General features: G+C 43.3%; 8 protein-coding genes across 11 annotated transcripts in view; 5 read left to right on the forward strand and 3 right to left on the reverse strand.

Annotated features, from left to right (window-relative positions):
- Window positions 1–8,858, reverse strand: part of rnf152 (ring finger protein 152) — a 15,461-nt gene extending 6,603 nt beyond the window's left edge. The window contains exon 1 of the mRNA XM_072668896.1: window positions 8,748–8,858. The gene's annotated coding sequence lies outside the window, so the exon portion shown is untranslated. The remainder of the gene's footprint in view (window positions 1–8,747) is intronic.
- Window positions 8,859–15,392: 6,534 nt separating this feature from the next.
- buc (bucky ball) lies at window positions 15,393–20,979 on the reverse strand. Its single transcript, XM_072669479.1, has 6 exons — window positions 20,853–20,979; window positions 18,884–19,039; window positions 17,245–18,801; window positions 15,944–16,060; window positions 15,519–15,632; window positions 15,393–15,424 (listed from the first exon to the last, which is right to left on the reverse strand). Exons 1-6 carry the CDS (start codon window positions 20,977–20,979, stop codon window positions 15,393–15,395), a joined length of 2,103 nt encoding a protein of 700 aa, XP_072525580.1.
- A 3,503-nt stretch (window positions 20,980–24,482) lies between these two features.
- rnf31 (ring finger protein 31) lies at window positions 24,483–43,923 on the forward strand. Of its 2 annotated transcripts, XM_072668774.1 has the most exons (24): window positions 24,483–24,568; window positions 25,757–25,842; window positions 26,553–26,752; window positions 27,160–27,306; window positions 28,111–28,266; window positions 28,481–28,537; window positions 28,627–28,765; window positions 30,210–30,381; window positions 30,477–30,619; window positions 31,045–31,187; window positions 31,623–31,856; window positions 32,441–32,776; window positions 32,937–33,122; window positions 33,226–33,432; window positions 33,723–33,896; window positions 34,562–34,660; window positions 35,656–35,745; window positions 36,418–36,532; window positions 38,709–38,821; window positions 39,246–39,356; window positions 40,526–40,574; window positions 41,670–41,766; window positions 41,968–42,133; window positions 42,267–43,923. In XM_072668774.1, the coding sequence occupies exons 3-24, from the start codon at window positions 26,555–26,557 to the stop codon at window positions 42,315–42,317; spliced, it is 3,183 nt and encodes a 1,060-aa protein (XP_072524875.1). In that variant the 5' UTR covers window positions 24,483–24,568; window positions 25,757–25,842; window positions 26,553–26,554; the 3' UTR covers window positions 42,318–43,923. The 2 variants fall into 2 exon arrangements, with proteins under 2 accessions (XP_072524875.1, XP_072524876.1); XM_072668775.1 differs by lacking the exon at window positions 25,757–25,842.
- Window positions 43,924–63,575: 19,652 nt separating this feature from the next.
- On the forward strand, window positions 63,576–144,709 carry xkr4 (XK related 4). The gene is made up of 3 exons (XM_072668569.1): window positions 63,576–65,317; window positions 120,222–120,421; window positions 134,303–144,709. The coding sequence occupies exons 1-3, from the start codon at window positions 64,599–64,601 to the stop codon at window positions 135,256–135,258; spliced, it is 1,875 nt and encodes a 624-aa protein (XP_072524670.1). The 5' UTR covers window positions 63,576–64,598; the 3' UTR covers window positions 135,259–144,709.
- A 1,016-nt stretch (window positions 144,710–145,725) lies between these two features.
- On the reverse strand, window positions 145,726–158,802 carry tmem68 (transmembrane protein 68). The gene is made up of 7 exons (XM_072668706.1): window positions 158,680–158,802; window positions 156,733–157,130; window positions 156,034–156,201; window positions 154,239–154,432; window positions 152,905–152,965; window positions 152,596–152,735; window positions 145,726–149,812 (listed from the first exon to the last, which is right to left on the reverse strand). The coding sequence occupies exons 2-7, from the start codon at window positions 157,058–157,060 to the stop codon at window positions 149,708–149,710; spliced, it is 996 nt and encodes a 331-aa protein (XP_072524807.1). The 5' UTR covers window positions 157,061–157,130; window positions 158,680–158,802; the 3' UTR covers window positions 145,726–149,707.
- A 250-nt stretch (window positions 158,803–159,052) lies between these two features.
- On the forward strand, window positions 159,053–185,477 carry tgs1 (trimethylguanosine synthase 1). 2 transcript variants are annotated; one of them, XM_072669213.1, is made up of 14 exons: window positions 159,053–159,380; window positions 159,771–159,908; window positions 161,162–161,226; window positions 161,318–161,457; window positions 162,162–162,894; window positions 164,603–164,732; window positions 167,727–167,813; window positions 167,981–168,152; window positions 171,419–171,752; window positions 172,692–172,859; window positions 179,007–179,150; window positions 179,682–179,898; window positions 181,659–181,737; window positions 185,154–185,477. In XM_072669213.1, exons 1-14 carry the CDS (start codon window positions 159,271–159,273, stop codon window positions 185,265–185,267), a joined length of 2,631 nt encoding a protein of 876 aa, XP_072525314.1. In that variant the 5' UTR covers window positions 159,053–159,270; the 3' UTR covers window positions 185,268–185,477. The 2 variants fall into 2 exon arrangements, with proteins under 2 accessions (XP_072525314.1, XP_072525316.1); XM_072669215.1 differs by lacking the exon at window positions 159,771–159,908.
- A 2,486-nt stretch (window positions 185,478–187,963) lies between these two features.
- On the forward strand, window positions 187,964–216,590 carry lyn (LYN proto-oncogene, Src family tyrosine kinase). 2 transcript variants are annotated; one of them, XM_072669397.1, is made up of 13 exons: window positions 187,964–188,100; window positions 201,033–201,169; window positions 202,394–202,448; window positions 202,547–202,655; window positions 202,924–203,022; window positions 203,115–203,218; window positions 203,970–204,119; window positions 204,249–204,401; window positions 207,714–207,896; window positions 209,778–209,854; window positions 212,580–212,733; window positions 214,496–214,627; window positions 215,744–216,590. In XM_072669397.1, exons 2-13 carry the CDS (start codon window positions 201,038–201,040, stop codon window positions 215,944–215,946), a joined length of 1,551 nt encoding a protein of 516 aa, XP_072525498.1. In that variant the 5' UTR covers window positions 187,964–188,100; window positions 201,033–201,037; the 3' UTR covers window positions 215,947–216,590. The 2 variants fall into 2 exon arrangements, with proteins under 2 accessions (XP_072525498.1, XP_072525499.1); XM_072669398.1 differs by having other exon boundaries at window positions 201,033–201,127.
- A 1,704-nt stretch (window positions 216,591–218,294) lies between these two features.
- Window positions 218,295–226,241, forward strand: urod (uroporphyrinogen decarboxylase). Its single transcript, XM_072668793.1, has 10 exons — window positions 218,295–218,447; window positions 220,299–220,411; window positions 222,308–222,387; window positions 222,502–222,564; window positions 223,549–223,746; window positions 223,958–224,119; window positions 224,232–224,369; window positions 224,913–225,013; window positions 225,172–225,238; window positions 225,626–226,241. Exons 1-10 carry the CDS (start codon window positions 218,425–218,427, stop codon window positions 225,788–225,790), a joined length of 1,110 nt encoding a protein of 369 aa, XP_072524894.1. The 5' UTR covers window positions 218,295–218,424; the 3' UTR covers window positions 225,791–226,241.
- Window positions 226,242–236,916: the final 10,675 nt, after the last annotated feature.

Raw genomic sequence — 236,916 nt, forward strand, 5'->3', positions numbered from 1 at the left:
AATATCCAGTTCCACTGCTCCACAAGTCCACATTGCTGGAGGGCTTTAAGCTCCTTTTGTCCAGCACTTGGCATTGGGCATGCTGACCTTAGGCTCCCCAGAACATTTAAGTGTGTTGGCAATGCTTTTCTACGGATTATACAAGCTGTGTGTTTTGAAAGTAGCTGCTTTGTGTTTGATTTGTGTCCAATGAAAACGGCCCATTTAGTGAAGCTAAAACAAAGCTAAAGCTACACTATAGGTCCAAAACTCTGTAGACACCTGATTGTCCAACATTTCTTCTTAAGGAATTAATCGGGATAACATCCCTCTACTCTTCCGAGAAGACTTTACCATAGATGCTGGTACATTGCTGTGAGGATTTGATGACATTTAGCCACAATAGCACTAGTGAGGTTAGGTACTGAGGTACTGTACTAGAAAGGTATTGGATTGGATGGAGCTCCACTACTCCACAGCTTGGCACTGGGCACGATGGCCTTAGGCTCTCCAGAACATCCTCATTCTGATGGCCATGCTTTGCAATGTAGCGTGTGCTGAAAGCAGCTGAATTGACTAATTAGTAAAGCTGTCTGGACATGGCTTCGTACATACAGTATAGCGCATTTTATAACCCCACTTGATTTAAGGTCATACACCGCCTTGAGCTACTGCAGACCCATTATGTACGTTAATTGCTTAGCCTAATGCTCGTCAAGACAGGACCATCATTCACACACAATGATGTCAGCAACACAAATGTCAATCAGGGGGTCCGCAATGTTAGCAGCTGCCTCTTATTATTACTATGGAGCAAATTAGGAGGAGAAGACATTTCCACCTTCATACGATTGTACGTAGTCTTAGAGTGCTGTAGCGTGGATATATTGTACAGTCAATGGAATATAATAACATGCTCAAGCAGCCATGACACAATATAATGAAAAGAACGAGTTGAAAGAGCTGTTGCTCCAATAACGCTTCATAAATTGCGTCCTCCTCTTGGGCAATCGAACTGAGGGAGTGGCCCTTCATCAAGAATTATTCTGCTCCCATCCCCGGAGAGAAAAGTAATTAATAATGTAATTAAACCTGCAATTGTCTCGTGAACTCCCCCGAGGGCCTGCTGGTTATTAGATGCAGAGCGTGTAGCGTAAAGGAAGTAGAAATAATCTACTTTTCATCGAGTTTTTCAGTCAAAAGGCAACAGAGGCCCTCGCTTACAGACCTAAGGGGCAATAGCAGCAAAGACTAGGCAGGCCTAGCAAGGTCTAGATACACCAACAATAAGTTCTGCCTAACTGTGCGCCTTGTGTTCGAATTCAGCCCATGCACATACAGCATTCCGGGTGACCCTAGTGGTCACCGGGCCCAATGCCAAGCGTCTGTGGGCTGTGGGGCAGTGGAACTGTGTTCTCTGGAGTGATGGAGCGCCATCCAATACCTCTGGGAAGAGCTGGAGTGTCAGAACTAATCATCCAACGTACTGACCTGACCTCACTGGTGCTCTTGTTGTGAAAGCTAAATACAATCAAATCTGCACAGCAATGTTCAAACATCTAGTGTGCAGTCATCGCAGAAGGATTGGAGCCGGAACCATCTGCAAAACACCATAGCAACCGCCTGTAACACCTTAGCAACCATTTAGCAAATACTTTAGCAACTATATATCAACACCCTAGCATCCACCACAAATTCTACAGCAACTACAGGGCAACACCCTAGCAACCACTTTGAATACCATAGCAAACAACATAGCAACCAAGAGGAAACACTTTAGGAACCACCTGCATTACCTTACCAGTGCTCACCTAGCTACTCCTGCTAACTATGAAACTTAAGCAATACCATAGCATGCAATTAGCAAAACCTTAGCAACCACCTGAAATCTGATAGCAACCAACATAGCAACCACCTGGCACACCTTAGCATCTAACTGAAATGCCACAGTAACCACCTGAACAACAACTAGGAAGCATTTTGCTATAGCAATAGCAACTGACATAACAAACACTTGGAACACCTTAGCACCCACTTGCAATACCTTTGCACCCACTTAGCAACATCTTAGCAACCACCTGGGCCAACTCAGTAACCACCTGCAATAATATTGCTCCTAGTAACCACCAGGAATAGTACAGCAACTGCATTGCAACAGCCTAGCAACCATCTGGGATACCATAGCAACCACTTGCAATACCTTTGCACCCACTTAGCAACACTTTAGCAACCACCTGGGCCATTTCAGCAACCAACTGAAATAGTATTGCCCCTAGTAACCACCAGGAATAGTACAGCAACTGCATTGCAACAGCCTAGCAACCACCTGGTATACAATAGCAACCGCTTACCAAAAACATCCTAGTTTCATCCTTGTAAACACATAGCAACAGCCTAGCAACCGCCTGGGAGTGGGAACCATGCATTCGTCAGCTTTTTGAAGCTACCTGATGTGCTTTCTAACCAGACTCTTGTTAGCTAGAACCTTTAGGCAGGTTACAGGTTGGTCCGCTGTCAGTGTTCTCACTAAAACCAGGCTTGGTGTAGACCCCGTCGTCACAGTGGTCTCATACCAAAGTTTCTATTGGCTTACAAAATTAAAATGCAGAGCCACTGCCTATACATCGTGGACCCCTGGAGGTCCCCGGACCCCACTTTGAGAACCAGCCTCAACTTCATGTAGTGTTATTCGGTTATTCTGATGATTTACACGCCTCATCTCCTCAAATTTGATGAAGTGTTGAAGGATCGGGACTCGAGCATGTTTATGATGATCTATGAAGCACTTATTTTCTGATCACATTACAATCTGTCTGGTGGCCGCTTTGATACTGTACGCTAAGGCGGGGGTTGGTGTTGGGGGGGTTAAAAATACACCACGACCCGTCAAGAGTCCTGTGGGCAAACTTACTAAATCATTCGAAATCTTTGACAGGGGCTAACCTTGACAAAATGCCCTCCTCACTTTTCTATCCACATCAATCTCTGGCTTTATGCTGAGTAAGGCAGCTTTCAGCTCGAAAAACCTGCTGCCTTCCTTCACCCTGGACTCGCCAGCGGCCTGCTACCCAAACACTCCCGAGCAGTTAGCAATTATGCTAATTTCTGCCCCTCGCCATCTGTGAAAAGCGCCGCTAACACCAGGCACACAGCTAATGGAAGGCATTCGCCGTGGAATTATTCTATTAATTGGTTCCTAAAAGTGCAGGACTGATGTCACGTCACAACGCGAGGCTCTCCTTAAATAACGGCGTACACCCGCGCGAGGCAATTTACCAAACTGGGCTTTGGCGAGCGGGACGGGAGGGGTGTAAATAATCCACCAAGCTATCAAGTGTTATTTGTCATCCTGATAGAACTGGTGCAAAAGACAATAAAACAGCTCGCCGACTATCAGCTGTATGCTATAAGAGCCCATCAGCTGGATAAATGGAGCGGCAGCAGGGGATTTGTCAACACCAGATGAGAAGCGAAGGGGTGAAATGGGGGGAAAAGTCACTTAAAACACGTGCGTCTTCAAGGGCGATAGATCGTGCTAACCAGGTGCAGCCTGGATAGAGGAGGGGAGGAGGGGGAGGCTGAGCCCATGAGGGTACTCGTGCATGTCCTTGGTGACACGGGCTCTTCATTCAAATCCTAGAAGTAACAGGACTTCAACCAATATATTTCTCCAGCAGAGCTGAGCAAACAAACACTGCAGCCATCAATAACCTGGGGGGGGGTTTACATCATAGCCGTGTTGAAAAGGGGGATCAGAGCAGGGGTGCAGCGGAGCAGCCACACTGCTAACCTTGAGGCCTCGGAAACAAGGACGCTTTCCAAACTCCAAGCATGGGGTGTGATGCTCGGCCGCCAAAGCAAACCCCCCGAAAAAATGTTATGTTCCACTTTGATTATTTTGTTTCTTTTTGGGTGAAAAACACAAAAATTAATAAGCCAACAGAAACAAAATACTAAATTACTACAAGCTAGCTAAAAAGAGGCCTGTCCAAGTCACTGAGCACAATCACTAAGGCCCAGGGGCCGCAAGTCCCAACCCCAAGGCATTCCGCTTTGCCATCAGGAGCCAGAGTCCCAGAGAGCACAATGAAGGGTATGCATTGACGCTGTATTCCCGCTGGAACACGCCCCCTTTAGTCTTGACTAATTGGCTAAACATGCTGCAACCCGGCTGCAGCGTTTATTAGGGAAAACGGAAGGATACAAGCAACGATCTGCTCAAGTTTAAGGCAGTTGGGCTCGACAGTGATCCAACTGAGTTACCGAGTAACGAACCAATGGTCCATGTAGATCGATGTGTAGCCAGGAACATCCAGCTAACTGAGGCTCAAATCACATCCGTTTCTCAAGCCTCTCAAGTCGAGTCATTTACCATAGGGGGGTTTGGTAGACTGGTTTATTTGGGTTTCGCCGGCTTTTCCTTAAATCAAACTTAGCATGTCGCTCAATTCTCAACTATGGTGGGTTTGTTTTGTTTACCCACCTGTTTTCAGTGTTAATTCACCAAACCCCACGTTGTAGAGCCTGGATTCCAGAATTGAAGCAATCCATTCGCTTCTCTTTTCTTGAGCATCCTTCTGGAGAAGGATGTTTGTACAGTCAGTCACACAACCGCTGTCGCTAACACTGCCAGTCAGTATCCTCCAAGCGTGTCGGCTTGCTCGGATTTCGAAAAGGGGTGGTGGCTGGCTTAACATAGGTCAGAGAAGTCCTTACCCTTAAAGCGTCGGGAGCATAGCTAGTGCTAGGGGGTCGCTATGAAGGGGGGGGGTTTACTGGCAGTACCAAAATACAAAAAACACAAAAAATGATTCATTGTCATTGTCACTGTTTTTAACATTTTTAACGAGGTGACCCATAAAACGAGAGTTAAACTGAACCAGAGTGAAGGCAGGGCTGAATGGTGGGACAGATTTTCTCATGTTTGTGATTAAAAATGCTTGCTCGCTAAACTCAACGTTCAATGTTCATTCATCCGGTATCCACTCGAACTGTTTCAGCATGGTTTAGCCTTTTGTCCGTGCTGGAGGGCCTTCAAGACCTGCTAACTGCCCGCCTGTTGGATGTGCTGAAGACCCTCACAGCTAGTCCCTGCAGAGAGTATTGAAATTGTTACCCTTAACAGATACTTTACTTTGTTTTACCTGTTTATTCCCATGATTAAGGGTCTCACCTATTCAAATTTGCACTCTTCCATCATCTATAATGCGATGATGCTATGTATGATAGTATCGCATTACATATAACAATCATATAATTGTTATATATAAATAGACTACAATAGAATTGTTATATATAAATTGCTATATCCTAAATAGACTAGTCTTCAATACAGCTCGTGTAAATGTCTCGACTCAGTCCAGTTGCTTTGACTAAGAACGAAGTCAGGCTATTGTGTGCATGTCAAAGGAGTCAGCGTTGTTAGACGGAGTCATGTCAGGACTAGCAAAGGCCCTGGGGCTACACATTCTGTGAGGTGCCTCTCTCAGATGCCCATCTATCCAGCATACAGTATATGGACAAAGGTATTGGGACACCTACACCTACAAGTATGGCATCCCATTCTATATCCATAGACGTTAAAATGGAGTTGTTCCCTCTTTGCAGCTCTAAAAGCAGGTTTCCAACAGCAGTTTTGGGCCACTTTTATGAGCTATGCGCCTCAGCCCTCGGCAACCTCCATACCGTAACTTTTTACGTGGAGTTGCTGTGGTTCCTTAGCGCTTCCACTTTTCCATAACACCGCTCACAGTTGATGGTGGAATATCTAGGAGGTGGCATCCTATTACAGAACCACACTGGAAATTCACAGAGCTCTTTAAAACCACTAGTTTTAGTCCACTAATGTGTGTAAAGGCAGACTGCGTGCCTAGATGCTTGATTTTTAGTCCTATGGCAATGGAACTGAATGAGACGTGAATGAGACCTGAATTGTATGACTAAGAGGTGTGTCCCAATACTTTTGACCATGTAGCGTGAACACAAAGCTGTCGCTGTCTGACCTCCAAGACTAATTTAATAAAAATTAAAATGGCAAAAATTTTGCCTGGCTTTGTAAAACATGTTCTTATTCTTTACATTGTGTCCAAACATGATGAATGGACCAATAGAAATCCTCAAAATAATAAGAAAAGCTTTTCTACATTGACTTCAAACGAAAGAGGGTTGTCGTCCTTTCCTGTAAAGTTGCCATCTTGAAAATACGTATATTGTAATGGCTATTAGCGGCCTACTGACATTAGTCGCTTACTATCGCTAAGCTTAAGCCAGCCAAGTTAGCTGAATAACATTAGCCAACAAACTCATTAGCTAGTATTTGGAAACATAAGCCATGGCTGTTCACAGAAAGCGCTGAGTGGGCGGCCCAGCACAGCCTGATAACACTGTGGTGATAAAACAGATCTTTTTTTCTCGTAGTTTACTCTTGCTAGCCCCTCCTAGCCGGAGACGGCCAAGCCATCAAAGCGGCAGATCAGAAATCGCAGTTTGCTTGGTACAAAAAGACATCCTAAAAGAGAAGAAATACCCTGGGAGAACACCGGACGGGGGCAATGAAAATAGAGGCCCTCCCTGGGGAGCTGGTAGAGTCTGCAAGTGTGTTAGGCGGACGGATCCTCATTTCCATCCCACAAAGCGCCGCGAGCCCATATAGAGCATATTCCGCTGGCTGTGTCGCACAGAAATGAAAGTTTCAGAGCAAACAAGAGGGAAAAGACCCGATTTACCACACACAACAACTTGAATGTTGAAAAAAAAACTGCAACTGGCTTTGCTTTAGGTATCAAGTGCTTATCTTTGATCATGTGGTTTATCACTCTCTAGTTGCCCTCTGGCTTGAGTATACAGCCCTTCTTACTACTTAAGACACAGCAGAGTAATTAAGCAAACGCTGTCTGATCAGGCAACGGCCAGAAGTGCTGAGTCCATCAATCAGCATCTGATAACAGGCCTTTCATTGGAGATAATGTCAGTTAATATCAGTGGAATTTACTGATTAATCCTGAAGGTCACAAACCGACCACTGTAGTCACAGAAAGTACTGATACCCGGCTAAGCTGAAGCAGCTCTACGCTCTTAAAGGAGAAATCCACCAATCTTCCACCCTTTCAGCATGTTTCAGTCTCTGAGGTGTAAACAAGCTCACTCCGGTTCGTTTCGGTGTGAAATGCTCGGCTCCAGAGAAACTCACCAACTCATTTTTTTTTACAGTGGCGGTGAATGGAACCAGGTGTCGCCGGGACTGCAAAACAAGTACACAGCCATTGTATTTACTGTCATAACACACCAAACAAGTGAACCTGCGCAAGCCTTCTGAGTTTTAGAGGCAGTGCTGATGAGGTTGAAATAGTGGTACAATGGTGGTGAAAAAAAAACAAACAAAAAAAAGACAAAAAACACAATGGGGACTATTTTGCCTAATAACATGTAACCATCCGCCTTGAACACGTTTAAAAAAAGCGTTTAGTCCAAAAACTTATGCTTAACTATCAAAAAACAACGTCCCAGTGTATTTGTAAATGATTTAATGCTCTAACGTTTAGAGGAATTCAACTTTTTGGACGTCTGATTCCGTTCACCACCACTGTGAACAATTCTGACTTCTCTAAATTGGAGCGTTTCACCCCCAACCACTGTGAATGGCTTTGTTTGCAAGGTTTGCATCGTTTAATTAAGCAGAAAATTAACAAAATATATATAAACTGATTTTATATTAATAGATGAATTTGCATACATGCATAATTTTCATGCACATGTAATTGTCTTGGCACTTCTGGCACTATTGTAGTCTCGGCACACATGCATATCTACTCATATTAACTAAAAAGTGCAGATTTTTTATGTATGTAATGCATTTAAAACATAATATTAGTATAACCTACTTTTATTTTATTTTTTTTATTCTGTACAAAATTGAAAGTCTATGGAGGTCCTCAGCCTCTCGAACTATGTAAATATGTGTCTGTCATACAGTGCAGTGAAGTCTGAGAAGATGTGAAGGCCATTTTTCATCAACATCTTAAGATCTAGGTCCTTTTCTCAGGGTTACATTCCTGCAGTGCCCAATCCAGTTTTCCTGGGTGTGCTTTGGCAGGGCTTCCTCTGGTTCCACCAAAACAGCCCACATGAAAACACTTGGATAATCAGTCCAATCCGGGCTGAGGGCTGCTGAATGTCTTTTATGCCTAATCCTCGTCCCCTGAGTACAAAGTCCTGCTCTACAATAAAAGTGTGAGGACCTGGACATCAACAGGCTCGGATCTGCTGGTCTACGGTGTTCTGGATCGAGGTGGACGTAAACGCCCCCAGATGCTGGGGCTTCCTCGTGTCGCGTCACTTAGGTAGAGTAGTATAGTAAGAGCTGTACACCAGAAAAAATCATTAATTAATTAATTAATTAATTAATTAATTAATCGCATCTGACATCAAGATAAAGTTCTGACCACTCAACTTTACACCCAAAAACGTGCCCATAAAAAATAAATAAATAAATAAATAAACAATAATTAAAAAAAAACGTTACAGAACAGGCTAGACGACGTGCTTACGTAACATCCCACAAAAACACACACGAAGTACTCCAAAACAGCTCAATCATAAATCATAAATCAGCTCGCGCGCACTCCCTGGTCAGGTCTGGTCAGTGTCTGCGTTACTCCAGACAGGACACAACTCAATAAAGGTGCACAAACTTTGTGAAGCGCCCTGAATCCAGGGGGGGGGGTTACAGCGGGGGGTTTCCAGCGCAGGCGTTTCTGCAGTAAACTCACCTCGCCTCGTGCAGACATGGGCGCGAGCTCCGGTCTCGCTGTATTTCCACTTCAGAAGGGCTCGTTTCCTCGCTCTGTTCTCGCAGCGCGCGAACAGAGTGTTTTGACAGTTCAGGCGACCAGCACCTCCCACCCGTCGCCACACACACACACACACACACACGCAGACAAAGACCAATGATCCAACAGCTGTGGCCAGCAGGCGGAGACAATAGCCAATAGGCGCAGCCAATGGTCACTAGCCATGATCAATATTCAATAACCACAGCCGATAGACGTAGCCCGTCGCCAGAGTCAATACACTGACCGTTAGACAGCGGACATATCAAATGCATGTGGGCAGTAGCAGTAATCGATACATAGCCAATAATCGTAGCGAATAGGGTGCTGTAACTGTACCATAATAATCACAGCCAATAGACATGGCCAAATCTTTAACAGGCATAGTCCATAGAGTAATCCAAATAATCAATAATCACATCGAATATGGTGTAATTAACAGAAAATAAGCATAGCCAATAGCTGTGGTCAAATAATCAATAATTATAGCTAATATGGTGTGCTTAATGGAAAATAATCATAGCCAATAAACATAGCCAAATGATTAGAAATCATAGCGAATATGGTGTAATTAATAGAAAGTAATCATAGCTAATATACATGGCCAAAAAGCAATAATCTTATCTAATAATTAATAGAATTAACAGAAAATAATCATAGCCAATAGGCATGGCCAAATAATCAATATTCATAGCTAATATGGTGTAATTAATGGGAAATAATCATAGCTAACAGACATGGCCAAATAATCAATAATCTCATCTAATATGGTTTAATCAATAGAAAATAATCATAGCTAATATGCATGGCCAAATAATCAATAATCATAGCTAATATGGTGTAATTAATGGGAAATAATCATAGTCACTAGATGTGGGCAATAATAATCATAGCTGATATAGTGTAATTATTAGAAAATAAGCATAGCCAATAGATATGGCCATATCATCAAATATCATAGCTAATATAATCAATACAAATAATATAATCAATAGAAAATAATTATAGCTAGTAGTTGTAGCCAACTTGGTAACTAACAACAAATAACCAGCGGCAATAGAGGAGACCGATAATCAATATATATATATATATATATATATATATATATATATATATATATATATATATATATATATATATGTGTGTATATATATATATAACCACGGCCAATGAGTAGCTAATATATATATATATATATATATATATATATATATATATATATATATATATATATATATATATATATATATTAAAGGAGTGTGGGGTTCTTCCAGGAAAGGTTCTATGTAGACCAGTTATACATAGAATCCATAAATATTCCATAAATGAACCATATACTAACATTATGTACAGGTTTCTAAGTAGTACCGTGTACATAATCAAAGAACCCGTCTTGCCTGACAACCAACAGGCAGGTAAAGTAACCAGTCACAGTCTCGCAGTCTCACCAACAGATAAACAAACTCTACTTTTCTTCATCGGCCACAAAAGCGCCAGCTTTCTGCAGCATGCTAAGACTGTTGGGGTGCTGCGCGGGGGTGGATCATGGGGGTGGAGCAGGGGGAGAGGTGGAGCACCAAGAACGTGAAAAGCTAAAATAATGGCGTGATTCAGGCAGACCAAAATGGAGGAAGTGCTCAGCATGGTCAAAACATCTGGCGCTGCTTCCCTTAATTGCGCCCATGTGTGGCACGCAGTAAACAGTGTAAAAATGTGCAAGCCTTGGGCACTCCCTGCACAGCCAGCCTGACATTACTGCATAGGCTGTAGCGCTGTGCTCCCATTCAACAGACACACCATATACATCAGCCATAACATTAAAACCAACAGCCTAATGCTGTGTGTCTGATGTGTAGGTATTCCTCCTGTGGTATCTAGACACCTTTAGATATTTGTATCCTGTAAGTTGTTGGTGGGGCCTCCCTGGATCACATCAATAGGCCTTTGGCATGCATGACCCTGACCTTTGTTCATTCTTGGAGCACTTTTGGTGGACACTGACCACTGCATACCAGGAACACCTCACAAGACCTGATGTCTGATGTTTTGGAGATGCTCTGACCCAGTCATCCGGCTCTTGTCAAAGTTGCCCATTTTTCCTGCTTCCAACACACGGTCACCATCCGTCCATGCATCCTATTCCGGGTAGGCTTGCAGTGGGTCAGGGCGTATATACCTTATATAAGACACTGGCCCATTGCAGGGTACCACACACACACAAGCGGTCACTTACGCCTAGGGGGCATTTTTGGTAAGGGTGTGGAAGCCAGACTACCACATTGACACGGGGAGAACACATCTTGCACAGACGGCAACCGAAGCAGGGGTCAAACCCACGACCCCAGGCCCCAGGGCCTATACGTTGCCACCATGCTAATCAATGTTATTCCCCTGCTTGTCAGCTGTGATGGCTGATCCACGATGGTTTCAAAGACCACCTGCAACAAACTCCCAATGCAAATCCTCAAACATCTCTGTTATCACACGTTTGCCAGTCTTGAATTGTAGAACAGCAGCCTGTTTCAAAGGGTTATCAATCCACCCAGCTCTGAGTAACAGGAGCCTCGGAGGGAAGAAGTGGCGATTATATTTAGAGGAAACAGTCAAACATAGATTCTCCGGACGTCAAAGCTGTCGCTCAAAGTGACACGCCACATACTGGGAGGCTGAAACATGACACGAACAGACAGCCATTCGCTGGGCTGCTGTATTTTGGGTTGCTGTGATGCAGGTACCTCCCAGTGTTTACACCTTCAACTTCATGCAAATGGGCTTCTTGCTTGAGGAGGCAAACAGCTTGACTCCTGGTTGAAGTTCACTGCGAATGAAATGGAGCTGCCTGCTTTCCATGGGGACAGTAACAACACACTAGCATTAGGCCAGAAGTGAGTGGACACCCATACATCACTTCTATATGCAACTGGTAAACAGATAATTCCTGAGCAGTGGGTTAAAGATTAAAGATGCTGTATATGATTTTGTTAAATTTAGCCAATGGTTCCTCCTTTTCCGTATGGTTCGCTAGCTCTTCGGTCCGTTTGCGTGCTGGGAAAAAGTCCGATATTGGTACCGAGCTCTGGCTCTGTAAATGGGAAACGAAGAAAGTGCCTCGAGTTGAGCAACATGACACTATTGCAGCCAATTATCAACAGGGGGCGTTCATGCTCGTACACAGGATGGGGGAAAGATCGGAGAAACAAAATCGCTAACCTAGCTAAAGCTAATCACTTGCCATGACGTTGCTTTCTTTAACATTAAATCATGGTATTTGACTGTACTACATTTGCGAAGGGTCCATTAAGAAATGATGCATAATTTGAAATGCTATGCTAGGTAACATTAGTTGGACGAGGCCGTCAGCTAGTGTGCTTAACTCAGCTGTGGTAGCGACGTTGGAAGAGGCCGTTAGCTGGTGTGCTACCTCCGCATTAGTGACATTGGACAAGGCCGCCAGTTAAGCTGACACGCTAACACCACAGCAACAATGCTGGACGAGGCCGTTAGCCCACATGCTAACATTGCAGCTAGATGAGGCCCCTAGCTGGTGTGTTTTGGATGATGCATTTGCGTTTGCTGTCCTTTGATGTCCGAAAGCCCGGTGTCGTTACCTTGGCAATGCGTGAAAAAATGAATTTTCTGAAGGGGGTGGGGCGGAGCTTCTGAATGAGCACTGAAGCACTGGAGAGGGGTGTATTTGTTTTGCTGTTGGGTTCATATATCAACAGTCGTTCTGCCCAGCAGGTTAGCCTAACCCACAGTACTGCAGCCATCCTCTGGAAAGGCCTTCCACTAGATAGACAGTGAGGTAGGGTGCGGATTCTGGGTGGCCCGGCTCAAGGTGTCGGATGGGGGTCAAGGTTAGGGATCTATGCAGGCCAGTCAGGTTCAACCACAGCCAACTTTGTCAATCAAACCTTACAGCCTGCCATGGTTTATTGTTACTATTGTGGGACATATCGGTATATAAAAGTTGTGTTGGACATGTTTCCATCTCTACCTTCATTTACATCACAATTTCTGTACTGCTGGTTTCCACGAGGCCTCCATAAGTACCTTAATGCTTCCATGGAATCAATAAGCCTTGTACCTCCAGCACAGGAGCTCAAGGTCCCCCAGAACCAGAACTCTGATGATGTGTCATTGATGCAAGGTCATTGACTGGGATGGCAGAAAGATCAGCCCTCAGGAAAACTTTAGAATTGAGCAACCAGACGTGTAACGTGAAGGGAGTCCACCTAGCCAAATCCGCAATGGACTTTTCCAACCTCAATCCCTCCCTCTCCAAAGGTTTACACCATGGGAACTCAATCCATCCTACTCCTGACAACCAGTCCATACACTTACATCGCTTCCAGGTACAGTTTGGAACTTGCATGGCCTACTGCTCTGCCCAACAGCACTTACAGTTGACAAGGGCAGCTCTTGCAGGGTCAAAATGTGACAGGGCCACACTTAGAATCTCTGCAGGCTTCAGCATGTACTGTCAATTTCTGTCTCTGGAAGTTGTCTGGATGCTTATGAACCCATTATCACTAATCAGTTCATTTGAAGAGATGTCTTTATAGTTTGTCATGTAGTGAACTCTGAAACCAGACTGTTGACTGAATGGTTTAATTACACAGATAACATTGTGTCTTATGACGTAACAGAGGCTGTGATTAGCATTTACCTTCACCTGTAGCTCACCGAGACACATGTAAAGGTTATAGTAATACCTGCAAATACAACATGCGTCATTCCATGGGACCAGTGCTCATTACGTGGCTGTGAGCCTATCTGATAGCATGACATCACACCCTCAAAACACAGGGTTACTTGCAACACAACTTGTGTTAACACTTGTTTACAGTCCCGGACAACACATTTGAGATGTCATACTAGAAAGTTCTGGTTTCCTGGACCAAGTCTAGTTTTTAAAACCTTTGAGGGATCCATAGAAGAACCACTTTTGGTTTTGTAAAGAACCATGTCTGTAATGCAGATGAATTAGCGTGAAGGTTCTGTAGACATTTAAAATACCAGTGCCAGACCCCCACACACACACCTCTTTATGGATTCCACAGTGGTTCTCCTATAGCACTGCTCAAAGAACCATTCATATCAGAGAGTGGACTACGTTTTCCTTGCAATAGAAAACATCCATAATACAGATCAGTCCAAGGCCAGCCTTGATCCATGAAAATCCAGGAAACTGACCTGGAGAGTCTACAGCTCCGCCATGCATAGGTTTCCATATACCAACCTATTCAATCTACAGCACTTTAGGCCACCTATATACCAAACTCATGCCATAATCATTCCCAGGTCTCCCCTCTATTAAAAAAATGAAGCCTTTAGATATTGGTGCAGCCACACTTCAACAAACCAGTTGTTCTAAAGTTGATACAGTACATCCTAGGTAGTCTGGCCCAATAACACCTAGCCTCAGGACTCTGAAACACAGTCATCTGATTTGTGTTTGGCCACTTCTTTTCGGAAGAAAAATAAATAAATAAATAAAATAAAATAAAAAGGGGAAAGAGAGCCATCTGCTGGAAGACTCAAGTGATCAGTCTCTGGAAATGGCTTCTAGTCAGCACACGGGAAACGTCCTTAAAACATCAGTATAAGGAAACCACCAGCATGCCACTGCTGTGACCTTTAGTCTAATGCAGCACTGCATGATAGACATCTTCTAATCACACTGAAGCATGTTGCAATATTAAAGACAACACACTTATAGGAATATCCTGAGCTTTACAGTGGTCAGACACCCTTAACACACTCAGATTTGTGGTCAGAGCAATGCTCCTCAAAGCAGGCCTCAAGCTAGACGGTGTACATTTCTACTCAATCCCTTTGATAAAGAAAAATATTTAATATATTTAAAAAAAATATATATATATATAGGGTATAGGGTCTGTGGAAGGGTATGAGATCCAGTTGCTTAGAGGGCTGGTTTCCCGTTGGCTAATACTGCTAATTAATTAACAAACAGATCCAGAAAGAAAGAAGCCACAGGCTCAAGTGCAATGCAAAGAATTTAATGACTCCCCTGTGCAAGTAAATACATGTTAGCTGCACGTCAACATTACACTGCAATTTTAAAAAGGTTCACGATGCTTAAAAAAAAGAAAAAGAAGAAAGGCACGTCTGGACTAGGCTGGGCCAGAGCGCCCATTTCTTTCCCTTTTCCATGAAAGCTGCATTTTGTGCTGCATTTCCAAAGCCCAGAGTTTTGAAACTGAGAAACGATGGCCAGCAGGCCATGCTTTGACAAAGCTGACCAAACCCCACCCGCCACAGGCTGGGTCCACACCTCCCGGACCCGGCCGCAGCAGAGTATACAAGAGCAGGTACAAGCGTGCCAAAGCAGGCCCCAGGGACATCACCCTCAGACAGGATTAAGATGAATGCACAGCACTCAAAAATAAAGCAGGGTGAGCTTTGGAAAGGCAGCCACTGCAAGATTACCCATTTACAAACCACATAAATACCAGTGATCATTTATTATTAGTGGTGCCGTTTTGTGAGTTCCACAGTGCAACAGTGCATTTAAATATTAGGCAATACATTTAAGTATCAGTGCAGTGCATAACATCGTTCTTAGTATCTTGAGCCTCTTCTTTTCATAGATCCTAAAGGGAGAAAATGAATACATACAAAAACAGCTGGTTAAAATGATAAGTAATAATGATAATTATTAGAACTGTGACTCAGTCAGGTGCTTACCTCTGCCCCTTTGGCAGTAGGAAAACTCTGCCTCATCATGGTCATCGTACTCGTTTCTCCTAGGCCTCTGCTGACCAAACATCTTGCAGGAAGATCGTCGCCGTCCAGGTCTCCCTATATTGCACAGCAGCGAAAACGCTAATCACACATCAGGGGGACGTCAGGGTGAGTGATCCACCATTTTTTACTCCCTCCCCCTAATTTGAAAGGCCAGTTAGCCAACCCCCATTCATATGAACTCCCTAATCACCAGCAATGTCCCCAACTCTAGGAGGGTGAAGACTAGCACATCTCCCGACACTGCCCCCAATGCAGTGTTGCTAGGTAGCCACCACTGGACCCCCTAAATGCTCAAGTTTGAATGAATGCAGATCTGACCTCTATGATCGGTCACATGAGACATAACCTGGCTGTGAAGGACCAACCTTTTTCTTGAAGCCCGTTACCTGGCCTACAGGGCCTAGACCTCGGCTTGCCACTGCAGTTTGTCCAGCTTTCCTGGTCCAATAACTCTCCTTGCCGACCTTCTCTCCACTGACGTTCTGGAAAACGAAAAGGAAGCGCGGTTTGAAGTTTTAATCGCAGAGAAAGGATCAATTTTAGCCATCGCAACATTTCAAACTTTCATGACTGGCTTTTTAGGTCTTAAAACACGTTGGTTCAAATAAGCGCATTTCCTCTACCACCACGCAACAGCTCCACAAGGCCAGTCATGTCTGGCTCCAGTCCAACCTACAAGGCCGGCTGCTCCCGAGTCCTACTCAATTGCGAAATCTGAAATTAGCACGAATCAAAGAGGTGGGTTTGTACACTGGGCAAAGTTTTGAAGGCAACACTGAGAACCTGCAGAGAACACACAGGCGCCATTCTAAACGATGGGCCGCCAAAAACTGCAAAACCACCCTAACTTTTCCGTTCATGTTCAACACTGGTTCATACCCACTGCAGGCGCTGAACAGTGCGCACCATAGCGCAGGACCGTCCACATTGTTCAATATTAATACCTTGTGCACAACAAACACCGGCGACCACGTACTTTGACGCCAGTGCGGTTCAAACACGAAGCTGGAAGCTGCCCTTTCCCACACAGTACAAGTGAGGAACAAAAGGAAACCGACGCCAGTGTTTATATATAATGGAATTTTGAGATTGCATAACTGGGCGAAGGTGAAGTTACACAGAGGTCCCCTGTTCTCCAGAGATCCCATATCTCAAGATTTTTGGATGACCCACAAGATGTTTTTATTAAATAAGACCCCAAATGTAAACACCTCCTGATGGCACACAGTCAGTCAAATACCATGGAGCTGGTTGGTGGTGCCAGGGTGCATTTGTGCACATTAACCATAATCTAATGACTGTTCAGCCATTATTTTAAGCACATTTCTCTGTGCAGGGAACAGCATAAATACAGCAGCTCACATACCAGACCATAGGGATGAGCATTCAAACTCCATAACCTGGCTGTAAAGGACCTACTTTTCTAGCCGACAGGGCCTAGACCTCAGTTTGCCACTGCGGTTTGTCCAGCTTTCCTGACAATAACGTTGTTGACCAACAGGTAGATCAAACCACAGAAGAGTTGTCATTAGGGGCAGCCCTAGCCCCATTGAAATCCCTCATGACTGTGGGATCCACCAAGCCCCCCCCCCCCCCCCAAAAGAAAAAGACCCCACAAAGTCATAGGGAGTAAGGGTGTGTAGATTAAGAACTAGAGACTGCTCACCTAAGCAAGGCCTGGACTGGCCACCCTTTTGGCCTTTCACCTTGACCCTCTCTGCTTTGGCAGCCGCATGAAGCTGCTCTTCAGATTCTCCTCTGGAACGTCCTTGGTCCAGCTCGCTCAGCTCCACTCCCTCCTGCACCTTCCTGGCTTTGTGTTTGGCAGCCTGCCGACCACAAGGGGGCAGCGCATGCCTGGAAGCATGCTGCCTCAAGGCTACCTTCTGAGAGTTGCAGGCACTTGGCCCTTCTCCGTCTTCCTCCAGCTCACACTCACAGTCTTGATCGGACATCTCCCGAGCCAGGTCCTTCTCCCGGTAGCCGTAGTGTTCGGTGAGGACCGTCTCGTCTTCATCTGGCAGACTTGCGCCGCAGCAAGCGCATGTTTTGGCGCAAACGGAGCAAGAGTCATTGTCTCCGTGCTCCTTCTCGGGACGGGTGGAAACAGCACTGGTTTCAGCCAATTTGCCACCACCTACGTAGACCTGCCCGGGCATTATTTCGTCTTCCACGTCAGTGGAGAACATCTCGTCTCTGGAAGAAAGCTCGTCTAAGGAAGGGCTTAGGACACTTTGGCGTTCTTGGGCCACTTGAGGGTAATAGCTATAGGAGTACGTGCTGCCAAATGAGTATCGCTTAGCAGGCAGCAGAGAGGATGAAGCATCCAGATACACTAGTGGGTTGACCTCTTTTTGAAGCACCAAGCCAGTGGTGGCCTTATTGCAGGGCAAGCGGAGGATCTGATACGGAAAGTCCTGGTCTAGGATAGGCCGCAATAGAGGCTCAACAACCTCTACAGACTCCAGGGACACATTCTCTACCTGCTTTCCTTGGTCTTGGGCTTTTTCCTCACACAGATCAGATTTCTCACTCCTCTCAGAAACACAAGTCCCAGAGTCATGGATCTCTGACGAATGTTTGGGGCCGAGAACATCTGAAGCATCGTTGCTATCAGATTTCTCAGTTTCCAGGCACATCATCTCCATATCTTGCTGTTGGTCATCCCTTCCCAGAGTGGGCCTGTCCTCGTGGATGGACGAGCTATCAAGAGGAAGCACGCCCGACAGAGCGCACTCCTCCAGACGACCCTGGCTCGACTCTGCATCGTACACAGCCGAGTCGCTCAAGGTCAAAGGCTTCACCCCTTCATCTGGTCCTGCCTTGGGAAGCTTAGAAGCAGATTCCAACGCCAGCTCAGCATCTCCACAGTTCAGCTTCTCCACCACATGAGTGTAGGAGATCACAGCGGGAGTTGAAGAAAGCACCATGTTTGATTCTTTGACAGCTCCAGACTTTTCACAGGCTTGGGAACCATCCAAGCTGTCTAGGAGTTTGCTGGCTGGGTCCCTAGGCTCTGTCTGGGCTTCGGAGGACATGGTCTCTCGGTGCACACTCATCTGCTGGAAGTGCTGACGGAAATGGAGGTCATAAGAGGCAACCGAAGGATAGAAGGGCGTTATCCTTCTGTAATCAGTCGGCTGCATGGGCGCATGCGGAACCACGTAACCAGGGTACTGCATGTATTGATATGGAGGCAAACAGGGACGCCCAAAAGGGAAAGCTAGGGACCAAAAAAAACACAAACAATGCATTAGACTGAAGGTCAAAGTCACATGACCCACAGCAACAACTCGTGTTCTTACCTGGCCCTGGGAAGCCATACTGTCCAAACGGATCCATCGGCCATTGATACATGAAATAAGGTTGAGATGGTGGTTGAACATAGAAAAATGGTCGACTGTGATTAACTGGTTGCTGAGGTTGCTCGACATCTGTTGATTGTGAGGTACTGTTAGCTTCTAATGAAGACAAGAAAATATTTTAGTGTACAACAGCACAATTAACGAGATAGAAGTGTCTCCATGTGAAATGGGGAACTTTAGAGAATGCTAGCAACTCCTTTCTTTACAGTGGTGGTGATAGAAACCAGGGGGTCATGATACCTACAACTCCGCCATTTTATTCAAGACCACCTGGGGCAGAGAAGATCCCCACTGACAACCATTTCTTCCCCCTCCCCAACACCACCCTGCATGTGCTCCACAGTAAATACACTTTAAATACTTACATTTTAGGCCAAAACCTTCTCAAATTTGCCATAAACCAATATCCCAGGCATCAGATTTATAACCAGGACAACACCTCTGACTTACATTACAGACTAGGATTCAGGTCCCAGGCTAGGCAAGCATGCCACAGTACACCAATATGAATCCATGGGCAAGACCCCACCACTACTCAACACTACATTCATCTACATTAATGACAAGCCAAAATTAATGCTAGAACTCTATTTGTACTGGGATGTTACAATTTCCAAAAGGACCATTTCAGTTGGAACGCCACCAGTCAGATTTTCTACATGGAAAGTCTTGGAAAGGAGAGTTCAAAATCCAAGATGGCTGCTAAATCCAAGTACTACGGCTGCACAATATAGCATCTCAGCTTCTTCATCGCAATGTAGGCATGCACAACGGTCACATCCCAGGGCGTCCAAGGTCATGTAAGGAAAAATAAGTTTAATGTTTTTTTGCTGCTTGATACAAAAGGTTAATATAAGGAAAATTTACACTCCTGACAGAGGCCCATGACAGATTTTTTTTTTTTTTTTTTTTTTTTTTTTTCCCCCCCAATCCCAAACACCTGGTAATTTATTTTGTACTATCAAAAGAAAAGAAAAAAACAAAACAAAAAAAAGTTAGCCCCTCCCACCCCAAGATCATATAATCCTAAGTAGTAGTATACAGTTTATTGGCACTTTCAACTCGTCTCATTAAAGTCAAATAATCAATCAATCAAATCAATCAATCATACACAGTACCATCCAGCTTCTATCTATAGACACATTTCAACGCAGATGGCATCACTTATAACGCCAACCTGGGACAGAAAAAGTGGGGCATATTTTGGATTAGATTGTCCATAAAACACCAGTAACGGACTGTCAAACCAGTTGAAATCACCGAAATTGTGACAATTATCATAAAGTTTGACTGGATCACAGTCAACTTGGGTGTTAAGCCAATCCCAGCTCCTGCATCAGACTTCTGAGGTATATGGGACACAGCATCGGTCACACAGGATAAGACCATCAACCAAAATGCAGAAAGTGTACAAGGTCATTACACTCTACAGACAGCTGATTCCAGTCACCACCACCATAAACAATAAGTGAGTTCCTCTAAAATTAATTTGAAAAATGTATTAACAATTTTAAAAAAATTACATTACATTTTTTTTTGGGGGGGGGGGGTAATTAGCCTATTTAAAAAAATAAATACATTTAATTTAATTAATAAATAAATAAAATAAAAATAAGTCACACTGCACCAACCTTCCATTTTTTTTTTTGTGAAGGGATGGAAATCTTACCACAGGATACCAAACACCGCAATACTATAAAAGAAGAAGTTAAGCCTCCATTAGGGGGGATAAAAATGACATTTTGCATAAAATGGAAAACATTCATACAAACAACACAAAAACCACCAACCTTAAATGTGAAAGGTGACAATTCAAAGTGGGAATTTAAGTGCACAAAGCTAGAGCAACAAACTCTGTTCTACCACGCTCAACATTAAGGATTTATAAGGCCTGCACACACACACACACCACCGCGCCTAGCAGACACTGCCAGCTGTGCGCCATCCTGAGAGCTAAATTGGCTGATATTAAGAGCAGCTGAGTGAACCTTCCTCTCTGTTCTGCTGGCCTTGGTTTCCGCTGATCTGGAAACCATGTGGATACACATGTCACTCAGTTCTGTGGTGCTGCAGTGAGGGTATGAGCTGCAGATCAGATCAGGCAAAGCGAGGAGCGCAGCCAGGAGAGGGCGTTTCACGGGGCACAGACGCAGAATTTATTAAGTGCGCAATTTTTACGCAGCGTTGTACACACTGCTTGTGTTCAGCCATTGGGTGGCATTATTTTATTTTACACATATACATACATATATATATATATATATATTTGTTTTACATTTAGGCCTACTTTTATTTACCTGAATCTGCGTTTGTACTGAAATGGTTAAATACTTCTGTATCTGTTCTGCTCATAATATATTCACAAAAGAGCTTGTACACAATTCTTTACCAACAATAATAAATTGCATGTTTGTGCATGAAAAATATTATTTATTTGAGTAAAGGTGTACTGAGAATGGACTTATCAGACATTGAGTGCCTCCCAACAGAGTAAGTGGTACCCCATGGGGATGCCCAGTCTTGCTAGTGTCATCTGAGCCAAGGGTGGTCACTACCACTATTAGGTAGGTGGTCATAATAAATGATTGTGCAAATATTACTGTTATTATATATATCATATGATATAATGTATCATATCCATCATATATCATATCATATATTAATGTGTCATATCTATAATATTTCATATATTAATGTATCATATCTATCATATATCATATATATATATTATCTTTCATATATCATATATTAATGTATCATATCTATCATATAGTAATGTACCATATCTATCATATATCATATATATTATCTTTCATCTATCATATAGTAATGTATCATATCTATCATATATATTATCTTTCATATATCATATATATATATATTATCTTTCATCTATCATATATTAATGTATCATATCTATCATATATTAATGTATCATATCTATCATATATCATATATATTATCTTTCATATATCATATATTAATGTATCATATCTATCATATATCATATATATATTATCTTTCATATATTATATATATTATCTTTCATATATCATATATTAATGTATCATATCTATCATGTATTAATGTATCATATATTAATGTATCATATCTATCATATATCATATATATTATCTTTCATATATCATATATTAATGTATCATATCTACCATATATCATATATTAATGTATCATATCAATCATGTATCATATATTAATGTATTATATATTAATGCATCATATCTATCATATATTAATGTATCATATCTATCATATATCATATATATATTATCTTTCATATATTATATATATTATCTTTCATATATCATATATTATCTTTCATATATCATATATTAATGTATCATATCTATCATATATTAATGTATCATATATTAATGTATCATATCTATCATATATCATATATATTATCTTTCATATATCATATATTAATGTATCATGTCTACCATATATCATATATTAATGTATCATATCTACCATATATCATATATTAATGAATCATATCAATCATGTATCATATATTAATGTATTATATATTAATGCATCATATCTATCATATAAAATGTATTTCTATTCAGCTTTATTTCAATGCCATGTAAATCTAAAGAGAAGTATGTGGACCAAGTCTGCAACTGGACAAAGGGTTTTTGTTTGGGAGGGCTGTTCAGGAGAGAACAGCCGCACTAGGCTATAAATACAGTGGAAAGCAGTACGCCGCAAGGTAATGTAATTAGCCTCCTATTGTTTTCCATTATAATTAGTAGTGTGTTTTCTGAAGTGCATCCAGACATAGGGGTGATCATCGTCTGCAGATGACAGGGACTTGTGCAAAAAACGGATGTGGATTGTTATTTTTAAAAAAAGGAAGAAAAAGAAGGAGGCTGGGGCGAACTTAATTTGATCTTATTTGAGCTGTGTTGGTACTGTATATCAACGTGGATCTGCAATCTGCATTCAAGACCTTCAACTTACTGTTGCAATGTCAGACATGCACTCTCAAATAAGCTCTTTTTTAGGTGCCTACTTACGTGGGTGTGACAGGGAATGAGAAAGAGGATGCAGGAACTAAACAGGCCCTATTGTTTAGGTCTGGGCTCTTCAATTCCGGTCCTGGAGGTGGACCTCCAGCGCAGTTTGGTGCTCACGTTTCCTGCTCAAATATCACTACTAAACCTGGCACCTGATCAAGAATTTGAAGCTGTGCCACCAGACACCAGTCCTCCAGGGCTTGAACTGAAGGACCTTGGTTTAGGTGGTAGTTGCAGTGGGTTGTGCTGTTCCAGGATATGCATATGGTCAATTGCCAAGTTCATTCAGTGTCAAAGGTAAAGGTGCACATATTTGTCACTGTACTATGTACAGCGAAATGTGTTCTCCGCATTTAACCCATCTGTGGTAGTGAACGAACACACACACACACACACACACACACACACACCCAAAGCCAACTCCAGCGCCCAGGGAGCAGAGAGGGTAAAGGGCCTTGCTCAAGGGCCCACAGTGGCAGCTTGCCAAGCCCAGGAATCGAACCCACAACCCTATGGAATGATGGTGGTGCTTCATGCAGTACTTTTGGGATGAGTTGGGGAGTTGGGGATGATGAGGTGGGGTGGTGATCATCCAACATCAGATCCTCACAGCAATGCTCTTCCAAAATCTAGTAGAAAGCCTTCTTCCTCCCTGGACAGTGTAATGGAAGTTATTGATGATTCATAATCAATAACTAAATTGTTGATGCATATTCTGTGATATGTAAGGGGACCTCGGTCACTTCTTGCTATATGTTCTTCATCTATGTTGTACCGGGGTCTGTTCACACTGTTATTGTCTGTCTCTGCTTATCTTTCTCACGGTGCAACTGCGCCCTGACATAGATGATAAGCAGAAGTGGGCGAGAGAAGAAGTACCGACGGGAGGACAGAATGATCTCCGGTCAGCACTTACCTTAGAATGACCCCCCCCATAAAAAGGGACCAGATGGGGTCAGTGGGGTCATATTCCTGGGACGGTTCTCATGCAAGTAACAGATAAATGTATAGCCTGTTTATACCATATAAGGCTATCTGGTCAGTCATTGCTGAGTGGGTGAGGGTAAAGCCCAGCGATGATAAAGGCTCCTGCAGACCATGCAGAGCTCAGAGCTCAGACAGGCAGAAACTAAGGTTTTGCTTTGTACCTCTCTCAATAAATCTGTTACTCACTTTGATACTGATTCAGAGACTTAGTGTTTCTTCTGTCACAAAATTTCCACCACAACAGACAGCAGGAATCTCTTTTTTTAATTTCAGAAGGAAGGCTGATAGAGCAGGTGTCCAAATACTTTAGCCCATATTGTGTGCATAGATAGACAGATCATTATACACAGATCATGCATGCACAGAAAACACAGAGCCTGGTTTGATGAATGAACTGCTGCTAAGTTTAGTTAAATAGTGAAAATGTAAATGAACAGGAAATAGGAAAACGTTGAACTACTAAACTCAACAAACCGTCCCAGAGGAGGGCGCCACCAAAGCAGTGCGGGTCACGCTGCTCCTACAGGCCACCGTACTTGTCCTGTGTCCAAGCTAGCTAACAGCTAGCTAGCTGGCTAGCTACCTCCAGGCAGTAAGTAGCGCTATCTCCACTCTGTAGCTAAAAAACAACAACATGCGAGTCATTTAGTAGTTCATAGGACGTGTTAGTCATATTTCTACACGAATGTTTAGCTGTCAGCGTCGTTCTGTGCTGTTTTTAATGGCGAGCTAATGGTAGCTAGCTAGCTAGCCACCCTTCAGCACTGTGAGCTAGCCAGCCAGCTAGGCTAACTCGCTAGCTGTCTAACAGGGAATGATCGAGACGTTGTTTGAGTGCTTCTCTAAACTTCACCCACGATTATTCATTTCGTTTTGTGTGAGGTTTTGGCCATTTTACGTAGCTAGTCATTTTCACGTGTAGTAGCTTGCTATCTAGTGATAATAGCTAGCTCTACACACACGTGTTTTACCCCTCAGTGAAGCTGAACTGTCCGTGTTTCGCTGTTCGCAGGACCTCAGAAAGGGGCTTTTCAGGTCCTCAGCTGATAAGTCCCGACTAAAACCCCGTGTTTTCAGCTTCTGAATAGAAATACTGACAAAACCAGTGTCTGTAGTTTCGGTTTCTGTTCTGGTTGAATGCGGAACCGAATGAGTCATCTGTCAAATGTGACACCAGATGTAACCAGATGTTGAGTAGTTAGCTATCTAGCTAAGTTAAGCTGGATGATCTGAATCAATCAGTTGACATTTAGCTAGCTGGTGCTCCTGTTATGATTATTGTTGCATATTAGAGACGATCACAGAAATAGCTTCCAACATTCAGCTAGACCTCGTTTAATAACTTGCTGTGTGTATGTCTAAAGTTTGTGGACACCCCTTCTAACAAAGCCATTCAGCTACTTTGATTGCACCCATTGCGCTGACACAGATGTGCAGATGCACATAGACAGACAGACAGACAGATGCACACACAGCTGTCTGGTCCCTGTAGAGTTGTAAAGTGCTGCAAAGTGCTGCCAACCTATCGGCTCCACATGCTGCCTAATGCCAGGTGTGGGCTAGAGGGGCATAACGCCTCCCAGTGCTGAGCTGTGGAGCAGGTGAACTGTGCTGTGGTCTCTGGAATGATGGTTCGTAGGAATGACAGGTCGTAAAATGAAGACTTAAAGATAAGCCCAGGGTTCATGGGTTTAAGTACAGAAGTATTTACTAGAAATCAAGGCCTAGTGTACGTTTGCATTTACAGCATGCTTTATTTTTTTTTTTCTCCGGCTGTCAGGCCATAGGGTCTTTGCAGAAGCTGTCCACAGCCCTTAACATCTTGGAGAAATACGGCTCTAACCTGACCAGCCCTAACAGACCCAGGTACTGGCGCACAGTGAAACACAACAACCCGGTGTTCAGAGCCACAGTGGATGCTGCAGCCTTTCTGGGTTTGCTTGCTAATTTTGGGGTCAATTCAGAGCAGAGTGACTTGACACACAATGATGGTTGGTGCTCCATCAAGTACTTTTGGGATGAGTTTGGGATGTTGGAGATGATGAAGTGGGGTGGTGGTCATCATTCAACATCAGATCCTTACAGCAATGCTCCTCCAAAGTGTGGTAGAAAGCCGCCTTCTTCCCTGGGCAGTAGAGACAGCTGCTTCAACAAATACCCTTTTTAAAACCCTTGATTTAAAAAAGAATGATGATAGAGAAGGTGTCCAAATACTTTTATCCATATTGTGTAAGTATATAGATGGATGTATAGATAGATAGAACTGATATGTTGATCCCAGCATGAAGCAGCATACTGAGTGTTAGAGAAGCAGGGCAGCGCGACACACGTTATTATACACAAATCATGCATGCACATAAAATGCAGAGACTGGTTTGAATGAGTTTAAGAAGTGATGCCTTTACAGTCATGCTTTATTAAGGGTCTGAATTGAATTAGTTGCATTGTAAATCTAAGTGTTGGTGCATCAGGATGTCCCAGAGATGTAGTTTTTGGAGTTTAAAGGTTATTACATTTGCAATTTTTCTAATGATCAACTGTCTCCCTTGTTGTTGTCATTTTTTTTAATGTTCAAGCAATGGCCATGCTGTCTGAACAGTTGGAGAAGGTGAGGAGTCAGGCGGAGAAGAGTTTATCCACGCCTGGTCCAGCACAGGAGGTCAGGACAGGTGTGTCTTCCATGGCCAGCGTCCCTCTCCCCCCGTCGGCCAAGTACCGGTACATTGCCGCTGAAGCCATGGTGATTGAAAACAGTGGTGGAAGTAACAGGAAAGAGGTGAGATGGATAAACAAGTAAAGGGCTTTTAAGGGAGATGTGTTGACAGGTTGTAATCTGTTTGGAAGGCTCTGCTTGGGTTAGTCTGCTCGGCTAGACCCCCTAATTACTAAAGTAACCCATAGTAAGGAGCCCTATAGTGCAAGAGTGGGGGTTTGAGGGCCAGACTTAGCTAATTTCCCTGCTCTAACACACCAATTAAACCCTGTAACGAACGGGTGAATCGAATCAGGTGTGTTTGAGCAGGATCATAGCAGTTACTGAATAATTAGTAGTTCAGGACTTAACAGGTCGTAAAATGAAGACTCAAAGATAAGCTTAGGGTTCGCTTGTTTAAGTATTTACTAGAAATCAAGGCCTAGAGTACCTTTGCATTTACAGCATGCTTTATTTTCTCCGGCTGTCAGGCCATAGGCTCTTTGCAGAAGCTGTCCACGGCCCTCAACATCTTGGAGAAATACGGCTCCAACCTGACCAGCCCTAACAGACCCAGGTACTGGCGCACAGTGAAACACAACAACCCGGTGTTCAGAGCCACAGTGGATGCTATTCACGTGAGTCACGCTTCAAATTGTAAAATCGGACCTGCAGCCTTCCTGGGTTTGCTTGCTAATTTTGGGGTTTGTCAGGGCAGAAAGAAAAAAGCTTGGTTTGTGGTCATTTTTAGGGATTTTATAATACACACAGTAGTATGCAAGAGACAGTGGGAGTCAAATACAGGTAGACTCAAATCTACCTGTTAAAATCAATTTAGGTTCCTTATGGATGTCTACAGTGTTGAAGTAAAGAAGTAAGATTCTAATACACGTTTATTTGTTACATACATAGCCATACATGGTATAACTAGGAGTGAAATGCTATGTTGACATAGAAACAACATGATAAAGATAGGATGGATAAAAAAATAATAAAAATAATATTTTATATATTTAAAATGCAATATAAAAATTATAATACAAGTAAAATATGTAGAGGTAACAGTGACAATATGCATGCGCAAATATATATATATATATATATATATATTTTGTTGTGATGGACCAATAGTAATGCTCCAAAATGCCTTGGACTAACATCTTTTTACGTTGACTTTTGAAAGTAAAGGTTTACCTTCTCCTGGAAAGTTGCTAATGTTTTTGTCAGACAGTGATGTTGTAGAAAAATAGTTTATCACCATACGATACAATATTGTCATATCTCCAAATAATCAGGGAGTGTGTGTATTCTTCAGGTGTACTTCAGTTCTTCATATGCATAACTACAATAAAGCCAAAATTAGCAGCAGTTTCACCCTAAAACAGAACCCTGTGGGACTCCACAATCTGTGCATACCTAATGAGTGTTGCTACTTTACCCAGGGTGGAAGAGCTGTACTGTGTCTATATGGTTACACCAATCAGCAGCCAGATGGCCTGAGCTTTCCTGATGAAATCATAGAACCAGACATTGCAAAGGTGGCGTCAGTGACCCTGGAGGTTATGAGTCTGCGCATGGAACTGGACATGCTGATCAAGGTAATGAATAACAGCTCTGATGAACGTCAAGGATGAAGTTATAATGAAGTTGATCTGTCGTACTGTACCGCTGGGTATTGTGAACTGTTATGGCCTCGAAGCACAAATGTTATAATTAAAAAGACCGGTGATTTCAAACTATATAGTATATCACTGTAATTCTAACACTGTAAGGTCACTGTTACGGGCTCATACAAAGCTTTGTTTCCTGTAGGACGTCCACCCGCACCCTGAGTTCTTTGAGAGAATTATCCCCTCCCTCACTCAGAAGGTATGGCTTGTTTTTTTCCCCAGTTTGGTGTTTTTATCAAATTCCTCTCGAATTTGACCTCACTTACACATTGTGCAATGATCCTGCAGGGCGATGATGGAATCACCACAGATTCACCACTGGAGTCTCCGTCTAGTGAGAGGCCCTGGGAGAGACCGTCCCTGCCCATAGCCTCTCTCTCCCAAGGCCTACTCTCTCTCTCCTCCCTCGCCCCTGACAAGCAAACAGGTCAGTTTCACACTTCCAGCTTGCCTGTGTTGCTCATAACCTGCATCCCATTGCACAACCTTTGTTTTAGTTTGTAAGGGTGTATTAATACATAATAATTATTATTTGTTTAATTATGTTCTTTATTAATGCTGGGCACAAGGTTCATATTTAATAAATAATTTATATTTTATAAATATATTTCTATATTAAAAAATAAGTCAGTTATAGTAGTTAGTGGATAAATGACTAACTACTCAATTACCCATTTACTCAATTTACATTATTTTATACTCAGAATTAGTAGTAATTACTGATATTACAGATACTGAATAGTCTATAGTAGTAACCAAATAATTAGCAGTCACTAAATAATTAAGTTACTAATAGCAGTAATCTGTAGTTGTTACTAGTAGTTTAGTTTATAGTAAAAACTGAATTGTGTAGTAAACTGAATAATTTATATTAGCAAAACATAATTAGCTGTTACTGAAAATAATAAGATACTGAATCATTTGTTGCATATACTGAATCATTTATAGTAGAACAACATAGTAGGAAACACTTAATTAGCATACACTACAGATACTAAACAGCTTATAGGACTAAACACATAATTAACAGTTACTGGAACATTTATAGTAGTTACTGAATAATATATGAGACTGAATAATTTAAAACAGACACTGAATAATTTCTTTTAGGAAACACAATTAGCAGTTACTGAACATTTTATAACAGATACTGAGTAAAATGAATAGTTCATGCTCAAGAATTTATAGTGGTTAACAAATAATTAGCAGTTGCTAAATATTCTGTAGCTCAATCATTAAGTGGTACAATAATCAGCACATATTGAATCATTTATAGTAGATAAATAATTAGCATTTATTGAATAAATAATTATACTGAATAATTTAATTTATTTAATTTTATTAATTTATTTAAATTTATATTAATATATTTTATTTATATACTAAATTAGCAGGTACTGAAAAGAATTATAAGATACTGAATAATTTGTTTCAAATACTGAATAATGTATTGTAGTAAACGCTTAATTAGCAGTTACTGAAACAGATACTATAACAGATACTGAATAGCTTATAGTAATAAACTCATAGTTAGCAGTTACTGATGCTAAAGAATGTGTAGTAGTTAACAGATAATTAGCATTTACTGAATAATTAGATACTGAATAATTGATAGTACTTAAATCATTAGCAGTTACAATTTTTTTGTAGTTTAAACTGAATAATGAATAATAGTCTAATAATCAGCACTTACTGAATCATTTATAGTAGTTAAATCATTAGCAGTTTATTGAATTATTTATAGTACTTGTGTATCTGTCCTTTGTTGTTCATTAATTGGCAAAGATGATGCTGATTTAATAAGCTTATACCTCTGTGGCTGCTGCCAGCGCTGTAGTCATTCATGCAATTATTCCGACGGCTTCCCCCAGCTGTCTCTGCGGAAAACTGCTGCATATGCGGAATTTTTCCAGTGGCGTCCCACTGCACCACGTGTGCCCAGCGCCTGTGCTCGGAATGTGACCGCCTTTTCCACTCTCACCCAGGACGTGCCATGCACAGCAGGGTTCAGGTGGCGTCCTCCAGACCATCAAAGACAATCAGGTGGGATTAATGTTATGGTTTAATAACAATAGGGTTCATTCTGAAAAGCTTTCGTTTTCTCTAACTTCTCCTGTCCCATATGTGCTCCCTCGCAGCGCATCACTGTCTACGTGGCAGTGTTCGTGCACTACAGTCAACACCATGAAGCAGGTGTTGTGCGAAACCTGTGACCGGCCTCGTCTTGCCACTGCTGCCCCTTCCATACAGGAAGAGCCGCAGCAGCCCTCTACCATAACTGGTCAGTCGTCAATACGTTGTTTATATGGTCTGCACTGGGTTGAAAAAGCAGCTGTTAGACATGGTGGTGGTAGCATTGTGCTTTGCGATAGTTTTTCTGGCAGTGGAAAGTGGGTGGAATTATAAAGGAGGACTACCCCAGAATTCTTCAGCATAACCTTAAACCAGCAGCTAGACAGTTTACATTCGGACACAACTGGGTTTCCAACAGGGCAGCGACCACAAAACACATATTTCTAATAGTCTCCTTCACATATCTTCTTTAAAAAAGTGGTTTCTTCCAAACGTGACTCTTGTGTCAACTCTTTATAGCACCCACACAGCTTTCAGAAGCTGAAACCTCTCTGAAATCTGTGTTGGTATCTGATACTCTGGTAAAATACTGTGCTGATCTTTATTCATGTCTCCTTCTCTCCACCCATTCAGAGTGGCAGTGCAAGAGCTGCACTGTGGTCAACGCAGGCAGCAGTATTCTGTGCGAGGTGTGTGAGCGCCCTCGTCTGGCCACACGTCCTCCTGTCACCCCTTCAAGACCCAACCCATCTGCTGCAGGGCCGTTGGACAGCCAGGTACTTGCACACACATGCAGGCCACACACTGAATACCCAAATGCAGACATTATGGCATTACATTACATTAGGCTTTCTATCTATTTTGTGATTCCAACTTTTTTTGTGTGCACCAGCCTCCTTTAATCCAGTTCATAATACTCTAATAACTAAAAATCCTATAATAGCAGAAATAGAGTTTAATTGGGTGACAAGGTGTTGGGTTTATGACAAGGCACTTGACAAAAAAAAGGTGGTGAGAAGAAGGATCCTGTGCAAAGAATAGCACCTTTCAATAGCTCTTGCTGATGTAACTGCAAAAGCTGTATTTTGCTTGTTAAATGTTAAATCATTAAGGTGCCAAAAAAGCTGTATTTTCTCATTTGAAAGTAGAAACCAGCTCCTCAGACTTCGGTGTGAGTGCTGTAGCATTGTTCCTTGCTGTTTGTCTTTCAGTGGATCTGTCAGTTCTGCACATACGCCAACCACACGCCGTCCTCGCGCTGCGAAATGTGCGACCTGGCCAGATCCGACCCCGCCCAATCGCCCTCCAAACCACTCCCAACTTCCCCGGTCAAGGATTTCACGCCTCTGTCAATCACACCTAAACTCACGGCCACGGAGGACCCGGATTTAAAGAGGCAGAGATTAATGAGGGAGGAGGGGCTTAAACTGATTCAGCTGATTCGGGTATGAATTTACTGCATTAGAATGATTACCTAAAATGCACACACACTCACTAGATGTTTGTGGACGCCCCTTCTAATGAATGCATCCAGCTTCTTTAAGTTGAACCCATTGCTGACACAGATGTGCAAATGCACATACAGAGCTGGTCTAGTGCCTTGATAGAAGTATTGCCAATAGAACTTACTGACACCTGCCTATGCCTAATATGTGCCAGGCGTGGGCTAGAGGGGTATAAAACTGTGCTCTCTGGAACGATTGTGCTCCATCCAGTACTTTAAGGATGAGGTGAGGTGGTGATCGATCAACATCCTACCTTTACTAATGCTCATCCTCACAGCAATGCTCCAAAATCTAGTTGAAAGCCTTCTTCCCTGGACAGCAGAGACAGTTACTCCAACAAAAGCAGGATAAACCCATTGTAATACCCTTGATTTCAGAAGAAACAATGAATGAGCAAGTGTCCCAATACTTTTGTCCATATTGTGTGTATATACGAGTATATATACAGGTAAATATGTATCCATATGTGTGTGTGTGTGTTTACTGTCAGAAAACAATGGCCTGTTTTCTAATCTCTTCCTCAGGAGGGTGAAATGAAGGGTGTAAGCCCGGAGGAGGTCTACACGAGCCTACGGGTTTCAGGCAGCCGCAGCAGCATTAGTGGAACCCCTTGTGACTGGTTGAAAACCGAGCTTCCCCACAAGCTGGATGAAATCTGTGCCATGGCCGCCTCCTTCCAGCACGGTCCCAAACCGCTCCACTCCACGCTCTTCAACTGTGCTGGCGAGGATGGTGGCCTGGAGGCCCACAAAAACGGCGCTGTGCATTTGTCCAGAGCCGAGGCCAAGCAGGCCTGGCTGACAGCAGGGGGGGACAGCGAGAAAGCTGCAAGACAGGCACTGAGGGACCGGCGGGCTAAAGTAAGTTTTGGCATGAAGCTTAAACAAAACACTGTTGCTGCTGGGCTCCCCCTACAGTTGGGGAGTGTAATGTACTTCTACACCACTGCCATTAATACAGACCGTTCAATGAGTGCTCCCTCATGAAGGTGAAGCTGAGCTGAGTTTGCATCTGTTGTAGGTGAAGGAGCTGTCCTCTCTGGGCTTCACTGACTCCGCTGCCTGTGAGGAGGCATTGCGGCAGAGTGGCGGAGAGGTGAGGGGGGCTCTGGTGCTGCTGCAGCGACCTCTGCTGGAGCCCTTTCACAAGCGCATGTGGAGCGATGACCTCGAGCCGCCCATTGACATCAACAACCCAGACAAACAGGTGAGTGCTCATGCATCATAGAACACCCTGATTTTTATAATGCTAACGTAACGAGCTGTTATTAGCATTTAACGCTTGTCACTTTTCACGCTGTGCATTTCAGCGTGTGTGTCGCAGGCTGCTAGCCATGTACGACCTGCCCAGCTGGGGGCGCTGCGAGCTGGTACTGTCCCTCCTACGCGACCCAGCTGCCCCCTACACGCTGGAGGACGTGGTACAGGCCGTGCGAGAGTCGCATGACCGTGACTTTATACGCCGTGTGCTGACCAAAGAGTGCCCGATTTGCCTGTCAGTCTTTCCCCACAGCAAGGTATCGCTGCACACTCTCGCACACACCTGTGTGTGTGTGTGTGTGTGTGTGTGTATATATATATATATATATATATATATATATATATATATATATATATATATATATACAGACACATACACTTTACTTACGGGATCCACATAAAGTTAGTGTTTTCATAGCATTTATCATAAATCTGTGTAACTCTTTTCAGCTTGCCTATGTCCAATTTCATCAAATTCAGGGATCTATTTTTGAATTCTTTTAATTTAGCAAGACCCTTATTTATTTATTTATTTATTTTTTAACAGATGCAGTCACTGACGTCGTGTCAGTGCTCCGTCTGCAGCGGCTGCTTTAAGCAGCACTTCACCATCGCCGTCAGGGATAAGCACATCAGAGACATGGTGTGTCCCGTTTGCTGGGAGCCCGACATTAACAACCCTGAGCATCTCAACAGCTACTTCTCCACGCTGGATATTCAGGTACTGGGAGACACACAGGATCAACATGTCTCGTGCACTATAGGTCCAAATGTTTGTGGACACCCCTTCTAATGAATGTATTTGGCTACTTTAAGTTGAGTCAGATGTGCAGTCTAATGCCAGACGTGGGCTACATGGGTATAAAGCCTCCCAGCCTTGAGCTGTGGAGCAATGGAAGAACTGTGTTCTCTGGAATGATGGATGGGGCTCCATCCAATACTATTTGAGATAAGGTGGGGTGGTGGCGATCACCTAAGACCCTGGGCTCACTCTTGTCACTGAATGCAATCAGATATTCCCAGCAATGCTTCAAAATCTAGTAGAATGCCTTCTTCCCTGGACAGTAGAGACAGTTACTCCAACAAAAAAAACCCTTGATTTTAAGAGAGACAATGAATGTGAAGGTGTCCCAATACTTTTGTCCATATAGTGTACCTAGAATGATGTTTTCCTAGATATTTAACCTAGAGGTTTTTCCGATTTTGATCACCTGATGATTAGGCCAAAACTGTGACACTCAGGAGTCCAGTTGTGTTTACATTGTATGTATCAAAAAACAGGCATGTCTGTGTTACTTCTGGAGAACTCACCCCTGCATTGTGTGTTTGTGTGTGTGTGTGTGTGTGTTTGTGTGTTTGTGTGTGTGTGTGTGTGTGAACACCCAGCTGAGAGAGTGTCTGGAGCCAGAGGTGTATGAGCTCTTCCACAAGAAGCTGACTGAACAGGCTCTCATTAAAGACCCAAAGTTCCTGTGGTGTAGCCACGTAAGTATGCAACCTCTCAAACAGACCACCAAACTTTACCCAGATCAGATCATGATGGAATGAATAGATATGATAATAAATAAAAAAAATAAATAAAAAGGAAGGCAAATGGAAGACAGTAATGTAACCTTTCAGTTTAAAAGTATTTTGACTTACTGCTATAATTTGTTTAGTGACTTTTATTTTGACACAGTCCTTGTTGACTTATTTTGACACATCCTGTTTGTTTATACAGATGACTTTTATTTTTGAAACAGTCTGTTTCTTTATTTTAGTGACTTTTATTTTGTCTTTGTGTGATGTAGCATTTCAGAGGAGCATTTGCCTCTCTCACACTCTATTCTTCTGTGGTTCTGAGGTTGTCTTCTCTTTTTTCCACTCAGCCCATGTCTATGTGAGACTCCCATGCCTCACACTAATAAACCTCTGCTCTCCACTCACACACCAGAGTGACGGTGCTACAGACAGACAGACAGACAGCTGCTCAGGCGTTACTGTAAAAAGTAACAGCGGCAGTAAAACTGTATTCCACTGGTAGTCCGTGATCTGTCGCACTGCTACTTCTAACTACTAAACCAGACATTATTGTTTGTATATGCAAAAAAACTAATGAAATGTAGGTTTTGCATGTTTTTGGGTTTGAGTCTCCGGACAGTCTGAGGCCATTACACTGCTTAAAGCCGAAGTTTAAAGCTAATGTTCTGCAGGGTCTCGTTGTTGTGGTCAATTGGACTCGTCCTGAAGGCTAAATGGCCTCGAAAATCCAACTCTGTACCGGCCCTTTCCTGAACTAATGCACTGCTTTAATGCCATCAGATATGAGGCGACACTTCAAAGCAATTGTCGCCAGGGTTACAGTGACCTTCTAAGTGCTGAGTACAGAGAACTGTAGAACTTTTTTTCTTTCTTTTTTTTTGTCCTGCACAACTTCCCCTTGGTTTCCTTCTCTCTGGCTCACTTATACACTCTGACTGACTGTCTCTCTCTCATTGCAGTGCTCATATGGTTTCATCTATGATGGTGATCAGCTCAAGGTCACTTGTCTGCAGTGCAGGAACAGCTTCTGCGCTCAGTGTAAAAAGCCTGTAAGTATTATTGCAGTGTGAACAGATACACACAAACACGCGTGCACACACACAGTCACACAGGCAGAATAGCTGTGTTTACAGGACTCGTCTCACTTACACTGACTCTCGCAGTCTCTTTGTACCCCTCTGTCCACATTCCTACTGTACTTCATTGCCGTACAGTAGAAGTTAATAGTCACCTGCATTTCTTTCTATAAGTACATGCCCACATGCTTCTCTCAGGACACTCCAACCACTTCCAGGACTTTAAGACTTTAAGGTGGTGCAGTCTTGCTGATGTAGTTTAGGACACACTGTGGGTGTGTTTATGCTTGTAGTTTGGGTCCCTTGGTCCATGCTGACATATTTGCAATTGAACCAAAATTTGGTTTGCAGGTCTTGTGTGATCCATATTATAATAACTCACAGGAAAATAAAATACATAAATAATGGTGAACAAAATATATAATAATAATATTAATATCTAACTGCTGGACCCTCATGTCATCCTGATATCAGTATTAAACCATATTTTTAACAATGTACACATGCAAATTGCCACAGAAACACGCATGTTAAAGCTGCAGGTGTCTCAATACTTTTGTCCATATAGGGTTGCAAGTTGCAACATCCTGTGTTGCTGTTTATCTGGAATGGCGTGTTAAAATCTCTCCCCCTCTCTCTTTGCAGTGGGAAGCTCAGCACAATGGCTTGTCCTGCGAGCAGTTCCAGTTGTGGAAGCGAGAGAATGACCCTGAGTACCAGCGGCAGGGCCTGGCGGGATACCTGCGCGACAATGGCATCAGTGAGTCATCTCCAAACTCCCCAGAGCTGCTCACAAACCTGCATTTAAACTGCTCTATTCTAGCTTTAATGAAGCTAACAGCAGGGCTGCCCCCACACAACCTCTTCCCCTCCCTCATCAAAGGGCCCTGGAGGGGAACCCTATTTCAAACGGTGTGCTATCAAAGCACAACCGTTACTCTTCAACGAGCACCAGAACTGCTCTGAGCTGGATTAGCCACCAGATAGTGTCAACATACTAGTTTTTTTTTTTTTCAGATACTGTTAAAACTCTGCCTCAGAAATTAAGACTCTGAAGAGTCTCTAGAGAGTTGAAGAGCCAGAACGTATCATCACTAAAAGTGATGCAGTCAATCTACTGTAAAGTCCGGTTGCCCACATCAGCAGCAGTTCCATAAGAGGCAGCGGCTGGCTTTGCATGTTTCAGAGGAGCCCTTACCCTTCTAGTGTCTGGAGCGGTGCTAGTGCTAGGGAGAGCTGCAAACGGGCGGGCTAATTGGCAGCAGGGATTGGTGGCAGATTGGATGAAAGGCAAGTTTTTTTACATTCAGATTTTATGCATATCATTTATTTATTTATTTATTTATGTATTTTTATGCACAAGCAAATATCACCTTTCTAACTATTTTGCAATATATTATATATATTATATAGTTATTTGTTTTATTTGGATCCCCATTAGCTGATATTGCAATAGCAGCTATTCTTCCTGGGGTCCGACAAACATAATAAACACAACAATTAACAATTAAAGAAGAAAAAAAAAAAAAAAAACAAGACCACCATACATACACGTACCTACATATACACACATACCTACATACACAACAATATAGATTAGTCGCACAAAGGAGAATACAAATAGTACCACCTGACAGTAAGTATTCATCGACTCTTCATATCTGTGAGATAGTTTTGAGTATATCCCTGTATTGTAATATAGGTTATATTATACACACAGCCCCAGTGTCTACACACTATTGAAAGTATAGTGTATAGCTGCTAATGAGCATTTTTTCGTGGTGGTCATTCAGGCAGCTTCCCATTTACTGAAGAAAGTATGGGCCGATATGGCTTTGGTTAGGCCTGGGCTCTATAATGGTAGTACCATATACCAGGATATTCAAAAAGGAGGACAGTATTTTAAAATTCTGACATGTCTGATCTGTCATATCAGACCATTTTCAAACCATTTGCATTTAAGAGAGCCACAGGGTGGGGGCACTGTGGTTGCTGAGTGGTGAGGTCAAGACAAAACAAGCATATTCACCACCCTGGTGATCAAACACACACAGTGCCGGTGAGCAGCCATTGCACCCCAACAGGGGCAGCTTGCCGACCCGGGGTATCGAACCTACAACCTTGTCATCAATAGCCCGGTGCTCTAACCGCTGAGCCACCACTGCTCCAAAATAGATGGAGGCTTCATCCTCTAAACCTGTGTGATTTGAGCTTCGGTTAGCTGGAACACAGCCTTATCGGCCCGCGGAACTTATCTAAAACCCAGTCCAGACACAGCAGAACCGGTCTCTCATTTCGTCTTGATGTTTCTCCCAACACCAGTGGCTCGACTTCGCTCCCTCAGGCACAAGTTTTTATGGTCAACACTTGTTAGCAGTTAGTCGATAGCGGCTCGGTGGAGCTGTAGGCGAGCTAGCTAGCTGTACGTGACACCATTGTTCGAGCAGAATTCTTCTCTTCTTTCAATTATTGTGACACCCTCTAAATAAGCATATTATACTCCTTACTGCATGTTTTATTATCACTGTGGTTAAGAACTTTAGCAACAGATCCAATGTAGCACCAGTAGTTCTAATACAAATAAACAAACATGGCCACCCCCTTGTTTAATTGAGGGTACCGCTGTATTAATTATTTAGTTATATATTATATATAATTAATAATTGTTTAAGGGGGGGGGGGGGATAGCGGTATAAAAAAAGTTGATATCACCTAGCTTTGGTTGGTTGTTTGCATCACACATGCGAAATGCTTATGCACAGATGGTTAATTGAATGGTTGCTATGCTGAGCAAGGCGGTTTGATCAGTTGATTAATCGAATAATAGTTAAAAGATTAATCATCAATAAGAATAGATGAGAATCTTTAGTTGTAGACCATCTGTAGTGATGAATACAGTGAGGCAGTTACACTCTCTCTCTCTCTTTCTCTCGCAGCCTGTCCGAACTGTAGGTTCCAGTATGCTCTGGCCCGTGGGGGCTGTATGCACTTCAGCTGCTCTCAGTGCCGCTATCAGTTCTGCAGTGGCTGCAACAATCCTTTTCACACGGTGAGTTAAACACTCTCCCCAGGGTCCTGTGTGTTATGTGGCCAAAAAATAATACCACAATACTTCCTCCCCTTTCATACTCGATATGTACCACGATGTTTACTTTACTGTGATCTGTTGATAAGAGTTACAGCTCACCAGTAGAGCCACATTTCCAGTTTAAATGATTCAGTCATATTACAAACGAGCCCAGTCTGTGCTTATATTACCATCAGGGAAAACAGGCTATAAGGTAAGGCTCTGTAATGCTCACATGTGGTAAGTTCGTAAATGAATTTGAAAAAATAAAAGCTCAAGAAGTGTATGGTGACGTCATTTAGTTTTGTTTCCTCTCTTACATCCGTCTCGCGCGCTCTCTCGCGCCCCCAGTTTCTTCCTTTTTTTTTCTTTCTTATTTAATTCTCTTTCTGTCTGTCTGCGGCAGACGTGTGCAGTGGCCCAGTGCAGTGTGACGGGCCTCCATGCCCATCACCCCAGAGACTGCCTCTTCTACCTCCGAGACTGGGAGCCTGCCAGACTCCAGGCTTTACTGCAGGTTTGAGCGCATGCAACTCACAAACACACCCCAAAACTAGGCCTGTCACGAAAATTACATACATGATAACTAATATATGAATATGACCTTTATCATTTATGCTGATCTCCTTATTGCAAATTGTGTTTACTTGCATGTTTGTTTGCATAAGAATTAACATCACCAATATTTTACCCAGTGACCAGTGCATCAGTCAGTCAACAGCACCTCCGTACACACAGAGCTGACTGCGACAGGTGAAGACGTGTTACTCGAGGCTGAATCAGCATTGAAAAATATGCTACAAAGGCTCAGAGTGGCTTAGTCTAATTGCTGCCACTGTGGCCTGGGGGTTGTGAGTTCAAATCCAGAGCCATGCTGATTTGCCATCAGTGGCCAGAGTCCAAGAGGGCACAATTGGCTCTGGGTGGGTGGGTGCTCTCTCTCTCTCCCTCGTCACTCTTGAAGCAATATTGGCCGACACAGGTGTCTGGTAGGACAGGTGTCTGGATATCAGGAAGTCCTTATCCTCCTAGTGTCAAGGGCATTGCTAGTGGTGGGGGGAGCTATGAACGGGTGGGCTAATTTGTCACTTTGAAGTCTGAAAGACCCAAGAAATTCTTGTAGGACGTTCTGCTTGTTGGAAGTTGGAACTACTGTTAGGAAGGTAATGCAAAATCTTATTTGACTACAAAAGACCCTCAGGAAGTTTAAGCAGGCTCTGGGGTGGTGGTGCACTGTTCTACTGTGCAGCGACACCTGAAGAAAATATGACCTCCATGAAAGAGTCATCAGAAGAGAACCTTTCTTGGGTCCTCAGCATCAGTTCTTTTTAAATGATCAAGATTAATATCATATTATTCATGTTAATTTATTAAATTGAATTATACATTATTAAGGCTGTCAACATCTTAAGCCTGAAAACGAGTCCCGTGGATTAGTAGAACAGACATCGAACACAGACACGTACGCACAAAGCTGCAGATACAAGTATGTGCACCCATACCAACATATACATGCACACAAGCATTCACACCAACAGAATGTGGCACATTAGCACAACACACACACACATTGTCCTCCCACACACACAGCTTGAAAAGGCTCCAAAACTGCTTGTTTTGTTTGGTGCAATCTCACATCTTGTTTTCCTCAGTGATTCTCAAGTTATTATTATTATTTTTTCTCAGAAAAATGGTGTGGCCTTCAACACTGACACAGCTCCAGGAACACAAACAGGTATGTACAGATGCTGCATCTGGGGACACACCCACAGATAATGTCATAGTAAAGCTAGGCAATATTTTGTTATTGTGATTTTTTTTTTTTCTAAGCTTATGGAGGAGACTGTTAGTGCTTAATGAACACTGATCAGCTGCAGGTTTCATTACTAACAGTGTCATTAGACTGGTTTCATTAAATAAAGAGCAGCAGGTGCTTTGAGGAACCTTCAACCTTCTAAAAAACCTTTTCTGGAAGGTTCCTCAAAGCACCTTAAGAGGTTTCTCCACAGGTTGAGGCTTCTCCAGAGGTTCCTCAACAAATTGAACCTGCGGTAGCTGAGGTGTTGTTAAGTGGTTGACCTAGTACCCTAGGCTGTTGCTATGGTCACTACAGTTTTGCTAAGTGGTTGCTCTGTGGTTGTTTTGGTGTTGTCTGATGGTGCCACAGTATAGTATTGCTGTTGTATTTCAGGTGGTTGCTGTGGTGCTGCTTACTGTTTCTTAGGGGGTTGCCATGGTACCCCATGTGGTTAGCTCTTGTGTTGTGTGGTGTTACTATCATATTTGTATCCTTACAACATTAGAAGGGTGCACAAGTTTTTGCACCCCATTCGTTCCTATAGAAAAAAAAATATTCTGAATCGAATAACCATAATAATAATAATGTTGATTTTATAGGTCTCTTTCTGTCCACATATCTGTCCGTCTGTACTGTTTTGCTCATTATTTCCAGTTCTTTCGGCCTGGCTAAACTATTTCCCTGCAGCCTGTCTGTCTGTCTGTCTAATTTGAGTCTCATTATAGTGCTGCATTATTTGTTCATTTCTTTGGCGGTAGAAAAGAAATGGCTTCACCCGTTATGGAGGTCTAAAAGAAGACATAATGAAGCTCTGTTTTTCCACTTAGAACCGATGTTCAATTATTCCCCCTCGGACTGCAAGTCTATATTAGGCCCACAAAAACAAACACTCTGAAACAAACACACCTACGGATTCACAGGCCTATTTTCACACGCTATCCCACTTCCCCCTCAGCCTTCTGAAATCTCTCCTAAGTACCTCTCTGCTCCTACCCATGTACACAAACACACACCATCTCTTCCCTCTGTTAGGTGTGTGTGGTGTGATTGAGCAGAAGGATGAAGGTGCTCGCCAGACAGACTCGGCATGTGGAGCTCAAACCCAGCCTGGCCAGGCAGGACTTTGCGAGTGAGTGACTTTTTTTTTTATTGTGAGATTTTTTTTTTTTTTTTTAAAGAAGAGACGCATTTTCTTCACCTTTTTAAAAGAAGAGAATCATTTTCTTATAAAAGTTAATACATATCATAATAATATTCTATTATTAATATTCTATTATAAACCCTCACTCAACCGTGGCGGCTTTAAAAAAAAAAAAACTACTTTTTTCAGGAAACACTACCGTGAGTACCTGGTTAGCCTCATCAACGGCCACTCTATCGACCCTGCCCCTCTGTTCTCCGCCAATGAGCTGATGCTGGCCTGCAGGAGGTACCAAGTGGAGCACGCGCGGGCGGAGGGGGAGGATGACCGGGCGCACTGCAGTCGACTGATGAAGGTGCGTTAAGCAGGATTAGAACATAATACGCTTCTGTGTCTGCTAGTAACTTTTTAAGATGATAATCTACACGTTTGCAAAAAAAATGTATTAATTTTTGATAAAAAAAAATTCTCTCTCTGTGTTTTGGCAGAAACTAATGGAGGATGTTCCTCTGGGTGACAAGGTCCCGCGAAAGAAGTGAAAAATGCTTTTACTCGCCCCACTTTTAACCCGGATTTTTTTGTTTTGTTTTTATGCCTGGGGATCAACCATGTTTTGTACAGTTGCTTCATGGACCCTCTTCACGGTGGTGGCAGAAGGAGGAGCTCCTCAGCATGGTTTTACTCTCCTTTTAATTTTGATTTTAGACAATCTGTACGTGCACTTTATGGTTCACACGTCTCGGACGGACAGTGTCGGTAGTAATCAGTCAGTAATGAAGGCATTCTCTCATTCGTCGTCAGTAATTGATTAGACTGATGTCCATGCATACTTTCTCTGATGTCTAATTTTAGGTGACTACTTTGAGTTTTGCTTGAACCCACAAAAGCATCTGTTGCTAAGAGAGGATTGGAGCAGTTGGGTTTGCAGAGCTGTTTGCACTGTGGGAATTGGATTATTTGGTGGGCATGTTTAGCGTTTCGGGTGCGTCGGTCCTGTTGTATTGGTGACTTTGTGTCGGGGGAGCAGGGCACAGCCTTGGGAGTTTGCTTCCATGTTCCCGCATAAAAATATACCATACCAAACAATTGCTAGATGTGGATCTGGCTGGTCAGTCTTTCACTACCTCCCTCATGTTAAGCAGGCTGAAAGTTCTCGTTTAGTACTCGAATAGCTTCTGGTGCTTCACATCAGTGACACTGAGCGCTCTTATTACATGGTAAGCAGTCACATACATGGTGATTGATTACTGGGCTGTGTGTAGAAATCAAAGATGCCACTATAATCAGAGGATCGCTGGTCCGAATCCCTGCTTGCCATCAGCAGCCAGAATTGGAGAGAGCACAGTTGGCCTTGCTTTCTCAGGGGTGGGTTGATAGCACGTCCTCTTTACATCACACCTAATGGTTAGTTGTTGTATTGGAGCTGGGGGGCCATGCTTTCCTCCAAGCGCGCTGGCTGCCTTACGATGCTACATATTAATCTCCTTCTTACTGGCTGCGATAGGGCACCGTTTTACCCCAAATCAGCTCCCAGTGAGTTCTAGCCAGACTTAAAGTACAGCTTCCACACATGGTGGAGGTAGTTTCAACACAGACATCCAAAGTAGACAATGTGAGTCTAAAGTCCAAATTGAAAACTGTACATTTTGTGAAAGGATTCTTTCAACCCAGTGTGTTGAGTTGCTCCCCGCTCTCCCCTCTACATGCCACCAGGATCGTATCACTGCGATAGCTCGTCCATGCTTTCAGTCAGCTGAAAAGAAGTCCATCTTTCTGAAGAGTGCCAGAAGAATCCTGCATTACTTTTCTGCATGAAGGTTGTTCATGAATGCATGCCATCCTTCCATACGCATCCTGCGCTCACAGGACACCCTGGACTATAAGGCCATCGTTCATTGCTGTTGGACACGCGAGAGAGAAAACGTGAGCGAGGAAATGCTTGGATGACGCAGGTTGGTGGGAACAAAGGTGGAAGAAGGAAAAAAAAAAAGCCTGTGAAATCACCTGCTAATAAAACCTCACCGGACTGTACAGTCTCTCACCTCTGAAGGTTGCATGCTTTGCCACAGTACCTCCTACCACTGTATCAGACCTCGCAGATGCGAGGTTTAAAAACGCACTGTAAATAAAGTGCAGTCTTCCCTTCCTCTGAGCGCCCCTCGTCTTCCTCCACGCTGGTGCTGTAGTCAGGGAAACCACTGACGGCAGCCTTCCACACCAGATAGTCCAGTAGCTGTTTCTAATAAAGTGGCCAGTGAGTGAAAGCACAAGGTAGACGTTTCTAATAAAGTGGCCAGTTAGTGAAAGTACAATTGAGGTGTTTCTAATAAAGTGGCCAGTCAGTGAAGGTACAATGTAGGTGTTTCTAATAAAGTGGCCAGTAAGTGACAGCACAAGGCCAGTGTTTCTAATAAAGTGGCCAGTGAGTGTCAGAGCATTGTGGGGGTTTTATTAAAGTGGCAGGTAGTGGAAGTACAAAGAAGGTGTTTCTAATAAAGTGGCCAGTGAGTGAAAGCACAAGGTAGGTGTTTCTAATAAAGTGGCCAGTCAGTGAAAGTACAATTGAGGTGTTTCTAATAAAGTGGCCAGTCAGTGGTAGTACAATGTAGGTGTTTCTAATAAAGTGGCCAGTGAGTGAAAGCACAAGGTAGGTTTTTCTAATAAAGTGGCCAGTGAGTGACAGCACAAGGCCAGTGTTTCTAATAAAGTGGCCAGTGAGTGTCGGAGCATTGTGGGGGTTTTATTAAAGTGGCAGGTAGTGGAAGTACAAGGAAGGTGTTTCTAATAAAGTGACCAGTGCGTGGCAGTACAAATGTAGGTGTTTCTATTAAAGTGGCCAGTGAGTGAAAGTACAATGTAGGTGTTTCTAATAAAGTGGCCAGTGAGTGAAAGTACAATGTAGGTGTTTCTAATAAAGTGGCCAGTGAGTGAAAGTACAAATGTAGGTGTTTCTAATAAAGTGGCCAGTGAGTGAAAGTACAAATGTAGGTGTTTCTAATAAAGTGGCCATTAAGAAGAAGCACCATGTTGGTGTTTCTGTTAAAGTGGCCAGTTAGTAAAAGTACAAGAAGGGATTTCTAACTAGTTGGGGGTTCTAATAAAGTGGCAGATGAATGTGTGGATTTATTAAAGCACAGTTTTTGGCTTGTGAACACAGTGGAAACACTGGATACTGCAACACATCTCCTGGCCTGCAGTATTACAGTGTTTCTCCTCGTGTAAACTTGTTATTTTACCATTTACCATCTGATTAGTTCCATTTTTCTGTGACTAATGGATTCATATTTGATTTATTTATTTATTTAGCTGCTCTCTAAATCACAGCGCTGTCAGGTCAGCTCTGCCATACCCCGCCGTAATGAGATTCAGGTGTGTTTGCTCTCTGTGAAAGGTAAATAACATTTATTTTGTTCAGTCCTTCACGCTGCCGTTGTTCAGCTCTCTTCCAGAGAGTGGCATTTAGTTCTTTTAAATTGTTTTGACAAAATGCTGCTGTGCATTTGGCAGCACACACACACACACACACATTTTACTTCCAAAATGTCAGAGCTTGCATTATTTTCATGCTACGTTTGCACTTACTGTACTCAGAAAAGCTCAGCTAGAGGAAGTCTGCTTCTTTTAAGGAGACGTCTGAGATTTTCCCTTCGTTTACGGCTGAAAGATGCTCCAGAGCAAGGAGACGTTCTCCAGTATCTCACATGCAGTCTTTAAAATAAGATGTCAGAAGGGCTTGTTTGGAGTGATGTTGGTGAAGAAGCACCTTTAGTTTGTTAAAGGTTGGTTGGTGTAGTGGGTAACAGCACTCCCTTCATTGTGGCAGATTAGGGTTAGGTTTTCCTGGTCAGGCAATCACAACACCACACCACACTATTAAGAGGCCTTGGGCTAGACACCTAGCACGACATGCGCCAACCTGTTTAACATGATTCAAATGTAAGTCAGAGAAGAGCTTTAAAGAGCTTTAGTTAAAAGTCATGAAGACCTGAAAACCCTTAATAAATAATTCTTTAAAAAGTTATTTTTCTATATGAGGTTTAATGCCTTGATTCAAAGACTTTGTTTATAAAAATGATTCAGTGACCGCAGTAAATGATTCAGTAGCTACTATAAATGATTTGTAATCTTCTATAAAGAATTCAGTATTTAATATATGTTTCAGTAACTACTGTAAATGATTATCTACTATGAATAAATAAGTAACTGAATGATTTAGTTACTATTATACATGATTCCGTATCTTAGATAAATGTATGTAATTAATAAATCATTCTTCAAATTACTTTATATATGTAAATGTAAATTATATTTATTGCCGTAAAATCCCTTATCATTAACCTCTATGAATGATTTGGTATCTAATATAAATTATTCTGTTTCTATTGTATGTTTTACAAACTACTTAAAATGATTATGTCTACTACAAATATTTAAGTAACTAAATGATTCAGTAACTACTATAAATGATTAAGTAACTACTATGAATGATTCAGTAACTATTATGAATGATTCGGTATGTAATTAATGAATTATTCATCAAAGAATTATTTTTGTAAATGATATATTTAAGGCCTTGAACTCTGGGCTCAATCTGATTTTTGAAGTCCTATTATTCAATAACTACTATAAATAATTCTGTGTCTAATATAAATAATTCTGTATCTAAAATATAGCTTATAGTAACTACTATACATTATTCTGTATCTATTATGCATAATTCTGTTTTTAATATATAGGTTTCATTAACTACTATAAATAATTGTCTACCATAATGATTAAGTAAGTAAATTATTCAGTAAGTACAATAAAGGATTCAGTAAATAAATGATTCAGTAAGTACTATAAATGATTTGTTATCTATTTTAAATGATTCCACATGTAATTAATGAATATTTCTTCAGAAAGTTATTTTTGTAAACAATATTTAACGCCTTGAACTCTGGGCTCATTCAGATTTTTAAGCTCTATTATTTAATAGCTCCTTTAAATTATTATGTGCCTTCTATAAATGATTCAGTAACTGCTGTAAAAGATTCAGTAACTACTATAAATGATGTGGTATGTATTATATATAATTCTGCATCTACTATAAGTTATTCAGTACTACCATTAATAATTTCTGTGTCTTCTATAAATGATCAAGTAACTGCTGTAAACAATCCAATAACTACTATAAATGATTCAGAAACTAATAGAAGTAATTCTGTATTTTATACACTTCAGTATCTACTATAAATGATTCGATACTATAAATGATTCAGTAAATGTTATAAATGAAGTACATCACTGACGTATAGGCCCACATACAGGCCTTCAGTGGGTCAAGGGTTAAAGCAGCATTCTGCAGAAATTGGTATTTTTTACTCCTTAGCTCCTCCTAGAGTTATGGAGTGTAATTCACTTTTACACCACTGTTGTAAACACAGATCACGCTTTGAGCGCCCTCTCATAGACACGAGGTTTTGTTGACAAGCTGAGAGATACAGAACCAGCGTCTGAAGTGGAAGAATCATGTGGACTGAGGCAATGACGGGCACCATTCCCCCCCGTTACAGTCAGTGGAGCATCTGCATGATTCTGAAGCTGCTGTTTGAAGGTAAAATTGCTGCATAAAGCTGCTTTAAAACTGGACATCTACAAAGCAGAGCAGAATGAGTTTACACCCCGCAGCGGAAATCGGGAATCAGCGAGTTAATGTGAGGAATTACAGTGGAACTGTGGAAGAAAGGACTTTCCTTGTGGACAGACCTGAGGAGAAGTGAACGTATTACGATGGAAAAATGCTTATTCCAACCCATCAGTACATGAAACGGAGGAATCTGTGTGTAGACTGGATGCAGACCTGCAGACAGCGTGAATAAATGCATGAGTAAAAATGCTTTAGTGGCTTTTTTCCCCCTCATTTTCTGACCAGGGCTGCTGCAGCAGGTCCACCACATGATGCCCAATGTGTTTTGACAGCTCACTCTGTGTGTGTGTGTGTGTGTGTGTGTGTGTGTCTCTCTCTCTGGGGAAGATGTGCTGTTGGCTGGGAAGCTGAAGGAGGAAAAAGGGGAGGAGCCGTCCAACTCTACGTTATTTTTTTCTTCTTCATTTCTACAAGCCCCGCCTCCTGCGCTCTGGCTGGTATGTTGCTAGACTTCCACCTGACACATCTGTAGTGTATGGTTGATGACCACAAACTCTTTTCTCTGCATCTGTTAAAGAACACTAAACCTGCTGACCTGAAACTTACTGTATAATAACGTCAATGGGCAGATGCTGAAGCCTGAAGAAGCAATTTTTTTTTTTTTGAATCCAGGTGTCTTACATTAATAATGACCCTGATGAACTCGAAAATAGATAAAAGTATTTTTTTGTGTACCATTTAAAGAATGTTTAACACCAGCTATTTTGTGGTTGGCCAGATTCATTTGAAGTTTCGAAGTTTCACGTTTTCACTGTTTCACACAGCATCTCCCAGACTCAACAAGCCGGACCCATCATGTACCGTCCAGCCGAATCTCTTGAAACCAGTGCATGCAGTGTAATACATACAGTGTAAATGAGCATACCAGCTTAACAAAGTTTGATGTGAAATTCCTCAAGAAGCAGCATAACAGCCAAAACAGACCTAAAAGCAGCGCAAAGCTGAAACGCATCTTCTACAACAAAAGATCAGAGGAAACCACTTCCATAGGGTTTTGCCATGGCGATGCAGCTGTCTCTGATTTTGCAAACCATCATTAGTCTGCAATTACCATATTGTTATTGGCTATGATGTTGCTAAGTGGTGACTGCAATGGTTATAAGGGGTTACAACTGGTAAGTCAGTTAAATAATTTTTTTTTTGATGGGGTGCCAAGAAATTTGCACACGCATCAACTCAGATCATTAGGTGCTCAGTATCCCGCAACAATACGGCAGAAACTGTCCTGAGACTAATAGCCGAGGCTAATGTGAGCTGAGCTGAGCGCAGTGCTCCTGTGTGGGTGTGTGGCGTGCTCCGAGTGGCCAGATGGCAGCAGTGGCCCCGGGAAATGGGTTAGATATCACTGGGGTCAGCGATGTGTCCATGGCCCTTTACTCCCCACGAGGGAGACGGCTCTAAGAGCTTCAACACAACAGATATTAGTAGAGCTAGAAATCACCACGGCTTTGCATGACGTCGTTACAATCGAAAAAATATGGACAGTCCTGATTCTAAAATCTGATTGGCTGAGCAGCTTTCGATACTACACCACTTAAATTCTGTATCAGTGCACCATTTTATGTTGCTTGGCAACCAGAGCCTGAGGCCTCTAGTTTTCTACGACAGTTAGGTCCGAGGATTGTGCGTGCTATTCCAAAGACCAAAGGTTTCCAAAAGTTTGTGTCTCTGAAACCTGGAATGGGGGGCTGGGGAACTTTTAGGCAGGTCCTTGGAAGTCATATGAGGGGAGAAGGTTGATTTGCATGGTTTACAGGCATATTCAGAGTTCCTTCTGAGGGATCCTTCTCGATCTTCCAGATCTCGTCTTGACTTCCACAGTTCCCCTGAACTGCCATTTGTGAACCAAGAGCTGAAAATGCTAAGACCATTCTTATTATAGTCTTCCACTACCTTGTGGGTAATTTCCTTTCCTTTTCAGATCTTTAGACGTTGCCTAGAGGAGCCCATGTTTGATGAGTATTAGCTCAAGACTTGAAGAGTCAGAAAATGTATAAAGCTTAGAAATTTGCCTCATCTGTATTGAGGTCCGACGTCCCCCAAGACCACACATACAGTCATGGGCTATGGCAGCACAGGCCCATCTCTGCCTGGGTTGAGGTTCGGAATTGCTGCAAAAGACTGAACATGTCTCGTGTGATTGGCGGTTATAACAGTGTTAGTTAACCCAGTTGCATTGACAGTTTGCAGCACAGTAGCTAGAATGGTGGGTGCAAATCTGAGCACTAGCATAGCGCAGCCACTAGCTTGAAAACACCTCCACTAATTGGAGAGCAGTCCAGTGTGGTCAAGGCCTCGCTGCCTGGTGGGGGTCAAGACTCTCCAGCTGCGGGAGGAGGCGCTTTTTAACATGCGCCTCATCTCTCCTTTGACCTTCATCATCTTGCATAACCCGAAAGAGGCGCAAGGCAAACCTGTCGGCGGAATGCTGATCAACCGAGCGCATCCAAATAAACTGACACCAGCGGACTAATGAAGACGAGTGTGTTCATGACCTGCGAGAGGAAGAGCTGCTGCATGACAGGTGCACTTCAGCTCCTCATGCAGAATAACAGTGAATCATTCAATCATAGCAATAGTTCATTACCGGGAAGCCTTATTATTTATATACATTTAAAAACCTAATTTTAAATAATTACCATTGTAAACTACTACTATGGTGTTACTAAGTGGTTGTGATGGCTTTTCTAGGTTGTTGCTTTGATGTCTCTGGTGGTTGCTATGATCTTGATAGACATGGTGTTGCTAGGTGGTTGCTAGGCATTTGCTATAATACTTCGTTAGTCTGCATTAACCATATGGTTATTGGCCATGGTGTTGCTAAGTGGTTGCTGGGTGGCTGCAATGGTTATAATGGGTTACATAAGCCAGATGGATTTTTTTATGGGGTACCAACATATTTGCACACAAATCAGCAAAGATCATTAGGTGCTCAGTTTCTGCCTTTTAAATAATTACCATTGTAAACTACTACTATGGTGTTACTAAGTGGTTGTGATGGTTTTTCTAGGTTGTTGCTTTGATATCTCTGGTGGTTGCTATGATCTTGATAGACATGGTGTTGCTAGGTGGTTGCTAGGCATTTGCTATAATACTATATATATATATATATATATATATATATATATATATATATGATTGCGATAGTATTGCTCATCATGTGGTGTTGCTAGGTGGATGCTAGGCATTTGCTATGGTATCCTAGGAGGTTGCTGTAGTGTTGCTCCACTGCACTGAACTGCGCTCTCAAACGTCTGATAGGACACATTCTGGCATATTTATGCGTTGGCCAATAAGGGATGGTCTAGGGCGGGGCTTCAGTTACATCAGGTCCAGGATGATGGTAAGGATTAGGTTTTAGGTTTAGGCTTTAGGTGTGGGTTAGGATTAGGTTCTGGGTTTAGGTTTTGGGTTGAGGTTACAGTTAAGATTAGGTCCAGGATGATGCTAAGGATCAGGTTTTAGGTTGAGGTTAAGGTTAGGATTAGATTCTGGGTTTAGATGTGGGTTGGGATTAGGTTTTGGGTTTAGATGTGCGTTGGGATTAGGTTTTGGATTGAGGTTACTGTTACAATTAGGTCCACAATGATGGTTAGGATTAGGTTTTGGGTTTAGGTTATGTTTAGGATTAGGTTTTGGGTTGAGGTTAATGTGAAAATTAGTGCCAGGATGATGGTATGGATTCGGTTTAGGGTTTAGGTGTGGGTTAGGATTAGGTTCTGGGTTTAGGTTTTGGTTGAGGGTTACGGTTAAGATTAGGTCCAGGATGATGCTAAGGATCAGGTTTTAGGTTGAGGTTTACGTTAATGGGGGAAAAAGCTGCCATCTAAACCTGTACTGTCCAGTCACATGGGAACACTGTAAGTCTCCACCCCAAACATCACAACTTGCAGGACTTAAATGATCTGCTGCTACCATTAGTCTTGGTGCCTGATGCCACAGGACACCTTCAGAGGACTTGCGGTATCAGGCACATCGGGTCAGAGCTGTTTTAGACACACAAGGTGGGAACTAGCCAATATTAGGCTAGTTTACCTACCATGTGTTTTTGGGGGTGTTGGGGGGAAACCGGAGTACCCAGAGATTATTGGGGCCTGCCTTTATGAAATGAACACCTTAACCAGTCTTATCTGCCTCCTACTGATTAAGAGAAAGCTTTGAGTTTGTTTGTGAAAATAAATTAAATAGGCCTATCGAGCTCCAGCAGCTGCACGCTTGTTAGTTTCCTGACTGACGTTCTCCGCATAGCTCTGATGGCTCTGTACACGAAAAGAATGTTTTCCTGACAATGAAGCCCTCCACACAGCTCCTCTGAATTGCTGTTCTGTAACTGTTCACGGCCGAGTCTGGCAGTTCTGGGTTTTTTTACTTCTTTCCCACACCGCAGTCAGGAGGAGCTTGTGAAAGCCAAGGCAGAGAGACGTAACCATGAGCAACCAAAGCACTGACTCTGCTGAAAACCATCCTAAACGCACGACTAAAGTCTAGAGGTCTATGTGTGTCATTCCAGCGTGGGAACCCAACTGTAGGAATACAGTAGGAACATCAGCCAAGGCTTTCAGCAGTCTTTGTTTCACACAGCATCCCCCAGACTCAACAAGCCGGACCCATCATGTACCGTCCAGCCGAAACTCTTGAAACCAGTGCATGCAGTGTAATACGTACAGTGTAAATGAGCATACCAGCTCAACAAAGTTTTATGTGAAATTCCTCAAGAAGCAGCATAACAGCCAAAACAGACCTAAAAACAAGACCTTTTGGAGGTGTTCAGATTCTGAGGGTGGCTGGTGGCTGGTGGCTCTCATGTATGCTTGGTGCAGTGTAGTGGAGACTAGGGTTCGATTCATGAGCCTAAAGTGATGCAGCTGTTTTGCGCACTAGAGCGAAGCTGGCTGTACTGGAACTGTGTCGAAATTCTGAGATGATGCATGCTGGTCTCCAGAAATCCAGCCATGCCTGTCTCTCCCTTGCATGAACCCTGCTCCTGCCCCGGGACTTCTGTCCAGCCAGGCGTATCAATCCCCTTCTCCCTCTCCTCAACTGTCGCTGCTGGGGAGGGGCAACGGAAGTCATTATTCCCTCAAGCACACACACACACACACACACACACACACATGCATCTGAAGCACTTCTGAGAACTAGGGCAGCCGATTGCCATTTCTCAGTGTGAGCGTGTGCAGCGGGAGACTGCCTTCACGAGGGCATTGTCTACCAAAAATGCACCTCTCTCCACTGACAGTGGAAAACAGTACCTTGATGCCAGAGGTGGGGGCTTGAGGCGGTGACTTGGGCTGGAGTCTGCATTTTAATGACTTTGGGCTTGGTTTGAGAAAATGAGAAATAATGGAGACCTGACTTCGACTTCTCCACTAATGACTTGCAGATACTGTATGTCTGTAGCCAATTAACCCACCCACTCACTAGGACTCCCCCTACCTCCGACACTGGGAAAGGTGAGGACAAGCACATGCCTTCTCCGCTACATGTGAACCCAGCCATTGCAGCATTACTAGGCAGCCTAAGAAGAACTACGCACTAAGAGGAAAATGCTGGATCCGTGCCGTCCAGCCTCACAATGGGAGTGATGATGGGAGAGAGAGCGCCATCGACCCACCTAGAGAAAGCATGGCCAATGGTGCTCTCTCAGGCTCTGGTTGCTGATGGTGAAGGAGAATGATAACCTGGGAATCGAACAGCTTGTCTTGTGGAATGGTCCCGGTATGCAGTGGTCAGTACCTACCAAAATTGCTCTATAGCTGTACCGCCCAGCTCTATGTTCAGGTCACGTGGTTAAGTCTCCACCCCAAACCTCACAATTTACAGGGCTTAAAGGATCTGCTGCTACCATTAGTCTCAGAGGTCTTGTGGAGTCCACGCCTCATTCGGTCAGAGCTGGTTTGGTCTTGCGAGGTGGGAACTACTCAGTATTAGGCGAGTGCTTTTAATGTTGTGTCTTTTTTTATGGGTCCAGATGCCAAATAGACCTCGTTATGAAAGGCCTCGTTGTGACTGGCTCAGTTTGTGGGGTTTGTTTTTTAAGCTAGGCTTTAAAAGCTACAGCCTGGAATGTTATGACTACCCTTTTTCTTCCTGCAATAAATGCAAATGTGTAGCTTATTATGACTGTCTGCACAATGTCAATTTAATTTTCCACTAAATTAGGCCTCTGTGGATTACCATTCTCATTACAGTGTACTCTCAACTCACCCGTAGCAGGGGTCTAAATATAGGCCTTAACAGTTCACTACCCAAAGCATGGGTTACACACACAGGCCAAGCAGTAACAGTATCAGAACAGGAGATTCAATTAGAATAATTGGATTGGGATTAGGTTTTGGGTTTAGGTGTGGGTTAGGATTAAGTCCAGGATGATGGTAAGGATTAGGTTTTAGGTTGAGGTTAAGGTTAGGATTAGGTTTTGGGTTTAGGTTATGTTCAGGATTAGGTTTTGGGTTTAAATTAAGTTTAGAATTAGGTCCAGGATAATGGTGAGGATTATGTTTTGGGTTTAGGTTTTGGGGATGATAGTAAGGATTAGGTTTTGGGTTTAGGTTATATTCAGGATTAGGTTTTGGGTTTAGATTATATTCAGGATTAGGTTTTGGGTCGAGGTTAAGGTTAGGATTAGGTTTTGGGTTGAGGTTATGTTCAGGATTAGGTTTTGGGTTGAGATTATGTTCAGGATTAGGTTTTGGATTGAGGTTATGTTCAGGATTAGGTTTTGGGTTGAGGTTATGTTCAGGATTAGGTTTTGGGTTGAGGTTAATGTGAAAATAAGTGCCAGGATGATGGAAAGGATTAGGTTTTGGGTTGAGGTTATGTTCAGGATTAGGTTTTGGATTGAGGTTATGTTCAGGATTAGGTTTTGGGTTGAGGTTATGTTCAGGATTAGGTTTTGGGTTGAGGTTATGTTCAGGATTAGTTTTTGGATTGAGGTTGTGTTCAGGATTAGGTTTTGGGTTGAGGTTATGTTCAGGATTAGGTTTTGGATTGAGGTTATGTTCAGGATTAGGTTTTGGATTGAGGTTATGTTCAGGATTAGGTTTTGGGTTGAGGTTAATGTGAAAATAAGTGCCAGGATGATGGAAAGGATTAGGTTTTGGGTTTAGGTTATGTTCAGGATTAGGTTTTGGGTTGAGGTTAAGGTTAGGATTAGATTTTGAGTTGAAGTTAAGGTTAGGATTAGGTTTGAGTTGAGATTAATGTCAAAATTAGGGCCAGTATGATTGTAAGGATTAGGATCAGGCTTGGGGCTGAGGTTATATTTAGAATTAAATCCAAGATGATGGTAAGGATTAGGTTTTGGGTTTAGGTTATATTTAGGATTAGGTTTTGGGTTGAGGTTAAGTTTAGGATTGGGTCCAGGATGATGATAAGGATTAGATTTTAGGATTAGGTTTTGGGTGTAGGTTAAATTTAGGATTAGGTCCAGGATTAGGATTAGGTTATGTTGGTCTTAATGGAAGTAACAGATCAAATCTACTTGATCAACAGTAAATCTGCTTAATCTTCAGGATGTTTACCTCAGTGTTTTCAGATGCTTCACTGCTGCTATTGCACTGATATGCTGTTGATGTGTTACTGCTACTCTATTAAGAGTTTATTAATCATCCACAAAGGATGAGTCCAAATACAGTGTTACCAAAAATAATAATTTGTGAAACAGTGGTATGATCGCAATAATACATGCAGGGTTTGTGCTATATCCTTCTACCTGTCTTCTCACTTCCAGTACACCTGTACACCAGTGCCAGTATCTCACATTATAGCATAAATCTTTATAGATTCTTCACCCATAATTCACATAGTATTGTCACACATGTGTATTATTACACCCCTAATGGGGGATCAGTCGTAGTTGTGCAGCCCCAGCCCCAGAAGCACAGCTCTTTCTGCCCTGTTATTCAGACCTGTGCTCTGTTTGCACTCTTTGACTATGTTCTGCATGTGCTGCTGTTTTCTGGTGTGTCCTCCACTGCTCTTAAGCGTGCTGTTGGGATTGCCGCTGACTGCCTAGCCTTTCCTGACTCGCTGTGTTGTTAATGTGTTCTGTGATCTATAGAATTGCGTTCTTGGAAAGCGACCTTGAGGACTGGGGGAAAAAAAGCACCATAAATAAAAATGATGATGATAAACCTTCAGGATGAGCAAAGTGGTCCTGACTTTGTAAAGTACACTCAAAGCATTAAGTGTTCCACGCTCTTTGGCTTAGGATTTTGGACAGAAGTATTGGGACATCTGCTCTGCTCATTGTTTCTTTCGAAATCAGGTCTACTGAGTAACTGTATCTGCTGTCCAGGGAAGAAGGCTTTCTACTAGAGTGTTGGTGAGGTCAGCATGTTGGATGATCCCCACCACCACCTCATCACTCCCAACTCCCCAACTCATCCCAAAAGTATCATTCCAGAGAACACAGTTCCACTGCTCCACAGCTCAACGCTGGGGGGCTTTATACCCCCCTAGACCACGCATGGCATTAGGCAATACTTCTCTACAGGCACTAGACAAACCGTGTGTGTGTGTGTGTGTCAGCAATGGGTGCAACATAAAATATTTGTGTCCACATATTATGATGAATGGACCAATAGAAATTCTCCTAAATGGCTTAAAAAGAAGATGTAGAGAAACTAAGCTGGTCAGATCGCCCAGCACTGGTTTCACTGGAGACATCTTCTCATAGTTAAGTAAACCTTCAGCTCTGTATCATGACTGGTCTCTGCCTCTGTGTGTGTCCCTTGATTCCTCCGTACCTGCACAGCCAGTGTGCATTAGCCTCTCCCCAGGCTGACATGACTACTGGTGGGGAATGTGGGCAGGTCACCACCCCTGTGGACAGAGCAACTGGCTGAGGGCTGAGAGATGAGTAAATTCTTAACATTGTATCAACATTTCATGATGAATGGACCAATAGAAATGCTCCTAGTTGAAACTGGAAGAGGATACTTTTACATATAGGTTGTTCCGTACAGTATCCATACCTTTATATACACACAAGCAATATGTGCTTATGCGTGTGTTGCTGCTGTAGTTGCAGCTGAAGATGATGATGATGATGATGGTGTTTCAACCATGCTTCTTCTATCTTCTCGCTCTCTTCCTCTGCGATTCACTCCAGATGAGGATGTTGCAGTTTGAAATGCCATGACGGTTTAAGCTGAGCTGGCCTTGATGGCTGGATGATGATGGACACTGCTGTCCCCAGTGGCACTCTAACAACTAGCCTCTGGCGCAGTGACCGCTGGCCACAACAGATTGGACCCTAGTGCTAGGGGCTAATGCTTCAACATGACAGAAACACACACATATACAGGGTTATTTTTTATGCACTATATGTCCAAATGTTTGTGGACACCTCTTCTAATGAATGCATGCAGCTATTGCTACACACACACACAGCTTGTCTAGTCCCGGTAGAGAAGTACTGCCAATAGAATAAAATGGAGAAGATAAACATAAACCTGCTGGCACCATGCTTCATGCTAGGGGTGGGCTAGAAGGGTATAAAGCCTCCCAGTTAAGCCCCCCTATTGATCTGTGGAGCAGTGGAACTGTGTTCTCTGGAATGATACAATCAGTGGTCCATCCAGCGCTTTTGAGATGATTTGAGGAGTTGGGGAGGATGAGGTAGAGTGGTGGTCATTCTCACATCCTGATCTCACTAATGCTCTTGTTGATGACTGCAATCAAATTCTCACCTCCAAAAACTCTCTGGACAGTAGAGACAGTTACTCCAACAAAAGTAGGATTTATGTAGCACTTGATTTTGAAAGAAACAACGAATGAGCAGGTGTCCCAATACTTCTGTCCAAATGTATTATACTGTCTATATGTAAGCATGAATATTTGTCCCATTGACAAATATCCCCAAGATGAATAAAATACATGTTTTAATATCAGTGTGAGGACCTTCCTGACAAAGAGCTAAACACATGCACACACACAAACATACACAGGCCCAGAGGGCTCTGCTGCTAGAGAGAGTTTCCATGCCAACGGGTGTCAGACAAGCAGAACAGAGTGACAGATTGACAGACAGAGAAATCCTAATTGAAAAGAGGATGAACCCTATGTGGAAGAGTCAGTATTTCACAACCAAGTGACAATAAGTCTCAAGAAGCTCTGAGCACATTATTAGGAACACCCACTCATTCAGGCAGTTATCTAGTCAGCCAACTGTCTGGCAGATGTGCAATGCATGAAGTCATGCAGATACAGGCCAGCTGTGATTTTGAGCATGGCATGGTTGTTGGGCTGGTTTGAGTATTTCCAGAACACGTCCAACCTTAAAAGAACCACGTCGGGTTCCACTTCTGTCAGCCAGGAACACAAAGCTAAGGCTGCAGTGGAGTGCAGTGGTGCACAGACTCTCCAACACTGGACAGTTGAAGACACAAAGATGAGCCATATACCCAACCTGCCAAGGCTGCTGGAGGAGGTGTGGGGTGGAGGGGGTGACCACATCTCCTCATGACCACAGTTCACCTTATTATCTAACAATGGCTATTTCCAGCATCATGATGATGCACCAGGTCACAAAGCAAAAGTCATCTCAGACTGGTTTCCCAGCCAACATGCTCATTTGGGGCTCCCATGGGTGGAACATGGGCTAGGTGGGTTCCAGGTGGGCATGGGCTCTAAATGAGTTGGGACCCAGTTGGGCTTCCCTAATGGACCCTATCATTACAGCCCACCCTTCACGGCAGATGGGACACATGTTTAACCACTCCTGGTCCCATCAATGACCCAGCTGAGACCCTGGTAGGCCTAATGTGGGGCAGATATGGAACCCATGGACCGGACTATCTGCTTCCTAGTTGGGCTAATCATACAGGCCCCACATGGGCATGTTATCTGGATTCATGGCCACAGCAATAATGTGTTTAGTGTTATCCAGTTGGTCCTTCCCCGTCACTGGATCTGAACCCAGTACAACACCTTTGGGATGTGGTAGAATAGGAGATTCGCAGCTAGAAGGTTCTCTTGAAAAATCTGCAGGAATTGCGTGATGCAATTATGTCAGCATAAACCATGAATCTCAAATGAAATTGTGGAATCCATGCTATGAAGAATTAAGGCTGTTTTGAGACCAAAAGCACCCCAGCCAGACCCCACCCAGTACTACTATAATGCTCCTAATGAAGTGCATGGTGAGGGTGTGGACTGGGCAGCTGACAGTGAATTCTCCAGCGCCATTGTGGCTTGCTGGATCATCCATTTTTTATGTAGTTTCATCTTCAGCCCCGAGAGAGCCTGAGGTTGTTTAACCCAGTTGGGGGAGAAAGTTTCACGCCAGCATTCTTTTCCTGACAGGCTGTATTTGGATGGTTGGACAGGCCTTAATGTGTCACCGTCTCTGCTTTACGGTGACTCTGTGGCTATTTTAACTGGGATGTCTGTCGGCAGCGTGAGGAAGGGCCTCTGGCCCACTTTCTGCTTGACAAGCCTCCGCATGAGAATCACTTCCAGGATCTGTCACAGCGGCTGCCTGCCTCACTAAAGGCCCTCGTTTAGAACCTGAGAAATGCCACTTTGTTGCCGAGCAACCACAGCTTGCAATTCCAATGGTGCTGGAAGCTCCTCGGTTATGGATCTTCTACTGGGTTTGATAGAACTGCAATGCTGTTGCCATTCATACGTGAGATACATGTCTAACAGACCCAACCTTTCTGACACAGGTGTGTTTGATTGCACGCTTGCAGCTTGTTTGATCTTGATAGAAAAGCATTGCGGATAGAATGGAAAGAACATGTTTAGTGCCAGGCATCAGCTGGAGGGGTATAAGGCCCCCTGCATTGAGCTGTAGAGCAGTGGAAGTGGACGTCATCTGGAGTGATGGAGCTTTGTTTACAGCTCCAGTTGGAATGCCAGAACTGATCATTCAACATCAGCGTCTGACCTCAATGATGTTCTTGTAAAAAGCTGAATGCAATCAAATCTTCACGGCAATGTGTAGATGTGCTCAGGATCGGCTAAATTATTCTCATGTTTGGACTGAAAACTGTCTGACACCAATCCACAGCCGACCGATCCTTCCTGCTCTAGTCTGGATAGTAAATAAAGTGGCTATACTTCACATTCACCATTTACTGTAAAGAAGCTCAAAAACGAAGTTTGGTTTAGCATATCTTGTGGAGTCCCGCAGGGCTCTATTTTGGGGCCTATGAGACTATATGAGATGTTAATTATGGCAGTAATGTAGTGATGAAAGTGAAGAAGCATGAGCTACAAGGTTTAAGGGGTTAAGGATAGGCTTTATACATATTTTGCGAAGACGACCGAACCGTATGTGTTTGATTGCTGCTGTCGCACAGGATGAGTGTGTGTGAATGGTGGGGATCACCAGCTCATTGGGTCTATGGAGGCTGGGAGCAGTCCCCTGACAGAGCGTGCTCCGATCAATGGGAGGAGACAGCTGTAATTGCATTGGGCCGTGCTGGGAGGCCAGCAGCAGCCGGCTCTTTTGAATAACACACTTAGCACTGATTTTTTTTTTTTTTATGAAATTCTTAAATAAAAACATACGATGGCCACTTGCCCACAGTTTGAAAGAAGCCTGTGGTTTTCCAAAGTGGAAGTAAATTAGGATAATAATTGTGTTTCCGAAGCGTAATTGCTGGGGGAAATTAAAGGAGGCTTTCCGCATCTCTCTAATTATCTCCCATTAACTTTTCAATGAAGGAGCATTATCTTAATCATTCTGGAAGTTCATCAATAGTCTCCAGCACATTTGCAAATGATTTGCATTGTGGAGAGGTATTCCCGCTAATTTGAATCAAATTTAAATCACATCGAGCCAAAAGCCTGAACCCTGTAATTACCTGCCTCAGATATTCTCCACGGGCCCCTGCAGGGTGCGGGTGTGTTACCCTATCTGTGGCGTACGGCGTACATGGTGAGGTGGAGGGAATGGCTATTGTTTGGGTCTGAGTGCCTGACTTTGAAGGAAAATCAGAAAAAAATGGCTACAAAGTATTATTGCATATATATGTACTTACAGCCTCATGCAAAAATAAAAAGTGAAGAAGCATGAACTACAAGGTTTAAGGGGTAAGGATTGGCTTTATACATCGGACATATACATTAAGGGGCAGTGGTGGCTCAGCGGTTAAGAGCGCCGGGATATCGATAACAGGGTTGTGGGTTCGATTCCCGGGCTCGGCAAGCTGCCACTGTTGGGCCCTTGAGCAAGGCCCTTTACCCTCTCTGCTCCCCGGGCGCTGGAGTTGGCTGCCCACCGCTCTGGGTGTGTGTGTGTACTCACTGCCCCTAACACATGTGTGTGTGTGAGTGTGTGTTCACTACCAGATGGGTTAAATGCGGAGGACACATTTCGCTGTACAGTCCACACTGTACAGTGACAAATACGTGCACCTTTTTTAGAGTCAGACCTTAGTAACACATGACGGGTTGCAAAAGCTTTTTGTAGCTCAAAGTCTTTTAATTCTTGTATATTGTTAATGGTATAAGATCCTTGAGGAACCTTTGGAGGTTCCTAAATTTAAAACTGTCTAAGAACCTTCAAGAAAAGTTTTTTTTTTTAGAAGAAAATGGGTTCCTTTAATGTTCCTCAAAATACATAAAGAGGTTTCTCCACAGGAAGACATTCCAGAGGTTCCTCAAAGGATCTTACACTTTTAACATCCAGGAATCTGCTGGTGTTGTGTGGAATCCAATCTTCCCGTCACCTGTGAAATACTGCCACTGGCAGTAAAGCAACTCTTCAACGTGGCAGTACAAGCTTCATATTTGCATTTAGTGAATTGCAGTCCCGTTATTCTTCAATTTCCTTTGCTGATTGTGGCCAAAAAGTTCTCAAACAATGGATATCGTGATGAGGTTGCAGGTAAAGTATGGTATGAAATTGTTTGTGCAAGCAATGCTGCACAGTGGAACAGCGCACCGCCCTCTTCACTCATGGTCATTTGGGGGTTGGATTTGCCTGTCTTACCAGCATATGAGCAGCTCTCTTCAAGAAATGTCTTGGTTTCCCTGAACTGACATGTCTTAATAGCCCTACACTGTAAGTTTGCACTGTGGAAATATCTTCTAATATCCTTCCCTTGCATTGATCTTTTAGATTATTAGATAGTACCTGAGAATATGAGTTTTAGAACATGGTTGGAATAGTCAGAGAGTTTGTAAAGCTTGGAAATTTGATTCAGCTGACAGTTTCAAGTTACAACTGGTGACAGGCCTGATTTGCTGCACAGGCCACACTGAGTCATTTAATTTTCTCATGTTTTTGTGTGACAATGTGTGTAATACATATGACACATAAAGTTATATATATTATCTAAATTATGTAAGTTATTTAAAATTTAAATATATTTACTGTGAAGTGTGTGTGTGTGTGTGTGAGTGAGTGAGTGAGTGAGTGAGTGCCAGTGGGGCCTGAAATGGACACACTAAAGCCCGGCCCACGAGCCATGCCACACTGCCAAGGCCTGACACAGCTGATGATGACAGATGGTGTCATCTCCGAAGCTTGACCAGGTGGCACAGAAATGACAGCCCAAGGAGCGGAGCCAGCAGAGTACCGTGGAGATTGTGTACTGTACACAGATATCTCTGTCTCACACATACACAGACTTTGTTTTTATGTAATGTGAAGACATCATGCAATTCAATATATATGTAAGTACCCATGCATTATCATATGTCACATATTTGTATTATATGTGTAAATACCCATATGTAAAAAATATATCCCATATGTCTAATATATATGCACTGTATGTGTCTACAAGCAGTATGTGCCATATGAATTATATACGTATTTTATATATAAGTATAAGCACCTATATGTAATCTGTCCCATGTGTGTAATAATATGTCTATATAATGAATATATTATGTATTTATACAGAATATGTCCCATGTGTTTTATATGTGTACCTATATGTAATAATTATATGCCCCATACTTAATACATACGTATTATGCCCCATATGTATTTTATATGCAGAAGTATCTATGTAATAATAATATGCAATGTATTATATATGTGCAAGTACATGTATGTAATAATGATATGCCCCTAAATATGAAATATATGCAAGTACATGTATATACGTAGTTATATATGTATATATATATATATATATATATATATATAGTAATTTCCCATATGTATTGTATATGTATTTAATAATACAATTCCCCATATGTATTATATATGTAATGATATGCCCCAAATGTATGATATATGCATAAATATATATATATATATATATATATATATATATATATATATATATATATATATATATAATGATACTGTCCCCATATGTAGTATATATGTGTAAGTACCTATATGTAATAACATGCCCTATATAAATTATACATGTGTAAGTATGTGTATATGCATATTGATTAAATATATAATATATATATATATATATATATATATATATATATATATATATATATATATATATATATATACACTATATCGAACATATATAGGTAAAATTATATGCCCATATGTATTATATATGTAATTATGTGTCAAATGTATTATACATGCGTAAGTGTCTATATGTGATAATAATATGCTCCATGTCTCTCTTCTGCACACACACACACACACACACACACACACACACAAACATATATATATTTAATTAATTCACTATGCCATACTTCAAATGTTTGAAATATCATGAGCTATCTGTATATGGTAACCCAGAGGCCAGTGGGTTTTATTCAGCACTGTTCAGTCGGTTTCGCTGGCAGCCCACAGTGCTCTCTGACAATAACACCTCGACACCTTTCATGCTGCCTCAGTGTTGCAGTCCCTAAAACGTGTGCAAATATTTGCAGCAAGGTTCTGTTACATCACACTGTCCAGAAGACAGACGGGACCTCCACACAAACAGGGGCTTCTTTTTATAATTGAAGGCTGGCAGGATTGTGGTTATCAGGCAGTCGATGCAGCTCTCTTTCACAAAAGCACTGTGTCTGTGTCTAAGTGTGTCTATGTGTGTGTGTCTATGTGTGTGTGTCTATGTGTGTGTCTATGTGTGTGTCTATGTGTGTGTGTCTGTGTGTGTGTCTATGTGTGTGTGTGCGCGCGCGCGCCAGAGCAAGCAAGAGGGCGTGTCGACAGCACGCGGCGTCGTATAGCAGCTACTCAAGGGTGCCAATAAATTTGATAATGACGCAAGTCAGCCCCAGCCGGCACAATGGCAGCGCTGATCACACGAGCGTCTGAATGCGGTTCGGTCTGTTTACCGGAGGGATCTGGAGGAGGGAGCTGTCCGCGGTGCTGAACGCAGCGCGGCTCGGCGTGTGCGGGCGCGGGGAGCTGTCCGCGGTGCTGAACCTCGTCCCTGGAAAGGCGACGCACAAATCGATTCATGAAGGACACACTACCCAAACATCGGGGGGGGATCGAAGCCCACCTTCATGCTAACCCATCTGCCGTGCACGAGACCTGTCTTTTTTCTTAATACACGTTCATATAACCAATGAAAAGGTAGGCTAAGCCTGGCTAGGCTAACTGCACTAACCACGGCTATAAAAGCCCCCCCCCTCCCCTCCTCTCCCCCCTCCTTCAAACGATGCACCCTAATGAATCGCAAAAATAAAAGTCCACATATCTCTACAGCGCGCGCTGGGGTTGCTAGGCTGCGTTTTTTTGACGTGTGACGCTCGTGCAATCCGTGGCAACTGGGGCGCCGTGATGGAGAGAGGAGCGGGGACGAGTTGCAAAGCAATGATGTCATGGTTTTAAGCATGAGCCACGGGAGAGCATATGGTTCGTACCCGCTACCAAAAGGAAGTGTTGCTTTGTGCCGTGCAGGCGGCGCTCTAGCTGTGGCGGAAGGAGAGGAAGAGGAGCAGGAGGTTGCCCAGCCCACCGTCTTCTCTCCTCCGCCGCCTGGAAGACAGAAACTGAGGAGAGGAGGAAGAGGAGGAGGAGAGAACGCGGAGAGAACAAGGGGAAGAAGACGAAGGGAGGAGGAAAGGGAGGAGGAGGAGGAGGAGGAGGAGAAGAAGAAGAAGGCAAGGAGAAGCAGAAGCAGAAGCAGAAGCAGGGGAAGCCGCTGCCTCCGCTGCCTCCGCTGCCTCCGCTGCCGCCGCCGCCGCTGTTGATGCTGCTGCTGCCGCTGCTGTTGTTGACGCCGCAATGGCTGCTAAATCCGACGGGGTGCTGAAGATGAAGAAGAGCGACGTGGCGTTCACGCCTCTGCAGAACTCGGACCACTCCGGCTCCGTGCAGGGGCTCGCCCCGGGCTCGCAGCCGGACTCGGGCGCCGGCGAGGCGGACTTCAACGTGAACGGCGGGTCGCGCTGCTGCGGCGGCGGCTCCAACTCGACGTGCCTGCGGCTGGGCAGGGAGCGGCAGCGCTACACGATCTGGGACTGCTTGTGGATCCTGGCCGCAGTGACCGTGTACTTCGCCGACGTGGGCACGGACGTGTGGCTGTCCGTCGACTACTACCTGCGCCGAGACTACTGGTGGTTCGGCCTGACGCTGTTCTTCGTGGTGCTCGGCTCGTTCTCCGTGCAGGTGTTCAGCTTCCGATGGTTCGTGCACGACTTCAGCACGGCGGAGGGCTCCAGCTCCTCCTCTTCCTCGGGATGCTCGCACATGGACGGGAAGCTGCTCAGCTGCTCGGCTTCGCACGGCGACGTGGGCGCAGCGCACCCGTCCACGCCTCAGCGGCAAGCCAGCACGGCCAGCAAGAGCAACACCAACACGGCCACCACCAACAGCAGCAGCAACAGCAGCAGCAGCACCACCAACGCAGCGCGGACTAACCAGAAACGCTCGGCGTCCTGCTCCTTCTGTATCTGGCTGCTGCAGTCCCTTATCCACATCCTGCAGCTTGGGCAGATCTGGAGGTAAGCGCCGGTGCTTGGGCCCCTTGTTATCGCTGCCAGCCTGGCTCAGGCGTTTTGTGTATTACGGAGAGGTGTAACTTACTGTATTATTTGGTGTGGTTGGTTATTTGAGCACGTGACTGCAACATCCACCCCCCCCAGCCCCCCACCCACCCCAATACACATACACACCCACCCCACCCCCACCCCTCGTGCACATTTCTGTTGCTGGTTGTCATCTTTTGTTGGGTGAACTAACTGATTAGCTGCCTGTTGACCATCTGAATCGATGAATCTGCTGCATCTAGCAAAGAAAGCTCTACTGTTCCTGTAGCATTATGGGTAAAACTCATATCATGGAGTTGTCCAGATATCCACAACTTTTAAAGTGAGTGAAGTCTTTGCTCCCCAATTTGGACATGAAAGCACAAGCTGCAGAAATTCAAAGCTCTTGTCATGTCACAGAAACCATTACATTGAAATGCATCTGCCTTATTAGTCAGTGTAGTCAATTCATGCAGTGTAGCTCTCTCTCTCTCTCTCTCTCTCTCTGCCAGCTCACACAGAGTGTTTGAGCCTGGAAAGTTAAGGCAGAGCTCAGTCTTAACTTTCAATGGGAGTCTGTTTTAATTTTAGAGCATTTCTATTGGACCGTTCGTCAGTAAATCATGACACAACGTTGAAGAACAACCAGCTCCAGATTACGCCAAAAAGTGCGGACTCCCAGTGGTCCAGCAGACTAAGGCACTGCCACTATGACCCAAGGTGGTGCCTTCTGCCATCAGCAGCTGGAGCCTGAGAGAGCACAACTGGCCTTAATCTTTTTGCCGGGTAGGTAGATGGAGCTCTCTCTCTCTCTCTCTTTCTCTCTCCCCATGTTGCTTCAGTCTGATGCTGGATGCTGATGGACGCCTGCTAGCAATTTGATCAGAGCTGGGTACCCAACGCTTTCCTCTGGTTGCACGGTGATGTTGCGTCGGCAGGAGCTCGGAAAGAGGTGGTGGTTTGTTGCGCATGTGATGGAGGATACATGTGTCAGTCAGCCCTCTCCTAACGAGTGGGGAAAGCTGTCACCAGACACTCGATTAAGAATCTCCATCTGTTAAAAAAAAACAACAACACCAGCTTAACGTGACCCAAATATTCCAAAAACGTAAAGAACTACGTCTAAAGCAGTAGCTCTGACATGGAGATACCAGAGGAGTGTAGCCCTCCATTCAGTGTTGTTGGTGAAATGCATTATTAATAAGTCTGAAAACCCGCTTGCTGATATTTCCCTCTATTAAAAGCCGCTTGTGGCTGATGTAGTAGCTCACAGGTTGGAGAACTTTACCAAGTGTAACCTCATGTCGCACAGTGCTGTCGGCTTGCCTGTAGATGTGTATAGTAGCGTGTTAGCAGGTCACAACAGTCATTCGGTTGGTGGTTGTAGTCACTGCTTTGTGAGACGGGCCGATTGAGTTTCACACCGTCAGCCTGACTAGGTCTTAGGAAGTTCGAGCGAATCAGCACATTCGGCCCCGTGACATTCCATTTACTGCCAGCCTTTGACCCTGCGGACCCGGCTTGGGCGCTGTCCAAACAGCAAATGATGTCCTACTGCTAAGTTGGAGGGTGTCCACAGAAGATAAGGGCGAATGTTTTGCTACACTTTCAGAAATAATGGTGCCAGAAGGGTTCCTTGGCTCTTTAAAGGGTCAGATATACAACATTTCTTTCCCTGCAGTCCCTGATCTATGTAAATGACCTTTGATCTAATTGGCTCGTCTCTTTTACAAAGCTGTTCATGCTAAAACACTCTGTATGGATTCAGTGTGAATAGGCGGGGCTAAACTGTAGGATGTAAGCTAACGAAGTGGCCCAATGAATTGTTTCCTTATTTTGTGACATCACAAAAAATAATACTTTCAATTTGGGCTGTATAAAAATGACCTCTGATCTGATTGGCTTGCCTAATATAAAAAGCCGTCCTTGCTAAAACACTGTATAGATTCGGTGTGAATGGGCGGGGCCTAATAGCTATACATTTTTTGACATTACAAACATATGAAATGCAAAACAAGCTATTTTGGGAGATTAGTTCCAAATGTGGACTGAATAGACCGGATGGGGGAAAGACAAACAGGTTATGGAAGCATCACAGGTTAGAGCTTATTCCTAGAACTGTACAAGAACCATCAAGGAGGAGCTGAAGATTTCAGGTTTCAGTTTTCAGATGAATGTAAAGACTGCACGTCTCAGTTATCTCCTTCTAGTGAAGCCAGGTTGGCTTAAAGGGCCAGTATCCCACATGTTGACCATTTCCTTTTGGGCCCTATAGTCCACTCATAACATTTGTGTGGGTTTAATGTACCAAAAACGACCAGAAATCATTTCTCTTTATCATTTTTAATTATATTTTGCCTTAGTTTCACTCATGTATACAAATAAACTGATTTATATGACATCACAAAAAACAGGAATTCAATCCAGGCTGGTTTTGTAGCTTAGTTTGCCTGTAAGGGTGGAAATTGCATTTCCCAGGGTACTGGCCCTTTAATTCCGACTCCAGTGCATCTGAACACATGCAGTCAGCATGTGGAAGTGAAGGCTGCGACTTGCTGGGAGTTGCTAATGGGATTGCTGCCAGTGTTGGAAAAGAGTAATGCGATAAATGGGTCGTTTAATCGTTGGCTGCTCAAATCAGACCATGAGGAGTTTGAGAACTATGAGTGACTGTGTCTTCAAGCACACCTTAAAGCCAGTTTCTCTCCATTATCCCATTTAAAAATCCAATTTCAGTGATATTATGTTTCCTTTAGGCAGGTAATATCATGTAAACTAAGAAAGCCCTTCTGGAGAAATAGGCCTGGTTAGGTTTGGGCTATAGGCCTCCATTAATCCTGACTAGTTAAATCCATTATTAATGTGTCTGGGAATTATTCTCTCATTTTGTACGCAACAGTAGGAGCTATTACACTCTATAACACTCTGATGTATTGGCTTGTATGAACTGACGCTGGAGTATTTGGTTTGGGCCGCAGACCTCTGTTCATTTCATTCATTTCTTGTATTAAATGATTCTTTCAATGGTGGTTCTCCCCAGACAGTCCTTTAGGTCTTAGAACCGGCTCAGTGCGGTGTATGTGTGCTTCATGTGTTTCTGTGTGTATGTGTGTGTGTGTGTATGTGTCACGTGGTGTGAAGTGATGCGAGTGAAACTGACACAGTTGTGTGTTCTGGTTGGGGGCTGGAGGATTGTTGAGACGTGCACACAGCACAAAGCGAGGAGTTCACCAGTCTGGGGACATCTCGCCAAGAGAGACGCTTTAAAAATAGCTCCCCACGCTAATGAACTTCATCAGATCCAACCAACTCACGGCAGCGTGGGTGCTAACTCTGGATGCTGGGGGTTTCGTAGCGGAGCCGTTGTGTTCAGCATCCGGGGTGTGTTATTTGATGGGATTTGATTTGATGGGATGATTTCCATATCAAACAATTCTGCACGATTCTTAAATTGTCTGTATTGGTGAATTAGGTTAGTGCTCCATGTTTTGTGAACACAGACAGGCTGAGGTTACTGCAGGAGGAGATCTGCCTCGGGACTACCGTGGCAACAGCCAACAGGTGGAATACCTGCATCCAAACAGTAGAGGTTTACGAAATGTGAACAGTTTAATGTGGGACCGTGGAGTAAAGCTGGTAAGGAGGCAGATGAATGGATAGACTGACAGACAGGCAGGCAGATGAATGGATAGACAGACAGACAGGCAGGCAGATGAATGGATAGACAGACAGGCAGGCAGGCAGATGAATGGATAGACTGACAGACAGACAGACAGACAGAAGAATGGATAGACAGACAGACAGGCAGGCAGATGAATGGATAGACAGACAGGCAGGCAGGCAGATGAATGGATAAACTGACAGACAGACAGACAGACAGGCAGGCAGAAGAATGGATAGAGTGATAGACAGAGAGGCAGATGAATGGATAAACTGACAGACAGACAGACAGGCAGGCAGAAGAATGCATAGACTGATAGACAGAAGGCAGATGAATGGATAGACTGATAGACAGACAGACAGGCAGGCAGATGAATGGATAGACTGATAGACAGAGAGGCAGATGAATGGATAGACTGATAGACAGAGAGGCAGATGAATGGATAAACTGACAGACAGACAGACAGACAGGCAGGCAGATGAATGCATAGACAGACAGACAGGCAGGCAGATGAATGTATAGACAGACAGGCAGGCAGATGAATGGATAAACTGACACACAGACAGATAAACAGAATGGATAGACTAAAAGACAGACAGAAAAAATGATGAGTGGATAGACTGACACACAGACAGATAAACAGAATGGATAGACTGACAGACAGACAGACAAACTGGTGAGTGAATAGACTGACAGTCAGACAGACAGGTGAATAAACAGACAGACAAACAGGCAAATGTATGTATAGACTGATAGACAGACAGGTAAAAAGATGTATGGATAAACAGATAGACAGACATACAGGTAAATAGATAGATTGATAGACAGACAGATGGACAGATAGATGAATGGATAAAATGACACACAGACAGATAAACAGAATGGATAGACTAAAAGACAGACAGAAAAAATGATGAGTGGATAGACTGACAGACAGACAGACAAACTGGTGAGTGAATAGACTGACAGTCAGACAGACAGGTGAATAAACAGACAGACAAACAGGCAAATGTATGTATAGACTGATAGACAGACAGGTAAAAAGATGTATGGATAAACAGATAGACAGACATACAGGTAAATAGATAGATTGATAGACAGACAGATGGACAGATAGATGAATGGATAAAATGATAGACAGACATTTAGACGAACAGGTGAATGGATAGAGAGACAGACAGATGTATGAATGGATAGATAGACAGACGTGTGGACGTACAGATGAATGGATAGAGAGACAGACAGACAGATAAATAAATGTAGTGTTTGATATCCGTGTGAACAGTATTAATGAAATCACATGTAAATGAATGCCAGGTGTTCTCAATCCGGTCCTAAAGGACCATCAGCACTTCCAAAAGAGGTTTGGGGGGATTTAGAGGCCCTGGATTCATGTATATCATCCCATCCTGAGCCCAATCTGAACCAGCTGTAAACTTTCACACAACTTTGGTTTTGGTTTTGAACTTCTTGAGAACACACAGGCTCTCAATGAATCCATGCACGTGACACTTTGAGGGATAGAGGTGTGTTTTACGTTCTCTTGGGTTCCTAAAGAAGCTCTGACTTCACACTTTTTTGTTGTCATTTTAATGCCTGTCTCGCCGTCACAGGCTTTATGTGACCTTCATCCTAAAGAGCAGTCTTTACAGAGAACAAGGCCTCATAAACTTCACTGCTGCCTCCTGAGCGCTGAAGCTGGTAAAAGGGGCTGAGTCGTATCTCAGTCCTGCTGACCACTCTTCTTCTCTTCCATCACTTCCATCAAATCGAACATGCTGTGCAAAAAAATTGCATTCCATAGTATTAAAAAGAGGTCCCATAACATCTGGAGCATTTTTCACACCAGCACACCAAAACCGAGACACTGCATGTCCAAAAGTTTGCAGACACCTGGTCATCTACTGTTTCGTATGAAATCAAGACCATAAAGAAAGAGGGGTTTTCTTCTCACTTTGCCCCAGAAACAGCCTCTACTCTTGTGGAAAGGCTTTACAGTAGATGTTGGAACATTGCTGTGAGGATTTGATTGGTACTGATGTTAAACAATCAGTTCAGCCGCTCCAGCTTTGGTACTGGATAGAGTTCCTTCCGTCTAGAGAACACAGCTCTTGGCATTTAGGTTCATATGATGGCTCATTTGATTCCTCAGTGTTTTAATCAGGTTCTTGTAGCGTTTCTGCTTGAGTCTTGGTTCCTCTCAGTGGTTCTTTAACCTCTTTTTTAGGAGTCTTAGTTCCCTTCAGTGATTCTTCCTCAGGTTCCCTTTAGAGAGCTCCTTCTATCAATTCTCTTCTCGATGGATATTTCTCATGTTCTCAAAAAGTTCCTTGGTTCCTCTCAGTGGTTCTTTCTCAAGCTCTTCTTTTTGATTCTCAGTCCTTCTTAGTGCTCCTTGGCTCTTTTCAATGGTTCTCCATGAGTTGTTTTTTACTTTTAAGTCATGGTTCCTCTCAATGTTCTCAATGTTGTTTCCTCAGGTTCTAGATAGTTCTTCCTTTTGAGACTTGGTTTCCTTTCAGTGTTTCATTGTGTCTCATTCTCTCAAAAGCTCCTTTGGTTCTCGGTTCTTCTCAGTGGTTCCTTATAAACCTCTTAGAGAGTTTCTTATTTCGAGTTTCGGTTCTTCTTAGTGGTTCTTCCTCATGTTCTTGGCAACACATATCTTGGAGCTATGCCAACATTTCTAGAAAGCTTCTTTTGGACAATGCCTGGTGCTACACGTATATTCGAGGACATTTATTGGTTGTGGCTCTCATAAAGAAGATTGTCAGGTGAAAACCTTCACAGCTAATGACTGATTTGGGCTAAGTGCATAAACAATGATCCCATGTCCATGAGTATGTGATGAAATCTGGGTGATGTGGAATCTCAGCTGATTGCATATTGTTAGACTTTTCTAAACGTATGCAGGGGTGAGGTCACATGCTTATTTAAGCCGGCTGGACGGGTCGTGGCCGATCACTTCTCATAATGAGCCGGACCTACATGATTACGCTGCAAATGAACAGGCGCCAAACCCCTGGGTGCTCTGGGCTCCATGGCGACCAGGTGCTGCGTATGGATCTAAATGAAGCGTGGAGTATTTATAGCAGCTGGTCGGGGGCCAGCTTGGCAGCAGGACTGGCCAGCGTGATCCGTGCGACCGCCAGTCTTCCGGGGAACTGAGACGCACTGAGCATGCTCACTGAACTTTAAATCACACACAGACGTCACACTTCATACCAGTTACAGCGGTAAACATGCGTCATATGCGGCGATACTTGTATAAATATACGCTACTGTTCAAAAGTTTGGAATCACTTTACCATGAGTGTACCATAAGACAAATTATATTACGTATTGTTAATAGTGTTTGTATTTGAAGTTGGACTCAATAGTATTTGTATTTGAACTCGGACTCAATAGTGTTTGTATTTGAACTCAGACTCAATAGTGTTTGTATTTGAAGTTGGACTCAATAGTATTTGTATTTGAAGTTGGACTCAATAGTATTTGTATTTGAACTCGGACTCAATAGTATTTGTATTTGAACTCGGACTCAATAGTGTTTGTATTTGAAGTTGGACTCAATAGTATTTGTATTTGAACTCGGACTCAATAGTATTTGTATTTGAACTCGGACTCAATAGTATTTGTATTTGAACTCGGACTCAATAGTGTTTGTATTTGAAGTTGGACTCAATAGTATTTGTATTTGAACTCGGACTCAATAGTATTTGTATTTGAACTCGGACTCAATAGTATTCGTATTTGAACTCGGACTCAATAGTGATTGTATTTGAACTCGGACTCAATAGTGTTTGTATTTGAACTCTGACTCATTTTGGACTCACATTTATACTGTCTTGGACTGTCTGACTTGTCTTGGTATTAAAAATATTTGTACTTGGACTTGTCTCAGACTCAATATATATTTGTACTCAAACTCATATTGGACCTAACTTGGAAAAGTTAGGTTGTTTCTGAAGGCCTATGACTGACAGGGGTCCTAAACAATGCAACTGTTTGTAGGGCTCAGTGTAATACCTTTTTCCTGGGAGCCAAAATCCCTGGCCCTGATTCGACTTAGTATTTGTACTATTAGACTCATCTTGGATCTTAATATTTGGGCTTAACAGTAGTTGTGATTTGGCTAGTTTTCTACTCTTTGCATATGGACTCATCTTGGACTCAGTAGTATTTGCACTTTGCTCCAGAAACAGCCTCTACTCTTGTGGAAAGGCTTTACAGTAGAGGTTGGAACATTTGATTGCAGGATTTTGATTGGTACTGATGTTAAACAATCAGTTCGGCTGCTCCAGCTTATCGCTTATTATCAGTTTTTTAATCAGGTTCTTGTAGCGTTTCTGCCTTTGAGTCTTGGTTCCTCTCAGTGGTTCTTCAAGTTCTTTTTAATGAGTCTTAGTTCCCTTCAGTGATTCTTCCTCAGGTTCCCTTTAGAGAGATCCTTATATCAATTCTCTTCTCAATGAATATTTATGTTCTCAAAAAGTTCCTTGGTTCCTCTCAGTGGTTCTTTCTCAAGCTCTTCTTTTTGATTCTCAGTTCTTCTTAGTGCTCCTTGGCTCTTTTCAGTGGTTCTCTATGAGTTGTTTTTTTTTACGTTTGAGTCTTGGTTCCTCTCTGGTTCTGGTTCTCAAGTCTTCTCAATGTGTGTTTCCTCAGGCTAGATTTGGCTAGTTTTCTACTCTTTCTACTCATATGGACTCGTCTTGGACTCAGTAGTATTTGCACTTGTAATCGTCTTGGTCTGAAAAGTATTTGTATTGGAATTGTCTTAGGTTGAAATATATTTGTACTTTGAATTTTCTATGGCTTAAAGCATTTGTATTTAATCTCCTCTTGGACTCAGTTGTGTTTCTATTTGGACTCGTCTTGGACTTAACAGCATTTGTGCTTGAGCACACTTGGTAGTATATGAGTACTAAAGGTACCTTGTCACAAATCCATTATATATACAGTATAAAAGCTTTAGAGTTTAGTGTCATTTAATCGACTGTGATCTGGTTTAAATGGAGGATCTAAGCGTCTGCCGAACACATGATACCCCCTCACATTATTTCCCACTAGGAAAGCTGCCAGTTCATATTACACTGCTAACAGTGTGTCATGGTGATGTTGGTTAAACATATAAATCGTAAGAAAGCTAGAATATGCATCTGCTATGGTCTGAGCTAAATGGGGTATTTAAGCGTCTGGAGGACACGTAATAGCCTCTTTTATTCTTTTCCAGTAAAGGAAGGAAAAGACAGGCCTGCTGGTCCAGATCTCTGGAACAAAGAGGCATTAAGCCCCTCGCTCTGTCACAGCGGCCCAAACTCCACCTGAATTACCATGTTAAGTTACGCATGCAGATGTATGCTAATGCATGTGGTTTTATGCAAGCTAATGTAAATAAGGCTGTACAGCTGGACTGGAGCTGTTTAACTCTGCAGTGCTGGAGCCTCCACCTCCTCCATTCTTTATCCTGGCTTGCTGCCGCTGGAATTCAGTCATTAAACATACAGGTGGCCTGGGGACACAGTGTGCTGAGCATAATGTGGCTGGTGTAAGAAAATGTCCCATCTTCAAAACTGGAACTTCACAGGAAAAGGAAAAAGCATTAGTGATGGAAGATGGAGGAGCTTTTTTAACCAAATCTTTATCCGCATCTGGAGCACACAGCGGATTTCCACCGACAACAGTGGATTATTATAAACGGATGATGTTCCTGTACTTGGAAAGTAACAGAAAGCCCATTGTCTCACTTTGAGCAGAATAGAAACCAACTGGCCACCATCTTCTATTATAAGCGTGATTTGCTAGAATGTAGCTAGACATGTTGAGCTTACAGGCGGTCACCATGGTTAGGATGTTGTAGCCTGGAGGGGGTGGGGGGTGGGGGTGGTCAATCGCTATCTCCTGCTCTCTCTCTGGGAATCAGTTTAACCAATGGCTGTATGGCACTCCAATGGCTGGATAGGGGTACATATACTCCAGGGGTGGTGATGAGAAGGCGGTGCTTAAAGAGGCAAAGACAATAACAGTTACCATTTACATATGGAATTTGACCTCCACCCTTAACCTATTGTTTCAGCCAGTGAACACACACATACACACAGTGAGCACACGTGGAAAGGTGTTTGCGGCTTGCAACGGCCAGGGAGCAGAGTTAAGGGCCTTGCTAGAGGACCTGACAGTGGTAGCTTAGCAATCCCAGGCATCGAAAAACAACCCAGCAGTCTATCCACTGACCACCAGTGCCCTAGGGTTGTGTTTAAAGCTGTACAAATCCACACACCAAATGTATGGCAGCTGTAGAAGCAAATGCTGTCGTGAATTCAATGCAAAATTCCAGATTTTTACGAATCCTGGCCTGGCATATTTTTTAGGTCCATAAAAATAGGACATGTCCCTCGCCTTGGACTGGACAAATTAAGGGCTTAATAGAAATCCAGTGATGAGTTCCACATATTCCAGAGAACAGTAAGTATTAGGGTCCTTGGATCGGGATGGATTGGGGCAAAAAACCTTAATGGGGACATCCCTAATGAAAACAGCTGATGCATGTTCAGGAAAGGGCTCAACAGGCTGTAAGTGGAACAACAGAAGGCAATGCTAGGCCTCTCTCTCCCTCTCTTACTTTAGGACAGAGATGCATTGACCTGTATCAGTAATATCCTCTCTGTCTATGTGCCCACTGTGGAGAGGTGTGCTCATAACTTAAGTCATTCCAGTTTATCACTGGTACACGCCAGATAACTTCTTTAGGTGTGGTGTCCCTTTGTAGGACAAAACAGAAGCAATGCCCAGTGTCCTCTTGGCTTTTATTAGCCCCAGGAATGATGACTGTGTTCCCAGTGCAAATGCTCAGGCTGATGCAATTGAGGTGAACACAAGAAACTGTGGTGTAACTCATGTACACTACAGTTCCCAGGTTAGCATAGCAGAGTAAGTGTCTCTACCGCCCAGGGACAAAGGCTTTCTACTAGATTTTGGAGGAGCTGTGAGGATTTGATTGTATTCAGCGACAGGAGCGTTAATAAGGTCAGGACGTTGGATGATGATCACAACCCCATCTCATCCCAAAAGTTTTGGATGGAGCCCTATTATCATTATATTGCTCCACAGCTCAATGCTGGTGGGCTTCCCACATCTGGCATTAGGCATAGTGCCAATCGGTTCATATTTATATGCTCCAGACAGTCCCATACTATACAGGGACATACAGAGACTAGGCAAACTGTGTGTGTGTGTGTGCATTTGCACATCTGTGTCAGCAATTGGTGCCGATTAAAAGTAGCTGAAAGCTTTCAGATGTGCGAGAAGCTAAAACTGTGGGAAACCCCATTTTGCCTAATACTGTGTAGGTCCCCGTCGTGACACCAAAACAGCTCTGACCCGACGAGGCATGGACTCCACGAGGCCTCTGAAGGTGTCCTGTGGTATCTGGCACCAAGATTACCGTCAGCAGCAGATCCTTTAAGAAGTCCTGTAAGTTGTGAGGTGGGGCCTCCATGGGTCACATCAGTAAATGAGCCTTAGGTGCCCATGAGCCTGTTGCCTGGTTGACTGGTTCCTTGGAGCACTTTTGGTAGATACTGACCACTGCATAGGGGGAACACCTCACTGCAGGAAGACCTGTGTGATGATCTGAAGAAGTTCTGACCAAGTCTTCTAGCCATCCCAGTTTGGCTCTTTGAGTCAAAGTGGCTCATATCTTTACGCTTGCCCAATATTTACACTTCCAATCTTCCTCAAGAACCGACTCTTCACTTGCTGCCTAGGGATCCCACTCTTCGGCAGATACCACTGAAGCCAGATAATCAATGGTAATCACTTCACCTGTCTGTGGTTTTATTGTTATGGCTGATTTGTGTTGATAAACAGTATGTTATAGACCAGTGGTCTCCAGCCCTGGTCCTTGGAGAGCTCCCTTCCCGGGACTTTAAAGTCAACCCCAATCCACCCTACCTGATCCAGATACTTACTGTTTTCAGAAGCCCTTAATTGGCTGAATGGGGGTGTGTTAGATTTAGGTTGGTGCCGTGATTTCCCTTCAACTGGTATTTTCACCCTGTCCTAATCTGTGTATGACAGCCACACATTCACACACACACACACACACACACACCCTTCGAGTGCTCCTCTCCCCCCCTTTTCTACATGCCTTTTAATTAATGTTGGAAAATACAATTATGGATGGCAAGCACGGCTCATTTAACAAACAAACGGGTTGAAAGTGATCGAGGCTGCGGTGGAAAGGATGCAGCGTGCCGAGCGTAATGTATATGTGTTCACTGTGTTCACCGTGGGACCCTCCTGCTCTTTTAGGCCTTTGCGTAGAGCCTGCATAATTAACAGCCCCCCTAGCCCCCTATAGATTATCTATGGATGATCAAACTGTTAAGACATTGTCCAGAGAAACTCAGCTGAGGCAGTGCTGATGGGGTTTAGGGTAAGATAAACATGAGCCTATTGGCCCCAGTTGGGATAAAGCCCCCCAGCATTGAGCTGTGGAGCAGTAGAAGAACTGTGATCTCTAGAATGATGGTGGTGGTGGTGCTCCATCCAGTACGGTTGAGAGATGAGTCGGGGAGTTGGGGATGATGAGGTGGGATGGTGATCATCATCCAACATCCTGCTTTTGCTGGTAGCTGGTTTCAGATGGTCGAAGCTGGTCTTTGATGGTCAAACTGGTTAACCAGGTCTTGCCCAGAATAGTATGTGTTCCATTCGATTTTGGCCACGCCGACCATTCTGGTTGACCAGCTTGGTGATGCAGGTCATGCTGGTCAACCAACATCATCATGCTGGTCACGCTGGCCAACCAGCTTGCTGATGCTGGTCAAGATGGTTGTCCAGCGTCCTCATGCTGGTCATGATGGTCAGCCAGCATCGTCATGCTGCTCATCAGCTTGGCCAAGCTTGGTCATACTGGTTGTTTAGCCTGGTCAGGTTAGTCATGCTTGTAGACCAGCTAAACCATCAACCTCAAACAAAAACATATGCTATGCTGGTCAACCAGTTTAACCAATTTGACCATCTTGAGTTTTTTCAGCAGGGTATGCTTTATGGGATGACTGTGGCATCACCAGGGATCAAACTTCTGGCTCCATTTCCATATATTGGCTCCTGATAGAGCCAATGTTCAGACAGTCGCACCACTTGGGAGCGACCTTCTTTTAGGCCATTGTTTGAGCTAAGCCATGTTTAGGTTCTAAATGTAGAAGTTTGCTTCTTGATTTTGAGACTAGGTTCATATGCTAGGCTAACATTGCTAATAGCACATTTTACACCCTCACCAATGAGCATCATGCTGACTGCAAGCTGAAATCACCATTTGCCTTCAGGCTAAATCCCAGAACAGGGTTCTATTGGTTGTTAGCTACACTAGCTTCCTAGTTTAGCAGCAAAAGAACCAAACATGCCTTCAGCTAATCAGCTACATTGGTAGTGAAGGTAGCACTACTTTATGTTTATGTATGAGCTTCCAGCACTTTTTCCACTTCCGGTCACCAATCTTTTCTGTTCTTCCACAAGCCATTAGCTCCACGCTAGCAAAGATAACCTGGGGGTGATCTTTCCCTTCAGGAGGTTTATCTACACTTCCTCACCAGAGCAGCGTGAAGACATGCTTATCTGCCCATGCAGATGGAAATCGTGTTGCTGGTCCTTCAACCAGCTGACACCAGTGCTGTAGATGGGATGAGTTAACAAGATAAGGCCTGCTGAAGCCTTATAAGTGAGTGTGCAGTGCGCCTGTGCTTGTCCACACCGTATCTGTTTGTCGCCATTTGCGACTCTAGACTTTCGAGAGTCTAGAGGCCGGCTTGACTAGCTTGGCACTCTTTGCCCGCTTTCTAGTGTTTCTTTGTGATATCGATCTTCACTGCATTGGTGCATTTATAGCCATCCCTCCCTCCCTACCTGCATCTTAATATATTATAGAGGCCCATTATGCTTTAATAGTTATTGGCAGATGCAAAATGTTCAGTTTAACTGAATGGTTTCCCCCCAGTCATGATTATGTATGAGGGGGGAGTGGAGCATTGGCTGTTCAGTTGATTGAGGATTCAAAACAAATCATTAGCAGCAAATTGTTACTCGTTACTGGATAAAAACAGTATGGGATTAGAGTGGGACTCTATCTCCCTATCCTGTTCCAGAGAACAGGGCCGTGGTGTAGATTGTGAGCTGAGTCTGGTGTGGAGAATCTTCCTCCCATGTTTTCTCTCCCAGAAATAACCGAGCTGGGTCTTTTCGAAAGGCTAAAATTGAGCTGTGGGGTTTGAGAGGAGACAGCTGGCCTCCGCTGAACTCCTTTCTAATGGAAAAGACCAATTTGGGCTCTGCGCTAGGCTTGCTAACAACGTCCGCTCTTCTCTGCGATGACAAAGGAATCTGAGAGGAAAGCGATGGTTTGGCTGAAAATCAAATGTACACAAGTTTCCCCTCCTTAACCCAACCATGATCAATCAGTCAAGACATGTTTGGTGACTGAAGTTTGCTTCTTTAGTGCAGCTGCAAGGCTAATGAAGCTAACAGTTGGAACGAAAGCGTATTGCTACACGTACTGCGTGCCAAACTACACGCCTCAATCACCACATACATGTGGTCAAGCCGTGTGGAGGTGGTCAGCCATCACTAGTAAACTTGCTCATGTGGTTTCTGACACTGTATGAAAAGCAGGTATCTGTAATAAATGGACAGACGTACGTTAGCAAAGCTAAAAAAGGAAAAAGCTCACAGATCTGTGGGTAATCGAGGGCTGGGACGTATACATCAGTCGCATCCTCCAAATCGCTCTGAACATAGGCTGCATTTCTGGCCTGTATATGAAGGGTCATTTACTGGAACAGCCTCCTATGACATAGCGGTCATGAAATGCAGCCCATCTGGACTGCAGTCTACGTTTTTTGGAACACAGCTAATATTTACTGATGTGTTGTACAAGAAAACAGGGTCTTTGACCCAAAATAGTGCCTATAGTGGAAACAGAACAAAAGCTTGTATCTCCATTTTTGTCCATTTTTATGTTTTCATTTGGAAAAGCTAGCTACGGTTTACATAGTGTCGAACTTCATGCTGAATGGACCAATGACTTGCTGTTTTGGAGACAGTCGCAATATACTAGTAACCACAGTAACCACATAAGCACGTCCTACTATTTTTGAGCGTATGACGTTATCTGAGCTGTTGTCCGTGACGCCGGTCAATTGTGATACAACTGAAGTGTCTGTGGGTATTGCAGGGCAGCCCGTTTCTGTTTACATTAATGAAAGATGTGAATTATTTACTGTATCTCAGCACTGGAAAAAAAAAAAGTCAATACGCTATAGGGCTCTCAATGTAAGCGTAGCCTCAGTAGACTCCGGTGTGTGTTTTCTCTCTGATGTACTGTGTTTCTTTTCGGCCGGGCAGCGTGGGAGCTCCAGCAGCGCTCGCTCCTCCAGGAGGAATGCCCGTGGTGGATGAATATTTAAGGTTGCGTGCGGCGTGTGCAGCGCAGAGACCTGGCCGCTAACTCCTGCATTATTAAACGTCCTCCAGGTCCTCTTCGCCTCCTCTCAGCACAGCCGGCTCCCGTTCGCCAGGTCACCCAAGACAACACCCACACTCGGCCGCTCCAGCACAACAAACGGCAGGAGCACAGGGCCAAAAGGGCTCCTGCTCGGGCGCGGGCTGCACCCAACATCAACAACGTCGGGCTCGATCCGGTTTGCTTGCACACAGCCAGAGTTTGACCCAGTGTCAAAGTATGGAGCCCAGTAAGAAGCGTATAACCAAATAACAAGAAAAACAGCAGACTTGCAGTGAATGTCAGTTAAAATACGAAATGAAATATAATAATAATTTATTATTTAATAATGATTTATATTCTTACTAAAAAAATTAGTTGACCAACTAAGTGCTTGACCAGCATATGTATGTTTTCGTTTACATTTGGTGGTTTAGCTGGTCTACAAGCGTGACCAACCTATCCAGACTTGTCAAACAGTACGACCAAGCTTGTCAACAACCACAACCTAGGGGGTTGACCACTATGTCCAGCATAACCAGCATAGCATGTTTTTGCTTGAGTTTGGTGGTTTAGCTGGTCTAAACTTGGCTAGTCAGCCAGTTGACCAACATGTCCAAGGTTGTTAACCAGTATGACCAATATGGCCAACATGACCAGCATAAAAAGGTGCTTGACCAGCATAACCAAGCTGGTTGCGAAGCATGACTAGTACTGGTTAAGTTGCATTGGTCAAGTCGGTCATGCTGATAGATAGACCAGCTAGTCCATGAAAAAAAACATACACTGTGCTGGTCAAGCGCTAAGACCAACCGGACCAAGCTAGTCAGTCAGTATAACCAAGCTGCAGCTGAAACTGAAATACTGTGTAAAATGTTTAGTCTGTGGCTCCGCCCCTTTTAATGTGTTTACTGTTTATTCCCATCTTCAGGTCAGAACCTCCCCCTATCGCATGATGTTCCCAGACTGGGAGGCTTTTGACAATGGAGCGTTGAGGCCTTGCTGGGAGTTGAACTTCTGATCTCACAATTGATACGCAGCAGTTAGACCGTAGGGCCGGTCTAGAGCTGTGAAATTACACTACATACAAACACAGTTCTGAGTAAATTTACCTTTACATAAACATGGCTTCACAGCTCTATAGTGGTTCAACTATCTAACTGTCTCTACTTCTCAAGAGACAGGAGATTAACAGTTCAAATCCTGTCAACAACACAGCCCTCCACGGCCAGGCCTCTCACATGCGAAAGGGAGAGTTTAAAAAAAAAAAAAAACGCTGTCCAAATGTAAAAACGCTCTTAGCCTAATGTTTGGTCCCTGAGTGGCATCTAGGTGTGTTGAGCTCCTCTACCTCCATTTACGTGCCCTCTTTTTCTGCAGCAGCACATCCCTGAAATGGCCTCCAGTGGGCCTGATGCCAGTGCTGGTTGACAGCCCAGGAGAGCACCTTTTCTCTCCAGAGCAGCTCAGCAGGGATCCTGCCAGCTGCTGTAGCTCCACACTAACCGCTGGCTCCCAGCAGCTGGACGCTGCCACAGGCCAAAACTCAACTGGCATGCTGCAGAGCCAGGACACGAACATTTCACACTGTACCAGCCTGCAACACACTATGACTCAAAGCTCCAGACACCTAGTAGATCCCTGGCCAGCTGGAGTTTTGTAGAGTAACCATCATATTAAAAATATATGTACGGGAGAGCATCACAGATCTGTCCGACCAGACAGGACCTGACTATTCATGTCAGCTTTGATTCAGTTCGGACATTTCTTAATTTTTTTGTCATGCTAGGGTTTCACACTCAGGACCCCCAGCTTTGGTATTTCCCCACTTTTGGGATTTGCCTTAAACAATCTGGCTTGATGAAATCACTGGTGTTGTCCTCATTGGTGAGGTCCAGGATGCCAGTGCAAGTGTGAAAGGAGAGGTACCTGAAATTCGTCAGACATCTGGAATTCATTTGATTTTCCGTTGGGATTAGACAAAGCAGGATTGAGCATATTTTTGCTGGACTACAGTTGGGATCAGAAAGAGTTTTATTAGGCTACAGTTGAGATTGGACAGAAATGTTGGGCTACAGTCAGGTTCAAACTGAATTTTGTTGGGCTGCAATCAGAATTGGACAGAATTGTATTGGGCTGCAGTTGGGATTGGACAGATTATTTTGGGCTACAGTCAGTTTTTTTGGCTACAGTTGGGATTAGACAAATATGGTTGGACTACAGTCAGGATTAGACATAACAGACAGTCTTGGGCTGCATTCAGATTTAGACATGTTTTTTCAGGCTGTAATTGGGATTGAAGATAAATATGTTGGGATCCAGCTGAGATTGGATTTTTTGTTAAGCTACAGTCAGGACTGGACAGAATTTTGGGATGCAATTAAGTTCAGCCAAAACTTTGTTGGGCTACAGCTGTAATTGGACAAATTCTGTTGGGCTACAGCTGTGATTGGACACATTTTGTTGGGCTACAGCCTTAATTGGACAAATTCTGTTGGGCTACAGCTGTAATTGGACAACTTTTGTTGGGCTACAGCTGTAATTGGACACATTTTGTTGGGCTACAGCTGTAATTGGACACATTTTGTTGGGCTACAGCTGTAATTGGACAAATTTTGTTGGGCTACAGCTGTAATTGGACACATTTTGTTGGGCTACAGCTGTAATTGGACAAACTTTGTTGGGCTACAGCTGTAATTGGACACATTTTGTTGGGCTACAGCTGTAATTGGACAAATTGTGTTGGGCTACAGCTGTAATTGGACAACTTTTGTTGGGCTACAGTGCAGGATTTAACAGATTATTTTGAGGAAACATTCTGGTTTTGACAGAGTTCTGTTGAGCAGCAGTTGGGATTAGACAGATTAATTAGGGCTAAAATTTAACATTTAAACAGAATTTTGTTCAGACAGAGACTTGTCCGGCTACAGCTGGGATTGGACAGATGTTTTTGGAATTTTGTCGGCTACAATCTGGTTCACACAAAAGTTGTTGCCTACATTTTAGTTCAAACTGAATTTCGTTTGGCTACACTCAGGATTGGACAGAATTTTGTTCACTTACAGTTGGGATTGGACAGATTTTTGGAGAATTTTGTGGGCTACAGTCTGAATCAAACAAACCGTAGTGGGCCTGTTCTCCAGCTCAGACAGAATTTAGTTTAGCTACATTTGGGATTGGACAGATTATTTTGGGCTACGTTCAGGATCAGACGGAATTGTGTCGAGTCAGACGGGTACTAATGAACTCCTTAACTCTGTTATACAGCAAACTCACGTTCTGTATGTGGAACAGCCCTGTACAGATCAATGGGACCCGCCTACACCATGCTGTTTACAAAAGTGCTGAAGTTTGATCAAAGCTTGGTTGGAAGCATCTTCCATCGTGGGACTGCTGTCTGTTCAGCCTAGATGATTCATACTGTGTTAATGAATGGGATGAATCTCCATGATATTGGCATAGGTTTTCCACACCCGCTCCAGCATTGCTAATCAAATCTTATATAATGAAATCTTACTAATCTTCATCTGCACGAATGTGGCACTGATTCACTGATTCCAACAGAACTTTTCAACTTATTAAAAAGCAAAAAGTGAGAAACAGTCCCTACAGGGTTTTTCTCAGCGTTTAAATTAGCTACATGCTAGGGTTTTCTTAGGGCTCTAATTAGCTACAGTCTAGGGTTTTATTAGGGCTCATATTAGCTACAGGCTAGGGTTTTCTTAGGGTTCATATTAGCTACAGTCTAGGGTTTTCTTAGGGCTCTAATTAGCTACAGTCTAGGGTTTTATTAGGGCTCATATTAGCTACAGGCTAGGGTTTTATTAGGGCTCATATTAGCTACAGGCTAGGGTTTTCTTAGGGTTCATATTAGCTACAGTCTAGGGTTTTATTAGGGCTCATATTAGCTACAGGCTAGGGTTTTCTTAGGGTTCATATTAGCTACAGGCTAGGGTTTTCTTAGGGTTCATATTAGCTACAGTCTAGGGTTTTCTTAGGGCTCTAATTAGCTACAGGCTAGGGTTTTTTATAGGGCTCAGATTAGCTACAGGCTAGGGTTTTCTTAGGGCTCATATTAGCTACAGGCTAGGGTTTTCTTAGGGTTCATATTAGCTACAGGCTAGGGTTTTCACAGTGTTGGGATTATCTACAGGTTATGGCTTTCTTGGAGCTCAATTAGCTACAGTCTAGGGTTTTCTTAGGGTTCATATTAGCTACAGTCTAGGGTTTTCTTAGGGCTCTAATTAGCTACAGGCTAGGGTTTTTTTTTATAGGGCTCAGATTAGCTACAGTCTAGGGTTTTCTTAGGGTTCATACTAGCTACAGGCTAGGGTTTTCTAATCTTTCATATTAGCTACAGGCTAGGGTTTTCTCAGCGTTCATATTAGCTACAGGCTAGGGTTTTCTTAGGGCTCTAATTAGCTACATGCTAGGGTTTTCTCAGCGTTCATATTAGCTACAGGCTAGGGTTTTCTTAGGGCTCTAATTAGCTACAGGCTAGGGTTTTCTTAGGGCTCTAATTAGCTACAGGCTAGGGTTTTCTTAGGGCTCTAATTAGCTACAGGCTAGGGTTTTCTTAGCGTTCATATTAGCTACAGGCTAGGGTTTTCTTAGGGCTCTAATTAGCTACAGGCTAGGGTTTTCTTAGGGCTCTAATTAGCTACAGGCTAGGGTTTTCTTAGCGTTCATATTAGCTACAGGCTAACAGGCGGATCCTGGCTCTTGTTACTAACTAGATCAATTACAAAGTATTTCTTTACACCAGTCTGAAAGCGCTACATCTGCAGGAGTTGATTGCGGGGCAAAGGTAATCGTAGTGATTCGAGAGTGATTCACAGGGATCGAAGCGGACCTTCAGGACCTTTGATGGTGCACGAAGCACCAGCCAACCTTCTGTGAGGACTTCAGGCAATAATTCAGTTTCCATAGCAATGGCGGCTGACGTCGGTGACATAACTGCATGGATTTCCATTGCTGCTGTTAATATTCTGGGGGAAAGGAAAAAGGAATAAGCATATCTGACGAGTCCTATAAATATCTCCTGAAAAGCTCTTGAGCAGGCAGCGAAATGCTTCTTTGAGGGGAGTGTGTTAGCACTTGGCAGAGCAGTAGAGATGCGAGTAGGAATTTTCTGCTGTTAAGGATTCCTTTATTGTTGCAGTCCGACCGGGCTAAATATAAAATTCTGCTGATGGTGTGCTTTCTGTGTGTGTGTGTGTGTTTATGTTTGTGTGTGCATCAGAATTTGTGCCTGGGATGTGTTAGTGGGGCTTTTCTGTAGCGAAGTACTGAATGTGCTGTAGATGGTTTTGAGTAAATACTCTATATGGACAAAAATTTTGAGACCACTGCTCATTCATTGATTACCTTCTCAAATCAAGAGTAACTGTCTCTAGCGACAAGAGCGCTGGTGAGGTCAGGATGTTGGACGATGATCACCACCCCTCCTCAACTCATCTCAAAAGTACTGGACAGAGATCCATCATCATTCCAGAGAACACAGTTCTTCCACTGCTCCACAGCTCAATGCTGGGGGGCTTTATACACCTCCTATAGCCCACGCCTGGCATTGGGCATGAAGCCATTAGGTTCATCTGTTTATCTGCTCCAGAGAGTCCTATTCTTTTGGCAGTACTTCTCTACAGGAACTAAACAAGCTGTGTGTGTGTGCATTTGCACATCTGTGTCAGGACTGGGTGCAACTTAAAGTAGCCGAAAGCATTCATTAGAAAGGGATGTCCACAAACTTTTGGACATGTGTAGATGGTTACTTTACATAATTAAATAAGGATGTCTGTTGTTCCTAAAATAGCTGAAATAATGAATAAAGCACTTGACATCTGACTCCAGCGCTTGAATCGTAGCATGTGCGTATGTGTGTGTGTGTGTGTGTGTGTGTGTTGTATAGGCACACTGAGGGTCAGAGGATGGGGTCAGTCCAAGACAGGACCCTGGAGGTTCTGTCGATGTGACATCACTGTGACGTGAACTTTTGGCTGGGGGAACAGTGGCTTGCCAGACCTTCATCCAGTCAATGTCAGAGAGAGAGAGAGAGAGAGAGAGAGAGAGAGAGAGAGAGAGAGCTTATGTAAGGGAATCATCAATGTTTCAATAACAGAAGCCATGTTTTGGGGCTTGCAAAAACCTTGTATCTCTATTTTTGCTGTTTTTCACTTTTCACTTGTTCAGGATGTTGGACGATCACCCCAGCCAACATGCTCATGTGGGGCTCGCATGGGTGGTAGGTGGGCTAGGTGGGTTCAAGGTGGGCCTGGGCTTTAAATGGGTTGTCTAAATGTGTTGTTACTGGGACCCAGTTGGGTTTCCCATATGCGCCCATCGTGAAAGCCCACCTTAATCTCACATGGGTCCTGTCTAGGCCCTATATGCAGTACACAACCCAGATGGGACCCATGCTGAAACCCTCCTGGACCCATCACTGAGCCTGTCGGGAATCCATAAGTGGGGATCCATCGGTGTGTATGGCACAGACACGTCGGGTCAAGCTCTGTCAAATCCAGAAGACCAGCCAAATGACTTCTCAGAGGCACGGCACATATGGCAGCCTTTGAAAAGCTATTGTGTGGCTTAGCCTGTAGCCTAAAATGAGCAGGGCGTACGTACATCAGGTAACCACTCCACCTCCACGTGTTAAACGCATCCCGTCCGAAAAGGTCTTAAGTTGTTGGAAATGTGAACGTTAGCATAGCGAAGGTCAGCAGTTACCGCCTCTCTGTTTACTCAGCTGATCAAAGAAAAGGCTGGGTGCGTTAGGAGTGTATTTCCAGCCTGCCGCAGATGGCACGTCTCAAATGGAGAGTTCTAGAAGACGTCCCCTGTGTCACTCCAGACAGCCGCAGATATGAACGGAAGCGTGTAGCTCTGGGCTCGTCTGAACTGTCTCTGCCTCTTCCCTCGGTTGCAGACGCTAGCGAGGGCTTAGCGGTTCCGCCAAGTTAGCACTGCTCTGATTATCGAGATCAAAGCTGTGATTGTTATGAACTGCATTCCTAATCCCAGAGTTTCTGTTTCCCTTCCAAATACTCTCCCAGGCTCAGTATTAAACACACACACACACACACACACACACACACACACATACACACACACACTGGCTACTTTATTAGAAACCTCCACTCATGTAGCATCACTTTGCTGGTGTACAGTTAGGGACTGTCACACAGTTTATTAGACTTCAGTCCAGATTCCACGTTTTAGTTTTCTTGCCCAAACACATGGAATTCATTGAGCCAGAAATACCGAAATTTTCACATAATGCTGCTTTAATCGCCAGGTTTAGTAGGTGTGTAAAAAACCTGTGCTGGACTCAGCTCAGTTCCCTCCACACCTGCTGTAGCCCTGCTGTCCTGTGGTCTGAAACTGACCGCTGTGGTACAGGAGGCGGATACTGACAACAGTGTCCAGAGTATAATGAAGTGGCCAGTGAGTGAAAGCACAAGGTAGGTAGGTGTTTCTAATAAAGTGGCCAGTGAGTGAAGGCACAAGATAGGTGTTTCTAATAAAGTGGCCAGTGAGTGAAGGCACAAGATAGATGTTTCTAATAAAGTGGCCAGTGAGTGGAAGTAAAAGGTAGGTGTTTCTAATAAAGTGGCCAGTGAGTGAAAGCACAAGGTAGGGGTTTCTAATAAAGTGGCCAGTGAGTGGAGGCACAAGATAGGTGTTTCTAATAAAGTGGCCAGTGAATGGAAGCACAATGTCTGTTTCTAATAAAGTGGCCAGTGAGTAAATGCACAAGATAGGTGTTTCTAATAAAGTGGCCAGTAAACGGAAGCACAAGGTAGGTGTTTCTAATAAAGTGGCCAGTAAGCGAAGGCACAATGTAGGTGTTTCTAATAAAGTGGCCAGTGAGTAAAAGCACAAGGTAGGTGTTTCTAATAAAGTGGACAGTGAGTGAAAGTAGAAAGTAGTTGTTTATAATAAAGTGGTAGCCAAATAGGCTAATGCTAGGCAGGTGTGTGTGTGTGTGTGTGGGGGGGGGGGGGGGTGTTTCACACATGTTAAGTGAATCACACACTGTATTATGTCTCTGCAAACAAATAAGCAAATAGCACTAACGTATGTGACTCATTTTGAACGAGCGACTCGGTGTCAAGTCACTCTAATGAGTTCAAGCAAGCATCCTCCGCACTTGCCTCAGATCGGCGAGGGCCCGTTCCCACGCATCTATTCACTTGTGCTCGTTCTCATAGACGTAGGAGAAGCTCCTCCTGGTCCAGACCGCAGACTGAGCGTACGCCATTGCACTTGTTTATTTATTTACTTATTTTTAGAGACCATGCATATTAATTAACCCAAAGGTCAGCGTGCCAGTGTTAGCCAGCTGGCTAATTTTCAACTGTAGTCCCTGAGGCCTGATGGTATTAGCCATAAACAATGAAAATAAACAAATGAATAGACGGTTCCCATGCAGACCAACCGACAGGATATAATATAGCAAAGATAAAGCACAACAAAGACAAGACAGATACAAAACAAGGTGATTTATATGCAGGCGAGTCAGCACAGACAGTCGCATGCTAAAATTCCTGTTTGGCACGAAGCCAACGCTTTAAACTATGGTTAAATATGCAGTGGCTTTTACTGTTGCGCATGTCGGCTGGCAAAGTGTTCCCAAAATGTGCCGCGCTCACGCTAACTGGTTTTGAGCTACTCCAGGACAAACTGGTGTTGACGTCATATAGCCGGGCTCTGAGGGGGGAGACAGGGGAGGCCATCCATCCTAGTCAATAGAAAGCTTCTAAAAAATCATCCCATGCACCCTCTTGCATAAGTTCAGCATTGCATGTTGCTAACTTGCTAACGTCTTACATCTTAAGGTTCCTGGAAGGAATTTTGTGCAGGAATTCTGTGCTAAAACTATGCCAACCACTTTATGGCAAGTTGCTAACTCGCTAATCACTTACAGCTGAATAGCCTTGCTTTGAGGGGGGGGGGGCTCAAAGCTCAAAAACCATCCCCACTGTAAACGTGCCATGCACCTTTTTCCATGAGCTCTGCATGGCATGTTGCTAACTTGCTAACCGCTTACCGCTTAAGGTTCCTGGGTGGAACGTCTGGAATGTTCTGGAATGACGGCAATGACTTTATGGCATGTTGCCAAGGTGCTAACCGCTTACAGCTTAAGGTCCTGCATTAGGTTCATCAGTCTTTGCACATAGGCTACGTAGTCTGTTGAATTTCCTGTAGACTGGGATTTCTGCCACTGCTGGTAGACCTGTATGACCGTAAGCATCCATACACCTGCAGATCACGCCTAAATACAATCACTCCTTTCTGGCCATACATTAACATCTGCTTTGCAACCCAAGACACTCACTGCACTGCTCCACTTCTTCTCAATGTACAAAAGCACACCCCGCAGGAGCCTGAAGTTACTGCCACCTTAAACATGCCAAGTGACTGAATTTGCTTCCAGGAAGCTTCTAACTCCCTACTAATCCTCTTAATTTAATAAGAAAATGCTGAATAGGCAGGTGTCTAAAAAATTTTGGACACATAACATAGCTTCCATCAGAGCTACACATACATGCAACTGTATTGTCGTGGCTTCAGCCCTGTATGTCCTCTAGCTCATTTGCATATCTCCAGTAGGCTTTCGCAGAGGCTACTGTTATTGCTGAAAAGCTGGTTGCTTTGCCTTGTGATTAGCCATGTTTACACCTCATAATGCCTTGCGTGGTGTGTGAACTATAGCTAGTTTTATGGGCTTACATTTTTGTGTCTCTTCTTTAGGCTGGTCTCAGTATTTACTCACTAATAGACCTTCTTGTGTATGAACATGACTGGCTGTTAAATTTTACTATGATAGTAATGAGAAAATGCAGTAAAATGACTGAGGCTACAGCAGAATACCCAGCACTATATCACTGTAAACTGTTGGTGCTTACTGCAATTTTACAGTGCAATACACTATACGTCCAAATGTTTCTGGACGCCCCTTCTAATCATTGCATTCAGCTACTTTCCCAGCTGGCATGTCTGTATGGGCCCTGTTTAGTCCTCAGGTTCCATGCTGGCCCCACATATGGATGCCCATCAGGTTCCATCCCCCGAGGTCAGTGATAGGACTAGGAGGAGTTAAACATGGGTCCCATGCCAGATTAACGTATGCTGTGATTAATGATGGGGCCCATTTGGAAAGCCCTATGTACAAACCCACTCAGAGCCCATGCCCACCTAGAACCCACCTAGCCCACGTTCCACCAGTGTGAGCCCCACATGAGCGTGTTGGCTGGGTTGAGGTGCACCCATTGCTAACACAGCTGTGCAACTGCACACACACGCACAGCTTATCTAATCCCTGTGGAGAAGAATTGTCAATGGAATAGACAATAGACTCTCTGGAGCAGATAAACAGGCATGGTACCTGTGGAGCAGTGGAAGAACTGTGTTCTCGGGAATGATGGTGCTTCATCCAATACTTTAAGTTCTTGTTGCTGATTTCTGCTCCAAAATCTAGTAGAAAGCCTTCTTCCCTGGACAGAAGAAACAGTTACTCCAACAGAAGCAGGAGAAACCTTTTTAATATCCTTCATTTCAGAAAAAACAATGAATGAGCAGCTGTCCCAATACTTTAGTCCGTATCGTGTATTTTACATTATAGACGGTTCTTTATAGTGTAGGCCTGCCCTGCTACACGTAGCTTAGAAGAGGATGCAGCATCTATTAGCGGTGGTGGCGGCAAACTTCCCGAGCTATGAGCATGCACGCAGCCCAGGATTAGAAGGAGGCGTCTGGGAGGAATGACAAATCCCAGATTACTCTTTTTTAATGCGTCTGGAACCTGTTGACGGAGCTTTTGACGAGGGATAAAATGCAAAAGCTGTGAAAGAGCAGGGACAATGCTGAACCCTTGGCTTTTGTGTTAACCCTCATGCATGACGCGACAATCTCCTGGCTGAAGACTCACATTTTCAGTGGGAATCCTTTTAAACTCTGGCACATGCTTTCATTTCGGGGTTTTGTCGTGGCGGTTGTTGTTATTGTTGCTGTTTGTTCCAGGTGTTTTATGAGCCATTAAAATGAGCCATTGTTGTTCATGCTGACTTCCTTTCAGCCTTTAAACTCTCAAGGCCTGTATGTGGGCCCAGAAGTCCTCACGAAGAAACCGAATAAACAAACCTGCCTTCTCTGAGCCAGTTCACACACAGGCCTACATTACTTGCCCTCCATTCTAACAAACCCATCCACTTAGCCTGCTTTCATGCAGACGACAGGAGAGTGAAGATGTATACATACATGCAATACACCACATATCATAAACCTTACAGGTCTGATAGTGACAGATGTGTTGGACTCTGTTTAACCACCATTAGGAGGCTCTCTGTGGGTCTCTATTCTTTCCATACTAGAGCAAGCTGGGCGTTTAGCTCAGCTAACAGGCTCTGACTTTGAATCTATACTGAAGTAAAGAAAGCCGCTAACATCCAGACTAACATCCAGAGTAAAGAATATGGACTTCAAATGTCTGCAGCTAATCTGGAGAGCTTCTATAACATGCCAAAGTTCACAGCTGTTAGCTTGAGGCTAACAAAACAGGCAGATCTGCTTTACCAGGCTAGTGGAAACTAGCTTTATCTTAGCAGGAAGGCCGGGGCAGCTGGTACTAGGCTAAAAGCTAACACTAGGTGACCGGCTACAAGCTCTTCAGCTCACTAACAGCAGACTCTGCCTACTGGGCACCAAAGGGACACAGAAAGGACAGCATCTTTCCCAGCATCTGGGACTAAGCTATGCTATGTTACCTAGCTACTGTCAGCCGTCGTGGTGCTCTAAACCAGCCAATCAAATTTGTTCAGACTCCATGTTTCTTTCTGAGCTAAAGTAACAGGGTGGTAAATAAGGGTGGTGGCCTTGTTAACCATCGGAGCATTTTTTAAATTGGGTTCTATGGCGGTGGCGCCGCAGGTAGGCTGCATGTGTTGCACAGTTCCAGGGGTAACTGTAGGGTCACGGTCTGTGTGTTCTCCCCCTGTCCAGGTGGGTTTCTCTCTCATACTCCAGCTTTGTCTCGCCTCCCAAAAAATGCACATGGTAGGTGAATTGGCTGTGCTAAAGTTCCCCAGGTGTGAGTGTGTGAGTGAATGGGTATGTAAGGACTGGGTATGTAAGGACAGCCCCAGACCCATCGTAGCCCTGCCCAGGAAGAAGTGGCTAAGAAGAGGGATGTATGGGTTCTGGGGCACCTTTAATGTGATATGCTCATGTTGGTGCAGTGCATTAGGATGAACTGTGAATTTTGCGGTTGCAAGAACCAGTGTGAAAGCGCTTCAGCCACACTGTAGCTCCTAAACCGAGATGACCCTGCATCCACTGACATTTTAGCTTTCTTTATGTGGTGGAAAATCTGGTGAGGGAGCTCTTGACAAGGCGTCGACACAGGAATGCGTTTGAAGATGCGTATCAAAGGCAGCCGGACCCCCCTTCGAGTCCTTTGAGCGACACAATTTATTCACGCCCCGTCTATACATTTTCACTTCTGAAGGATCAGAGTTTTGATGCGCTGTGGATGTATGTCAGCAGCGCCGACTGTTTTTGTTGCTGTTACTGTGTGTGTGTGTGCGTGTGCAAGCGTCTTCGCGTGGGGTTGTCTTGGTAGGCTAGGCTGTGTGTTAATGTGTGCATCTTTCAGATCCACTTCCGGCTGCTTGTGCGGCTTGAAAAGTCAAACTCCAGGGAGCCAGGCAGACCACCAGGTCACCACAGCGCCGCTCATACCAGTGCCACACACACACACACACACAAACACACACACACACACACACACACTATTACCTGGTCATTGTCACGGCTGTCTAGTGATTAGCAACCCTGTGGTCAGATGCTGACCAATGATCAATGGGGTGAAGGGGGGCTGATGAATTATTCAGCATCAGATGGGCCACAGTGTTGATACAGTGGACATAGGGAGTAAAGTGAAGTAAAGTAAAGCGTTTCTAATAAAGTGTCCAAAGAGTGGAACTGTAAGGCAGGTGTTTCTATTAAAGTGGCCAGTTAGTGTCAGTACAAGCTGGCTGTTTCTAATAAAGTGGCCAGTGAGTGGTAGTACAAACTAGGCGTTTCTTATAAAGTGGCCAGTTAGTGGAAGTACTAAGTAGGTGTTTCCAATAAAGTGGCCAGTTAGTGTCAGTACAAGCTGGCTGTTTCTAATAAAGTGGCCAGTGAGTGGTAGTACAAACTAGATGTTTCTAATAAAGTGGCCAGTTAGTAGAAGTACTAAGTAGGTGTTTCCAATAAAGTGGCCAGTTAATGGAAGTACTAGGTAGGTGTTTCTAATAAAGTGGCCAGTTAGTGGAAGTACTAGGTAGGTGTTTCTAATAAAGTGGCCAGTGAGTGGAACTGTAAGGCAGGTGTTTTTAATAAAGTGGACAGTTAGTGGAAGTACAAGTTGGCTGTTTCTAATAAAGTGGCCAGTGAGTGGTAGTACAAGCTGGCTGTTTCTAATAAAGTGGCCAGTGAGTGATAGTACAAGCTGGCTGTTTCTAATAAAGTGGCCAGTGAGTGGTAGTACAAACTGGCTGTTTCTAATAAAGTGGCCAGTGAGTGGTAGTACAAACTAGATGTTTCTAATAAAGTGGTCAGTTAGTAGAAGTACTAAGTAGGTGTTTCTAATAAAGTGGCCAGTTAGTGGAAGTACTAAGTAGGTGTTTCTAATAAAGTGGCCAGTTAGTGGCAGTAGAGGGCAGGTGTTTCTAATAAAGTGGCCAGTGAGTGGTAGTACAAACTAGGTGTTTCTAATAAAGTGGCCAGTGAGTGGAACTGTAAGGTAGGTGTTTCTAATAAAGTGGCCAGTTAGTGGCAGTACAAGCTGGCTGTTTCTAATAAAGTGGCCAGTGAGTGGTAGTACAAACTGGCTGTTTCTAATAAAGTGGCCAGTGAGTGGAACTGTAAGGTAGGTGTTTCTAATAAAGTGGCCAATGAGTGGTAGTACAAGCTGGCTGTTTCTAATAAAGTGGCCAGTTAGTGGCAGTACAGGGCAGGTGTTTCACTGTAAACACTGCTGCTCTGCAAAGGAATCTCCACACAAACCTCCAGCTTGTAAAGAACACATGCCAAGCTGACTGCTGTTCAGCATGTTTGTGGGGCCTGACCAGGGCCACGGCCATGCGCCCTTTTTTTTGTTATCAGCAGCTTTTTGAAGGCAGCTAAGCATTACTCTCTCCACAGAATAAAGCAGAAGAACGAGAGAGAGAGCTTTCAGCGGCAGCCGCGGCCCAGCGCAGCACCGTGCTCTTTCACAGCCACAATCTCCAAATACTTCATTGACAACGGAACTTAATTTCATGCTCCATTAGGTTTCTGTGCACTGAAAATGAAAGGAACGCATTGATGATGGTTGGGAATGTTACCTAAGGTGCCCCGCGAAACTGGATCTCGGCTCCAAACTCATTCCCCTGCCGGGCCAAAACTGACCGGCGAGTGAGAAAACCCACTTTTCCTCTTTTCTGTTTTTCACTCCGGCAGCCCATCACGCTTAAGTCCTTTTACCTTCTAACATTTCATGGTGATTCACAGAATGCTCTGATACCTCCTCTGATTCTGTGACTGCATCTGACTTACAAAGTGATAGAAAGTCGCATTGGACAAGGACAACAAAAGCAATGACAATAGCAATAGTTTTTATTCGTATAGCGCCATAACATTAAAACCACTGACAGCTAAACTGCAGAACATTGATTGTCTGGTTACAGTGGCACCTGTAGCAGGTGGACAGTCAGCTGTTGAAGCTGATGTGTTGGAAGCAGGACAAAATGGGCAAGTGTAAGAATCTGAGACACTTTGAGAAGCTCCAAATTCAGGAGTTATTGATAATTGGGAGCTAGTCATCATAATCTTGCAACTAGAAATCAAAAGGTTGCATGAGGGGACAATTCCCAGGACTAAATCACACTTTTAATGGAATTACATTTGGAATTTGGTAGTATTTATAATCTCCATAGAAGTAAATCATCCAGACTTGTCCGACATTAAATTGCTGATCGGTGAAGTGAGTAGCGTTAATGATCTGGTTCTCAAGACACCGGTCAATGTGGTACGATATGCATATTAGTCTGCATCTCCAAAACAGCAGGCAGGTCTTGTGTTAAGGGTGTTCATGGTAAGCAGTGGTCAGTACCTACCAAAAAACTCCAGGGAAGGATAACCGGTGAGCCAATAACAGGGTCATGGGTGCCCAAAGCTCACTGACAGAATTCCTGAAGGCCTCATCTCACAACTGCTAACGTCTTGATGCCAGATATCACAGGACCCCTTCAAAGATCTCAGGGTCAGAGCTGTTTCGGTGGCACAGAGGTACCTACACAATATTAGTCTTGTTGTAGGACTGCAGTCTGCAGTCTTGAACCGTTCAAGAGAGGTCAATAAGTGCTCTATGTCTTTGCGTCTGATTACATTATTTAATGTAAATAGTGTAGTCCAGAGGTCTTCAGATCTGGACTGTAATCCTTGGTAGGTGTGACACTACATGGCCAATCAGTTACATCAGCTCTTGCCTCCTTGTCCAACTTCCTGTGAGAACAAAATCCAGGACTGGAAACTGGATTCAAGGTCTAGATTTGAAGACCTCTGGTAGGACTGTAATCCTTGGAGGGTGTGACACTTTGTGGCCAATCAGTTACATCAGCTCTTACGTCCTTGTCCAAACAGAACAAAATCCAGGACTGGAAACTGGATTCAAGGTCTGGATTCTAGACTAAATCTATGACAGTATTAGCTGTAGACATCTATGGCGTCACCAAAAACAGCCACTTTGCAAACATTGTCCCTCATTGCTCCCTACAGATGGAACAGACTGGACAGACTGTGTGAGATCACAGGAAACGCTGGTCCAGACGTTATGTCACGGTCATCATCATCAACACTGTCAACACCTGATCAATACTGCCAGACTGCCTTTCTAATGCCTCTCGCGGGACCACAATAGCCACACCCACAGACACCACAGAGTCCCAGCTGAGGTTAAGGTCAGACTGGGGGAGGGGCTGGAAGCTTCCGAAAGCCCTACCAGAAAAGACATGTTCAGCTGACAAAGGACTAAAAGGCCTTATATACTGTCTCCAAATGTTGATCATTTCAGCTACATTTAATTTACCATATGCCCAAAAGTATCCAGACACCCATTCTTATCACCCTTTGCTGCTACACGTACACACACACACAGCTTGTATCATCTTTGCCCTGGGAACAGGACGCTCTGGAACAGCCGGACGATGAGCCGAAGGTCACAGTGCACAGTGTGTGCTGAGTGTGAGATAGAGGGGTATGAAGCCTCTTAGTATTGGGCTGTGGAGCACTGGAGCTGTGTTCTCTGAAGAGATTGAGCTCCATGTGACTCAGAACTGATCATTGCCATGTCAGTAACTTTAATTAACTACTGCTCTCATAGCTGAATGCAATCAGATCTTCACAGCAGTGTCCCAAGAATCTAGTGTAAAGTCTTCATTCAGAAGAGTTTTTCAGAAGCAACGTTGATGAGCAGGTGTTTAGAAACTTTTGGACAGTATGGTGTATATTATAGATCATTTCCCCACACTACCCCTGACTGGACTGGGAAAATCACTGCTTGTGGAATATCACTGTACTGTAGATCTGTACTGACATGAGAGTCACCTCAGTGAGCAAGCTTGCTAGTGGGTAGCTACACTGTTAAAAGCATAAGATCCTTGAGGAACCTTTGGAGGTTCTTCAGTTTGAAACTGTGGAAGAACATTGGAAGGTGCTGTGAGGAACCCTTTTCTTTTAAACCTTTTTTTTTTTGAAGGATCTGAGAAGGATGACTGTACAATTTACACAGTGTCTCTTGGAGCCATGTTGGACCAAATGCAGATTCCAAGACCATCTGTTCAAACAGTTGTTATTGGGAGGTGTATCTACTTTGCCAAAGTCTGAAAGAAGAAGGCCCTTCAGCTGAGAGGGCATTATTTACATAGTATCACTATTATTTATATTTACACTGTGTAGACAAAAGTATTGGGACATTGTTTTTTCCAAGATCAAGTTTGTCCTGGGAGTAAGGCTTGAGTTCAGGATGTTGGATGATCGCCTCTGGATGTTGAACCATCATTCCAGTTCATGTTATTCTCCCCAGAGGGTCCTATTATTTTGGCAATACTTCTCAATAGGGACTAGACAGGCCTTGTGTGAGTGTGCACATTTGCACATCTGTGCAATGGGTGCAACCTAAAGTAGCTGAATGCATTCATTAGAAGGGCTGTCCACAAATATTTGGACACATTGTACCTAGTTGTAGTGTAGTCATAGGGAGGTGTACCTACTTTGCCATGGTCTGGAAGAAGATTAACACCCCCTAATCTTCGTTAAAACTGTACTGTACTGGCATTTAGTGCATTGCGGCCAATGAAAGTCGTCTTAAAGCTTGGCCAGAGCTATAAAACACCAGAGCGGCGGCAGGCCCAATTTCTTCTGAGACGGGGAGCTCGGCTCTTTCCAGCAAGAATTATATTTCAGCAGGGTACAGTAGAGCAAAGACCATCATACATACATTTAAAGCCCCTTTACAAGTTGTTTTGCTGCGCCCGAGCCTCCGAGCTTTACCGTCATCTCAGTACGAGTCATAAATCCTTCGGACGGCCGGTGCTTTTAAATGTGTAGGTCTTTCAGCACAAACTCATTTGAAGTTCGGCTCTTTTCAACTTTTCAAAGCGGCCTCAGAAACGCCTTCGAAAAGTGATTGTGCCTCGTTTGCTACAGCATAACCGCGGCACAGTGTAAGATTGATCTCCGGCACTTATTAAAACAGGCCTGCATTGTTACTGGAGTTATTGATAATTGGACGCAAGTCATCATCACCTGAGCCTTAAATAGTTGTGATCAATTCGAGCGAGAAATGGTATATCTGGCCTTGCCATTGGTGGAGTAATCTTCAGGCCATTTTCTTCAACCAAGATTAAATCTGGTTTTGGACTAGAAATCAATGTGAATCAAAAGGTTGCATGAGGGGACCAGTTCCAGAACTTAATCACACTTTCAATGGAAATTTCTTTGGAATTTGGCACTACGTATAATGTCCATCCCATGAAATTGTCCACACTGGTCCAACATCAACCCCTTAAAACCCAAGTTCAGTTATTCCGTTATTAATCCTACAGAGAAAACTAGACGTTTAGCTTTCCAAACATTTTGGAGTCCAACAGGGTTCTATTTTAGGACCTATAAAACTGATGTAAATTATACATCCAGAGTTTAAAGGGTTCAAAGGGTCAAAAAACCCTGATATAAGAAGTGAGTAGCATTGAGGCAGCATCTCCAAAACATCCAAGGAAGGACAACCACTGAAGTGGCAACAGGGTCATGGCCGCCCAAGGCTCATTGATGCCATCCATAGAGGTCTCAACTCACATCTTCCAGGATTTCTTAAAGGATCTGGTGCTAATTTTATAGCGTCTTGGTGCCAGATGCCACAAAACACCTTCTGAGGTGTTGTAGAGTCCACGCCTCGATGCGGTAGAGCTGTTTTGGCAGCACAAGGGTGGCTGACACAATATTAGACAGGTGGTTTTAAAGTTATGGCTGATCGGTGTATAATAAATATAGACTGAAACCAACTGATGCATTTACAGAGCTAAACAACACTACCAACCCACCACCGCCTTAATCACCCCCCAACACACACACAACACACTCACAAACATAAACAGAACCCGAAAGCTTCCATTGGCAGCCATTCAGTCACATTGTAGCTCACAACCCGTACTGACCTTGTATCTAGGGACATTTTTGCTTGTGCGAGTAGCCTTCCCGAGGATGTCTCATCCATTCAGCCTATTCAGCATTTGGTGGATAAAGACAGCACTGAGAGATAGTGAATGACAGACGAGCATTGATATGATGAATGAATAGGGATAATATGATCCCTTCCCTTCAGTTATGTATTGTCTAATCAATATGCATACACATGTTAATATGATGTGGTCAGGAATACACGTAGTCTAGAGTGGTCATTCATCACAAGAGAGTATCAGTCAGCAGTACATTGTACATTGTCCAGTACATTGTGATTGGACATTGTTGGGTTCAGTGGTATTAGTGAATGTTATCATTGTTGAGTATTGTTGGGTGTTGGGTCTTGTGGGCATTCTGGGCATGTTGTTGGGAGTTTTGTTTGGCAGTGTTTCTGTGTTGTTGGGTTCTGTGGACTTCGTTGAGTGTTGTTTGGTATTGTTGGGTGTTGGGTTTTGTGGGTATTGTTGTGTGTTGCTGGTGTTGTTGTTGGGTGTTGGTGGTATTATTGGGTTTTGTGGGTATTGTTGGGTGTTGCTGGTATTGTTGTTGTTTTGTGGGTATTGTTGGGTGTTGCTGGTATTGTTGGGTGTTGCTGGTATTGTTGTTTTGTGGGTATTGTTGGGTGTTGCTGGTGTTGTTGGGTTTTGTGGGTATTGTTGGGTGTTGCTGGTATTATTGTTGTTTTGTGGGTATTGTTGGGTGTTGGTGGTATTATTTGGTTTTGTGGGTATTGTTGGGTGTTGCTGGTATTATTGTTGTTTTGTGGGTATTGTTGGGTGTTGCTGGTGTTGTTGTTGGGTGTAGGTGGTATTATTGGGTTTTGTGGGTATTGTTGGGTGTTGCTGGTATTATTGTTGTTTTGTGGGTATTGTTGGGTGTTGCTGGTGTTGTTGTTGGGTGTTGGTGGTATTATTGGGTTTTGTGGGTATTGTTGGGTGTTGCTGGTATTGTTGGGTGTTGCTGGTGTTGTTGGGTTTTGTGGGTATTGTTGGGTGTTGGTGGTATTATTGGGTTTTGTGGGTATTGTTGGGTGTTGCTGGTATTATTGTTGTTTTGTGGGTATTGTTGGGTGTTGGTGGTATTATTTGGTTTTGTGGGTATTGTTGGGTGTTGCTGGTATTATTGTTGTTTTGTGGGTATTGTTGGCACTGTTGGGTTCTGTGGGTACTTCTGAATGTTGTTGGCATTGTTGGGTATATTTGGGTGTTCTGGACATTGCTGCTATTGTTGCATTCTGTGGGTAGTCTTGGCTATTGTTGGTATTGTTGGTTCTGTGGGTGCTGTCGGCTGGGTTGTATTGCTGGGTTTTGTTGGAGTTTAGTCGACATTGTTGAGTGTAGTTGTCTGTGAAGGAGAATCCTTAGCAGCAGAGCTTCGGAGCCGTGAGAAGGCTGCGCGGGGATGTGCTCGAGTGTTTCCACAGGCCGTATGTGATTTTCTAACCCAGTCATGTGTGCACTCTCTCCCTGACGGCTCTCCACGAGACTCGCACTGAGCTTCTCTCAGATGGCCGTTGCTTTTTAATTGGGGCAGCAACGTGGAACAGACACTGTGTAAAAAAAATCCTTTGATAGAGTGTGCCGATCAAAAGACCCTTTAATCACTGCACGGGAATGGGACTGACTGGAATTTTATGAGTTCAAGGCATCGGATTTCTCTCCCCATTGCAACAAATCAGGCAGGTAGTGAAATGATCCGTCATGCCAGCTACGAGGCGGTGTGTGTAATACCACTGCTGCACTGATAGTTTAAGAATACTCAGAGTGTGTGGGTACCTTCCTAGTGTGCGGCCCCTGGTGACAGGGGGATTTGAGTGGGTTGGGGTAATGTTTGGTGATGGTTTAGTATACGGTGGCGATTGTGCTGCAAATGGGAGCTAAATTCCAGGCGGCCGTCACTCAGCAGTGTCAGCACTCTCTGGCCCGAGGGGACCGGCTCTCCATGTGTCTAATGAGGGCTGCATTAGTCGCAGAGGGCCGCTTACCCAGAAACCCCTGCGCGCTGCATGTGTGTGTGTGTGTAGGATGCATTTAGTCACAGTGTCCGTGGGGCAGAGTGGACTGTCAGATCCCCCCCCTCCTCTTCTCTGTTTCAGTTCAGTCTTTTTCTCCCTCTCTCGCTCTTCTTCTGTCTTTCTCTCTTTCCCTTTCTTCTCCTTACTGTCTTTCTCTCTCGCTCGCTCTCCAGCTCTCTTTGCCTTACTCTCTCTCTCACTTCGGCTATCTCTTTACCTTACTCTCTCTCTCCACCTCTTTCCTTCAGTATCTTTCACTCTCTCTTTAACTGTCTCCCTCTTTCCCTCAGTCTCTCTCTCTTTCTCTCTCTCTCTCCAGCTCCCCCATTTCTCCAGCTCTCTCTTTCCCTCAATTTCTCTTGCTCTTTCTCTCTCTCTCCCTCTCTCTCTCTTTCTCTCTCTCTCTCGCTCTCCAGTTCTCTTTCCCTCAGGCTCCCTCACTCCAGCTCTCCCTTTCTCTCTCTTTCTCTCTCTCTCTCTCTCTCTCTCGCTCTCCAGTTCTCTTTCCCTCAGGCTCTCTTACTTTAGCTCCCCCTTTCTCTCTTTCTCTCTCTCTCTTCAGTTCTCTTTCCCTCAGGCTCTCTCACCCCAGCTCTCCCTTTCTCTCTCTCTTTCTTCTTCTCTTGCTCTCTCTATCCCTCTCTCTTTCTTTCTTTCTTTTCCATCTCTGTCTCTCTCTCTCTCATCCTCTCTCGCTCTCTCTCCCTCTCTCTTTCCTTACCTTCCTCTCTTTTCCTCTCTCTCTCTCTCGCTCTCCCTCCCTTGGCTGAAGTGAATGTCAGAGAGACCACTCAGAGGAGAGCGTCACCATGGTAACGCCATGAGCCGCTGTCCTAGCGTGTTGTGACTCCACCTCTTCTGCATGACGGCTGACATAACCACCTCCCCCTCCCCCCCCGGGGCCTCTCTGGCTGGCTCAGAAGCTGCTGACCGATCCATTATGCTAACGACACATCTGACACCCGGAGACTCCGGCACGGCTCCCTTTTTCTCCGCTCCACCGTTTAGCCAATTTTTCCTGCGATTTAAGCTTCTATTAAGCGGCGTGACGAAGCGCTATCACTCTTAATCTCTTAATTAGGGGATATTATGTGCAGACAGTTTTAAATGCGCGCTCTTGGAAGACAAATCGAATGTGATTGAATTAAGGGAGGCCTGCATGCTCGGGGAAATTGAAGGGAGTCGAAATGTTTATTATGAATCCATTATGAATTTCATCTTCTTTTAATTACACTGGATCAGTCGTGGCTCCAACAGTACCAAACAACATACCTCACTCCTGTGTCCCTTATCAGACACTTCCACGCCGTCAATCACGCGGGACGCTTCTTTGTCCCACTCTGGCTGTCTGCGGGCCTCTCGCTCCCTCTCCCCTAGCAGCTCGAAGCGCATGCTCCCGCCGCAGTGACCAGTAAACGGCAGAAAGATGGTGCTGTCAGGAATTTAGCACACAATAATAACCAGCGTAAGCTTTATTTACGGCACCGTAGCCCATTGACCTTCCTCCTCTCCGTGGTGCGGCGAAGGGCCCTGCCGTAATTGTTGTATAACAAGGTTCAATTGATTTGGAATGAGTCGGTTCCTCTTGGCAGCAGGACATGGAGCATTCGTCATTGCATTGGATGGCCTCCCATCTACTGCCGGCTCTCAAGGGCCACATGGAGGCCTGGGTTATTAATCCCGGCTCATGTCCGGTGCAGGGGTTCAGCTGCAGCTTAGAGCAGCATCGTAAAAGATGCTAAAGTAGCTAATAACAGAAGAAGAGTAGGGGTTGGCTTGTGGACATCCCTTTTAATGAATGCGTTCAGCTACTTTAAGTTGCACCCATTGCCGACCCAGACACAGATGTGGCTAATAGTGGCTAACTAACTGGTGGACGTTAAGTAAACAGGGTCATGTGTTTAATCATGATGAGGCTGGTTAGCCTGATGTGTTTTATCGAGAACGCTGGTGTTTCATGAAGAATGAGGCCTCCAGTTCATTTGGAAGCTAAAGACTGATTAGCACAGCTTACATGAGATGCTAACGTGTAGCTGACAAAGAGTAAAAGCTATAGGAGGTTTTTAGCATGACGTCAACAAAATTACAATGGAAATGTGGCTAATAGTGAATGAAAGCTAGTTGAGGTTGTTTAGCATTATGTAGCATTCTGAAGCTGGTTTTTGATGGTCTAAGTTGGACAATATTAGCATTTAGCACAATTATTTCTGGGACAATATATCGTACCAAAAAAAAAAAAAAAAAGTTATTGTGGCAGGTCTAGTGTTAATGCTGGTCAACCAGCATGGTCAAGCTTGGTCAGTTTGTCAGCTAAATCTTATCATAAAACATACCCTGTGTTGGTCAAGAGCTAAGCTGGTCAGTCAGTTTAACCAGCTATTTTTTTTTCATCAGTATTGTGTTTTAGCAAAAATGCAGATGTGGCTAAACATGAAAGCTAATAGCTAACCAGTTAGCAAGTTGATTTGCTTCATTAGTAACTGTGCTGGCATTTGGACAGAGCCGATACACCAGTGTGAGACGCTCTGAGGTCCCACTCTCAAGCTTGCCATATACACAATACATGTCACGTGAACACGAAGGTCAATGGATATTGTGCTTCAAACAATGGCATGCATTGATTACCTAGCCGTCCTCTAAGACAGGATCAAAGATCAAGGCTAAGCCAGCTCGATGTTTGTGTCAGTTTTAATAACTACATTTATTACACTGTTTTCTGTTCAGTTGGAAAAGACTCTCTTTTCTGAACAGCCCATTTATTTTATATAACACTGCTATTTTCCCCTGCCAGTCGGGTGCCTTCATTTAATCCTAGCTGACGTTCTCTGACAGGGGAATGTTTTAGAGGTTTCTGATAAGAAGAACTTAATGTTGAGTGGTTTTCTCACCTTTGCTATTACAGGCACAGTAATACCACAGAGTCAGCCTTATCTTTCACTTTTCTGGTATTTAGAGAGTTTAAAAGAGGAGAAATCTAAGAAAACCATGAGTTAAAAAAACGTTAAAAAGAGATGGAGGTAATATAACTAAACTAAGTTATTAATATTTTAATATTAATATTTTTTTACATAATCAATAGAAATGCAATTTTCTTGTGAAGCAAATGTTAGGACATCCTATGTGCTATTAGTCGATATTTCCTCCTTTGGCTGAAATAACCACTCAATTAGACATTTCCTAAAGCCATCTCCCAGTCTCTGACAGTGTCTTTCCCACTCTTCCATGCAGAATTCTTTCAGCTATGTGATGTATGAAGGGTGTTCTTGCATGTAAATCACCCCACAGCTTCTCAATAAGATTAAGATCCATGATTTGACCTTTTTTTCCTGTTTGAATCATTCCTTTAAGGATATACATAATTGTTTTGGGTCATTGTCATGTTGCATGGCCCACCTCCATTTCCTGGCCATTCCAGAACTCTTCACTTCCTTCTATTGAGTGGATCTTCCTTGGTGGATTTACTGGATATCTGTGGTCATTGTCATGTTGCATGGCCCACCTTCATTTCCTGGCCATTCCAGAACTCTTCACATACTTCTATTGAGTGGATCTTCCTTGGTGGATTTACTGGATACTTGTGGTCATTGTCATGTTGCATGGCCCACCTCTGCTTCAGCTTCCGTTTTTAAACAGATGGTCTCACATTTTCCTCAAGCCCCCTTTGATCCAATAAAACATTTATAGTGGATTCCATAATGGTTGAGAGTTTGCCAGGCCTTGTTGTAGCAAAGTAGCCTCAAAGCATGACACTTCCACCACCATGCTTCACAGATGGCTGCTATGTGCTCAAATGCTGTGTTTGTTTTGCGCCAAACATGTCCTGTGTTACTGTGTCCTAATAATACACCTCTGGAGTCATCTTTCCAAAGCCCATTCTTCCAGAAGTCCTGGCCTTTGTCTAGCTGTTCTCTGGCAAACTTTTGTCGTTGCCTGATGTTTTTTTGTTGTTGTTGACAGCAAGAGTGTCCTCATTGCTTCACTCCAGTGCTCTGGCTTGTTTACCTCCCTGTAAACTGAATCTTAGGTGTGTTGTCCAATGTGGAATCCAGGGCCAATCCTCTTTATTTCACTTAAGGGAAATTACAGTGACAATATGATCGTTAAAGAAAAAATTCATTGTTGAGGCAGCTGGAAGCCTGGAATGTACATATGGTGTCTGGGATTGATGTTCAACATTATATTTGCTTGAATGTGTCCATACATTTTTTGTCTAATACTAAACTTGGGTGTTAAGTAAAGCATTTAGCAAAGATTCAGTATAAAACACAAAGCAGAAATATGATAAAACACTCTGAGACAGAGGAGTCTGAGGTTCTGATATCTGTAACCGAGTTACCAGCCCATATATAGATACAAGCACAAGCCACGACTGGGGGTTGTCCCTGCCTGTGGTCCCAGGGGTCTCGCCTCTCCACTTTGATGGCTGGCTATGCGCTATGCTGGTGGGGAGGGGTACGGGTGGACAGATGCTCCCCCAGTTTCACCTTTAGCTTTAGCTTTCCTGGCTGGTCAGACTCTTAGAGAGGGCGGAGTCATGTTAGGCTTGTGTTTGGTCAAGGGTATGCTGACACAATTACTTTTCACACACCGGGACTTTGAATGAGGGTGGTGGCAAAGTTAAAGGTTAAGGCTGAAAGCATCATGGCATCAAGGTTTCATTAGTTCCAGGTGTCATTAACGGAATTTATGTTCACTGCAGGGCCAAATGGTCACTTAGGCCGCACTGTACTGTTCCACGCCGGGATGGACCTGTTAGACTACAACTACAAGGCTAATGTAGCTAGCTAATGCTAGCTAACGTACTGATGCAGTAATTCATCTATTAGCATTGTTTAATCTGCATGCATAAATCACACTCATCTCAAACCAAGTCAAGGCCATTGGGGTTAAAGGCCATTTTTTAAATGTAAATAATGTTTGAATCCACTTCAGCAAACCACTGAAACTAACTCCATGATGTTTGATGCGAATGTGTGACGACTCTGCCATTTTCTGTACTGAAAATATAAAGACTCTGGATCTTGCGGCATGAAGACCCCAAATGTAGAGCCAATCAGCTGAGTTATTAAGCCCTACCAAACCAAAAGTTCTGTGGCCACACTCTCACACACACACACACACACACACACACACACACACACACACACACACACACACACACACCCAGAGCGGTGGGCAGCCAACTCCAGCGCCCGGGGAGCAGAGAGGGTAAAGGGCCTTCCTCAAGGGCCCAACAGTGGCAGCTTGCCGAGCCCGGGAATCGAACCCACAACCCTGTTATCGATATCCCGACGCTCTAACCGCTGAGCCACCACTGCCCCTAATAAAAAAGGGACTAATAAAAAGGCTATGTATGTATAAGTTAGGGTACTTAATCTCAAAGTGCCCGTATGCGATTCTGGTAGCATGTGCGCTAACACTGAGCTAACAGTGGTGCATATAGACAGTTTGGGCTGTTTTTTGAAGTTGTGAAAGACATTCTGTAGCAGATGTTAGCATATGCTAGAGCTTGAATGTAACAGTTATACACAGATTTCCATTTCGGACTGACTGAACGCCATTGCTGAAGCTTGTACACATGTTTGCAGTCAGTCCAGGGTTTGGTGGGCGACAGTGAGTTGCCTGCCTCCCAAACCACTACACTATTACGCTAATGAATGCGCCTCTAATGGTGGTGCACTATACTTTACATGCAACGTAGCGCAGTAGTATGCGGTTTGGGATGCAGCCAGCCCTCATTAAATGGGCCACTGCCCACTTCGTCCACCATCTCTGAAGTTTCAGGGTTACAGCCATGTACAGCTGACAGAGGGCTGTCAAAACTGCTCTCCTGAGAGCTAATAAAGGTCCGTATTGTTTCCATTTAAATGGAAATCGCAGAAGTTTTGTTCCAAGGACTTCCAGAAGGCCTAGCAAGTGGATTTTTTATGATTTTTTTCACAAAATTGATCCCTCAAAATGTGATTGTTTGACGCTACTGTCCGTTTCTGATTAGGCTGGTAGTTAATCAGTGTGTTAGGCCTTCAGTGCATAGAAGAATGATCTTAGCTGTAATACCTACATACCATGAAGAAAACCGAAGCACAGCAGGTAGTGTGTGGGCTGTAAAGCTCCAGGGGTGCTTGAGGTTGTGGGTTCGATATTTGCTTTGGTCCTTGCTGTGAAGAGTTAGGTGTGTTTTTCTTTGTGGATCTCCTCTGGGTTCTCCCACCTCCCAAAAACCCAAAACCGCATCATAATTGTTTAATAATAGGTTTGTGCAGGTACCCTGCCAGGGGGTATTCCTACCTCATATCTAACTGATTCCAAATACACTGTATGGACAAAAGTATTGGGACACTTGCTTCATTATCCGCTCTTGTTAGAGTAACTGTCTCTAATGTCCTGGAAAGGCTTTGTACTGTATTGTGGAGCACTTCTGTGGGAATTTGTGCATTAGTGAGGTCCCTAACTCCCCAGCTCTTCCCAACAGTATTGGATAGAGTAAAAGCTCAGTTCCACTGCTCCACAACCTGGCATTAGGTATGGTACCCCAATCATTAGTTGCATCATATCTCTTCTAGCAGAAGCATTTAGCAATAGCTCGCTGTAGTATGACAACGGTCTTCACATCTTTAACAACCCTGCTCGAAATGGACTTGTCCGTCACTGCCAGGCCACCACACAGTCCCACACAGAGTATCGATTGGCAGCTGGAGGGGGGAGTGCTCAGACGCACTCTTAAGTGAAGCTCCATTTTCCTTCCTCCATGACAGCGATTCCGCTTTCTAGCCGTAGCTGCGTTAGCTCGGTGCCGGGGGGACTCCAACTCCATAATCCACTCTCGGAAGCGTTTCCTCTGGAGGCCTGCAGGCCTCGCTGCTTTTGCACTGGAGCAGAAGAAGAGCCAGCCTGTCAGTCACACTGTCCCAACCCAACCCTCCACAAATACCACCCCCACCCCCCACCCCCCAGCCCCTCCGCACCCCTCTTGGCTGTAAAAGCAAAGCCTTGTTCCCGACCCACTGCTTTGCACGCTGACTTTAGCGGGTCAAGTGCTCTTAACCATCAAACGAAATAAATAAATAACCCGCGGAAATGCATGTCACTCAATAGCGGCTCTCCTTATGTAACGGTGGTGTCCAATGTGCTCCACGACTGTGGGGGTGCAGGGTAAAAATAGAAGCATTTTAACAGGTTTATTCGAGGCATCTGATGCACTGAATTGACTTGATAGTAATGCTGTACTGTATGTATACATGAATACAGCAGTGACGTTGTGATCGTTTCCAGTTTAACCTTTACACTTCACATAATAGAAGATGATGATTTCTGTTCAAAAGTATTCAGACACTCCATCTTAGCAGTGATTGCATCTATCAAGAAAAGCACTGCTGATTAAACAATACGCCCTGGAGCAGCTGCACATGAGCCATGTGAAGGACACCATAGCCAATGCCAAGCCTCACCAAGTGGGGTTTATTGCCCCCCAGTATTGGAGTTCTGGACCAGTGGAAATGTTTTCCCTGGAGTGATGGAGCTCCATTCAAATACATTTGGGACAAGAGAGCTCAATCCTGGTTCTAGTGATCTATCAGCATGCAGAGACTAGCTCCAACCCAAATAACTCTAAAACACTTAATGAAGGCCTTTGGGGGTTTCTGAATATTAGAGTCAGGTGTGTTGGGTCTAAGCTGTTCAGGGTGGTAGGTCTTCTGGACCTGGATTGGGCACCCCTACTTGATGGGTATAATGCCCCCCTGCATTGGGAAGGTATTCCCTAGAGTAATGGAGCTCTATCCAATACCTTTGGGGCAAGAGTGCTCAATTCTGGTTCTAGTGATCTACCAGCCTGCAGAGATTAGATTTACATTTACAGCATTAAGCAGAAGCTCTTACAAAAGTGCTTCGCTATTTACTCAAGAATAACCTCAGCTAGATTAAATAGACCAAAGTTCAAAGATACCTCTAAGCTTAGATATTCAGTAGCTCTAAGTTTAGGTATCCAGTAGATATAACCATAGCAAATGTAAAGCACCTAAAAGGCTTTTGGAAGCTTCTGAATATTAGAGCCAGGTTAGTTGGGTCTGAGCTGTCTGGGGTGGTAGATCTTCAGGACCAGGATTGGGCACCCCTACTTTTTAAAGCCCCCCAGCATTGGAGCTGAAAAACAGTGGAAAGGTATTCCCTAGAGTAATGGAGCACCATCCAGTACCTTTGGAGCTCAGTCCAAACGTACCAAACAGTAATACACCTAACGAAGGCCTTTGGGGGTTTCTGAATATTAGAGCCAGATGTGTTAGGTCTGAGCTGCCCCGGGTGGCCCACTCTTGCTTTGGGAAGCATTGGATAGAGGAAGATGAAGCCTCCCAGCATTAGGCTGTGGAGCAGTAGAACTGTATTCCTTTGGGTGATTGTGCTCCATCCAATACAAGAGTGGAACAAGAGTGCTCAATCCTGGTTCTGAATGCAATCAAATCTTCATGGCAATGTTCCAACATCTAGTGTAAAGTCTTTCTATGTAGCTATGTATTCCATTTAAATTACAGTAGTAGCTGAGGAATAGGGGATATCCATGCACTGTACAGTCCCTTCAGTGGCAGAACCTGAAATTAGCCTAGGTAGGTCAACCTGGGAACCTAACCTAAGAACTAAGAACCTAAGAATTCTTGCTTCTCCTATGTAGGGAAACACACGCCACACCCTCTACACTACCACTGTGTCTCTATAGAACCTGGATACGCCTCCTGAATGGCAGTAATGAATAAACAATGACCCTTCCCCTCTCATGTGACCGCACTGTGAGGTTCATTCTCAGGTCAGAGTGGCCTGCTGTCTGTCTGATATCCGATCCGCTCGATCCCATAAAAACCTCCATCATCACACACACACACACACACACACACACACACACATAACACACAGTGGGCTCAGCTTCCAGCCTCTCTCTCTCTCTCTCTCTCTCTCTGTCCTGTAAGCACCTAAGCAGCTAGTCAAATTCGTGGAGCCCATATATGTTGAGCTAACAAATGCCATTGCTTGAGGTTCAGCTAGGCTGCTAATCGCTGATATTTGCTAGCTAGTAATGCTCTGTGGTGTTGTAAACCCTACTTTACAGTGTCCTCTTATTTTACATTTTAAAAAAGAGGACACTGGGGACACATTGTGGTTAGGATGTTATGGCCAGGCGGCTTCAAGTAGGCCTAAGTTGTAGGACAATAGCAGTGTGTTTGTGTAGCCACGTTTACATGCAGCCTGATAATCCATTCATAATTCGGCTAATAGCTCAATCGGAATATATTATGTCCAACTGAGCCCATTCCAGATACAATTTGTATCCGATTACATTCCCAATTGGAAAGTGGAAGCATGCTTTGCTCACGGCAACGCAGTACTCGATGTAGGAGCCTAGTTTGTACAGCAGCAACACGTCAGTAACATGCATTATTACTGGAATGGGGCTCTTATGGTATGTCCTCGAGATATTCCTTTATCGAGTTGCATAAAACCATGATTGACTGCCGAGTTGTGCAGAAATTTTGCTTCCACTCAGAATCCGTGAATCCCTTCAGTACGACTCTCTCCCACCCTTCTTTACTGGCCACTTTCATCCAGAGGTTTTGTGACGTCTGTGGTGGGAATGGCATCCAGAATGGTTGCGCCGCAAGAATGGTTCCCACCTCCTTGCCGTCACTAGGCTGTTGCTGTGTGGTTGCTATGGTATCCCAGGTGGTTGCTATGGTGCTGCTGCTAAGTGGTTGCTATAGTGTTGCTAGGTGTTTGATATGGTGTTGATAAATTGCTAGGTTGCTAGGTGGTTGCTATGGTTGTGCTAGGTGTTTCCTTCGGTGTTACTGAGTGGTTGCAAGACGCTTGCTATGATGTTGCTAAGTGGTTGCTGTGGTATCCTACATGATTGGTATGGTGTTGCTAAGTGGTTGCTATATGGTTACTAAGTGGGTGGTGGGTGCTTGCTATGGTATTGTCCTAGGTGGCTGACCAGGGGGGAAGTGTATAATAAAATGAATGAATGGTTGTGCCACAGAATGGTTCGCACTTCTATGTCGTCACTAGGTTGTTGCTGTGTGGTTGCTATGGTGCTGCTGCTAAGGGGTTGCTAGGTGGTTGCTATGGTGTTGCTAAGTTGCAAAGTGGGTGCTTGGTGTTTAATTAAGTGTTACTGAGTGATTGCAAGATGCTTGCTATGATGTTACTAAGTAGTTGCCATGGTATCCTACATAATTGGTATGGTGTTGCTAAGTGGTTGCTATATGGTTGGTACGCTATCCCAGGTGGTTGCTATGGTGTTGCAAGGTGGTTGCTATGGTATTTCTAAGTGATTGCTATGGTGTTGCTAAGTGATTGCTATATGGGTGTTAGGTAATTGCTGTGGTTTCCCAGGTGGTTGCCATGGTGTTGCTAGGTGGTTGACCAGGGAAAAAGTGGACAATAAAAGGAATTAATGAGTGAATTAATTCAGGGACCATGGAGGATATTTCGCCCAGCACTGGGGCATTCCTCCTCCTGGGCTCTTCTCCCTCTCTCAGCAGGAGAGTGGGAGTTAAGCGCTTCATAGACGTCCACACAGGACCACAATCCTCCCTGTCCTGTCCACATTACGTCCTGCTAATGAGCTGTCCCATTCTGCAAGATTAAAAGCACTTGCAGTACTGCACACACTGCACACCCGTGTGCGGAATTACAAACAGTGTTTAGGATCATTAGCTTGAAGTACATGCCACTAGTATGTACAGAAACAGGGGGGTAGTAAGGGTTCAGACCCCGGTTTTCTATCACTACAGAGGATACAAGTATTGGGACACCTGCTTATTCATTGTTTCCTTCAAAATCACGGCTGTTAAAAATGTCTCTACTGTCCAGGGACGAAGGCTTCCTAGGTCAGTTTGTTGGATTATCACCGCCAACACCATCATCTGAATAGTACTGGATTGAGCACCAACCATCATCATAGAGAACCCAGGTCCTCTGCTCCACAGCTCAATGCTGGGGGGGCTTTATATCCCATTAGCCCACCCCTTAGGCATTAGGCATGATGTAATGGTTCATGTTTATCTGCTTCAGAGAGTCCTATTCTATTGGCAATACTTCTCTACATGGAAGTGTGTGTGTGTGCATTTGCACATCCATTTCAGTAATGGGGCAGCTTAAAGTAGCTGATTGGTTCATTAGAAGGGGTGTCCACAAACATTTGGACATACAGTGCAACTAAGGTTTTCTAAGCACAGAGAAACAAGGCCTGTGGAAATCAGTGGTTTCCTCCAGACGCTCCAGACGCAGCAGACGAGGAGCGGGCCGAACGGCGCTGGTGTGGAGTGTTTCTTTAAGGGTGGTTCCCCCTGTCAGAAATGTTATTTCTGCATCATATTAAATTCAGCCTCCGCTTAATCACAACAAAGACACACGTTCCAGCATGACTTTGCACCTTTTACGCTACTCATTACTGCACGATGAAGAGACGTGTGTAGTTCTGACTTGGAGGGCAGGGAATCAGCGGAGGGTTTGGCGTGTTTTGCAGCGTGTGATGTGATTGATGCAATAGAAAATAGCCCTGAAAGCATGATGCAATGTGTGATAACAACACAGAACGCATCTGAGCTCCTCTCGGAGGGCTGTTATCCAGCATGTGATTGGCAGGTGAGGGAGAATGTGATCTCTCTGGAGTGGCAGTGGTGTGTGCTCGTTTGTGTGCGTGTGAGTGTGTATATGAGCTTAATGAGGGAATGATGAGGATGGGGTGGACGATGTGTGGCCAGTGTGAGCTGAAGCAGAGATATGTGGAAGATTTCTATCTGCAAGACAACCAGCAGGCCTAAAGGCTAGCCTGGACCAAAGGTTTACACACACACACACACACACACACACATTTGGTGCATATGACCCATATACATATATAAACACGGACTGTGGCGCATTGATTGCTTGGTACCACTCGCCAGAACCGTCGTTCCCCTCTTGCATCATTGGCCCATGGTGCACCACTATTATGCCATTGGGAGGCACTCAATGTCCATTCACCCAATATACACTTTCACTACAACAATGTATGTGGTGGGACTGGCATCAAGATTGGTCATCCAGATTGGTCATCCAGATTGGACACACTTCCAGCCTTCACTCAGTACCCTGTTTTCATTACCTTTCATGACGTCCTTAGCCCATGACATTTACATTCAAGGCATTTAGCAGACGCTCTCTTCTCCACTCAGAAAAGACCCTTAGCTAGTTTGTATCGGCTAGAATCCAGAAGATAGCTCTAAGCTTAGATACTACTAAATACAAAAGTCCATTACGGAGACCACAATACTCTGTGTAACACTCTGTGTACACTACACTCTGCCTGAGTAGTAGAAGACAGTAAGCGACTCTGCCGTTCGGACACCCAGGGGAAGCTCGTTCCACCACTTCGGTGCCAGGACAGAAAAAAGCCTGGACGCTCGTCTTCCGTGGATCTTAAAGGATGGCGGGTCGAGCCGAGCCGTACTTGAAGCTGGAAGGGCTCTTGGTGCAGATCTGATTTTGACCTTCGACATCAAGTACGGAGGGGCTTGTCGATTCTTGGCTTTTTAGGCCAGTGTCAGGGCGTCAGGCGTCTCATATATATATATATATATATATAATGGCCTGCAAAGGCCCTGGCTCCTTTATATATTAATATTTAAAATGTATTATAATTAAATGAATTATTATATATAATATTATATATATATATACATATATATGAATGCCTCCTCTGTTCCGAGACCCACAAGAGCACAGACAGACATGTTGTTTCTATGCTTTAAATCCCGAGAGCTGATTTCTAGAAACAATATGCACGTGCCAGCTAGTCCAAGTGTGTGTGTGTGTGTGTGTGTGTGTGTGTGTCTTGCCTGTTCACCCCAGTGGTTTTCTTTTCCCTTGCCTCCATGTGATCAGCTACATGTCACTGGTCCCTTTAGACATCCATTAAAGCATGAAACACACTAATGAGCCTGCCCGAGTTACAGCACGTGTGTGTTTGATGCTCCGCTGCTTGCATGGATTCTGCATTAATGCATGTAGATGCATTGCTCTCCATGCCACTGCGTGCTGCACATCTGTTCCACAGCCCTCCATGCTCCGTCAGCTCCACAGCTAATCCTGTCACCTGATAGGGAAGCACGTTAGCATCTGGCTAATCCCGTTTTCAGATGGGAAAGTGGGGGGAGGAGGTTGTAATATGAGTTTTTGTGAGTGAACTTTCTTTTATTTTGTTCATGTGTTAATTTTACTGTGCTTGTTTGTGACTAACAGACCTATGTGTCGTTGTGTAGTTGGGCATTGTGTCCATATTAGGAAAATCGGCAGTTCTTCAAAAAATGGCGCTGTGGTAAAGAAAAGTGTTCCAAACCTGGTGTTTTCCTTTGTCCTGGTGTTTTCCTCCCCCGAATATCAGTGGATTATCTGAACTCCCTGTCAAAAGAGTCAAAATATGACTATTGCTACATGCTTATAGCAAACTAGGGAAGTAAGTCTATTAACAAAGATACCAGAACTTCAGCCTGAATCTGTGGTAAACATTAATGCGCTACACCCGATACGTCGCGTAGCTGGGCCTAATCGCACCACGGAAGGGTACGGAGAGAGGTAATTGTGTGCCTTGGGAAATATCACTTGCTGCTAATCAAAATATACAGCTGTCTTTAATCAGCTGTGTGTTTAATCAGGGTGTGTTTTAGCATATTAGCATGTTAGCATTAGTTTGGCCGCTGCTCTACATATGAAACATATTACAATCTCTGTCATCCAGTCGAGTTTACATACCTCATAGGTGATTTACACATTTATAAATATACACTATATGCACAAAAGTATTGGGACACACCTCTTAATCGTTGGATTCAGGTGCAGTCTACCTTTACACACATTAGCAGAGCTGGCCCAAGGCATACTCGAATTATGTGGATGCTTAGGGGGCCCCCAAGAGCACCAAAATATCATGAAAAAAAAAAATTATATATATATATTTTACAAATAACATTGAAAAATAAAATGAAATGGTATTACACAGGTAAAAGTTTGGCACATCAATACTAGGTTAATCAATTCCTGCTGTTGGCTGCTGCCACTGTTGGGCAAATACAAATACGTGCCGCTTGGGTGGTCGATAAAGGCCAGGCGCTTCAAAGTATTACACAATATCTCTCTTCCTATGAAATGATGAAGAGTGTGGTGCAGAGGTGGTGGTTTGGGGGGCCCAAAATGAAACTCTGCTTAGGGCCCATAAAGGCTTGGGCTGGCCCTGCACATTAGTGAAAGAATGGCTGATTCTAAAGAGCTATGGCTGTGCCTATGGATTTAGAATGGGAGATCCTGCGGGTTTAATGTGAAGGGGTTGGTGTGTACTACCCTTTGCACAGATCTGATTGGCTGAGTAGCCCCACGTTTGATATTTACAACGAATGCGATTGGTCTGTGAGTTTCCTGGGCCGCTAAAGCTAAACCGTAAAGACTAAACAAGTTAGCCAGTCAAAATAAACACGCCGTCAAAATGAAGTAGTTCTCATTAGTCTGGGTCTGGACCTTTTCTTATTTTGTACCGGGGTACCTGAGGTACGGAGAACCTCTGCTATTCACAGATTAAAGGATTTTGTGGTACTGGGTGCTTAGAGCTGCTGCCTCTAAGGCAGGGAAAAAGTCAGATAGCGCTTCACTGACCCAGCAGGCAGGAAGCTTTTGTGCCAGAGCCTGTGTGTTAGGACTTCTCGGTGCATGTGTGTGAGTGTGTGTATGTGTGTCTGTAGCCTGCTGGAAAGCGGAAAGCGCAGTGCTGTGCCTGTACCTGTAGGCATCTGGTCCTACTACTGCAAGTCTGCCAAAAAAGTGACCTGTCCCTGGGCCATCCTCCAGGGCTGCCGAGCACCACAGTTTACCCCTATGACCCCGATAGGCATGCAGCCAAGGAGCCATTTTACACACACTCACACACTCACACACACACATACTTCCCTCTGCATACTGCACCTTTACCGTTAAAGGACCCCTTTAGCAGTACTCTTACCGTTACTCTTGCCCCAAACCCCCACCCACCCCAAGTCCACGCATTGTGTAGCAGATAAACATGAACCCATTGGCACCATGATGCCTAATGCCGAGGGGCTAGAGGGGTATAAAGACCCCCAGCATTGGGCTGTGGAGCAGTGGGACTGTGTTCTCTGGAATAATGGTTGGTGCTCCATCCAATATTCTTGGGATAAGTTGGGGATGATGAGGTAAGGTGTTGTTCATTCTTCAACATCCTGACCTCGCTAACACTCAAGGTCGCTTATTGCAATCAAATCCTCACAGCAATGTTTCCGAATCTAGTAAAAAGCCTTCTTTTTTACTGGACAGTAGAATTTAATACCCTTGATCTTGGAAAAAAGTGTCCCAGTGAGCAGGTGTCCCAATACTTTTGTCCATTTAGTGTCTGTCAGCGCCAGGAAGAGCAGTGAGCCCTTTAGTATGTCTGCCTCGAACATAAATACGAGTACTTTAGAACCTTTACCACTCTTTAAACTACACACTACGACCCGTTTACGGAACGTCCTTGAGCCATTTCCGGTTCCGCGTTCCAGTGCGAATGTGTCCCGAACCAAACAGACTCGCGGAGAACAGGACAAAATGAAATATTCAACTGACTCCAAGCTCTAAAGCCTAAACCTAACGTCGGCTCGAGCTCAGCGGAGGGAACCCTGGGTGTCACAAGCACATCTCGTCACACGTTTGTTGTTGCTGTAAAACCTCTCATTTGCATTAAGGCGACGCTCTAGATGTGTCAAGCTGGATGTTCATGCTTCTGAAACCCTGACCTATTTTTTATATCAAATAAAAGTTGAAGCCCTCCAGGAGCGGCATGTCAAAATCGAGTGTTTACTCCATGGGCTCCTTAACTCAGTTGGAGCGTGCGAGGTGTTGGACTGTGTGTGAGAGAGAGAGAGAGGGGGAGAGAGAGGGAGAGACGGATGGCACACGGTTTGCTCTGTGCTGAGAGGGAACGATGAGTTGTTAGTGAGTGGTCTGGAAGTAGCCAGTAAATCTGCTTAGTACAAGATTTAGCCAGCATTCCTCAGATCCATCTCATTGGAATGAAGACACTGGTCCTACATAACACCATTACATCGATAGACTTGCGCCATTTGTCTAAAGTGTGTGGACGCTAGAGCTTGACAGATCGATGGGATATGGGATATCGGTAGCGAACGATTTTCAGCCTATGCCAGGGTTACACTGCACAATGTGTACCCCGATTGTAGGCCCGATTCTCAGTCTCAGTCCACAGTTTGAGAGAGAATCGAGTAGTGTGTGAGGGGCGCAGACCCCGTTTTTTGGCCTTCCGATCGTGTTTTAGACCAGTCGGAGCGTATCAAACGTATGACTGATCAGCGACTCGATCTGAAAGGGTCCTGTCAATAGCAAATAATTGACTCCGGAAAGTGCCGTTTTAGGCCTGTCTTTATTCTAATTTTACGTTCCACCTTAAATGATGCAAGCAGCTCGATTCTGGGGCTAGCACATGTCCAATACAGCCGCGCAATTTAAGGTGGAACGGAAATTTGTGTAAGAAGCCAACATCTGCCCTGAGCGTACGGTCGTCCCCAATATGTGCTGTGCTCCTCAGCTCCAGCTCCCTCTGTCGTCTTTACGGACCACGCTAACTCTAAATCTTCTCACCCACAAACTCACTGAAAGCCAGTCTTCATGTTTATTTGGTTTGGGGTCAGCGCAAATCTGCGTTGCCAAGGTAACGTGTTCAGTTCGGTTCATCAACAGGTTGGCATCGTGTAGTGGATGATCCCTGGTCATTCGGTGTGCGATGGACGCCTTAATCTTGGTGACGGATCTCATCTAGGCCTTGTATGCAGTGTACAACCCAGATGCGACCCATGTTTAACCCCTCCTGGTCCCATCACTGACCCCGGTGGGCATCCCCATGTGGGGCCAACATGGAACCCGAGGACTAAACTTGCTCGTTCCCACTTGGGCCACTCGTTCCCTGCCTTAGAGGCAGCCATAGGGCTGATATGCTCCCTGATATTCAGGCGCCCTGCACTGGGCTAAATCATGTGTTTATCCGCAGCACACTCTGCCGCCAAGCTCCTTCTTTCCCTGAGAACAAGCTGGATTCATTAACCTTTCAGATCACGCTACACACACACACACACAGCCAAGCGCCCGTTGCCATAGCAGTACACACGGAATTGTTCCACAAGACCCTTTGAAACTTTCCGCCGGCTCGGAAGCAGCCGCCGCCGCAGTTTGTTTGTTTGCCTTTGCGGTTTAGCGAGGATGTCCAAAAAAAGTACAATTTCAAAGAAAGGCCTTAATTGCTCCACAGCGCGAGCCTTTGGGCTGTTACTGGAGTTCACGAGTTTAAGAAAAGTGCTGCTTCCCAAAAACGCCTCTCAAACGTTGTGGAGGAACACTTCCGAGACTGCTGATTGGCCCTCCGCCAATGCGGGGTTTCTGACCGCACCTGTCAGGTGGAAGGTTGGGCGGTAGTGTGCGGCCTCATCGTGATCCCATTCGGCTCTCCGGGAGCAAAAGGTGCGCTATTAAATATTGAGAGCCATTTGGGTTTTTGGGAAGGAGGATTAAAATGGCTGATATAAACGTAGATAATTGGAAATAGCTAGCAGCTTCCGTCGAGAAAAATGTTCCACTTTTACAAAAGCAAATTAAGCGCTGCGTGTGCCTGAGGGGATAGGACGGGCCACTGGAAAAAAAAAAAAAGGTTAGTTATTTAACTGCAGCTGGAGACGGCTTTACTCCAGAAAATAGTAGACCACTGCATTCACGATATCTTAGTAAATGAGGATGTTCTATACAGTATAGCTCAGAATTGGGATGTCATGATACCAAACATTTGATAGTTGTCACCAATACCACTAAAATTCTATGGATCTTGGTACCAATTTCGATTCTAAGAGAGTAGGGTGGAGCCTTTGGTTAATACCGTGTTCACATCTTCTCTTCAAATAAGTACAAAAAAATTCATATGAAAAACATTTACTAAAAATATATATTTAAAAACATTGTGCCAAAATTTAATTCCAAACAAATCAACTATTTAGTTTGATTGCATAGCATTTCTCCTGCAGTCCCCAGCTGCTAAAATATATTTTAAATAATAATAATAATAATAATAATACAAATAATCTAGCTGTAATAATTTTTCCTTTTTTATTTACCCAATTTTACATGACCCAACCCAACATCCCACTTATTAGTGCTCCCTCCCGACACATCCACACCCAGCTACCGCCTCTTTTTTTGAAACTGCTGCCAATGCAACGCCACCAGGCAAGGTAGTTAGATCACGTCAACTAAAGAAGCACACATCAGATATCAAACTGCATTGATTAATTGACTGCATCTAGGGTCAGCGACCAATCGTGTTCATTAAAAATGCCTTAAGACATTATTAACTGAGAAACTATTGTAAATTAATGTTTTTTATGTCCTCCATATGATTGGAACACATCATAGCCACATCATATATACATTTTTTATTGTCTCTATTTTGTTTCCTATTACCTATGATCCAAATACAGCCAATTCTGAATGAACTGTTTATAAGATATCATGAAAACCCCAACAAATACTTATATTGTCTTATTTAGCTCCGCCTATTAAGCCCTGCCCATTCACACTAAAGTTAGAAAGAGTGTTTCAGTCTGGACTGCTTTCTAGCCTCTCCCCACAGGCCCCCTAGTGGTCATTCAGGCTAGTGGGATGTAAATTAACTGGTTTCATTTTAATGCTAGGTCAGCATTTAGAATCCATCAGTGCCGTCTCTGAGCTACCATGTTTTCAGTGCTGTATAAATAAGGCTTTTGTTCTTGTTGGATGCGCTATGTTTTTTGTTGTCAATCACATTAATGATAACGTGACAATATGCACTATGTAAAAAGCTTCCTCTGTATGTGTGTGTGCTCCTCAGGTACTTCCACACCATCTACCTGGGCATCCGGAGCAGGCAGAGTGGAGAAAATGACCGCTGGAGGTTCTACTGGAGGATGGTCTATGAGTACGCCGATGTCAGCATGCTCCATCTGCTTGCCACGTTCCTGGAGAGCGCCCCCCAGCTGGTCCTCCAGCTCTGCATCATCATACAGACGCATAAGCTCCAGGCCGTCCAAGGTAACAGCAGAGCGCTCAGCTTCTTAGCTTTTCAGAGCTTTTGAACTGTAAAATCCCAGACTTCTTACCTTCTACAGTGTATTATTCAGTAACTACACGACCAACAACGCAAACTGGCTGAGCTATTCTTAAGTTGTAGGAGGTTTGCAACAGAAGTCTGGACTTGCTGGCCAGGGGTTTTAACAGAGCATTGCCTAGACAGTGTGGGATATATTAGGCAGCAAGCGAAGAGTCAGTTCTTGAAGGTGATGTGTTGGAAGCAAGAAAATGGGCCTCGGAGCCACTTTGACAACGATCGTTTAGTGCCGGCTAGACGACTGGGTCAGAGCATCTCCAAAACATCAGCCAGGTCTTGTGGGGGTTTTCCTGGAATGGCATGGTCAGTACCTACCAAAAGTGATTCAAGGAAAGACAGCTGGTGTACTGGACTCACTGACCGGACTAAAGGATCTACTGCTAGCATCTTGGTTCCAGATACCACAGAACACCTTCAGCGGTCTTGTGGAGTCCATGCCTTGCTGGCCCAGGGAAGACCTACTCACTATAATAAGGCTCTATAGCTGGTTCCCTCTCTGGACACACCATAGCTGACTAGGAGCCCGCCGCTAGCCTTGTTATTTTCAAAGGTTCTCTGAACGATTTCAGTTGTCTGGCCATCATAATGATTTTCTCCACATTTCTCCCATTTCTCCCACATCCAGCATCAACATGAGGAGGTTACCTACACCTGAACATGCGCCGCTGTTCCAGAATAATCCAAATTATTCAAGGGGTCATAATGTTTTGGCTGGTTATCTACAAATCCACTGCCAGAACCTGCAAGTGGTCACAGTTGCAGAAACAGCTGATTGCATTTGAACAGATGAAGAAAACAAAAATAGCAGCTCATCTAAAGGTTCAGGGAAAGAGATCACCCACTATTACTATCAGAACCGCTCCACAAACACAACGGTACTTTTATAGAGCCTGTGTGTGTGTGTGTGTGTCATTAGAGGGCTGCACATAAAACAAACCATTCGTCTGCAGAAGCAGACGACACACATTTAATAGGTCGCCGCGCAGACAAAAGACGTGCCTGGTGGATTGAAGAAAAAGGGCTGTGTGAGGTTTGAAAGCCCCAGTCAGTTACGCGCAGTGTGAGGGAGAGTCTAGCAGACGACTCCAGAAATAGAGAGTGTGAGACGAGAATGCAGAAGTATTCGCCATCAAGGATAGAGGTAAATACTCGTTAATCAGCAGGTGGAGCGATATCTGGTAACTCTGGTATCTACAACTAACGCTTCGCCAGTGCAGTGCCTTCCCAGAGACCTGCGTCATCTCCAAGCATGACCAAGCAAGTACACTTGCCGGCCACTTTATTAGAAACCACAACCTTACGGCCCCACCTTCAGTGAGTGGAAGTACTAGGTAGGGTGTTTCTAATAAAGAGGCAGGCAGTGCAAGTATAGGGTAGGTGTTTCTAATAAAGTGGCTAGAGAGTGGAAGTACAAGGTATGGGTTTCTAATAAAGTGGCCACTAAGTGCAAATACAAGGTAGGTGTGTTTAATAAAGTGGCAAGTGAATGGAAGTACAAGGCAGGGGGTTGAGAAAGTACAGGGGAGCTGTTTCTAATAAAGTGGCCAGTGAATGAAAGTACTAGGTAGGGTGTTTCTAATAAAGTGGCCAGTTTATAGAAGGATAAGATCATGTTCCCAATAAAGTGGCCAGTGAATGAAAGTACAAGGTATGGGTTATTAATAAAGTGGCCAGTTTGGAGAAGGATAAGATCATGTTTCCAATAAAGTGGCCAGTCAATGGAAGTACAAGGTATGGGTCTCTTATAAAGTGGCAGGTAGTGCAAGTACAGGGCAGGTGTTTCCAATAAAGTGTCCAGTGAATGGAGGTACAAGTTAGTAAGGTTTCTAATAGTGGCAGGTAGTGCAAGTACAAGGTAGGTGTTTCTAATAAAGTGGCCAGTGAGTGAAAGTACAAGGTAGGTGTTTCCAATAAAGTGGCCGGTGAGTTAAAGTACAAGGTAGGGTTTTTTTTGAAGTACAAGGTATGTGTTTCTAATAAAGTGGCCAGTTTGTAGTTGTATATGATCATGTTTCTAATAAAGTGGCCAGTGAATGAAATACAGTTGGTGTTTGTTGAAGAACAGGACAGCTGTTTCTAATAAAGTGGACAATTAGAGGAGGTATTTAATTCCTTATTAAAGCTACTATTCAGTAACATATTAAGAGACTATCTCAAGGTTCTCCAGTTGTAGTCCTGGGGTGGACTTTGGGGTGGACAGTTCCCTGGTCAAACACACCTCATTAGCTAATTATCAAACCATCCCAGAGGTGAGTGTGAGAGCAGGGTTCTCCAGACTGGTACTGAGAAATGCTGGAAGTTTACTGCGGATGCAGCAGATGTGGACCAGGTTGGACGTGGCTGGAGTATTCCATGGTCTGACTCGATGCAAAGTTTTAAAAAAGGGAGCTCCAGAGTGTGAGGAGGAAAAAAAGGCAGACAGACCGACAGACAGACAGACAGACAGACAGACGAGGCCCTGCAGACTGTTGGTGTGTGCAGAAACTGCAGTAGCTATGGTAACTTCAGCGAGGCCTGAGAGAGTGAGTGAGAGAGTGTGTGAGGATGATAGGACGGACCCTGAGTGTAAAATGAGCAGCAGACATTAGGCTACAGTGCCCACGGTCGTGCCACGACTCGTTCAAATGTAAACCAGTGAAGCCTTCGTCTGAAGGCGATTCCCAGTTCTGGAAACCACAGCTTTGCTGGAAGGCCTCCGCACAGCCGGCTGCGGACACTGGAAGGCCCAAAATAGAGGCTGAGTAAGAAAGTGACATATTACTACAAGCAGAAAATTCTGGGTTTTAGCTCAGCGGAAAAAAAAAACACGGTCATCTACAGTATCCTAGACGATATACACTACATGTCCAAATGTTTGTGGACACCCTTTCTAATGAATGCATTCAGCTACTTTAAGTTGCACCCATTGCTGATACAGATGTGCAAATGCACACAGATACAGCTTGTCTGTTTGTAGAGAAGTGCTGCCAATAGAATAGGACTCTCAGGAGCAGATGAACAGGTGTGGGCTAGAGGGGTATGAAGCCCCCCAGCATTGAGCTGTGGACCAGTGGAGGAACTGTGTTCTCAGGAACGATGGATGGTTGATCCAATATGGTGAAGTGGAGTGGTGATCATCCAACATCCTGAACTCACTAACGCTCTTGTCTCTAAATGCAATCAAATCCTCACAGCAATGATTCCCTGGACAGTAGAAAGAGTTACTCCAACAAAAGCAGAAGGACAACCTCTTTTTTAATACCCTTGATTTCAGAAGAAACGAGAATGAATGAGCAGGTGTCCCAATACTTTTGTCCATAGTGTAGGTAAAGGCATTCTACCAGCTTAACCAAGCTGATCGACCACCATGATCAAGTTTCATCAAGCAGTTCCACCATCTTGGTCAAAGCTGGTCATGCTGTTTGATCACCAAACTGGTTTCGATTGACCAGCATGATCCCTAGCCTGGCCAAGCTGGTTGACCTCCATGACCAGCTGGACCAGCTTGATCAAACTGTTCTTAACCATTATCTTAACCGACATGACCAAGCTGATTGGCCTTCACGATCGGCTTGACGAAACTCACTGGCCGCCATGACCAGCTTGGTCAAACTGGTCAATTCATGTCGACCAGCATGAGCATCAGCTTTGCTCAACATGGTTGACCACTATGAGCAGCACGACCAAACCGGCTGATGACTAACCATGACTGGCTTGACCAAGCTGACCAAGCAGCATGACCAGCCTGACCTGCCTATCATGTAGATTGAAGAGCAGGGATTAGTGGCTACCTGGATTAGCGGCTACACTGGCATGCTAGTTCCATTCACTTCCACCCAGATATTAGCAGTTTTAGCATCTTTAGCTTAACGGTGCGTTAGTAAAATGACTTGCGCCTCTTCTTCCTGTGAACTGACTGAAGACATTCATCAACAGAGTAGAAATAAATGATTTGTTCCTCCTCAGGCTGAGCGCTGAGTGACGGCAGAAGAAGTCCAGGTGATTTACTAAATACACGCGAGCTCACTTCACCCGCCAGAGCTTTAGCTTAAAAAGGGTCTATTTTTCTCACAGAGGAGAAGCACAAAGTGCTCACTTTTGGCAAATCTCCTGATAAAGCGGTTGAAATCTCCCTTTGCCTCGCTTGGAAATGTACACACACACACACACACACACACACACACACACACACACACATCACAGCTGAGGCACCAAGGGACGTTAAATCTCCTTTACAGCAGTGGAAGTGGCAGTGTCTTTTAAGTGCAGTGACAGAGCTCGCTCACTCTCGCTCGCTCTTCTCCTGCCCTCTTTACCTCTTGCCTCTCTCTCTCTCTCTCTCCCAATCTCTGTTTCTCTAGCTGTCTCTCTGTTCTATCTTTCTCTCCCCACCCTCTCTCTCTCACCCTATCTCTATCTGTGATATCTCTCTCTCTCTCTCTCTATCTCTCTCTCTCTGTCTCTTTCTCTCTCTCTCTCTCTCACACACACACACACTCTCCCATTCTCTCTCTCTTTCTCACACACACTCTCCCATTCTCTCTCTCTCTCTGTTTCTCTCTCTCACACACACACTCTCCCAATCTCTCTCTCTCTTTCTCACACACACACTCTCCCAATCTCTCTCTCTCTCTCTCACACACACACACACACTCTCCCAATCTCTCTCTTTCTCTCTGTTTCTCTCTCTCACACACACACTCTCCCAACCTCTCTCTCTCTCTCTCTCTCTCTCTCTCTGTCTCTCACACACTTTCCCAAGTTCTCTCTCTCACTCTCTCACACACTCTCTCTCACACACTTTCCCAAGCTCTCTCTCCCTCTCTGTCACTCTCTCCTCTTCTCTCTCTCTCTCTCTCTCTCTCTCTCTCTCTCTCTCTCTCTCTCTCTCTGTTTTTGCTCAACAGGCAGGTTCTAGATAAGTTGCACTTTTCTCGTATTGTAATGCCTCTGCTCACACGCACAGCCGTTGACGCTCTGTGTTCTTGTAAACTACCAGAGCTCGTAGAACAGTAGCTGAGGCCACAGTGAGATCTCTCAGATGCTGTGAGCAGAGAGCATTTGCCTTATAGTTGGACATGTGTGTGCGCGCGAGTGTGTGTGTATATGTGTGTGTGTGTGTGGAACAAGGAGTGCCAGCATGCCAGGGAGAGCTGCTCCCAGCTGTAGCTACTGTCATTCAACGTTCACATCTCCTACAGCGAGGAGAGACAGAGAGAGAGAGAGAGAGAAGAGAGAAGAGAGTGACAGAAAGAGAGACAGAGAGAGAGAGAGAGAGAGAGGGAGAGAGAGAGAGAGAGAGAGAGAGAGAGAGAGAGAGAGAGAGAGAGTGACAGAAAGAGAGACAGAGAGAGAGATAGGGAGAGAAAGAGAGAGGGAGAGAGAGGGACAGAAAGAGAGACAGAGAGAGAGATAGGGAGAGAAAGAGAGAGGGAGAGAGAGAGAGACAGAGAGAAAGAGAGAGTGACAGAAAGAGAGACAGAGAGAGATAGGGAGAGAAAGAGAGAGGGACAGAGAGCGACAGAAAGAGAGACAGAGAGAGAGATAGGGAGAGAAAGAGAGAGGGGGAGAGAGTGACAGAAAGAGAGAGGGAGAGAGAGAGTGACAGAAAGAGAGACAGAGAGAGAGATAGGGAGAGAAAGAGAGAGAGAGAGAAAAGTGACAGAAAGAGAGACAGAGAAAGAGATAGGGAGAGAAAGAGAGAGGGAGAGAGAGCGACAGAAAGAGAGACAGAGAGAGAGATAGGGAGAGAAAGAGAGAGGGAGAGAGAGCGACAGAAAGAGAGACAGAGAGAGAGATAGGGAGAGAAAGAGAGAGGGAGAGAGAGCGACAGAAAGAGAGACAGAGAGAGAGATAGGGAGAGAAAGAGAGAGGGGGAGAGAGCGACAGAAAGAGAGACAGAGAGAGAGATAGGGAGAGAAAGAGAGAGGGAGAGAGAGCGACAGAAAGAGAGACAGAGAGAGAGATAGGGAGAGAAAGAGAGAGGGGGAGAGAGCGACAGAAAGAGAGACAGAGAGAGATAGGGAGAGAAAGAGAGAGGGGGAGAGAGCGACAGAAAGAGAGACAGAGAGAGTTGCACTACAACTACAAGGCTGATGTAGGTAGCTAACTCAAACCACCCCAAATAATGCCAAATAATGTTGGCAGTGCAGTTAGCACTATGCTAACGGATAGCAGCCACCGCATGCCAGGCATACATTCTAAAAGATCTCAGAACACAGAGAAATCAACCATCCACTGTCCACTACATCATTTACAAGTGATCACGCAGCCAGGTCAGGCTGGCTGAGCAAATTCAGTCCTACAGCAGACCACAAGATGCCTGAAGAGGTCTCCAACAGTCCTAGAATGGCACCACAGCAGCAGGTAGCTCTGTGCATTTACCGCCAGAAAGAGACCACACACGTTTGATTTTCATGGGAGGTGTGCAGGGAGGAAACCCATCAGAGCAAGGGTCAAGCAGAGAAACACCTAGACCAAGACCAGGACATCTGGACCAATGACACGTTGGACAGATGAATCCAAAGGTACATTGTTTGGACGCACGTTTGGCATAAACCAGACACAGCATTTGAGTCCAACTGTGAAGCATGGAGGTAACCATCATGGTTTGGGGCTGCTTCTCCACAGTAGGGCCTGGAAAGCTCCTAGGAATTTAAATTGTATCCGAAGACGCTGGAGGAAAGTGTGAGACCATCTGAAAGATTTCTGCCTGGAGGAGCGGGAAAAACGCTGACCACCACCAGCTATTAGGGTATAGGGTGTCCTCCGTCTTTTACTATTGTCCAAATGAAGATGACCAAATGTCCAGATGTTGCAAGGTTGACAAAGGTGTGCATGTGGTCTCCTAACATTTTCTCATCTATACAGAAGTACAGTACATAGATAGAGAAGAGAGGGGGGGAGAAACCTTCTACAGTCTACAGGTAAAGTCTAGAGGTTCTTGCCTGGTGGATCTGCTGGACTGCTCCTCGGCGCTGTTCCTCTGCCTTCTGCAGTGATGTTAAGATGATTGAATGGAGCCCGCTATTGATTTGTATTTCGCTCGTCTGCCATCAAAGAGCAATCGCTCAAAGCCTGAGAAGGACTCGGGTTCCTGTTGGCTTGTTCTTCAGACATTGCCTTTTTGAAGTCAGTCTCGGAGCACAGGCCAGGGGAGGAAAAGGGGGGTGGGGTGGGGTGGGATGCATGCTCCGGGCGTGTGTGATGTGTGTACTGTATGTATTCGGCGATGTCATTGCAAGCCTGGCGTGGACATCAGAGGCTGATCAGGAGCTGCTGATGTCATTGTTCAGGCTTTGATACAGGCCTCCAGGGGCCTCCGGGGGTCATCCAACATCCTAATCCTAATCCTAAAAACCCTGAATGCAACCAAATCCTCACAGCAATGCTGCTTCAAAATCTAGAAGAAAGTCTTCTTTCCTGGACAGTAGAGAGAGGATGAAGTTTTTTAATAACCCTGATTTAGCAGGAAACAACGAATGAGCAGGTGTCCCAATACCTTTGTCCATGTGGTGTAGCTCTGCGTGAAGGAGCTCTGGGATACTCTGGTTTATAAACAACTGGCTGCAGTCCTTACAGTTCTGTCAAGCAACAGAATCCAATGCATCCTGAGCCCAAACTCTATGATTATGGTGCAGTGAAGTGCATCAGCGCTCCGCTTCCTGCTGCTGCTGGTGCCACTGAGACAGGTGTTTCACGCTAATCCCTTAAAGCAACACTATGTAGCATTTTTTACCTTAAAATAGCAGCTGAATCACTGTGAGACAGGGAGAGCAGCGCCTCTATCATTGCTACTCCGGGCTCGGCACACAGCTAACTGCACTATGTAACTCTGGTGAAACAAGTGAATAGCATAAACAATATGTGTATATATGTGTAATATTACTCTACCGCCTCAGTCCACATGCTTCTTTTACTTTCAGTGATGGTTCTATTTCTCTCAGCTTGTCCAGAAATGCGTGTAAAGCCTAAAGTAGTGGTGGTTCAAAGCGCAAACTCCACTTCCCGACTGTAGGGGGACCCCAAGAGCAGTAAATGGCAATTCTCGTATAACACTTACTTAAAGAGTTGGTGTGTAAATCGGCCTTTAAAGGAACGCAGACACACTTTTCCCTGCCTGGGTCTTCATTACTGAGCAAATGCACTCTCAGTATCCAAAGGGTTACCTGACCTTCAGGACATCTGAAAAATGCACCTTAAGGGGACTAAAGCAAGTATGTGGAGGCGGGGTCTAGTGTGAAGAGGGCGGGTCAGAACGGAATTTTTTAACCCCTCGGGGGCGCACTAGGCAGGTTTGGAACAGCTAAACATATTTAAATACACTATATACAATATGGCCAAAAGTATTGGGACACCTGCTCTTTTTGTATTGTTTCTTCAGAAATTAAGGGTATTTTAAAAATAATGTATCCTGCTTGTGTTGGAGTAGCTGTCTCTACTGTCCAGGGAAGGTTTTCTACTCGATTTTCTCCATAGTGCTTCTTTAATTCTGTTCCTAAAAGCTCTGCTAGGCTCCTTCTTCACTTTGCCAAACTTTGTCACATGCGGATCGCTTGCGTTTCAGGCCCAGAGTTCTTCACCATCCGAACACAACCCAATAATACCAACACAGTTAGTAAACATACGCTAATATTCACATTCTGATCCATTATGGATTCAGTTCTGCAAAATAACAATACAATGGAACCAGGCTCTGCACCTGTGGATGGCTAAAAGGCTGTGTCCTGAACCACACTGGCAACTCTGCATGCACCTTCAGAAGTGAACGGGCGCACATTAACTGAATCTTCTAGTGTTTGTTAGCATCGTTAGCCTCACAGCTAATAGCCAAACTTTGACCCTGTTAACACCTGGTCACGTCGTGTGATTTTAGCCACGTACATTTACACTCTGGAGTCAAATGCGCCTCCCGCTAGTCAGACTGACTGCAGATTTCCTTTAACAAGGCAGACATATGCAAATGACATCTGTTCTGATTGGTGCTTTGCTTGCATGCCATGGAAAATTGGGTTTTCCATGATATGGGCCCTTTAAAAGGAGGAGACTGGCTTCAGCAAAGACACTGCAGTGATGTTTTACATAACCCCATCCCCTGTACAGCCCCCAGATACACACACACACACACACACACACACACACACACACTCACACACACACACACTCTCACACATACTCACTCCTCCCTCTGAGCCCATCTCAGAATTACCGCAGCCTCCGTGAGGAGCGGAGAGGAGCATTACGTCACCTCCCTGGACCGTTCCCGTGGCGACCGTCTCCTCGGGATGCGCTACATGTGCACGAGGCTGGGAAGGAGGGAAGGAGGGAGGGAGGTAGGGAAAGATGGAGGGAGTGGAAATGACAGAGAAAAGAGGAGCCTGCAGGCCAGGCTGGGACTCCAGAATAAAAATTACAGCCTGGCCTCAGCCAGTTAATTATCCCACTTCACAAAGTAGTCATTAAACCACGTCAGCGCGCTCGGCTCCTAATGGGCCGGATTTAATCTAAGTGGGTTAAATACATAAATACGGTACCAGAACAACAAAAAAATAAAACAGCCACAACAAACTTACAGATGCGTGAAGAAACTCTGGCGTAGATACAAGCTGACAGGCAGACAGGCTGCGTGACACGCTGACAGAATAGTGGCCAGTCGCATTGCTGTACCTGGCCGTATTTAAAGTGGTAGTTCGGTGAGAAATCCCAGCTGCACAGTTTTACACACACCTCGCATGTAGTTGCCCTGGCAAGTCATGTCCGGTGTCTGACGTTAGCTTCTTTAGTTTTGCACTGGAGCCACGAGGCTAATGCAGCTAACAGATAATAGAACCCCATAGTCACCAATTATTAGCATTGTGTAAACTACATGTTCTAATATCGCTGTGATGCTCCACTACATGTTGATGATGATCACCACCCCACCTCATCCCCAACTCCCAAATTCATCCCACCATCATCATTCCAGAGAACACAGCACAGTTCCTCCACTGCTCCACAGATCAATGCCGGGGGCTTTATACCCCTCTACTAGCCCACACCTGGTATTAGGCAGCATGGTGCCAATAGGTTCACGTATATCTGCATAGCCAGTGAGTCCAGAGCATCTGCTGGCAGTACTTCTCTACAGGGACTAGACAGGCCATGTGTGTGTGTGTGTGTACTGGGCAATTCAGGCTTTCCATGATCTAGAACCATACACACTAATGTTTTTCATCCAATCAGGGCCCTTCATTTAAAAAGTGTAGGACATGTGCAGTTACAGGCGCCCAGTTGAAATGCTTGGGAATCAGGGCTCCGATTCCCAAGCCATGCCATCTTGCCATCAGTGCCCGGAGTCAGAGGGAGCACAATTGGTCATGCTCTCTCCAGGTGGATGGATGGATAGCGAATAGATGGATCAAATTTATTTATACAATGTAGAAAATATGTTTGGGAATCACAGCAATAATGTTGGAAATGACCAAACTGAAGATCCAGGGAAAGGGTTAGCAACTTTTTTGGACGTTCCAGCATTCAAATGAAGCCGGTGGTAATGATTTATGACTGAAGGCCGTACTGGTGTAATCCTGGGAACATGAGACACCACACTTCTTTGCCGTCATATCTTCATGTCTCCGTCTGAAAGTGGACCTGAATGGACTGGACTGGTAGATCTCGTCGACTGCCCCTCTCATTGACTTCCTTTACTGCTGCGTCTGCAGCGCTGGCTTCTCTAAAGGAAGAATGAAAGGCGTTGCAGTGGCATCTACAGTTTATCAGCTCCTTCTAGTCCTGCTACTAACTGACCTAAATGAAAACTGACTGGCTTGGAATTAGTCCACTTCAGGGCTATTCACTGAACGGCCACTTTATTAGAAACCCCTGTCTTGTAGCTCCCCCATTGCTGGTGACTGCAGCCCATCTGTTGATGCACTGCTTGTGTTAGCCGTACGGTAGTCCTTCATGAGTAGTTCGTTTCTGACCGCAGAACTGCTCCTGGCTGGATATGTTTGGGTGGTGGCCCACTCTCAGCCCAGCAGTGACCTTTTCACCAATCAGGTGGGCCCCATAAAGAGGCCCCTCAGTGGCAGTAGAAGGTACTAAGTGAAGAAGCATCACTCCTTACTCTTCTTTCTTTCTCCTCCTCATTCTTCCTATCTCACCCTGTCTCTCTTCCTCACTTCTTGTCCCCTCTCTCTGTCTTATCTCTCTCTCTCTCTCTCCCTCACTCCCTGTCCTATCTCCCCCTACTTCTCTCTCCCTCGCTCCTTCCACCTCCTTCTGTCTCGTCCTCTTTCGTCCCTCCCTCTCCCTTATCTCGTTTATCGCTCTCTAGCTGTCTCTCCTCTCTCCCACTTCTCTCTTTCTCCCTCTCTCTTCCTTATCCCCCCTCTCTCTTTCACTCGTTCCCCCTCTTATTCTCCCCGTCTCTCTCCTCCACTCTCCCTCTTTTACTCTGTCCTTCCCCCTTTCTTTCACTCCCTCTTTCTTCCCCTCTCCTTATTCTCTCTGTCTCTCTCTCACTCCTTCCCCCTCCCTCATCCACCCTTCTTTTTTTATCTCTCTCTGTCTCTCTCTCACTTCCTCTCTCTCTCTCTCTCTCTCTCTCTCTCTCTCTCTTTCACTTCCTGTCTCTCTCCCCTCTCTTCTTTCTCCTTCTCCCTTCATCACTCCTTCCCCCTCTTTTTCTCTCCCTCCCTCTCCCCTCCTCTTATACTCCCCCTTTCTTCTTTCTCTCTCTCACCCGTTCCCCCTCCCTCATTCTGCCCCCTCTCTCTCTCTCTCCCTCCCTCTCTCCTCCTCCTATTCTCCCCCTCTCTTATACTCCGCCTCTCCTCTCTCTCTCTCTCTCTCTCTCTCTCTCTCTCCCTATCACTCCCACTTACTCTCGCTCTCACTTCCTCTCTCTCTGTCTCTTTCACTTTCTGTCTCACATACTTCCCTCTTCATTCCTGTCTCTCTCTTCCTCTCTTTCTCTCTCTCTGTGTCTCTCTCACCCATTTCCCCTCCCTCATCCTCCCCTCTTTCTTTATCTCTCTCTCTCTCCCTCTCCTCCTTCTCTCTCCCTATCACTCCCCCTTACTCTCTCTCTCTCTCTCTCTCTCTCTCTCTCACTTTATGTCTCCTATACTCTCTCTTTCACTTCCTATCTCTCATCCCCCTCTTCTCTCTCTCTCTCTCTCTCTCTCTCTCTCTCTCTCTCACTTTATGTCTCCTATACTCTCTCTTTCACTTCCTATCTCTCATCCCCCTCTTCTCTCTCTATCTCCCTTCCTCACTCCTTCCCCCTCTTCCTTTCTCTCCTCTCTCTCTCTCTCTCTCCACTAGAGCGATCACTCCATCAGTGTGAGCTCTTAGTAACCATGGTAGCGGGCTCCTCACAGTGAGCTTGAGTGTCACAGTTATAAACACACACTCCTCCTGCCTCCGGACCCAACCGGGGGCTTTATTACACTCAATCAAGCCCAGCCCCCCCGTCCCCATGGCCCCACCAGCCCCGCCACCGCAGTTTGTTAGTTAACATCTCGCTCGGCCACCTAGAGTGAAATTCCGAATGTAAATAAGACGTTATCTCGAAGAGTCTTGTGTGTGTGTGTGTGTGTGTGAGGAGGGGGGTGGAGAAGGTAATGAAATTCAGCCTGTCTCACGATTCATTCTCCAGAAATCAGCTCTGATTTAGTCTGAAGCCTCGGCGTAGCATGACTCAGCACAGGCTTCCGATATCCACACAGCTCCGGCGCGGCAGTGATTCCAGGCCGCTGATTCACAGAAGCATCTTTCATTAGCCTGATTAACCTGATTAGCTCCCGTAATCGCTTCAAGAGATAATAACCACATCAACTGCATAAACGCACTCCTGCACTGACTGGCCAATTTATCGGAAACCCCTCCCTTGTAGCTCCACCTTGCTGCTGTACAGTTACAGACTGTAGCCCATCTGTTGATGCACAGTGTGTGGTGGCCATCCGCCAGCTTTCATCATGAGTGGCCGTTTCTGACCACACAGCCGCTCGTGGACACCCTTCCGACCTAGCTGTGACACGGAAGACATGACCGATACACTCGCACAGACGCCACACACACTGCCATGTCAGTGTCCCCGCAGTGCTGAGAACGCCCCACCACCTACCACAACTATTATCTGGTCAGCAGCGGTCCTGTGGTCAGAGACTGACCAAAAATGCCAAAAATGAGTTGGGTAGCAGGCAGCTGACCACCTGCATGGCAGCACACATGCCGCAGTCTGTAACTGTATACCCATATAGTGGACAGCCTCATTAAATGGCCAGTGAGTTTGATGTAATTCTGCTGTCAACTGTATACAGTATGTTGACAAAGGTTTTGGGACACCTGCTCATTGCATTGCTTCTACTGAAATCGTGGGTATTAAAAAAAGAGTCCATCCTGCTTCTGTTGGAGTAACTCTATGTTGGAGTCTCTACGTTCCAGGGAAGGCATTGTACTAGATTATGCAGCATTGCTGTGAGGATTTGATTGCATTCAACGTGTACTTGGTTTTTGTGTCATGCTATTCCCCTTACACAGGCCACACCCATTGCCTGAACCACATGGAACATTTTCTGTAGTGAGAATGACATGGGAAAAAAACTTGGTGCCAATAAGTGCAAGTCCTATTCTATTGGCAGTACTTTCTACATGAACATGAACCAATTGGCACCATGCCTAATGGCAGGCATGGGCTAGAGGCTAGAGTCACTTTTGGTCGATGTAGTGAGCCACGAAGTGCATTGTGGGAGATTATAGTGCCCTATAAAACACCCGAGTCGTCCCAAAGAAAGTTTATCTCACTTGTGTCCTTGTGCTTGTGCTCTCCCCTTCACTTCCAGGAATGACGGCGGCGGCCTCTTTGGTCTCCCTGGCCTGGGCGCTGGCCTCCTACCAGAAGGCCCTCCGTGACTCGCGCGATGACAAGAAGCCCATCAGCTACCTAGCGGTCATCATCCAGTTTTGCTGGCACTTCTTCACCATCGCGGCACGAGTGGTGACCTTCGCCCTCTTCGCTTCGGTGTTCCAGCTCTACTTCGGTATCTTCATCGTGCTGCACTGGTGCGTCATGACCTTCTGGATCGTGCACTGCGAGACCGAGTTCTGCATCACCAAGTGGGAGGAGATCGTCTTCGACATGGTGGTGGGCATCGTCTACATCTTCAGCTGGTTCAACGTCAAGGAGGGCCGCACGCGCTGCCGGCTCTTCATCTACTACTTGGTCATCCTGCTGGAGAACGCGGCGCTCAGCACCCTCTGGTACCTGTACCGGATCCCGGCCAGCACCGACGCCTTCGCCGTCCCCGCGCTCTGCGTCATCTTCTCCAGCTTCTTGACGGGCGTGGTCTTCATGCTCATGTACTACGCCTTTTTCCACCCCAATGGGCCGCGCTTCGGACGCTCCTCCAGCCTCACCCAGCTCGATGAAGCCTCAGCTGCTTTCGCCATGCCTTCGGAGGGCGCCACCAACTCCTTGCGTTCCAACCGGGGTGGCACGCTGGCGCGGGACGCCGACCGCGAGGCCAAGTACGGCACCGAGCGAGACGGGTGCGTGCCTGTCTTCCAGGTGCGCCCAACAGCCCCGTCCACGCCGTCGTCCAGGGCGCCGCGGCTGGAGGAGACCGTGATCAGGATAGACCTCTGTCGGAACCGCTATCCGGCATGGGAGAGGCACGTTCTGGACCGCAGCATACGCAAGGCCATCCTGGCCATCGACTCCTCACCCACGCCCCCTAGGCTGCAGTACAAGGACGACACTCTGGTCCAGGAGCGTCTGGAGTACGAGACCACGTTGTAGCTCACGCTGTGGAGACACACACACACACACATGCTGACCCACATAGATTAGCATCCATTAACAGCAGGACTGTGGCAATAACATTATTACTAGTGGAGTGTACTGTAGAGGTGGTGCGTAGCGTCCAGCCCAGCTCAGCTCAGTCCAGCTCATGATGTTGATTGTCATGGACTGGAAAAGGAAAAAGACAAACCGAGAAAAAATGGACGACCGAGGAAAATAAGGAACAGCGTATCTGTTGGTGGAAGGATGCTTGTAATCTTTTTTAAACTGTACGACTTTTTTGGTTCCATCGGTTTGGATTTCTTGTCCCCCTTCCCCCCCTTGTTTTTATTACTCGTGTCTCGTCAGGGAATATATTGTTTTTTTAGGACCTCTTGTAACTGGTCCCGTCCACTAAGGTCCATTTCCTCCTCGGCGTTGTACAGGTGTCTGGATATCACCACCTTTAAACACTACAGGCCATTCAAATTTGATGAATGCAACACTTCTCCACTGGCTTCTACTGACTTCGACAGGTCCTCCTGGTCAATGCGCTTAACGTCCATTAAAAAAAAGGCCTTGCGTCCACCAGTCGTTCACGCATCAGTGGATCGAAAACCGCGTTGACGCGACTAGACATGGCTACCTGTCGTGCTGGAGGAAACAGGAGGGCAGCGTCTCCATGGCGACAAAGCTCACGGAGACAGAACGTCCTTGTCCAGGGTGCTGAAACCCGCAAACATCAGCAAAACCTCTCCCAGTGCCAAAAACCTGGAGCCCACTGGACTCCACAGTGGACCGCGAGTCTCTGCCACTAAACTGTATATAATTGAAAAAAAAAAAAGAAAAACCAGGGCAGCATTTCAATCATCTACTTGAATCCTGTATAAAAACAAACAAACAAACAAACATAAAATATACAAAGGAAAAAAAACACATACACAGTCGCCACTTGCTGAAAGGAAGCCACAATGTCCGTCCTCTTCTCTCCTGAAGGAGACACCAGGCCAAGAAAACTCTTTCTGGCAGCTCGGCCCGATGGCGGTCTGTGGCCGAAACGGATCTGTGTGGTCCACAAACACACAAACACACACACATACACATTTGTACTCATATGTCCATAGATGTACTTATAAGAATGTGTGCTTATAAATACGTCTAGAGAATACATACCTGTGGACATAGAAGACGCAACCTATTGACACACACTTACACATTACATACTACACACACACTCACACACACACACACTGAGCAATCTACAGCAGCATCAGCGGTCACTAAGTGGAGCCAGGATGAACTTCAGCCTCCAGAAAGATTAAAGATACAGTGTTGGTTCTGGAGACGCTGCTCAGCAGGGGCGAAGACCACCGTCCTGCATAGTTTATTACTTTCTCCAGAGGGCCCAAAGTGGCCAAGAACCACCTACTTGGGTCCGATGGGGCTGTTAGACTGACATGCCAACTAGCAGATGACGGATCACAGTATTCAGTGCTGGATGTGCAGCAGAACATTGCACTGCATTCGCATTTGATTGCATTCACAAGAGCTAGGTGAGGTTGGATGGAACCCTCCCTATAGCCAATGCTTAGCACTGGGCAAGGTGACCCTAGACTCATGTACGGCTGCCAAGGAGTTCCTGCTGGCAGTGCTTTTCTCTGATGAATATACAATATGTGCGGTTAAATAGGTGCACCTGAACTCCTTGTACCCCGTACGCAGGCCTACGCTTCAGGCGTTTATTTAACTGCACAACTCTCTCATAGTTTCATAGACCCTAAAATTTAACCTTGAGGGACTCCACATAGTATGCCAAACTATTACATACAAATTCATAGCAGCTTCTGCTATAATAACAGGATTACTAACTGAAAAATAAATCGAGGGTTCGAAAGGTTAAAGCAGCATTATGTGAGAATTGGTAATTCTTGCGCTTGGGCTCCCCCTACAGTCAGGAAGTGTAATTCACGCTGTTAGCCACACCTTAAGTACACATGCATTTCTGGGCAAGCTGAGAGATACAGAAGCATCACTAGCAAGGAAAGGTAAGGAGTAGTATTACAGGATTTTACACAGACGTTATGCTTCACCAAAGTAACACAGTGCAGACAGCAGCGGCCGAGCCGCAATATAGCCACGACGTAGACGTTGCTCTCCCTATCCCAGGTCAGAGAAACCCTTTTTAGCACAATGATTTGAAGCTGTTACTGTAAGGCAAAAATGCTACATAGTGTCACTTTAATGCCACGTGGTTTGAGGACGTTTTGATACCCGTGGTTCAACGCAGGGTGGGCTCATTAAAAGGAATACCCCAGCCTTTTTTAACCTGCACCTGTAGCATCCCGTCGACTGCCACAGGCACCGACTCAACTGGTCGACTCGCTGACTCAAGACACACTTCTAATAGAAGCCAGTGAGCAGATGCTGAAGCAAGGGGCACCGTATGCCGCGGATAGCAGGCAGAGATGAGGTGGAGTATTCCTTTAATGAGTCTCTGAGTTGAGTCAGGCGTGCCGGAGCAGGGTAAACACTAAAACGCAGGGCAGGTGTGTGCCAGCTTGAAGCAGGGCAGGGCTGCATCAATAGCATCCCTGAAAGCAGTCTCGGTGCTCTGAACTCAGCTCCAGGCGCTAGAGCGTCTCCAGAAATGGAACACTGTATCTTTAATTCTGCCAAAAGCATCCTCTCTATATCAGAAAGGGGAAAAGGAACAAAAAAGGACAACAACATTCCCATTTTTCCTTTTTTTGTTTTTTTCGGTTGTAGGTTGCAAGTGCTTCTTACTGTCTTTCGTGTAGGGAATCAGAAGACACGTCGGCGGAGGCATGCAGAGACGAAACAGTACGACAAGCACACGGCTTGAGCGCGGCGGGAGAATCTGTCCTTTATTTTGTTGCACTCACACTGGGGCGGTGGGGACGGAGGGGGAGGGGGAGGGCGGTACTGTGCAAGTTTGATGCTCTTGATGTGCCTGTTGTGAATTGTTGAAAATCTATCTCATCGTCACGTGGGTTTGGGATGGACTGTGTGGCTAAGCGTGATTGATTTGGGGGGGGGTTTGCATTGTTTTCGGACAGTTTTGTACTTCTGCCTTGTTTGGTCGGCTTCGGAAAGTGTACTTTTCATTGTTTATCTTGTAGTTTATGGATTTCGAAAGTGTTCTTGGCTCATTACACTGCAACCACACATTCGGCCTGCGCTGTATGCTGTGAAGGTTCGATTTGCAAGTCTTTTGATTCGATTTACGAGACTTTAAAACCCAAGCACATTTATTTTATCAAATTTTTTTGGGAATTGTAGCTCAAATATGTTTAGAAAGCCTCCCTACTTTAAACGCAATACTTTCAACCTGATTTCTATCTGTTGTGCCTGCAATCTACACCTGATTACCACAGACCATAACAGACAAAGCAGACAAAAATGCAATAGCCATGTGCTGAAGCAAGTGCCCATTGACTTTTAATGTAAATGTGCTTTTAGCTAATGCAATTTTTGCTCGTTTCTGAGCACAGGACACCTGTCGAATTTATTGCCTGTGGTAATGGACTGCATGCGACAGGCGTTGTCGGATAGAGATTATGTTGAAACATGCTGAAGTATTCCTTTAACTTCATGGTCTGCCGAAGCACTTTTTTTTTTGGAGGATGTTTCGGAAACTGCAGCTTTGAAAATCTCCCCAGTCTCCTGAAAAGGAATCCTTTGAGCCTGATCTCAATCTGGTGCATCTGCAGTGTTAGCTCAATTACCCAGACAGTAACTACTCGCAACAGTAGTACTAGGACAGTAGTTATAGATGCTGAGAACACCTCTGCAAGAAGCCAGTGCGCAGATGCTAGTGTGTTTTGAGAAGGAACCCGTGCTTGGTTAAATGCAAAACCACATTTACAACGATCAGCCATAATATGAAATATTTATTAGGTCCACCTTGTGCCGCCACAACAGATCTGACCCCTTGACGCATGGACTCTACAAGGCCTCCGAAAGTCTGCAAGTTGCAAGGTGGGGCCTCCATGGGTCGCATAAAGAAGCCCTGTTGTCCTTCCTTGGAGCACTTTTGGGAGGTACTGACCACTGCATATCGGAAACACCCTACAAGACCTGCCTGGTGTTTTGGAGATGTTCTGACCCGGTCGTCTAGCCATCACAACTGTGGATCAGATTCTTCAGACTCTTCAGACTGTTCACTTGCTGCCTAATATATCCACCCCTTGACAGATGCCACTGTAGAGGAAGATATTTAGAAAATTAGTGGTACTAATGTTATGGCTGGTCGGTGTAAAGCATAACATAGTCAGTGCTGAAGTGCTAAAGCAAGTGCCCATTGACTTCTAATGTAATTGTGCTTTTAGCTAATCGGTTTTCCGCTCTTTTCTCAGCACAGGGACACGTGTTGAATTTACTGTCTGTGGTAAATGACTGCATGCGACAGATGGGTCAGATAGAGGAAATATTGAGGCCTGTTGAAGTATTCCTTTAACTTCATGGCCTGTCATAAATGTAAACTTCTATCCAGTCTCAATACTCTGCAGTATCTTCTGGCGCAAATAGTAATCAATCATAGGCACAGTCATAGGCCCACGAAACGTCCACCGGACTGCTGGAGGTTCATTGCGATTGGCCCACCCATTGTTTTCGGACCAAATATCCTTCTTAGCACTTACTTAAAAAGAGGCAAAGCACAAGGACCTGAAGAATTCCAAGAATTCAAGAATTCGCACACAAGGCTCTGAATCCAGAATCGGATCTGATTGGGATCTGGAAGCTCATAAATAATGCATATGCTCATATTTTTATTTCGGTGTCACCCTGAACACACCGCCTCCTGCGCAGTTGTGTATTTGATCAGGCGATGTGTCGTGATGTCAACAGTAGATAGGATCTGTTTTCTCAGTCTGTTTGTTTTTTGGGTTTTTCGCCTTGTTTTATCGCCTCTCCTGCAGCCGCTGGATCTCGTTGACCTGCTCCTGTCAACAGCAATCACCAACACCTCCGAGCAGGTGTTGACTGTTGTTTACGTTTCACTATATAATCTCTCCCACGTCCCCTTAAACGTCCCCGCATGACAGCGCTACAGAAACCGCAGATTGGCATACCACCCTTTAACCCATTAAACTCTCGGCTTATTATTCCTTTAATAACCCTTTAAACCTTAAAGGAGAAGTTTGGCAAACATTTCAACGAACAGGACTGACCACTGACCTCAGATGCAGTCGATCGGTCAGGACATGTTTGAGTTTGATTGATCTGTGCTTCTTTAGTTTAGAACGGGAGGCGCTACGCTAATGTCGCTAACAAAGACTGGACTTAGACTGTCACCAATCTCGTGTCCGATTAGGGCCACCAGGGGCCCTAAAACATATGATATCTCTTAATTGATTGCATATATGATTTATTTTCTCTCGATTTATATATTCACAACGTTAATTTACAAGTTTTTATGTTTTTTAATTCATTTTGATTAATTGACATTAGGTAGGATGCCGCTTAGGTAGCGCCCCCCGGTGTTCGGAAAGGATCCTGAAAAGGCTCAATAAAGGGTGTAGAACTTGGCATGAGGTCAAGCTAATGTATCATCACATTATAATGGCACCATTCTTTCCAACCTGACTAGCTTCGATTAGCTAGTCAACCTCCTCAACACAGTGCATTTGATAGCATGGCATTTTAAAACCCACCTCCAGTTATGAATAACTGACGAAATATTGACGAATATATGATTAGTTGGCGTATTTTCACGAAAACAGAGTTGTGCACTACAGTTTCTTGGGGTTTCTTTTGCTAACATTCTGTGAAGCTAGTCCAAAGTAGCATTGATACCACTCACCAGGTGCATGACCCAACCCACTAGTTACAACTATGTTGCTGCTGTCGCGCAAAAACCACATAACTCTACTCTTATGCCGTTTTTTTTTACTTTTTTTTTTTTAAACCATTTAAATCTGGCCGTTGTTTTTAACATTTTCTCAGATTTTCATGACAAACAAACCAACAAAAATGCTCCCAATTGCTCCGATTTCTTTGTACTTAGACTTCCATTTAAAGTCATTTCTTTATTTTTTTTTTTGTCTGTCGCCTGTCCAAAAGTTGCCATTTTTGTGATACAAGGTTTTTGCACGACAGGGAAAATACTACTGTACTGTATCATGTAGAAGGCATACGATAATAGCTGACTCTAACACATTAGCTTTGCAGCAGAACTAAGCTATACGCTAACGTTTAAGCTAACTTTATTTTGCGCTTCCAGTCGTATCTTTCTATTTGGGTTTTCCTTAAGCAAATAGCTCCATCTGCCACCATTGTATTCCTTTCTGGGAAGACTAGAAATTGTACAGATAACCTACCTCAACACGGTCCAGTAAACGGAGTGCCCAGCGCCTGTCGAGCTAAGGGGATGGGTGGCTAATTTTGCTAGGCGAGGGGTTCTCCTGTTTACGCCCAGCTCATCAGAAAGGCAGTTCAAACCCAGGATTTTCAGATACTTCACACTCAATAAAGTGATGAAATGAATGGATTTGATTCAAACGTCGGGATTCGGACATTATTTTCTTACTTTGGGCAGTAGCTGTGTTGCAGGAGCTGTGGTTTACTCATGTGGAGGTGGCCTACACGTCTGAATCAAGTACATTCAGCTCGTCACCTTTTTTTTGGTGTACCAGCAAGCCGCAGCCGCCCGGAAGACCGGTTCCATTCATACTGCAAAACCATGCAAGCTGCTTCTATGAGTTTTGTTTGCCTTAAAGAAAGTTGGCCTTTATTTACGTTCTTTTTCAGTTTGGGGGTGTTTCTTTCGCTTGCTTTTTCGTATCCTAAAGAAGCCCACTGCTGACCTCTGTTCCCAAAGAAAATGATGCATGGCTACCATAGATACTTAGGCTGGGTTCATGGCTTAGGTGGCCTTCAGCCTTCTAACATGGCGGATAAGAAGGCCGTAAGATTCTGCTTTTGTACATAACTCTTTATTTTACAGAGGTTACAGAGGTTAGCTTGGATTGCCAGACAGCCAACACGCTTCTAGGAAAGTGGCAGGTTTCCAGCTCCACCACACCAACTAACAGGCGCCTGTGCTGGCCAACATCGCTTAAGAGTAATGAGGGGAGACAGCGCCATCTACCCACCCGGAGAGAGCACGGCCGATTGTGCTCTCTTGGACTCCGGCTCTTAGACCACTGAGCCAGTCTGAGCCTTCAATTTTTATATCGTTTATAATTTCAGAGTCCTGCATGTCTGTGGGGGCCTCACGTTAAGTGTGAGATCTGCCCCGATTGTCAAGTCTGTTCAGATTTCCGAAATCCTGCAGTGTGTACCAGTGTGACTTTCTTAAAGTGTGGGTATAAGATAGCCTAGTTAAGCCTAGAGGTAGTAAGGCCTAAAAATGAGATCATTCAGTTGTAGCACATGAGTTCGCAAACTGCGTGAATGAGATAATACAGTCATAGCCACAACTTAGAAAGCACAAGGTAATGAAGTCATAGTCATAAGAATGAGATGATTCTCTGAGATTCAATTGAGATGAGATGATGTGGCTATGACTTAGTGAGGGTAGCTATGGCTTTGGTAAGGTGTGAGAATGAGATATTTCAGTTGTGGCTATGGCTTAGTAAGGGTAGCTATGGCTTTGGTAAGGTGTGAGAATGAGATATTTCAGTTGTAGCTATGCCTTAGAAAGGGTAGCTATGACTTTAGTAAGGCGTGAGAATGAGATATTTCAGTTGTGGCTGTGGCTTAGTAAGGGTATCTATGAAATAGTAAAGTGGGAGAAGGAGATATTTCAGTTGTAGCTGTGGCTTAGTAAGGGTAGCTATGACTTTAGTAAGATGTGAGAATGAGATATTTCAGTTGTGGCTATGACTTAGTAAGGGTATCTGTGAAATAGTAAAGTGGGAGAAGGAGATATTTCAGTTGTAGCTGTGGCTTAGTAAGGGCAGCTATGACTTTAGTAAGGTGTGAGAATGAGATATTTCAGTTGTGGCTGTGGCTTAGTAAGGGCAGCTATGACTTAAGAATGAGATATGAATGAGAATGAGACTTAAGAATGAGATATTTCAGTTGTGGTTGTGGCTTAGTAAGGGTAGCTATGACTTTGGTAAGGCGTGAGAATGAGATATTTCAGTTGTGGCTGTGGCTTAGTAAGGGTAGCTATGACTTTGGTAAGGTGTGAGAATGAGATATTTCAGTTGTAACCATGGGAGGGCATGCAAACCAGATAAAACCAATATAATCCATCCTAGACCCAGCTTAGTGAGGGACAGGACTGACATCATTTAATTATAGCCACAACAAGCAGTCACGTTCACAACTTAGCAAGTCACAGGAGCAAGACAGCTAGGTCATAACCGCAACTTAGTAAGGTTTGGGAACAAGATAATTAGGCCGTAACCCTGAGTGAGTAATAATATTTGGCCACACATGAATAAGTTGTATCCATGCATCATTTTCATTGAGGAAAGTCACCAGCAGGGCTCTGTTGTATACCTCGCCAGCCATGGCAGGGTGAAGGGTGCATGATGCTAAGCTTTCTGTTTGCGGCGGTTAGCTTTTCATTTGACTTACTGTGCTTCTACTATGGGCGGGGTGAAAATAAACACACCGGCATTTCCGTTTTGCAGTCTTACAATCAGACGAAGTGGCGCCGTTGTGGACGTCACAGACAGCACTGTTACAAGTAGCGGAATTAATGAACTGTTGATAAACAAACTAGAGGAAAAAAAAAAGAACGGATGTGGAAAGTGTGATGGTACTTGTTTTTTACTTTCATACATGTATGCAGACAAGACGAGCTTGTTTCATTGAGCAACATTATATGGTTGTCACCATTAGATAATTAGATAATTAGATGAACTAGGACGGCATAGGAGCGTAAAAAAAAGAAAAAGAAAATACATACTGGACTCTAGGGCTGATTAGTGGTTAACACCAGAGCACGGATTTAGTACAAGCACAGTAGTTTGATGAACTTGGGCTAGATGCATTCAGTTAGGTCTGACCTAATATGATGTACAGATGTTCTTGGTATTTCAGTTGCAACGGAAGCTCACCATAGTGAATTGCAAATGGCTATTTACCTGTAAATAAATGTATGTAAATGTACATGTTTAAAAAGAACATTCCCTTTTGAGTCCTGACTGTAAAGGGTGTCTGTTGACTAGAAGGCGATGCCACAAGAATGGCAGTTACATATGGCGTAATACAGAATAAAACTAGTGTGGTGTATGTGATGTATTAAACGAGAAAAAAAAGCAAAACGATAAAAAACTGTTCATTATTGGTCTATTGAGTAAGTTGCATTGTGTGATGAAAGTCTTAAGTGCTTAAAATGCATTGAATCTGTTATCTGATTTTATTGTAAATTGAGGAGTAAAAACAGAAAAACATGACATTTTTGTATATATTGGATTTTTGTAAATTTTTATTTGATTCTAATGCAACACAAAGTACCAAATTCATTTAATAAAGTACACTGTGGTCATTTTATCCGTCTCCTTGACTACTTTCTTTCACATAAGACTCATGAACTGATGGTCTGGGAATCAAAATGAAGCAACGAAAGCGGTCTACCGTGAAAACAGTCTGTTCGAAGCCATCGGCTTTTGGGTAACTTTGTTTTTTTGACTTATTTGACTTAGCATCTCAAAATAATTCTCACAGTAAAATTATATATTTAGAGTATCCAAATTCAGAACTTATTTTCTCAACTTTTACTTATATTTTAAATATCTTAAAATATTGTCTGTAAATTCAGCTTAGTATCTCACAATAAAGGGTTATTTTTGCAACATTTTTGATTTAGTGTCAAAAATGTACATTTAAATTTTAGTTGAAATTTTAATTTACTATTTTGAAATAAATAACTTTTAACTTTATCTGAAAATACCTACTTTTTAAAACTGACTTAGCATCTAAATTAATTACTTATTGTTTGTAAATTTTAAATTTAGTATCTCCAAACCGTTGTTTTCAAAACATGATTTTTTTTTTTACATCAAGTCATTATTTTAGATACCAAGTCAAAATTTCAAGAAAATATCATTACTACATACTAAATTTAAAAATAAATAAATAGTTGAAACATCAAGAAAGTAATACGTTATTTTAAGACATTGAGGGGTAGTTTTTAAAACATTACATCCTAACTTCAAGACATTATGTAATTATACTTGTTGATGATACTATGTTAAAATGTCTAGAATATTACACCATTTCAAGAAGTCAAAATTTTAGGATAACGCCAATTTCTTTTTACCTTTTTTTTTTTTTACAGATTTATTATATCTTTATTGTTTTATTTTTGTTTACCTGGCAGGAAAGGTCTTCCAGTAATCTTTTGAATGAGCAATGGCGTTTCAACTCCCTGTGTGCTATGTTATAATGCTATAATGCCAGAGCATGCACCCCTGCCTCCGGCCCGGCAGAATTAAAAATGGAGTTTGTTCCTCACGCTAAAAATGAAGGCTTGCAGAACACGGCAATGTGCCTGAAGGCGCTCAGTATTCACTGCTTAAAAGGTCTGTTATGCCCTAATTGGTGGGTGTTGCTGAAAAAAACCAAAGAAGTTGTGCTGTACAATACAATGAGAAACAAGTGACCCAAATATTAGCAAAAAATAGTTTTAATTTTTCAGTGTCTCCACTTTTTTTGGATTTACAATTAATGCACAGAGGTTGTTCGTCAACACCAGACAGATCTGTACTGAGTAACACTAACGGTTTGCACAGCTGATATGTACACAGAAATATTCAATGCTGAAATGCTAACGCTAACAGTAAATGGCAGATTTCTGGGAAACAGTGAGTATGAACCCTAGTAGCTTCCATTGACAGTTAGCGACTTTAGCATTATCAGCCGACGTATTCCTTTTACAGATGGACGGAAGGTTCACAAATGATGCGCCGAAATGGGTTCAATTTGTGCCAGATGCTTCAGTGACGGGAATATATACCTGTTTATTCTCAACAATAAAATCGTTTACCTATAAAAGCAAAGTTTTACAACCATTGATTTTAAACATGAACAGATTCGATTGGTAGAAGTCCTTATGCTGGTTAAAACACCAAGTACTTGATCTGGTTCCAGGAATGTATAGAAATGCTGATTTGACGCCTGCATTAAAATGCTGTTTACCTCATTAATGTAACAGTTAATGTTACTGCATTGTTATGCTGCCCAATCGAAGGGCAGACTTTAGAGCTCTTAAACCAGTACCTTCTCAAAACGGCGGTCTGTCACTCACCACGCCCTGACCTACGTAAGCAATATGAAAACACTAACCAAGGCCAAACCAGAACCCTGATGTAAGCAGCACCAATTAGCAACCGCTCGTTCTCCCAGTCATTAATTACTTGTACATATTGGCTCTCATGAAAATCACAGTATGCATACAGTTGTGGTCGGATGTTCGTCTACGCTCATCATGGACATGAACGTTAGGGCAAAATTTGGTCTTTCACCGATTTCTTTTGGAGACCAGAATCAAAAGAAGCCTATACCAACTGTTAAGCATGGTGGTGGGAGCATTATGCTCTGGGGCTGTTTTGCTGCCAGAGGAACCAGCACTACACTGCGCAAAGTGGATGGAATAATAAAGGAGGACCACCTCAGAGTTCTTCAGCATGACCTCAAACCATCAACTAAATTAGAGGTGGGTAACGGGGGCCGGAGTCCAGCACAGTTAGCAGATTGCACCGCTCTAACAGACCTACTAAACCTGGCCATTAACAGGTGAGTTGAATCAGGTTTGCTTGAGCAGGAAAAGCACAAATCTACAAATCTGTCCAGGAATTCAGCCCATCACTGAGCTAGATGGTTGAAACTTGGACACAACTGGGGGTTGCAGCAGGACAATGACTTCCAAAAACACACAACAAAGGTGGCTGTGGAATGGGGAGAAAGCAGGCTTAAGCTTTTGGAGTGGCCTTTCCAAAGTCCTGATCTCACATATGTGGACTGTGCTAAGAAGTCTGGTCCAGGTCCAGCAAATGCGACTAAACTCGGTCCATTCTGCCAAGAAGAGCGGTCAAACAGCCAACCGGAATTCTGCCAGAAGCTTGTAGACGGCTACCAAAAGTGCCTGCTCAGCTTGCTATAGGACATTTTTGACCCTGTATGTATACATTTGAGCCTGTGTTGATTTCTGACTGCCTTCCCAAAATTAAAACTACCACCACCAGGCTTAACAGTTGGTACAGCATTCATGGAGTTCTTATTTCTATTAAAGATGCTGTCTAAAAGCCCAAAAACATGACATCCCAGTCCACGATGAGGGTATGTAAACTTCTGACCACAACCATATAATTAAAGTAAATGTTTGGCCAAAAAATCAAATGTGCACAATTCATGCCTGACATTACTGGGGTCTGAGCTTTGCTACCAGGCTTTGCGCTTGAGCTACAGGCCCCAACAAGTAGTGGAAGCGCAAGTTAGCATTGTATTAACCGGATACCTAAATCATCCCACACTGGCCTCAAACTGCGGTGAGTGGTCAAGTAAGGTCATCTATAAACCCAGATAAAACTCAGGCCGCTGTTGCCTTTTTACACTATGCTACATATCTGTCCGGTAGTGCCAAAAACTACATCAGCAAGTATTTTAGGAGTCAACTGACCACCTCCAACCGGTTTGAGGTACAGTGCTAACTGATGTAGGCTTCAACTACTTCTTGGCTACATCAGGAGCTCAAGCGCAAAGCCAAAGAAGCTTCAGAACTTTAGGCCCCACATGTGTCTTTTTGACCAAAGTGTTGCTTTAAAGGAACGGTTTTGCAGCAAATCGCCTGTCAATTTTCCACTTATCCCATGTGGTATGATGTAGTCGATCACTTATGCCCAAATTCTGCTTTGAGGCTAAGGTTGCTAACAAACACTTACTTTACAACTTCTATTGTTTTTTTATCTGCATACACTATATTGACCAAAGTATTGGGACACCTACATGAGCTTTTATGAGATCCCATTCTTAATCCATAGGCATTAATATGAATATGGTGCCTCCCTTTGCAGCTTGAACAGCAGCAGGTCTGGAGCTCTGCGGTTACTGAGTCAGCAGAGCGTTGGATGCTGTTCTGCACTATGTGCTGAGCTCAGCACTCGGCCCGGACCCCGCTCTGTAACTTTACGTGGTCTGAAACTTCCTGGCTGAGTTCCTGTGGTTGCTAAACGCTTCCACTTTTCAATAACACCACCACTCACAGTGGGTGTACAGTGGAAGATCTAGAAGGTAAGACATTTCACCAGCTGACTTGCTGTTGTTGTTGTTGTAGCATTCAGTGTGAGCTCTTTAGAACCACCCATTCTTTCACTAATGTGCATAAATGGAGACTGCACGACTAAGGGCTTAATACTGCTTGAGTTTATACACCTGTGGCAACGGGACATCCACAGTCAATGCTTAAGAGGTGTCCCAATACTTTTGTCCATATATAGCATATATTTTCAGAACAGCATCTAGACAGTGATGGTTTCATTTTGTAAGCTTTTATAAGCATGCAGGTTCCTGAAGCTCCACAGTGAACGCTCTCTGGACCACACTGACAAGTCTGCGCTACCTTACTGAAGACCTGGATGCAGTTTGAGGATGTTCTTACAAACACAAGAGTTGCGTTAGCAACATTAGCCTCACGGCGCTGGTTCTTAATAAACCAAGCAACCCTGGACAGAACAAACATTTCTTGGCTGACCGACAACATCTAGGCCAGTCTGATCTCCACCCTTGCTCCTAGGGAGCGTCCTTCTCCCAGACTTTGGGTCCACCCCAATCCACCCTACCTGATCCAACCCAACAACTACTACCCTACTGCCTTCAGAGGTTCTTGATTGGCTGAGTGGGGTGTATTAGACTTTGGTTGGGGATTTAGGGTGGTAGCTTTCCAGGATTGGAGGGTTGGAGACCACTGATTGGGGGGTAAGTGGACAATTGTGTAAATTTGAGGTTCTGCTTTCCAAACTATTGCGAGATGTACCCTTACTATCGTCCACGGAGAACAGTTTGCTAGCGTTTCTTCTCTCTCTGACACAAAGTAACCAAAAGGCCTCTTGGAACCCGTTTTTTTGTTGTTGTTGTTGTTTTGGCAGTGGTCCTTCAAACAGCTCAAAGTGTGCAAATAAGTCACGGATTAATAAAAAAAAAATAATAATAATAAAAAAAACGACCACACATACTCTTACACTTCACATGCACACAAGACTAAAAACCAGACCAGACACGATACGGACACACCATTATTAGATATGCCATTTTCCGTGAAATTTGCTGATAATTTTACGTGCCACACACAGGTCAACACCGCCGGGTCAGTAACATCAAACTATCATACGCCGAGGATGTAGATTAGTTCCATAATACTTCCGGGTTTCTGTTAAACCATGCTGGGAATAAAACGCTGTGTAGTTGGGAAGCCTGAGAGAAAGCGCTGTGCTGTTCCTCTTTGGGCCTGGAGTGGAATCGTCACAGAAGAATCCAAAGACAAGCCTGCGCGCTATTCCACTTTGGGCCGGGTGTGGAATCGCTCCAGCAGGGCCCGCAGGATGTTGCCAGGAACCTTTTGGTGTCTGTCGATAAGTGCTTGAACCGCTGCCTGCACCTGAATGAAAGATCGGATTAGAGGGGGGGGAAAGCTTCAATGAAGGAGCGCCTGAATATTTCATGAAGGTTCTTCTAAGGCAGTGGTCAGCCCCATGTTTTCACAGCGGAAACAACCTCGACTAAACCTCTGCTCCACTAAAGAGCTTTCTGTCGTTACCAGACGTCAGCTTCAATATGACTGTAGTACACGGGTTCCTCCAGGGGTTCTTTAGTAAATACAATGGTTGTTTCTCCATTATCTCCATTTTTGACATAATGTGAATCTGCCAGTCGTTCTTTACATTGTGTCAGAATTGAATGATGAACGGACCAATAGAAACACTCCAAAATTACCTGGAATTATTCTTTTTCCACTGAAAGTTAAGCAGGATGTTTCCTGCTCCTGTAAAGTTGCCATTGTGAAGATATGAGGTTTTGGAGTTAACACTGACAATGTAGTAGCATAACAATGTTTTTTTTTTGAAGAGGGGGGGGGGACGACTTGTGCTTCCTCCAAGTCACAAAATTACAAATATACAGTGAGTCCAAGAAGTATTTGATCCCTTGCTGATTTTCTTTGTTTGCCCACTAATAAAGACACTATCCTTCTGCACTTTTAATGGTAGATATATTCTAACATGGAGAGACAGAATATCAAGACAAAAATCCAGAATATAATTTTAAAGAATATATTTTAATTAATTTGTATTTCAATGAGGAAAATAAGTATTTGATCCCTCTTGCCAAACACACTCAATACTTAGTGGCAAAGCCTTTGTTTGCAAGCACAGCGGTGAGACGTTTGTTGTAGTTAACCACAAGTTTAGCACACACACCAGGGGGAATTTTGGCCCACTCTTCTTTGCAGATCCTCTCTAAATCATGAAGGTTGGTGGGCTGTCGCTTGGCAACTCTGACCTTCAGCTCCCTCCATAGATTTTCGATCGGATTGAGGTCTGGCGACTGGCTGGGCCACTCCATGACCTTAATGTGATTTTTCTTGAGCCAATCCTTTGTTGCCTTTGCTGTATGTTTAGGGTCGTTATCATGTTGGAAGACCCAACCACGGCCCATTTTCAGATCCCTGGCAGAGGGGAGGAGGTTGTCCCTCAGGATTGTGCGGTACATGGCTCCATCCATCTTCCCAGTGATGCGGTGAAGTAGCCCTGTACCCTTGGCAGAGAAACACCCCCAAAACATTATGCTTCCACCTCCATGCTTGACGGTGGGCACAGTGTTCTTGGGGTCATAGGCAGCATTTTTCTTCCTCCACACATGGCGGGTGGAGTTGAGGCCAAAAAGTTCAATTTTGGTCTCGTCTGACCACAAAACCTTCTCCCAATAACTTGGTTCATCTTTCAAATGATCATTGGCATACTTGAGGCGCGCCTCCACATGTGCTCTCTTCAGCAGGGGTACCTTTCGGGCACTGCAGGATGTGAATCCATTGTTGCGCAAAGTGTTGCCAATTGTTTCCTTGCAAACTGTGGTCCCAGCTGCCTTCAGGTCATTTGCTAACTCCTGCCGAGTGGTTGCAGGACGATTTCTGACTGTTCTCAGCATCATTGCCACCCCACGAGGCGAAATCTTCTTTGGAGCACCGGGCCGAGGTCTGTTGATTGTCATGTTATACTCTTTAAACTTTCTGATAATTGCACCAATAGTTGTTACTTTCACATCCAACACCTTACTAATCTTTTTGTAGCCCATTCCAGCTTTGTGAAGGTCAACAATTCTGACTCTGAGGTCCTGTGACAGCTCTTTGGTTTTACCCATGTTGGAGACTTGAAATCTGTGTGATCTGTCTGATTCTGTGGACAGGTGTTTTTCACACAAGTGATTAGTGAGAACAGGTGGCTTCAGGTCAGGTAACAAGTTGATTGGGAGTGTCTAACTGGTCTGTAAAAGCCAGAACTACTAATGAATACTAAGGGATCAAATACTTATTTCACTCCATGAAATACAAATCAATTAATATATATTCCTTAGATTTATTTTCTGGATTTTCTTTTTAATATTCTGTCTCTCCATGTAAGAATACATCTACCATTAAAAGTATAGAATGATCATGTCTTTATTAGTGGGCCAACGAAGAAAATCAGCAAGGGATCAAATACTTCTTGGACTCACTGTATATATATATATATATATATATATATATATATATATATATATATATATATATATAAAAATACACACAATATACACACGTTTACATATTTAAAAAAGCCAAATTATATATTTTGCTTAATTAATTTGATATTATATATAATTAAATTATTATTATTATTAATTATTTTTTAAATTATATTTTTAATGTATTTATTTTATGTATTTAAAATACTGCCAGCAAGAACTGATTTATGCATAACTTGGAATTGAACCGGTGCTGATCCTGATGAACCAGTCAGCGCTCAGCAATTTTTAAAAATTTATTTATTTATTTATTTATTTATAATAGATGCCAACAAGAACTAGCCTTTATGCTGCGGGTGCTCCTCCCCAAACAAGCTGCCATGTGTCCATGATCAGAGTGAGGTGTAGCATAGTGGGTAACAACACCGCCCATCAGCTTGGCATCAGCCCATCAGCTTGAGTAAATCACTCTGAATTATGTAAATAGGAGGAGCACCCACCACAAAAAGACGGGCCAATCGGGGACTCCGCCTCTCCCCAGCTACACAATGCAATTCTAATTACAGACTTGGAATAAAAATGAGATTAAATCAGCATATGTGCACACTTGGACAGCCAGTGGTCTCTTGCAGAAGCCCAAAGAAAGAGCTGTGTGAGGAGACATACCTTTTCTGCCAACTCCGCTGCAGTCAGTTTGGGGTCGTACGGAATGGGGTCGCCTAAGTAAGTGCGAAATTTGACAGGAAATCCCCCGTACACCGGCGCAATCGGCAGCCGAAACCTTTCATACACCCATCTGAAAAACACTGGTGGGTGAGAAACAAGCTGATTATCTGTTAGAGAGTGAAATTACACAATTAATCAACAACACTGTGCTTGCTAAACTCATTATAGTGGATTTCATTGCGTAATTATGTTTGAAAGAGAAAAAAAAAAAAAAAAAAAAAAAAAAAAAAGGCTTCTGCAAGGACTTACTTAACGTTCCCAGGGAGCGGAATCCCTCCCGGACGTTTTGAGTAAACATGGGAATAATTGGCTGAAAAGAAAAGAAAGAGGACTCTCTATTAGTATATTGGCAGATGTGGCCCCTAACCAGAACGGCCACAATCCAAATCCAAAGAGAGGCCATATAGGCGTTTCCAGAGCTTTCCAGAGCTTCTAGTGGTCCCAGCAGTTGCTTAACGTAAGTCGCTCTGGGCAAAATGCCCCAGATAACCTCGCTAAAACTCGCAAGCTAATTTGGATTTGCTTTGTTTCGCTCTGGCCGAGCCAAATACTCTATGCTACTGGCTGGATCAGCTGTTGCTGATTGCGCAAGGACACAGGTCAATCCAGCTAGGAAATGGATGGATGTGGCGACATCAAACAAATGAACATGATGTTTGCATGTTTTGGGACAGATGCACCTGACTGCTAGAGTGGCTGCTATCTGATATCTGTAGTAGAGCTGCTTCATCCAATACTTTTGGGATCAGTAGGAGTTGGGGATGAGCTGGGGTGGTCCAATATGCAATATCCTGACCTTACTAACTAGCTCTTGTCGCTGAATGCAATCAAATCCCCACAGCAATGCTTCAAAATCTAGTAGAAAGCCTTCTTCCCTGGACAATAGAGGCAGCTAATCCAACAAAAGCAGGAGAAATTATCTTTAAATTTCCTTGATTTTGGAGGAAATAATGAATGAGCAGATGTCCCAATACTTTTGTCCATTCAGACTACGGACAAAAGTTCCTTAATACAGTGAATCGTCTGATACTGTTCTGATTCTGATCTGAGACAAGACTCAGTGGGTCTCCCTTGTGCCTCCAAAACAACCCTGACCCCAGGCATTGAGTCAACAAGACCTCTGAAGGTGTCCTGTTGTTTATGGACTCCTTTAGACATTAACAGCAGATTGTTTGAATCCTGCAAGTTGTGAAGTGGGTGGGACCTGCAAGTTGTGAAGTGGGTTCACTGCTTGTCCCTCCCTAGAGCACGTTTGGCAGGTACTGACCACTGCATACCAGGAACACCCCACAAGACCTGCCTGATATTCTGGAAATGTTCTGACTCACAGTTTGGCTCCGATTCTGAACCTGCTGCCTAACACGTAAAGCCCACCCCTTGACAGATGCCATCAATGTTCTTCATGTTTGCTCTTTTCTCTGGGCGTTCAACACGAGTTTCACCCCGAAAAGACATGTCGCCAAATGCCCTGTCTGGTTAACTACATCAGGGTAAAGTGTGTACATCTGACTTTTGGCATGAGCATCGCTTTAAGCACTACATGTGAATACATCAATGAAGAATGATATGGAATGGGAACATACCACTTTGGAATCAATGGCCACTTGTGCAAAGCCCTTGCGCTTCCCCCAGACGAGGGGGTACGTCTCGTCGCTGAAAAGAGCCTCCCGCACTCCTCCTGGGGAGATGCCCAGCAGGTGGCCACTGCGCAGGGCTTTTACACACTCCTCCTGAGGCCCGTGGATCACACTGAATACCTCCAAAAGCAGCTTAAATCCTGCCAGTTTAGAGAGCAAGAATGTTGGTCAATGTCGGCTAGAACAGCATTTGTAAGGTTATGTAACTATTAGCTCTGCCTCACTGGTACTTACTTGGGGTATTTCTACCATCACTGGAAGACACCATTAACTGTAACACCAATGCTGTTACAACTTTACTGTAACACTGCATTGACCAACTTTATGCTGTAACAACTTCACTAAAGACACCCACTAACCCTAACAAAAATGCTGTCACAACTTTACTGAAGACACCATTGATTGTAACACCCCACTGACCATAACACCAATGCTGTTACAACTTTACTGAAGACACAACTGACTGTAACACCAATGCTGTTACAACTTTACTGAAGACACAACTGACTGTAACAGCAATGCTGTTACAACTGTACTGAAGACACAACTGACTGTAACAGCAATGCTGTTACAACTTTACTGAAGACACAACTGACTGTAACAGCAATGCTGTTACAACTTTACTGAAGACACAACTGACTGTAACAGCAATGCTGTTACAACTGTACTGAAGACACAACTGGCTGTAACAGCAATGCTGTTACAACATTACTGAAGACACAACTGACTGTAACACCAATGCTGTTACAACATTACTGAAGACACAACTGACTGTAACACCAATGCTGTTACAACTGTACTGAAGACACAACTGACTGTAACAGCAATGCTGTTACAACTTTACTGAAGACACAACTGACTGTAACAGCAATGCTGTTACAACTGTACTGAAGACACAACTGACTGTAACAGCAATGCTGTTACAACTTTACTGAAGACACAACTGACTGTAACATGCTGTTACAACTTTACTAAAGATACCCACTGACCATGACAAAAATGCTGTCACAACTTTACTGAAGATACCATTGATCGTAACACCCCATTGACCATAACACCAGTGCCGTTACAACTTTACCTAAGACACCACTGACTGTAACATCAATGCTGTTACAACTTTAGTAAAGACACCCATTAATCGTAACACTAATGCGGTCACAACTTTACTGTAACACTGCATTGACCGTAACACCAATGCTGTTACAACCTTTGTAAAGATACCACTGATCGTAACACCAATGTTATTACAACTTTAATAATGACACCACTGGATGTCAGAATAATAATAATAATAATAATAATAATAATAATAACAATACAACAAAGAACACACAGACGTCAGTTTTCTGGGGTTATTCTTATTTAAAGCTCATTTTTGTGGTTTTAAAGGTTGTGGGACGCTGTTTGTTACCACAATGGTTGAATGATCCACTTACAATGGAACTCAATGAGCAGGTGCAGAAACATCTGCCCACTGGCTCCTATTAGAAGTGTGTTTTGGTCAATACGTTCTTTGCTCTTCTCTAAGCACAGGGGAATTTTGGTCTGTGGTAACCGACCATATGCTACATTTACAGAGAGAGTGCTGCAAGTCTAATATAAAGAACTACAGTTTACTACTCCTACTCAACAGCATTCACTGAAATGGCATGGACGCTTGGAATTGAGCCAAAGTGAATTATTAAGGGTTTTTGAGCATAAGACTGTTACAACACTCCAGACGGAGAGTCGGCCTGTTTACCTGGGACCTTGAACAAGAAGTGATCAGCAACCGAGTGACACGTGCGGCCTTTCTGAATGATGACACTCGCCAGGAAGTAGTAGTAGTCGATAGGGATCGCTCCATGGTAGTAGACAATGAGGGCAGGACCTTCGTCTGGGATCTTTTCTAGACCATGGATTTCGTAACCTGTTCCAAACACACTGCTGTTATTTCCAACGGCCTTGAATGCGATTCCTGGAACTGAGCAATAACTCGCTACAGTAGTTCGCTACAAGACATACAACACACACCACACGTCAGTCTACAGCCCTGTAAATGAAAAGGCTACAACCAGGAGCCAGAACAATATTAAAGTTAGACAAAAGTATTGGGACACCTGTCCCAATCATTGTTTTTTCTTAAATAAAAAAAGACTTTATCTTAACAGAACTTTTTTCAATCTAAAAAAATCATAAGGTCTGGACCAAATATGGCAGGTGTGAAAGCACCCTTACAGAAAATGGCTAAAAAAGCTAATCGATAGATTTGATAATCGATTAAAACTTACTAAAAAATGATCAGACAAAACAAAGACAAAAAAAAGTTCTGAATCCTGAATCAAATCAGATCAGTTCTGAATCAAAATGAATCGTCAAAACTATACGATACATCTCAGAGAGATTCAAACTCCTAGTAGAAAACACTAAATGCCATTCCTCTCAGCCACACATTACACACCGTGCCATATGGCGCCATGGCCGTCCCACAGAGTGGCCAGCGTCTTCCTCGCCCCGTCCCAGAGGTTGTTGGAGTAGGCTTCCCTCAGCTGGTTCTTGCGTTTATACACATGAAGGAAAAGGATGGACAGGTAGAGGAAGATGACTATGAGGAAAGGCAGGATGAAGACGATGGCCAGCGGGGTGAAGACCCAGAGTAGGTACTCCAGGAAGCTGAGGTAGTCTTCTAGGTTTCCCAGGCCGGCCCAGTCCTCCCAGGCCAAAAGGAGACAGGTGAGGACGCCCACGGATCCATTCCCTGACCAGCAAGACTCGTTCTCATCAGACATGCTGCTTCAGTAGGTCCCACTCCCAGTGGCAGCCGGGTCGAGCAAGGGCACCTCCTGCCTACGGGCAGACCTGGGGTTCACAGGAGGCAAGAACGCCAGTTACAAAGAAGCAGAGAACATTTGCAGAGACCCTGAATTGACCTTCAGATTAGACCAGTGATTTGGCCTATAGCGGTCATAGGAAATGCAAATAGGTTTAACGGAAGTGAGGTTTGCCAGAGTCAAAAGCATTAGTTAGGTCAGGATGTTGGATGATCAACACACCACCTCATTATCCTCTCCAACTCTCCAACTCTCGATCCCAAAAGTACTGGATGGAGCCCCAACCCTAGTTCTTCCACTGCTCCACAGCTCAATGCTCGGGGGGCTTCATAACCCCCTCTAGCCCACGCCAGGTATTAGGCAGCATGGTGCCAGTAGGTTCATGTTTATCTGCTCCAGAGAGTCCTATTCTATTGGCAGTACTTCTTCTCTACAGGGTCTAGACAAGCTGTGTGTGTGCATTTGCACATCTCTGGCAGCAATGAGGTCAACTTAAAGTATCTGAACATATTCTATAAAAAGGGTGTCCACAAATATTTGGACATTTAATGCACGTGCAACTCTATTGGATGTTATGGATACTATCACGTGGCGAGAAGGAAATGCAGAGCTGGTATAGGTCAGACAGTTCAGCTTTCTACACGAATTCCCCAGTCCACCTTAAAACGGCCCAGCGGTTCCGTTCTGGCTCCTGTTCAGGACATCCGAACCGTCCAGGAGCCAGAATAGAAATGCTGCACCGTTTAAGGTGGACCGGAAAATTAGAATATAAGCCCAGCAGTGCTTCCAACCCCCGGCCAAAACACTTCCAGCTCCAGAGCCAGCCCCAGTCCCAGCCCCAGTCCCAGCCCCAGCTCCAGAGCCAGTCCCAGCTCCAGCTCCAGAGCCAGTCCCAGCTCCAGCTCCAGAGCCAGTCCCAGTCCCTGCTCCAGAGCCAGTCCCAGCTCCAGAGCCAGTCCCAGCCCCAGCCCCAGCTCCAGAGCCAGTCCCAGCCCCAGCTCCAGAGCCAGTCCCAGTCCCTGCTCCAGAGCCAGTCCCAGCTCCAGAGCCAGAGCCAGCCCCAGTCCCAGCTCCAGCCCCAGCTCCAGCCCCAGCCCCAGCCCCAGCTCCAGCCCCAGTCCCAGCTCCAGTCCCAGCCCCAGCCCCAGCTCCAGCTCCAGCCCCAGCTCCAGCCCCAGCTCCAGCTCCAGCCCCAGCCCCAGCTCCAGCTCCAGCCCCAGCCCCAGTCCCAGTCCCAGTCCCAGTCCCAGCCCCAGCCCCAGCTCCAGCTCCAGCCCCAGTCCCAGTCCCAGTCCCAGTCCCAGTCCCAGCCCCAGCTCCAGCTCCAGCCCCAGCCCCAGCTCCAGCTCCAGCCCCAGCCCCAGTCCCAGTCCCAGTCCCAGTCCCAGCCCCAGCCCCAGCTCCAGCTCCAGCCCCAGTCCCAGTCCCAGTCCCAGTCCCAGCCCCAGCTCCAGCCCCAGTCCCAGTCCCAGTCCCAGTCCCAGTCCCAGCCCCAGCTCCAGTCCCAGTCCCAGCTCCAGTCCCAGCTCCCACACAAACCAAAACACAACACAGAAACTAAGAGATTATCCGCTTACTGTTTCCACCGCGCTCGGACTATTATTCCCCCTTCATGGCTGAACTTAGCTACATGGTGCTGCATCAAGAAAAGCCACACAACCGATTTGGGCTTTACGGTGTTCTCCTTCCTGCTGCCCGGCTTTCTTTACGTATGACACAACATAGGGACGGTTGGAATTTCATAATAAAAGCCCCTGAGTGGAGAAGGTTACTAGCTACGTTGGAGGATTAATTGCAATCGTTGCCCACAACAAAATAAAAATTACATACATCAATTTGAAATTAATATTGGGAATTGTTAGCAAACGTGTTAGGTTTTTAACCAATATTAGCGTGTTTTATTTTTGCGGGGACTTTTACCTTGTCGGGTGTTTCCCACCACTGGAGGATCTCTTTTAGAAACGCGTTTGAAACATGTGAGAGTTAGCTATAGCTATCTGGCTAACCTTTACACACGTTTAGCTGTTCGCTACGGTTTTATTGGTATTTTAATAGATATAGGATAATAGATCTAGTATTTTGTGGCTTAGCTTGACGCTGGTGGATGCTGGTATAGCGCTGCTTTAGCTGGAGCCTTTCTGCTCCATCCACATTAGTAACTGTGCGTCATGGTCAATCATGGGAAATGGCAGGCGGTTCTCATAGCTGATATATTTTTTCGACACGGTGTAGAAGACGAGATGACCATACACTGCCTTTGCTCCAGAGCTTTTGTCAAGTAAGCGCCTGAATCCGCCGGTTAGCTGCTGTTTACATGTCTGCAGTCGTGTGTGCATGTGGACACTACTGTCCCAACTGCTCCAGTCACTGTTTTCAGCCTCTTTTAGATGCAGATAGATGAATAAAACGATCCCGGTGTGTTTGAAGTTGCTGGATTAGATGCTATAATAGAAATTAATTGGTTAATACATTTTTTAAGGAATCTAGAATAGGGACAATTATCACAGGTATATTTAAATCACTGTAAAATGACTGAAAGAGGATTAAGATGATTTATTTTTATTAAATGCTATTCTTGTTAAAAAAAATAATGATAATAATAATAATGTACTATTTCTAAGTTCAGCCCTGTTCAGCCCCGCGTTCTCACCTCACTGGCTTCCTGTAGCTGCTGCACAGGTCATCAGATTCCAACCCCTGATGCTGGCCTGCAAAGCCAAGACTGGACCGGCCAGCCAGCCCCTCCGTACTTGATGATGATGATGGTCAAAAGCCTGATCTGTACCAAGAGCCCCTCCAGGTTCAAGTACGGCTCGGCTCGACCCGGCATCCTTTAAGATCCATGGAAGACGAGCGTCCAGACTTTTTTTTTTTGTCCTGGCACTGTGGTGGAAGTGGTGGAACGAACTTCCCCTGAGTCGTTTACTGTCCTCAGGAAAAGTCCCATCTCTTCCAAGAGTACTTGGGCGAAGTGTAGTGTAGTGTATGTAGAGTATTGGGGTCTCCATACTGACTTTTATATTTAGTAGTATCTAAGCTTAGAGGGGTCTTCTGGATTCTAGCCGATACAAACTAGCTCAGGGTATTTTCTAATAAGTAGAACGCCTTCATTGGAAATATGTCATGTTATATAATAAATATTCAGCTGATATGAATCTGTCTGAAATATTGGTCAAATTCAAATATCTGATCTTTGGCAGTGGTGGCTCAGTGGTTAGAGCTCCGGGCTGTTGATGACAGGGTTGTGGGTTCGATACCCAGGCTCGGCAAGCTGCCACTGTCGTGCCCTTGAGCAAGGCCCTACACCCTCTCTGCTCCCCGAGCGCTGGAGTTGGCTGCCCACCGCTCTGAGTGTGTGTGTGCACACTGCCCCTAGTTCACTAGTGTGTGTGTGTGTGTGTGTGTGTGTGTGTGTGTGTGTGTGTGTGTGTGTGTTCACTACCACAGATGGGTCAAATGCGGAGGACACACTTCGCTGTACAGTGACAAATATGTGCACCTTTACCTTTTGCACTATTATTTATAATTTATTCATTTTTTGTTCAATTCAGATTTATTTATTATTATATGTATATATTTTTAAGTACTAATTTATGAACCCAAGCTTTTGAATGGTAGTGGAAGTTGATATTGCTGCTGTCCAGTGAAAAACATGTATCTCCAAAATGGTGACTTTACAGGAGAAGGTGAAAATGTAAGTTTATTTAGAGTAATTTAAAGCATTTCTATTGGTCCAATTATCCAGAAGTATTTACACAGTGTACAGAAGCATCTGCGGGTTCAAACTAAAGAAAACTAAAAACATACAAAAATGGAGATACATGTATTTCATTGGGCAGCAGCAATATGCTTATTCTAGCCTAGTATTACAAGGTCACTGTTAAGCTAGCAGTCAAACATAGTGCAGTGCCTACCACAGACTGATGCCATTGACTTCTGCGGCACAGATTATACATGAAGGAACTTGAATGCTTGTGCAGTTAAACCAGATTAACCGTTTGAGACCTTTGTTCTGCAGCTGATTCCAGTCCTGAATGTCTGTCTGATTTCTTTTCACAGTGATCGAGAACTTTATCGGTCTGATTTTAGATCCCTGCAGGCTCTGACGGACAGCGGACAGCAAGGTACGCAGGCTCCTCCTGAGACTTACTGTGTGGTTGGTCGGCTGCTTCTTGCCCCATGACCCCATAAATTGTGCTCCCTTTTTTTAACCAGACGATGTTGAAGACGTTGATGACGAGGGGCCTTGCCACTCTGAGGATGAGGAGGATGTGGTAATGGACGAAGAGACCCTTCTCATGGCCAGTATGGGTCTGCCGGTAGCGTTTGCAAGCTCGTCAGCTCAGAGGAGAGCGGTATGTGTATGCTGGCAGCTCTTTGGTACCCTTATCTAGTCTTGGTGGCACGGCTTAGTGGAAGCCAATCAAAAAGAGCATATTAATGAGCTAATGCATATTAATGACCCTCAACTTCTCCAACTGTCCAGTCCAGAAGGCAAAATTGTCTCATTGACTTCTTACTGGCGTTCACATGATATTTTTTTAGGCATAGGCGTATGCCCAGTGACGATTATCTGAGTTACCATGGTAACAACTCCCAGTGATGGTAAAATCAAAAACAGCTTTATGTGAGAATTGGTATTTTATTGGCTACTGGGCTCCCCCTACACTAGAGGAGTGTGATTATCTTTTACACCACTGCTGTAGATACAAGTCGAGCATTGAGTGCCCCCTCATGGGCAGCTGTACACATGCATTTGTTGACAAGCTGAGAGATACAGAACCGGCATCTGAAGGTAAAGAAGCATGTGGACTGAGACGGTAGTGCACAGATTTTTGCAGTTCTGGCCTAGAGTGGCAATGACTAAGACACCATTCTGCCTAATCTAGTCAGTGAAGCTGCTATTTTAAGGGGAATTTGCTACATAATTGTTGCTTTAATGTGAACCAAAGCAAAACACCAGACATGATCAGATCAGCAATAAATAATATTGAAAAAAAAAAAATAATAATATGTTTGACATATTTCATTTGCTGTTTATCTTTTCACTGCCAAGCAGAAGTGGACTGGCTGCTCTCCACGCAGAGGGACAAAGAAAAGTAACGCCGACCATGGGCATACGCTCTCTGATCAGCAGGAGCCACAGCTGGGGACACAACAGGAGCCTCAGCTGGAGCTGGTTTCTGAGAAGAAAGACCAGCCGGAAGAGGAGGAAAGGGTTCTCCCGGAGGTGCTGGAGGAGACCCCTGCTGACCCGGAGTCTGCCGTCTCCGAGGAGGCATGGCATGAGTACTGGCAGCTGCAAGGAGAAACCCTGCTGTGGAGTGGCTGGGTGGAGAAGCACCCCCAGTTCTCTGGCGAGGTACCCGTGGCTCCGTGGGACTGTCCTGAGTGGAAGGAGGCCTGGGACGAGCACAGCAGTCAAGGCTACCTGTATTACTGGGAACAGTTCCACTACTGGGCTGCCCAGGGCTGGACTGCTGATGAGTCCTACAGTTCGCCAACAGCTGCTTCTGCTGTTTGTGATGATGGACAGCATGAGCAGCGTGGAGCCGTCCATGAACCGGAGCTAGAGAAGAACGGTGATCACAACTCAGGGATGCTGCAGCGGTCACCAGAAGTAAATTCCACTGACGTTGCTGAGTGTTTTGGTGGTCTTAGCTTACAAGTAAGCGAAGGAGGCGGTAACGACAGGCAGCAATGCTTGGACTGTAATTATGCAGATGAACCTCATGACGGAGGTGACCGGAAAAGGCCGTCGTCGTCATCATCGGGCAGCGTCTGCAGGGACGGTGAGTTCCTTTTTTTGATGGCAGATTGTGGGCTGGACAGTCTGGTGCAGAGCTGGCATTTGACCTGGAGATGTGCAGTCATATTGGTAGAATATCAGTATTGACAGATTTGACCGTTATTTCAGGCTCATTTGCTGCTGTATTGATTTAACTGCTTTTTACAGGTTAGCTGTTAAGGATGGAGCGATGTTTGGAACCAATCTTTTTAATTAGAAGCTGGCGAGTCAAATTCTATATTTCCTATAATTCTATGTTTCTTTCTTTGCAATAATACAGCGCAGAACTACGCTTCAAACATTTCCTGGATCTGTAGCTCCCACCCTTTCCATTACCAGATCCTACGTGACTCACATCCGGAGTTACGAGGCTATGGAGATGGGTGAGGTTACTTGTCTATAGAGGCCTATATGCATTCATCTATGGTTTAGTGTGAAACTGACCAATTGACCCTCAGAAACTCCTCCTCTTTTTTTTATTTATTTATATACACTCTGAAACTAAGACTCTGGTACACTTTTTTTTATTTTTTTTTATTGGAGGATCCAATATCGTCATCTTGCCCAACACTATTTGTTGAAATGTATCTTGGGTGCTTTACACTGGCATTTTTATGTGGCTCGGCCTTATCCATATATAATCCTGATACTCAAGACGCATGACCAGGTGTCTTGATGTGTTTTTGGTACCATCCTGTTATGTAACGTATTTAGTGCTGTTTGGTCTTTAGTAAGTATAGAGTAGTAACACCTGAAATGTCCATTGCACAGTACACAAGCTGGGGAGATGCTAGTTTTGCTGACTCGTGTATGGAGCACATACTGACCTGACAGAGGTTTTGCCCTGGCAGCTAAACTCCCAGGATAAGATGATGCTTTTTAAAGTCTTTTTAGTTTAATATAATCAATATAAGACTTATACTAATCACACCCTGATAATGATGTACATTTAAGTGATAGTTCACTCATATATATGCTTATATGTAATATGCTTAACAGGGTCTTAAAGTTTTTATTGTGCATTATTACAAATAATATTGCAATTATGAGGCTAATGAATGTCAATGAATAATGTGTGTAATATTTATTTATTAGGATAATATTAGGATTCTCAGTTTTTGCATTTTCCCTGTTTACTCATTTTTCTAACACCCCAGTACATCAGCTCATAGCGCCTGGTCATAAAGGCCTTGTTTTAGATTAGCCGTGCGTCAGTCATGTTTGACGACATCCCTTCTGACATAAGTTTGATTGTCGGCCTCCAGCGATACCCGTGACTAGATGACCTGTGATAGAGAAATGTCACCGTGTTTTTTGCTGCATTTGCAGTGATCTGAGCAGAAAGCCCTGCGCTGTATACGCCGCTCCGAACAGGGCGGTGCGTCCCGGCACCTTTGGAAAAAGCAGGTTTGATTCCTGACGGTGAACAGCTCTCTTTCTGCTTCATTTTTCATGCACCTTATCAAAAGATGTCAGGCTTGGAGTGAAAGAGGCATGTGACAAGGGCCTATGCAGTTTTAATGGCTCCGCTCCTGTTGCTGTGCGTCTGAGAGGTGGAATGAGAGACAGAAAGATAGAAAGTGAGAACATGACGGCGGTTACCTCTCACTCGCCGTGAGATGGCTCTATCGGAAGATGGTCCTGTCGAATTCAGCGCCACTTTAACAGTGATATTCCACTGTAAAACTATAAAGGTGCTTAATGTGTTTCAGAGGGCAGTAAGAAACCTGAGAGTAACCTGACTAATCAAAGTGGCCAGACTGTGAAGAGCGGCTCCAACGAGGAAGACGAGAGTGATGAAGATGAGCCGCCTGATGGGAGGCGAGCAAAAATAAAGAGAAGGTAAATAGTTTCGCGCCCACTGGCTCTTAAATGAACAGTTTGTAGTAAAGTAAAGCACCTCTAACCTAATTAGCTTAGATTTTTACCCTCTTGCTGACTAATATTGTTAATAATGAAAGAAATTAAGAACATGGACATTTAGGATCATACCTGTAAGCTGATGCTAACTGTTGGCATCAGGTTTTTCCTAAGTTTTTGCTGCATTAGCTTTTTATTTGGTGAAAAATCCCTTAGGAAGCTCATAGAAAAGTGTTGGTGGCCTATAGAGGCCTATATATACATTATTAGCATGTAGTGGCTAGTTTTAACTGCATTTTTTGGACAAAGTATTCCTTAAAGGTTGTCTGTCTGACATGACCGGCATACCGGCTTAAGTGGATTGTACCTATAAGAACATGCTACTGCAAACCCATCAGGTTTTCTCTCAATTTCAGCCTTATTAGCATTTTATTCAGTAAAGATTCCCTCAAAAACTCAATTTCTGCTCCCACAGTTTGTCGGAGGCCTATAGAAGCCTATAAGATATTAGCATATAGTGCAATTTTTAGTCTGCCATGACTTAGATACCGGCTGAAGTGGATTATACCTATAAGAACATACTAACTGCAAACCCATCAGGTTTTCTCTCAGTTTCAGCCTTATTAGCATTTTACTCAGTGAAGAATCCCTTAAAAGCTTAGTTTCTGTTTTAGTTTAAACGCTAAGGGACTTATTTTTTACCTTTTTCTTACAGTTTTTGCCACGTTAGCTTTTTATTCAGTGAAGAATCCCTTGAAAACTCAGTTTCTGCTCCCACAGTTTGTTGGAGGCCTATAGAAGCCTATAAGTTATTAGAATATAGTGCTCATTTTTAGATGCCTTAAAGGTTGTCTGTCTGCCATGACTTGGATGTTGGTAAAAAAAAACCCATCAGGTTTTCTCTCAGTTTTAGCAAGTTTTTCAGTTTCTGCTCCCACAGTTTGTTGGAGGCCTATAGAAGCCTATAAGTTATTAGAATATAGTGCAATTTTTTAGTCTGCCATGACTTAGATACCGGCTGAAGTGGATTATACCTATAAGAACATACTAACTGCAAACCCATCAGGTGTTCTTTCAGTTGAAGCTACATTAGCTTTTTATTCAGTGAAGAATCCCTTAAAAGCTTAGTTTCTGTTTTAGTTTAAACGCTAAGGGACTTATTTTTTACCTTTTTCTTACAGTTTTTGTCACGTTAGTATTTTATTCAGTGAAGAATCCCTTGAAAACTCAGTTTCTGCTCCCACAGTTTGTTGGAGGCCTATAGAAGCCTATAAGTTATTAGAATATAGTGCTCATTTTTAGATGCCTTAAAGGTTGTCTGTGTGCCATGACTTGGATGTTGGTAAAAAAAACCCATCAGGTTTTCTCTCAGTTTTAGCAAGTTTTTCAGTTTCTGCTCCCACAGTTTGTCGGAGGCCTATAGAAGCCTATAAGATATTAGAATATAGTGCTAATTTTTTAGTCTGCCATGACTTAGATACCGGCTGAAGTGGATTATACCTATAAGAACATACTAACTGCAAACCCATCAGGTGTTCTCTCAGTTTCAGCCTTATTAGCTTTTTATTCAGTGAAGAATCCCTTAAAAGCTTAGTTTCTGTTTTAGTTTAAACGCTAAGGGACTTACTTTTTATCTTTTTCTTACAGTTTTTGCCACGTTAGTATTTTATTCAGTGAAGAATCCCTTGAAAACTCAGTTTCTGCTCCCACAGTTTGTCGGAGGCCTATAGAAGCCTATAAGATATTAGAATATAGTGCTCATTTTTAGTCTGCCATGACTTGGATGTTAGTAAACAGATACCGGCTAAAGTAGATTACACCTATAAGAACATACTAACTGAAAACCCATCAGGTTTTATCCAAGTTAGTATTTTATTCAGTGAAGAATCCCTTGACACTCAGTTTCTGCTCCCACGGTTGTGGGTTGAATGCTAAGGGACTCAGTTGCCTGTCTATGTGTGAGCACAGGTTTTTACAGTGTTAGCGTACAGTGCTAGCCTTTTCAGTCTTCAGCCTGGTTACTTTGCTAATAGTGAATAAAAGCAAGAAAAGATTTTGTGGAATTAAGAGTAGGCTTATAAATTCATGCTGACTGGCTAGTTTTAACTGCACTTTAGCAATGTAAGCATTTTTGGGACACAGTTTGTCTTGAAGGTTGTTTTTCAGTCATGACCGACATACCGGCCAAAGTAGATTTTACCTATAAAATCATACTAACTAAAAACCCATCAGGTGTTCTCTCAGTTGAAGCTACGTTAGCTTTTTATTCAGTGAAGAATCCCTTAGAAAGCTCAGTTTCTGCTCCCGCAGTTTGTTGGAGGCCTTTAAATTCTTCGTATATAGTGCTAATTGTTAGGGGTTACTAAAGTTTGCTGCATTTCCCTTCAGACATTTAACACAACATTTTTATGAAATGACTGTAAATGCTCGCATAAATTGCTAATAGGTTTGAAAGCAAGAAGGCCGTAATTTAGAATCATGCACATACACTCATGCTAATCGGCCCCGGCTAGCTTTCACTCAATTTTAGCCACGTTAGCATTTCACTAGGCCGTAAGTCTGATACCACAGTCATGACAGTCATGATAGATTCATCCACTCTCACTGTCGTCACTTTTAGGTTTTTCTTTAACATAAATGGTTAATATTGTTATTTATATTGTTATATTTGTATATAAATACATTTTATTATATATACACAATATAAATAATAGGAGTAAATAAAGCAAAAACAATATTATTTACAGATTATTGCAAATGACTCTTAAAGCACGTGTATGTGTGTGTATATATGTGTGTATATATATGTATATATATATATATATATATATATATATATATATATATATATATATATATATATATGTGTGTATGTGTGTGTGTGTGTGTGTGTGTGTGTGTATATATATGTGTGTGTGTGTGTGTGTGTGTGTATATAGGTATATGTGCTTCATGTCTGTCTATGTGCTCCCACAGCCACGAGCTGGATGTTGAGGAGCTCGCACAGATGCCTGCAGAGGAGGCGTGGGAAACTCTGGGCCTGAAACGCGGCCCACAGCTCAAGTAAGACCCCAAGTGACACGCGCACACACACACTCATACATTTATCTTCAGAGCCTGGCAGTGGTGCAGAGTTCCTTTGAAGATGGTGTGTGTGTGTGTGTGTGTGTGTGTGTGTGTGTGTGTGTGTGTGTGTGTGTGTGTGTGTGTGTGTGTCCATGCCATTGCAGGTTCACGAGTGTTCTGAAGTTCCGTCAGACCCCGGGCCAGCGCGGGGGCAGTCAGAGCGGAGCAAGCTGGAGACCCTCAGGACGGAAAGCCGCCTGTAAGATCAACAAACACGTTTTCTTCACCGAGGACGGCGAGGCCACAGAGCCTAAGACCTGCCAAACTCTGCAGAAAGTGAGGAGCTCCGTTTTCCCGTTCCACTAAGAGTAATTGATGCTGTTCTATTGGCTGACATCAACCACATAAAATGCTAGGTAGCTAACGTTAGCAGTGCAGTGAAACAAGAGCGCCACCATGTGGCCAAATCAAACAGTTGACATTTTACATTTTTTGACAATTATTTAACTTTTTCTCTCATTTCTGTACTGCCAATTAACCCTCCCGTTCAAAACTCCCCCTAGCACTAGGGGAATAAGGACTCCTCCGATACATGCGAGCCAGCCACCGCCTCTTTTCCAACTGCTGCCAAAAATTGAGTGGCATTGCCGGGCAGCCAATGCGCTCTGAGGAAAGTGCCAGGTTCCCAGCTCCACCACACCAGCTAACAGATGCCTGTGCCAGCCAACATCGCTTAAGAGTGATGAGGGGGGAGAGTGCCATCTACCCACCCGGAGAAAGCGAATACTGCCAATTGTGCTCACTCTGCCTCTGGCTGCTGATGGCAAAGCCTATGTAGTTTTTAATGAGCAGTGTCTATTATAGTATAATTAAATCATTTAATTTCAGTCACAGTGGAGCGGTTTACACTCAGGATGGAGCATCTTTAGGGACTGAGGTTTATCTTCATTTCTGGCTGTCGTTGGAGTGCGCAGTGTGTGATGGGTAGATTGATGATGGGTTCACAGTGAATGATGAGCCGGGTTTGGGAGTCTTCTATTCTAGGCCTTTTATTGACATGCGAAAAAAAAGGGCTTATTGAACAGTAGATTGATGTGTGTGTGTGTGTGTGTGTGTGTGTGTGTGTGTGTGTGTGTGTGTTTGAGGGCCTTTATGAGGCCTTTAAGTTGGTCTCTTCACTTTTAGAGCTGTGTTTGTTAGAGAGGTGTGTGTGTGTGGTGCACAGGTCTCCCTGTGGGCCTGTCAGTAAGTGTAGTGTGTTTACAGTAGGCAGTCTGCGCCTCTTGTGGGCATATGGGGGAGTAGAGTGGGACAGGAGCCAAGAAAAGCAGTCTTGATGATACACACACACACACAAACTAGGGAAGGATCATTTAAATGCTAAAGCGGCACAGCAGGTAGTGTGTGTGTGTGTGTGTGTGTGTGTGTGTGTGTGTGTGCGCACGTGCCACACAGCTCCAGGGGTCTGGGGTTGTGGGTTCGAGTATTGCGCTGGTCTCTGTCTATGAAGTTGTTTGGAGTTTGTTCTCCTTGTATCCATAGGGGTTTCCTCCAGGTACTCCAGTTTGACCACCTCGGGGAATATGCCATAATTGACTATGTGTTCATATTGGGCCCCTAACTTTAGAGTTTAGAGTTTAAGCAAAAATTCATTTTTTTGATTTATTAATATTCCATGTAGAACAAAAGAACGGTGTTCCACCGGTCGAAAGAAACCCTTAGCCAGGCAAGGAACCAAGTATATGAATGGTTCTTTGGGTTGTCATGCTTCTGTATAGAACCACTGCCTTACGTACAGTAACCTTGAAGAACCTGTAGGTTAGAGCAACATTGTGTGGATCTGTATGGTAGGCTCCATGAACTGGGTTGATGCATTGGTTTCCCCCTAGCACTAGCAATGTTCCTGACACTAAGAGGGTCAAACAGATGGCAAAGCGGCATGGCTTGGGTTCCGAAACTTGCAACCCCCGGGGCCATAGCGGCAGCGCGTGAAACCACTCTTTTTCATTTTAATAATGCAAACTTATCAACCCCCCCTTTCCCTTCACCACCACCACAGCCCTTCCACACAATGTGAAGTGGCTATTTTATAAGATAAATGCTATATAATGTTGCTTGCTGTTTTTGTTCTTGGGCTCCCCCTTCAGGTGTGGAGTATAATTCTATTTTACCCCACAGCAGTAAATACAAATTGTGCTTTGTGCGCCCACTGTACATGTGCATTTGTTGACAAGCTGAGAGCTGCAGACACGCAGTTCCTCCAAACTTCCATAGTCAAGTAGCAGCGTTCCCAGAGTGGCAAGTCAGTGGAGCATCAGCAGGATTCTTCAGCTGCTGTTTTAAGATTCCTAAGTTATGTTGCTTTAAATGAGCTGTGGGGGGAAAAACCGGTTGACCTCTGATACCCCACTTCCTTCACTGACGTTCCTTTCTAATAGCTGGAAGGGACCTGCCCTGCATTGTGTTGAAGGATGAAGTTTTGGTGTAGAAGCTCACCACCGCAGTTTACTGCAGAGCTTCACCATTGATCTCTCCGAAGCCCAGCTCCACATTGATCTTGCGCAGGGAGAAAACTTTGCTGCGACAGACATTATCAACAGCCTCTTTTCAGCTTTGACCGAGCGAGACTTTCGCTCTGCGTGACTGCAGTCATTACTCTTTTACTTCGGCAACGGGAAGGCCGGAGCGTGTTTTACTGCGTACGCTAGAGCACAGCATAACTTCCCTGATGTTGATGCCGTTCGGGAGCTTTACAAACTGCTTATTTTGCGCTGATGGGTTGTTTTTTGCTTCAGTATAGATCCTGATGTGCCTCTTCTTTCATCCTGCCGTCCATATTCTTTTGCACACTGTTACGAATGCAAAAAGGTGCTGTAAGGGGTTGTTTGTATGAGCGATGCCATAGAAGAACCACTGTAAAAAGAGATCTGTGTGGGTGTGAAGAACCTTTACATCAAGTAAAACTCACAAGGATCTCTCCTTTAAAGATGGTTCTTCAGAAACCACCATATTTAAGGAAATATGAGAGCTCAGAGTGGCTCACCAGTCCAACGCACTACCGGTTGCAGTGGTGTTCGAATCCCAAGCAATGACACTTTGCCATCAGCGGCCGAAGTCCAAGAGAGCACAGTTGACCGTACAGTTGGCCGTGCTCTCTCTGGGTGGGTATAAGTTGCTCTCTCCCCACCTGTTCGGAAAGGTGGTGGCTGGCTAATTGAAGGAAACGTGTCAAGTCATTACCCTCCCCTTTTGAGAGCATTGCTAGTGCTGGGGGGAGTCACGGGCAGGTGTGAACTGGCAGTACCAAACTTTTGACGTTATTTGTTTTTAAATTAGCTTTTTTTTTTTTTGGCCACATGGTGGCGCTCTTTATTAATTATTTTAGAAGCTCTGAAAGTTCTGAAACATCTCTGCAAACTTTGTGGTTTTGTTTGTGTCTTATTGCTATGGGTGGGAGAGCTAGGTGGAGGGCCATGGCTGGGTTAATTGGCAGTACCAAATTTGGAGCCAAAGGACAAAATTCACACACACAATTTGACCACCTGCCTGGTATTTGTCCTTGTCACCTCGCTCTTGTGACTGTATTACTTCTGTCCTTGCAGGTACAGAGTTTCCTACAAAGGGTCCAAACTGAACCTGAGGCCAGCACAGAAAAAACAGTGACGTCCACGTTGGAGAGCCCGCCTTCACCAGCCAGACTAGACACGGAGGACGAACACAGAGGTGCTCCACATTCACAGGAGGAGTGTAAGGAGACTCAGCCTGGTTCAGGATATGGAGAACCTGTTGAGGAACGGAATTTATCCCGGCTGGACCCAGACCCAGAAGCTCAGGAAGAACCAGAGCAGGACAGTGATTCTGACCCCAGGAGGGAGCTCCAGCCTCTGGACATACCAGATTACCTCCTACCTGATGCTCCAGAGGATGCAGAAGGAGGTCTGTAGAAAGTGTCTTAGCACTGGAGGCCTAACCCTTTTTTCAGTGTTGATCTTAAAGGTTAACTCTTGGAGTCCTTAAAGGGTTCATAGCATGGAGAAACAATTTTTAGCATTATTATTTTTATTTTTTAATAATATTTTGACATTTGTAAACATTTAATTGTCAAATCAAACAGTTTGCTCCTCCGCCTCCATACAAAGTTGCCAACTCTGAATCTGCTGTCTTTGGGATGTCATAAAAACAGCACATTTCCATACAACACATCTGCCAATTTGCAGATAGCAGTTTAGCTCCACCCATTCCTCTATAAGAGAGGTTTTAGCCTGACATGCCTTTTCAGTAAGCCACAATACAGAGCAGCCAATCAAGGCAGACCTCATTTACATATGATTCTTCATGGAACAGTCCAATTAGGACTGCTCTTGCTAAGGAAAGCTTTGCCAAGGTCATTAATGAACCTAGAATACAAGACAAATGCAAGATATGAGCCTTTTAAAGTCATGGGGAATCAAAATCCATGGACAAATCATGACCCTTAACACTCCAGTGTCCAATAAATGTCTTGGTGACGGTGCTACCGTTGGTCTAGTGCTAAATCCCACCCAGTGTTTATTAGCACTCAGACCTTTCAGGTATTATTCTGAACTACCTTTAGAAATGGCCTTTAGTTTAAACACCAGTGCTGTTCAATTAGGTTTTCTTTATCATTTGAACCCTGGAGCTACCCTATACACGTGTCAGTAATGTTGGATAAATAGACCAATAGAAATGCTCTAAATTACTTGAATTATGCTTATCTTCCATATAAAGAACATTTCGTTTTCTCCTGTAAAGTCAACATTTTGGAGGTTATATACGCAAGTATGGATTTTAACTGTAAAGCATCATTTGCTTCTTCTGGAATAAAAGTAAACAGTATTTTATGTTGTCCGGTAGAGAACACCACGTCTTCCAAGAAGAAGAAGAAAAAGAAGAAGGCAAGGAGACGGAGAAAAGAAGTGGACATGCCTCCTGAGATTGCAGCAGAACCCGAGCTGGCCAAGTACTGGGCACAGCGTTACCGGCTGTTTTCTCGCTTCGATGAGGGCGTTAAACTGGACCATGGTAAGCCACTTCTGCTGAAACAGTAACATGTCTGTGTAGCAATTTATAGAGCATTACAGTTCCCTTATTAAAACACTGCCATAGCATTTAGAATGGGTTCTAAACAGTCAATGAGCTGCTGGTGGTATTATCCACCCATTTGTTTGGAGTTAAAATTCTGTTGTCAAGCATATTTTTAGTATATATGATAACACCACTCTCCTCCATATGGACAACTAGTCCATATGACTAGATATACTAGAGTTCAATCCCTCACCTGGGCAAGCACATGAAGAATGTCTGCCAAATGTCATCAGTATAAATGTAAATATCCCAGTTAATGGGCTATAATTTATTGACTGCATTTCAATTGAAGCAATGTTTGTATTTTACCATTGTATAGAAAACTTAGACTAGCTCCTCAGACTGTTAATTGCTCCACAGGAAGAGACACGTGAGATAAAAAAATTATTAAAGTTATTAGCATAACACTCTTTACAACCTGAGAAATTCAGAAATATAAAAAATACCAAAAAAAAAACAACAACTTGTAACTCCAATTGAGCAAGCCAGAGGTGATGGTGGCAAAAAAAAAATCAGAATTGGAGGAAGAAACCATGGAACCAAGGCCCACATGGGGGACCCACCATTTTCCGGTCAGAACCATGAATAAATGACTAATAAATTAAATAATAATAAAGTCACTTTAAGACAGTTGTTGTGCTTGGATGTACTGATATGCTTAGCAGTTGTAATGGTGAAAATAATGTGTGATGGTTTGTGTGATGTTGGGTAGGTAACTGGTCTGAGACAGGTTGCAGGATGTTCCACCCTAGTTAATTTCCAAAAGCTAAACCGAGTGTGTGTGCTGTTTGGAGCTAGGTGGTGCCAGAGGGTAGGGTCTTTTATCTGATTGAGCACTTTCTGCTCATACTAATCCATCCCTCTAACCATCAGCACTGATGCACCATCTCAACATGGCTGCAATTGTGACCAAACCAGTGGAGGTGAAACCAGGTCACAGAGCAAAACTGAGTGACAGCCACAGTGGAGGTGCAGTGGTGTGTGTGTGTGTGTGTGTGTGTGTGTGTGTGGGTGAGAGCATGTGTGGGAGGGTGAGGTGGTGTACATTGTCTCTGTTGACCATTTTGATGTTGTGGGGACATGAGCGGAAGAAAAAAAGAAAATGCTGTGTGTGTGTGTGTGTGTGTATGTATATGTATGTATGTGTATATATATATATATATATGTGTGTGTGTGTGTGGGTGTGGGTGTGGGTGTATGTAGCAGCTGAAGGCTTGTGCCCTGGGCTGGCTGATGAGCTGCCTGTGTCTGCAGGGAGAAACGCTGACGTTAGACCAGAAATGCCCTCCACAGCAGAGAGCGAGAGAGAGAGAGAGAGAGAGAGAGAGAGAGAGAGGTAAAGACTTAAACAGGAGCTGGGAATTGAGCAGAAAGGAAGATGGAGGAAAAAGAGAGGTGAAGATGGAGAGAGTTTAAAGGGACTGGGGGAACATGGAGAGAGAGAAATAGAGAGAGAGAGATGAAGATACAGAGACATTGATGGAGATGGGTGAGCGAGGTGGAGAGAGAAAGAAATAGAAAGTGGGGGAGGAGAGGTAGAGAGATAGAGGATGAAGGGAGTGACAGAGGGTGGAAGGTACAGTGACGGGCAAAAAGTGAGAGAGAGAGACAGGGAGTAGAGGGAAAGAGAGCAGGGAATCTCAAAATCTTAATTCAGACTAAAGCCTTAGTCTTAGTCTTGGACTTGGTCTTAACTTGGTTTCGCTGGCATTTCAACTTGGTCTCATTCTCGCTTAGATTGGACTCAGGTTTTGGACTTGGTTTGGACTTGGTCTTGCCCTCATTTAGTGTCTGTCTTGACTCTGTCTCTGCCCCGCTATACTAGAGTCAGTCAATCATTCAGACTTGGTCTTACTCTAATTTGGACTCGGTCTTGATTTGGACTTGGTCTTAACTTGGTCTCACTCTCATTTGGACTCGGTCTTGATTTGGTCTCACTCTCATTTGGACTAGGTCTTGATTTGGACTTGGTCTTAACTTGGTCTCACTTTCATTTGGACTCGGTCTTGACCTTGTCTTGATTTGGGATTGGTCTTGACTTGGTCTCACTCATTTGGACTAGGTCTTGACTTGGTCTTGACTTGTACTCGGTCTTGACTTGGTCTCACTCTCATTTGGACTCGGTCTTGACTTGGTCTCACTCTCATTTGGACTAGGTCTTGACTTGGTCTCACTCTCATTTGGGCTAGGTCTTGACTTGGTCTCACTCTCATTTGGACTCGGTCTTGACCTAGTCTTGATTTGGGATCGGTCTTGACTTGGTCTCGCTCTCATTTGTACTCTGCCTTGACATGGTGTCAGCTCTCCTCGCTGTCTTATCTCAGTCTGACTCTCACTTGGACTTGGTCTTTACTTGATCTCGGGCCATCCTTTGGTCTCAGTCTTGGACTTGGTCGTGTTGACTAGTTCTCAGCCTTCTTAACACTGGGACTAAGTCCTGATTGGTTCATTATCTTTTTGATCTTACACTTCCAATGCCTGCTCTCTTAAAAGCTCGTTGGCCAGTTCCTAATGCCGGGTAAGCGCCTGCCTATATATTATTTATTCATTCATTGATCGGTTGCAGGTGTCAAATGCTTTACCTCTCCAACACTGGTATTAGAAGCAGCATCTTCATAATGGAGCCAGCTTTTGTGGCGGCGCCGTGGCTTATGTGTTTTTACGTGGCTCTCTTAGCTCAGGTCATAAGGAATTCCGTTTGAAATCCAGATCAGAGCCTTCATATCTCCTCTCTTATTCATGTCAACAGAGTCAACGTTTTTCACCCCCAGCTACAGAGAGCTACTGCGCTCAGCTGCTACTCTACAGCTCTGATGGATTGAGCAAGCGAGAGTGAAGGATTCTCCCTGTAAGCCCACCCCAGCGTTAGGTTGTACACGGAGTGAGCGTCTGAAAAGGATTGCTTCAGTTGCTTCTCGATGCTGCAGCCTCACTCTGTCCTCTCTGACTACGAGCCTCTCTGACTACGAGCCTCTGGACGTAACAGCAGAACCAGTCGATGGTACATGACGCACGCTAGTGACGCTAGCATGGCGGATTAAAAAGGAGGCGTACTTTTAAGTGGAAGTCCTTGAGGAGGTTTGCAAGTGACCTAATAATAGCAAATGAAGCGCACAGTGAGTCTCTGACCTTATGATTCCATTAGATCACAGTTCTTAAAGGGGCCCAAGAGTGGAAAATTGTATTTTTCTTGGCCTAGTAGAATAATGAGACTCCAGTTCGTGGAACTGACACACTGAGAACCTCAAACACTGCTGTTTCTGCTTCTGAAGAAAATCTGACATGACCGAAACAGCTGGAAACGGGCCAATTCCAGGACCCCAAAACCGTCAACTAACAGTCTTGACCTGTTAGATTTACAACCCAAAAATGTCCATAAAGCCCAAGTCAAAGTCTTCAACTTTGAAACTGACTTTTCACTTGCTGTTTAACTTAAACTGTATGTCCAAATGTTTGTGGACACCCCTTCTGATAAATGCATTCCGCTACTTTAAGGTACACCCATTGCTGACACTAATATGCACCTGTAGAGAAGTACAGCCAATAGAATAGGTCTCTCTGGAGCAGATAAACATGAACCTATTGGCACCGTCCCTAATGCTGAGGGGCTAGAAGGTCACCACCCCCCACCCCCCACCCCCACCCCCTCCCTTGAGCTGTGGAGCAGTGGAACTGTGTTTTCTAGAATGAATGTGCTCCATCCAATATCCAGACCTCACTAATGCTTTTGTTGCTGAATGCAATCAAATCCTCACAGCAGTGGTTTTAACAATGTAGTATCTTCGCTGGATAGGAGAAACTCTTTATTATATATATATATATATATATATATATATATATATATATATATATATATATATACACACCCTGGTTTTAGAAGGGGCAATGAATGCAGGTGTCCCAATACTTTTTTGTTTTTATATATATATATACACAGATTGGACCCATTTTCAGTCCTGAACATTTCTAACCTACTATACGTCTGTCCATTGCTCTTTGGATTGTAAAGTTCAGGATTTATTTATTTATTTATCTATCTATCTATCTATCTATCTATCTGAAACAAGTTTGGCTGTTAATTGTAATGGACAAACTGTGGTCTGCACCTTGGTCCTGTGTCAAATGTCAAGACCAACACCGCGATGCCCTCTAGTGCTGAGGACTCCTCTGTTAGTACAGACTGAAAAGGCCTCAATGACGCCCTCTTCTGCTGAAGGCTAGAAAAGTAAAACAGGAAGCTGTGTGATGGGCTGAGCGCTGAGCTCCACGGCCCCCCGCGATTGTTGGTTTAGCAGGTGTTCTGTTCTCTGAGGACAGGAAAATACAAGAAGCGGAAAAACGCTGAGATGTGTTTGTGAAGGCTGTAAACAGATGGCGTTGGTCTCTGTAGAGTAGCTGGAGGACATGGTCTGTTAAACTTTCCAGTGTCTCTGAGAGCCCCCTGTTTTCCTGTACGAGGGTTTTCACTCATGCACGACTCTCATAGAAATGGGCGGGAATTTAGGACCCTTTTTTCAACCCGTTTTTATTTATTTATATATATATATATATATATTTGTTTGACACGGACATGAATTTTAGACATGATCTTTCAAAAAACATCTTAAAAAGCCCCTTAATAACACCACTAATAAGCCTCCATGCTACAGAAGACCACTTACTAGACACCATACTAGTTTATTGTAAACTAAAAAATGATAATACTCATAGTACCTAAAGTCTTATCCAGTGATTACACATCTTATATATCTGTGCTCCTGTGAGTTGTGAGCTATTGTAGTTCTCTTATTTAGAGATATAAGGGTGTGTATGTGAAGAGACCAAGGACAATATTGATAATATTCACAACATATTTATAAAAGAGATGGGGAATTAGTAGATGAATGCCCTGCTGTAGACTTCAGGTCACTTAGACTTTAGATTACTTCCCTTTTCAAAGACCACTTCTCTGAACTAGTGGTTCAAGAAAGAAGTCACATGACCGGTCTGGACAAACGATATAAGAAATACTCAGTACTCACTATGTGTGTGTGTGTGTGTGGGAAGAGATATTTTATTTAATTATCATCAGTTTTATTGTCGTTTTACACACTTGGCTTAGGTACATGGTAATTCAACTTTGGGAACTTTTTTTCCCAGGATGGTAATTATATGCCCAAATGTTTGTGGACACCCCTCCTAAAAAATGCATTCAGATACTTTAAGTTGCACCCATTGCTGACACCAATGTGCAAGTGCGCACTGACACACAGCTTGTCTAGTCCCTGTAAAGAAGTACTGCCAATAGAATAGGACTCTCTGGAGCAGAAAAACCAGAACCTGTTGTCACCATGCTGCCTAATGCCGATGGGCTAGAGGGGTAAAAATCCCCCCAGTGTTAAGCTGTGGAGCAGTGGAACTGTGTTCTCTAGAATGATTGTGCTCCATCCAACATCCTGACCTCTCTGTAATGCTTCTGTTGCCGAATGCAATCAAATCCTTAAAGCAATGCTTCACAATCTCTCCAATATCTCAGTTTTGTCTCATACTTAAAAACAGAAATACTTAAAAAATCATCCTAGGTTTGTGTATATGTATTTTATATATTTATAGTAATTCAATGCATATTTGAATAGTACTGTTTCTGATATTGGCAACCAATAAGATTCCATATAAACTTATAACCTATAGGTTATAATATTATATTATATTATATTATATTATATTATATTATATTATATTAATTTTATTATATTATATTATAACCTATGAAAGATAACCTATATACACCATGCAATGCTGAATCATCTAACAGGCAGTCATCCAGGTTAAGGTAGGTAAGGTAAGCTTTTTAAGCAGATTGCTGTTGCAGTGGGACTACGACTGTACAATGAAGCTGTTCTCCCAGATAGTCGCGCACTGGGCCCTGCTGGTGGAGGTGTAAGATCACCAGCAGAGACGTCAACCGGTCATGTTTTCCACAGCCCTGCTGTAAATCACTGGAATTGTTGTAGGTTCTGCGGTTGAAATTTGACTGTGCTGTGTAACGTCGGCAGGTCAGATGTAATTATGGAAATGCCGTCTGTGTCTGTGGTTTGTCCCCAGAGGGATGGTTTTCTGTCACTCCCGAGAAGATAGCCGAGCACATCGCTCAGAGAGTGCGAGAAACGCCAGGCTTGCAGCTCATCGTCGACGCCTTCTGTGGTGTGGGTGGAAACGCCATTCAGTTCGCCCTCACTGGGAAAAGAGGTACACGCACATCTTCCACACGCACGCAGCATTAATGCATCAACAAGCATCATATTAGCACTGATTCATGTGATCGGTTCAGCGTTGTTAACTTTCCAAACGAAGGAGAGGTCGATTGTGTAATGTGTCTCCAAATACACCGCCATTCAAAAGTTTGGAATCTTTTTTTTTTTTTAGTAATATACAAAAATATCCGGTTTATTTGTTGTCCAGATGTTAAAATATGTTTAAAAAGACCATGTTGTTATGGAGTGTCCACATTTTTTCACATGATTGTACATATATAATATATTATATATTATTTGAGTTTTTTTTATTAGCCATATTAGCATTTTTAGTTGAATTAGAGGACACAAACACATAACTACCACCATGTCACCCGAACGGACGAATTAGAAGGCATTGCCAGCCTGTAGTGTGGCGTATGTTTAACACATAAGAACCACTCTTCAAAAATATCGAGCTGTGGCAAAGTGAAGTGACAACCACAAAGGAAGCCTTGACCTTTCTCTCTGTGCATATGCCACTCAGTGATGGCCATCGATATCGACCCAGTGCGGCTGGCGCTGGCCCAGCACAATGCCGAGGTGTATGGAGTGGCACAGCTCATCGACTTCATCCAGGGGGATTTCCTGCAGCTAGCCCCACGCCTGCGTGCTGATGTGGTCTTCCTCAGCCCCCCGTGGGGAGGCCCAGAGTACCTCAGCGCTGACGTCTTCGACATCAAGACCATGATGAGCCCTGATGGATATCCTTTTGGGCACTGCTTATCAATTAGGGCTGCATTGATTCATTGACAAAGTCGAGTAGTCGTCATGGAAGTCGACTAGCCAACTTGCAGCCAAGATGTTGGCTTTGCTTTGGCTAAGGTGGCTTATATATAATGGAGAAGTGAATAAACCACACCACTAGGGTATGAAACAGACTGTTTAAAAACTGATAAACATGTAAAAAGCGAACAGAGTGCCGTACAGCATTAATAAATAAATAAATAAAATGTTAGCTAGTGCATTTCAAATTACTTCTCACATGGTTTGGGGGAAGTGTAGGTATTGGGCTGCTTTGTACATAAGCTTCCCTTTCCTATAGGCTACTTTAGTTCATAAGAATTGTACAAAAGCTAATGTACACCAGTTCGCGTGGTGCATAGGTTTGATGTAGCTCCAGTGCAAAACATAAGAAACAGGCTTCAAACACCAAGCATGTTTTGGTTGATCGACTATGTAAATTAGATTTTACTAGTTCAGACCATGCCTTTAGCGAAGCCAGTCCCCCCCCTCTGATATGAGGAGCCAGCCATGATAGCTGACTCTGTGGTGGAGGGTTGCGCAGACCTGTGGTAGACGCCTGACCAAGGTAGAGGTGGAATTTCCAGGACGTTCGATTTGGAGGAGGGGCTTCAGACATGTTCTTTCTCCAGATATGTAGTTATTTCATTACTACTACAACTTTCTTATGGCTTGCTGTCCCTGGAAATCTTGTACTGAGAGATTCATGCAGTTAAACAACCAGAAGGAGTGAGAGTCCTGCCAGAAATAGGTCCTGATAGGTGTCGTCCCACCCCACCCCCCCAAATCAGTTAATTATTGCATAATTCAGTCGTAAACAAGGTTAAGTGTGCCTGTTTGTTGTATAGAACCATTTGGGTTTGATAAAAACACCATCTGAAACCAAATGTTTAGCTGCAGTCAATGTAGAGAAACTTAAAAACATGGATCCCTACAGTGGTGGTGAATTGAAATAGGGGTTCTCAGACCCACCAGGGAACCCACATGTGTCTTTTTAAGTTATTTTGCCTCAGAATTACTTCTATTTATCCCTCCGCCATGAATCAATGAAAAAAAATAGATTTCAGACCAAAATCTTATCTTAGCACCGTTGATATACATCATATGTGATGCTCCCGACACCAGAAGGTTCATGTCTGACACATGCCTCCTCCGACAGTCAACCAGCCACCGCCTCCTTTCAAACTGCCGCAGATGCAACCTCACCAGGCAGCCAATAGCTCAGAGGAAAGTGCTGGGTAACTAGCTCTAATGCATCAGCTAACAGACACCTGTGCTGGCTAGCATCACACTAAAGTGATGTAGGGAGAGAGAGCGAGAGAGAGAGGGCCCTCTACTCACCCATAGAGAACAAGGCCACCTGTGCTCACTCGGGCTCTGGCTGCTGATGGCCGGGAGAACGACCCAGGAATCCGTTCAGAGTTCCTCAGGTCATTGTGGCAGTCCCTTATTCTGCTGGACCACTCAAAAAGTCCCCCTAGCCCCCCCAGGAGGGAGCTTTTAAAGGCATATATACTCCAAAACGACTGAATTTACCACTGTTGTGAACAATTATTGGTAGATTTCTGAGCGTTTCACCCCAGTCCACTCTAAATGACTTTGTTTACATATCATTTAATTATGCAGGAAGACTGAAAAACTATGGGGATCCCATTAATGAATTGCTACTGTCTAATTATCCAGTGTTTATACTGAAGAAATTCCTTAACTTTGCCTCTACGTTTGAAATTTTCAGGCTGTCCAGAATGATTTCGGATAACATTGTGTATTTTCTCCCTCGGAATGCTGATATGGAGCAGGTAAGACAAGAAGCAGGCAGAGGAGCTTAATGTTCGTGCTAGCAGCCATGGGATAGTGAACAGGGCTATATGGGTGTCCACTAGGCTGTATGTGAGTGTGTGAATTTTTTTGCATTCTTGAGCATATTCATAGCTGTGCTTTATTTAGCCTTCTCACAAATCTGCATAAATGGCTTTGGGACGCTGCAGCTCTCTCAGATCGCACACAGTGCCAATACCGCCTTAGAGGACGAGCTATCTATTTTTCTAGTAATCGTTCCAAACACCTAGATTTGCTTTGAGACACAAGGCTGGAGAACGGTACATTTTAGCGAGAATGCTGTCTAATTGTGATGAAGATTAGCATCTTAAAATGGGTGTCCATAATTCCTGTATTCAAACGCAGACTGAAGACCCTCCTCTTCCAAGAGTACTTGGGCGAAGTGTAGAGTACTATGGTCTCCATATTGGCTTGTGTTTAGTAGTATCTTTTACATTTACATTTACGGCATTTAGCAGACATTCTTATCCAGAGCGACTTTTTTTTCTATTTACTCAAGAATAGCCTCGGAAAGTTTAGACACTACTAAGCACTACTAAGGTCAATATGGAGACCTAGTACTCTTCTCATCACCCAAGTACTCCTGGAAGAGGAGGGTCTTCAGTCTGGGTTTGAAGACAGCGAGCGTTGGACTCTGCTGTTCGGACACCCAGGGGAAGCTCATTCCACCACTTTGGTGCAGGACAGAAAAAAGCCTGGACGCTCGTCTTCTGTAGACCTTGAGGGATGGCGGGTCGAGCCGAGCCGTACTTGAAGCTGGAAGGGCTCTTGGTGCAGATCGGCTTTTGACCATTGCCATTAAGCACGGAGGGGCTGGCTGGTCCAGTCTTGGCTTTGTAGGCCAGCGTCAGAGTTTTGAATCTGATGTGGGCACCAGCTACAGGAAGCCAGTGAAGAGAGAACAGAGCAGTGGAGTTGAACATGTACTAGAAACGTTGAAGACAACCTGACCCGTGCTGCTGCATTCTGGATGAGTTGCAGGGGCCTGATGGTGCGTAAAGGGAGACCAGCCAGAAGAGAGCTGCAGTGGTCAAGTCTTGAAGTGACAAGAGACTGAACGAGCACCTGGGTGACTCTCTAGAGAGGAAGGGTCGAATTCTCCGGATGCTGTACAGGAGAAATCTGCATGACCGAGTTACGTTTACAACATGGCTTGAGAACGATAACTGATCATCCATGACTACACCAAGGCTTCGAGCTTCTGTAGATGGAGTGACCAGTGAGTTCTTAAAGGAGATGGCAAGATCATTGTGAAGTCCAGCAGTTGCAGGGATGTACAGCAGCTCTGTCTGTAGTCTATTCAAACTAGCTGAGGTTATTCTTGTGTAAACAGCGAAGCACTTTTGTAAGATACACAGATATAAACAAGACAACAGGCCCTGCAGTTCAAATATGTTTCTAGGCGGTTGTGAAGTCCAGGGAGTCCAAATAGCAAGTGCTCGAATCTTCACAGAGGCTGGAAACTGATTTAATGTTTCAAAAGGAACAGTACGCCGTGAGCTCCCCCACTCAGGAATTCATGGCACGGCTGCTGCCATCCAGAAGGCTTTTGTATCAAAGGCCAGTGCACGAAGACCTTTACAGGATGTTCTGCGCGAAAGCCAAAGACCACTTTGCGTTTATTTCGTTCCAAGTCAGAACAGCCATTAAATACAAGTTCTATATTTTTCTTCAGGAGCTGTTTCTGAGGAGATTAGATAAGATAAGATAATCCACCAGCATCCGCTCAGGACTTCAATGACCGCATTCCAACAAGATTAAAGCTGTTCTGGAGGCGAAGGGTGGTCCTAGCTCCCTGAAATGTAGCCTTGTGTTTCCGTTATTTTGTCCCCCCTGGATTCAGAGCTGTTCTCAATATCACATACATACATACAACAGGATACGGTCACTCTCCACCCACTTCCGAAAAAAATGAGAGGTTCATCACTGCAGCAGCTAAGGATCATGTCTAGGTATTAGGCAGAATGGTGCCATTAGGTTCATGTTTGTGTGTGTGTGTGTGTGTGTGTGTGTGTGTGTGTGTGTGTGTGTGAGAAACACATTTGAAACACCTGTCAGCAACGGGTGCAACCTAAAGTAGCTGATTGCGTTTATTAGAAAGGGTGTCCACAATTATTTGGACGTATAGTGTGTTGGAACTGAGTTTTGAGGTAAAAGGTTTTCTGCCCAGGTGAAGCCTTTAGAAAGCCTATCGGTGCTAATCAGTTGTTAGATTGAGAGACAGATAAAGAGGCTGAGTGTTCCTCTAATCATTTTAGTAGAACATACTGCTGCTGTGTTTCAGGCCAGACGCAAACAGCATGTAGCTTAAACTAGACCACAGAATACTGAGGACGGGGCTATAAACCACATTAGAGAGTAGAGTCAGTGACGTTCGACCGCAGTGCTGAAGCTTCCTCAACAGCCTGTCTCTTCCGAACAGCTGTTGTTAGTTCATACAGTAAAAGCCATTAAACATTAGGCTTACGCACAAAGAACGCTTACTGAAAACTGCTGTCCAAGCTGAAGTTAGGGTAATCAGTCTCGTCAGTTAATCAGTTTTCTGCTACACTAAGGCCTAATGGACGGGGTTTATACACACGAGTAGCTTCTTCATGTAAACACTTACTTAAAGGAGCTGTTTGTGTTCATTAACCCCAATAAACCCAAACTCTTAGGCCTTATTCAAGTAGGTTTACGTGGAGAGTTGATAGTAGATGGGAGCTTAAGTGGTTTTAATCCAGTATGAATCCGAAGGACTTGGTAGATTTTACAGTAATTATCAGTAGTAACGGTGGAGTAATTTTAGTCCAGTATGAATACTGCAGTGTGTGTGTGTGTAGTATTGCCCAACCGACAGTGATAATTGTGGAGTGATTTTAATCCAGTATGAATCTGCAGTTTAGTCTGTCCATCATGATTATGCAGTATTTTTAATCCAGTATGAATTTGCTGTGTGTGTGTGTGTGTGTGTGTGTTTCTACAGGCTGACAGTTGTAATTGTGTTATTTTAAACCAACATGAATCTGCAGTTGGTGTTAACAGTCTGTCTGTCATGATCATGCAGTGTTTTTAATACTGTATGAATTTACTATGTGTGTGTGTGTGTGTGTGTATGTGTGTGGTTTTAATCAAGTGTGAATTTGCAGTAGTGTGTGTGTGTGTGTGTAGTAGTTACTGTCTGACAGTAATAATTGTGAAATGATTTTAAACCAACATGAATCTGCTGTGTGTGTAGTTTTAACAGTCTGACAATCCTGTGTGTGTTTGTGTGTGTGTGTGTGTGTGTGTGTGTGTGTGGGGGGGGGGGTTAATACAGTAGGACTAGTCTTAGTCTTGTTACTAGTAAAATGTCTTCAGATCAAAGACTTATTAATTTCTGTCTCTCACTCTGTAGATTGCTGCTCTCGCAGGCCCTGGTGGGAAAGTGGAAGTGGAGCAGAACTTTCTCAATAACAAACTGAAAACCATAACTGCATACTTCGGCAGTCTGCTTAAGTCTGATTCTTAGTCTCAGTATTATTATTTTAACACCCTCTACCTCTGTACACACAGCTCTCAGCATGGACAGTGGCTCCTGCACTGCAGTGTACTGAACAGTCTCTCTCTCTCTCTCTCTCTCTCTCTCTTTTTTAAGAATTTCTTTTATAAGTGACACCTCATATGTTTATAATGTTTGTTGTTTTGTTCGTTTTTTTTAATTAAAGTGTTATCATAGCTGTGTGTGTGTGCTGTCTAATGACAAATTAGACATGAGTAAATTTAACTTCCCATTCAGGAACCTTGATATATCTAGAACTTTGCCTGTCTGAGCTGTGCTTCATTTCCCAGCACCCACATTAAAGGGGAAGTCTAGCCATTTTCAGAATTTCTGCATAATTCAGTGGCTGAGATCACAGTGTGAACTCGGTCGCTCAGGGCGTGTTTGCTGTAAAAGGGTTCATTGTACAGAAACTTACCAATTACGACTGGTGGTGAAATGTAATAATATATAATATTAATGTCATTTGTAAATATACATTTATTTACTGTCCAAACTCACCACCAAAAAAGTAAAAAAAGTTGTTTATGCAGTGCTGGTGATGCTGGTGGCAAATCTGAAAAAGATTTTTGGGGGGTCTTTGGGGTCTATTGTGCCTCAAGCTGTGTGTATCCCTCCGCCATCAATAACAAAACCTTCACAGCTCAGGAATTAATTAGTTAATGATTTACGTTTTACAGCCTGACTAATAACTGTGACGTGATTTTAATCCGGTATGAATCTGCAGTGTGTCTACACTGTGTTCCAAATCATTATGCAAATTAGATGCACGTGTCAATATTTGTTTATTTATTTATTTTAAGTTTATCAATTAAACCCATGGACGGTATTGTATCTCGATTCTGTTTGGATCACTGAAACAATCTCAGACACCTGTGATAATTAGTTGGCCAGGTGAGCCCAAATAAAGGGAAACTGCTTAAGAAGGACGTACCTGTTATTAAGCAGATCACAGGTTTCAAGCAATATGGGAAAGAAAAAGCATCTCTGCAGCAAACCGGTATTTGAAGCTGCTGGTGCCTCTGGAGTCCCGCGAATCTCAAGGTGTAGGATCCTCCAGAGGCTCGCAGTTGTGCATGGAGTCGTGTTTTGTGCCGAAAGTGGGGGGAGTAATAATAGTGGAGAGGTTGAGATGTAAACCACTTACCTCGTCTGTTATTACACACAAATTAAAGGGGTGCAAAAGTTTGTGCACTATTTTTATGTTCTGCTGACACCAACAAACACTAGAAACACCTACCCAGCCGCACGGGGTACCACAGAAACCACTTGGCAGCACACTGGCAACTGTCTGAGGTATCAGCGCAACTGCCTAGGATATCACAGCAAGTGGTGTATTAGCAACTACTAAGCCACATCCTGGCAAGCACCTAGGAACACCATACTTACATACCAACAGGGATACCATAGCAACTTTTTAGCCATATCATAATTATGGCTGAACAACCTCCTGGTATACCATAGTAACCACCTAGCCAAAACAGTTTCACGCTAGTGACCACATAGCAACAGCCTAGCTACTGTCTGGATGGGGAACCACTTAAGCTGGGCATCCCTACTTATGTCATGATGATGCAATTACACTAGTGACACCCAGTCAACCACTTGGCAACCACCCAGTATACCAGAGCAACCACCTAGGAACACCATACTTACCAACAGGGATACCACAGCATATTTTTAGCAACATCATAATTATGGCTGAACAACCCCCTGGTATACCATAGTAACCACCTAGCCAAAACAGTTTCACGCTAGTGACCACATAGCAACAGCCTAGCTACTGTCTGGATGGGGAACCACTTAAGCTGGGCATCCCTACTTATGTCATGATGATGCAATTACACTAGTGACACCCAGTCAACCACTTGGCAACCACCCAGTATACCATAGCAACCACCTAGGAACACTCTAGCCACCTTTTAGCAACATCATAATTATGGCTGAACAACCCCCTGGTATACCATAGTAACCACCTAGCCATCACGCTAGTGACCACATAGCAACAGCCTAGCAATTGTGTGGATGGGGGAACCACTTAAGCTGGGCATCCTTTCTTATGCCATGATGATGCAAATACACTAGGACATCCAATCAACCACTTGGCAACCAACCAGTATACCATAGCAACCACCTAGGAAACAGCACCCATCTAGCAACACCATAACAACCACCAGGGATAACATAGCATCAATTTAGCAACATCATAGCGACCGCCTAGCAACAGTATAGTAACCACTTAGCGAAAAGCACCTTGCTGCAGGCGCGAGCCAGTGCGTGCAGCCTGTTTTTACTCTGCATCAATAAAGGATTTCTGATTTCTGATGATTCTGATGGATATTAATGTGTTTAAAATCCTTATATATGACGTCTCTCATTTACTAATGATGTTTGGCCTCTTGGTCATTTCAAAACTTGTTTTAATAAAAAAAAAAAATTAAACATCCACTATGTAGCAGCATCTGCCTGCATGCATGTGTACTGACTTCCATCTACAGGCATCTGGAGGCCCCTGTATCGAGCCTGGGCTGAAAGATGGCACTGTTTAAGCCCTCCGTCGTCAACTGTAGTGAATAACAGAGCCGGAGTTTTACCCCCGTATGCAAATCCAGGGTAAGGAGCAGCAGGAAGTTGCAGCAGGTTCCTCTTTCTGGCCGTCCAGCTCAGTTCAATGAGTCGCGCGAGGAGCGGAGCTGAGAGAGAGCAGAGGGGAGCAGCACGCGCTCATTTAGCTAGCTTAATACTTCATAAACTCTCTTAACTTAAATGCGTCACAACATTTAAGCTTCATATCACTGTACAGGTAAGAGGAAATACATATTTTATTACAGTCTCCCTCCCTCACCTCGCTCTACTCTTACCTTTCTTCCTTTCTGTCTTTCTTTCTTTCTCCAGCGATTTTTCATAGTCGAATCTGCCGGTCCACCTTAAATAGCGCAGCGGTGCCGCTAGCTGTTGATCCGTCGAGGCGCTGGAGTTAAAGTGACTGCTGCGGCTTTTAAGGTGGAACGGAGAAATTCGGGTAAAACGGCGAAATGAGCTGATGGGGACAACATTGCAACAACTATTAACTTCGATAATAGACAAGAACTGACTGGAAAAAAGTTTTAAAAAGTGTAAAACAACAAAAACAGAAAATTATATATATATAAAAATAAATAAATAAAAAAATAATAATAAATATGTATATATATATTGGTAATAGAAAATTCGCTACTTTAAACTTTAAATTAGTAACTTAGTAAACTCAGAATTTAATCTAAAAGTAAAATTGTCTACTTTCAACACATTTCCCTATTTTCAATCCCCACACACTTCTAACTGGGTTCATGTACTAACTGAAAGTAGGAACTGGTCATTTAGCTAGCTAGTACAATACTATTAGTCTTGAGGTCAGTTTTGGCTTGACCAAGATGAATGTGCTGCTTAATGCTCATCGCTGAAGGGGAAATCCTGTACAAGGTCCCAAAAGAGCTGGAAGTGAGAGATCTTAATCAGCCCTAGCTTTAGAGGAGCCCCACCTCTCCCATATCTCACACATAGTCACACTTAAATATCCATACATTAAAGGCTTAACCTCGATCAATGATCAGATCAGCGTTACCTCCTCAGTGAAGTAACAGTGATTAGTCGGCAGTTTGTGTGATGATGGTGCAATAAATTCCCCTTTTTTTGGTCTTCAGGAAACAGCTCGGAGGACACACCCATCTCTGAGCATATTAGTCTCTATTTCTTACTTTTAAATCAACATTATAATGGATTATCGAATTAATTACGTATTACTTCATTAATTACTAATCAGCAGTGACGACGTCTGTTCAGTTTAAGGCCTCCAGGCGACTGCAATGTAGCCATAACATTAAAACTGTGTAGGTCCCCACAAGGCCTCTGAAGGTGTCCTAACGTTAGCAGGAGGTCCTGTACGTTTTCAGGTTGGGCGCCCATGCTCTTTCTTGGAGCACTTTTGGGATGTACTGAGACCACTGCTTCTTGGGAACACCCCACAAGGCGGGCCGGATGTTTTGGAGGTGTTCAGACCCAGTCCAGTCGTCTAGCCACCAGAATTTGGTTCTAGTCAAAGTGGCTCAGATCCAACATATCAACTTCAAGAACTGACTGGACACTTGCTGACTAATTTAGCCCACACCTTGACAGGTGACCCTGGAATCAGCGCTGTTCACTTCATCTGGCACATTTTACATTTACATCTTATGTAAATAAAAATCAGCCTATTGTTTTTTTATTATTGCTTAAATTCAAACAGAATTTGTCTATTAACAGAAAAATACAACAATCATATGTAGCTACATTCTGAACTAATGAACTCCATCCATAAAAACAACAGAACATTTATTTATTAATTTGTTTGTTTGGTAAATACCAAAAACACTGTGGCTGTGTCCAAAACGGAAGGCTGCTGCTTCAGTGCCTTGCTGCCTATGCCTGTTCCCCTATGCCCTCATAAGGCAGAATTACGATGAAGGTCACAAAGGCAACAATACGCCCTGAAGTAGCCATTAGCTTTTTTTATTACCTAGTAAAACCTTCGATTCAGACACGACTGGGTCTCCAGCACCAGAATTTGATGGTGTGTTTGTGTATAGGTGCTCAGTTCGCTAAAACATTGAGCTTAAACTGAGGCTCAGTATGAAAACTACTGGTTAAAATAATGAACTGCCAAGCTGGCCTTTTCTTCAGCTACATGTTTTGGGTCGATTTGTTGGTTATCAGCCGTAACGGCATCACGGCCGGTGTTCTAGCGGATTGTCCGAGCCATCGAGACGGCCTACCAACAGTTGCAGGGCTTGTATAGTATTATATCTGCATTTTTATACAATTTTCATGTGTTATTTATGCTAACTCTGCTTTTGCTCAAGTATTTTCCACAAAGTGTTTCAGTAGCATACATAGAGAATCAATTTCGACCAAAAAACTGGTTCATTACCTCAAATACCTCATCCTTCCCATCCGATATGATGAATTATGCTATCCAAATATCTTTTTTTAAGCCTTTTACATCACTTTTATGCTCGCCACATATCCTGCCTATATCTTACCGGGAGTGGGAGCATGTTCTGATACGGTGCTTTCAGCATTTCAGCCGTACCTATAAATCTACACTACAGTGGACGTATAGCTAGGACTAATAATCTCTCTGTTTAAGAACCTTAACCCTAACCCGAGTCCTTTATAACCACGCTGAATCATCCTGTATTTTTAATGAAAGGGGACGTTTGAGACAGACCTGTGGGTTTTTTTTTTTATCTCAGCTATGTTATCATGTGTGTCTTAGCCTTGGTCATCTTGCTACACTTGTCAGTGTTTCTGGGTACTGGTCACTCTGGCCGCGAGGCTTTGCTACAGTATCTAAATAGGAAGCAACTTCAGAGCTGCTCTGAAAAGAATGCTATTTTCCAGGTTACACAATGCCATCAGCATGAACTTCTTACCCCCTGTTTCCTTCAGGTCTAATAAATGGAAGGACTGACTAATGCCCATATATAAATGATCCTCTTACTGACTATATAGTCCAGGGCAGAAGTCTTGACACGTAGAAACTACAGGTTGTACACCTCAGTATGCAAAATGCTGCTTACTAGGGAGTCATACTGCCTATGGTCACCCAGTTAACAGTATACTTAAAAATAAAGGTGCTTCTAATGATTCTTTGAGGGATGCCATAGAAGAACCACTTGTGGTTCCATAAAGAACCATGTTTGTAATTTGTGAGATTCTTTAGGCCTTTAAAAGGTTCTTCACACTCACATACCTCTATTACAGACAGGGTTCTTAAAGGAACCAAAGTTTTTCAGCCACTCTTGGCATCTAGAAGGGCCTGTATGAGCTTTTGAAGCAGGGGTGCCTTGGAGGTCTTCAGATCCAGCAAACCTGGATTCCTACCCTTAAAAGAACAGGTTCTTTCATAAAGGTTCTTCATATCATGTTATACAGAACCACGACAGAACAGTTCAAATGATGGTTTTAGACAATGGCACCCAAAAAGTTGAAGAACCCCATTTTCTTGGAGTGAGAAGTCGAATGTCACTCAAAGCCTTCATTATTCAGACATTAGGGAGGTGTAAGTCTGCAGGATGGTACATTTCCAAGACCTTGGACCAGACGTCCCCTGCTCTGAAGCTTTTGGGGTAGAGTAGAACTTCCTAAATCATGGATTTTCACAAAAGCTGGGACAGAGCAGAGAACAGCTTTTAACAGCAGGATGAACAGATAACCTACTGCTTTGATTCCAGGATTGATCTTCTTTCCCTGCACCACTGGTGCCCATTCTTACGCAAGACTGCAAGACGGTTCCCTCCACCAATTAGCCGTAGCGTTAAAACCACTGGCGGGTAAAGTGAATAGCATTGATTATCTGCTTCCAGTGGAACCTGTCAAGGGGTGAGATCTACAAATTAGCCAGCAAATGAACTGTCAGTAACTGAAGTTGGAAAGGATCTGAGCCACCTAGACGACTAGACAACAGGCTAGACGACTGACTGGGTCAGAACATCTTCAAAAGAACATCAGGCAGGTTGTGTGGGGAGTTCCGAGGAGGAACAACAAGTGAATTGGCATCCAGATCAAGGCCAAGGCTCATTGTTGCGATCTATCGAGGCCTAAACTTGCAACTCACAGGACTAACGCCAGACATCACAGGGCTCTTGCGGAGTCCTTGCCTCAAAGATCTAAACAGTCTAAATTCATTATTAGTTATTGAGGACATCATGTGACCAGACGTGATATTACTGAAAACAGAAGCAGGCGATCATCAGCCACATCCGCCGCACAGAGAGACCGGTAGCAGCTCATCACACTAGCCACAGCTTCTTCAGAGACATCCGTCCACGTTAAAACACGTTGTTAGCAGCCCTGAGAACCGTTCAGCAGGATGTAGCCGTGGAGTTTAGACCATGATGGAGCTCACACCTTCAGTCAGAGGTGTTTATTGTGTATATGTAGAATGATTCACAGCTTTTATGGTTCTACCACAGAATTGGTTTGGTGCTTTATGGTCATACATTTGCATTTTATGTAGTCTTGTGTGGTCCTGGAGGGACGTTATTTTGTGTACTTGTATGCAGGTGATGCGACTATAAGGCCTCCTGAACTCGAACTCGAACTTAACAGCGGTTCCTCGCCGCGCTGAGGGTTTTATCATGGTTCTCTAGATACTCTAGGACTATCATTCTGCCAAATCGTGCTCGCTTTTAGCCATCTTACCTTTTTCCAAAATCAAGGCTATTGAAAAAGAGTAGCTGTCTCTACTGTCCAGGGAAAAAGAAGGCTTTCTTTAGCGAGGTCAGGATGTTGAACGATCACCACCCCACCTCATCATCCCCAACTCCCATCAACTCATCCCATCCAAGTATTGGATGGTGGAGTCCCGCTGCTCCACGGCTCAATGCTGGGTGGGCTTTACACAGCTCTAACCCACATCTGGCATCTTTTTAAACAATGTTAAAGTGAAAATTTCCATAATCTTGATTTTTTGATTTTTCGATCCTGTTTACTCCTGGTCACTTCATGTAACTAGTATCTGGATTGTATCCTGGTCAGATTTTAGCCACTGGTTAGCCAGACTGAAATGCGATCGCCGTGTGAGACGGAATATGGTGTTTCTGGTTGTGCTGGGAGGGGTTTCGGGTGCGTTCACACTGCTATAGCAGGTGTCTCAGACCACCTGCTGAAGTGGTTTGGGTGATTTGGGGGATTTGAGTCTGGTTAAATGGGTCTTGGGTGTGTTTACACTTGTGCTTTTATGAGGCTTGGCCTAATCCAGATATAATCCTGATACTCAAGATGTGTGAAGTGACCAGGTGTAAACAGGGTCTTTGGGTCATCTGTATTTCTCTTCTTCCATCAAGGAACCGACTTCAGGTCTAGATAGGTTCTAGATAGTAATTTTCTTGTTCAAATGGTCCTGCTGCCTTTTGCAAATGGATCTTCAGAGATCGGGTTCTAGAAAAGTTCTTAAAAAAAGGCTATGATCGGCTATGGAACCATCTATAAAAGGGTTTCCCTATACTCCATGTCCAGTCAGAGAAGCGAGTAAACTCTGAAATAACCTGTCCTCGCTTTAATGCAAAAACCTTGTATCTCCAAAATGGCACCTCCTAACTTTCAATAAAAGTCAGAGGTAAAGTAGTTTATTCCAGGTCATTTTGGAGCATTTCTATTGGTCCATTCATTGTGATATTTGGACAAAATATAAAGAACAACTGCCTGATTCACATTAGGTCAGAAAGTGAAAATATACAAAAATGGAGATACGTTTTCTTTTGCATGACAGCAGTGACGTATTTAAAGAACCCTCTGTAATGGACATATAAAGAACCCTTATAATCAGGCATGTTATTATACACACAGTCATATCAGAAGATTTTGACCACCTACCTAATAGTTAGAATAACCAAATCAAATCAAAATCAAATCAAATCAAATTGTATTTGTCACATACATAGTAATACACAGTATAACTTGCAGTGAAATGCTTTTTTGACAGTCTGCCCACATCAAAGCTATTCAATAAGATCTAAATTTAAACTAAACCTTAACTTAATGAAATAAAGTGCAAAAGTGCAAAAAAAATGTTTTAAATAAATAAAATAAAAATTACATTTAAGTTAAATTTAAGTTAAAAAATAAAATATGAAAATATAGAAATATAAGAAGCAAAAAAAAATATACAGATGGAATAGTGCGTGTCTGTATATATATATATATATATATATATATATATATATATATATATATATATATACATATGTACATATTTATCTGTATGTGAGTGTATGTGTGAGTTAAAAAGAAATATTTGCACCATGCATGGCTCGGATGACACTAGCGAGACGTCATGGCAGGTACTGACTGTATTAGGTGAAGGAAGGTGTTCATTATAGTGGTTAGCTGCTCCACAGTGGCACATCGACTGCCATGCACCACTCGCCGGAGTCCTTATTTCCCCTCTGGCATCAGTGACCCATCGGGCACCACTGTGACACCATTGGAAGACCCCTTAATGTCACGACGGCTGCTCTAGAACATCCCACGAAGTTATGGGTTTGTGAAATTCTACCGTCCGTGCAGCAACCCAGCAATGTAACCTATGGTGGGGTGGTCATAATGTTCTGATATGACTGTGAAGAACCCCGTTTTTAAGAATGTATATTATATATTGGACCCTCCAAAGACAAAGAGCATACCAGATCAAAGGCCATCCATCAGAAGGTTGTTTGTTCTATGCCGTCAGTCCAAAGAACTGCAGTTTAGCGCCTTAAATCTGACCAAAGTGCATGAAAACAGCACCTAAACCTGCTGAAACCGAGCAAGCGCCTCCCAGTACGCTCATTAACCATGACCTTAATGTGCAGACACGCTCACAGACCCTCTGTGGCTTCAGAGCAGTGGGCTAAAGCCTGCTTTCTGTGCGGCCAGGCTGCTTCTCTCTGATCTTCACTCTGTCCTTCCTGTCAGGGCCTGAAAGCCACACTCAGGGCAGCTAAAGGAGGAAGTACACAGCTTCAGTGGCCTGCATAGTGCATAGTGTCTCACAGGCTAATCTGACCATACTGCCTTGCTACTAACTTCCTGCACACGACTAAAAATACAGCTGGTCTCCAACACCAATGTTGGAAGCTACAGTATATCGACAAAAGTATTGGGACACCTGCTTGTACATCTTTCATCATTTCTTTCGAAATCAAGGGTATTGCTCGTCCTGATTGTGTTGGAGTAACTGTCTCTACTGTCCAGGGAAGAACCAGGCTTTCTGCTAGCTTTAAGAGGAGAATTGCTGTGAGGATTTGATTGCATTCATCAACAAAAGCATTATTGAGGTCAGGATGTTGGATGATCACCACCACCACCTCAACACCCCAACTTCCCAACTCATCCCAAAAGCATTGGATGGAGTTCCACTGCTCCACAGCTCAATGCTGGGGGGCTTTATACCCTTCTAGCCCATGCCTGGCTTTAGGCAGCATGGTGCCAATAGGTTTATATTGATCTGCTCCACAGAGTCTAGTCTATTCTTTGGCAGTACTTCTCTCCAGAAACTAGACGAGCATTGGTGCATTTGCATATGCGTCAGCAACGGGTGCAACCGAAAGCAGCTGAATGCACTCATTTGAAGGGGCGTCCACAAACATTTGGATGTATAGTGAACTTTAGAGCACTGTGAGTAACATGTCAGTGGGTGTGCATGTGATTCATGAGGGTGCGAAAACCACAAGACAAGATTAGCCGTGCTAATGAGCTAATTAACGAAATAAATAGTAAGCTAAATTGCATCTAGGTTAGAGGTTCGAGATTAGGAAGAGAATAATAACCCTACACACTGGCTATGGTCTCTGTATGTGTTACATGGGGGGAAATGCTAACTACAATGTAATAAAATAATGAGTATTAGCAAGAATTATACGAATTTGCGTAAAAAAGAGAAAAATTGTCCTGGTTATTTTAAAGCAACTCTATGAGAAAAATTCAATTTCTTGCTCAGTGCATCCTTCATGTTGGTTCAGGCACTGCAGAGACCGTATACACCACATCGTAGGTCCCACAGCTAGAGCAGCATCACAAAAGTTTGCATACATAGCAATGATAGAGACGCAATTCTCCCTATTACAGGTCAATGGAGTGTCACCGTGATTTTGAAGCTGCTGTTTTCAGGTAAAAATGCTGCATAGTGTTGCTTTAAGCCTCCAGGTTAAGAGGCCCAGCCTCTCAAAGTGCAGCGTCATTATTACTATATAGACTGTATTAGTGACTGCGGCTGCGTTACATGGGGTGGTGCAAACTATAGAGGAACTGGTGGAACTTCCAATTGCTAAGCGTATTAGCAAACAGTTGGCTTTCAAGATTTCAAGCTGAACAGTAGCCGCTCATGTTTAAAGCCGCTATGTTCATCTCCAGTTTAGGTGCATGTTTGAAGCTTAGTTAGGGTGCCCATATTTTGATTTTCACAGAAAACGACACGTGGGATGCACAAAAGCATCCCGTGGTTAGGATGTTGTGGCTGACCTCTAAAACCGTGCAGCTATGCTAACGAACATTAATACATGCATTTACTCAACTAGCCAAACTAATAAATACAGCCATAATAGCCGACATGACCTAATTATCTGCTTCCAGTTCAGCTCCTGAGCCTATGCATTAATCGACAAAAACATTAGTGAGGTCAGGATGTTGGATGATCACCACACCTAGACGAGCATTGGTGCATTTGCATATGTGTCAACAACAGGTGCAACTGAAAGCAGCTGAATGCACTCATTCGAAGGGGCGTCCACAAACATTTGGATGTATAGTGAACCTCTGAGAGCACTGAGAGTAACATGTCAGAGGGTGTGCATGTGAAACCACAAGACAAGATTAGCCGTGCTAATGAGCTAATTAACGGAAATGTAGTGAGCTAAATTGCGTCTAGGTTAGAGGTTCGAGATTAGTAAGAGAATTATAAGATGGCTAGCAGCATGACTGGGATTTTTTTTACTTTCTGAAACTGTATAATTAATCCAACAAATAAATGGACCCATAGAAATGCTCCAAATGGACTAAAAGGAGTAAAACCTTTTACCATTGACTTCCACTGAAAGCTACAGAGAGTTTTGTAAAGTTCCTCCTCCTGTAAAGTTGCCATATTGAAGATACAAGGTTTTTGACCGGTCACGATTTCTCTTGTTTACAAGCTTGTCAATCAAATCCGCCCCCAAATCGCATAATAAAATGATTCATGAGCAACACACCTACAGACGCTTCTTGGAGTGGCCGATGTTCAGAGGTCAACACTTAGCATGACAAGATTGTAGAGCCATCGCTCTGAGCTCCCATTTGAAAATATAATACACTGTAATAACCAGAGAATATAATCATATCATTTCCATACAGAACCTTTATTCACTTGGTTCCCAAGCCTTAGACTAGTTGGCAGTTGGATGCTTTATTTTCTCCAGAAACAGGTTTCACTGGAAGTGTATCAGTGTGGTATGAAGCCAGATCCCTGTTGTAGTTGATCTGTACACAGTAGGTCACCTTCTCAGGAATGTGTTCACTGTTGATAAAGTTACTGATTGAACAGTGACTGTAAATGGGTAAACACAGCATAGCGTTGAGCCGCAAATCGCCCATCATGGTTTTTTCCTTGAGGCCTAACCATGGGTTTTTCCTAAACACATTAGTTTGTCCTTTCTTTTACAGATTTGAGGTTGTTTTTTTTACTCATCAGGGACTTCCTCATAATTTCATATGCTAACTATGAGTGAACTTTTTTTATTCGTTCTGTATTATAATGATCAAATAAGTACATACCTCAAAATGTTAATAATAGTAAAAAATGCTACTGACGCTGAAGACCGTGGCCCTTATTCGCAAATATCTACCGTAGACTTTATAAAAATGTGTTTTTTAACAAAAAATAAAACCCCAAACAAAAAGTCTATGAAAAGTGTTTTAAAGATTCACCATAGTTAACAGCTCTGCTCTTATAATTATATTTTTATATTATATTAAATATATATTATATATTATAATATTATGGATTACCAGACAACATTTGTATATATTTGACATTTATATATTTTTGGATTGTTTACAAATAGTAGCCTAAAATGTGACATTTCATATTGCACAAGACCTGTTAGGATTACTATTTTTGTATGATATACTGTGCCAAGAATATAAATAAATAATAATATTATTGTCATTTTAATATTTAATAATTAATTTTAATATATTAATAAAATAACAGTATAAAAGTCTAGACTCAAAGTGGCTCAGCAGTCTAATGCGCCACTGTGGCCCGGGGGTCGCAAGTTCCAATCCTAAGCCAGGCCGCTTTGCCATCAGCAGCCGGAATCTGAGAGAGCACAGTTTCTTCCGGATGGGTAGATGGCGCTCTCTTCCCTCATCACTCTTAAGAGATGTTGGCCGACACAGGCGTTTGTTAGCTGGTGTGGTGGAGCTGGCGACCCGGTGATTTCCTCCGAGCGTATTGGCTGCCAGGCGATGCCTCGTCGGCAACAGTTTGAAAAGTGGCGGTGGCTGGCTTTGCATGTATCGGACGAGACGTGTCCTTTGAGTTGGTACTGTCGGGAGCATTGCTTGTGCTAGGGTGGGTTAATTAATGAATTAATTTATTTATTAATTGGCAGTTGCAAATTGGGAGAAAAATGGGAAATTAGACAAATTTAATTAAAAAAAGAGGTGGGGAAATGATGAAGTCCTTACAAGGCTTATTTGATTGCTACATAGAACCATTTTAACAAGGTGTAATTAAAACAATGCACAAGCCCTTCTCCATCCTAGTGAAGATCCATCTACCCAGGAAAAGTCATGGTTCTATAAAAATCCTCAGAATCAGAATCTCGGATGTTGAATAAGGCCCATTGCTGTGTATTCTGGGCTCCACTTGCTCAGTGCTTTAGCTTGTTGTTATCTATGTTACAGTGTAAACTATAATATTTATTTGAAGTCATCATTGATTTGATTTGATCAGCTGAGCTTGTTGTCTGGCACTGGTTCGGTAGCTAAAAAGCTTAAAGGTGAATGTGGGCGGTATAAACACGGCCAGGGAGTATCTTTCTCTGCCTGGTTTGACCAGTTTTATTGTTTAAACAACAGCACAATGTTTCAAGGAAGTTTTCCTGATGACCTTTCTTTCTGACCTTTCGGAGCCATTGTCCATGTGTCGACCGTAAATGTTCAGTCATTCATTCATTCATTCACATGGGGTTTACAGCTGGAGTACGTGTTAAGGGGCCAGAAAGGCTGCTATGGAATAAAGTTATTTAAGAACCACTTTAGGTTTCTTGAGGAACCTTTTAGTGCATAGTTATTAAAAGTATTACAGTTATAACCACTGAGATCATGTGAGGCGTGGGTTCGGTTCTTTACCCATAAAGTACAGTAACGGTTCTATACCAGTAAAATTCACCAGGAGCCAAGAACTGTTTAGGAATGTTTATATCCCAATCCCAAGACATGCCACTTTGCCATCAGCAGCCAGAATCTGAGAGAGCACAATTTTCTGTGCTTTCTCCGGATGGGTAGATGGCGCTCTCTTCCCTCATCACTCTTAAGAGATGTTGGCCGGCACAGGCGTTTAATAGCTGGTGTGGTGGAGCTGGCGACCCGGTGATTTCCTCCAATCGTATAGGCTGCTGGACGATGCCGTTTTGGCAACAGTTCGAAAAGAGGCGGTGGTTGGCTTTGCATGTATCGGAGAAGACGTGTCGGAAGCATTGCTTGTGCTAGGGTGGGTTAATTGGCAGTAGCCCTCTTCACACTCATATTTACATAAATTGAGTTTGTAGTAAGAATCTGATGGAAAAAGCTGAAATTTTCTTTTTAAACAAAGCTTGTTTAGCGGGCTTCGAGTGGCCTTGTGGACTAAGGTTTTGCTTGCCATCAGCAGCCGGAGCCTGAGAGAGCACAACTGGCCTTGCTCTCTCTGGGTGGGTAGATGGCTCTCTCTCTCTCCCTACGGCACTTAGGTGTCCAGCATCAAACTCAAGTGCTGTCTACTCGGCACGGGCATCTAGCATGAGCTATCTGATGCATCAGAGCAGGGTACCCGGCGCTTCCCTCCGAGTGCGTTGGTTGCCGGTGACGTTGCTTCGACAGCGGTTTGAAAGAGGCGGTGGCTGTGTGGTTTCGCATGTGTTGGAAGAGGCATGTGTCAGTCTCACCCTCCCAGTGTCGGGAGCATTACAAGCCATACTTGTTAAGACTCTGACATTAGTACTAACGAGTGGGTTGGGTAATTGGCTGTCTAAAATTGGGTAAAAAATGGGTGTTTAATAAAATAGCTGATCTGGAGATCAGTAAAATAACTGGAAGGGACTTTTTTGAATGGATTTTTGGTGGCAAATTGTTTTCTGATGAAAGCAAGAAGAGGATGGATGGATAAGTTCCTCCTACCTTGAAGATACATCATCCCAGAGGGGTTTTCCTAGTCTCACTGGACTGCCCCTGTCAAGCTTCTTTAAATAGTTCTCATGAGGACACTTACTTACACACTGTCAGATGACCACTGGATTTGATAAAGCCGTGAAGATGCTTATCATTCCTGTTCCTGTTACTCTGGTCATCAAACCAGCTAATCAATGCAAAGATCAGAATTTATTTATTTAATGTGAAAAAAAGTCAAATGTTGAGTTTTGTTTTGGTCAGAACGCAGCTTATCTGTGATAACTTTACCACAGTACTTGTTCAGGATCTGAACTTTCAATTTTTTTTGCCTATGAATCCTGAGTGTGGAAGAATTCATATTTACATATAACATAAAGACAAAATTATTGGGACACCTGCTCATTCATTGTTTCTTCTGAAATCAAGGGTATTACTGTCTCTACTTTCCAATAAAGGAAGGCTCTCTACTAGATTTTGGATTTTGAAGCATTGCTCCATTTGATTGCATTTCACCACAAAAGCAGTAGTGAGGTCAGGATGTTGGGTGCTCACCACCCCACAGTTCCACTGCTCCACAGCTCAGTGCTGGGGGCCTTGTACCCCTCTAGCCCATGCCTGGCATGACATTCTATTAGCAGTATTTCTCTACAAGGACTAGTACATATGTGTCAGCAATGGGTGCAACTTAAATTAGTTCAATGCAGTCATTAAAAGGGGTGTCCACAAACATTTGGCCATGTAGTGCCGTTTCATTCAGACTGAATTCTGTCCTGTTTGTCTTCAGTTTCTGAACATTAACTCTGTGTTTTTGTTTCTGCCTCTCAACAGAAATCATGGGTTGTAAAAAATCCAAGCTGGATGACGGCCAGAACGGAGGTGTGCTCGGCGTAAAACGGCGCGAGTCTCCACGTACTGACAAAACGGTATATGTGAGAGATCCAACCTCCCCTAAACCACACACTATAGTAAGTAGCGAGTCAGGTGGGCGACAACACAACAGTGTTCTCATGTGACTAACACCTCTAGGGCCACCTTAATTTTGGGCTAGGATTTCGAGAGCAAAACCAGATATCACAACAGTTCAGGGGCATGTGTGTATGGAGTGCTGCATGTAGTCAGGTTTGAAGTTAGTCAGGTTATAAATCAACCCTTCTACTGGGCTTCCAGTTAGAGTAAAGTGGGCATGAAGGGGCGGGGCTTAGGCTAAACATGCACCAGCACTCACATGAATGGGCTTCTTTTTCTGAAGTTGAATTGCAGTACATATATGAGTCAAGCCAGTCTGTGTAGCGTACAATTACAGTAAAATATCAACACTAAAATTTAATGCTAAATGACAAATAAATATCTAAATATATAATACACAGTACTGTCAAAAACTCAGAAAGCACCCTTGATTTTTTTCATATTCAATCAAAGTGGCCTTTAGGTTCAAGTTCTTTATTTTTCAGGAGAGAGAAGCTGGTCAGCATTAGCTCAGTTGGCGGGACACTTTTTGCTTAGCTAGCTCGGCTATAGCTCCACCGAGAATCAGACAGCCCACTGCAGCTGCTGCTGACTTACTGCTGAGCCCTGACACAAGTGTTGACCATAAAAGCTTTGGACTCGTAGCCGGCTACCTAGGCTTAGATAATTTAGCTAGCAGGCCAAACACCACAGCACAGACGGTGTTCCAGCTAACTGAGGCTCAAATCCCACAGGTTTAGAGGATAAAGCCTCATATCTGAGAGCGCAGAGTCGAGTGAATGGTGTTAGGAGTGTTTTCCACTGTTTTCAGCCACTTAGACTGGCTCATCCAGGTTTGCTTGCATTCCCATTCAGTGAATTCCGTGAACAGACACCTCTAGATAAGTTCAGATCTGAAGATCAGAGAGTGGAGCTTAAGTTTCTTCTTTCTGTCATAGATGAATTGCTGCTGATCTGATGGGCACAGGGCTGATGGTCTACCAGATCTTGCACGGTTGTTATGGGTCCCCATTTTTCTGTATTTTTCACTCTCCTCAGAAATATCACCCAAAAAGTCTAGAACTTGTGCTTAATGGCCTATTTGATTGGACATTCAATAAACCAAGGGTGGTCTCTGACCTTCGCACTGTACTGTATGTATGGCTCCACCTCTGATTTCTCTGTAGGAGAACAGAAATAGCTTCAGGGATAATGGATTTTAACCTCTGGCTTTCCAATTGCAGAATAGCTCTCTTCCTCCTGGACTGTTGCCTGGTCAGATGTTCCAGAAAATGGAAGGTGGGTGTGATTATGGTGTGCTCCCTGTAATTTCTCACCACTTTGAGTTTCGTCAAGCTACAAACACGCGCAGTAAAACCCTGCTTTCTTTTCTGCAGCAGAGCAAAATGAACAGGGCAAAATAGTCATCGCTCTGTACCCATATGATGCCATACACCCCGACGACCTGGGATTTAAAAAGGGGGAAAAGCTAAGGGTCCTTGAAGAGTAAGTGCACATCTACCCTCATCAGCATGTTAAGGATACAGAGCTCTTCTTTTAGCTGCAGTTCTTGCAGAAATTATTCAGTTAGCCCCAAAAGCTCAAATAATACCTCGATTTGATTCGATTCAGATGTTTAGGTACGTTTTACTGAGTTTAGATATGCTTTGCAGGCTCAGTCAGTTCGTCGCAAAGCAATGGTGCACATTTCCTCACTTATTTCCTCTATTGTGATCTTTGCCTCATGCTGCTGTTTTGCGCTTGTGTTTGGCAGGCATGGAGAATGGTGGAAGGCCAAGTCGCTGACCACCAGGAAAGAAGGGTTCATCCCCTCCAATTACGTGGCCCAGGCCGACACCATGGAGACAGAGGAGTAAGTGCAGCAGAGCACGCACACGGCCCGTATCCATGATTGTTTTACAGAAACGCAGCAGAACAGCCACGTTACTTTTTGCTGCTTTGCAGGTGGTTCTTCAAGGACATCACGAGAAAGGATGCAGAGAGACAGCTGTTAGCGCCCGCTAACAAACCAGGTGCCTATCTCATTCGAGAGAGTGAAACATCTAAAGGTTTGTGGAGTATTCCTTTTAATATGTTCTATATATTTATATGGACAAAAGTATTGGGACACACCTCCTAATCGTTGAATCAGGTGTTTTGTCATTGCCACAGATGTGTAAAAATCAAGCACCTAGCCATGCAGTTCTAAAGAGCTCACTGAATTCCAGCTTGATACTGTAATAGGATGCCATCGTTGGCAAAATTTCTTGGAAAAAAGAGGTGGAAGCGTTTAGTAACCACAGCAACTCAGACACAAAGTGGCAGACCATGTGAAAAATGCCAAAAAAGCTCCCCCTAGGTGTAATGTGTAGGTGTCCGATTACTTTTGTCAGTATATACACAGACACACATTACTTTGTATTTATTGTCTAAATATTTTCAACTATTATTGTTTAATCATACAATAGTATAAAGCATATATATTTTAATGTATTTATTTGTAATAATGATATATATTATATACATATTTAACAAATATAGCTTATTTCCATAGATTTATTTTAGCTTTCATGATAAATTATTATTTTTCAAATATTCTAATATTAAATAGTGTTTTTTTTATTGTATATAATTTTATATATTACAATTTTATTTGTTTATTTATCATTTATTTTTTAAAGATAGTTTTATGGGATGTTCCTTTTAGTAGTACATTCTGAAGTGTAGAGCTGCATATATCATTACAGTAATCTGTGGCTAGAGACACACTGCTAGTCTTTATCTGTTTACTGTTCCAACACTTCTGATTATCTGTTTCAGGAAGTTACTCGTTGTCCATCCGGGATGTGGGTCCACAGGGTTCAGACATCGTAAAGCATTATAAAATCCGCAGCCTGGACAACGGCGGCTACTACATTTCCCCCAAAATCACGTTCCCCGATATCATCAAAATGATACATCATTACCACAGTGGGTGTTAACATAGCAGACGAGCAATTCCTTACAATAACTTTGAGTAACATATTATCTGTCAAAAGCGAGTCTAAAGGGTTAGAGAGTCTAAAAAGTATTTTTTTGGGGGTTTAATTTTTTACACAGAGCAACCAGATGGGCTGTGCCGTAAACTAGAAAGGCCGTGTGAGAAGCCTAAAGCCCAGAAGCCATGGGACAAAGACGCCTGGGAGATTTCCAAGGAGTCCATCAAGATGGTGAAGAAGCTCGGGGCGGGGCAGTTCGGGGAGGTGTGGATGGGTAAGTAGGAGAAAAATTCATTCAACATATTTTCTTTTTGAAAACTGTTATTAAAAGCATGTCTTTTGGGGCCGAACTATGTACTAAATGTTTAGTTGAGGTTGACCAAAACCACATTGCATATCTACAGATCTGTACTGCAGTGTACCTGAGTCATGCAGCACAGATTACAGTATAGATCTGTAAAGCTACATTGTCACATAATGTTGTAAGGAAACATCACATCTATAAAACTTGGTGAGAGAAAGGAAAGTTGGTTTCAAACTTTACATTAAAAGACCCAAATCATAGAAAACTGACTTTTTCGTTTTAGAGATTCTTTAAATAAGAGTTTTCCCCAGACCATACAGTCCATATATATGAAAACTAGTCTATAAAAAGAGCCCAGTTTGTATTGGTTGTTTCTGTGATGTCACAAAAACATTGCATTTACATATATCCATGTGCATATTCACTTTTTGAACAAGGCACAATACAAGGCAATCACAACAGAGCTCATTTACATATCAGTCTTAAAGGCAAGGCAATTTGTGTTGTTATTTATTTCAAATGGTAAAAATCACACACCTCACACGTCATAAGTGGAAATTTCAGTGGAAAACATCTCATTGAATCAGTGAGCCGTTTAAAATATCTTTAACACAAGCAGCAAAAAACGTTTTGAAATGATTTTGAAATTAAATTTTAAAAAATTAGCAAACCAAACTGCCTGTGGGTTTATTTGCCAGGTCTACCGAAAACGTTTGGCTGCTTAGTTTTGACTTATTTTTAGATTCTTGGAAAAGGTGTTAGTCCAAGCGCCCAAACTGCAAGTTCCGACGTCTTTCTTTAAAGCCTAAATTCGGATTAGGAACAATAGACAGTAAGCGGATTTAGTGGAACGGTGCCTGTTCCTGTTGTGGGTCTGGGTGGGCCAACTGCACCCACAGAGGTCTTATCGGCTGGATCTGAGCGGGAAGCTGTAGCGCAGTCGGCGTCGGATTTGCATTGGATGTCATTATTATTCATGCGGCTTCTTCCCGCTTGGCAGGCACGATGAATCGCAGGAAGCGGTAGACTTTGCAAATATACAAATGGTGTGGGGCCTCTTGTGCTCAAGATGTTTCCTCCTGACCCCACTGCCAGTGCACTGCCAGGCCTAACACACCAACACACACACAGACATATACACACACACAGAAGTTTAAAACTCTTCATGGTGGCTGACTCAGTGGAAAGCTTCCTGATGTTCTGCACGCTCACGTTTGTTATATCTCACTTTGGTGCTTCGGCCCCTGGTATTGCTGCGTGATTAACTTGTATGGATGAGGTACGCCACTATTGAAATAATATAATTAATAAATAATGGAAAATATAGACTTTAGTCTTTGAAGGCATTTATAGATGTTTAATTCCACATTTTTTAAATATTAAGAAAATTATTGAAAAATATGTTTTCGTACGAAGAATATCCAAGTGATCTTATTAAATTACTGTATTTGTGAAAATATATATTTTTATATCAGTTTATGTCAAAATATGTGACACAGCATATATGTGAATATACTGAAACTATATGCATGCAAATTGGGTTAATACTAGTTCCTCAGTAGTGAACTGTGGCATAGACGGCCTGGACGGGTCGTGCTGTGTGACGGCCTATGCAAAGCTTGGTGGAGGTGGCATCAGGGAAATGTCATGTCGTCCTGAGTGCTCCAAGAGATGAACCCTCCAGGGCAATTACTCAGTTATGAAATAGGGACAGATATCACTTCGCTTGTCGTGACTCACTGCTGCTGAGAAATAAGTGTGTCTTTAAAAAAAAACACACACACACACACATACATACAGAGCTAGCTAACTATAAGCAGAACGTCATAAATGGTTGCTCTGTTTTAGCTAGGGAATGTTTTTTTTGTCTATTTTCATAGATGGTTTATGTCAGAAATCACTCATTGACTCGGTTTGAGAAAAGTGTGTGATGCTAATTGGTGTATATTGACATTAGCTATACGTGTTAGCTACATTGGCCTTACCCAGCTAACCAGCAGCCACTATGAATCATTTGTTGGTACTTTTGTTCATTTTTATAGATACCAGTCAGAGTCAGAAACCACTTACGCAGGTTTGTTAGAGATTACTCAACAGCTTGACGTGGCTTGAGGCGAGTGTATGATGCTAGTTGGGGGAAATTAGCTTCCTTTGATTTCCAACATTGGCCTAGCTAAACAGCCTACAGCTAAAACAATGGCAGCTATTAATGAAAGATACATTTTGCCTTTACTTTAGTCCATGTTTATCATAGAATCATCAAAAGTACAGTATCAAAAACACATAATCAAGTCTATTAGAGATTACTGAACACCTCCACACGGTTTGAGGCGAGTGCATGAGGCTAATTTGGTAGAATTATCTTCCTTCGCTTAGCTTCATTAGCTTTACACAACTAAAACAATGGCAGCTATTAATAAAACATACATTTTGCTCGTCAGTTTGTCCGTGTTTATGAATAACAGTGTGTCATACTGGCCCAGAAACCTCTTAAGCACTGAACCACTGAACACCACGTGGTTTGAGGCGAGTGTATGATGCTAATTGGGGCAATTAGCTTCCTTTGCTTAGCTACTTTTGCCTCAAACAGCTAAAACAATGGCAGCTATGAATAAAACATGCATTTTGCTTTTACTTTTGTCAATGTTTATGGATAATAGTGAGTCATAAAGTATCAAAAACACACAATCAAGTCTATTAGAGATTACTGAACACCTCCACACAGTTTGAGGCGAGCGTATGATGCTAATTTGGGGAAATTAGCTTCCTTTGCTTAGATACATTGGCCTACAGCTAAAACAATGGCAGCTATTAATGAAACCTGCATGTGTTTGTCCGTGTTTATGAATAACACTGACAACACCAACCACATGAGCAGGTCTATTAGAGATTACTGAACACCTCCACACAGTGTCCATGTCAGTGTTTTTAGATGACAGTGTGGCGTGAAATGTTTCTAGCACTTGATAGCTCTCACCATATTATACCATATTAACCCCTCACCTTTAGCTCAAAGCTAAAGAAAGCAACCATGAGTCACCCATCCCGTCCCGTCCTGGCTGATTACATTAAGGTTAAGTGGGGAAAGCTGCATGTTCGATTTTTCTCTGAATTCTTGGCTTTAACAGAACGAAAGAGGAAAGTAGAAGTGTTCAGTTCCGGCGTCTTTGCTGATACAGGCTGTTGTGTGACATGGGTTGCGGTACACAGGAATTCACCGGCCACGGTCAGCATTTCTTCTGGCCTTCTTCTATGACCTTAACAGCCCCTCATTTTTTCCAGCCTATTACAACAACACCACCAAAGTGGCGGTGAAGACGCTCAAGCCTGGCACCATGTCTGTGGAAGCCTTCCTGGAGGAAGCCAACCTGATGAAGACCCTCCAGCATGAGCGGCTGGTGCGCCTCTACGCCGTGGTCACCAAAATCGAGCCCATCTACATCATCACAGAGTTCATGGCCAATGGTATAGTAACTGATTCCAGCGGTGCACAGCACATCTGATTCGAGAATGAGTTTGTACGAGTCGAATTTCACCGCAATTCAGTTATTTTGATATTATTAATATTTTTTGTTGTTTAATCCAGGCCCATTTTCTCCATATATTTATTTATTATTATTTTTTTTCTTTATTAAATTATTATATTTATTAGTATATTATTATAAACTTTTAAAGTTTTTAAAAATAAACTCTACAAATGTATTTGGAGCAGATTACACAGTAATCAACCCTTCTGCTAAATAAATGTAACAAATATAATTAAATAAAATAAGCAAATATTATGAAATAAAATAAACAACATAATTAAATACAAATTAATAAATGTAATTAAATAAAAATGAACAAATATAATTAAATAAAAATGAACAAATATAATTAAATAAATGTGTAATGAAGAATTGGGTGAATAAAACAACAGCATAATATATAAGAACAATCTCAGGATTTTCTAGACCCTAGAAATTTGGACAGATACAGTGGCATATTTAAGAGAAACAGATTAGAGCTCACACAATACAATATTCACACAATACAAACCAATGTACCAACATTTAGTTTTATGGAGGGTTTTGACTTTTGTAGACCTTGAGCCGGTCAGCGGTCAAGTATTCACTCCAGGGGTCTAATAATATAGTAAAGTCTTGTCGGTCTTCGTCCGACTTACTTTCCTTCTTTTATTTATTTATTTTTGTTTATTGTTAGAAGTGTGGAGGATGTATGTACACTATATGGACAAAAGTATTGGGACACCTGTCCTTTTTTTTCTAAATGAAGGGTGTTAAAAAGTTTATCCTGCTTTTCTTGGGTTAACTGTCTCTACTGTCCAGGAAAGGAAGGCTTTCTACTAGACGTTGGAGCATTGCTGTAAGGATTTAATTGCATTCAGCGACAAGAGTGTTAATCAGGAATCACTATCCTTCCAGAAAACACAGCTCCACTGCTCCACAGCTCAGTGCTGGGGGGCTCTTAGGGCCCCCTAGCCCACACCTGGCATTAAACATGGTGCCAAAGAGTTTGAGTTGATCTACTCCAGAGAGTCCTATTCTATTGGCAGTACCCAGTACTTTTCTACAAGGACTAGACAAGTTATTTGTGTGTGTGTGTGTGTGTACATTTGCACATCTGTATTAGCAATGGGTGCAACTTACACAGCCTATGTGTAATTGTACCTGAATGCATTCATTAGAAGGGGTGTCCACAAACATTTGACATAACTCACAGGTGGGTACTCAATTGCCACATACATATGGGGGTGGAAGGGGGGCTAACCCGACCAAATATGAGCACCTCATTTTTTTATATTGTATATTATGATATAATATATTGTGGTCGATTTTAGCGATGCAGATGATTGGCCACATTGAGCACACATCACTGCATTCTACACCCTTAGGAATCACTGATGTGTGGAAACACACATTTTTCTATTCAAATCATTGTTAATAGTGTGTCAGTCGTGCGCTTTATAACATCCTCTTTATTACATTCAAATGAACCAATACGACGTGCAAGCAGGTAGCTACCTCCACAGCAACACTTTATTCTGTAGCCAAATGAACTGCCAGCATTGTCAGCAGTCCTGCTGTTACAGCAGTAAACACTCTTTGGCAGCTGTTTGTGATGGACAGATAGGCAGTATTGTCACAGTACGGTTGGTCGTGTCCTTCCTGCACACTGCTGTCACATACTGTCAGTGATGTAATGGCAAAGAATGGCAGGGTCGATGCATCTTAAGTTTGACAGCATGCAGTGTGTGTTTGTGTGTGTGTGTGAGTGAGTGTGTTTCAAATTCTTCTTCCTCCAAGTTGTGAATATATATATAAATATTTTGTATCCCCTATCCAGGCAGTTTGCTGGACTTCTTGAAAAGTGACGCTGGCTCCAAACTCCAGCTCCCCAAGCTGATCGACTTCTCTGCCCAGGTAAAAATAAACTCTATTAAAATACACTTTATTAAATGTATGGTTTTTTTTTTGGTAGTTTTTTTTTCTTTTCTTTTTGCGGCTGTCCGCCGGCTCACGCTGTCTTCCTCTTTTTTCTCTTATGTTGTAACACATCAGGCATCTGGTCTGTGTTTTTGTGCATTATTTGGAAACCGATGCTGATGTCACATTTTCCACTGCTTGAAGAAAAAGAGGAACTGTGACCGGCACTTGAACACCAAGACACACACTCTAGCTCTGAAGAGTGTCGTTTGGTGTAGAAAGACAGTCAGTTAATGTTTAGTGTGAATGGACAAAAATAGAAAGGCCTGTTATTAATCCATCTGCTTTCAATGGTTGCAGCTCTTGCTTAACTAGAGGGTCAGTGGTGTCTCCTAATAGCGAGAAAATATAAAGTAATTTGTAAAAAAACATCTGTCTGGGGTCCGTCAGTCCACTGAGAGTCTTCATGTGGAGTCGTGCAGTCGAGAAACAGTGTGAAGCAGGCAAAAGCTTGAACAAATGCACAATATTTAATATAAAATAATACTGATCACAAGGTTGTGGGTTCGATACCCATGTCCGCTAAGCTTGCCACTGTTGGGCCCTTGAGCAAGGCCTTTAACCCACTCTGCCCCTGGGTTGCTGTAGTATGGCTCTGAATATATCTACATGTGGGAATCTGACCCATTAAGGCCCAATTATGAGAAAGTTCAAATATACCTAAATAAATCATTCATTTATTTCATGCAAATTAATATTAAGAAACTATCATTAATGTTATATTATATACATAATATGACTTATAATTACAGTCCTATGGCTCAGTAGTTAAAGTGCTTGATCACATAAGCATGGTTTGATAGCCATGTCTACAAGGCCCTTAACTCTCTTCTCCAGCACCCTGACCCCAGCTTTCTAAGCTAGGATAAGAGAAGTTGTACTGTACTGTACTGTACTGTATAGTGCACGTACAGGTATAATAGACAATAAAAGGCACCTATTTATTTAAATTACACACATGAGGCTAAATTTCGAAGCCTCTCTATGTGATTTGGAGTGTTCTCTTAGCATCAAGCTAGCGGTTTTGTACATCCGGTGTCCCACAATGTGGCTTGAATCTCACATGGTGCCCTACTCGCTATATAGTGCTCTCTGTACAGTAGGACAGAATTCAACATTGAGATTGATTTTACAGTGAGAGCCCAGTGTCTGTGTCAGATATGGCGTAACTCTCCATTACCGGACAGTGGTATTTTACAATGGCTTCGAAAGCAGCAGCAGATTTTAGAGCCAGAACTTTTAGGGGCTCAAGAGGCTCTGGCACAGTTAATAGTTGAATCTAGGAATTAAGGATTAAACCACAATCAGATTCTAAAATCCGATTGGCTGAGCCATGTAGGAGGGCGTTGTCAAATACTCAGTGTAGACAGAAACAGTACAACACACGTCATGGAACTCTAAAATAATAATATAAAATAATTACAAATTATTATTTGTGGATGTACGTGGAATGATTTTTGATTATTACCATGTGCGGCACCCACTGCCTACTGTAAATGAGCTGCTGTGTTTGGCTGAAGAGCTGTGCACTGTGGGTATTATCAGTTACAATTGATTTGTGATGTAGTTGTGATTGGCAGCTTTACAGCATTGTCAGGCATGGTGTGAATAACTTGATTGGCTTGTTGACCTTCCTTCTTGGGGCTAAAGTGCCATGTTGGTGGACAGAATGAGCGCAAAGCAGTTTATTAATGGTCTATTTTGAAGAATTATAGGTTATTGTGCACAGAGCTGGGCAGTGTGACAGTATTTTATCGTATTGTGACCAATTTCGTTATCGTGATACACAGTATGCTCTTCTAAGCATATTGAGGAGATGGTCAGTGCTTAATAAACATAATAGGAACAAAAATCACTGTACTAAATATGGGAGAGTGTTTGGATGGTAGCTTTAAAAATTCATCACTACTGAAGCATTTTGTCTGCGATCACGTCTCTCATGATGAAAAATGTCTTTAATTATCATGATTTCATGTTTTTTCCAGAGTCCAGCTCTAATTATGTAGAAGATAGTATAGGATATACTATGGTTTATGGTTCATAAAGGACAGGGTTTGGGTCATTTGGTCCGTTGGCCACAGTTTGGGCAGCCATTCCCAAAAGTAAACATCCTACTAGTTCAGCAGTTCCCAGCTCCAGTCCTGCATTCATCTGCACTGTACTTTTTCACCTGTGCTAAAACATCTGATTCAGCTCCAGAAGGACTAAGGAGAATAATATGACTCATGGATTATAACTCAGTTGCAGGAAAAAACATCAGTTCGCGCCGCTGGTCCTAGGAAACGGAGCTGGAGTGATTCAGAGAACTGGAGTGATTTGGGTTGCCAGCGTTAAGAAACTGCTCCCTTTTTGGAGCTCTCATACGGTTCCGCCTCCTGCTCGAGTTGTACATCCTGTTTCAGTGAAGAGTGAAAGAGGACGCTAATAGAGAAGTGAGACCCTGTATTTTAGGCCCTGCTTGGTCGGCAAGACTGCAAAAAGCAAACCAGTCCATATTTACTCTTTTTCTGGAGGGAATGAAAACTCGTTTCACAGCTCCTCAAGTTTCAAAGAGCTGCTGCTGTAGCCGTGTGAATGGCAACAGAATAGCTGGGCTGTTCAGTGTATCTAAGCATGTGTTTGTACATTATCTCTATGTGTGTGTGTGTGTGTGTGTGTGCAGATAGCTGAGGGCATGGCCTACATCGAGAAGAAGAATTACATCCACCGAGACCTGAGGGCGGCCAACGTGCTGGTGTCTGAAAGCCTGCTGTGTAAAATCGCTGATTTTGGCCTGGCCAGAGTCATTGAGGACGACCAGTACACGGCCAGAGAAGGTGGGCTTCTGTTGAACTCTACTACTGCATGAGGGTGTTTGTGTATTTAAGCACTCAGAGCATCAGGAGCTTATAATTATCTCATAATTCTGATGTAAGATCTTCCAATTGGGGGTTTGTGTCTTGTAATTAGAACCCCTTAAACCTTTGTCATAACCTTTCTCATAAGTAAGGTTATGACAAAGGGGCAGTGGTGGCTCAGCAGTTAGAGCGCCGGAATATCGATAACAGGGTTGTGGGTTCGATTCCCGGGCTTGGTAAGCTGCCACTGTTGGGCCCTTGAGCAAGGCCCTTTACCCTCTCTGCTCCCCGGGCTGCCCACCGCTCTGGGTGTGTGTACTCACTGCCCCTAACACATGTGTGTGTGTGAGTGTGTGTTCACTACCAGATGGGTTAAATGCGGAGGACACATTTCGCTGTACACTGTACAGTGACAAATACGTGCACCTTTACCTTTAAGTATGGCAGTGTGAAATCTCATAGGTATGACGAAGTAGCATAAAATGACTAGATCCTACCAGGAATTACAGTAAGAAGAACATTTCTCATAAATTAAATAAACATACTATTAACATACTTTATTATTACATATCGCATCATACTTTTTCATTATGTGTCATTAAAATTAGATAAATGGTCATTATGAGAGGATGGGAACTTTTCTCATTATTGTGAGACATTAAGATCTCATTTTAACTACTCATTATTATAGTTTCACAACCGTGAGATAGTATCTCATAATTAGAAGAAACACTGTCCGGCCAGTTTGAGCCTAAGTCCTAAACTTAAAGCAGCAATATGCGAGAATTGTCATTTCTTGCTTTCTGGCTCCCCCTACAGTCGGGAAGTGGAATTCTACTTTGGGGAACCTCTGAGGTATCGCTGAGAGAAACAGAACCGGCATCTGAAAGTCAAAGTAGTATTAGAAGAATTTACTCATATATGACTTCCTGCCTGCTTCACCATAGTGCCCAGATCCCTAGTGCATAGTGCACTATTGTATCTGCTATTTTAGGTAGATATTTTACATAATGTTGCTTTAAAGGAATTTATAATTGTGTCTCACCATTGGCACTGCATGGGAATCTGGCCTCTTATGTACCAAATATGAGATACTAAGTCATTAAAGTGAGATATCAGTGATGATAAGAATCTATTATTAATATAATATACCTAAGGCTCAGTGGTTAGAGCACTGGGTTATTGATCCCAGGGTTGTGGATTTGATACCCACATTCACTAAGCTGCCACTCTAAGGCCCTTCAGCAAGGCCCTTAGCCCTCTCAAGCAGGCTGAAGTGTGCTGTAGCTTGGCTGGCTCTATGTATAGTTATATAATCAATACAACATACATAATCAGTGAACAATGAAAATCAATGAAAAATGAAAAATCTGAGGCGGCGTAAGTGTAGAAACAGAAGCCGCCTCTGTAAAAACAGTAATATAAGTCCAGCCGCCCGCGTTTCCCCGTACTCACCCCCCTCCACGTGTTTAAACAGAAATGTTAATACCATGCAGCAGTTTCAGCTCCGCCTCCGCCTGTGACCTACACCCGTCTCCAAGAACAGGTCTTGTGCATTCAGCATTTCAGCCAAGTTTTAGAGGTCATTCTCAGCCCGAGCTCCCGACCAAATGCTGAGTGTGCAGGGTGAGCACAGAACACACTCTGTGCTTACAGACCACCTGAGCAGCCCCCCTCTGAAGGAAATAGTCTGTAATTATGTGTGTGTGTGTGTGTGTGTGCGCGTGTGTATTTGTTACAGGAGCCAAGTTCCCCATCAAGTGGACAGCCCCAGAAGCCATCAACTACGGCTCCTTTACCATCAAGTCTGATATGTGGTCGTTTGGGATCCTCCTCTATGAAATTATAACATACGGAAAAATCCCGTATCCAGGTAACGGCTGAACGGATGAACTGTCTGAACTGACTTTTAGCCGCCATACTTAATGAACTTGCAGGTGATGCGGTCGAAGTGATGAGTGAAGCAGTGGTGGCCAGTTTAGCTTTTTAAACTGCAGCTCCCTCTGCTGGTGGGAAGCAGAACCAAACAGAGTACTCTGATGAAGAACATGGCGAGTGTCCCACTTTAGCTTATGTTTAATGTATTAACATTAGTGTTAGGGTTCAGTAACACTACTGATTAATTAGTTATTATATTTTTTCACTGAGGCAGTATGACAGACGTCCAGGATGTCCATTGTTGTTGTTATTATTATTGTTATTAATAGTAGTAGCAGTAGTTAATAACAATAATACGGTTGATTGTATGTATGTATGATTAATTTAATTAATCATACTACTAACTAAATAAATAAGTATATAATTATGTATTATATGTATAAGTGCAATTGTAATCACAATGATAATAATTAATATTTCAATTGCGCTTAAAATATTACAAATATAACAGAGTATGTGTCTGTAGCTAGTATACAATGATACATTTAGTAATATTTTTACTATTATAATATAATTTATATCATTGTAAATTCATGTAAATAAAATTAAAAAATGATTGACCATTATTTACTATTAATATTGATATCTTTAATATCAGCAAATATCAACAATAACAATGCAGTTAATTAATATTAATACTATAATATTTAATATTAGTAATAACATTAATTAACTGAACATTACTACATTGTTGTATTTATTTTTTCATGCTATAAATGTAATCACATTTATTTCATATATTTTTTGTAATAGTTATAATAAACAAAATGTTTTAATTAAATGTTTTAATTCATGCATTCAATTAAAAGGAATAAATAAATAATAGTAAGTATAATTATAATATTAGTAATTATAATTAAATTATAAAGAACAATAATTAGTAATAGTAACTAGTACTATTTATTCTGTTAATTAAAATGACTGTTAATAATTATAACATAATCATACTTTATTATTATTGTAGTTGTTGTTGATGTTATTACGGTTATATTATATTATATTATATTATATTATATTATATTATATTATATCATATTATTTCTCCCTGCAGGAATGAGTAATGGTGAGGTAATGACCTCCGTGCAGCGTGGGTACCGGATGCCCCGTCCTGAAAGCTGCCCCCCTGAACTCTATGACATCATGAACAACTGTTGGAAAAATAAGCCAGATGACCGCCCCACCTTCGACTACATCCAAAGCGTCCTGGACGATTTCTACACCGCCACCGAGGGGCAGTACCAGCAGCAGCCATGAGGGTCCGCACTGCCCACCGCAGGCGCTAACGAGAACAGTGAGACCCAGAGAGGTCGTGTACACGTGTAAATAGGAGTCCTACTCTTCATCCGTCAGCTTGCTTATGTTTAAGCAAGATCAAACTGTTTCTTCAAATTGAAGTTTTATCTGCCGGCCTGTAAAACGAAGCTCCACTGCCTGTTTGGATTTTGTTCAGTGTATTTTCTCAGTTTGCTTTTAGTGACTACAGTCTTTTAAACTTTTAACCTGGATTTTATCTGTAAAGAAAGCGTCTGGTCAGCTCTCAGATAGAAACCGTATGATTGAAGTTTCACTTCTGATACATTTTACAATCAAATATTATTATACAGACCGTGTGTGTGTGTGTGTGTGTGTGTGTGTTTGTGTGCGTGGGTGTGTGTGTGTAGTAATCTGGCAATAAGAAAAAATACAGACGGGCTGTGCGTGGCCTGATCTGTCCGTTGTTCTCCAATGGTACTTCATTTATAACCAGCAAATTGATCCACTTGCACTTCCTCACACTGTAATTAATTGCACATAAATTATTATATTTCAAAAAGCGTATCCTTTATTTTGATTGACATTTTTCTGTATATGTGTACATTCCTTTTGATGAATTAATTAAACGGTGAACCAAACCACAATTCTGACGCTCCTGTCTCTCAAACCAGAAGGTCTTGTGTGAGATGAATCACTTAAATAAATTTCAACAAGTAAAGTAGCTTGTATTTTTTTACAAATGGTAAACCATGGTGTGAGTTTGTAAATCACATGCTGTCAAAATAAAAGTCCTAAACATCACCAGAATATAATGTTTATAGTTTAGAATGTACTGTATTTGTATTTATTGTCAGCTTATATTTGTTTACTCAAAAAATAGTAAATGAGATAACTGTACAGGAAATTTAATAAACCTTTCAGGGTTTTATTTTTGGACTTCCATACTTTTTTATACTCAAAACGTAAATAAAGAATAACTGTCCCACACATACTGGAATTGTGAGCTACAACTCTTTAAATTGTATGTCTCAGTTCATTCCCATTTTCTCTGTAGTTTGAGTTTCATGAGGCTTTTATTTTGAAGGAAAGCCTCCCACTGAGCCGCTTGGATCGTGTTACCATTTCCTCCGTTCCTCGGGTGCTGTGTCAACTTTCGTCAACGGCAAATCCTGCATCCCCTCGGACTCTCATTGGTTGAACGGAGCAGGTTGACCAGTGAAGTTTCCACATGCATTGTTTATTTGTGTGTGTTTTGCTACCATTACAAACACCAATAAAATATGAGTACAGGCATGAAGATACACTGAAAATAAATTATATGGACATTTACATTTTTATTTTATTATTAAAATATTGTTAATAGTTTAAACTGTAAAACAGTTTAAAATAGTAATGCATTATTATTATTATTATGATTATTATTATTATTATTATTATTATTATTATTCAAGCACTGAAGAAAACAGTAGAAGACCAGCAACAGGTTTCTGAAACCTTAAATATTTTCCTTTTATAATCTAGATAAATATTATACTATACATGTAATAACTATCAACAGCCATCCTTGTTGTTTATAAAGCAAATTAAAAGCCTTTTAATGACTTTTACTATAGGCTTATAGTTCATAAACAATTAAGAAAATCAAACAAACAGATAAACATGCTTAATAATTATCTTTAGATGCCCTGATTGTTTGTTGTTTGTTTAATAAATATTTTTAAGGAAATTAAACCAGGCATTGAAGTTATTCAGGATTTTAACCATTAAGTGGTGGCTAATGTGATTAGCAGCAGATGCCACTTTAAGATAACTGGAAAACAAAAGAATTATAATATAACATAAATGAGGTTTTATATTTTTATATTTTATGTTTTTATGTAACAGTGCTTTTTATATTTTCCTGGTGGGTTTAATTATGATATAGCGCTTAGTGCCCTACAGCTAGCTTGCTGCCTAACTAGCAATCTCTAAAGGTATCTAATTAACTCCTAATCCTAATTATTGTCTTTATTTGTTTGTTCTTTTGGGGTTTTTTTTGGCAGGATACACTTATAACATCACCTCTGCTCATACTAGCTAATAAATATAAATATAAAAGGTATTTTATCAATGCTAAGCTAACTAGCTAGCCTCCTAAACATTCCCTGGGAGGCATAGTTGCATAGTTTTACAGCTAGATGTTCGTACAATCATTTTTATTCTTATCTTAAATATATAATATGTAAATATATACATTTAGCAACAAAAGTTTCTCAATTTTAGCTGGCGAGTTTTAATCAGGCGGATTGCGGAAGCCGCACAGACGGTCCAGAGGGTGCAGGCTGCGCAGGGGGGCGGGCACTGATGCAACACCGACACATAGGGGGAGAGCGCGTGAGTGTCTCGGCAGTCGGAGGAGTTGAACACACGCTCTGACGCTCATCTACAGGTCAGCGCTGGCCCCTGATCTTTCGGACCTGTCGACTAGAGCCTGGCGAGATGGACCAGAAGGAGCTGATTGTGTGAGTTGAGCTCTGCCTCTATTCTGAATGAGCGCAGGGAGGCAGATCTGAGCAGCAGGGCTCAGTTAGACAGTACAGCAGAGCTCCTATGGGAGAGCATTCATCTGGACATGTGTTGTTATGAAAGTCAGTGTTCCTCTTTCCTGGTGGTCAGGGAGGGAAAGCCCGCTGTCTGGATGGAGGTGTTTGGTAACTGCAGTTGTGTAGAGCAAAAAAAAAAAAAAAATCCCAGAAAAGTGGAGAAACAGGGACTGTAGTAAAGGTAAAGGTGAAGGTGCAAGTACATTTCCTAAAACTGCTTCAGCAGAAGAACAGCAGAGTAGAAACATCTGTCCAACTATGCTGGAACTTCTTCTACCAAGCTAGAAGGGGGCACTGCTAATGACAGGGTTGTGGGTTCGATACCCGGGCCACTGTTGGGCCCTTGAGCAAGGCCCTTCACCCTCTCTGCTCACTGGGCGCTGGAGTACGAGGACACATTTGGCTGTGTGTAGTACAGTGACAAATACGTGCACCTTTACCTTTACCTTAGAAGATCCAGCATCTCAAATTTCCCATTCCACCTTAAACAGGGCAGCCGTTGCACCGTGGGGCCTCCAGGTCTCTTGTCTTGTCACCTTATCATGGCCTGAAGTGTCTACGTGAACTAGACCGTTATTTCTCTGCTGACTGAGGGCCTTATCTTCTCTGTCCAGATGTTCTCCAGACCAGAGTGCTGCTCTTGATTACCAGAAGGAGAGGGAAGGGGCGTCTGAGCTGGGAGGATAAAAGATAACTAGGATCTTGCAGGCTTTGATGCAGAAAGCCCACCTATATGAACAGACCACCTGTTGGTGTAGGGTAGTGGCAAATTGTTTAAGAGACTGTCTAATATATATATATATATTCTGGGGTCCGGTCATCATGATCCAAGGGTCTGGCTCTGGCTCTAGTGTGATTCTGGCCTCGTGGCTTATAAGTAGGTCTGCAGCGGTGTAGGTTTACCGTGGTATGAAAATTGCTGGTTATCAGACATTCATTTGCTGTACATTTGCTTGATTCCGGTATTTGGGGGTATGAAAAAGAATCCCACTGATTTACAATTTCTTAGTAATGGAGTTTTAAACACCAAACCACCAATTAATGGAGAAAATTATCAGCAGATTAATCCATAATGAAAATGATGAAAATTAGCTGGAAACCAAATAGTTCAAAAGAGCTCCACCTCACGGGCAGCTTTCTTAATATTTACTTTCAAAAGGGAGAGATTTTACATATACTTTCATTAAAACATTGTTTTAACTAAAGTAAATATTTTGTTCAAGCATAAAAACCTTTTTACTCCTTTAAGGGTCATTTTAGGATACTTATAATGTGAATAATATGAATAATAATAATAATAATTATAAATTGAAAATGAATAATAATGAAAAAGAAGAACAGCAACAAGAGGAAGAATTGGGAAGTACTGTGAACTGCTGATAAATCACTAATAACTGGTAAGACGTCACCATAACACCACATTAGTCCGTTGTTATGAACAGATGCACTGCTGTCGGGAATGTAGGGTAGGTAGCAGGAGACATCTGGACAGGTGGGCGGTCATCAATTTAGAAAAGAGTGTAAAGATGGAATTAGTACTGTTTGGGAAATGTAAGCTTTATCAGAATGTGGCTGACGAGTCCAGCAGATCTGACCATAACAGCCACAGAGAGCCAGGAGGTAACACAGACATGGGAGCACCCTGAAACACTGACATCCAGCTGCTCCACGCTTTCAGCCTAGTTCTGAAGATTGTGTGTTTATAGACTGTCTAAGGCTGAATTTTATGAGTAAACGATGTTCCACTGCTGATTCCTCTCGTCTCTGCAGCCCAAAGGACTTTCCAGAGCTTAAGAATGACACATTCTTACGAGCGGCACGAGGTGAGGACGTCGAGCATGTCCCAGTGTGGTGTATGCGTCAAGCCGGTCGCTACCTGCCAGGTAAGTGTGTGTGTGTGTGTGTGTGTGTGTGTGTGTGTGTGTGTGATTGGCTTATCTTCCAGATTCCATACTTTGTCCTATTAGTCTTATATTCTAAGACCAAGACTATAACTTGATAAGAAATTTCAGAATCTTGGGCTTCGTTCAAGGTTCAAAGTAGTAATTACGTACAGTAATTACATAATAATAATTATTATTGGTGGCGGATAATACTCACAAAAATAAATTGAGAAGTGTTTATTGCCAGATCACACGTCCCAAGGTGCATCCTGATAAAATCATCAAGATATGATATGCGTTATGACATAATAAGCTGCGTATCATACAGTATAACTGCTGGCTTGTAATATAATAAGTGTATCAAATTTAATTGGTCATTATTAACAGCAAACTTCCAAAGCAAAGGTCCAGTTTGGCTAAATTTAGCATTATTATTAATGGAAATATAAGAAGTTTATTTTCATTGTTGGTAGCAGTGAAGCCTGGGGGGGAAATCAGCATTAGAAAACAAAAGAAAAATATTCCAAGAAGGTGAACTTTCTTTCTTTCGTTTCCCATTAAAATCACAGCCGTAAAAAGTCAATGTTGTCCTGGATTGATGAGCAGAGCTACAGGACACGTTACGCAAATTCACTGAGACACCACATATCCCATGATCTAAAAGTCTGAGCGGCTTTTGACACTTTATTTAAACTTGGATGCGTTATCATGTTATTGCTACTTCATCAGTCATGCTACTACACTCCTTTCATATTGTGATCTTATTTCTCTACTTTTCCTATTTATGTCTATACTTTTTATATTATAATATTTCTATAATTGCTCTTTGGGTGTAACTGGGACATTGAGATCACAATTTCATTCCACCCCATGCAGCACATGTGATCCGAATGACAATAAAGTTTCCTTCCTCCTTTATCCTAACGTGTTCAGTATCAATGCTAGTGTCGTGATCTAGCCAGTATGTCAGTAAGTTACCCATTTTTAAAGCCTGAACTGTCTGATGATGCAAAGACTAAATCACAGTTTCACATGTAGTTTTATGCCACAAATGACAGTAATATTACTACTACTAATAATAATATTGTTATTAACATATTAACATGTTATTAACTACTAATGTTATTAGGCAAGCGGGGGTAGAGCTGTGTGTGACCGAGTACAACAAGGAGTGTAGAAACGCCTCTGCCACAACCATTCAGAGTCAGGTTTGGTGTGAAATCGGACAGATTCGGGTTTCTTTACCGTGGTGGTAAATGGAATCAGGGGTCATCATGATAACAACCCAACTAGAGCCACTTTATTTACGATCTGAGCCCACCAGCGAACCTACACCTGTTTTATATGTAGTGCCGTATTGGTGAAGCACCACTTGCCAGTGAGCTACCATGCCCTGTGGGAGACTGGGGTTCGATTTGTGGTCTGGATGATTATGCAGTGCTTCACCAATAATTTTCAATTCTATTCATATTTATTCATATATTATTCATATATATTTTCACAACACAGCTTTACAGAGAGCCTCTTTTGAGCAAGCCAGTGGCAACAGTGGCAAGGAAAAATTCCTTGGGAAAGACTCCTAACACTACATTGGCCCACTTCTGTTTTGCCTAACAATGCCCTGAGTTTATGTCTATAAATGTACCAAAAGTGTGTTTATTAAAAAAAAAAAAAGGTTTTCAGGCATTTGTGCCACCTGAATATAGTTTCTGCACAATAGTAGACTCATAACTATTAATAGTCATAAAAAAGGTATCCAGCAATTGTGCAGTTATTATTGTTGTTGTTGTTGTCGTTAATATTATTATTATTATATTTTGAACACAGCCCCCCTGCTTATGTCCACATCACTGTTTGTACACTTTCATTCCCTAATTTTGTATGAATTCCCCACAGAGTTCAGGGAATCCAGAGCGGGAAAGGATTTCTTCGAGACGTGCCGCTCCCCTGAAGCCTGCTGTGAGCTGACGCTACAGGTCAGCAGCACCTCTGGACACCTCTGCATTCATTTCTGCTTGTTTTGTCTTGATTTAACTGCTGTATAGATTTGTAGCACTGAGAGCAAATGAATCTCTTTTTTTTCTGTGTAGCCGCTGAGACGCTTCCCATTCGATGCTGCGATCATTTTCTCAGACATCCTGGTGGTGCCACAGGTAAGAAGCGTCTGTGTTGCAGAGATTTGAACATTCAGAATCACCATATTCAGAGAGATGCAATCTGCATCGTATGCTGCAGAATTACTGCCGCTGCTGCTTCAGAATTTTATGACGTCATGAAATCGTAATTACAAAACTCTGCAGAGGGCTTCTCATTTGAAACGATGGGAAAAATAGCAAAAATACGCAAACCATTGTTTATAATGGGGGCAAGGTCTCCATATAGAGAGACCACAGAAAGCCACAGTACTGTTAAACGTAGGAGATCCTTGAGGTTCTTCTAAAAACCTTTTCTTAAAGGCTCCTCAAGGCACCTTGAGGCACACTTTCAAACTGAAGAAGCTCCAAAGGTTCCTTAAGTTCCTCAAGGAGAAGAGTTTTAACAGTGTAGATCACTTGACTTGTCAGTCTTCTGGTAAATGAAGGAGCGCTAAGGCAGAGTTGCCTCATTTAACATTACCAGCTCATATCTCTTGCTCGTACCTTTCAGCTCGAGAACAGCCAGTTCACAGTTGATGAAAGATGGCAACTGTAAACTGAATGAATGGGTTCATATTCAATATAAATACAGAACAAGTAATAAACATGTGGCATTATTTTATATTAAGTTATTGGTTTATAAAATAACAGTTTGCTGAAGCCATGCTAAACTGACCTCAAGCTGAGAAGTGAAACTTAAAATAAGTGAAATGGAACATTTTGGGGACTTGTAACTGGTGTACAGTTACTTCACAAGTTAGAACTGTCTGAATTTTGAATCAATTCTAACAGCCTTCAGTAAATTCTGTGCTCATTTTCAGACCAAAATAAAATGATCAGACTAGTTTCAAATGGGAAAAATCCAAGCAAATTAAAAATGTGTATTTCATTGCTGTGTGAAGTCAGAAGTTCAGATTAGACCTTTCAGATTAGTCTCCGAATTCTGCATCTGATTAAGTAATCAGTGCTTGTTTGTGTGTCCCTGTGTGTCTACGCCCTCAGGCCCTGGGTATGGACGTCCAAATGTGTCCAGGAAAGGGGCCCGTGTTCCCGGAGCCCCTAAAAGAGCCGGACGATCTGCAGAGGCTTCGGCCCAAAGTGGACGTGGCCTCTGAGCTCGGCTACGTCTTCAAAGCCATTACCCTGACCCGACACAAACTGGAGGGCAAAGTTCCTCTGATTGGCTTCACCGGGGCCCCGGTGAGTGGACCAGGACTACGTTTGTCCAGCTGTGCGTTGATTTAAACATGATGTCACTGCTGCACAAAGATCTTCTTCAAATGATCTGCAGTCCAGATATGATCCACACATGTAGCAGATGTTAATGTAAGGTGCAGAATCTGGTCTGATCTGGTCAGTAAACGGCTTGCAGTCTGATAATCCGAGCTCTACCTCTTTCATCCATTTGCAGTGGACTTTAATGTCCTATATGATTGAGGGTGGAGGCTCCACCACCCACTCGAAGGCAAAGCGCTGGCTGTACAGACATCCAGAAGCCAGCCACAAGCTCCTGAGACAGCTCACTGATGTTATTGTGGAGTACCTGCTGGGCCAGGTGAAGGCTGGGGCACAGGTGAGAAACTGAAGTAGGGATGAAACCCTCATCCAAAAAAGAAGCTGATTAGCATTATGAAAGACAGTAGAAATAATGTGTGTGTGTGTGTGTGTGTGTGTGTGTGTGTCAGGCCTTGCAGGTGTTTGAATCTCACACTGGCTGTCTGGGCCCCGTGGAGTTTAGGGAGTTTTCTCTGCCGTACCTGAGGGACATCGCTCGCAGGGTTAAAGACAAGCTGAAAGAGTCTGGACTGGACAATGTGCCTATGGTGGGTATGGCTTTGGTCCAGCAGCATCCCACAGAAGCTAGAATAAATAGATTTGGGGGGCAGAGGGTGCATCTAATCCACCCAGAGAGAGCAAGGCCAATTATGCTTTCTGGGACACCTAGCCACGGAGGTCTGTGGCATCACTGGGGATCTGACCAGTATAAATGATGACCCAATGATAAGGCCAGTGCTTGGACGGCTACACCACTTGGTGACAAATGTGCCATTCTTTAACCCACATCTGGCGAGGGTCTTCTGCCAACAGAGAAATCTGAGGGGTTATCCCGCCCCCCATATCTCCCCAAATCACAAGAAGAGCAAGCCCTGTTATTCTCTTTGGAACTTCCATCCACGGATGGCTGTGGCATCACCAGGGATCTGGTGTTTCTTTCCAGATCAAGACAAAAAATCTCACAGTGTGAATTAGGAGGTGAAAGCATCCATGTTGCACTTCAGTAGGCACACCACTAGGGGTCAGTATAGGGTAACAATTTTAGTCTTCCCATATTTACTCAACTCTGCTTCGGGTTCCTTCGTCCTCAGATTGTGTTTGCCAAGGATGGTCATTACGGTCTGGAGGACCTCTCCCAGTCCCACTATGAGGTGGTGGGTTTGGACTGGACCATTGACCCTCGCTCAGCACGGTGAGTCAGTTATACTCAAATGACACATCACAGAACATCATAGGCAGCACTTTTTGGTGGTTCGGTTGGAGTTTTTTTTTAGGAGAAAAGCACTCCAAGCAGACTTCCTAAATGGTGTGTTACTGTTTATTAAAAAAAGTGTTGTACTTGTTTCACAGCGAGAGGACCGGAGGGAAGGTCAGTCTGCAGGGCAACATGGACCCCTGTGCACTCTATGCCACTAAGGTAAGAGTATGGGCTCAGATGTGTGGACATTCAACGAGAAGCCAGTTCTTATGACTAGAACGTCCTGCAGGAGTGTCCCCGTAGCCAAACGATTTTTTATAGACCTACAGTGTCAGAATCCACATAAGCAAGTCTATTAACACCTCTACACAGTTTGAGGAGAGTGTGTGATAATTTAGGCCGGTTTGGCACTTAGCACTATGCCAACTACAGCGGATGCTAATGTGTATAGTGTGTAATACCTATTTGCTATATTAGTCTTGTAGCTCCAAAGTCATACACTAAATGTGTTGCTTTATAAAAAACTACTAACTCGCTAAAAACGAGTCCTTTAAACACTCATAAACTACTCCTTTAACTTCTCACTTCCATTATTCACCTGTTTAGGATCGCATTTCTGAGATAGTGAAGAAGATGGTAGACGGTTTTGGCACCAAAGGCTACATTGCGAACCTCGGCCACGGCCTGTACCCCGACATGGACCCTGAGTCTGTGGGTGCCTTCGTGGAGGCTGTCCACGCACACTCCCGCCAGCTTCTCAACCGCAAATAAGCCTGAACAGTCCCACCAGAGGAAACAGCACCTCCAGACCACCCAACAGCTCACAAGCCCCAAAAAACATCCATTCTAAAGCCTGTTTTGCCTCTTTAGCTACTTAGCAATCACTTACCTTTACCCAGAATGTGAAACAGTTTTCTATGTTGATTGTATGAATTTGGGCGCACTGAAGTCGGTCAGTCAGTTTTATACATATTCTCGTTAGCTGTACTGGACCTTCTTCTGGCCTTCTGACTGTCTGCACTGCAATCCTGAAACTGAGGGACCTATTGAGAAGAAATTCTAGCAAAGAAAAGTGGATGAATGCTGCTCGTCACTGTTGGCATTAAATGCTAGCCATGTTAACATCTGTGATCAGATGACCTCTGTAAGCACTGGTGTATTGATAGGCCTGTATGTGGATGTTTTTATATTGAGCAAAATAAAGATTTACCCTTTTACCAGCCTGAACATGACTGAGGAACCTGTGAAATGCACTGGGTAAAAAAGCTAACACAACTGGACGAATGCTGCTGGAAGGTCCTGGTTAGCAATTGCTAGCCATGTTAGCATTATTGAAAATAACTTCCCTCATGATTAGTGTATTGTAGTTAAATTAATAATTCGGCTCATTAAATAGCATTGCAGTAGCTAAATATGTTTTATTTCCATTTTAATTTATTACAGAAATTGGAACTAGCAGTTCGTCCCCAATATCTGCCACTTCCACAAAGTGCACTTTCCTGCTCTAGATGTAGATGTAGAATCACCTCAAGGAGAAACCTTAAGGACATCCTTGAGGAACCTTTGGAGGTTCTTCCGTTTGAAACAGTGGAGGAACCTCTTAAGGAACCTTTTTTCTTCTAAAAACCTTTTCTTAAAGGTTCCTCAAGGCACCTTAAGAGGTTCTTCCACACTTTCAAACTGAAGAAGCTCCAGAAGTTCCTTAAGTTCCTCAAGGAGAAGAGTTTTAACAGTGTAGATCACTTGACTTGTCAGTCTTCTGGTAAATGAAGGAGCGCTAAGGCAGAGTTACCTCATTTAACATTACCAGCTCATATCTCTTGCTCGTACCTTTCAGCTCGAGAACAGCCAGTTCACAGTTGATGAAAGATGGCAACTGTAAACTGAAAGAATGGGTTCGGATTCAATATAAATACAGAACAAGTAATAAATATGGGGCATTATTTTATATTAAATTATTGTTTTTTAACTTGTCTCAAGATTAGTGTATTGTAGAGACGTACAAATTAATAATTCGGCTCATTACATAGCATTGCAGTGGCTGAAAATGTTCCCATTTTAATTTATTACAGAAATTGGAACTAGCGGTTCGTCCCCAAAATCAACTTTTACAAAGTGCACATTCCCGCTCTGGATGTGTAACATTACAACATTGTTAGCGTTGTTTAAATATTGTTCTCATATGTTATTTTTTGTTTTTTTTTGCAAGAACAAATTTTAAATGCCTCTCTAAAGCAATATTATTTGCGATATTTCATACAAGAGATTGGCAAAAAGAAAGATCGAAAATGCTCAATACGCAAAAGTGGACGATATTGGGGATGGCTGCTGTTAGAAGACTAACTATATTATTGCTGTATATGAAGCAAAAGTTGATTTACAGTAGTAATGGTTGCAAATCAACTGAGATTTTTGAGAAATGTGTTTTGACGTAACCTTCATGTCCAAAATAAGCTACCAAGCTAACACTCAGCACACTGAGGTAAATCCGGTTAGCTGAATGGCTAATGGCCTGCTGAGCTGAAAGGAAGGAGCCTGTCAGGGAAAAATCACCAGTTTGTTGCTGAGGGAGAAGACGTTTGTGAGAAATATGTAAAAGCTGAATCTCTACACATTGCCATTAGCCTAGCATAAGTACCAGCTTTCCAAAATACTTCAGCCCTGAGTAGCTACCATGTTTGTTTTTACTCATTTTCTCAGTAAAAGTATTTTAGGTTTACTTCAGTTCAGTTAAATATTGTTCTTATTAAAGTGAAAAGGCATTTTAGTTTTATTCAAATTGAACTGGCTTTACATAAGCATCTAAAACATGGGTGCCAGATGTGGGCTAAAGGGATATGAGGCCTCCAGTATTGAGCTGTGGAAGAACTGTGTTCTCTGGGATGAGAGTCGGTGCCTCATCCAGTACTTCGGATGAGTTGGAGAGTTGGGGATAAGGTGAGATGGTTGATCATCTTCCAACATCCTGATGTATTTAACGCTCGTCACTGAATGCAATCAAATCCGCACGGAAATGTCCTAAAATCGGATGGACAGTAGAGAGTAGAGAGGTACTTCAACAAAAAAAAGCTGGATAAAATCTTTTTTTAATATAAGAAGCAACATATGAGCAGGTGTCCCAATACTTTTGTCCATTTGTATAAAACATATCTCAGAAAATGTAGTTGTATGAAGAAACACATTGTTGGCCATGATAGCTAATACTACTAGTCAAAATTCAGTGTTTTTGTTTTTTTACATTGTGTTATTACAAATATTTTAATATTATATATAAATGAAATTTTTGCACATGAAGGAAACTGGGATAAAAACAAAAAGCTAAAATGCTAAGTGACTCTAGTATACGTTAGCATGTTCTGTCTGGTGACCCATTTAAGTACGGATGGATGGTTTTTTTTTTATTTAACCAAATAAAGATGATTTTAACAGCCAGCCTGGGTCTAAATGAGCTCATTAGCATGCGAAAGCTAATGAAGTTCTACAGCTCGCCTATATGAGCCTATAAGAACGGTTCTAGGCCTTCCTGGTGCATCAAATAATCCCAGTGGCCGCTGTTCCCGAAGGCACATAAGCACCCAGCGAAGGCAAATCCTCAAAATCCAGTTGTTTTTGTTTTGGAGAGACGATGGCAGTGAATTCCACCACACGTCATGTGACCCTCAATGAGGAGATGTTTTTGAGGGTCCTGCTGATCCTCAAAAACAAGGTTTTATTTGAATTAATGGCTTCTGTGATCCCCCAACACATTTCAATCATGTTCGGGATTTGTGTGTAGATTTGTTTTCATTGGAATCTGAACTCCTTTTTTTTGTTGTTTTGATAAATTGAATCATAAATTAATTTTTTTTGTTGTTGTTGCTTTTTTTCAATTTTTTCAATGTTTTATTTTTATTTTTTTTATTTGAGCCCAAAAAAATTAGTACAGTTTGACAGCACTGTTTACGGGAGCGAAGGGAATAACCTAAGAAAGACGTTTTGGGTGAAAACAAAAATGGCCCGAACATTTTCAAAAGTTTTGGCACCTTCATTTTTACCAAGAACACCATCCTGCATTTTAATGCTGTTTGCTTAAATTGATTAAAGATTTTAACAGAAATATATGTGCAAATCTACAAAGACTGGCACATTAAACTTGACATTAAAGTCAGGCTGGATTATAAGATATTAAACACTATAAAACAGTGATTTTAAGAAAAGTCTCGACTAAAAACTACATAAATCAGTCAGTCCAGAAAGTCTGATTATAGAAACTGATACTGAAAATAAAGGATTTTACTGAGTGGATTAATCAGCAGCTCGTCTGATCTACACGGTGGGACTGGATTGGGTTCTGATCGGGACCTAAAGGTAACAAAGACGTTCTTGATAAAAACAAAAATGTCACCAACATTTTCAAACGTTTTGTCACCTTCATTTTTACCAAGAACACCATCCTGCATTTTAATGCTGTTTGCTTAAATTGCTTAAACAACAGAAATATATGTGCAAATCTACAAAGACAGGCACATTAAACATGTTCTGTTCAAATATATGTAGATATGAGGCTAAAATTGTTATTTGATAAAATATCATGATGTAATAAAAAACCCATTATGATGATATTTCCTGTCACTGGGTTTTAATATTCACATATTAAGCATTACATTTTGTATGAATATGGGTCATTCTTGTGCATCTAGTTTTAGGTAGAATTTGCTGTTTTTATGCTGTTACCTACTGACTTAAATCAGTCAGTCCAGAAAGTCTGATTATAGAAACTGATACTGAAACTAAAGGGATTTTACTGAACCCATTAATCAGCAGCTCGTCTGATCTACACGGTGGGGCTGGATTGTTAATACGGACCCAAAGATTGGGTCCTGATCGGGACCTAAAGGTAACATTTATTCTGTGATATTTTCGATGCAAATGTCACGTTGGTCAGCGTGGACATGTGAAAATGGCCTAATGTCCTAATGACAAATGGCCCCCGTCTGTAGAATGACCCTACTTTTGAGTGCCCATTGTCTTCAAGCCAGTGTCTCACAATATACACTATACACACTGCAGCTCTCTCTCTCTCTCTCTCTCTCTCTCTCTCTCTCTCTCTCGCTCTCTCTCTCTCTCTCTCTCTCTCTCTCGCTCTCTCTCTCTCTCTCTCTCTCTCTCTCTCTCTCTCTCTCTCTCGCTCTCTCTCTCTCTCTCATTTGTCCACACTGCATGCTGTTGTCACAATACAGGATAAGTCTGGCCTTGATTGTGCTGTGTTAGGTGTTGTAAGCCTTTGTGTGTGTGTGTATGTGTGTGTGTGTGAAAGAGAGAGAGTGTGAGTGTGTGTGTGAGTGTGAGTGTGAGTGTGTGTGTGAGTGTGTGTGTGTGGGGGTGGGAAAAAAAATGCTGCAATCAATTTGCTGATTAGCGCTGTAGCATTTTAAGCCCCTGTCACTCCATGCTTGTTTGTATCCATAGAGCACAGCTGTGATTTGGGGGTTGGGCGTACCTCATGCTTCTTAGAGAGAGAGAGAGAGAGAGAGAGAGAGAGAGAGAGAGAGAGAGAGACACACACACACACGTACGCACACGCATGGAGGAGTTACCTCAAGGGGCTCCAGACATTATTTTTAATTGCAACAATGAATCCGCACAAAAAAAGCTAACTCCCCAAGGTCTCCTTTAAGGAACCACAAGAGGGATGAGGGAGGGGTGGGTTTGGATATGGGGGGGTGGCTGCTGTGGGGGGGTTCAGTCGCAATCTCTCAGTGAATCAGCGGGCCTGAAAATCCAATCTGCTCTTGGAGACAGCAGGCTGTACATCATTTGTCAGGCCCTGGCACTATCAGCGCTTCATCAGACGCCGGGGTTTAGGAGGGCTCGGCCCGTGATTGATTTGAAATAGGGCGTACGGACAGTAACAGTAAGGGGGGACTTTGGAGTTCGGCCTAGTCCACATCTATCCCCCTGTGGACGGCCTGGCCAAACAGTGCTTTAGGAAGACACTGACGATGCCCTTAAAGGGACAGTCGGCTGTTTTCTAGCACAATGTGTGTTCGACTTTTGTTATATAAAACAATAGAAATGATCTGAATTTGTTATTGTTTTTAAAATAAATATTTATAACCAATTTATTTCAATGCTGAAGTCAGTGGTTGAGATGTAAACTAAAGCTGTGTCCAAAACTGTGCCCTATTCACTCTATAGTGCACTACTTTGGGCTTCCGTCATTTTTCAGTGGTGTCTGAAAACGTGGTGGTGAATTTTCAGTGCGCTGTAAGAAATACACTAAAGCCTCCGAGTGGCTCAGTGGTCTAACGCGTGACCACTATGCAGGGAGTCACGAGTACGAATCCCAAGCAATGCTGCTTTGTCATCAGCGTCCGGAGTCAGAGAGAGCACAATAGGCCGTGCTCTCTCCGGGTGGGTAGATGGCGCTCTCTCCCCTCACCACTTCTAAGCAGTATTGGCCGGCACAGGCGTCTGTTAGCTGTTGCTTTCCTCTGAGCGTGTTGGCTGCCTAGCAGGTGGAGGCTGGCTTCACATGTGTCACACAGAGGATGCATGTGTCCTTACCCTCCTAGCGTTGCGAGCATTGCGTCTGGCTCATTTGGCAGTACAAAACTAGTAGAAAAGAAAAAAATAGATCTGAGGATCTGAGGAAAACCGACTATCGCTACCCAAATCACGCCCCCTGCCCGGCCCCCAGCGCCAGTGTCCCCAGTGCCTGCATGCCAGCGAGGAGTAGGGAGGTCAGGTTAGCTGACGATGACAGCAACATCACCATCATTCACAGGCTCGGCACTGTCGCTACCCCGATCCACAGCCTCTGGTCAGTTCGGACTGCACTGATCGGGCAGGGCCGTGAATCGGGTAGGGATACTGGCGATTAATATTGACCGAATTGTTAATTGTAATTCGAACATGATTTTGAGGGCACTGTAATCTCCCACAATGCCCTCGAAATGTATAGTACACATCGTAGCTCACTACACAAGCTGAATATGGACCAGAATGCATTGCAAGAGTCTTGTTACTAAGCAACAGACAGCAGAACGAATTGGAGCTGATGGCTAAGCTAGTGATCGTTACAACCACCACACTCATTTTCCCTTCTATTGTGTTTCTAAGCAACATAACGGTCAAATATTATTCCATAAACAGTTCAATGCTTTTACTGAATCAGAATTGATTCAGTACTGATTCAGTTCGCGTGTATACGAAGCTTTAAAGACAGCTCAGCCACCCATGTGTTTGTTTCTGCGACCGGTGCTGACCATTCACTTGTGTTTCTCCCACTGCTTAGTAAAGTAAATACCCCCTTACTATATACTGCAATATATATAGAGTGGGTAGGGATCCATATCGATCACAGCCAGGTGTCGCCATGACTACAACATAAATATAGACATTTTATTTACTCTCCAAAAACCACCAATGAACCTACAAGTGTATTCTGAGGTCTGTGTATAATGTTCATGATGGTAAAATGGTGGCAAATCTGGAAAAGGCTTAAAAGCAAGTTTAATTAGGGACTATTTTACGTATAACGCCCTGCATGTATCCCTCCACCACCATTCAGATCTAGAAGAAAACAGGCACCTCGTCTCAGGCATCACGTAATATGTTTATATATATATATATATATATATATATATATATATATATTAAACTTTGTGTAATAATTTTAACTGATGGACATTTTAGTCCATTCAACACTTTAGTCATTCAAAACTTTAGTCATCTGGTTCCATTCACCACCACTGTGGACAATTCTGACTCTGCTCATTTCTCTAAAAGGAAGTGTTTCACGCCAAACAACTCTGCATGACTTTGTATAGATTTTAAAGAGTGACTTATGTTGCAGTTTGGAAAAATAGGTGGAATTCCCCTTTAACCCCTTAAATGCTGCATGCTTCTCCTATGTAGTCGCCGTTTTTTTTGGAAAACAATGATTATTCATGGTGTATAAACAGGGTTATACAGTTCTGCCACATAGACAGTACACTGCAGAACAGTGGAGTATCCTTTTAAAGTCATCGGCTGACGGTGGGAAACCTTCTGTTGGTTTGCTTGTCTGTTGCCGCTGCTGGACACTGGACTGTTGTTTGTTTGTTTCGGACAAACTGCCTCAACAGCTCACCCCAGACCGAGGCGTAATCCTCAGATGTTGTATATCGCAGCTAGAAATGTGTCACGGCCTTTGTAATCCAGGGCCCTTCCCCACCCGCCTCTATCTGACACCCCAATTACTGAGGCATGCTGGGAAAAAAACACAGCGGCAGAACAAAGCTCCGCAAATCAGCTCCCCCAAGTGCGCTGACCACAGCAGCCAAGGAGAGCCCACTCGCTAACTGACTGAGGAAGCACAGTGGCGTTTCGGACACGCCGGGCCTGCTGGGTGGGCAGTGTTTGGCATTTCCTATAGCAGCCAGCTAGTAGCTGTGCTGCCCTTCACATTTTAGCCCTGAGGATAAGAAAGGTTCCTCAGGGTTTCTTTACTTAAAAGCTACAGTTTTTTATCTAGAACTTCATGCTAAATCTGTTTATATGGTTCTTTGGATTTTTCCATCTTCTGTTTAGAACAAAAATGGGTTCCGCTAAAGTCTAAGAACCTTATTTTAGACTGTTTAGCCCCTTTTTGATGAGTGTAGCTCTTTTTTTAACTGTTATTGGCAATGATTTATGTTCTGTTAAAAATCAAATCAAATCAAATTTTATTTGTCACATACATAGTCATACACAGTATAACTTGCAGTGAAATGCTTTTTTGACAGTCTGCTCACATCAAGCTATACAATAAAAAATCTACATTTAAACTTAACTAAACCTTAACTTAATGAAATAAAGTGCAAAAGTGCAAAAGAAAAATAAAATAAAAATGAAGAAAATAAAAATAGAATAAGTTACATTTAAGTTAAAGAATAGAATATAAAAATGAAAATATAGAAATATAAGCAAAAAAAAAGTACAGAATACAAATATACAAATATATATACAGAGATGAAATAGTGCGTGTCTGTGTGTGTGTGTGTGTATATATACATACATATACATATGTACATATTTATCTGTATGTGAGTGTATGTGTGAGTTAAAAGAAATATTTCCATTGTTGTCCGTAGTGTGTTTTCCGTGAGCCATGGTTGTGTATTGTAGTGAGTGAGGGTCCAGTTTGTGTATGTAGATACTTTGATTTAGTGTCCTAAGTCCCTGTCCCCATTCAAGGCACGGATGGCTTGTGGAAAGAAGCTCCTCCTCATTCTCTCTGTGTTAGCCTTCAGGGTTCTTAAGCGTTTCCCCGAGGGCAACAGAGAGAACAGTCCATTGTTGGGATGACTGGGGTCCTTCACAATCTTCTTGGCTTTGGTCCAACACCGCTTCTTGTAGATGGACTGCAGGTCAGGAAACTCCATCCTAGTTATAAATTACATGTATAAATAGTATTTTTCAGGCTGTCAAACTATTCAAAGTATTAATCACATGACTAATCACATTATTTATTTAGTTGTTATTATTTAGTTTTAGTGGTTAATAAAGTTTTGGTAGTCATGATTAATCACATTATTTATTTAGTTGTTATTATTTAGTTTTAGTGGTTAATAAAGTTTTGGTAGTCATGATTAATCACATTATTTGTGCAGGTATTTGCAGTTGATCACATTTGCAAAGCTATTTGTGATGAAATGCATTATTTTCTGTAGCTGATTGTGATTAATCAGTATTTGTGTAGCTAATCTCAATTATTTTGTGTAGTTGTTGCATCTGATTGGGGTTAAACACATGTTTGTGTAGTTAACGGTAATAATCACTTTGTTTTTATTTTACATTGCAGTATTTTAGTGTAGCGTGTTTGCAATACTGAAATATTTCAGTAGCTAATTGCACATTTATTTTCTATTTTGTTGGACGTTTGTGTAAATATTGCTGTTTTTAGTCTTTTTTGTGAATATCTTTGTAAATATTTTATACTTCTCTAATTTAGGTTGTTTTCTCTGACAAACCATTTCATTGCTAGTTGTACTGGGTTTAACTATGTGATAAATAAAAGTGAGAGCTTTATTAACGTGGTTTGTCCCATTTTGTGTTGGCAATTGTGATTAATTGCGTTATTTGTGCAGCAAATTGCGAATAATCATGATATTATATGTAGCTGATCATTATTGTGTGTTACTGATCTTGATTAATCATTATTGTGTCAGTGATCTCATTAATAATTGTGTGCTGTTGATCTCGATTCATCTTTTTTGTCATTGATCTCGATTAATCATTATTGTGTCTTTGATCTCGATTAATCATTATTGTGTCTTTGATCTCGATTAATCATTATTATGTACATTTACATTTACATTTACGGCATTTAGCAGACACTCTTATCCAGAGCGACTTACAAAAGTGCCTTTATTGTGTCATTGATCTCAATTAATCTTTATTGTGTCATTCATCTCGATTAATCATTATTATTGGTCATTGCTCTCGATTAATCATTATTATGTGTCATTGGTCTCGATTAATCTTTATTGTGTCATTCATCTCGATTAATCATCATTATGTGTCATTCATCTCGATTAATCATTATTATGTGTCATTGATGTTGATTAACCATTATTGTGTCATCGATCTTGATTAATCATTATTGTGTCATTGATCTCAATTAATCTTTATTGTGTCATTGATCTCAATTAATCTTTATTGTGTCATTCATCTCGATTAATCATTATTATTGGTCATTCATCTCGATTAATCATTATTATTGGTCATTGCTCTAGATTAATCATTATTATGTGTCATTGATTTCGATTAATCATTATTGTGTAATTGATCTCGATTAATCATTATTGTGTCATTGATCTCAATTAATCATTATTATGTGTCATTGATGTTGATCTGGATTAATCACAGTGTTTGTAGGCTGGTATGGGTGGACAATATAGGCTTCTTTAGAATGTATTAATTACTTTATTATATTAATTACTAGGCTATATTTTTATAATATGAAAAACACACTGGTGTGTAATAACATCACTCAACTCAACTCGACAATTACTGAACCTGGTAACTGAAGCTACTAGCCAGAATGCTAGCAGGGCCGCTAACAGGTAACTCCTGCTTTTATGACACAAAATGTTTAACAGTTAAACCGGCCTTAAAGGATTCACACAGGAAGGCGAGGGCAGGGTGCTGCTGAACTGTGCTTATACTTGTGGTTGTACAATCTGAAATGAGACACTCTTCAGAGCCCCATGAGCTCATTTTACCACTGTTACATTAGAATCACACGTTTCACTCTCTCACACACACACACACACACAGTTTTAGAAAAGGTTAAACACAGGAAATGTGTGTTTATTGTTCCTTTAAGAGCGCTTTGCTCATATTGCTCATCAGGGCCTCAAGCTTTCTGGCCTCAACAGCCCTAACACCTCCCCCTCATCACAGCCTGACGGTTCCAGCCCACACTGACAGCTCCAAGCAAGGTGGGAAAAGCAATTTACTCCTCTCTCCCTTTTCCCGGCACATCAGTCGTGCTAAATAAGCGGGCCAAGGAGGAGATGCCACGTCTACCCCCACCAGTATGGCTAAAAGGGCTTTAGTGCCGGCTGTACTGCAGAAGGCACCGGGTTGAGGGGCTGTGCTATTAGTGAAGTGCTGAATTCCACTACTTAAAGAGAAACATTGATAGACTGACCACAATCAAATATTCAAGCAACTACTAAATCAGTGGCAAACAGACCTACATAACACCCCTTAAAGCTGTGCTGAGCATCTGGATAGAGATATTTCCAAAAGCAGTAGAGCTGCTGTAAAGCTGTAGTAGAGCTGCTGTAAAGCTGTAGTAGAGCTGCTGTAAAGCTAGTGCAAAGCTGTAGTAGAGCTGCAGTAGAGCTGCTGTAAAGCTACTGTAATGCTGTAGTAGAGCTGCTGTA

The sequence above is a fragment of the Salminus brasiliensis genome, chromosome 23 (assembly GCF_030463535.1).
Source record: "Salminus brasiliensis chromosome 23, fSalBra1.hap2, whole genome shotgun sequence".
Taxonomy (NCBI): domain Eukaryota; kingdom Metazoa; phylum Chordata; class Actinopteri; order Characiformes; family Bryconidae; genus Salminus; species Salminus brasiliensis.

What these genes read in the sequence shown, in the direction of transcription:
- tmem68 (XM_072668706.1), bottom strand. Translation starts at nt 157,060, where the DNA reads ATGTCTGATGAGAACGAGTCTTGCTGGTCAGGGAATGGATCCGTGGGC. An exon ending in CCATGGCGCCATATGGCACG is followed by an intron (nt 156,202 to 156,732) that starts GTGTGTAATGTG and finishes TGTTTGGAACAG; the next exon opens with GTTACGAAATCCATGGTCTA. An exon ending in CCGCTCCCTGGGAACGTTAA is followed by an intron (nt 152,736 to 152,904) that starts GTAAGTCCTTGC and finishes CTCACCCACCAG; the next exon opens with TGTTTTTCAGATGGGTGTAT.
- buc (XM_072669479.1), bottom strand. Translation starts at nt 20,979, where the DNA reads ATGGTTTCCAGATCAGCGGAAACCAAGGCCAGCAGAACAGAGAGGAAG. An exon ending in AGTGTCTGCTAGGCGCGGTG is followed by an intron (nt 19,040 to 20,852) that starts GTGTGTGTGTGT and finishes TGTCTTCATTAG; the next exon opens with AAGCTAACAGTACCTCACAA. An exon ending in GTATGGCTTCCCAGGGCCAG is followed by an intron (nt 18,802 to 18,883) that starts GTAAGAACACGA and finishes TTTGGTCCCTAG; the next exon opens with CTTTCCCTTTTGGGCGTCCC.
- lyn (XM_072669397.1), top strand. Translation starts at nt 201,038, where the DNA reads ATGGGTTGTAAAAAATCCAAGCTGGATGACGGCCAGAACGGAGGTGTG. An exon ending in GACACCATGGAGACAGAGGA is followed by an intron (nt 203,023 to 203,114) that starts GTAAGTGCAGCA and finishes GCTGCTTTGCAG; the next exon opens with GTGGTTCTTCAAGGACATCA. An exon ending in GTTCGGGGAGGTGTGGATGG is followed by an intron (nt 204,402 to 207,713) that starts GTAAGTAGGAGA and finishes CATTTTTTCCAG; the next exon opens with CCTATTACAACAACACCACC.
- tgs1 (XM_072669213.1), top strand. Translation starts at nt 159,271, where the DNA reads ATGGTCAATCATGGGAAATGGCAGGCGGTTCTCATAGCTGATATATTT. An exon ending in CGAGCAAAAATAAAGAGAAG is followed by an intron (nt 164,733 to 167,726) that starts GTAAATAGTTTC and finishes GTGCTCCCACAG; the next exon opens with CCACGAGCTGGATGTTGAGG. An exon ending in AAACGCGGCCCACAGCTCAA is followed by an intron (nt 167,814 to 167,980) that starts GTAAGACCCCAA and finishes ATGCCATTGCAG; the next exon opens with GTTCACGAGTGTTCTGAAGT.
- urod (XM_072668793.1), top strand. Translation starts at nt 218,425, where the DNA reads ATGGACCAGAAGGAGCTGATTGT. An exon ending in AGCCGGTCGCTACCTGCCAG is followed by an intron (nt 220,412 to 222,307) that starts GTAAGTGTGTGT and finishes AATTCCCCACAG; the next exon opens with AGTTCAGGGAATCCAGAGCG. An exon ending in GACTGGACAATGTGCCTATG is followed by an intron (nt 224,370 to 224,912) that starts GTGGGTATGGCT and finishes CTTCGTCCTCAG; the next exon opens with ATTGTGTTTGCCAAGGATGG.
- rnf31 (XM_072668774.1), top strand. Translation starts at nt 26,555, where the DNA reads ATGGCCATGCTGTCTGAACAGTTGGAGAAGGTGAGGAGTCAGGCGGAG. An exon ending in CGCCCCTGACAAGCAAACAG is followed by an intron (nt 28,766 to 30,209) that starts GTCAGTTTCACA and finishes GGCTTCCCCCAG; the next exon opens with CTGTCTCTGCGGAAAACTGC. An exon ending in ACTGCAGTCGACTGATGAAG is followed by an intron (nt 42,134 to 42,266) that starts GTGCGTTAAGCA and finishes GTGTTTTGGCAG; the next exon opens with AAACTAATGGAGGATGTTCC.
- xkr4 (XM_072668569.1), top strand. Translation starts at nt 64,599, where the DNA reads ATGGCTGCTAAATCCGACGGGGTGCTGAAGATGAAGAAGAGCGACGTG. An exon ending in CAGCTTGGGCAGATCTGGAG is followed by an intron (nt 65,318 to 120,221) that starts GTAAGCGCCGGT and finishes TGTGCTCCTCAG; the next exon opens with GTACTTCCACACCATCTACC. An exon ending in TAAGCTCCAGGCCGTCCAAG is followed by an intron (nt 120,422 to 134,302) that starts GTAACAGCAGAG and finishes CTTCACTTCCAG; the next exon opens with GAATGACGGCGGCGGCCTCT.